The sequence below is a fragment of the Halichoerus grypus genome, chromosome 15 (assembly GCF_964656455.1).
Source record: "Halichoerus grypus chromosome 15, mHalGry1.hap1.1, whole genome shotgun sequence".
NCBI classification, from domain to species: Eukaryota; Metazoa; Chordata; class Mammalia; order Carnivora; family Phocidae; genus Halichoerus; species Halichoerus grypus.
The window spans coordinates 44646111-44866559 of record NC_135726.1 but is presented as its reverse complement, the minus strand read 5'-3'; the positions used below and the strand labels follow the sequence as shown (position 1 = coordinate 44866559).

Here is a 220449-nt window from a genome sequence, read left to right as displayed (position 1 = left end):
TGGAGTAAATTAGTTTCTTTCTTCCTTAAATCTATGTTTCATATAACTCAAGAACCAGTATAATCATAGCATCTAGGTCATAGAGATCCCATCCTAGCATATCTTTTGTGGATCAAGTGGAAAAAGAACTAGACTAGAAGTAAAAAAATTTAGGTTCCACTGCATCTTCTCTGTGGGTGGCCTTTTTCTTCAGCCCTAATATGGGGCTAACTCTTCTGAGATCCTCAATTTGCTCACGGGGGCTGTTTTCAAGACCAGTACTGAATGCCAATATTGTGTTAAACCCACTCTGACCCCCTCTGGCTGTGTCCCCCCCCCCCCCACCTTGGGCCAAGGATCCTAAGGGCATCTAGGAAGGGCCCACCTGGAACATGTATCCCCCAGTGCTAGGCTGTGCTCTGGTAACTTGGAACTCTGACTTCCTCACCCAAATGGCCCACTTACCGGACCTACCCAGCCCTCAACCCCAGGTCTATACTCAGGAGGACAAACTGTGTGACTGATGTACACACCCCAGGCCCTGGTTGTGTGTGAGGGGCAGGTAGACTGAGCTCAGACATGCAGACTAATGTGCCTTGAAATGTGCACCAACACCAGGTGTGGGAAGAAAAGGGGAAATCTTCATTTCTAGTTTGGCCTAGGCCCCATAAATAATACAGAAGCCTGCTTAATTCCAATGGTTCTTAAGGTCATAGTTTAAGGGGATTGCCATCCTTTTTAAAATTGTAAGCTGTGGAATCAACTCTTTACATCAGAAAATTATAGATACTCATACCATTGTGCATGTGAATGACAAGGGATTCATAGACTGAAGCCAGTCCTTGGACAGGTTAAATACTCCTTGTTTATCCTTGTGGCTGCTTTGCATGCCCCCCTGCAACAACATGCATACAGTTTTTCTTATGATTTCCAGGAGCTCAAAACCCCTTGAAATCCACTCATAGACCACTCCCTTGCATCCCCATCCAAGGTTTAAGAACACTGGGTGTACATGAAAGCACTCTGAAAGCTTTAATACTATGTAGAACTTGAACAGCTGAGTGAAATTAGATATCAACACCCTGCCCCATAAGAATAAAAAATCTTCTGTAAAGACAACCTGGGTGATTTCCTAAGGAGCAGGATATCTTACACACCTCTTCCTGTGCTCCAATACACCATCCATCTTATCTTCTCTATGCATCTGGTCCCATTCTTACTGCCTGGTATCTTCTGGGAATGATCAGGGTTTAGGAAAGAGTGGACCAAAAGGCCCTAACATGACCCAATCCTGGTTTTTTCTAGAGTCACATGGCAATAATATTTCATGGAGGGCAAACAACCTCTGAGATTCAGAAACTCCCTCCTCAAGAACCTCCAGAAGACCCTGGGCCTAACCTCCTGGCCAGGTTGTCTAACCTGGACCCGATACTGGAAAATCTGTACCTCAACCTGGAGTCCAACGACTGCCCCAAAGCCTTGTAGCCACATGTTCTCAGCACAGCCTGGATGCAATGGCCGTTGACAACTTCCCATTGGGCTTTCAACCTTGGCAACTCTCACTCTCAGCCCAGGCTGGATCCTAAGACCCCAGAAAACCTCTCAAGTACACACTTGTTTCATCTTTTGGCCAGTGACTCCCAATAACCTCTGGAGGGCCACAGGCCTCTCCTTCCAGTCACCAGATCCAGACTCAGTCCAGAGCCCTCAGACAACCTCTCACAGTTCAGAGGCCATACCTCATGGCCAAATGACGCCACACAGAGCTCCAAGGGCCTCCAACTGCCCCACAACACGCTTCCAAACCAAGTTAGCCTCAGGGACCATGGACCAACTCAGGGCATGTTGGCCTGGCCTCTGACCAGCCTGGGCCCAAAGGTGCCCAGGAGGCCCCACTGCCAGCCTCGCCAGAGCAAAGGGAGTCCGCAGGGACGAAAACCCTCAACCCTCACGGCGACCACTCAAGCCCTCATACCCCAGCTTGGCCTGGGCCAGTCTCAAGCCTGAAGAAGTGTAAGAAAAACCATGGCACTCACCGACTCGGACCCTGTTCCTCTTCCCACAGTCTCACATACACTGAGGGCAGCGCAAGCTCGAGTGGCCGTTAGAAAGTGGTGAGCGGCGCGAGCCCAGGAGCTCGAGGCCCCGGGCGCGTGCACAGCTTGCCTGTCGCGCCTGGATTTCCGAGGCGGACGCTGATTGGCTGCAGCGCTGGCCGCATCCTGCTGAGCATGCTCAGCATTCTGGGAGACACCTAGGACAGCTCCACTTGCTCTCTCCCACCTCGCGCCCACCCCTGATTGGCTGCGGAGCTCCCACCCACCCTGCTGGCTCTGTGGTGTGGCAGGGCCTTGGAGTCTGATTGGTCCGCGCACTTGGGTTTCAGGTCTCTAAGGCTGAGATGTTACCCTCCAGCTCGCCCCCCTCCCCTGCTGAGTGGCTGTGGAATTTGCCCTCCCTCCCACCCTCTCTGTGAAAAGACTGGGCCCGGAACCTCTTTCGCCTCAATAGCCTTGGAAGCTCCCTCCGCAAGGGCTCAGGATACCACCGCTTTCTTGCTTCTGTCTTGCCACCCTGAGTAGCTCTCGTTGCAAACCCTTTCACCTCTCTCTTAACCCTTGACAGTCTATGAAGTGTGTGTCTGTGATTGGTTGGGAGGCCCTCAAGAGCCAGCCAGGCTTTGGGTGCCTGTGGGCAGCTTCCCTTTCCCGCCTCTTGCCCTGCCCACCACTGATTGGTTGCAGAACACACCCTGCCTCACCCGGAAGTATGCGGGGACAGGGAAAGCACAAGAGGGGGCAGTGCCTTGACCCGTGATTGGTCTAGATGCTCACGCTTCGAATGCTCATCGCCTGTCAGATGAACAGGGTTAACTGCGTACTTCACATACTAGCCATCTCCCCCCCCCACACACACACACACCACACACCCCACACCGTAGAGAGAATGGCCCATTGCTCTGCCCCGCCATTAATTGGCCAGGGCTAAGAGCTCAGCCAGCTGGCTTTCTGTCCATGCAGGGTTTTGGTGCTGACAGGCGGCGAGCTCGCACCGCGCCTGTCTGTGAGCTGATACTGCCTCTCCAGTCCCACGAGCCGGGCTGCGGTTGCACTGTTGATTGGCTGGCCCCACTCTCTTCTAAGTGGCTTAGCTTTGGGTTCGCGCTCGGGCACATCCAATGAGAAGCTAGGGCGCTTTAAGGAGGCGGGCATTGCTCGACCGCTTCCACTTCTGATTGGTCTAGGGGCTTGCTTCTTCTCTTTTGATTGATCAGCGTTTCCAGGAGGCGGGAGCCCCGTCCAACGGTTTCAGGCGGCAGTTGGACTTCTGTCCCTGAGCTTGAATTCAAGTTCGGCTCCGGGGCTCGGTGGAGTGTTGTCTGGCGCCCACCTCCCCGCAGCTAGCTGAGGAGCTGGGGACGAAGGACGGGCGCAGGGGGACCCTCCTGAGGAGAGCCTGGGACAGTAGCTGCAGCCGAAAGTCGGGACGGAGACCGACTAAGGCGAGTGGCAGGCCGGTGGGAGAACCCCTCAAAAAGCTGGAGAAGACAGGTGCTGTAGCAATAGTAACAACAGCTCCCGTTCACCGAACCCTTTCGGGGTGCCGCGTTGTGTGCGTCATCTCAATGACTCCTGCTAAATAATCCTGCGAGGGAGCTGATTACTCCGCTGGTTAACCTCTGAGTCTCACTTGTCTCACGTCCCCCGGCGAGAATGGTCACTGCCGGGACTCTGACCTCGTTCTAGTGAGAGTCTAGCATTCGAGCTACACTATGATTAAGTAGGGTTGATCTTGTAGTTGTGGGGTGGGGGGGGGGGTCTGATGTGATCACGTGGCCCTGGTTTACCTCATCTACAAATGAGGGGGGTTTTTTTGTTTTTGTTTTGGACTTGAATCTGATCCTGAAGGCTTCACTCCGTTCATATTCTCAAGTCCTCAAACTTTTGGGCAAATGCATTTGCCTTCTAGGAAAGGATATTTTAAAAATCGTCCTCATAATATCTTTGCCACACTGAACCAAGCCAGTTTTAAGTGCTTTACATGTATCATCTAATGGAATTCTTATAACAAGCCCTATTGGACAGTTACTGCTATTATTCTCACTTCACAGATAAATGAATTGAGGTTGGGAGAAGAAATTGATTTTCCCAAGATCTCACCAGGAGTAATTGTCAGAGCTGGAATTTGAACTAGGTCTGTCGCAGTCTGACTCCAGAGCCTAAACTCCTAACTCTTGGTATATACTGCCTCCCATCCCAACAGCTGCAGGGTGCAGAGTGTAGGCACACATGGTCCTGGGAAATCCTCAGAGCCACCCCAGGAATAGGAATGGTGACAACACCCATTGGAGCAGACAACCAAAGCTCATAGTGCTGAAGACACTCATATCAGCTCATATAGCTGGTCTATGGCTAAGCAAGGAGTAGAATGAATATCACATAACCTTCTGAATCTGAAGTCACATTCTTAATCTTAACACTAGTCTCTTCCCATTTGACAGATGAAGAAACTGAGGTCCTGAGGAGAAATCAGGGCTGGAATTCAGACCCAGGTCTATCAGACCCAAGAGATTACCCCTCTGAACCACATTGCCTCTAAGAGGTAACTGTCTGGTAGATCCTGGCTTGGATCAGGTTAAGGAGTCCGCTTACACCAGCCAACCTTGTCTACAAACAATGAGTTCATCTGGTCCCAACTTTGGCTCTAAAGGTTGTGGGCAGTGTATTTCACAGCCCCAGAACTTTGGGGGGCTTCTCACTGAGAGGCTCTAATCATAAACGTTACAATTTATTGAGCCATTTTTATGAGCTGGGCAAGCTGGAAAGCATTCTGCATGCATCATCCCACTGAATCCCTATAGTAATTCTAGAACATAATGATTGTTACTGTCCCCATTTTACAGGTGAGGAAACTGAGACCAGGGAGGGAGGTAACATTCCTATGTTTACTGAGCTAGTGAAAGGTGGAGCCTAGATGGGAAGCCAGAGAACCTGATTTTAGAGCCCTCAAATCTAGCTACCTAGCATGTGCAGGCATAAGAAGGTGGAGTGAGGGACTCTGAGCTCTGGCAAGATGGACTAGGAAGGGTTATCGGCTTGGTTCTGGGGGTTGGACTGATGAGGAGAGTCAAATGAGGGGAGTAGAGAAATAACTGTTGCTTGTTGAGCACTGCCCCACGCCAGACCCTGTGTTAACTAAGCTGCAATGTATGTTGAGAAGCAGGGAGCTTTGTGCTTAAGAAACTTGACACTGGATCCAAATTGCCTGGATTCCTATCCTGGACCTGTTACTTTCTAGTTGTGAGACCTTTAGCAAGTTACTTAACCTCTCTTGGCCTCAATTTCTTCATCTGTAAAATGGGGATAATGACAGTAAACACCTTTCAGGACTGTTGAGAAGATTCAATGAACTAATAGAACAGTGACATCTCTTTTTATCTCCAGTGTCCTGAAACTGAGTTGCTTGCAATCACCATTACCCCTCCTTGACTTTGGCATAAACACTGAAAATTAAGGCCATTTGTGGAAAATTCTGGGGGAAGTGTGTTCCGAGAAGAGACAGCAAGTACAAAGGCCCTGAGACAGGCATGAACTTAGTATGTTTGAGATATACCAAGAAGTCTGGCTAGAGCTAGGCAGATTACTAAGACTCAGGAGCGCAGTTCAACTGCACAGGTGTTAGATGTAAAAACGACCCTGTACTCTATGCTTGTTAGAGCATAACTTTTCCCCAAGCTTTGATGTCTGGAGAAACGCAAGGCCATGATTACTTTTGAGGTTTCAGGATCCAAGGCTGCTCAGGAATTTAGAGATGAAACTTAGAACTCAAACCTTCTTGCTCTCCATCCAGGGCTTGTGTGCGGGGCTCAGGAGACTTGCATTCACTCAAATATTTACTAAACTCCCAACAACGTATACCATCTGGGCTGAGTCCCGGAGAAGACTCAGCCCCTTTGAAATCTTCAGATTCAAAGATGTAACCTTCTAGAAAGGAATAATTCGACCTCAAAACATATCCTTCCAGAACCAAGTGAAAAGTGTAGCAACTAAAGCCCAGAAGGGACACTTGAGCCAGGCATGGGAGAGGGAGAAGGATGAACAAAGACTTTCCAGAGAAGCTGGTGGCACCAGAGTATATATATATTTTTGGGAGCACCTGTTAATGTCCTTGGTACAAAGTATATCATGGCAAGCAAGAAGAGACCAAATGTATGTGTACTTGGGCTGCCATAACAAAATTCCACAGCTGGGGTAGTTTAAACGGCAGAAATTTATTTCTCACAGTTCTGGAGGCTGGAAGTCCAAGATCAAGTGGCCAGCAGAGTTGGTTTCTCCTGAGGCCTCTCTCCTTCTCACTGGGCCCTCACGTGGCCTTTGCCCTGTGCACGCACACTCCTGTATCTATTCCTCCTCTTATAAGGGGCCATAGGCTGAACGTTTGTGTCAATTCATATACTGAATCCTAATCCCCACTGTGCTGATATTTGGAGAAGGGGCCTTCAGGGGATGATTAGGTCATAAGGGTGGAGCCTTTATGAATAGCATTAGCGCCCTTATAAAAAGGCCCCAGAGAACTCCCTTGCCCTTCCCACCATGTGATGTTACAGTAAGAAAACAGCTATCTATGAACCAGAAAGTAGGTTCTCACCAGATACCAAATCTGCCAATGCCTTCATCTGGGACATCCCAGCCTCCAGAACTGTGAGCTTGAGAAAAGTAGATTTCCATTGTTTATAAGCTGCCCAGTCCATGGCGTTCTACTATGCAGCCTGAGCGGACTAAGACATAAGGACACTAGTCCTATTGGACTAGGGGCCTCCCTACTCTTATTACCTCATTTAACCTTAATTCCCTCCTTAAAGGCCCTACCTCCAAATACAGCCACATTGTGGGTTAAGGCTTCCACATATGAATTTTGGAGGGGACACAGTTTAGTCCATCACACAGAATATCTTCCATTGGCCAGCTCACAGTCTGGTAGGGAGATGCGTATTATTTACTTCAGAGGGAGGGAACAGAGCAGAATGGTTAAGATGTTAGCTCTGGAACCAGACTGACAGGTTTGAGACCTGCCTGTACCACTCCTCAGCTGTGTGAACTGGAGCAAGTTTCTTCTCCTTTCTGTGCCTCGAGAGAATCAAATGAACAGACACCCATGAATTTCTTAGAACAGCCCCGGGCGCAGAGCAAGGGCTGATTAAATGTTGGCTATGGTTATTAGTTACAAGTAAAACTTAAAACTATGCTACGTGCTCTGAAGAAAAATCACGAGATAGATACTTTAAGAAAGGAAAACAGAACTCTTAACCTGGCCAGGGTTTTCCGAAAGGCTTCCTGGAGGAAGTGATGCTTGCGCTAAGATTTTACGAATGATTACTAACCTGACTAGGAGAGGGGTGAGTCCTCCAGGCAGTAGGAAAATAGGTTCCAGAGCTCTGGGGTGGGAGGAAGCATGGCCCTGAAGTCCACTGTTGTTGGAATGGAGACAGCAAAGTGAGGGGGAGCAGGGGAGAGTGAGGCTGGATGTGGTGGGCAGGGCCTGGCCTAGTAGGCCGTGCTCAGGAGCACTGGCATTTCCTAAGATCCATGCAAAGTCACAGGAAGAGGTATTTTTTACAGAGAAGAGTTTAACAAACCCTTGCTGGGAACCCTATGAGCACGGCCATGTGAACAAGCTTGAACCGGCCTGCTATAGACACATGGCCCAGTGAGAGCCATTACCCCAGCCACCTACACCAACTGCCAGCCAGCCATACATGTGAGGGGAACCACCTGAGACCAAACAGCCCCCAGCCACCCCACTAGCTGACTGCAGCTGCAAGAGTCAACCCAGGGGAGACCCACGGAAGAACTGCCTGGCTGGGCTCAGCGCAAATGGTCCCAAAGAATCAGGAGCTAAAAAATAATCATTTTAAGTCACTGTGTTTGGGGTGGTTAAAAAAGCTAACTGACGTACCCCGGACCAGAGTAGTTTCTAGGCAACAAATATCACTTGTCTTGATTCTGGATCTTGAAAATTGAAAAATTCGAGGGCACCTGGGTGGCTCAGTCTGTTAAGCGTCTGCCTTCGGCTCCGGTCGTGTTCCCGGGGTCCTGGGATGGAGCCCGCATCAGGCTCCCTGCTCGGCGGGGAGCCTGCTTCTCCTCCCTCTGCCCTCCTCCTCCTCCTCCTCCTCCTCCTCGTGCTCGGGCTCTCTCTCTCAAATAAAATCTTAAAAAAAAAAAAAAAAAAGTTGAAAAATTCCTTCCGTTTACAGACTTGTTCAATTTTCTGAATGAGTTTTTATGAGATGAACTTTAATGCCAGGGATCTTTTGATCATTTTTTTTTTCCCCAGTAGGACTGGAAGTAGCTCTTCAAAAAAAAAAAAAAACCCACTTGCTCTGTTTTGCATCTTTCTATTTCCATTTGCAGAGCATCTGAAAAGGTAGTCAGTTAAGGAAGAAATTATTCTATTTCATATTTTCAACACATCTCTTACTTGGGTTAAATGGTGTGTTCCTAGCTGGGCTCAAGAAGGTGCTGGAGGTGGTCAGCTACAATGTGGAAAAGAGTAACAGCCACCTGCTGGTCACAGCCCAGGGGAAACGGGAACAAAGCCCTGGAATCTGGAGAGAAGCCACTAATTCGCAATGTCCGTCTAGCGCCCCCTACTGACAAGGCCTAACCTCATGCCCGCTGACAAACACTGGAATTAAGACGCAATAAATGGATAACTGGCCCAGTGAGTGATGGGGTCCCCAAATACTAATAAAGATGACAGCCAGGACAATGGCTAACATTGAATTCTCAGTGCTTTTTGTGTCATTTATCTCTGAATCATCAGGAGAAGGTTTATGGGGAGAGAAGATAGTGGTCCTTTCTGCTCCCAGTGTCTGTTCATCTTTCCCTAGGCTCAGAGCCCAAGTCCGCTCTGAGTAGCCAACTTTTCCCCCTGGCAGGCCAGGCCCGTTGGGTGGCGCTGAATCCATCTCTGTTCCAAGGCAGGCATGTGCCCCAGGGACTGTCAGTCTGAGCTCTCTCCAACCCCCACACATGGTGATGGAACAATGGACAATGGGAAATAATCCAGAGGAGGGGCCTTGCCACTTCTGGAAACTCAGACATCCAGACAGGATGTGGACGTGGTGTTGAAACGGCTTGCTTCTCTTCTCTGCTCGTTTTAAAATTTTATTTTTACATTTTATTTTTCTCCCTAGCACTTATTTCCTCCGACACGTGTATTTCCCTTCTTGGTTTTCTTGATCTCCTCTTTCAAAAGGTAAGCTTTTATAAAGGGGGAGATTGAGGTCTGATTCGTTCCCTGCTGGGTCCCCAGATCTAGACCAGTGCCCAGTGTGTGCCCATGTCAGGCAAGCAATAAATATTTGAATGTTGGAATGAGTCATGTTACTGGAAAGATTCACAATTTTACCACTCAGGACAGGGGCAGATGCAACTTGTCTCATCAACAGAGGTTCCTGGGCCCCTAGTCCCTGGGGCTTAAGGGATCAGTGACATTGTCTGCATAAGATTGGTTCTCACCAGAGTGGCTCAGTCAGTTAAGCGTCTGTCTTCAGCTCGGGTGGTGATCCCACGGTCCTGGGATGGAGCACCACTTCGGGCTCCCTGCTCAGTGGGGAGCCTGCTTCTCCATCTGCCCCCCCCCAACTCATGCTCTCCCTCTCTCTCTCAAATAAAAATCTTAAAAAAAAAGATTGGTTCTCGCTGGATCTGGAAAATTTGGTTCTTATAATTCTGCAGCGCCTTGAACACCCAGGACTTTACATCATCATTCTGGAAGAATTTATGTAACAATGTAAGCTTTTCCATTTAAGAGAGGTTAACCCACATTGGACTCTTGGCGCTCACCCCTAACTCAGGATAAGCAAGGCCACACTGGGGAGCCAGTGACTTCAGCGGCCAGATTTTTCTGAAGATTGTTATTGCCTCCAGGTCTCCACTCTTCTGGGAAGCCTATTCCCTGCTGTCTGCTCTGTCTCTGATACAGGACTCTGAGCTCAGTTCTGAGGGGACGACAACTAAGAATTCATTTCCCTACAATGTGTTAAGCCGTTTGGGTTAATACCGGTAAAAGATTTTTTGACAAATTCAGTGAGTTGGCCGTTTGATACCATGAACATTTCATGAGTTGGTTTCTAGTGAATTGCCCTGTGTCCTTATTTGCACTTCAGTCCTCAGCCATGTGTAATTTCTTTCTACAATCCAAATTGGAAGACATTTTGAAATTATGCCATCAGATAAAATATTTCAAATAATGACATTGGTCAGGTAGGTACTCTGAAAAAATCATGACGTGAGTGTGAGTATAACTTATTTTTAAACTATTCATCAGTTTTCAAAGTGGATAATCATTCCTGAATTAAGGAAAATCACTCCTAAAAATAAAGGACATTTCCCGTGCATACACAAACTTTGCCCTTTTTTCCTCCTTTTTTAGAGTTCTACAAATATAGAAACATACATTTAGTTTTTTTCAAATAAACTTAAAAAAATTTTTTTTATTTATTTGAGAGAGAGTGAGCACGAGTAGGGGAGGGTCAGAGGGAGAGGGAGAAGCCAGCTCCCCACTGAGCAAGGAACCCAATGCGGGGCTCAATCCCAGGACCCCAGGATCATGACCTGAGCCAAAGGCAGACGCTTAACTGACTGAGCCACCCAGGTGCCCCTAAACTTTTTATTTTGTAAGAATTTAAGATTTGTGGAAAAGTTACAAAGACAGTACAGAGAATTCTTGTATACCCGTCACCCAGGTTCCCCCAGTGTTAACGTATTACATGGCCATGGTACAATAATCAAGACCAAGAAATTAATATTGGTGCAAACCATTAACTAAACTCCAGACTTCATTTGGATCATGCTAGTTTTTCCACTAATATATTTTGTCTTCCAGGCTCCAATCTAGGATACCATGTTGCATTTAGCATATCTTCAGTTTTGAGCCTTGCATTTTTCTCAGTGAACAATGTATCTTGGAAATGGTTTCATTTCAGCAAATGTAAATGTGGCTCCCTTTAAACCTAGCTGCATAGTATTCCATGGTGTGCAAATGAATTATATAACTCCTTCTCTTCTGACATGATTTAGGCTGTTTCCCAGGTATGGATTTTTAGTTATTTGTGTACATAGGTCTTTGCACACACTTGTTAGTGCATTTGCAGAATAGGTTCCCAGAGGGACAATCAGGAGGTCGATGGGGTGAGAGTGTTACATTTTAGTGACTAAGGCAACCTGCCCTCATGTAAGGAGTATAAACAACAGTGGTTGTAGTCAGAGGTGTGTGTCCGCTTGATTGCTAGTACAGTTTATTCTTTCCATTCTATAATCTTAGATGGGTCAAAGAGAGACTGACCCAGTGGGGCAGGAGAGGGAGATAAGCCTGGGCAGGTGGCAAGGAGACAGGCCATAAGGGCCCCTCAGTGCTAGGCAGAGGTGCTGGATGTTGTCCTGAGGGCACTGCGGAGCCATGGAGGGTTAGAGGCTGGATCAAGCCATGGACAGATGTGGTCATGTAGAGATGTGGTAGGAAGAGCCATCAAATGGCTACCTCTCCCTTGAATGGTCCTGAGAGCTCACCTGGCCCTCATCTCTCTGTTTCCCTCTCACCTACAGGAGCAGGCATCTGAGCGGAGGGGTGGGGGCAGACATACCTGTTCTGCTAGGTGAGGTCTGCCTTGACCAGGCCACAGTGCTGCCAGTCCGGCTGAGTGAGCCACATTCTGCGTGTATGTGACCAGATGGAGCCAAGGAAGGCAGTGACAGATCTGGGCCAGAGGTGGCAGCCAGCCGCCCTGCCCTCCCAGAGGCCAGCTCAAGCCCCAGGCCCCAGCATTTGGCAAGGCCCGATCTGTTTTCACTACTCAGGGAAAATTTGAAAATGTTTAGCGGGATCATTCTTTCCTCAGTGCACATCTCACATCCCACAGTGACATTTTGATTAACATTTATTTATTGGCTTGGGAGGACAGCAATAATCATCATAGAAAATTCGGAAAATACCAAAATGCCCAAGGAATGAAATAAAAATCCCCTGCACATATCTCCTCTTCCTTCATAACCAGTGACAACCTTGGGGGACTTTGTTTTACAATTTTAATGCTAATGTGCACATATTTATATTTTTATCAGAAAAGTAATCATAGGGGCACTTGGGTGGCTCAGTCTGTTAAGCGTCTGCCTTTGGCTCGGGTCATGATCCCAGGTTCCTGGGTTCGAGCCCCACATCGGGCTCCCTGCTCAGTGGAGAGTCTGCTTCTCCCTCTCCCTCTCCCTCTGCCCCTCCCCCTGCTTGTGCTCTCTCACTCTCTCTGTCAAATAAATAAATAAAATCTGAAAAAAAAGAAAAGCAATCATACTTAGCACGCTCTTTTGTTATCTTTTTGCATTGAGTAATTTCCCAAGTATTTTCCCATGACAAATACTCTTTTGCACTGTGATTTTTAAGGGAAAACCTGATTTTATGAATACCAATCTCCATTAATTCCACAAACACTCTTTAAAGACCCTCAGATAAAAAGTATCATTAACTCTAATGTACGCTGAGCCCTTGGGTTGAACATCCCTCAGCAAAAGCACGAAGCATATTCAGGTGTGACTTTACTGTTTAAAGTACAAGTCTGGGAGTCACCTTGGGGAGTCAGCCTCTGTGCATTAGGTGTGGTGGAGCCCAGACATTTGCAATCGGAACTCACGCAGCCTCAGCGGATGGTATTTCTGCACTTGATTCTGATTACACAGAATTGAGAAAATTCCTGATTCACAATAAAAAGTTCTGTTAGTTTTTGAGCTCTTAGAATGAATGGGGTCCTATGCCCCGAGGTGGGGACTGTTAGAATCCCCATTTCACAGAGGGGCACACTAAGGCTCAGAGAGAGTAGTGGGGCTTGTGAGAAGCTGGTGAGGCCTCTTTGCCTCCTTCAGAGACTCTGAGTCACAGACGAGGTCACTGTGAGCTTGCTCATGAGGACACACCTGAATGTAAAAGATTAGGCCAGGGGCGCCTGGGTGGCTCAGTTGGTTAAGCTACTGCCTTTGGCTCAGGTCATGATCCTGGACTCCCGGGATCGAGTCCCACGTCGGGCTCCCTGCTCAGCAGGGAGTCTGCTTCTCCCTCTGACCCTCCCCCATCTCATGCTCTCTCTCTCTCATTCTCTCTCTCAAATAAATAAATAAAATCTTTAAAAAAAATAAAAAAAATAAAAGCAGATTAGGCCAGAATCCCCCCTTTCCTTGACACGTTTACAAGGCAGTCAAATACGTGCACAGGATCAGGGAGATTTTCATTCCAGAGCCTGCAGGAAAGCCAGTTAAGTCAGTTAACGGGGAGCAGCTCTTGTGTGTTAAAATATGGTGTGTAGGGGCGCCTGGCTGGTGCAGTCCGTTAAGGTGTCCGACTCCTGATTTCGGCTCAAGTCATGATCTCAGGGTGGTGGGATCAAGCCCCGAGTCGGGCTCTTTGCTCAGCACAAGTCTGCTTGTCCCTCTCCCTCTGCTCCTCCCCCTGCTCACTCGTGCTCTCTCCCTCTCTCCCTCTCAAATAAATAAATAAATAAATAAATAAAATCTTTTAAAGAATAAAAATAAATAAATAATGGTGTGTATCACATCTACATGATGTTTTAAAATTCTGGCTTGCAGAGTGAACTATATGTTGTTCAGTACTTTATTTTTTTTTATTTTTATTTTTTAAAGATTTTATTTATTTATTTGAGACAGAGAGCACATGAGAGGGGGGAGGGTCAGAGGGAGAAGCAGACTCCCTGTCGAGCAGGGAGCCCGATGCAGGACTCGATCCAGGGACTCCAGGATCATGACCTGAGCCGAAGGCAGTCGCTTAACCAACTGAGCCACCCAGGCGCCCCTGTTGTTCAGTACTTTAGAAACCACTTTTCTTGTTTTTGAAAAATAATAGATAATCTTTATACAAAGTTTTTCAAACATTAAAAAGATACGTATGGAGTCCTTCATGGGGAATATATATATATATATGATTTTTATAAAAATGAGATCAGTTATGTATCCCGTTCTGCTCCTTGCCTTGCTTACTTAACAACAGATCAAGATGATCTATGACGTGGAGTGCCTGGGTGGCTCAGTCGGTTAAGCGTCTGCCTTCACCTCGGGTCATGATCCCGGGGTCCTGGGGTCAAGTCCCGCATCGGGCTCCCTGCTCCACAGGAAGCCTGCTTCTCCCTCTCCCACTCCCCCTGCTTGTGTTCCCTCTCTCGCTGTGTCTCTCTCTGTCAAATAGATAAATCTTAAAAAAAAAAAAAAAAAAGATCTATGACGCATCTATACTCTAGAATGCATTACAACAGTAAAAAACAAAAACAAAAACAAAAAAACAGAGGTGAATTCATAAATACTGACATGAAAAGTGACCATAGCATATAGTTAAGTGAAGAAAGCAAGTTACAAAGCAGTATTTTAAAGCATGATTCTATTAAACATGTGTGCGTACTTATGTAAATATCTATAGATGTGTCAATATAAACTTTTGAAAAGCCAAAAAGGACATTCATCATGTGTTAATTATTCTGGGGGGGGGGGTTGGACCAGATTTGGTGAGGTGTGGTGTGGGGAGTGAAATATGGGATGCTTCCATTTCTAAATTTTTTTTTTAAAGATTTTATTTATTTATTTATTTGGGAGAAAGAGAGAGAGACAGAGAAACAGCATGAGAGGGGAAAGGGTCAGAAGGAGAAGCAGGCTCCCCGCTGAGCCGGGAGCCCGACATGGGACTCGATCCCAGGACTCCGGGATCATGACCTGAGCCGAAGGCAGTTGCTTAACCAACTGAGCCACCCAGGCGCCCTCCATTTCTAAATTTTTATAATCTTTAAGCAGAAGGGTTATGAATGATTTTGGGTTTTTTTTAAAAGTATTCTTTTTTTTTCCCATTTCCATTTTTTCCCCATTTTTAAAAACATTATTCTAAAAACATTGGCCCATTTCTTTAAAAAGAAAAGACCAGCCCTGAAAATGTATCTACAGGAATAAAAGGACTGCATGTGGTTTGCAAGTTTTTCTACTCTGCATCTCTTGGGAGATTTCTGCATGTTAGAACAGTACTTTTTACTACTGTGTGGTATTTTAGACCACAGACATAGCATAGCTAACTTAACTGGTCCCCTACAGAGGCTCATTTGGGTCCCTGTAATGAATATCTTTATATATACTTTTCAATTATTTATACCATTATGACATCTTTTTGTATTGGCTCACATAGTTCTATCTTCTTCTTCAACAGCCACAGGGAATCCAGGCCAAGGATAGAACATGAGCTGTACAACCCACTCCCTGCTGAGGGATGTTTCCAATTCTTCACACTAACAAAAAACCTCTTTGACCATTACAGACTTTTAAAAGTATATTTTAAGGGGCCCCTGGGTGACTCAGTTGGTTAAGTGTCTGCCTTTGGCTCAGGTCATGATCCCAGGGTCTTGGGATGGAGCCCTACGTCGGGCTCCCTGCTCAGCGGGGAGCCTGCTTCTCCCTCTCGTCCCCACTCGTGCTCTCTCTATCTCTGTCTGTCTGTCTCTCTCAAATAAATAAATAAAATCTTTAAAAAAATAAACAAAAGTATATTTTTAAAAAGCTGAAATCTGGCGCCTGGGTGGCTCAGTTGTTAAGCGTCTGCCTTCAGCTCGGGTCATGATCCCAGGTTCTGGGATCGAGCCCCACATCCGGCTCCCTGCTCCGCGGGAAGCCTGCTTCTTCCTCTCACACTCCCCTTGCTTGTGTTCCCTCTCTCGCTGTGTCTCTCTCTGTCAAATAAATAAATAAATCTTAAAAAAAAAAATTAAAAAAAAAAAGCTGAAATCTAAATTCAGCTTTTGCAGACCATCTGCAGACCAGTGGAGTAAATGGGGACCCTGAGAAACGTCATTTGGTGGGGAAGGAAGCCAGGCCCTCTTGGCAGGGCCTAATTGCTATAAAATGGACAGAGGTTGGCCTGCTTGAGTGAGGACAACAGTGAGGATGAGATTCCTAGAGTGTTTGCTGTCATGCATCCATTAGAGAACTTGCTGGAAGCTACAGCCCCTAGGAGGAGGTTATCTGCCACCTGTACCAGGCCAACAGCCCTGTACTCTAATTTTCCTTTGATGAATCACCCCCACTTCCCAACACCATCCTTAGCAGCGGTAATAATTCAGGTACCCTCCTTTCCCCAACCAAAGGATGGGCCTAGACTCTAAACTAAAGATAGTGAGATTGAATCCTCGACCTTGGCTCAAGCTGTTGGGAGAGAGGCCTCTCTTGCTGCTCCGTGGCTTAGCTATCAAGATGTAAGTCTGGTGTTGCCAGGGGAATCCTGCCTGAGAATGAAGCAGGTTTCCTGGAAACTTAGATTGAACTCCTGGATCTAGACGTGCCTGAAGCCAGCAATGTTGACTCAGTTACATGAGCCAAGAATTTCCGTGTTATGTTTCAGTCAGTGCCAGTTGGGTTTCTGCCACTTCCATTCTTGTTCATTTGCCTTTGCCCCAGAAGAAAACAAATTAATTCATTCAACCAGTATTTATTGAATATCGATGCTCCTCCCTCTGCTGGGTGATGCTGGGGACAATAAAGTGACCATGACAGAGTTTGTCCCTCCCCTCATGGCAATCTCCGTCAACCAGAGAATAAACAATCACAAACTACTTAGCAAAAATGGCAGCACCTGCCATGAAGGAGGTGCTCGGGGAGCTACAACAGAGGCATTGGTGATTCGGGTAGTGGGATCCGGGAAGGGTCCCCTGAGGAGAGGACTTTAAGTTGACACTGAAAGATGCGCCAGGAATCAGCAGAGTGAAATGAGGTCAAGGGCTAAGGGTCCCTGTACACATGTCCAAGGGTTTCAGGGCACCCCCAAGTCTCAGCAGGGCTCAGAAAGTTGGTAAAAGAGAGAAGGAAGAGGTAAAAGAGAGGAAGGAGGGAAGGTTGAGGGAGGTGGGAAGGGGAGAGGTGAGGCAGCCATCCAGACCTCAGCCGGAGGAAACAGGAACGGGAGAAGGAGGAGGAGGCCGAGGCGTGCACGTGGCCTTCCCTCCTTGTTCCTCACAACGTGGTGTAGAAATACATGGCTATCAGCATCACAGGGAGCTGGATGAGGAGGCAGTCAGGTGAGGGGCGCTCCAGCCCCACACCCACATCCCCCCCTCGCCCATAGGCTTCCCGCCTCTCACCGTCCACATCAGGATGGCAAACCCAAACCACGAGATACCCCACGTGTAGCTGTCGATGGCATGGCCGATGTGCTCGAAGCAGCCCTGGGGGGGGGGGAAGGGGGTTTGAGGAAACGCCCAGTAGGGCTAGCACTGAGGGAGAGTCACTGCGTGCCCTTTGGAAGGTCACTTCCTTCCCCTCAGCCATGCAATGGGGACTGTGGCGGTGTCTACCTCCCAGAATGGTTTTTGGGGAGCCAGGGGTGTGATGTTGAACCCAGGCCCCACGCAAGTAGGTACTACCCTGGCGGTGGCTATGACAGTCTGAGGGCAATTTTGTGCAGAGCTGGCTTTCCGTGCTGCCCACAAGTTCCAAGGGTTTGAAATCTGCCTTTAGGAGCGGTGCAGTTTTGATACGTCCCCATTTAGGAAGGAGGCCAAGTGGGGCCTGAGCCTCACAACAGAGTCACCTTCAGGTAGACCCCTGCCTCGACTTGGAAGCACCCACGAACTAAGGTTGAGGGTGCGCGTCCTGGAGTCAGGCAGGACTGAGCTGGGGGCCATCTCCGCCATGTGTTAGCTGTTAGGGCCTCTCTGAGCCTCAGTTTGCCCATCTGTGAGGTGACAACCTTGACAGCGCTGGCCTCTGAAAGTGGTCGTGGGAGCCCACGAAATGACGCATGCGCGCACTCTGCGCGGAGCTGGGCTTCAGAAATGGCCGGCGGGCTCTGAGAGCCGTCGTGGTCGGCGCAGGTCCCCTCTCCGTGACACCTGATCTAAGACGTGTGGCTGAAGGGCCCCTAGGCAGCCGAAAGCAGCCAGAGGGACTGTTGGAACTGGTTCTCCTCCTAGTCTAACCTCCTCTGGTTTCTCTCTCTGCCTCTGCGCTCACTGGTTAAAGCTCCTGAAATCCAGTCCCAGCTCCATCGCTCACTAGACAGTGAACTCAGTTTCATCATCCTTAAAATGGGCTCATTAATAATACTGCACCTCACAGGCCGTGGTGGGAATTAAATAAGACAAAGACTTAAAGCCCTTAGAAGAATGCCGGGCACAACGTAAGGGCTCAATGCACGTGGTTACTAAGGTTGTGGCGTTACTGCTGTGATTCCTGTTGCTCTTCTTCCCAGACGACCTGAGAAAAGTGGCAGGTGCCAGCTCAGACCCTGGGCCTCCCACTGACTTGCGGAGGGAGCAGGGACAAGTGGCAAGAGAGTTGAGAGAGCCGGAGAGATGGGAGAGAAAGAAAGAAGCCAGAGAGGGGAGGAGGAGAAGAAAGTGGGAGGCAGGACGAGATAGAAGGACCAGGGGGGCCGGACCGATGCACAGACAGGGGAGCGGCAGGGAGGGGACACACCTTGGTGAACAGGTAGTCTGTGTGGCCCAGGCGGCAGCCTTCTGCACTGAGGGGGATGAAGTTGCCCGTCCGCCGACAGCACAGTGGGGGCCAGGGGAACACCACCTCCGGGGTGGCTGCCCGGAAGGCTGATGTGAAGTTCACCCAGTCCATGGGCCCGGATGTGCCACAGCACTCTTGCTGGAGAGAAGGGGCGGGGGCGGGGATCAGGCAGGCTCTGGCTCAGAGAGGACAGCCACTCGCCTGAGGTCCCAGAGTGAGGAAGGGGCCGACTTCCCATGTCCTGGGCCTCGAAGTGGGGGGCGGGCAGTGTCTGTGTGTGTGAACAAGGAGCAGAAGATATTTGTCCCAGCACCAAGAGGCTGATGGGGGGTTTGAGTCAAACCCACACTTGTGACTCATTTTAAAATTCTTTTGAATTAGCTGTCAACAAAATCTGAGGTAAATGATGCCAAAAAAAGGATTTCTGGCTTTTTTCTGGCCCCTGTGGGTGTACAATTAGTGGCCCTGAATGATGAAAACATCGGCTCCTTCACATATGAGTTCCAATCCTGGCTAGTGGTATGACTTGAAACCAATTGGGACCTCACTTCCCCTTGGGTCCTCAATATTCTTCTCTTCTGCCATATCACGTTGGGTTTAATTAAGAATGTGGCTTCTGGGGCGCCGGGGTGGTGCAGTAAGTTGGGCGTCTGACTCTTGGTTTCTGCTCCGGTCATGATGGGTCGTGATCTCGGGGTCGTGGGGTCGGGCCCCATGTTGGGCTCCACACTTGGCATGGAGTCTGCTTGAGACTCTCTCTCCCTCTCCCTCTGCCCTTCCCCACCCCCTGCGCACGTGCATGTTCTCTCTCTCTTTCACTCAAATAAATAAGTGAATCTTAAAAAAAATAATAATAATAATGTGGCTTCTGGAAGCTGGTGGCCTGGGTTTGAATCCTTCTGGTTCTGTGACCTACCAGCTGTGTGACCTTATGTAAGCCACTCAAACTCTTACCTTGGTTTCTTGATGGCTAAAAAGCTGATCTCCCTTATGGGGTGGTTGTAAGGATTAAATAAGCTTTAAAAGTGCTTCCAACAATACTAAACAAATGTTAGTGCTCATTAAATGTTCATTATTATGATTAAGAAGGTATCTGTAATGGTTAAGAGCAGGGTCTCTGGATCCAGGCTGTCAGACTTTGATCCCAGCTTACCAACCATGTGACACTGGGCAAGTGATGTTCCCTTTTCCGTTTTCTGGGCCTGTCTACTCATCTGGAAAATGGCCATGACCAGCCCCACCCCCCAGAAGAACCACAGGAGTGGGTATCATCTACAGTGGGCATAATGGGAGGCCCCTATCTACTTCTGTGGTCAGAGCCCCAGGTCCTCCAGCCCTCCCTACCCCCTCACCACCTCATCTCCTCATCCCCCCGCCCCGTTGTCTACCTCAATCATGACACGGTCCCAGAGGCGAGTCAGTTCCTGGCCCTGGTCTGTGTCTGCACTGTAGAAGGTCAGCATCTGCTTGGCAATCAGGGATGGGTTGGACACCATCTGCGGAGGTCCAGGAAGAACAGGGTCCAGTGGGGCCGTGGGGGAGGGGAGGTCGACCTCCACTCCATCCCCAGACTCAGACCCAGACCCTTGCCACTCTTGCCCCAAGTCATGCCCCTCCCCTGGCCTCTGCCCAGCTCACATAGTCGCGATGAGTGTAGGACGTGATGCAGGAGGCGCACTCAAAGATGTAGACGATGAGCATGAGCACCAGGTACTGGGGAGAGATGGAGGGAGAGACAGGGGCCGCCCAGTCAGGGCGAAGCCCGCGGGGTCACACCCCCTCAAGGAAGTGTAGGACAACGTAAACGGGAGCATCTATGTGGTGGGTGTACACGTGTTCCCTGCTCAAGTCTTTCACCTTTTCTGTATGTTTGAAATTGTTTTATAACAAAATGTTAGGGAAAAAATGAAATCAACAAAATATGTAAAGTATTGCCTGAGATTACTACTGGTCTGGACGCAGTAAAATAAACAACTACTATAGGACAAAAAAAAAGACATTCTTGAGACAACCAGAGACATTCGAACACAGACTAGGTACTGCAACATAGACAGGAAGGAACTTGGGTGAGTTTTGTAGGGCTTAACGGTGGCATGGTTGTTATGCATAAAAACAACAAAAAAGCTCTTTCCTCGCCGCTCACCCTCTCCCTTAAAGCAACAGGGGGTGGAATGTGGATACGCCAACACCTCCGCCAAAAGATAAGATGATGGAGCGCAACACGCCCCACTGCTCCCAACAACGTCCTTATCACTCAGAGAAATGTGCACTCAAGTGTCTATAGGTAAATGATTGGGTGTCTGGAATGCACTTCAAACACCCCAGAAAGAACAATGTGGGTAGGCAGAGGGTGGAGCCGAGGGGACCAAGTTGGCCAGGCTGTGCTGTGGTCGATATTGTTGAAACCAGGTGACGGGTACGCAGGGTTCATGCCATTCACTCCACTCTATGTTTGAAATTTCCCGTAATAATTTTTTTTTAATTCTGTGTCTTAGTTAATGACAAACTAATAGGGGAGACAGACACAGACACAAACCTTTTTTTTTTTTTTTAACTAGTTGTCTGAGCTTTTAGGGCTTTGGTTAAACTGTTACGTCAGAGAATTACATGCAGGAAAGAAAGCAAAAGAGAAGGAAAAGACCCTTCCCAAGGCTCCATCTTACTCACAGTAAAGCCAAAGTCCTTACCAAGGCTGGCAAGACTTGACAGATAGGCCCACCTTCCCTTTCCTGCCCTCATCCTCCATGCCCACCGCCCATGGTATCCCCCTTCCCTCCACCCTCATTGCCTCTCCCTCATCCCCACCCCCTCTTGGCTCCAGCCACACTGGACTCCTGGCTCCCTCTTGCTGTTCCCTCCCCCAGGAATGCTCTTCCTGCAGACACAAGGCACACTCCCTCACCTCCCCCAGGCCTTCCCTTTCTCTGGCTGCAGGCCTCCCCTCCCACTTCCCCAGCTCCAGATCTCCCTTCCCTCCTCACTGTCCACTGTCGCCCCCATTGGGGGTATCCTCGCCTTAGGGCAAGGGCTTTTCTGTTTTCTCTCTAGATAGCCCCAGTGCCTAGCGCAGGATTTGGCCCATGGTTCTTGCTCCATCAACATTTGTTGATTGAATAAGCAGCTGCTCCCGGGTATCTAAGAGGCCCTCAACTGTGGAGGACGCACAATGTTGGCTCTACGTTGGGGGACCGGGATCAGAACTCCTGCCTTCCCTATCACCTGGGCTGTTGGCTTCTTTGAGACCCAGTTTTCCTGTCTGGTAAATGGGCAGAGAAGCACTAATTCCAGAGAGCTGCTGGGGACATTGAGAGAGTTCATTTTCTGAACTGCTTAGCCTAGTGCCAGGCACATGAGCGGTCCTTGGGAAGTGTGGGTTCTTGCTGTGGTGGTTATCACTGGCAGAAATGAAGAGCAAGGGGGTGCCTGGGTGGCTCAGCCGTTAGGCGTCTGCCTTCGGCTCGGGTCATGGTCCCGGGGTCCTGGGATCGAGCCCCCGTCGGGCTCCCTGCTCAGGGGGAGTCTGCTTCTCCCTCTCCCACTCCCCCTGCTTGTGTTCCTGCTCTTACTAACTCTCTCTCTGTCAAATAAATAAATAAAATCTTAAAAAAGAAAAAGAAATGAAGAGCAAGGCTCAAGCTGAACTGCTCAGGTTTAAATCCTGACTCCGTCACCCACTCGCTGTGCAACCCCAGGTAAGTGACTTCACTTCGCTGAGCCTGTTTCAACTCTGTCAAATGGGCTCACCATGATGACGGTATCTCCGGGTGGGCTGTGAGAGTAAATGCACCCATGCATGTAAAGCATTTAGAATGTGATGAGCACTCCTGAAATGGCAGCTGTGCTATTATTATTGTTGTTGTTGTTGTTGTTGTTTTGACAGAGCTCATGTGCACAGACTCTGGGGACCAACTAGCTGAGGTTCGCGTCTCAGTCCTGCCACTCAAGAGCCGTCCTCCGGGGCAGAGCGCCCTTCCCTTCCTCTCTGTGCCCCAGTTTTCTCTGTAGATTGAGGGTAACAGCTGAGCCTGCCTCACTGGTTTATGGGAAGATGAAATAGAGTGACTGCCACGAGGCCCGAGTGTGGCGCACGCTGGACGCACACTCGCAGCTGTGCCGGCCGTGCTTGCAGGGACTCTGCGGTGACATCTCTGTGCCCGCCCGGCCCCATGCCCTCCCCCTGGGGCCTCACCGTGAGGATCATGGACCGGCGGCGGCACAGTGCTGCGCCCACCCCAAAGCTGGCCACCACGAAGAGGGAGAAGCCGCAGAAGATGGCGATCCAGGCGCCGGCGAAGACATCATCCTTGCCGGAGACGCCCATCAGCGGGTACACGCGGTACTGGTCGGCTGTCACCCACACCGTCTCGGCAAACAGGGCCAGGCCCGACAGCTGGGCAGGGCAGCAGGTTAGAGAGGGCACAGCAGCCGGGGCCGCGGGACTCTCCCTGAGCAAGTTCCCCTCCGAGCCTCCGCCGCCCTCTGTAAGGTGGGCACGTCCGAGGGACAAGGACGTCACCTTCCATGAGCAGGGACGGGGCTGGGCAGAGGCCAGAAGGGAAGGGCTGCCCAGCTCGATCCCTGCCCCCACCCACGGCCCAGCTGCCCGACACTTCAAGGATACCAGGAGATGCCACATGAGAAGCCCAGAGCGCATGACTGGAACAGAGGAGACGCTCCCTCGGTCACCCTGCCTTCCCTCAAACAGTGTTGTTATTCCCGAGCAGAGGAGTCTGGCCAGGGCCAGAGCAACTACAAATGCTTTGATCCAGCGATGCTGCTTGCAGAAATCAATCCTACCCATGCAGGAAAATCACAAACCCACAAGGTCATTCTCCGCACCTCCGTGTCAAAGGCACCACCATGCTGCATGAGGCAGTGCTCTGCAGGGGTGGAAAAGGGCGGGGAGGCTCTCTGAGGACTCACATGGAGTGGCCTCCAGACTATGGGAGCGGGAGAAACAGGGAAGCACAGAACAGGATGCAGAATGAGCTACATTTGGGACAAAAAGGGAAGAAAATAGGTATATATGTTCCTATTTGTATGTGCTTAAAGAAATGTTGGAGAAACTAAAAATCTAGGTACCTATAGGGATGAGAGATGGGGAGCAGGGAGAGGGGAAGGCTTCTCAGTGGATACCTTTGACCCCAATCAAGCTAACCCTCATAGGGCACGTAATGTGTGCGCGCCCCACATTAGTCCTAGTAACAGCTTTCTGTGTGATGATCCTTGTTACCCGCTGCAGGGCACTATTCCTGTTAAGGCCAATACAGGCAGTAACCACACGTGCCAGACTCTGGTCTGAGCCCATGAATCCAATAACTCATCCTCTCGGCATTCCTATTTTTTCTCCACCTACAGATGAGAAAACCGAGGCCCAGAGAGGTTACGTTGCTGGCCCCAGGTCCCACAGTAGAAAGAGGCAGCGTTGGGGTTTGAACCCAGGCTGTCTGGCTCCAGAGCCATGTACAGGTATCATATTTTAAAAAATTAACTATTAATGAAATACTATGGTTAGTATTCATCACTATGGGAGTCCTGGGCCCTCGTCCCCACCCCCAGGCCTGGGCTGTCCCCTCCTCCCCACCCACCCACTGGGCTCCCAGCACCGGGGGAGGTCTCACCAGAATAATGATGTTGCCCACCACCAGCAGGCCCACCACAACCGGAGACCCCTTCTCCGCCTCTGTTGCTGCGGATGCCATGGTCCTGCCTGGGACACGTGAGCAGGAATGAGGCCTGGCAGAGGCCAGGATGGGAGGGCAGCCCCAGCCAGGCCGACCACCCTCCCTCCACACCCCAGCTGCCAGCGGATGCTCCCAGCTCTCTGCTGGGCCCAGACTGGTACTGAACAAATCCTCCCACAACCCTGATGGTGGGCCATCTTACAGAAGAGGGAACCAAGGCTCAGGCAGGGCAGTCACTGGCCAGAGCTCAGTGCTGGGCTCCCTGCACCTCAGAGCTTCCCAGTTTCCCCTGCTCATCCAGACCCCCTGAAGCCCCTCCTCACCTTCTCTTTCCGAAGACTCTGTGGCCAGCCCTTCCCACGGTGGCTCCCTATATATGCCCAGGTCCCTCCTTAGGCCAGTCTCCAGGAAGGGGGAAGGGTGTCTGGAGGAGGAGACAAGAGGTCAAGCAGGCCGACCAGCATGGAAGAAGAGTTTTATGAGCACCAACCCCCCCAACCCCAGTGATTTATAGACCTGAAATTCAAGATTGTGCTAATGTCTGGCTGCATGAGCAGGGTGATATGCCCAAGGCTTCCGGCTCCCAGGCTGCCGTGGTGGTGGAGGAGGAGGCTGGGGTTGGGAGGGTGAGTGTACCACTTGATCTCTCTCCTTTGGACGTGGGCCTTCCTGGGAGCAGGGGAGAGATCCAAGTTGGATCCACATGTGAATCCTGAATCCCAGAACTGCGTCCTGTGCTGGCGGCTCCACATCTCAGGCTGGGAGCCCAGGGGGAGGTCCAGACAGGGACCCCAGCAGGCTAGGTCAGAGCTGGACCAAGACAAGGAGGTGGGGAGGAGATGAAGGGGCAGGAGGGAGGGCAGCTCAGAAGGCTGATTATATGGGCCATAGGCTGAGGGGAGACAGTGGCTTGAGATGGGTGGGTGAGGGGAGTTCCAGATGAGTGTATAAGGGGGGGATGAAGAGTGTGCTAGAAAAAGAGAGAGGGCACACGGAATGGGCTTGGTGGGAGAAAAGTACCCCCCCACCCATGCACACAGACAAAGCAGGGCCACAGTGAGGAGCCATAGGTGGAAATGTCTTCAGGCTGCAGAATCAAAGAGACCGAGGTTGAAATCCCAGTTCTGCCTCCTCTGGGCTGCGTAACTTGGTATGTGCGTTTGCCCATCTGTAGAATGGGTATCATCGGACGACTCGCCCCAGTAGCAGTGGGAACTGAGCGCAGGGATATGTGCAAAGGATGTCCTCTGGCTTGGTGTACAGCAAGAGGCCAGGCGGCACCAGCAACGCTCCCGGGGGCCCACTTTTCCTCCGATGGTGCCCCCTAGTGTCACAAGGCTGGTTCCTCAGATGAAAATGGCTTGGGGCACCCGGTCCTTCCCCAGAACTTCTCAAGAACCAAGGCACTGACTGTGTTTTCTCTCTGAGCTGTAGCTCCCTTGGTGCATGTGAAATGGGCAAACAAATGGAACTTAAAATTTCAGTGTTAAGACAATGGCTTGATAATAAAACACATGAGATGTGTTCCGATTAAAATTAAAATGAGTAATTTGTTTTTTAGCCAATCCACTTTACATTTAAGATAGTTTTTCTCTGTTGATTTACATTTATATTAAGGAGTAATAAGAAAATTTAAATAATAACGTACATGACCTGTCAAGTACATTTTATGAGCTTTAGCTAAAATAACTTGGTAAAAATAGGGCCATGCTAACAATATGAAATACTTTTATTTTCAAATAGTTGGTAACTGTTAGTAGTTGGAAGTTATATAAAATGTCTCAGCCTTTTGGCAAGATCAAGTGTAAAATGCCTGGTAAAAGCAAAAAGTTATCATCAATGGGGCATTACTGTCACCAGTCATAAAAGGGGTCCATTTTGTTCTAGTGTGATGTCAAAGCCTTTTTAAAAAATTTTTTAAATAGATTTTACTTATTTGAGAGAGACAGAGAGAGAGAGGGAGAGCGCTGAGGGAGAGGGAGAAGCAGGCTTCCCGCTGAGCAGGGTGCCTGATGCGGGGCTCGATCCCAGCACCCTGAGATCATGACCTGAGCCGAAGGCAGACGATTAACCGACTGAGCCACCCAGGTACCCTGTTCTAGTGTGATATCAAACATTAATTTTCACGATTCTTTCTTCTCATTATATAAGCCAGTCTTCAAACAATACATGTTGAAGTGCTAATTACTTCCTTTAAAAAATCACAATGCTGGGGTGCCTGGGTGGCTCAGTCAGTTAGGTGTCCGACTTTTGATTTTGTCTCAGGTCATGATCTTGGGGTCGTGGGATCGAGCCCCCCACCCACCTGTGTGTGCTCTCTCTCTCTAAAAAAATTTTTTTTTAAAAGTCACAATGCCAAGATCTCCTAAAGAGGACTCTTGCCTATCCACGATTATCCTGTGATCCAGTCATTTGTCCCTGGGAATCCCCCCATTTCTGTCTACCAAATGCTCTGAATGTATTCATATTAGTCCCAAGCTGGAAACCACCCAAATGCTCCTTCCCAGTAGAATGGGTAAGTACATTATGGTACATGCATACAAGGGATACTATTCAGCAATAAAAGGCAATGAACTATTGGTACTTGCAACTACAGGGATGAATTAAAAAAACAAAACAAAAGCATTACATTAAATGAAAAAAGCCACATTCAAAAGACTGTAAATGTATGATTCTAGATATGAAGTTTGAAAACAGGCAAAACCAATCTAGGGGGATAAAAGTCAGGGCAGTGGTTACCCTTGGGGGCATTGTGACTAGAAGGGACAGGGAGGGGATTTCTCTTTCCTGGTTTGGACACTGGTTACATGGGCTGCTCAGATTGTGAAAATTTGTCTAGTTGTACAGTCACGGTAAGTGCATTTCTCTGTGAATATGTATATATTCTTAATTACAATGTGTTCTAAAGAGGGTAAAACCTTTTCAAAGAGACATATTTGATGTGTCAAAAGGGGTGTTTTCCAAAGGGTGCACAAGAGCTGATTTTAGGCTGTTTATGGACTTGAAATGGTATGAACCTACGTAACTGATATCTAATGGGAAAATGATCTAGTTCTAATCCTCTAATCTCGATGGTGCCATTGAGAAAGGCTCAGTGGTCTGATGCTGTGTCCTAAACACCTCTCTCACCTTGCTTAGAGCAGGTCTCGGCAGGCCTCAGTGTGTGAGTGGAATTGAATAATATATTTTCATTGTATTTATTTTCAAGACAAGACCAGAGACAACTTCATTACTACATTTGGGTCTCATCATCCTCCACAACCTTTGCACTTTCTTCTTCAGATCCCAGGTGTCACCGGTTGAGTTAATTCCATACCCTCAGATCATTATTCCCCACAAGATATCTCTTGTTTTAAATTTAACTTATTCCCTTATATCCCCATATCTCAATCACTTTTGGTGCCCTCTACTGGTAAACACTCTAATATGTCCACATGTATCTTTTTTTTTATTATGTTGTGTTAATCATCATACATTACATCATTAGTTTTTGTCGTTGTTGTTAAAGATTTTATTTATTTATTTGATAGAGAGACACAGCGAGAGAGGGAACACAAGCAGGGGGAGTGGGAGAGGGAGAAGCAGGCTTCCCGCGGAGCGGGGAACCTGATGCGGGGCTCGATCCCAGGACCCTGGGATAGTGACCAGAGCCAAAGGCAGACGATTAACGACTGAGCCACCCAGGCGCTCCTACATCATTAGTTTTTGATGTAGTGTTCCATGATTCATTGTTTGCGTATAACACCCAGTGCTCCATGCAGAACGTGCCCTCTTTAATACCCATCACCAGGCTAACCCATCCCCCCACCCCCCTCCCCTCTAGAACTATCAGATTGTTTTTCAGAGTCCATAGTCTCTCATGGTTCGTCTCCTCCTCCGATTTCCCCCCCTTCATTCTTCCCCTCCTGCTATCTTCTTCTTTTTCTTCTTTTTTTAACATATAATGTATTATTTGTTTCAGAGGTACAGGTCTGTGAGTCAACAGTCTTACACAATTCACAGAGCTCACCATAGCACATACCCTCCCCAATGCCTATCACCCAGCCACCCCATCCCTCCCACCCCTCACCACTCCAGCAATCCTCAGTTTGTTTCCTAAGATTAAGAATTCCTCATATCAGTGAGGTCATATGATACATGTCTTTCTCTGACTTATTTCACTCAGCATAATACCCTCCAGTTCCATCCACGTCGTTGCAAATGGCAAGATTTCATTCCTTTTCATGGCTGCATAATATTCCATTGTATATATATACCACGTCTTCTTTATCCATTCATCTGTCGATGGGCATCTTGGCTCTTTCCAGTTTGGCTATTGTGGACATTGCTGCTATAAACATCGGGGTGCATGTACCCCTTCGGATCCCTACATTTGTATCTTTGGGGTAAATACCCAGTAGTGCAATTGCTGGATCGTATGGTAGCTCTATTTTCAACTTTTTAAGGAACCTCCATACTGTTTTCCAGAGTGGCTGCACCAGCTTGCATTCCCACCAACAGTGTAGGAGGTTTCCCCTTTCTCTGCATCCCCACCAACATCTGTCGTTTCCTGACTTGTTAATTTTAGCCATTCTGACTGGTGTGAGGTGATATCTCATTGAGGTTTTGATTTGAATTTCCCTGATGCCAAGCGATGTTGAGCACTTTTTCATGTGTCTGTTGGCCATTTGGATGTCTTCTTTGGAAAAATGTCCGTTCACGTCTTCTGCCCATTTCTTGATTGAATCATTTGTTCTATGGGTGTTGAGTTTAAGAAGTTCTTTATAGATTTTGGATACTAGCCCTTTATCTGATATGTCATTTGCAAATATCTTCTCCCATTCTGTCGGTTGTCTTTTGGTTTTGTTGACTGTTTCTTTTGCTGTGCAAAAGCTTTTTATCTTGATGAAGTCCCAATAATTCATTTTTGCCCTTGCTTCCCTTGCCTTTGGCAATGTTTCTAGGAAGAGGTTGCTGCAGCTGAGGTCGAAGAGGTTGCTGCCTGTGTTCTCCTTTAGGATTTTGATGGACTCCTGTCCCTCATTTAGGTCTTTCAACCATTTTGAGTCTATTTTTGTGTGTGGTGTAAGGAAATGGTCCAGTTTCATTCTTCTGCAAGTGGCTGTCCAATTTTCCCAACACCATTTGTTGAAGAGACTGTCTTTTTTCCATTGGACATTCTTTCCTGCTTTGTCGAAGATTAGTTGACCATAGAGTTGAGGGTCCATTTCTGGGCTCTCTATTCTGTTCCATTGATCTATGTGTTTGTTTTTGTGCCAGTACCATACTGTCTTGATGATGACAGCTTTGTAATAGAGCTTGAAGTCCAGAATTGTGATGCCACCAGCTTTGCTTTTCTTTTTCAACATTCCTCTGGCTATTCGGGGTCTTTTCTGGGTCCATACAAATTTTAGGATTATTCATTCCATTTCTTTGAAAAAAGTGGATGGTATTTTGATAGGGATTGCACTGAATGTGTAGATTGCTCTAGGTAGCATTGATGTCTTCACAATATTTGTTCTTCCAATCCATGAACATGGAACGTTTTTCCATTTCTTTGTGTCTTCCTCAATTTCTTTCATGAGTATTTTATAGTTTTCTGAGTACAGATTCTTTGCCTCTTTGGTTAGATCTATTCCTAGGTATCTTATGGTTTTGGGTGCAATTGTAAATGGGATGGACTCCTTAATTTCTCTTTCTTCTGTCTTGTTGTTGGTGTATAGGAATGCTACTGATTTCTGTGCATTGATTTTATATTCTGCCACTTTACTGAATTCCTGTATAAGTTCTAGCAGTTTTGAGGTGGAGTCTTTTAGGTTTTCCACATAAAGTATCATATCATCTGAAAAGAATGAGAGTTTGACTCCTTCTTTGCCAATTTGGATGCCTTTTATTTCTTTTTGGTGTCTGATTGCTGTGGCTAGGACTTCTAATACTATGTTGAATAGCAGTGGTGATAGTGGACATCCCTGCTGTGTTCCTGACCTTAGAGGGAAAGCTCTCAGTTTTTCCCCATTGAAAATGATATTCGCTGTGGGTTTTTCATAGATGGCTTTTATGATACTGAGGTATGTACCCTCTATCCCTATACTCTGAAGAGTTTTGATCAAGAAAGGATGCTGTACTTTGTCAAATGCTTTTTCTCCATCTATTGAGAGGATCATATGGCTCTGGTTCTTTCTTTGATTAATGTATTGTATCACATTGATTGATTTGCGGATGTTGAACCAACCTTGCAGCCTAGGGATAAATCCCACTTGGTTGTGGTGAATAATCCTTTTAATGTACTGTTGGATCCTATTGGCTAGTATTTTGGTGAGAATTTTTGCATCCATGTTCATCAAGGATATTGGTCTGTAATTCTCCTTTTTGGTGGGGTCTTTGTCTGGCTTGGGGATCAAGGTAATGGTGGCCTCATAAAATGAGTTAGGAAGTTTTCCTTCCATTTCTGTTTTTTGGAACAGTTTCAGAAGAATAGGTATTAATTCTTTTTTAAATGTTGTAGAATTCCCCTGGGAAGCCATCTGGCCCTGGGCTTTTGTTTGTTGGGAGATTTTTGATGACTGCTTCAATTTCCTTCGTGGTTATAGGTCTGTTAAGGTTTTCTATTTCTTCCTGGTTCAGTTTTGGTAGTTGATACATCTCTAGGAATGCATCCATTTCTTCCAGATTATCTAATTTGCTGGCATAGAGTTGCTCATAATATGTTCTTATAATTGTTTGTATTTCTTTGGTGTTGGTTGTGATCTCTCCTCTTTCATTCATGATTTTATTTATTTGGGTCCTTTCTCTTTTCTTTTTGATAAGTCTGGCCAGGGGTTTATCAATCTTGTTAATTCTTTCAAAGAACCAGCTCCTAGTTTCGTTCTGTTCTACTGTTCTTTTGGTTTCTATTTCATTGATTTCTGCTCTGATCATTATTATTTCTCTTCTCCTGCTGGGTTTAGGCTTTATGTACTGTTCTTTCTCCAGCTCCTTTAGGTATAGGGTTAGGTTGTGTATTTGAGACCCTTCTTGTTTCTTGAGAAAGGCTTGTATTGCTATATACTTTCCTCTTAGGACTGCCTTTGCTGCATCCCAAAGATTTTGAACAGTTGTGTTTTCATTTTCATTGGTTTCCATGAATTTTTTAAATTCTTTAATTTCCTGGTTGACCCATTCATTCTTTAGTAGGATTGCTCTTTAGCCTCCATGTATTTGAGTTCTTTCCGACTTTCCTCTTGTGATTGAGTTCTAGTTTCAAAGCATTGTGGTCTGAAAATAGGCAGGGAATGATCCCAATCTTTTGGTACCGGTTGAGACCTGATTTGTGACCTAGGATGTGATCTATTCTGGAGAATGTTCCATGGGCACTAGAGAATAATGTGTATTCTGTTGCTTTGGGATGGAATGTTCTGAATATATCTGTGAAGTCCATTTGGTCCAGTGTGTCATTTGAAGTCTTTATTTCCTTGTTGATCTTTTGCTTAGATGATCTGTCCATTTCAGTGAGGGGGGTGTTAAAGTCCCCCACTATTATTGTATTGTTGTCGATGTGTTTCTTCGCTTTTGTTATTAATTGCCTTATATAATTGGCTGCTCCCATGTTAGGGGCATAGATATTTACAATTGTTAGATCTTTTTGTTGGATAGACCCTTTAAGTAGGATATAGTGTCCTTTCTCATCTCTTATTACAGTCTTTGGATTAAAATCTAATTTGTCTGATATAAGAATTGCCACCCCAGCTTTCTTTTGGTGTCCATTAGCATGGTAAATGGTTTTCCACCCCCTCACTTCCAATCTGGGGGTGTCTTTGGGTCTAAAATGAGTCTCTTGCAGACAGCATATCGATGGGTCTTGTTTTTTTATCCAGTCTGATAGCCTGTGTCTTTTGCATTTAGCCCATTTACATTCAGGGTAACTATTGAAAGGTATGAATTTAGTGCCATTGTATTGCCAGTAAGGTGACTGTTACTGTATATTGTCTGTGTTCCTTCCTGGTCTATGTTGCTTTTAGCCTCTCTCTTTGCTTAGAGGACCCCTTTCAATATTTCTTGTAGGGCTGGTTTTGTGTTTGCAAATTATTTAGTTTTTGTTTGTCCTGGAATCTTTTTATCTCTCCTATTTTCAATGACAGCCTAGCTGGATATAGTATTCTTGGCTGCATATTTTTCTCATTTAGTGCTCTGAATATATCATGCCAGTCCTTTCTGGCCTGCCAGGTCTCTGTGGATAGGTCTGTTGCCAATCTAATGTTTCTACCATTGTAGGTTACAGATCTCTTCTCCCGAGCTGCTTTCAGGATTTTCTCTTCGTCTCCGAGACTCGTAAGTTTTACTATTAGATGTCAGGGTGTTGACCTATTTTTATTGATTTTGAGGGGGGTTCTCTGTGCCTCCTGGATTTTGATGCCTGTTTCCTTCCCCAATTTAGGGAAGTTCTTTGCTATAATTTGCTCCAATATACCTTCTGCCCCCCTCTCTCTTTCTTCTTCTTCTGGGATCCCAATTATTCTAATGTTGTTTCGTCTTATGGTATCGCTTATCTCTCGAATTCTGCCCTCGTGATCCAGTAGTTGTTTATCTCTCTTTTTCTCAGCTTCTTTATTTTCCATCATTTGGTCTTCTATATCACTAATTCTCTCTTCTGCCTCATTTATCCTAGCAGTTAGAGCCTCCATTTTGGATTGCACCTCATTAATAGCCTTTTTTATTTTGACTTGGTTAGATTTTAGTTCTTTTATTTCTCCAGAAAGGGTTTCTCTAATAACTTCCATGCTTTTTTCAAGCCCAGCTAGTATCTTTAAAATCATCATTCTGAACTCTAGTTCCGACATCTTACTAATGTCCATATTGATTAGGTCCCTGGCAGTCGGTACTGCCTCTTGTTCTTTTTGTTGAGGTGATTTTTTCCGTCTTGTCATTTTGTCTTCCAGAAAGTGGTCGCTTTTCTGTTCAGAGAGTTGTTGCTATTCTTCGATCTCCTGTTTAGTTTGTAGGTGTTCAGAATGGTTTGATACCTATCCAGCTGAATTCCTGGGACCAGATGAAATCCAGGTCTCCTACCCACATGTATCTTTTTAGTTGGGTGTGCTCTTGTAAAATGGATACCATTGTTTTCTGTGCATGTATTTTCTTTTTTGTTGTTGTTAAGATTTATTTATTTATTCTTGGGTGGGGGGGAAGAAGGAGAGAATCTCAAGCAGACGTGGGGCTTGACCTCATGACCCTGAGATCAGAACCTGAGAGGAAACCAAGATTGGAACGGTAACCGGTTAACTGACTGCACCACCCAGGTGCCCCACATGAGTATTTTCTGATTTACACACCCATGACTGTGTTCATTCTTTTCTCGCTTGGCACAGATTTTAGGATCCACCCACTACTCTGGACACATTTGAGTCTGCAGCTTCTCATGGTTGCTTGGGGCACCCCTGATATGACCCCTCCACAATTTACTGTCTCCTCCCCAGTGAAGACCCTCAGGCTCCTTCCGACCCCCTCTGCGCCCCAACACCACTGTAAATAGTGCTGTTGTGAGAGCATCCACATGCATGGCCCTCAGATATTTCAAGATCTCTTTCCAGGGAGAATTGCTGGGTCATGAATATGTATGTGCCAGGTTGCTTTCCACAATGCTTGTCCCTTCCACACTCCAACTGAGTTCGTGAGGGTTCCTGTACCCTTCCATCACTACTTGCACTTGGCATTATCCAGCTTTCTAGCTTTTGTCAGAGTAATTCCGTGTAAAGTGATACCTACCATGATTTCAATTCTCAGTTCTTTTTATTTTTTAAAGATTTTATTTATTTATTTGACAGAGAGAGACACAGCGAGAGAGGGAACAGAAGCAGGGGCCGTGGGAGAGGGAGAAGCAGGCTTCTGGCGGAGCAGGGAGCCCAATGCGGGGCTCGATCCCAGGACCCTGGGATCATGACCTGAGCCGAAGGCAGACGCTTAACCGACTGAGCCACCCAGGCGCCCTCTCAGTTCTCTTATTACTAATGACTTTGAGCATCTTTTCAAATGTGTGCGAGTCTTGGGTTCCCACTCTCATGCATGCTTTCATATTTTTAATATAACATGCATATATTCATCAATATATAGAATAGTTCTAGATTTTCAGGTAAATTCTATATAAAGTGTATCTTACATATCCTCATGCAATTGACTTTTCTTGCCTCAACATTAAGCTTTTGAAATTTATTCATCACATACTGTAGCTCTAGCTCATCCATTTTTTGCAAGAATACTTCATAGGTTAAGTTTCTTTTCCAAATTCATTTTGGCAAAGACGTTGGGGAACAATGGCAGCACAGAGGTACGCAGGCCTAGCAACCATCTGAAGCCCTAAGTTTGGGGACTAAGGTAATGAGCAAATTTAAATCTCAGATGCTCCTTGGCTCAGCTGAATAGTGGAGGGCCTGAAAGGCATGGGTGGGCATGGGAGAGCTTCCAAAAAGGGGGGACTTTGGAGCTGGGTGGGGCCAGTGTGAAGTGTGGGATGAGGAGGAGAGAGGAGAGAGAGAAGGCATGGGGAGACTAGGACGTGGTGTGAGGTGGTGAAGCAAGGAGGAAGGCGCTAGAGTGGAGTAGTCAAAAGGGCTTTTTAGTTTTTTCTCAAATTCATTGAGCACCAAGTACGTGATTGGGCCGGAACTAAGCCTCAAGGACACAGTGCACATGATGTTTCTCAGGCCCAGCCCTGTGTGGGGCCGTGCTGAGAAAACAGCGATGATCAGGACAGCTCAGTTCCTGCCCTCACAGGTTCACAGGAGAAAAGGAAGACAGACATTCAGCAGAGAATGACAGCCCACCATGGTCAGGGAGATGCCGAAGGAACCCAGGCACTGAGAGAGGAAGCGCAGGCCAGAGTTCAGGGCCACAGCAGGGAAAACAAAGGGTGAGCTCCAAGGAGGCAGCTGACCCAGCCTGGGGTGTAGAGGAAGGCCTCCTGAAGGAAGGGGTGTTGGAGAAGGAGACTGAGGCCAGCTGGTAAAAGGCAGGAAAGAACATTCCTGACAGAAGACACATGGTATATACATACAATGGAATATGACTCAGCCTTCGAAAAGCAGATCCTGTGATATGAGACAACATGGAGGAATCTTGAAGACATGATGCTAAGTGAAATAAGCCAGTCTCAAAAGGACAAATAGTACACCATTCCACTTATATGAGGTATCTATAATAGTGAAACCCATTACAGCAGAGAACAGAATGGTGGCTGCCAGTGCTGGGGGATAGAGGAAATGGGGAATTGCTGATCCATAGGTGCAAAGTTTCAGTTATGCAAGATGCAGAAGTTCTAGAGATCTGCTGCACAATATTGTGTCTATAGTTAATGATACTGTATTATGGGCTAAAAATCTGTTAAAAGAGTAGATCTCCTGTTAGGTGTTCTTACAATAATAATAATAATAATAAAAGACATTTAGAAGGAATATTTCCTCATTATGTCCACAATCTCGAAAGGAGAACAATGTGCTGAAAGCAGCTAATATTTAGAGAGCATTTCCAACACACCGGGCACTGTTCTGAACACCCCACATATAGCATCAGGCACAAGTCTATGCACCTAACATGTAGCATCTCATTTAATCTGTAAAACGGCCCTATGAAGGTGTCATTAATTTCATTTTATAGATGAGGAAACTGAGACAGAGTGGTCAAGCAACTTGCTCAGAGTCTCACAGCTAGTAAGTGGTAGAGCCTGAATTTGAACCCAGGCAGTTTGGCTCCAGTGTCTGTCCCTTTAACCACGACACTGTACTGCTTCTCTGTGTGTATACTGCCTTTGCCAGATTATTTTCCTTTTTTTTGGTTTTTTAATCAGAAGAATATATTCAGGTATTAATTGTACAATTCGAAAAGCTTAAGAACATCAGATTGATAAGGCATGATCTTTAAGTACTATTACTAATGGAGAAAAGCAAGGTTCAGAACATCAGGAATAGCAGGCTATGATGGTGGACAGGCAGGTAGGAGGGAAGGTCTCCTTGCAAATGTATAAACTATCTTCAGAAGGAGACGCAAGAAACCAGTAATGGCAGTCCCTCCTCATGGCTAGAAAAGCTGAGGAAGAAACATATTTTTCCTGCAGTTTTTGCACCTTTGAAAAGGTAAAGAGTGATATATCCAATGGTGAAATAGTTTTTCTATCCTCTTTCCCCCAAAGAACACTGATTTTGAAAACCACCCATGGACAAGAGCAGCTCTGTGGGAATCCGGGAGTCCAGCAGAGAAGTTCCCTCACATGACTGGCACAAAACCCCCAAGACTGAATGCATTGAAGAGAAACTCTACACAGCTAGGAGTCAGGAAGCAGCTGGGAGAATGGCAGCTGGGGTCTTGGAAAGCACCAAAGGCACTTGGATCCTACTAATCACATTGCAGACATCAGGGAGACTGCCCGTGCCTTGCCTGTGGATCCCCTCAACAAATCCTTGGGCATCCCAGTGCTCTGCATGCCTCACCCATACACCCAGGCCCATTTGGTGGCTGGCTCCCTGTGGATGCCTCTGAGGACTGTGAGAGTAAGTTTTTGAAGGTGGCTAGTGAGCATGTGCAGAAAGCTGGTTGACTCAGTGGGACTGGGAGAAGGCACGCAAACTTGAGCAATCAGCACAACCCAAGGGAAAGCAAATGGGAGGCAGTCAGAGCTTGGTCTGGCTTTGCAGGATCAAGAGGAGGCATATCATCTTAAAAAGCACCACACCCCCCAAGGATACACCCACCAAGGGGTATCCATAGAAAAGGTCTGAGAAAGCCTCAGAATCCCTAACAAAGCTGATGGAAGGTATTTCTTGCCTGAAGCCCATCAGTAAGACTGGATAAGGTGACTGCTTCTACAAATGTGAACACAACACAAGACTTCAAGGAACATGAAAAATCAAGGAAACAGAATCCTACTGAAGGAATACAATAATTTTCCAGTAACTGACCCAAAGAAAGGATATCTGTGATTTGCTTGATAAGGAATTCAAAATAGTTGTTTAGGGGTGCCTGGGTGGCTTAGTTGGTTAAACACCTGCCTTTGGCTCAGGTCATGATCTCAGGGTCCTGGGATTGAGCCGGGCTCCCTGCTCAGTGGGGTGTCTGCTTCTACCTCTCCCTCTGCTCCTCCCTGCCTCACTCATTCTCTCTCTTTCTCTCTCAAATAAACAAAATAGTTGCTTAAAGGAAGCTCAGTGAGCTATAAGAAAACACAGAAGGACAATTCAATAAATCAGGGAAAAATATACACAAAACCAGAAATTTAACAGAGAGATAGAAGTCATTAAAAAGTACCAAAAATAAATTCTGGAGCTGAAGAATACAAGGAATGAAATGAAAAATGCAATACAGAGCATCAACAACAGACTGGATCAAGTGGAATAAAGAATGACAAAGAGTGAAAAAAGCCTGAGTGAACGATGGGATACCATAAAGATAAACCATGCATCAGTAGAGTCCCTGAAAGGGGAGAAAGGGAGAAAGGGGGATAAGCTATATTTACATCAGACAAAATAGCCTTTAAGTAAAAAACTGTAATGAGATGATGACGGTCATTATATAACAATAAAGGGGTCAATTCACCAATAGAATATAAAAATTGTAAACATACATGCACTCAATATTGCAGCACCTAAATATATTAAGCATGTACTAACAGATCTGAAGGGAGAAATGGACAATACAGTAATAGTAGGGGACTTCAATTCCTCACCTTCGACAATGGATAGATCGTCCCAGTAGAAAATCCATAAGGAAAACACTGGACTTGAACTATACTTTAGACCAAATGGAACTAGCAGACATATACAGAACCTACCATCCAATAGCAGCAGAATACACATTCTTCTCAGGGGCACACAGAACATTCTCCAGGATAGATTCTCTGTTAGGCCACAAAACAAGTCTTAGAAAATTTAAGAAGACTGAAATCATAACAAGTATCTTTTCTGACCACAATGTTATAAATGTAGAAATTGATTACCAAAAAAACCCTGGAAAATTCACAAATATGTGGATATTAAACAACATGCTCCTGAACAACCAATGGGTCAAACAAGAAATCACAAGAAAAATAAAAAAAAATAACTTGAGAAAAATGAAAATGGAAATACAACATACCAAAACTTATGGGAGGCAGCAGAAACATCTAAGAGGGAAGTTTATAGAGATAAATGCCTACATTCAGAAAAAAGAAAAATCTTGGGGCGTCTGGGTGGCTCTGTTGGTTAAGCATCTGCCTTCAGCTCAGGTCATGATCCCAAGGTCCCGGGTTTGAGCCCCACTCGGGCTCCTGCTCAGCGGGAAGCCTGCTTCTCCCTCTCCCTCTGCTGCTCCCCCTGCTTGTGCTCTCTCTCTGACAAATGAATAAATGAAATCTTGAAAAAAGAAAAATCTCAAACAACCAGGATTTACACATCAAGGAACTAAAAAAAAGAAAAAAACTAATCCCAAAGTTAGTAGAAGGAAGGAAATAACAAAGATCAGAGCAGAAATAAAAAAGATACCAGAAAAACAATAGAAAAATCAACAAAACTAAGAACTTTTTAAAAAAAAGATAAAATTGACAAAACTTTAGGTAGACTAAGAAAACAAGAAGACTGAAATAAAAAAATGGAAAAGGAGACTTTACAACTGATAATACAGAAATAAAAGGACTATAAGAGCCTACTATGAACAATTGTATACCACCATATTGAACAACCTAGAAGAAATGGGTAAGTTCCTAGAAACAGACAATCTACCCACACTGAATCATGAAGACATGGAAAATCTGAACAGACTGATTACAAGTAAGGAGACTGAATCAGTAATAAGAAACCTCCCACCAAAGAAAAGTCCAGGACCAGATGGTTTCACTGATGAATTCTAGCAGACAGTTAAAGAACTAATACCAATCCTTCTCAAACTCTTCCAAAAAATTAAAGAGAAGGGAATATTCTCAAATTCAGTTTACAAAGCCAGCACTTGATACCAAAGCCAGGTAAGTACACTAGAAGAAAAGCAAACTACAGACTAATATCCCTGATGAATGTAGATGCAAAAGTCTCAACAAAATATTAGCAAACTGAATTCAACAGCGCATTAAAAGGACCATACACTATGATCGAGTGGGATTTAGCCCTGGGATGCATGGATGACTCAATATATGTAAACCAATAAATGTGATACACCACATAAACAAAATAAAAAGAGAACAATGATGGGATCATCCCAATACATTTTTTCACAAAAATGGAGAAAACAATCCTAAAATTGGTATGGAACCACAAAAGAACAAGGATAGCCAAAGTCATACTGAAAAAGAACACAGCTGAAGGCATCACATTTCCTGATTTCAAACTCTACCACAAAGCTATAATAATCAAAACAGCATGGTACTGGCATAAAAACAGACATAAAGGTCAATGAAACAGAACAGATAGCCTAGAAATAAACCTGTGCATATACTGTCAATTAATTTTTGACAAAGGAGCCAACAATTTATCATGAGGAAAGGACAATCTCTTCAATGAATGGTGCTGGGGAAACTGGATAGCAACATGCAAAAGTGTTAAACTAGAACCCTATCTTACACCATACACATGATCTCAAGTGGATTAAAGACGTGAACATGAGATGTGAAACTGTAAAAACTCCTGGAAGAGAACACAGCGATAAGTTTCTTGACATTAATCTTGGCAATGATTTTTGGGACTGGACACCAAAAGCAAAGGCAACAATAGCAGAAATAAATAAGTGGGACTGCATTGAACCAAAAGGCTTCTTCACAGCAAAGGAAACCATCAACAAAATAAAAAGGAAACCTATGAGACGGGAGAAAATATTTGCAAATCACGTATCTGGTAAGGGGTTAAATTCCAAAACATGTAACGAACTCATATTACTCCATAGCAAAAACAAAGAACTGCCACAAAAACCGAATTTAAAAATGGTTAAAAGACCTGAATAGATATTTTTTCCAAAGAAGACACGCAAATGGCCAAAGGTACATGAAAAGGTGATCAACATCACTCATCAACAGGGACATACAAATCGAAGCCAGCGTGAGATAACACCTCACACCTGTTAGAATGGCTATTATTAAAAAGACAAGAAATAACCAATGCTGGTAAGGATGTAGAGAAAAGGGAACCCTGCGCACTGTTGGTGGAAATGGAAACTGGTACAGCCACCGTGGAAACAGTATTAGTTCCTTAAGAAATTAAAAATAGAACTACCATATGATCCCAGCAACCTCACTTCCGGGTATATATACCCAAAGGAAATTAAATCACCATCTTGAACAGGTATCTGTATTCCCATGTTCACTGTAGCATTATTCGGAATAGCCAAGGTATGGAAACAACCTAAGTGTCCATAGACAGGTAAATGGATAAAGAAAATGTGGTGTGTGTGCACGCACACAGAGAGGAGTATCAGCCAGCCTTTAAGAAGAAGTAAGCCTTCCATTTGTGACAACATGGGTGATTCTGGAGGGCACTGTGCTAATTCAAATAAGCCAGAAAGAAGAAAGACAAGTACTGCATGGCATCACTAAAAAAGCTCAGAGGAGCAGAGAGAATGGCAGTTGCCAAGGGCTGATGGGGGTGGTTGGCTGGGAATGGGGAGATGTTGGTCCAAGGGTCCAAACTTCCAGTTAGGTGAGTAAAGTTGTGGGATTCTAATGTACAGCGTAGTGACTATAGTTGACAACACTGCCTGAAAGTTGCTAAGAGTAAATTTTATATATTCTCGCCACACGAATACACACACACGCAAAGGTAATTATGTGAGGTGATGGATGTATTAACCATCCTTATTATGGTAATCATTTCACAATACATACGTGAATCAAATCATATTGTATACCTTAAACTTACACACTATATGTCAATTTTATCTCAATAAAGCTGGGAAAAAAGGTTACCTGAGCTTGATTTCAGAGTTCAGGGTGTTCAACTGGTTCTGGCAGTGAGACAGCCCCTCCAACTGGGGGGTGGGGGAGGGAGTGGCAGTGAAGCTTATGGTACTTTCCAGCACTGTCCTGGACACCCCTACCCCGGCTCCAGCTTCCTGCTGTGCAGAAGCTATGCTAATGGTGGGCTCTTGCTCCTGGAGCATATAATAGTATGTTCTTGACATAAAGAGTTCCAGCAGGTACCTCCCGCTTCCTCAACTTCTCAATTGTAGGGGAGGTAGCCGGGCCCTGTGGCACGCCTGTTCTTGAGTATTTTCTTGAGGGTCATTTCTGCAAACCCAGGCTACAGCCCGCTTCTCCAGATCTTCCAACTGTCAACCACTTTTGGAAGCCATCAATATTTCAGTATTCAGTATACTCAGGATCTCTAAAAAATAATAGCTTAAAACACAACCTCAGTATCATCATCACACCTAAAAAATTAACAATAATTCCTTAACATAATAAAATATTCAGTCAGTGTTTAAATTTCCAACTGTCTCATAAATGCTATTAAAACAGTTTGCTTCAAGGGCGCCTGGGTGGCTCAGCGGGTTAAGCATCTGCCTTCGGCTCAGATCATGATCTCAGGGTCCTGGGATCAAGCCCTGCATTGGGCTCCCTGCTCAGCCACCCTCTCCTATGCTCTCTCTCAAATAAATAAATAAAATCTTTAAAAAAAAAAAAAGTTTGCTTCACAATGTCCACAATAGCCGAACTATGGAAAGAGCCCAGATGTCCATCAAAAGATGAATGGATAAAGAAGATGCGGCGTATATACAGTGGACTACTACGCAGCCATCAAAAAATGAAATCTTGCCAACGACGTGGATGGAACTAGAGGGTATTATGCTAAGTGAAATAAATCAATCAGAGAAAGACAATTATCATATGATCTCACTCATATGTGGAATTTAAGAAACAAAAAGGATCATAGCAGAAGGGAGGGAAAAATAAAACAAGACGAAATCAGAGAGGGAGACAAATCATAAAAGAATCACAGGAAACAAACTGAGGGTTGCTGGAGTGGAGGGGGTTGGGGGGATGGGGTAACTGGGTGATGGGCATTAAGGAAGGCACTTGCTGTAATGAGCAATGAGTATTATATAAGACTGATGAATCACTAAACTCTACCTCTGAAACTAGTAACACATTTGTTAATTGAATTTAACTTAAATGTTAACTGAATTTAACTTAATTGAACTTAAAAATAATTTTTTAAAAATTAAAAAAAAGTTTGCTTCATTTAGGATCCAAATATTTACCTTTTTAAAAAGATTTTATTTATTTGGGAGAGAGCATGAGCAGGGGGAGAGAGAAGCAGGCTCCCCATGGAGCAGGGAGCCCAATGCAGGGCTCAGTCCTAGGACCCTGGAATCATGACCTGAGCTGAAGGCAGACATTTAACTGACTGAGCCACCCAGGCAACCCCCAAATATATACCTCTTAAATCTCTTTTAATCTATATGGTCTTCCCCTAATACCCTCCCTCCTTTTTTCCTGCATTTAGAGTGCATTTATTGAAGAAAATGGGTCATTTTTCTTGTAGAGTTTTCCAGAATCTAATTTTTTCCAATTGCTTCCTATGATGCAATTTAACATATTCCACTGTCCTCTATAATTCCTGTGAATCAGAAGTTGAATCTAGAAGCCTGATCAGATTCAGGTTTATTTTGGCAAAACTTTTCATGAGTGGTTAGGAGTACTCCCGTCTGGAGGCACATACTATTCAGCTGTCTCTCTTCAGTGATGTTTGCCGCCGCTGACATCACGTTTAGATTCATTAGGGGCTGCAAAATGCTGATGTTTTAATTCTTTATTATCTTCTTCATTAGCTGGAATACCAGGGTTTTGTTTAGAGAGACGTGTTTAATTGTAAAGTTTGGCACACTCCAGCACCAGGTATGGCCTTAAGTCGAAGCAGCAGGATTTGAATACTACGCAGCGACCCCCATGCAGCCTCACACGGCGAAGAGGATCAAAAAGGCAACCATCAAACAGAAGAGCCCCATGGCCTCAGACAGGGAAAAGCCCAGAATGGCAAAGGAGAGCTGCTGCTTGAGACGGGCTCCTGGCACAGCCAATAATCAAGCTGCCAGACACTGTTCCAATGCCAGCCCCCCTGAACCAGCCATACCAGCTGTGGCAGCCCCAGGAGCCACCACCAGTCTGGAACGTGCATCAGGCCACCTGGCATGGGGAACTGCTGCAGGATGGCTGTTTAGATGGGATCTCTGGCCTACTCAAGAAGGAGGCAGACATAGGCCTGATTAGACCCCCCAGTACAACAGCGGATCAGAGCCGGAAGGATGAGTACTGTCCCGGGGGTCTGCATTTCAGTCTGCACTCCCACTGCCCCGCTGCCCCTGCTCCCGCCACAGTGCTTGCCCTGCTCAAGGTGACTGGAATACCAGATTCTTTTTTTAAGATTTTATTTATTTATTTGAGAGAGAGAGAGAGAGAGCACATGAGCAGGGGGCGAGGGAGAGGGAGAGAATCTCAAGCAGACTCTGTGCTGAGACTGTGACCTGAGCCGAAACCCAGAATCAGACATTTAACCAACTGAACCACCCAGGCACCCCCAGATACTTTTTTCAAGGTAATGTAAAAACCTATTGCAAAGCTACATTGAAGCCTGTAAAATGTTGGCTCACGTTGAATATAACGAAATACAGGTGTGATACTAGGTCCAACTTCACTAGATCCAAATTCCTCCTATTAAGTCTCTTTCTACTTCCTATGCCTTGGGAGGTTTCCGTTTTCTGCACTGAACCCTCTGATACGGATGCACTAAAAGGACACCCACAGCCCCACGAAACAGCAGATGGCTGCAAGTGGCGGTGTCCTCACTCATAAAACAGGGGTCATAACAAAATCTATGGCTTGAGCTGTTAGAAGGCCGGAGAATAGGCAGGTAAGGTGCTCAGCACGGTAGCTTCAGAGTAGTTTTATAGCCTGCAGCTATACCCTAAGGGGGAGTGAGTAAGAAAGTCCTGTACTCAACTGAAACAGGAGAGGTAGATGAGAACTGGTCTTGTAGCAGTCTCCTGCAAGAGACAGAGGTGGATGAGAAACTGCCTCACAGCAGCTCTTTACGAGACCGCCCATCTCCCTTCATTGCAGAAGGAAACCCCAGGCCTTCTGCCAAAGTTCAGGCCAGACCACAGCTAAGTTTTCCCTACGTGGCTTATGGGGAGATGTGTAAGGCTGTCACGGTGCCATGGCAGAACCATTCATCCCAGAGCCCCCCCGACAGGTCACTTGCCAATGACGAAAAGGGAAAACAGATCTTTCTGGAGGAGATAGCTGGTGGCCATCACTGTTCCCAGGGATCAGACTTGGCCATCACTATTGGGGCAACCTGGCATTTTTACAAGGATTCTTGTAAAAAGTACTTAACCTGTACCTAATCAGGCCTTTAGAGCAAACTTCCAGTTTTTAAGAACTACAGATTGGGACACCTGGGTGGCTTAGTTGGTTAAGCGTCTGCCTTCGGCTCAGGTCACGATCCCGGAGTCCTGGGATCGAGTCCCGCATCGGGCTCCCTGCTCAGCGGGGAGCCTGCTTCTCCCTCTGCCTGCCGCTACCCCTGCTGTGCACTCATTCTTGCTCTCTCAAGTAAATAAATAAATAAAATCTTAAAAAAAAACCACACACACACACTATAGAAGATGGCAGAAGCAGCTAAATGACACTGTGAGAAAGCAATTAGGCAAATCCGGAGTGCGGGACACTATAGGACAGTTGGCCTGGCCTCTTAAAAAAACCCATCTTCTAAGAGCAGGTGGCGTGGAGCAGGGAGGCTACTGTAGAATTTAAAAAACACTAGAGACCTAAAAAACCAACGCAGAACTTGAACCTTGATTGGATCCTGGTACAGAACACAGCCAACAGTATAGAAGACTTTTGGGGCACAATTTGGGAAATCTGAGTATCAGACATTAGGGAATTAATGTTAGTCTTTCTTAGAAGTGATAATGGTATGAAGGAACACGTCATTTTTCAGAGATACAGACTTAAGTATTTAGGAGTGAAGTGTCAAGATGTTTGGAAACTACAGTTGACTCTTGAACAAGACATGTTTGAATTGCATGGGTCCACTTACCCACAGATGTTTCCCAATACACACACATGCAGTGCTGTAAATGTATTTTCTCTTATGATTTTTTTTTTTTTAAGATTTTATTTATTTATTTGAGAGAGAGAGAATGAGAGAGAGCACATGAGAGCGGGGAGAGTCAGAGGGAGAAGCAGACTCCCCGCCGAGCAGGGAGCCCGATGTGGGACTCGATCCCACGACTCCAGGATCATGACCTGAGCCGAAGGCAGTTGCTTAACCAACTGAGCCACCCAGGCGCCCCTCTTATGATTTTCTTTTTTTTTTTTTAAAGATTTTATTTATTTATTTGACAGAGAGAGAGACACAGCGAGGGAGGGAACACAAGCAGGGGGAGTGGGAGAGGGAGAAGCGGGCTTCCTGTGGAGCAGGGAGCCCGATGCGGGGCTTGATCCCAGGACCTGGAACCAGGACCTGAGCCGAAGGCAGACGCTTAATGACTGAGCCACCCAGGCGCCCCCTCTTATGATTTTCTTAATAACATTTTCTTTTCTCTAGCTTACCTTATTATAAGAATAGTATATAATACATATAACATAGAAAATAACCGACTGTTAATCAACTGTTATCAGTAAGGCTTCCACTCAGCAGTAGAAGCTACTAGTGGTTAAGTTTGTGGGGAGCCAAGTTATATGCGGATTTTTTAAAATTCATGCATGGTTGGTGCCCCTCTCACTTTGCTCGAGGGCCAACTGTACTTTTAAATGGTTTCGTAAAAAACACGTGTACACACCAAGTAAATATGACATAATATTAACAATTGTTAAACCTAGGTGGTGGGCTAACAGCAATTGTACTCACTGTCCACTTTTTCTGAACGCTTGAGATTTTCCGTAATAAAATGTTGTAAGAGGGAACGTGCATTTTTAAAAATCTCTGCCGTCACAGAAATTACCTTCTGGTGTGTGTCGGGGCAATGATCAAGAGCGAATTAAGTAAAATACAGGGCATATTAGTGGTCAAGTACTTAAGAAACAAAAGGAGTGAAGGGCCGCAAACGTGTGTACGGGAGCTGAGATGGTAGGTCGAGGGGTCAGGGAAGGCCTGAGTTATATTTGAGGAAGACCTAAAGAGAGAGCCAAGTGGGTCTCTGGTGGAAAGGCATTCCAGGCAGGGTGAAGAGCAAATGCAAAGGCCTCCAGGTTGCAGACAGCCTGATGTATGTCGACACTTCATTTGCTCACCCAGTTCCTGTCACCTTGAAAGGCCAGCATGGCAGGAACTGTGGGAGCAAACGAGAAGTGGTAGATCAGAGAGGAAACAGGAGAGCCCTATCAAATCTTTACCAAATCGAATACATATAATGTACATATTTGTAAATACTTGTAGATATATGGGCAGTCTCTGCGGGGGAATGCCCGGAAAACTGCTAATGGTGGCAGCCTCGGCAGAATTGGGCATCTGGGATCTGAGTAAGTCCCCTACATCTTTTCACTAGACTTCCTGTTTTATTTGAAATTTTCACCATGTTGAAGTTCTTTCTTATAGCCAACACATGACATAACTTCCACAGTTCCTCAAAGTCCCTGGGCATGCATGAGGGTCCTCTGCTTAGAGCCCTTCCTCCTCATAGGCAGATATTTCAGAAGATCCCTCCCCAGGGCCACTGTCCTTCAATACAAGAATCACCTCTCTGCTCATCTGAATGTGCTCTTGATAAGTCTGTCTCTCAACCATTTGAGTGGTCTTGAGGAAACACCAATCCAGCCACAACCTGATGCTCTAGCTAGTTATGCTGACTAGTCTGGTGGATGATATTCTGGACTATCATTGTGTGGCAATTTCTCTGGGAGCAGCAAGAAAATGTGGCCTACTTAAATGACTTTCCAATCATCACCATAACATTTAAGAGGCGGCCCAGAACAGAGGGAGAAATTACACATTGTGCAGAAAACTGCTTATTAGGGACTCCCGGGTGGCTCACTCGGTTAAGCATCTGCCTTCAGCTCAGGTCATGATCCCAGGGTCCTGGGATCGAGCTCCGCATCCAGTTCTCTGCTCAGTGGGGAACCTGCTTCTCCTTCTTCCTCTGCCTGCCCCTCGCCTACTTGTGCTGTCAAATTAATAAATCTTAAAAAAAAAACAAACCCTGCTTATTAGATATTAAAAATTTATCATTAATTTCTTAGATGTAATAATGGTACTGTAATTATGTGTAAAATAAACCTGTAACTCTAAGAGACACATATACTTACTTATTTCTGGATAACATGTGATCCCCAGGATTTGCTTTAAAATCACCTAGACAGGGAGGGGAATAATTAGAGGTGAAACTGATTGGCCATTTGTTGGTAACTGTTCAAGCTAGGTGATGGGTATATAGGAATTTTTATTATACTATTTTCATGTGGTTCAAAAATTACGTAAGAAAAGTTTTTTGAAATTGTATAGATAATAAAGGGAACATACAGATAAATTTTAGCACATCCAAGGGCTTGAGGCTATTCTGTATCACTCACTCTATTGTCTGGTATAGAGAAGGTGGTCAGTTTAATAACAAAACTTAAACAAAACAGAAAAAAACAGTCACCCTGAAGCCCCTCTTACTGGTCAAGGTATTAATTCCCACCACAGCTTCTTGCCCGATCACCTAGCTCTTTTACACATACGCAGTCTTACACTTTTCCAACGAGTATTTATTATCAGTTAAGCCATGATTCAGAATCCCAGGGTGGGGATCACCATGCACCCAGGTCCCCCTTCACCTCCCTGGGAGAAGGAGGGAGGACAGAGGAGAGGTGGGTAAAGCCAGTTCAGATCTTCCCAGGAAATGTGCCTTCTGCCCGCCGGTCGTCCCAGGCTGACACCTGTGGAAAGACAGCCAGTGTTACCCCGTTCCTCTGTGGGGAAACCAGATGGGTGAACTCTGTCTTCCTCACTTTGCCCACCTGTTCAGTCAGTCAGCAAGGAAGCCCAGTACTGCCACTGTTCCAGGAGTGGGGGAATCAGTAGTGACCCAGAAAGACAAAAATTACTGTCCAGAATGAACTGAGCCACTGAGAGGGTAGGGGGCTGGGGGGCGGGGGAGTAACAGACAGAAAAATCCCACTTCACTGCAGGGCTGTCCCTGGGGAGACGTAGGACAGAGATTCAAGAGTGTGTGGCTGTGCCCTGTTTCAGGAACCCCAGAGTCAACACTCAATGATGTATGGCAGAAGAGAGGAAAGAAGAAATACTAGGCAGCTGTGAGGGGGGAAAAAAAAAAAAAAAAAGAGGCTGATCTATGCTCTGGCATGAATAGATCTCCAAGATATACAGTCAAGTGCAAAAAGATGCAAAACTGAATAGAGTGTGATCCTACTGTTGATCACAGATGTATGCATACATATAAACAATGACGGAAAGGCCCATATCCAACCGTTAACACTCCCCAGAAGTAACACTCTGCAACTTGTGGACCTTCCTATAGGCAGCCAGAAGCATATCCATTTAGACACACCCACTCACATTTATATGCCATATATTAGAGGCAGTGGACAAAAGCATGGATAAGGAAGACTGACTCTGAACCCCCGCCCCATCACTTCCTAGCTGTGTGACCTTGGGCAAATTTCTCAACCTTTCAGGGCCTGAGTTTTTAATCATGTAAAACGAGGATAGTGATAACAGTATCCATCTCATCCTGTATTTTAGCATGTTTGCCCTCATAGGATATAAAGTGCTTACAAAGCAGCTGGCCCACGGTTAAATGCCCATTTACACACATATATACAGACATGCACACACACATACCATATCACGAGTTCTACTCTGAAAAACATACATGTAAATTGGGCCACACTATATAGATTGTCCTGCAACTTGCCTTTTCCCCAAGTCTTAGAGTGCTTTCTGTATTCTGTCACACAGGTGAAGATAAATGTACCATCATTTGGGGCGCCTGGGTGGCTCAGTCGTTAAGCGTCTGCCTTCGGCTCAGGTCATGATCCCAGGGTCCTGGGATTGAGCCCCACATCGGGCTCCCTGCTCCGTGGGAATCCTGCTTCTCCCTCTCCCACTCCCCCTACTTGTGTTCCCTCTCTCTGTCAAATAAATAAATGAAATCTTTTTTTAAAAAAATGTACCATCATTTATCTAACTTGGGTTGTTTCTGAATGCTCCTCATTACAAACAATTCTGCTATGGACACATCCTTGTATACAAGCATCTTTGTAGGATGACCACATGTAAAACTGCCACATCTGCAGAGCTTTTTTTCCATTTTGAAAGATCCTGCCAAAATGACCTCAATTTATAATACCACTAACATTTAGCACAGTCAACCTTTATAATTCTTGCATCAGACTGCAAGGTAGAAATGAGCATCTCTCTGCTGTTTAAGCTGTGTTGTCCTGATGACTTGAATGGGGATGGACATCTTTTCAAAAATGCCTGGGTTCCCCTGGATTCCCTCGCACTGGACTTGTACTGTCCATAGTCCACAGTTTTCTGTGTGTGAATTTCTCATTCGCTGGGTTTACCCCTCTCTCTCTTTTTAAAGAGTCAGGCTGGTCTGATCCAAATTTCCCTTTGCCCAATAATCCCACTTCACGGAATGGAAACTCTAGAAACCATTCAAATAGAGGGGAAAATATTTCTTTTTTTTTTAAGAAGATTTTATTTATTTGACAGAGAGAGACACAGCGAGAGAGGGAACACAAGCAGGGGGAGTGGGGGAGGGAGAAGCAGGCTTCCCGCCGAGCAGGGAGCCCGATGCGGGGCTCGATCCCAGGACCCCGGGACCATGACCTGAGCCGAAGGCAGACGCTTAACGACTGAGCCACCCAGGTGCCCCGGGGAAAATATTTCTTGCAATGGAATTGTACACTGAAGTGTCATTTAAAAAAGCGAAAAAAAGGGGCGCCTGCGTGGTTCAGTCAGTTAAGCGTCCGACTCTTGGTTTTAGCTCAGGTCATGATCCCAGGGTCCTGGGATCAAGCCTCACATCAGGCTCCCTGCTAGAAGCTAAGCAGGGAGTTGGTTTCTCCCTCTGCCCCTCCCCCTGCTCATGTTCTCGCTCTCTCAAATAAATAAATAAAATCTTAAAATTTTTATTCTTACTTCACCAAGTTTTTGAAATAAAGAAGCCAGGGCAGCCAGTATAAAGGGGGCTTTGCAGAATACATTTATAAGCCCTAACAAAGGGGACATTGCCGGCACCTGAGGGTAGGAACCACACAATCTGATGCTCCCAAGATGAGGGCAGACCCAGGTCACAGAGAATGGGGTGTAGGGCCAGCACTGGGACTGGAAGCATGCTTCCTGGCCCCCTGTCCAGCACAAACCTGATGCAGGCTCTGAGGGTGGAGGAGGGATGCTATGTACTTACAACATCAGCTTACTCAAGATCACCCAGGGGTAAGGGGAAATCCTTGAAGGGCACAGGGCACTCAAAGACACTTGAGACAGTGTGGCTGGAGAGGGGGGAGGAAAACCAGGCAAGCTGAGGGAGACTGCATTAACGCAATCTGTTCTCAAGAAATAAGCCCCAAAGGCATACATCAAGGATGTTTCAAATATACTGAAAAAACTAGAACATCATCTCCATCAAAAGGGAATCAGTTAAATAAAAGCATATGAAAGTTACTAAAACAAGTAAGGCAGACCTATATGCATTATTATAAGAAAGGCTTCAAGACACATTGATTAGGTCAAAGTAGTCAAAGACTATATAGTATGACCCACCCATACACAGAAAGCTCCACAGGTCTCTGTATGATTAATTTATACAGAGAAGAAGGTAATCAGCTAACAGTAGTTACCTCAGGGAAGGGGGGCTGGGGAGCACAAGAGGGCTCCTACTTTTATTTTACTGTACTGCTTACTTTTTTTTTTTTTTAAGACTTATTTATTTGAAAGAGAGCTAGACAGAGCAAGAGAGCCCACCTGAATGGGAGGAGGGGGAGAGGGAGAGAAAGAATCTCTAGCAGATACCCCGCTGAGCGCAATTCTGGGCTCCATCTCATGACCCTGAGATCATGACCTGACCCGAAATCAAGTGTTGGATGCTTAACTGACTGAGCCACCCAGGCACTCCTGTTTTTTGTTTTTTAAATGAGTACTATGACCTGTAATAGTATCATATTTTGGGCGCCTGGGTGGCTCAGTTGGTTAAGCGACTGCCTTCGGCTCAGGTCATGATCCTGGAGTCCTGAGATCGAGTCCCACATCGGGCTCCCTGCTCAGTGGCGAGCCTGCTTCTCCCTCTGACCTTCTCCCCTCTCATGCTGTTTCTCTCTCTCTCGCTCTCTAATACATAAATAAATAATATCTTAAAAAAAAAAAAATAGTATCATATTTTGATTCTAAGACACAAGGGCTTTTTATTTTAACATCTCTGAAATTAGCATGCTGGTTACATTCACTTCCGGCATTTTAAAAAAAGATTTGACCATCTGTCCATGTTTCTTACAGTCAATGGGATCTTTACTTTGAAGAAACAGTACAATATTAAACATAAATTCTTTATTTGAAAAAGTGTATGACAGAGTATTAAATGGTGACAAAAGGTCCGGTCAGATCAGGGCTAAACAGACTAACTGCCTTATTGGGTCTGAGTCTTCTAGAGATGCACACTGAAGTAGGTAGGGATGAAAAGACATGCTTGGGATTTGCTTCAGAACACTTCAGCAAAGAAGAAAAGGGGACAGATGAAGGGAATGTGGAACAATCTTGAAACTATTCAATTTGGGTAGTGGGTATAATTGGGGGTCACTGAATTATTCTATTTTTATGTATAATTTGAAAATGTGCATAATAAAAAGGCAGAGAATTGCACAAGATGGTGAGCCCCACAGGGACGGGGAGCTGGCACTGTGTATCTATTTGTGGAGTGCACGGGCAAGAGGGATGTGGCGAGGAGAGGGCCCTGGTCGCCCTGGCTCAGAGCCCTGACAGGTTGAGAGTACCGGTGAAAAGAGAGAAGGGAGGCAATTCCAGAAAGAAGACAAGGCCGAGTCCCATGGATGGCGCGATGCCCTGTCCTCCCTCTGCCTCTCCCAGATGAGCCCCCTCCAAGCTACCATACTTCTCTCTGCTAAGACCCCACCCCAGCGTCCCAAGGGCCCCAGGAGGTGGCACGTACCCAGGATAGGGGGCAGAGGGACTTGTACACACGACGGTACCATTCGCACACGGAGACATCACCCCCTTTAGCAGTCATTGCCTTCTCACAGCGGTGGAAGTCTGTGGAGAGAGTGGTTCAGGGTCAGCCCGGGCCAAGGGCTAGAACACATTTTTTATCAAAACTCACAGAAATTGTCTTTACTTCACAACCAGTTACATACACACATACACCCACAAAACAAGTGTCACAAGGAATGTCTATTCCTACAGATGTACTGAATAGGGCTAGACAGGCCTTGCTAAGTTGATTTTGCAACCCCTAGACAACTACTGTTTAACTTGAAAATTTTGGGGTCTAGAATGAGGGGGCAACATGAGGGGCATGTGTGGGGATTATGAAGTCCAAAACCAGGGCAAGGGAAGGGGAAGATGATCTTGGGGCTAAGATGCTGGCATCCTACAGAGGAGGACAGGAGGGGAATAATCTGGTTTTTTTAAGTAGGCAATTAATTAAAAAAAAGAAAATTACTCCAGGTATTCCACTCCTGGGCACATTCTCTACACAGAAAAGCATTCGCATGGACATCAAATTACATTTAAGAGAACGTTTACAGCATAGTCATTCATAAAAGCCCCAAACTGGAAAGCACACAAGTGTCTGGGAATACATGATGGAAAACTGTACACAATGAAAATGAACAAACTACACGCCACAGCAAGGATGAATCTTCAAAACTGCTGAATGAAGAAACCCAAACAAAAGAGAATATATACGATATTTGTCAAGGTCATCAAGAGGCAAACCTAAAAGCAGTGATAAAACCAAAATGTGATTGCCTTAGGCCGGCAGGGTAGCATCTCTGGTGCAGAGAGTAGGATGTTGTGTTTACGACAGGGCACGCAGTAGGCAAAGAAGCTTAGAATGCTGACAGGATCTAATTTTCTATCCAGGTTATAGTTACACAGGGGATTCACTTAAGTATTATTCATTTAGCTGTACGTTATATTTTATGTATTTCCTGTATGTATGTTAACATCTGTCTCATACACACACAAATAAATCTTAAAAATATATATATACATATATCATTGTAGGAACCAAAGTTTGTGACCCTGGCCCAGATCTTGGATCTTGAACACAGCTGTGATGAGGGGCATGAGCCCGGCAAGGTAGGATGTTCAGACGGAAAAAAGAGGCCTAGGATGTACAGATCCCCTAGGAGCAGGCAATAGGTAAACACCTTGAAGTGTAGGACCAGGAAAAGGTTCCGCATCCCTTCGCACCCCCGTGCCCTGCTTACCCAGGTAGTTCTGCCAGCAGTTCCTGGTCTGGTTCTGGTTGGGGAAGCGGCTGTCAAAAGGGGCAGTCTGGTAGTTCTTGATTTTGGTCTTGATGTCTTCTGCCATGGTGCTGATTCTTGGAGGCAAAGAGAGCGGATGTTGGCAAAAGTTCTAGGGGGCCTGGGCACGGGGATGTCAGCCCACCCAGACACAGGAGAATGGAGTAGGTAGGTGTCAACAAGCCACCACTTTCTCCCTCTCAACATATACACACAGAGGTGAAGGGTGGGGCAAACCCACACATCTAAGTGTGGCAGTTACAGCAGGGCTTGGTGGAGGGGGGTTACTACTTAGCAAAATCAGGTCTTATTCATTCCAAAATAACACCAGCTAACATTCACTGAGTGCTCAGTCGAGGCCAAGCACTGTTCTACACTTTACTCCTACAGCCACTCTAAAAGGTAGGAACTATTGCTATCACTGTTTCAGACAAGGGACCGGGCGTCTAAGTGACTTCCCAAGGTCATACAAGTGGAGGAACTGCACCCCATCATCGACAGAACCTACACTGCAGAGGTTCTTCATCTCTTTGGTGCCATGAACTCCTCAGGGGTCTAATGACCCTCTCTCAGAATATTTTTAAATGCATTAAAAAAAACTGCAGAGGATCACAAAGAACACCAGTTGTATGTAGCTGAGGGCTTACTGACTACCACAATTTTGAAGTAATCGAAAGTGGAAATGTATTCTGTGACATCTGCAACCATAATGTGATATAAGATGACCTGTGATTTTGATTGCTAATATTACTAAGGTTGTTGCCTCTAGTCCTAACTGAAGGAAATGCTACATTTCAATTACAGATTAAGAAAAATACAGATGTAATTTTTTCCCCATTCAAGTCCTAGCACACCTTGCATTCTATTGATTTTGCAGACCCAGAGTTAAAAACCTGTTATAAAGTCTTTTAGGAGGTGACACGCAGTTTTCACCAGGGAATGTGAAACTGCCTCTATCCTAGAGAATTCGAAGAGTAATGGGGTTACAAAGAAGTGATCAGGCCAGTGTTAAATTCAAGAGATCCAAGATAGTGGTGGGGATCTGGGGAACCACAGCGTTGTCTCTGGGGGAAAAGCACAGAGGGGCGTGGGGAGGGGGACGAAGAATACCAGCGCTGGGACCCAGATTTGTTCGGAGCAGTTGTTTTGCGGGGGGGGGGGGGGGTTCAGGGATGACTCTGAGGCCTCTCCAATGTCCAAGCGGGAGGGAGGACCAGAAACTAGGGAGCCAGGCTGCGACCCGGGCAAGCCACGGGAGGCCACGCCTGCGGTCTGGTGATTGAGGGCACTACAGTCCAAACTACAGAATCCAAACCCTGGACACTGGCTAAGCAGCTTAATATCGCTGAGCTTCAGTTGCGCCACTGTCAAAAAGGGATCATTACAGGCCCTACCTCATAGGGCTGGAGGGAAAACAAAATGAATTAATAAAGTCACTTAAAATGTTACCTGGCATTAAAGAAGAGCTACATAATCGTTAGCTAGAGGACTACTAACAGAACAGAACCCCAGGGACCAGGGAGGCCGGACGCCGCGGGCTAGAAACTCACTTCGTTCTCAGGGAAACTAGAGTCCGGTTCCTCAATTCCCCAGGATAAGGTCCCAGCTATCCAAGCCCTCGACACTCACCTAAACACACCACAGCAACACCTCGCAGCTCAATGTGACCCTCAGCAAAGACTGCAGAGTCGGACCGGAAGCGGAATTAAGACCGGCCGGAAGTGAGGAGAGGCCGAGTAAATGAGAGTCTTCCGCGTGGCTAGAGCGCCCTCGTGGAGGCCGTCCGCAAAGCCATTAGGGCCACGCCCATCCGGGCGAACTCCGAACTCCTATTGGGCTGAATGCCTGTTCATCATCACTCTCGGCCCAATCGTGAGCTTGCGTGGCACTTCGAAGGTCCAGTGGGGGCTTGAGACGCTGGTTACCGGTTCTCATCACCTTCCTGTTTTTACCTAGGGAAAAGAGTTTTGTTTCTTGGGGCTAGTTGTGGAGTGGGCCGGGGGAAAATATCCCAGCAGAAGTATCCTTATTCATGCAAGAATTACTTATTGAACGCTTACCCTGTGCCAGGTACTTCTGTAAGGCTTGGGGAAGCATCACTGAACAAAACACAAGAATCCTTACCCTCTTTATGCTTATTACGGTATCAGTTGTTAGGGGTTTGAAATCGAACCAGTTTTTCTCACAGGGTCATTTGCCACATTATGAGGAATACCCAGACTCCACGTCCCTGTTCATTATCTTCTTTCCCCAGGCCTCAGAAGGCACAAATTAACACAGATTTGGGTTCCTGAGGACTCAAATCAAAGTCCTGCATCATAGGAGGGGTTAAGAATAAAAGCTTGGGTCTGGCAGAAATTAATCCATCTCGGAAAGTGACACATCTATGCTTCTAGTCACAGAGGTAGCTCTGACTCTCATACCCCACAGCTGATCTGTCAAGAAATCCTGTTGGCTCTGCCTTAGTAATATATCCAGAATTTTCTCCGACATCCGGTTCAAGTCACAGGCACCTCTAGCCTGGGCTATTGCAGTAGTCCACTCCCTGGCCTCCTGGCTTCCCCACTGCCCTCCACAATCATCCACTCAGCCAGAGGGGACCCTGTTAACACCTCAGTCAGATCACTTCCCTTTGGCCTAGAACCCTCCCCTTGGGTCTTGTCTGACTCTCTCAGTCAAAAGCCAAAGTCCTTACAAATGACCTACACAGTTTTGTCTCTCTTATACCCTCATTTCCTATCCTTCCTATCCTTCCTCCCACTGCCCCAGCCACACTGGCCTCCTCCTACTTAAACATGCAGGCTGACTTCCCTCTAAGGGCCTTTGCACTTGCTGTCCCCTTGGCCTGCAATGCTCGTCCTGAAGCTGGCTCCCTCCCTCACCTCCTTCAGGTTAGTCCTTCCCAGACCAGATATTTAGAATGGGCATCTTGTCAGTCCATGGGAGGACCATTCTTTTTTAGGGGCTCAGTGGTTCCCAGAATGGGGTAGGGTCTCCTTGGGGTCTAGATCGTAGCTCTATCACCCTCAGCTTGGAGTGGGAAGACAGGAGGTGGTTTGGGGGATCAAACCCTAGGCCTAATTTTCCTTAGGAAAAGCACCGGAAGGACACACATAAACTGTTTTTTGGAGTCTTGAGTCCTCTCTTCAGGAGGGACACGGTCGGTAAACTGAAAGTTAGTGATTGGATCTGATTCCTTTACAAGTCCCAGCACAGACAGGCACATACTAGGCCCTGTAGGGACTGAGACGATTCCTTTGAAAGTCCCACCACACAGTGAGCACACAAATAGGTCCGCTAAGGGTCTGGGTGTGTCTTAGGGTCACACAGGCGGGGGGTGGGGGTGGCGGTGGGATGTGAGTGTGGTGGTGCACACTTAGAGTCCCTATTGGGTTTAGTCAGTATCCGTGGGAAGGATGCAGGCAGCACTCACGACTAGTTTGATGGGATATTTTTATTGGGTCGCTCCTCCCGGTCCACCCCCCGCGCAGTCCGGATAGGCCAGGCCGGGCACGCGGCCCCCGAAACGGTACGTGTACTTGCGCCCACCGCTCTTGCGCACGATGTCGCGGCGGTAGTAGTAGCGCAGGCCTCGGCTCAGTTTCTCGTAGTTCATGCCGGGTTTCCTCTTGCGCTCACCCCACAGCCGCGCCACCTAGGACAGAGGCCCGGCTTAGTCTGAGAGGGCAGGAGGGAGCGGGGCTTGGCCACTGGCGGGCGGGGCGGGGGGTGCGGTTTCGGGTACGATCTGGACCCGAGTTAGTCCAGGTAACTCCCCGCGGGGTTGAGAGGAGTACGAGCTGGGGGCGGGGCCAACTACTAGGCAAACAGAATGGCCCGGCTAAATTGAACGGGAGGAGACCGGGGCGGGATTTGGCGCGTCTGGGAGGCTCCCCCACCTCTCTGGGGTCACACAGCTGGAACTCGCGGCTGTTGCCAGTCCAGCGGATGCAGTTGCTACGCTCCCCGTCTCGGAGCAGCTCCAGGAGGAACTGCCACAGCTGAATGGGACCTGCAGAGTGCAGACAGGTGAACACTCAGGCTTCCTAGCCCCAGACCATGTCCCTTCGACGACCCAGCTGTCGGGGCTCCCTCGCTTCGAAGGTCCAAGGGTCCAGGTCCTCCCAACTCGGGGCCCAGAAGTCCAGATCCCCTCCTCCTCGGGGCCCAAAGAGTCCGGATCCCTCCATATAAGGAACCCAAGAATCGGCCTCAGGGACCCACGCAGCCGAGGCCCCCATCTCGGAAACTTAGAGGAGTTTGGCTGCCACACCTTGGTGACCCAGGCATCCAGACCCTCACCTCTTTCCTCTCACCTAATCCAGGAGCGTAGGTTCTGGTCTCCTGCTCCCTATTAGACTACCAGTGTCTCAGTCCTCTTCTCCCTCAGGACCCACCCTCACCGCCTTTCTCGGGCTCTTAGGTAACTAAGCCCCGCACCTTCCCTGCCAGTTTCCCGGGTCCCGCCCTAACGCGCCTAGACCCCGCCTCACTAGAGTCTGGTGCTGCGGCCTTCTCACCTCGGTGGTTATTTTTGGGGTAACAAGCCAAGGTTACGCCGCCCGACTGCTGGCTTGGTTCGGAGGACGTGGTGAGATCTGAAGTCTGGTACCCCTTTGAAGAGGTGGTGCAGTCCGTTTGCAGCCCCGAGACCCAGGAGGTGGTATAGTCTGAGCCCGCAGGCCCACCCAACGAAATGGTAGAGTCCGCGCTCGGCTCCCCGCAGAGGCCCTTGCCCCAGTAGGTGGGGCCGTCGAGGCCAATAGAACAGTCCCAGTTGGTGGAGTTGGCGGCGGCCTGGGCGCAGGACCACGAGTTGGTCCCTCCCCCGGAGGTGGTACAGTTCTGGCCCGCGGCCCCCGCAGCACCAGCTAAGGGGGCGGGACCCAGGCCGGGAGGGGCGGGGCCTAGGGCCTGGAAGACGCCGCTCCAAGGGTCCGAGCCCGTGCACTCCAAGTCTGTCCAGTCTCCCGACCACCGAAGAGCCTGAGGGGCGGGCTCTGTGAGGAGTAACAGACCCCAAGTGAGGGGAGCACAGGTGTCCCGGTCCCCGGCCCCCTCAGGGGTTCTTGGGAGTCTAAGCTCTCAGCCCTGGCGCCCTGGGCTCCCGGATCTAGGCCATGCCATCTCGAGGACACAGGGGTTCCCGTCCTAGCCCCGTTCCCCTCAAAGATCAAAGAGTTTAAACCTCTAGCTACGGTGGAGGACCCTAGTCCCCTCCTTACCCCGCCTCTGCGCACACACTCACCCGCCCCCCATGGAGCTTCTGGGTGCGGTAACGCGGAGCCCCAGTCCGGCTGTGGGAGCCCTGTGAGGGATAAGAACGAGCAGAGTTTAGGGAAGGGTGTGAGCAATGACTAGAGACGCCCCCTCGACCACTCACCCAGCAGTCTTTATTTGTCAGGGACTGAGTCATTGCCCCCAGCCCCTACTCACTCACACCTAGAACTCAGGACCCTGGCCTCGTCCTCTTTCAACCTCAGGACTTCAAGCCGGCAGCCCTCTCCCACTTTAGCCTCAGGAGTCCAGGCACGCCCCCTTCCTCCCTCAGACCCAGGAGCCCAGCCTCTCACCTTCCTCAGCTCCCAGGAGTCCCAGCCCACAGCCACCTTTCCAGCGTGTCTCCGCTATCAGCGTGTCCCCGGGGAGCGCCAGTTCGGGGAAATAGAAGCCGAGTTCAGCTCCTTCTGCAGGCAATGAGGCGGGTAGGGCCGGGTCGGGGTCAGCGGAGGCCCCCACCTGTGCACCCTCCCCTCACAAGGACTCAGCCCCAGCAGCCTACCCAGCCCTGACAGCCTGTTCCCTGGGGGCACTTCCTGTGGAGACGCTTCATCCCAGTTCCAGATGTCCATGGATGCTCCTTGTGAATGTTCTGGACAGGGGAAAAAAAGGGGGTAAGGGGTGAGCTGGTGACACTTAGGGACCCTGGAGTCTGGGCCCCAGCTCTTGCTTCCCTCAGACCCAGGAGTCCGGGCCTTTTGCTCCCTCCTTCCCCAGGACCCTGGAATCTTGGCCTCCAATGTCCCTTTTCTCAGACTAGGAGTAAGGGACCTCAGCCCTCTCCTCCCTCAGACCCAGGAGTCCAGGGCCCCAGACATCCAGTCCCCAGTTCATGGCTCACCTCTGGCGGGTTTCTCTGTCCCCGGCCAGGGGTCTCAGCCCCATTTCATACCATGTACCCCCTCCCCTGGGGGCCTGGGCAGGGGGGAATTTTCCGAGACGTCAGAGCCGGGGGTCGCAGCCGGGTCGAGTTGCAGGGCCCGGGGCGGGGCCAAGCGCCCCCCGCCCACCCCCCACCCCCCACCCCCCACCCCCCACACCTCAGGGATGGACGCCTGCCTCCTGATAGCTACAGCTGTCCTGCTGCAGGGGTGGCTTGGACTTGGGACAGGAGCTTGGGGAACGGCGGGCTGTGAGAGACCCGGGGTGCGGAGGCGTGTTTACGGGGTGATGGGGGTGGAGCGGGGGGGTTGGGTGGCCAGGTTTTCCGTCTTGGGGACTTGATCCTGCGACATGGGGGGTAGGGGGGAGGGTCTGGGGTCAGCTGGGCTGCGCCAGGCTTATCTGCAACAGGAAGGGGGATTTCCGGCCAGACCCCAGGTCCGCCAACGTCACAATCTGTGGGGGGACTGCGAGGCGGGGTGGAAGAATATGGTTGGGGGAGGCCGACCCAGGATCCCCTTCGAGGGCTTTGAGGACGTTCTGGGGCTGCTCTTGAGGAGTGTCAATCATGATAACACATCAACAATGTAAACAATAACCAGAGTAATTCTAATAGCTAACAGTTATTGAGGGCTCACTGCATGCCACCAACTGTACCAGGGGCCTTCATTTAATCCTTTTCTGAGGTTAAGTACTAGTCTTCACTTTATGAAAAGGGAAATTGAAGCGGACTTCCTTTCACTTCTCTTCATCTCCAGAATCCTATGCTATAATATTTGAGACAAATGCGGGAAATTTGAGTATGAACTGAATATGAGGTATAGAATTATTCATTTTCTGAGATATGATTATGGTCTGAAAGATGTCTCTATAAGGAAATGAACACATATTTAGGGGTGAAGTATTACTTGTTTCAAATGATTCAGCAAAAAAAAAACCCAACCCACCTGTATACGTGTAACATATACATACATGCAATAGTTGGGACATAATTATACTAAAAAATTATTTATCCGAAACTTCAAATATAACCTAGGTCTCCTGTATTTTTTTTTAAAGTTTTGTTTATTTATTGGAGAGAGAAAGAGAGAGAATGCGAGCAGGGGGAGGGGCAGAGGAAGAGGGGGAGAGAAAAGCAGAATCCCCGCTGAGCGCTGAGCACAGAGCCCAAGTGGGGGCTCGATCTCACAACCCTGAGACCATGACCTGAGCCAAAATCAAGAGTTGATGCTTAACTGACTGAGCCACCCAGGTGCCCCTGTCCTGTAATTTTATTTCCTAAATCTGGTAACCCTAAACCTAGGTAGCTTGGCTTAGAGCCTGTGGTTGTACCCATCCTGCTGTATGTATTAATAAGTACTTACCATTAAAAAGAACCTCTTTGATATGGGCATTTTCCAGTATTCACCCTGCCTGACCATTAACCACCTGCCATTCTGGGGGTGGGAGGATGGGGGTGTGGGCACTGCTCTTCTGTTCATGTTACATTAGGGAAACTGGGCCTTAGGAGGGAGAGGCACTTAATGGGTCACAGAGTGGGCAAGTGGGGAGTGCTGGGATTGGCCTCAGCATTGGGGGAGCAAAGAGCCCCCAGGCATCACTGCTCCACCATCCATCCAACCCAGGGGCCTGCAGGGTATGCTGATTCCCAGCAGGCCCCAGGCCTCCTCTCCCTGAAGCTGGCCTTTCTCCTGTGTGTGTCTGTCTGTCCATGGCTCTCTGCCCAAGTTAGTGTCCCTGGCTCTGGGTCTCTGTTGCACCAGGCCTGACTCCAGTGAGGCCTTGTGAGGCCATGTCACCCTCCCCATCTCTCTCCCTACTTCCTTATCTCTCTGTCCCCATTTCTCTCTTTGGGTTTTCTCCCCATGTCCCTTCCCATTGTACTGCCTTCACCTGCAGTTCTCACCTCTCCATCTTTGTCTCCCTCCCCATCTCTCCATCTCCCGCTTGCTACATCTCTTCATCTCTGTCCATCCGTCTTTCAACCCCACCGTTGAGCTTTCTCTCCCTTTCCTCAGGAGGACTTAAGTGCACACATTTAAAAGCTTCCTTTCGGAGATAAACCGTAAGAGACTCTTAATCATAGGAAACAAACTGAAGGGTTGCTGGAGTGGAGGGGGGTTGGGGGGATGGGGTAACTGAGTGATAGACATTAAGAAGGGCACATGATGTAATGAGCCCTGGGTGTTATATGACTGATGAATCACTGACCTCTACCTCTGAAACCAATAATATATTATATGTTAATTAATTGAATTTAAATTAAAACAAACAAACAAAAGCTTCCTTCCTGCAATCATTCCCTCTTCCCATCTCCTCCCTTGTCCTGTGACTGAAGTGAGCAGAGGGGGGTCAGAGCAGGAAGGGCTAGTGATGTGGGGGTAGGGATTGAGGGTCTTGGGGCTGGGTTGTCTAGCCTGGGTGGCAGGGGGCTGAAGGGCACTTCCTGTGAGGGAGGGAGGCCCTCACCCTTCTAACCAGACTGGAAAATATGACGTCAGAGAGGGAGCAGTAAGGGAGGAAGGCGGGAACAGAGGAAATTTGACACCCCTCCCGGGCGACTAGCTTCCCAGAGAGGTCTTGGCATTGTTTCCTTCTTCCTCCCATGCCCCCTCTCAACCCAGGGTTCTGCTGGCTCTGCCCCTGGGAGACCCTCATCCCCTCCCCACGCTTGAACCACGCAGTCTCTCTCCTCTGCTTGGTACCTGTCCCTGCCTCCTTCAGGCCTCTAGTCCACAGCATGGCCGTGTCAGGGCTCTTTCTAAAGTGCAAATCTGATGCCAGTCCCGTTTGAACTTGGTTCCAGCTTCTCAGGGCTTACTGCTGCCTTCAGGGTAAAGTCTAAGCTCTTAGTGTAGTGTTCAAGATCCTGCTTGGACACTTCTTCAGACAGGCAGTGTCAAGCTTAGGGCTGGGAAAAGAGAGGCGGGAGAGATCCATAGATGCAGACAGAGAAGAGAGACTCAGAGACAAGAAACAGAGGGGCACTCACAGAGACACTCACAAGGAAACAGACACAGAGAAGCACTCGAGGGGGTCCACACAGACATAAGGCAAGAGAATGCGGCTGGGGTTTGGCAGAGTGAAGAAACTGGGAAACAGTCTCAGAGATGCAGAGGGTGAGAACTGCAGAGACTGGGAGAGAATAACAGGAAGAGCATGAGACAGACTCAGAAGTGGCCAGTTCCTTCAGGAAGCCCTCCCCGACTCCCAGGTCAGCAGCCTGGGCTCCGCCATCCCAACTCTGACCACTCCGTGTGGCAACGGGCCTATCTGCCGCCACTGGACCATGAGCTCCGAGGGAACAGAATCCAGGACTGTTTCAGTCACCACGCCCCCAGCACTGGTGAGGCCTTCGCTGACTTTGCTGCACGGATGAAAGCCTGGAAAGCTGTGACCTCCAGAAGGGCAGGGCCCAGAAGACTCCCTACCTTGGTACTGAGAATACAGGCTGGAGTCAGAAGATAACTGGACTGAGTCTCGGCTTGGTTTTGGCCTGGCTATAGCCTCTGCTTTCTCCTCTGTGGAATGGGCTGCACTCAGCATGCACGTAAAAGAGGCTTCAGGAAGATGTGATGGGCGCACAGTAGGGATGGAAAAATGCCCATCTGCATGTTTGTCTAGGTAAACTTTTAAAGCTCCACACTATTCACTATTCCCAGATCGGGGGATGTCAAGCCCTGCTCCCCAAAGAGTGCTTCCAAGCCCAGCCAGGGACGGAAATAACGTAAATTTATTGAAACTGGTTTTGGGGAAGGTGGGTGGGTGGATAGTTGGGGATCTTCCAAAGATCTGGGAGAAGAGCCAGCGCCCGGCCAGGAGGGAGCGGGTGCCCGGCCACAGACCCTATCTCAGGCCCAGTTTCTTCTTCTCCTTCTGCTTCTTGCGTACCACATCCAGGTTCCGGTCCTTCCACATACTCTTGCGCAGCTTGATGGGGCGTGAGCCCACATACTTCCCTGTGGGAATGGAGGGTTCAAGGTCAGGCTAGGGGTCAGGCTTAGGCCAGATGCTGGTCACACCCACGGTCCCTGAGAGAGGCCTCACCCACCGTTCATCTCACGCATGGCGCGCACGTAGTCGCTGGGGTCCTTAAAGCTGACAAAGCCATAGCCCTTGGTCTTGCCTGTGCGCTTGTCTCGGATCACCTTAGCCTTAAGGAAGGATGGGAAGCGGCTGAAGGCGCGTGCCAAGATGTCATCATTTACTTCATTGCCCAAATCCCCACAGAAGATCCGGAAGTCATCTGGGGTTGGGAAAGAGGAGGTCAGAAGATACAGAAGTCTGGCCCTGTGTCTGCCTTATTTAAATAGCCCCCCTGCTCTGGAGGCATCCCCCAAACCCTCCTCCCTCTGTATCCCCAACAGTCTCAGGCTGGGGCCCTCTCCGTAATAACAGCCAACATCTGTATGGTATTTACCCTGCGCTAGGCTCTTGGCTAAGTACTCATGAGGTTTTAACACATCTGGAACTCCCAATGGCCCTTTTACCCCAAGGCACAGAGAAGTCATGTTACCTGCCCGAAGTTACTCAACCAGGTAGTGGCCGAGCTAGGACAAGAACTCAGGCACCTGGCTCCAGAGTCTTCACTTTCAACTACCTGCACTGCCTTTCCGCACCCCAGGGCCATCTCGCCCATTGCCGTGATGAAGGCTCCTCTGTCCTAGCCCTGGCCTCTCCTCTGAGCCCCTGGCATCCCTTGGTCTCCTGGACAGCTCCCCATGGATATCCCCAAAGCTCCTGACACCCGTTTGCTTTCTCTGCAAAGCCCACCCTAATTCCCCGAAACATGAACACGCTGTCTGATCCCTCTCCAAGGCTGACCTCAGCTGCCATTCCCGAGCATATCCCCCAGGCTGGGCCTGAGCCAGACCAAACACACTCAAGCCCAAAGCATCCCTTCCCTGACAAGGCACATGCTAGTATTATCCCCTTGCTGGAGTGAGGAAAGGAGGATAGAAAGGCTAAGTGACTTGCCCAAGGTCACAGAACTAGGGTCTACAGCCTGCACTGACCACATCTAGGCTGACACTGCCATGCCCTGGCCTGGGGCAGGTAGACGTCAGGTCCGCTTCCTCAGCCAGCACTGTGGCTGCCCCACAGCTTCTGTGGTGATTAATGACACTCTCCCGGAACAAGTTAGACCGCCCTCAGAGGAAATGGTCTGGTAAACTCAGAGGGAGGGGTCTTCTACAAAACAACTGGGCTGGACACTTCAAAAAACTGTTATACACAAGACAAAGTGGTAGGAGGGAGACCATTCTTATTAAAAGATAATCTAGAGGGCGCCTGGGTGGCTGAGTTGGTTAAGCGACTGCCTTCGGCTCAGGTCATGATCCTGGAGTCCCAGGATCGAGTCCCACGTCGGGCTCCCTGCTCAGCAGGGAGTCTGCTTCTCCCTCTGACCCTCCCCCATCTCATGCTCTCTCTCACATAAATAAATAAAATCTTTAAAAAAAAAGATAATCTAGAGACTGAAAACTTCATGCATCCTGATTCACAGGAAAAGATGGCTGTAACAGATGGTTTAGGGACAACTGGGAAAACTTAAACATAAAGGGAATATGAAATACCATAGAATGACCATTCATTTTCTTAGGAATGTTAATGATATTATGATATAAAAGAGACTGTTACTTTTCTTAGGAGATGAATGCGGAGGTATTTAGGAGGGAAGTGATAACTTCATTTATAACTTGCTCCAAATGACTGAGCAAAATCCAGAAAAACCATACATACACATAGAAGGATAAAGTGAATACAGCAAAATGTCAATTGCTGAATTTAGGTGCTGGATATACATGGCTGTTCTCTGTGCAATTCAGTGTTAAAAAAATTTTTTTTTAAGATTATATTTATTTATTTGACAGAGAAAAAGAGCACACCACACACAAGCAGGGGCAGTGGCAGGCAGAGGGAGAGGGAGAAGTCGACACCCCACTGAGCAGAGAGCCCGATGTAGGGCTGGATCCCAGGACCCTGGGATCATGACCTGAGCCAAAGGCAAATGCTTAACTGACTGAGCCACCCAGGCGCCCCCAGTGTTTAAAATTTTTCATAAGAAGCTGAGAGAAAAAAAAATGCTCTTTTACCTTTAGCAAGCCAGGCCTCTCATGAATAAAACAGAGTTCAGAAAGTCCTAGGTGCCAATTGCCTCTACCACATTCTGTTCAGTGGTTAGGTGAGGGCCTGCCCCTCAGAGCCATAGTCTAGCCCTCCACCATGTAGGCAAATAACAGGGCCTGCCCTATAGAGAGGTGGCAGTTGTGGAGTGTCCTGGTTTACCTTCCCTGTGTCTGCCCCAAGGAGGAGACCTTGGTGCGTCCTTGACTGAGCAATGCCTGGCCCTGCACTTGGGCCCCCTTACCTGCATCCCACTCCAGCAGGCTGGGGTCCTCCCAGCTGCTCCCAGCTGCTGTGCGAATGCACCGTTTCAATTTCTCTGGCTTTCCTTTCTTCTTGTCCTCACCCAAGGGCTCTGGGACCTGTAGAGGAAGGGGGATGGGGGGCAAAGGGCTTGGACCCATGTGTCCCTTTCAGGCTCCCCCACCTGCCTATGCCCCTCACTCTCCTGCTTCCATAATTAAAGAACTGGATGTACTTCTGAATGTGAGGTACCTGTGTCTGCCTCCTTCTCTCCCATGTCCTCCCAGCCCCTCCAATTTCCTGGGTCCCTCCTCCCTCCATCAGTAGAGGGCTACATGTGTTTCTGGATGTGGAAGGCCATGCGTTCTTGTCTGCCCTCCCCGCCCTTTCTACCTGCCTTCCCCCCGACTGCTATGCTCCCTGCTTACCTCAAGAGCCATGAGGCCAGGGGGTGGCTCAGGCCGTGGGGGCCGGGGTCGTGGACGCAGGGACAGGAGCTCAGGAATGCGCAGTGGGGGCAGTAGGCCTCGTACAACTTCCAGTGGGAGGGGCAGGGGTTCAGGCTCAGGCAAAGGCATGGCCAGGGCCAATGGCAGGCTGGGCCCAATGACCGCAGGGCCAGTGGGGGCACCTCCTGCCCCAACAGCCACCGCTGCGCTAGCCTCCTCCAGCCCGGCTGCTGCCGCCACCACTGCCTCTTCCTTCTCTTTCAGGCCCAACCCCAGGCCCAGCCCCAGCTCTCGAGGTGTTGCTGGCTCCTCCTGTGGGCAAGGGGAGACAAAGAAGAGCGCCCTTTCAGAGGCTCAGACCTTACTCTCATCCTGTACAACAAAGCAAGGGCCTGAGGCCAGAGAACAGACGAGACACCTAGACAGAGAAAGGAGTCTCTAGTCAGAGACAGACACAGGGACAAAGATACCAGGACAGAAAAATAGAGAGGGACAATCAAAAGAAAAATAGAGATACAGGGACAGAAACAACCCACGGCCTGTGTTTTTCTCTCTCTACTTTCCTCACAAAAAGAAACAAAAACAGATTAGGCACAAAAAGAAATAGTGAGAGACTGAGACAGAGTCCGAGAGTGAGAAGGCAGACTTAGACATGGCCCATCAAGCCAGGATTGAGCATCTCCCCACCCTTCATACCTCTGTCCATGAGCTCCCTGTCCACACTTACCAGGGGAGGTCTCAGGGCAGCCATGGAGCTCAGGGGGGGCCCTGGGGCCCGAGCCATCGGTGGCAGCATCATAGGTGGTCCGGGGGGGCCAGGCAGAGGGGGGCCCACGAGGGCCTGGTGAGGGGGCCGCAGGGCCATAGGGCGGGGACCACCTGCTGCAGAAGAAAGAGCAGAATCTGTCAGGGTGTTAGTGGGGGAGTTGGAGGGCTTAGGGGGGAAGTTATGTGGCAGAGATGATGACCCTGGCCCCCTCACCTGCTCTCTGTAGCACGTGGGGGACGAAGGCCGGACGCAGGATAGGGGCCCTCTGGGGGGCCACAGCTGTGGGAGAGAGAGATGGGGGTGTGTGTCATGGGGGACCGGGGCACTTGAGGTGAGGTGTGTGTGTGTGGGTACTCTCAGCATCCAAGAGATCCTGGAGAAGAGTCTGGGGAACCTTCTGGGAGATACAAGAGTCTTTCCATTTGTTCATTCAGCAAAAATTTAGCACTGAGCATCTCCTCTGGGCCTGTCCCTTTCCTGGACAATACTAGGGACACACTGAAAGACCCAAGGCTCTCAGGGAGCTCCTGGTCCCGGACTGGAGGGAACAGACCCATCATCAGAGAGTGACAGCCCAGAGTGATCAGGGCCAGGATAGGGTAAAGTCCAGGCAGGGTGATTGGAACTAGGAGGGGGAAGCCTGGGGAGTGGTGGGAGCCCAAAGGAGCCCTCTGACCTAGCCAGGGTGGCTAGAGGCTTCCTGGAGAAACAGACCTGTGAGCTGAAACCTAAAGGATAATAAAGACCCAACTGCCTTTGGTCAGGCAAAGGGTGACTAGAAAGACAACTAGCAAGGGGAACATTTACAAATAAAATTTTTTCCCAGTTCAGTTTAGTATAATTTTAATAGCAGAAGTTGAAATTTGGAGAGCATCGTAAGAGAATGGTCAAAAGGTCAGTAGGCGTCCAAGCACAGCATTGTTGGCTGGACCATGGATGTCCTCCTGAGGGCAGCAGGGAGCCACAGCAGGGCTGGAAGCTGGGCAGTGTGACCAGGTCAGATGTGCATTTTGATCAAGCATACTAAAGAATAAAAGATGTTGAGATTTCTCAGACATCAGATAAAAAAAGTATAACAGGAATTAAGTAACACAATCAGCAAGTTTGATCTAATAGAGATTGTACCAGAACTTTACAGAACATGTATTCTTTTCATACATATAAGGAAGCAGTGTCACAAAAATTGACCGTGTGTATAAAGGTCACCTTGACAACAAAAGTAAGAATGACCTGTGGAGAGGACAGATCTTAGTTAACTTGATTCTGATTTAGTTAATAGGCTTTGGAAGATTATAGTTGGGTGACAGTGAGCAGGGGAGAAGAGGTCAACAAGAACACTGTGGGCATATTCTAGCAATGCTTAGGGCTCCTGGGGAGTATATGGGGGATCTCTCTGTAAGGGGCCAGGTGATGTAGGGTCCTGACTGCCAGGTGAGGAGCTTGGTGCTTATTTGATGGTTTATTTATCCCATCAACAGATAGTACATAATGCTTACAATGTGGCAGGCACCAAGACTTTTGTCCCTCATGGAGCTTGTACTTTAGAGGAAACAAAAGGTGATAACCATAATGAGTAAATTGTATAGCTTGTTACAAGGCATTAAGTGCTATGGAGAAACACAGCAAAGAGTAGGGATTAGGAGTAATGATAAGGCATTTGGTTTGCAATGATAAGTGAAGCCTTACTAAGGCCAAAGTGACAAGTATATGATGAGGTTTGTGCTTTAGAAAGATGATAATGTGAGAGCGGGGATGAAATGAAGTGGCTGAGTTAGCGCAATGATGTCGGCAAGATGCTGCAGTAGTCAAAACAAGAGTGCTTGGTCAAATGTGTGGTTCCCGGCCCAGACCTACCTGCTCGACGCAGGAACATAGCTTCTCGAGCCTCTGGACTGTCCAGGTGACTCCGATCACCAGGGCCAAAGCCAACTGTTGGAATGGGAAGAGACAAGGATGGTGGGAGGAGCGTCCCAGGCATCCCTTTTTATCACCCTGCCTGATCCCCTAGCTCCCTCTCCTCCACCACTCCTTGCTTACCTGGACCCACAAAAGGAGGGCCACCCACCATGGGAGGAACCACTGTGGCTGCAGCAGCTGCCCGGGCCTCCAGAGTCTGTTGGACCTGTTGGGGAGGAAATTGGGGTGAGTGCCCCCAAGGTGCCCTGGCTGGCTTACCCTGGGAGGCCAAGGGTTTCATTCTTTGCATTCTGTGTGGGGCTGGCTATCTGTCAACCTTAAGTCTAAGTTAAAATGTCACTTTTCAGGGAGGCTTTTGGGATCATACTAGTGAAAGCTGTCCTTAGCCCCTCCCAGTAGCAACTTTTCTTGTTATCCTGTTTCATCTTCCTCAATGCATTTAACACTATCTGAAGTTATGTCCTGCCTGTCCTTCTCATCTCCCATGCCTCCACCCTGGTCCAAGCCATCATTAACTCTTGCCTAGATGATTATGGTAGCCTCTTCTTCAGTCTCCTTGACTCTGCCTTAGCCCCCTTCAGTCTGTTCTCCAAACACAACCATAGTTAGTTAATATCTAAGTTGGACCATATTACCGCTCCGCTCAAAATCCTTCAGCAACATCCCATCTCAGAGTAAAAACCAAGGTCCTTATGGGGGCCCACAAGGCACTATCAGGTCTGGTCTCTCACCTCTCTGTCCTCATCTCCTCCCACTCTCCCTCTTGCACGCTCTACTCTAGCCACACTGTTCTCTCTGCTGTTCCTTGAACATGTCAGGTATGCACCTGTGTCGTGGCTCTTGCACTGGCAGTTCTCTCTGATGGGAATGCTCTTCCCCTAGATATCTCCATGGTTCCCTATATCATGTCCTTTATATCTTTGCTTAACTGCCACCTCCTCAGAAAGGCTTTCCCTGACCACGCTGATAAACCTCTGCCTTTCTTACTTTAGTTTGACCTGTCTTTCCCCAGTAAAATGTAAACCCCAGAAAGGTAGCGATTGTTTTTCTCTATATTATATTTCTCTATATTGTTATGTGCTTAATGCCTAGAATAGTGCCTGATGCATAGAAGGCACCCAATGATTACTGACAGAATAAACAAGTTTCATTTACTTGTTTTCCTTTTAGTAGTCTCTCTCTCCACTAGTCATACATAGCTTACTATTAAGCAGGTCAATGTGACTAATGAGATTGAGGAACTATTTAACTTAAATGTAAATTTTAAATAGATACAGAATATCTTTATCATTACAGAAAGTTCTACCAGACAACATGCTCTAGAATATAAGCTCCCAAAGGGCAGAAATATTGTTTGCTTAGTCGTTACTGTGTTCTCAGTGCCTGACACATAAAACATTTGTCATGCTAATCGATAAGTCAACATGTCAATAGCTCTCTGTATACAAACACTGCGTTCAAGGCACTGTGCTCTCTGATTTATATGCCTTAGCCCAGCCGTACCTGCTGGTAAGTGTTGGTTGCGATAATTGGGCGGATCACAGGAGCTGCTGGAACCTGCATCGCTTCTACCGTGGGGACCGTGGGCACCGCAGGCACAGCAGTTGGGATGCCGGTTACCGGAGCCCCCAGAACTTCCTGCTCAAACCTAAGGGGGCAAAACCGACACCACAGCTCAGGACCTCGCATTAATTCTGAAACGCTGGGTATACTGCGATAGCGCCTTCACCCCTTCTTCCTCCCACCCCCACAATCCCAAAAGTCCCATTTCCCCATGAGAGAGCCGTGTCGGGCTAATTTCGGCCTGGAGACTCCAGGGCTCGGTGGCTCTGACTCTGGGACGGCTTTTTATTGCGGGCCTTACAGTGCCATCTCCGCCTCCATCTCCTTCAAGCGTTCCTCCCCGCTCTTGCCCGGCATGCCGGCGCCAGGGCCCGGAACCACAGGTCCTCCTGCACCCGGGAGTCCCGGGGCTGGCCCCGCCCCGGCCATCGCTGCTGCCGTCGCTGTCGCCACTTCCACCGCCTCAGCTCAGCGTCCTCCGCCAGTTCCGCGGTCTACTCTCTAATCTTGTCGGGGTTGGCGCCCGTGAATGACGTATCAGTGAAAGCGACGGGCGCTGGTCCATGACATCATACGGAGCGAGGCCAATGAGAATCTGGCCACACCTGGAGGGCCCACCCCGAGGAGGAATATAGACCAATCAGAGTGTCGGAAAAAGGAACCAATGAGGAGCCTGGTTCTAAGTAAGTGCAGCTAAGTGAGGCGGCCACGCCTTCATTGGAGGAGTAAGGGCTAATGAGAGCGCTGTAAAGTCGTTGGCCCCGTCCCTAAAGAGAAAACTGGACTTTTGAGAGCTCAGAAAAGTTCGGAGGCTCCGCCTGTGCCACTGAGGCTCCTTCCGGAAGTGTTAAAGCCCACTGAGGTCCACATCAGCCCGGGGCTGGGCGAGGCTAGAGAGTGGTGAATGCCGTGGCCTTGCAGTCGGTAGAGACACACTACCGGACAGCGACTTCCGGGAAGGCAAGGGTCAGGATGTGGGAAGCGCAGAGGGGGCACCTGACCCAGGCTTTCTGGGGAAGGTGACGTCTGAAGATTTGCTAGATGAAAATGGAGATGTTCTGGGTGGGAAGAATAGTTCGTGTAAAGGCCGAGAGAGTGGTAAAATGCGTCACCTCATAGTCACGTGTGTGTAGGTTTGGTCGCTGTGTCCTTTCTTGGGACACAGCTGATCCTTTTTGTAGTCTTCAATGTGTTTTATTACGAATATTTAAAATACACAACACTAGGGGCGCCTGGGTGGCTCAGTGGGTTAAGCCTTTGCCTTCGGCTCAGGTCGTGATCCCAGGGTCCTGGGATCGAGCTCCCCATCTGCTCCCTGCTCAGCAGAGAGCCTACTTCTCCCTCTCCCTCTGCCTGCTGCTCCCCCTGCTTGTGCTCGCCTGCACTCTCTCTGTCAAATAAAATCTTAAAAAAGAAAAATAAATAAAATACACAACATTAGAAAAGAATGTAACAAACCTCCAGGTACCTCTCAGCAATTACTAATATTCTACCCTTTTTGTTTCACCTATACCTCTCATTATTATTATTACTATTATTATTATTATTTTGCTGGAGTATATTAAAGCAAATTCCAGGCATTAATAAATTCACCCGTAAATGCTTCATGATAGATCTCTAACAGATAAGGACTATTTAAGAGAAAAAAAGAGCATTTTCATACCCAAGAAAATTAATTTCTGGTTCGTTCCCGGGTTCGGCACCACAAAAACAAAAACAAATAAAAAACGAAAAGAAAAAAAGAATATTAATTTCTTAGTATCGTCTAACATCCAGACTGTTAAAATTTCCCTGCCTCAAAATGTCTTTGTATAAAATCAGGCTGCAAATAAGGTATGCACGTTGCATTTGGTTGTTTGGTGGGTCTTTTTTTTTTTTCCCCTGTCAAAACTTACTGGCTGTCTTGGTTTTTTTGAAGTCCCAGGTCTAAATCAGCAGTAATGAATGCTTTGTTAAAATACTGGCTTTTGGGGTGCCTGGGTGGCTGAGTTGGTTAAGCATCTGCCTTGGGCTCTTTATTACATCATTTTTGTCAGTGTGGACTCACGGATATTTTATACTTCGGGTTATAATTCAATACTACTTTAGTTATTTTGTTGCTGAAATTGTTCCAGCATTTAAAATCTTCAGTCTTTTTTATTTTTTTATTTTTATTTATTTATTTTTTTAATTTTTTTTTTTTAAAGATTTTATTTATTTATTTGAGAAAAAGAATGAGATAGAGAGAGCATGAGAGGGGGGAGGGTCAGAGGGAGAAGCAGACTCCCCGCTGAGCGGGGAGCCCGATGCGGGACTCGATCCCAGGACTCCAGGATCATGACCTGAGCCGAAGGCAGTTGCTTAACCAACTGAGCCACCCAGGCACCCCTCTTCAGTCTTTTTTAATCTATAAATTTCCCTCCCCCGACTTTTTCTTCCTTCCTCCCTCCCTCCCTTTCCTTCTTTTCCGCTTCATCCCCACCTTTTTTTGCCTTCTATTTGTTGAAGAAACCGGACCAGTTGTCCTATAGGATATCTTACATTTTGGGTTTAACTGATTATATTGTTTCATTTGTTCCTCACTGCCCTCTCCCCCCTTTCTTATATAGTGTATTGACAGTTAGAAGCTTGATTAGATTTAGGTTTTATTTGGTGAGAGAATACGTCCTCCAAGTGCTATTGTAATGTATCTTATTGTATTCTGTCAGGAGCACATGATGTCTAGTTGTCTTCCTTTGGTGCCCTAAGACTGATCAGTGTCATCCTGCTCCATCTTAAGATGGCCAATCAACCTTTCCACTACTAGCTTTAGCAGCCCTTGATCATTATTACCTGCATCTACTACTTTGTTGATATATGTAAAATAGTGGTTTTCAAATTTTATTATTCTCTCTGTAATGATCAGTTATTCTTTCATAAATAACTTCCCCCTTATCAAGAATTTGGTCACTTGTTCAGAAAGAAAGACATGCTTGATTCTTTCCCTATTTTATGAAAAAAAAAAAAAAATCAAAACGACTTGGTTCCTAGCACCCTTCAAAGGTGACCAGTGAGGTATTGTATGAACACTAATATGAACTTACATTTTCGAACATATTTCATGTGCTTCAAATCATTGCAGTTGCTCTAGTTGCTGCTCAGAATGTCCCATCTTTGGCCAGTGGCAGCCACTTCAGACTGACTCCTGAGTCCTTCTGACTCAAACTCACTAGTCTTGGAGGACTTCCTTGCTTTCTGGCACATGATGCCTCATACTCATTTGCCAATTTCCTGTCCCAGACCTGGAATCAGCTGTTTCCCCAAAGATCCCTGGTTCCAACTAGTAAAAAATGGCATTTAGAGTCCACAATCTGGGGTTGGTTGCTCATTATTACTGGGTTATCATATTTAGACCTTTTCTGTGGTCTGGGCTAGGGAAATACATATTTTCTAGAAAGAGAAAAACCCACAAGTTCAGTCTGCTATTTCTAAGTCAAATGAAAGATTACAGGGTTAAAGTTAAAGTTTACTCCTTTGATTTGATACTTCATTTATGTTAAAAATTTTGGTCCTCAGCAGGGCACCTGGGTGGCTCAGTCGGTTAAACATCTGACTCTTGATCTCAGCTCAGGTCTTGACCTCAGTGTCGTGAGTTCAAGCCCCTCATTGGGCTCCACGCTGGGCATGGAGCCTACTTTAAAAAAAACTTGGTTCCCAGTAACATTAGCACAAATACTTATTTGCTTTAGTCAAGTATATAATTTCAAAATATATAATGTAGGTCTCAAAAACGTAAACTATGTATTTTTATCAAAATAAAAACCAGTGTTATTACAAACAAGACTAATAGATGCAGTTTAAGATTGTATTGCAGTTCTTTTTCCCTTAGGATGCATGTACCACTGGAGGCATCAAGTGAAAGTACTATTTTATTTACTTTATTTTTAAGGATTTTATTTATTTATTTGGCAGAGAGAGAGAGCAGCAGGGGGAGAGGGAAAAGCAGACTTCCCGCTGAGCAGGGAGCCCAATGTGGGACTCAATCCCAGGACCCCAGGATCATGACCTGAGCTGAAGGCAGATGCTTAACCGACTGAGCCACCCAGGCGCCTTGAAAGTACTATTTTAACCTAACCTGGAATACTTCTTATCTGAATCAATTGTGCCACCAACTTGATATAGTTAGGTTCGTTTGTTTGTTTTCAATTTTTAGGGATTTTTCTCACTTTTTTAAATTATGAAAAATTAGATGTTTCCATAGTGCAAAGTATGAAACAGTGTATATTCATAGATGTTTGGCTTCCATCCCTGTCCCTTTTACCTTATTCTCTTCTCAACTATCTCAAAGTGACAGACATTATCCTTAATACTTCAATATGCATCCTCTAAGAATAGTCTCCCACCTAAACACAATGCCATTATCCCAGCAAAGACATTTAACAAAGACACATGTTTCTAACATGTTTCCCATTCCCAATTTTCAAATTTCCTGTTGCCCCCAAAATGTACTTTCACTGAAAAAAATTCCATGGTTCAATCAAGACCCACCTTACATTTGTCATGTCTCTTTTAATCTAAAGCAGTCCCCACCTGAGCCCCATTGACCTTTTGAAGAAAAGTCTAGTTGTTTTGTATATGGACCCCAAACTTGTATTTCACCCAGCATATCTTTGGGGTAGAATCCAAAAGTGGGATTGTTTAGGCAAAGAGTAAATGCGTATGTAGCTTTGCTGGAGATTGTCCCATAGGTGTTCCACATTGCCTGTCCACTGATGCACCAAGTGTTGTTTTCCCACAGCCTTGTCAACAGTGAGCTTCCAAAATTTTGGGTTTCCTTTTTTGCAGTCTGATAGGTGGAAAATGTATCAAAGTAGGATTTTAATTTGCTTTTATTATATTGAATTGGAGGATATTTTCTGAGAATTGTCTGTTTACTTTGCCAACTCTTCTATGGACTTTGAATTTTTCTTTTCCACTTTGACATACACACGTGTGCGTCTGCACACACACATCCCTTTATGATATAAATTGCAAATTCCGCCCCCCAATTTATCATTTCTTTTTATTTTGCCTTTTTTTTTGCCATGCAAAAGTTCTTTAAAAATTTTTATTTATTTATTTATTTAGAGTGTGTGCAAGCAGGGGGAGGGGCAGAGGGAGAGGGAGAAAGAGAATCCCAAACAGACTGTGCTGAGCAGGAGCCCAAGGCGGGGCTCAGTCCTACAAACCCAAGATCATGACTCGAGTGGAAACGAAGAGTCAGCCACTCAACTGACTGAGCCACCCAGGCACCCTGCAAAAGCTTGTTTTTATGTTCTCATCAATAATTCCCCTACTCCATCTGGATTTTGAATCATATTTAGGAAAGTCTGCCCAACTTCTGGTTTATAGAGAACTTCACCTTCATGGAGCTCACATTCTGTTTGGAGGACAACAAAGGATAAATAAAATAGAACACAAAGTATGTTAAAAGATGTACTATGGAGAAAAATTAAGCAGGGAGGGGGGACAAGGACCCCCATGTTCAGTCTTGGCTAGGAGCCAAGATGAAGAGACGAGGGGAACACTAAGGTGGCACATGGGAAAGGAGATACGGTAAAGACATAAAGATGTCAAATCTCCCTCATTTGTAAAGTTATTGTAAACCCAGCAAAACTCCCATCCGTATTTGTATTTTTTCTGGAACCAGGCAGGTTGGGTATAAAGTTCATTTGGGAGAAAAAATTAGCAAGAAGAGACAGGGAAACCTCAAGAAACTAGAGCAAAACAGCAACCAGCCATTTTAGATACTAAAACACAAAACCTTTGTAATTAGAACACTGTGGGGATGGCATATGAGAGTCAGACAGACAATAGACTTGGAGAGAAGCCAGATACAGCCTGGTTAATCATGGACATTTAGCATATGAAGAGGTGGCATCTCAAATCACCTGAAGTTTTACTTTATATAGGTGGGTAAGGTTTTACTTTATAAGTTGAAGAATAATTCACAGTGAAGTGCACAGACCTAAGAGTATAGCTAGATGAGTTCTGACACCTATCCCTACTACTTTCAACATGTAATCCATTTCCAACTCTAGAAACTTCCCCTGTCTCCTCCCTTGGTTGATCCCTGCTACCCACCTCTAGAGGCAACCACTGCTCTGAGAATTTTAAGAAATGCTATTGGGATATATGTAAAATAAGACAAAATTGGATCCACTTGGATAAATTCCAAATGACTTCAGAGATTTTTTTTTTTTTAAGATTTTATTTATTTATTTGAGAGAGAGAAAGAGAGAGAGAGAGCACATGACAGGGGGGAGGGTCAGAGGGAGAAGCAGACTCAGGAGCCCGATGCGGGACTCGATCCTGGGACTCCAGGATCATGAGCTGAGCTGAAGGCAGTCGCTTAACCAACTGAGCCACCCAGGCGCCCCAACTTGAGATTTAAATACAAAAAAGGAAACTACATAAAAACTAGAAGACACCCCCCCACACCCGCTGAACACCCCCATCTCCTCGACCCTCACACCAGCATTTTGAGCTCAGGGCCATTGCCTGAGCTCTAGCCTCCTTCCCACTCCAGCCCCGCACAAGCCCTCCTCAGATGCCCACGTGCGTCCCTCTCATTACCTTTACAGGGTGTGTGTAGCCTTCTATCTAAAGTTGCACCTCCTACAGCCTGCTTTATTTTTCTCCAGAGCCGTTATCTTCCAACATACCACATATCTTGCTCACTTAACTTGTCAGGGGTCTGCTTCCCTGTCCTAGAACAACTTCCTGAAGGCTGGGACTTTTGTCCATTTTGTTCAGTGCTGGATCCTCAGTGTTTAGAGCAGGTGCTCAATGACTTTTTGCTGAGGGTGAGAGTGATGAGAGGAGTTTCAGGGGGACCTAGGGTGGGGTCCAGAGTACCCCATTCTCTTGGCTTTGATGGGATGAAAGGACAGGTCCAAGGCAGTTGAGAAGAACAGAAATGCCTGTGAGGAAGACAGCAAGTGTGGGTAGAGACAATGGGTTGACACATCCAGGTGATACTCTCTTCCAAAGGTCTCATGGAGGGGTGAATATGAAGCTTCTGACTCCTGTTGGAGGCCCCTTTTCATCTGCACAGCTGCTGCAGGGCGCCTTGGGCCTGGACCCAGCGCAGCCGCCACTGGGGCAGGGACAGGCCCTGGCAGAGCTCCTCGGACAGGGCGGCTTGGCCTGGCTGCTCCCACCTGGGGAAGGGAAGCGTCACAGGAAGGCTTGGACCTCTAGACACTCGGCCTCCCCCCCAACACCATGGCCTGCTTGTCACCAGCTGCCCTCCCTCCGCCGCCCGAGTTCTGCCCGGTCCACCCAGCTCAGCACCCTGCCCCACCATCATATGCCCCTCTCACCAGTCCTCCACAACCTCCTGTAGCTTGGGGATTCGCTCCAGTGCTTTTTTCAGCAGGTTCTCCAGCTGCTTCAGAGCCTGCCCCAGATTGTCTTTTTGCTCCTTCTCCCGGGATGCCCGGATCTGCAGCAGCTCTGCAGGTGAGAAACCCAGGAGGCAGTTTTGAGTCCTCAGGCTCCCTGGTGCCTCATGGCCAATAAGTCCCCAAGTCTCTAGTCACCTAGTCGTGACCTCAGCATCTCTCCCAAACCTCTCCCTCCTCCCAGGTCCTCATCTCGGGGGCAAGCCCACCATCCCCCAGGCCTCATCCTGGATACCTTCCTCCCTCGTCGACAGACTATCAATCTCCTTGGCCAATCCTTCCCCTTCTTCCCCCCTTCCCTACTTCTCCCCCAGCCTCCCTCCTAGGCTCCAGGCCTCAGCCTCCCATTCTGGTCCATTCTCTACATGGCAGCCAGAGTGATCTTTCTAAAGCATAAACCTGATCCTCTCCCTCTCCTACATGGAACCCTCCAAGGCTCCCCAGTGCCCCCAAGACAAAGTCTGAGCTCCTCAGCCTAGTACTTGAAAGTTTGCGCTATGTGGCCTCTGCTTACCACCAAAACCTCGCCTATCCCTCTGGGCTCACTCGAGACACCATCTTTCCTCCTGGAAGCCCTTCCCAGTGTTCCCCAACCCAAGGCTTCCTCCTTAGACTGCTACAGCCCTTCACTCCAGCAGTATTTCCCCCTGGAGACATGACTGGGTCTAGTCCCTCTCCACAGGCCCCAAACAGGTCCATCTCAGAGCAAGTACAGATCAGCAGTGCAGTCAGAGCCCCTGGGCCTGAATCCTGGCTCCATTCCATCCTTGCCTCCAACCTCAGGCGCGACACTTGCCCTTTCTTCAGCCACTCCTGTGGTCGGGTGTAACATGGGGCAGGGGGCAGACTGGGGCATGCTGGAGTGGGACCTACAAGGCTTGTTGACAGGTTGAAGGTCGGGGCGGGGGGGCAGCAGTTAGGGTGCTGGGAGGAAATAAGAATGACTCCTGGCTGGCCGGCCTTAGTAAGGAGAGTGGGGTCATTTATTGAGGGAAGGAAATGAGGCTGAAGAAAAACAAAACTGCTTTTCAGAACAGAGGGAACTATGTTCTGTTACATGTTAAAACCCAAGATGCCCATGGGGTGGGACGATGCTGTGTCATGTCTTGGGCTGTTTCCACACATAGCTCCCTGCTCACTGGAGAGGGGAAGGCAGGAGCCCAAAACTCAAAGGCTCAAAAATGGTCTCTTCCTGCTTTGCTGATGGCACCCCAAGTCATTTCTCATCAATACACCTCTTCTACCTATTTATCCTTTGATTCTGTGCTCTTTGCTTCTACCACTGGGATCCCCGGGGATGGGCAGCTCTGGCCTCTCTCCCCATTGAGCTCTCGGGGCCAGTAGCTGGTAGGTGCCTAGCAAGTCCTTCCTGAGGGAATCTAGCAATGAACAACTTTTCTGAGTTTCAGTTTCTTCATCTGTAAGTTGGGTCTTAATAATCCCTACCTTTGGGGGCACCTGGGTGGCTCAGTTGGTTAAGCATCTGGCTCTTGATTTTGGTTCAGGGCATGATCTTAGGGTTGTGAGACTGAGCCCCGTGTTGGCCTCTGTGCTGGGCATGGAGCCTGCTTAAGATTCTCTCTCTCCCCCTCTCCTCCACCCTGCTCCTCCCTCTCTCTCAAAAACAACAATAACAACAACAACAAAACATCCTACCCTCATTGTAAGGACTGAAAGAGACTGCACATGTGCAGACGAAATGATCGTAATCACACCAGAGACACGTAGCGCTTACTGAATGCTGTGCATTGTTCAGTGCCCTGTTTGGGTAACCGGACTGAGTCTTCCCAGCAACTCTGTAAGGTACTGTGATTATGCTTACTCCACTGAGGAGGAAACGGAGGCACTGGGAGATCGCAAAGCAGGGAAGAGGTAGGGCTGAGAGGAGTTTAACTCCACAGCCTAGCTTGCCTTTTTAAAAAAATTAATTAATTAGGGGCGCCTGGGTGGCTCAGTCGTTAAGCGTCTGCCTTCGGCTCAGGTCATGATCCCAGGGTCCTGGGATCGAGCCCCGCATCGGGCTCCCTGCTCCGCGGGAAGCCTGCTTCTCCCTCTCCCACTCCCCCTGCTTGTGTTCCCTCTCTTGCTGTCCCTCTCTGTCAAACAAGCAAATTTATTTATTTATTTATTTATTTTTTAAGATTTTATATTATTTATTTATTTGACAGAGAGAGAGACAGCAAGAGAGGGAACACAAGCAGGGGGAGTGGGAGAGGGAGAAGCAGGCTTCCCGCGGAGCAGGGAGCCCGATGCGGGGCTCGATCCCAGGACCCTGGGATCATGACCTGAGCCGAAGGCAGACGCTTAACGACTGACTGCCCAGGCACCCCACAGCCTAGCTTTTAACTACTCACATATCCTACTGGATGGTGATACATGAGTACTTGGCAATTTAATGGGCAGGATCACCTGGTTAGGAGTACAGACACACGTCAGATTGCCAGATTAAATGTCAGATTTAAATCCTAGCTCTCCTACCTGGGCAGCCAGCAAGGCCTCCCATCTTAGTTCCTGCCTCTGTAAAAGGGGCAAATGGCAGCACTAACCCCATGGGGCTGCTGTGCAGATGAAACCAGTGAGCATGCTTAAAGCACTCAGTGCACAGTAGGCACTGTGTCAGCAATGGGTGTTTGGGATTTTTTCTGGAGGCTGATGACCCTGGGAATGGGCAGGGATGCCAGCTGTGAAGGCAGGGCAGGCCTTACCTTGGGTGGATGGTCCTGGTGGCAGGCTGGTCTTCACGTGGCGCAGATCCCAGCACCGGAGACTCCGCTGGTCCTGGAGGAATAGAAGGTCCTGACGAAGAGAGGCGGCCTTTGGGAGGAGCAGTTCCGGAGCCTGGAGGGAGGGGGAAGGATGGTCACTTCGGGCGGGAGGAGCGGTGGGAAGACAGGTCCTAGGGGAGAGGCACTCACCTTCCCTGCAGGCAGCCCCAGTGTGTGGCTCAGCGCTATGAGGCTGGAGCCCCTCGGGGATGCAGGATGCAGCTGGTGGATGGATGGCAGGACTGTGGGCAGGGGCTGCAATCTGGAGGGACAGTCCAGGTTGGGTGGGGTACTTGGAGGGAGGCTTGGATTCCAGAGGTTCTGGGGGCTGAGAGGTGGCCTCAGGAGGCCCAGGAACTTGGAGGTGGGTCTGGGGACTAGGATTCCAGAGTGGGACTGAGACCTGAGGGTGAGGTCTGGCAGCTTGGGAACACTGAAGGCCTGGGATTATTTTTTTGGTGCGGAATTGGAGTGATAGTCACCCATGGGAGGGGACTTAGAGGTGGCTCCAGTCTTACCCTCTGGGGCTGTGCCGAAGCAGGGTGCCCAACAGAAGGTGGGGCAGATGCCGGGCTTCCTCCTCTAGACAGCGAAGCAGCTCTTGGCTCTGGGGTGCCACCGCCTCAGATGTGGGGACCAGTTTTCGCTGAACCAGAGCCAGCACCTGTGGGGAAGGAAAGGGATGGGAGGGGCAGCCTGGAGCCACCTGGCCCCATCTCTAGGAGCCCCGGCCCTACCCAAATCTTGCCCCAACTTCTCTCTCACCTCTGCAGGGCTCCGGCACAGGCGCGTCTTGCTGGCTGAGTTGCCCTTGATGAGAAGGCGGACCTGTTCCTGTGTCTCCTCCTGGGCAACCATGAGGCCACCGAGATGGGCGCCTTTTACTTCCCACCTCCCACCTCCCACCCTCTGGCCCTGCCCTCCCCTTTGTACAGGTCCTGCTTCCTCTTGGGAGGCTCACCCTGGGCCTCTCCTCACCACCAGAGGCCCAGTTCTAGATCCTAAGCCTCCCAGCCTCTCTCTGGCCCTCCATCAGGCGCTGCCACTTCCCCCAAGGCCGGCCTCTCACCACCAGCTGGCGCCAGCGCAGGATCCGCTGCTGTTTGGCCTGGAGCTCCTGCAGCATAAGCTGCCGCCGCCCAGTCGCCTCCTCCAGCTCCTGGCTCTGGGCACGCAGGGCCTTGAGCTCTGCCCACAGGCCACAGCCCCGGAGCCCCAGCATCAAGGCCTGCCTGGGGCACAGCAGAGGAGAACCAGGGAGAGGAAGATGGCTAAGCCTCCTAGCGGAGGAGGGAGATCAGATCTGTAAGGATGCACAGGGAGCCACAAACACAGGGAGACAAACCAGGAGAGCAGGGAGGCAGAGCTGGGAGCCACGGGGGCAGGAAAAGTCTAGTATTCTGAGACCTCTGGGAAAGGGATGGCCTAGAGTCCTCTGCTGAGGGAGCCCCCTCACCTCTCGCTGGATCCCAGGGCACATTTCTTCACCTCCTCCATCAGGCCTTGGAGGCGCCGGGTCAGGATTTGATGCTCCTTCAGAAGGGGGCCCCGCTGGGCAACCAGCACACCCACGGCCCTCCAGCCCTCCTGGGGCAGGAGTACAAAGTCAGGGTGGGCATCATCCCTGGGGGTGAGGGGATCAAGCAGGCCTCGGGATGGGAAGGGGATGAGGGGATGGAGTCCTGGGAAGGATGCCTGGGGGTCACCTGGATGAGATGCACCATGGATGGCAGGGCCTGGCTGGAGTCTGACTGGTCTGGTACCTGGGACCTGGGGGTGGGGTAAAACCACTGAGGGAGGAGCCCTCCCCCCTCGCCCGGGCTCTTGGGGGTGGCCAATGTCAGCCCACCTGCCAGACTGGTCACTGGGTTTCAGTTCCACTCCCATCAGCAGGTGACTGTGCCTGGTCCTGAGTCTGTTCTGGCTTACCCATCCACCCGCCCTGCCCCGCCCTTAGGAGCACTCCACTCCATACCTGGCTATCTCCGTATCTCGGAGTCCATCCAGACTGCACAGGGACCGAATCTCTGCCTCCCGCTCTGCAGCCAAGTGCTCCAAGGAGGCCAGGACGTGGCCCGGAGGGTGGTTTGTCAGCAGTGTCTGGTGGGGGGAAGGGTGAAGTAGGGCCAGATGGGGGGCAGTGCTCTGAGCTGGGATCCATGGTGATGAGGTAGGGATCAAGAGTTAGGTCCTGGCACCCTGAGGTTTGCTCATGGGGCAGAAGGTGTGGTCCCCCTCACCTCCACTGAGCTAAGCCACTGCCGGTAGGAAGCTCCAAAGTAGTCATCTTGAGGGGTTCTGTGGGGTTGGGGAAGGGGACAGAGAATATTACAAGACACATCAACTCTCCCTCTACTGATCACCACTACCCTATAAGGTGGGGGGCTATCACTGCCCCCATTTTAAGGATGAGGAAACCAAGTCTATCTATGCCTGTTAGACTTCAGTTCCCCGCTTACACCAACTAGCTGGCCTTACGGCCTTTCACACGTGCTCTTTGTCTAGAATACTGTCTTAACCTTTCACCCTGGCTAAGCCTCCTCACCGGAGAACCTGTCCTCCCTGACTCCTTAGGTGAGGACGGTGTCTCCTCTGGGTACCTGGAGTCTCTCAGACTTCCCCACCCCCAACAGCCCTAACCACCCGGGCTGCCACTGTCTGTGATAGATTTGTCTCTTCCTTGTCCTAGCCTGGGAGCCCTGTCAGGGCAAGGCCTGGGGCTGACATAGTCCAGAGGCTGAGTGTCTGAGGAATTAACAGAAAGTAACTCCCCCCTCAAAGCCCAGGTTCTTGGCAGGGTCTATGGAGCCTGGATGACACTCACGGGATGTTGCCTCCCTTGGCCTGAGGAATTAGGAGTTTCTGCAAGAACTGGGTCCGGAGGGTGTAGGCTGTTCGGACATCACCCTGGGAAGAAGAGGATGGGGCATGAGGGGAACCCACAGGTCCACCTGACCTGACTCCCCACTCCTTTCCCCACAGCCCAGGACTCTTACCAGGACCACAGGCTCCAGGCCCAGGGCTGCTGATGTCAAGGGTCCAAAGGTTATATCTACTTTGGCCTTCCTGGAGAGAGAAACAGAGTTGGGGTGGGAGTCCCTGGGAAAAGGGAGCTAGAACAGATGTCTGTGTCTCCTCCTGCTGTAAGGCTAGTCACTGAGCCTGGATCTCAGGGGCCACCTCTAAAATCAGGCCACTGACATTTCCTGGCTGTATTAGCTTCCTCACTGGCCTCTGCTCTTTGCCCCCTGCAGTCTGTTTTCCATCTAGTAGTCAATGATCCTGTTAAAACCTCAGACAGATCATGTCACCTTGCTGCCTAAAACCCTCGAAAACAATGTGAGGTTTCCCATCACAATTGGTATTAGGTATCTTCTAAGCACTCTCATCACAATTGGTATTAGGTATCTTCTAAGCACTCTGCATGATTTAACTCAATTATCATACCTACCCTATAAAGTAGGTTTAATATTATCCCCATTCCATAGAGCTTACGCACTGAGGTACAAAGAGGCCAAGTAGTTTGCCCAAGGTCACAGAGTTGTAAGTGGCCAGGCTAAGGCATGAACCCAGCCTTTGAGTAAAAATCTGATGCCTCCATGGCACTCTGTCCACCTCTCTGACGTCACCTCCTCGTGCCCTCCCTTTTGCCTGTGTAACTAAAGCTAAACTGGCCTCCTGGCTGTCCTTCCCATATGCCAAACTCGGCACCTCGGCTCTTGCTGTCCCTCTCCATGGAGATTCCTCCCCCAACTCAAATGTTACCTCCTCAGAGATGCCTTCTCTGACCACCCTCCCTGGAGTAGCATCTCCTTCGCCCTTACTATCATATCACCTTTTTATCATAGCACTTATCTCTCCGTGCAATTATACTAGTTTATCATCTGGCTCCTCTGCATCAGAGTGTAAGCTCCAGGAGGGCAGGGACTTGTCCCTTATTTACTGTTCTTTCCCTAGCACATTCCCTAGATATACAGTTGGCAACATTCTAAGCACTGGAAATATAAGTGGCTGAGATGAGAAAACTTTCTGACCTCACGGATTTTAAATCCTAAGAAGGAGTGGAGCTCAGAATTTTGGAACCCAAGAAGGGTCAGGGTGGAGCATTGAGGTCTCTAAGGAAAATGTCTGCCCGCCCTGCCTGGTGAAGGCTGGTCCCTGGGCACCTGAGGCCCACCTCTCTGTGTCCTGCAGACGCCTCAGCTGATTCTGCAGCTGCTTCATGGGATCTTGCAGCCCACGCTGCTGTCTTCGCATGGCCCCAGCTTGGGCCCGGAGGAGGAGAGCACGACGCTGGGTGTCTTGAATGCGCTGAAGGGCTTGCTCCAGGGCCATGTCTGGAGGAGAAACACGTGGCTATCAGCCGTTCCCCTACCCCCACTCTGTTGCTCATCTTCCCAGCCCCATAGGTCACCCTGAGCCTCGGTCTCTTGCTCCATCAGCTCCAGGCTCTGGTCTAACTCCTGGATCTCTGCCCGCAGGCGAGCAACAGTGGCTTCCAGCTCCAGCTTCCGACGGGCCTGGCGAGATCAGGTACAGAGTCAGATGCATGGCCTGGCTGGGTCTTGGCCTGGCCTGGCCTGACTGCTCTTTTTGGAGCACTGGTCTCCTTGCCTGCACAGGTAGGTGACAGAGGGTTTATCGTAAGCAGTTTCTGTGTCTGATTCTCTAGGCCTAGAAGAACACTAGGGTACCATCTGGCCTCCTCCTTCCTCCTGGGATTGCCTCCCCTATCCTCCTAAATTGTTTCCTGTCTCTGACTGATGACACTACACCTCTGCCCCAGTTCTCACCTCCCCACTGAGCCCCACATCTAGGGGTCCCAAGGTCTTCTGGAAGCCTCCCCCTAGATGTCACCGGGGCCCCTTGCATATAATAGGTCCTACAATGGCCTCAGTATATCTCCCAAACCAGTCCCTTCTCCCATCTCCCCTCATGAGGTTGGATGCCTCATATCCATGTCCCCTCAACACCCAGCTCATGCCTGTCTCCCCTGGACTGTAAGCCCTGTGAGTGTGGGGATCAGGGCTGTCTTGTGACCCAGTGTCCCCAGCATCCCATAGCACAAGGCTAGGCCTAGAGCAGAAATCTACAAGTCCTCTTTTTGGATGAAAGAAAATATTGTAAGACATGCTTCTCACCTCTCGACTGTCCTGGTGGCCATACCTGAGGAAACGACAGGGGATGACAGGGACTGTCAGAGTTAGGGGATGACAGGGACTTCCAGGGGGATGACAGGAGGTGTGAGGCTGTGGGTGAAAACACAGCTGGATGGGACTAGGGGAAATAGGAAGGAAGAGCTTTTAGAACCAGTTACCAGAGTAGGTTTCCCCGGATCTTCTTGACACTCCTACAGTGGAGAGGCAGAAGGAAGAGGTGTTACTGTGGGGCTTGCCTGTGTCCCCTCCCGTCACAGCCTCCCTCATGTGGCCAGGCTCACCTCTGGCTGTGCACATGCCGCAAAACATAGGCCCAGATGTCGGCCCCCTGGCCCAGACACAGTCTGTGGGGAGAGTGTGTAAAGGTATGCCTTGGGTATCACACAGGGTGGTGGATCAGCCTTATTCGCAGGGTGGTTGTGGTGGGTAAAGTCTTTACCAGGGAATTCTCACTTCTGGGGGGAAAGAGGGTCCATACTTTCTGGGGTGAGATATTCCCTCCTGGGGAGTTCTCGGTCACTGAATTGTGGGCTTCTCACTGGGTGTAGGGATATTCTCATTCCCTGGTGGGGCGATTCCTTTCTCCTGGGAGAGGGCTATCTCTAGTCACTTCCAGAGGAGGGGGTGGGGAGTATACTGCCAGAAGTGCTCTCATTACCAGATGTGGGTCATCACTCCTATAGATTCAACCTCCAATGGGGTGGTCTTTGGTGACTCGAGTCTCTGCACTGGTTAGGGTGGGTGGGGGTGGTAGGGTGTCGCAGAGACAGTCTCACTCCAAAGATCTTACTTCCACACAGGAAGGGGGCTTCGTTAACTCTCAGAGGATCCTCACTGGTGCCTCGGCCGGCCCTCACTCTGGGCGGTCTCACGGGGTAGGGGGTGGGAGTGTGGGGGTCACCGCCCAGGGGGGTCTTCACTCAACCCCGGATCCTCCTCCTGGACATACTACTGGGTGTGTGGGGGGGGCCGCCCTTAATGGTCATTCTCACTGAGGCAGAGGAAGGCGGGTCTTCACTGAGGGGTGGGGTTCTCACCCCCAGAGACTATCTCCAGGGTTGGGAGTGCTCACACTTAGAGCGTCCCTCACCTGCGCAGCGTCGACTCCGGGGCTCGGGCTACGACCGGCGCCCCCATCTCTTCCGTCGCCCAGCAACCCAGTTCCCGCGCTTCCTGCATTAACTCCATGATAACTCGGAGCGTCTTCCCGCACCCTCTTCAAGTGTGGCGCCCGCCTCTGACGTCACGAGCGCGCCGGCAGTGACGCCATCGGTTGCCAGGCGGACTGGGGCCTCGCGGCTCCTCAGCGCCGCTGAGCCGTCCGGTGTCTCTCGCTCTTCCGGGGTGGGTCGCTTTGAGTGAAGATGAAAGGCGTGTGGAGAAACGGTGAGGCCCGTTCGCTTTCCTCGTCCTCCCGCTCACCAGCAAGTGTCCCCTAAGAGGCAGAAGGTCCCAAATGCCTTCCTTGATTTTCTTGACAAAATGGGACTTTCATCCTAGGAGGCCAGGTACGGAGATGCCAGACTTACTGCTCTTTGATTTCAGAAACAGGGTGTTTCAGGTCTGACTGAGGGATAGGGGGCCGATAGCATGACCCTGATATCTCCCCGTCATGCATTCTTCCAGGTATTCGTTCGTCTTTACTATTCCATAACATTCGTGAGCCGACCCTGCCCCGGAGCCACAGCGGTGGACGAGACAGCCCCAGTCTCCATGCTACGGAGCTCAGGTTCAGTGGGGGACTTAGACACATCACCATCATCAGGTAGGGATGGTAGAAAATAAGCAGCAGGAGCGGGGCCGGGGCAGTTGGGGACACAGGTAATGTGAGGGGTCTGTGGGCTGCCCCAGAAAGCACTGGATACTGGGCCAGGAGTTCTGGAGAGCCTCAGACAGAGCCCTGAGCAATGGCAACATTCAGGGACATTTCACTGAACGTGCTTGCCCCCGTCACCACGCTGTCCTCAGTGTCTAGTCCAAAGCCTGACTCTCTAAGTAGTTATTCAAAAAACACATGAGGGGAGAGGTGGTGGGGTGAGAATAAAGCTGGGGACTGAGGGAGGGGGATGGAGCAGGATGAGGTATGGGGGTCGAGGGCAATGGTGGGCCATATAGGGCTGTGGAGCCGAGAGGAGACAACTGAGTGAGTGGGTCAGGAGATTGATTGGCTGTAGAGGGCGGGGCATCCAGCCTGAGGTCCAGGGCTCTGGGCTGGGGATTAGGTGGAGCAGACCTTGAAATGCGGATGTGAGAGAAGGGACAATTTTGGGGGAGATGCTGATAACAATGTGGGGCCCTGTGGGTGTGAGGAGTCAAAGGGACATCCAAGGGTTGGCTGAGTCTCTGGTCCAGGGACAAAGCGACATGGGATCACCATTAAGATACCAAATTTGGGGGAGAAGCTGAGTCCAGCTTCAAGTGTTTCATAAGGGCTGAGAAGCAGAAGAGGGTGCCAAGGGCTGATGTAATCCAGGTGGGTTTCCTGGAAGAAAGAGCAGCTGCTACTCCACAGTGCCTAATTCTCAAAAGGTGCCATTTTGCTCAAACATTGCTATCCTTCTGCCTTTTGTGGGGTGTTTTGCTATTAAAAAACAAAATCAATTAGACAGCATGTCTGCCATTGGTCTTTGAGCCTTTCAAGGGGCTTTAAAAAGTACTGGCTGTTAAGAGAATGAAAAGACAAATCACAGACTGGCAGAAATATTTGCAAAACACATACCTGATGATGGACTTGTATGTAAAATATACAAAGAACTCTTAAAACCCAACCATAAGAAAACAAAGAATCTACTTAAAAATGGACAAAACTTATGAACAGATATCTCACTGAAGAAGATGTACAGATGGCAAATAAGCATGAAAAGTTGCTAACCATCATGTCATTAGGGAATTGCAAATTCAGACAACAATGGTATGCCTCAACACACCTATTAGAATGTCCAAAATCCAAAAAATGACACCAAATGCTGTTGAGGCTGTGGAACAACAAGAACTCTCCTTCATTGCTGGTGGGAATGCAAAATGATACAGCCTCTTTGGAAGACGATCTGAAAAGGCAATAGACTCTATGATCACAAATATATAGCATTCTAGAAAAGGCCAAACTATAGAGACCAGTAAAAAGATCAGTGGTTGCCAGAGGATCATGAGGTGGGGGGTAGGGAAGGAAAGGTGAAACTATTTTGTATGATACTGTAATGGTGGCTACATCACATTATGCATTTATAAAAAGCCAGAGAACTGTACAACAGAGAGTGAGCCTTAATGTAAAGTATGGATTCTAGGTAGTAATGTTTCACTGTTGGTCATCAGTTGTAACAAAGGTACCATACTCCTGCAAGGTGGTAATAATAGGGGAAAATGTGTGTGGAGGGAAAGGAAGTATATGGGAATTTTCTTTACTTTTTGTTTAACTTGCTGTAAGCATTAAGCTGTTCATGAAAAATAAAGTCTATTAAAAAAATAATGGTTGAAAGTTGGAATATTATTTAATGAAACATCTATAACCATAACCTAATGACAACTAATCGGATGCACCTTGACTGAAGCTATAACATAAAAGGATTCTTGGGGCGCCTGCATGGCTCAGTCATTAAGCGTCTGCCTTCGACTCAGGTCATGGTCCCAGGGTCCCGGGATTGAGCTCCACATCGGGCTCCCTGTTCGGTGTGAAGCCTGCTTCTCCCTCTCCCACTCCCCCTGCTTGTGTTCCCTCTCTCGCTGTGTCTTTCTCTGTCAAATAAATAAATAAAATCTTAAAAAAAAAAAATAAAAGAATTCTGTATGTTTTGGAAGAAAGGCTAAAGCCAAATAAGAGATGGCTACTACCAGTTGCCCCTCCAACTCTAAAAATAAATAAATAAATAAAAGCCACGCAGAGGTTATTAGACACATGCATTCAAGGTGCCTCTGCTCTCCCCAGCAGCCACTGACGGATCTTCTCACCACTCTCCTCCAGTCTCTGTGCTGTGGCTTTGTAATGTATCAGCTTGAGCAGGCTGAATGAACTGTATCTTAGAATTACCTTCTCCATATGCTTTCAGTTAGGATGCACCAATAGAGATTCTTGGGCAGGATTTGGAGGCAGAGGCGAAACAGCTGCCATTTTGTAGATCACACAGGTTGTCGCCGGCTGGCTGCTGGCTCATCAGGTTTGCATAGGGCAGGGGCAGCAGTGGGCCAGCAATTGTTTCACCTTTTCCTGCGGCTTCTTCTCAACTGCTCCAACTCCTGGGCTGGGTGTGTCTTTGGCTCCATGATGAAGGATGCCAGCTTCTCCCGTGGATGCTCTTACCACCAAGGGCAGAGGCCAGCTTGTACCAGCTTGTCCTAGTTTCGCCCCACTTTACACCTGTCTTCCTTCCTAACTGCCTGCCCTGTGCACTTCGAGTGCCAGCATCAGACACTGAGACCACAATGTTGGGAACTGCTTCATAACTGCAACTGCATAAGGTTAAATCCCAGTTCATCTGTTTATCTATCTATCATCTATCTATCTATCTATCTATCTATCTATCTATCTATCTATCTATCTATCATCTATCATTATCTATCTATCTATCTATCTATCTATCTATCTATCTATCTATCTATCTATCTATCATCTATCTTATCTATCTATCTATCTATCTATCTATCTATCTATCTGTCATCTCCCCTAGTGGTTCAGCCTCTCAGATGGAACCCTGATCCACTCTGTAAGCAGGGACTCTTGGTGTCTGTGGAGTTATTGTTACCCTCAAGCTGCTGTTCATGGAGGAAGTTGGAGTGACTCTCCTCTTCCTCTCCTACATAAGAAGAGGATGTTTTCTTCTCCATTCCCCAAAAGGTTGATGCAAAAATGTGAGATTGGCATCTTACTCACAGAAAGAAGTGGAAGTCATATTTGTACCCCCCACCCTGTTCAGTCTGTTCAATATACAAATGACAAAATGATTATCATCCCCAAACTGAGATAGTTAACCCGTGTTCTGCTCCTGATCCCTATTTGACAAGCTTCAAGCTCCCACATTAATGCCTGTAATTTGCTGCTTATAAGGTGTTCAAGGACCAGAATCCTCCAGGGGCTTGTTAGAAATGCAGAATCCCTTGCCCCTCCACTCCTGGACTTACTGAATCAAAACATGCATTTTGACCAAATCTGTCAGGGATTTGCATGCATATTAAAGCTTAAGTGCCATCTACAGGACATTACTTTGGGGGGATAAAACCTTTATTAGCATTAATACCCAGAGATGGATTCTTATCATTGGCTTCTTGGATATACAGTTTTAAAATTTGTGATGAATATCTGGCACATTTTAGACATCCTGTCTCTAATTTCCTCATAACAGTTGGCTTTTTTATGACGGTGTCACTGAAACATCAACTGGGCCAGCTGAGAGACCCAGAAGTTGAGTCTTAGAAAGTGAAGAGCTGGAAAGATTCGGCAGAAGTCACTAAGGTTACTGAAACACCCAAAGCAAGAACTCTGTACCAAGTATGTCCACACATACTGAGTAAAAGTATGAAATACACACAGGATTGATATACAGCAACATGAGTTTGGTGGTTTCTTTCAGGGATGGAGGGAAGAGGGAACAGAGAAGGGGGGAAGGGTTTAATTTGCACCTACAACATTTTATTTCTTTTTCAGAGAGAGACACAGCAAGAGAGGGGACACAAGCAGGGGCAGAGGGAGAGGGAGAACCAGACTCCCCGCTGACAGGTGCAAGTATAGGAAAATGTTTACATTTGTGAAATGTGGGTGGCACGTGGGGTTCTGTTAGACTTGTTTCGCACAGTCTGTAGATTTGAAACCATTATCAAAATTAAGAAATTAAAAGTTAAAAAAAAGTGGGGGGAACATTCTAGATGTCCTGTGGGTGGTGAATCAGAGGAGGAGACAGGCCAGGGCAGGGAACTGGGGCAGGTGATGACAGAGTTGAGGCTTAGCAGGGGCTGGTGGGAGAGATGATCAGGCTGAGTGGAAGACACTTATCCATAGGCCAAGCCCTTTCCAGAGAGGAAAGCAGTGTTCTCATTTGGACATTACCTGTCAAGGCTCCCTCCCTCCCTCCTCTGGGATTGTCTTCCTGCTGTGCCCTCTACCTCCATCACCCTTCTTCATTATCTTCAATGGCTACCTCCTCCTCATTTTTTAGGTCTTATCTCAGATGTGCCCTCCTATGCAAGCCTTCTCTGACTGCCCCCCACCCACCCAGGTTGGTTGGATTAACTTCTCTGGATTCTCACAGCTGAGCCCAGTTGATGATGACAAATCCCAAAAACCCAAGGTAGTGTTTTTCCTCCCAAACAAGAAATAATCTTGGCTCATGTGATTTGGAAAGTGTCCTGGTTTCTCCTGATTCAGGTGAGGTCTGATCCAGCAGCTCAAACACTGGAAGGCAATTTTATTATGAGCAAAGGCTCTGCAGCCTGGCTCATTGGGTTTGAATCCTCATTCCATCATTCAGGCTAAACGATCTAGGGCAAGTCTCTCAATCTCTGCAGCCTCAGTTTCCTCATTTATGAATTGACAAAAATAATACCTGTTTTTAGTGTTGTTGTGGGGTCTAAATGAGACAATATGCATAAGCTCCTTGAGCAGTGCCTGCACACAGTTGAATGCTCAGTGACTATTGTGATGGGGATGATGGTGATGGTGGTGATGTCACTGGGGACCCAGTTTCTGGCTCCCCTTCCCAGCACTTGCTTCTTTTTTGGCTCCTCTTTCATCCTAGCAGTTCCAGGCTCTTCTGCCTGGTTGTAGAATGACTTACCCTGCACCATTTGAAGGGGAGAAAGATGTGGTTTTAGAGGGTGACATGGAAGAGGGGGGGCTGCTTCTTTTTACAAAGCTCCAGAAACCATTTATCCAAGTCTCATTTGCTCAGACAGGGTCACATGCCCACTCTGAACCAGCCTGTAGCCAGAACGTGGCTCCCAAACAGAATGACCACTACACTGTACCTCCCCAGACTTGTTTCTCTCCCACTTCCCCAGATCACACAAGGGCAGCTCTGTGATTCCAGCTCCTGAGGCCAAAATTCCCTCTTTTTCTTACACCTATATCATGCATCAGCAATTCCTGTTTACCTTTAAAATTCATCAAGGCTTTTCCCTTCTTCCCCACTCATCACCTCCCATCTGGAAAATCATAGGAGTCTCCCTGCTGTCACCTGTTCACCATAGTCTGCTCCCCTCCAGGGTCCTAGGGAGCCTATTAACACCTGAGTCAGCACATGTCACTTGTCTGTTCAATGTCTGTTCATGTCACTTGGAGTAAAGTACGCTCGCTTTGATCTTGCCTATGTTACCTCCCTGATTTCATCTCTAACCGTTCCCTACCTTACTTCACTTCAGCTATTCTGACCTCCTTACAATAGCTCAGAAATATTGGATGGGCTCCTCGCTTGAGGCCTTTGCACTAGCGGTTCCATCTGCCTGAGACTTTCACCCCAGATACGTGTCTGGTTTCCTCTCTTAAGTCCTACAAGCCTTTGCTAAAAAGTCAGATCCTAATTGGGGCATTACCTGCCTATCTATTTAAAACTATAGCCCCTCACCCATCTCCAATACTTCTGATCACCCTTGCCGTGCTTTACTTTTTTCCCCACAGTACTCTTAATATTTTTCTTACTTAAGCTTATCATCTTTCACACACCACCAGAATGGCAATGCAGGAGATGCACAATAAAACTTTGCTGAAGGAAAGAATAAGTGAAAGAACAACTCACAGTCCCATCTGGTGTGAGCCTGTCTTCTCCACTGGACTGCAGATGTCCTGAGGACAGTGATGGGATCTATGTTGGTCACTGTTGTGTCCCCAGCATCACCCAGTGCAGAGCCAGGCATAGAGGGGGTTGGAGGTCCTAAAGATAGACAGCCTGCAAAAGATGTCTACAAAAGATTCCTGTGAGCAGATCTTTGTCAGATGGAAGGTAAAGAACACGTGTTGCATTTCCTCTTCAGGAGAGCTGGAAAGCACCTGTAAGAGTTCTTACAGGGAGGAGGAGAGAACCCCACCTGCTTTGGAGAGTGGGAGATGTGTGACATTACTCACTGCCACATTGGCCTCCTTTTTGTTCTTTGAATCTCCAACCTCATTCCAGCTTTAAGTCTTTGCGATTCCCATTCTGGAACCCTGTTCTCACAGTTCTTGGAGCAGCTCTCATACTTGGGCTTCCATGTCTCAGCTCAAAGAACATCTTAGAAAGGCTTTCTTTTTCTTTTCTTTCTTTCTTTCTTTCTTTCTTTTCTTTTTTTCTTTCTTTCTTTCTTTTCTTTTTTTCTTTCTTTCTTTCTTTCTTTCTTTTTCTTTCTTTTTTTTTTTAAGATTTATTTATTTGAGAGAGAGAGGCAGGCAGAGGGAGAAGCAGACTCCCCACTGAGCAGGGAGCCCGATGTGGGGCTCGATCCCAGGGCCCTGGGATCATGACCCAAGCTGAAGGCAGAGACTCAACCGACTGAGCCACCCAGGCGCCCCTTAGAAAGGCTTTCTGTGGCAAAGCCAGCTAGGTGTCTATAGACTACCCAGTCTGAGACTACATTTTCCAGAGGCCCCTGCAACCAGTTGAGGCCATGAAACTAGTTCTGTCCAGTGGACTGAGAGTAAGAGATGTGTGTCACTTAGGGCCAAAGCTTTATTTAAAAAAAAATTCCCCCTGGCTTACTGAGGTATAATTGACAAAAAAATGTAAGCTATTTAAAATGTACGACATGGTTATTTGATAAACATATACATTGTGAAATTATTACCACAATCAAGTTAATTAATATATCCATTACCTCACATAGTTACCTTTTTTTCCTTTTTTGGTGAGAACATGTAAGATATACTCTCTTAGCTTATTTTAAGTATATGATACAGTATTATTCACCATAGTCACCATGTTATACATTAGATCCTAAGATCTTACTCATCTTATAACTGAGTGTTTGTATCCTTTTAACAGCCTGTCCCCGTTTCCCCCAGCCCCTGGCAACCATCATTCTACTTTCTGTTTCTGTGAGTTTGGCTTTTTTAGATTTCATATATAAGTGATACCACACAATATTTTTCTTTATCTGACTTATCTCGTTAGCATAATGGCCTCAAGGTCTATTTGTGTTGTTGCAAATGGCAGGATTTCATGGTTCTCATTGTTTAATAATATCTCTTTATATACATATATACACCAAATCCTCTCTATCCCTTCATCCATTGGTGCACACTTGGGTTGTTTCTGTATTTGGGTATTGTGAATAATGCTGCTGTAATTATGAGAATACTGATGTCTCCGAGACAGTAATTTTTTTCCCCTTTGGATATATTCCCAGAAGCAGGATTGCTGGACCATGGGTAGTTCTACTTTTAATTTTTTGAGGAACGCCCATATTATATTTCATAGTGGCTGTAGCAATTTACATTCCCATCCAAGGGTGTATAAGGATTCACTTTTGGGTTGAGGATTTTAGGAAGCAAGTGGGGGTTCTCCAGTCTCTTATCTTCTGGAGTCCTTCAAAGGACTCTGAGCATTTTAGGAGATGGAATCACCAAGTGGAAGGAGCCTGGATCCCTAACTTAATACGTGGGCAACCAGAAATGCCCACTTTGGGAGGTTCTGTGAATGTGAAATAAACAATTTTGTGTGCTACTGAAATGGTGGGGTTTATTTGTTACAGCCACTAGCATGACTCTAAACAATATACTTCTAGACCTCATTGTCCACTAGCTCAGTGTACCTCAAACTATTTGTGGTTATGGAGTAGGACTCATTTTTTGATATCTCCAATCTGTCATGTACTGATTCTTTTGGTCTATATCCTGTCCAACACAACAAGTCTATTGATTATATTCTTGGATGTCATGGCCATGTCAAATTTCTGTGAGTTTTGAAGTGCTTATTGGTAATTCTGCACTTCTCTTGTTGTAGACCATTAACAATAGTGGACCAGTAGTGGTACTACTTTAGCTTATTTATAAATAAAACATTACCCTGTTTTATTTCTCTCCTTATCATTTACCACTCCCTGTAATTATCTTGTTTATTTAGAGGTCTATTTGTTTATGGTATTCTTCCCGGTAGAATGTAAGCTCCTTCAGAAAGGAGTTGTGCTTATCTTGCTCTGTTGAGTTTCTAGCTCCTAGTACAGTGCCTGGTACATTGTATGTGCTCAGAAATTCTGTGTTGAATAATGAATAAATGACAAACTTTGGTGGTGAGGGGGAGAAGAGGCAACCATACCTGTTATAGAAGTTCTCTACAATTGTAACTTGACCTGAATTCCTATCAGTTCACTGACAGCTGCTTGACTCCCTGGCTTTCTGGTAGACTGTAAGTAACCAAGCTAAGGTCTGGCCTCTTACAACCCTCCTCTCTAAGTTTCCCCTACTAGAGATTAGACCACACTGGACTGTCACTGTCTGGTGATATGTCTGTATTCACCTAGTTTATAAGTCCTGAGGGGGGTGTGGTTGAATCTGAAGTGGTAACTGCTATATCCCCAGCATCATAGCACAGCCAAGGCCCTTGGGATGCATAGATTTATGGCATGAATGCATGATGTGAACAGGAGGGGAGACTGTCCTGAGGAAACAGTGCCCTACCCTGCCTCCACAGCCCTATCTCCTGGCAGGGTCCCAGGGTTGATCTTGAACTCTGGTCCAGTGGACTGCCCAACTGACCCCTTTTTTGCCCCATCAACTACCTCAAGATGCTGGCTCAGGCTGTCGACACTTAGCAGTCCAGACATGTAGAAAAGGTGTCCCATTTGGCCCAAATGGATACTTAAGAGTCAAAGTAAGTAACACGGTTGTATATATTTGGTAGTTTGCTGAAAAGGTTAACGAGCAAGTAAGTCCATCATGAGGAAAATCAAGACGGTGAGTGTGACGAGGCTTCCCAAAACAATCCCCAAGACTGCAATGTAGTAGACTTGGTGGGAGGTCTCGGCTGCCAAGGCTCGGTTATTCCATCTGTTGCTGTGCCTTGTCTGATTAGAGGGGAGAGGCAGGACAGGAATAGTTGGGCTTCAGTGGGTTATTGTAATGGGTGAGCTATAGAACTGTAAGGACACAACAGGGCGGGGACTTGAACCCATGGGAGGGACAAAAGAAAGAATTTGAGCCAAGGTCAAGGCCAGGATATAAAGGGAGTAGAGGAGGAGAGGATTGGCATGACGCAGATTCCCACCTGGACAGAGAAGATCAAGGCTACAATGCCTATGGGAAAACACAGGAGGAAGGCGCAAATCGACAGGCACATGTGGTCTTTGGGGGGCTTGTCCTGCAAAATTTCAAATGCCTGTGGGCAGGGAGTGGGTCATGGCTCAGTATGGCTTTTGGACTGTGCTGTCCCCTCTGACTCATTTTCATGATAACTTGGCCCCTATAAATTCTTTGTTGACCTCCTTTAAAACCCCTACTGACTCCCTCTAATTCCTACCATGTCCCCTCTAACCTCTCATTATTCCCTTTAATACCCCTTTTACCCTGGATCTCCCAGCCCCTTCCACCCCTATGCTCTATAATCCCTGCCTGTTCCTAGTAACCCTTTCCCTGTCTCCTATAACTTCCTCCTTGTCTTCTAGAACTGCCTTGCAGGTCCCTACAGCATGTCTCACTTGGCCCCTAACACCGCCCCTACAAAAGCCCTTGCTGACTCCGATGACTCTCACTGGCCTCCCTGGAACCGCAACTGAGCCACTACCACACTTTGTTCCTATAACACCCTCATGGTCCCCGAAAGCAGCCTTTTTGCCCCTATAAAACACCTACTAAGAAGACCCTACTCAACACTTGAACACTCTCGCTTTCCATCTATAAAACCTTGTTCCCTCGTAAAGCTCTCACCCTATGAAACTGTGCATGTCTACAATACCTCTCTCCTGATCTCATTTGTAATATCCCTCACTTTCTCCCCATGAACCTGTCATGGTCCTGTTATGAGCCTTACTGTTCCCCCATAAACTTCTCCCTTCCCTTTCTCCCCACCCATGGCCTCTCTGTTGGCTCCTCTAAGACCTTCTTGGACCAACTCTAAATTCTAAGTCCTCTCCATGTCCCCTTGTAGCCTCTTCTCTGTCCCCTTATAAAGGCCTGCTCTTTCTCCCTCTACCACCTTCTCCCTACCTCTGAAACCAGCGTCCTGACCCTCTGAACCCCTCTTTCCTCCACTCACAGCAGCCTCCCCGTTCTCCTAAACCCGTGTTCCCTCTAAATAGTTCTTCTTGTAACACCCTCTCTGCCTCCGCCTGAGACCCTTCTTGCCCCCTCATTCTGCCGCTACTCACGCTCTCTTCCGCCCACCCTATCCCCCCATAAATTCCCTCCCTGCCCCTTCAAACACTCCCATTAGGGCATCTGGGTCTGGGTACAAGGAGCCTCTCCCTCATTCCAACCGGCCAGAGGTTACCGTGGAGACCATGCAGGCCCCGCCTCCTATCCTGTCTTTCTATTACTATTGGCTGATTGAAGTTGCATGTAATAGGGTGGCGGAATCCAATACTCACATGGCTGCTGATTGGTCTGAAGGAGTTCAAGCTCTTCCTACTCTGTCAGGTGATTGGTCAATTCCAGCAGTTGTTTTTATTAGTTTTGAAGGTTGTTTATATGTTTTGGATACAAGTCTTTTCTCAGATATGTGATTCGCAAGTGTTTTCCCTGGGTCTGTAGCTTATCTTTTTAATTTTTTAACAGTGTCATATGCAGAGCAAAGTTTTAAATTTGCATTAAACCCAAATTAATTTTTTTTTCTTTTATGGACGTGCTTTTGTTGTCATGTCTAAGAATTTCTCTCTGCTTAATCCAGTGTCAGGAAGATTTTCTCCTATGTTTTCTTCCAAACGTGTGATAGATTTACATTTTACATTTAAATCTGTAATCCATATTGAGTTCATTATTGCATAAGAGGTGAGGTTTTCTTTTTTTTTCTTTTTAAGATTTTATTTACTTGAGAGAGAGAGAGCAAGCGAGAGGGAGGGGCAGAGAAAATCTGAAGCTGACTCTGCACTGAGCACAGAGCCTGACCTGGGGCTAGATCACATAACTGTCATGACCTGAGCCGAAACCAAGACTCTGATGCTTAACCGACTGAGCCACCCAGGTGACTGGAGGTGAGGTTTTAGATGGGATGATGATGATGATTTTCATTTGTTTTTTTCAATTAATTAACACCATTAAAAAACCCTAGGGGCGCCTGGGTGGCTCAGTGGGTTGGTGTGGGACTCTTGGTTTCAGCTCAGGTGGTGATGTCAGCGTGGTGAGATGGAGCCCCCCAGTGGGACTCTAGCTCAGAGTCAGCTTGAGTTTCTCTCTCCCTCTCCCCGTCCCTGCTCTGCACGCTCTCTCTCAAATAAATAAATAAATCTTAAACAAACAAACAACAAAAAACAACTCTGGGGCGCCTGGTTGGCTCAGGTCATGATCTCAGGGTCCTGGGATAAAGCCCTGCCTCAGGAGCTGGGGCTCAGCTCTCCCTCTCCCTCAGCGCCCCCCCCCCCGCCGCCCCCCGGCCCCACGTTGTTTTTTTCTCTTACTCTTTCTCTCTCAAATAAATACATTTAAAAAAAAAATCTTAACAAACAAAAAAAACAGCACCCTATTCTTTCTATGATAAATTGCATTGACCTTCTTTTGAAAATAAATTGGCCATATCTGTATAGGTCTCTTTCTGCACTGTTTATTCTGTTCTGTTGATCAATGTGTCTGTCCCTTAGCAAATACCACACTGTCTTTTAATGTAGATTTACAGTGATTCTGAAAGTCAGGTAATATGAGTACTCCAACTTTGTCGGTCTTTTTCGGAATTGACTATGTGTAGATCTACAAGTCTTTTAATAGGAATTGCATTAACGTTTCAGATCAATTCCGGGAGAGACGTGGAACCTCCTTTTCACCAGCATGGGAAGCCTCCCCATTTATTTAGACCTTTTATTTCCTTCATCAGCAGCTGTAATTTAAACACACAGCTGATACACATAATTGTTTAGATTTACACCCAACTACTTGCTTTGTGAGAGCTATTGCAAATGGTATTATGATTATTATTTTTGATAGCTGTTATTTTATTTATTTTTATTTATTTATTATTTTGTATAGAAGTATAATTAACATACAGTGTTATATTAGTTTCAGGTGCACAATGTAATGATTCAGCAATTCTATATATTACTCAGTGCTCATCAAGATCGGTGTACTCTTTTTTTTTTTTAAAGATTTTATTTATTTAAGGATCGGTGTACTCTTAATCCCCTTTATCTATTTATTTAAATAAATTTGATTTCTGATTGTTCATTGCTAGCATAAGGAAACACATTGGGTTTTTGTGTGTTGATATTACAAACTGTGATCTTGCTAAACTCATTTTATCAAAGAGGCTGAAAGTAAAAGGATGGAAAAAGATATATCATTCTGGAGTGATATTAATATCAGATGAAGTATATTTCAAAGAGTAATTCTGGGGGGGTGCCTGGCTGGCTCAGTCAGTGGAGCATGTGACTCTTGATCTCAGGGTGGTAAGTTCGAGCCCCATGTTGGATGTAGAGACTACTTAAAAATAAAAAATAAAAAAATCTTGTAAAAAAACCCCAAAGAGTAATACCAGGGAAAAAGAAATTTATTTCTTAATAATAAAGGGGTCAACTAATCAAGAGGACACAAAAGTTCTACGTGTTTATGCACCTAATAACAGAGCTTCAAAATATATAAAGGAAAAAACTTTAGAAAAATCTAAGCCTAAGTCAGCCTGCACTTATGGGAAATGGCTCACTGTCAAGGAAAACTAACATACACTAATCACAGCCTTCCAAATCCCTTCCCTTAGAAAATAGGACCTGCTAGCCTTTATGAAAATCCCAGACCTCCTAGCCAATCATACCCTGTTTCCACATTTCTTCTTCTCTATAAAGGTCACTGTTGCCTAAAATCACTTGAGAAGGGTTTTCTCCTTCTTGAGAAGCACTGTATTCCCCCAACCCATGGATTGTTTTCCCTTGAATAAAGGACATAAAAGTCATTACTAGATTGTATTATTTTTGTCACTTGACACTAAAGTAGAAAATCTGTAAGGATACAGAAGACTTGAACAACACCATCAACCAACTTGACTGAATTGACATTTATAGAACATTCTACCCCCAAACAGCAGGCTACACATTATTTCCAAGTGCACCCAGAACAATTATTGAAATGGATCGGCTTCTTGACCATGAAACAAGTCTCAATAAATTTAAAAGAGCTCAAGTTATACAGTGTTCTCTGTGATATAAATGGAATTAAATTAGAAATCCATAACAGAAATATAGCTGAAAAATCTCCAGATATTTGGAAACTATTTGTATTTTAAAATTTCCTACAGTTCAAAAAAGAAATCAAAAGAAAAATGAAAAAGCATTTTGAACCGAATATAAGTGAAGACACAAAATGTAAAAATATGTGGGAGGTTGTCAAAGCAGAAGTTAAGGGGAAATTTATAACAATAAATGGCTGTTTTAGAAAAGAACAGTGTCTTAGTCCACTCAGGTTGCTATAACAAAATGCCATAGACTGGGTAGCTTATAAACAACAGAAATGTATTTCTCACAGTTCTGGAGACGGGGAAGTCCAAGATCAAGGTACTGGCAGATTCAGTATCTGGTGAGAGTGCCACCTTCCTCATAGACAATAGTCTTCTTAGCGTAATCTTATGGTGGATGTGGCAAGGGATTTCTCTCAGGCCTCTTTTATATTGGCACTAATCCCATACATGAGGGTTCTGCCCTCATTAGCTAATCACCTCCCAAAGGCTCTACTTCTAAGTTAGGGATGAGGCTTAAGTGAATTTTGTTGAGATACAAACATCCAGTCTATAGCAAGCCATCTAAAATTAATGATGTCTGCTTCCTCTTTAAATATCTGGAAAAAAAGAAGAGAAAATTACCCTAAAAGTAAGCACAAGAGTCTTTTCAACAAATGGTGCTGGAAAAACTGGATATCCACATTGTAAAAGAATGATATTCAGCCCTTACCTTATACCATCTATCAAAATTAACTCAAAGTGGATCAAAGACCTAAAAATAAGACCTAAAACTATAAAATTCTTAGAAGAAAACGTAGAGAAAACTTCATGACATCAGATTTGTCAGTGGTTTCTTGGATATGACACCAAAACCAAAAATAAATAAATGGACTCTATCAAAATGAAAAAGTTCTATGCATCAAAGGACATGAAAGAATGAATAGGCAACCTATGGAATGGGAGAAGATATTTGCTAATCATATATCTGATAAGGGGTTAATATCTAGAATATATAAAGAACTCCTATTACTTAACAAAAACAAAAATAACCTGATTTAAAAATGGGCAAAGGACTTGAATAGACATTTCTTCAAATAAGGTATGCAAATGACCGGTAAGCATATGAAAAGATGCTCGACATCACTAATCATTAGGGAAATGACAATCAAAATCACAACGAGATATCACCTCATACCCATCAAGATAGCTACTATTAAAAAAAAAAAGCAGAAAATGACAAGTGTAAACAAGGTAGTGCAGAGAAATTGGAACATCTGTGCACTGTTGGTGGGAATACAAACTGGTATAGCTGCTATGGAAAAATAGGTGGTGGTTCCTTAAAAATAAAAAATAGAATTACCATACGAAGCAGCAATTCCACTTTTGGGTATATATCCAAAAGAATTGAAAACAGGGTCTGTAAGAGGTATTTGTACATCCATGTTCACAATAGCATTATTCACAATAGTCAAAAGGTGATACTAACCCAAGTGTCCATTGATGGATGAATGGATAAATAAAATGTGATAGAGTTTCTTATGGTTTGCTTCCCTCTTTCTTTTTTTCCCCTTCCCATATGTTCATCTGTTTTGTTTCTTAATTTCCGCATGTGAGTGAAATCATATGGTATTTGTCTTTCTCCAACTGACTTATTTCACTTAGCATAATACACTCTAGCTCCATCCATGTCGTTACAAATGGCAAGATTTTATTATTTTTGATGGCTGAGTGGTATTCCATTGTATATATATATACCGCATCTTCTTTATCCATTCATAAGTCGATGGACACTTGGGCTTTTTCCATAGTTTGGCTATTGTTGATAATGCTGTTATAAACATTGGGGTGCATGTACCCCTTTGAATCTGCATTTTTGTATCCTTTGGGTAAATACTTAGTAGTGCAACTGCTGGGTCTTAGGGTATTCTGTTTTTAACTTTTTGAGGAATCTCCATACTCTTTCCCAGAGTGGCTGCACCAGTTTGCATTCCTACCAACAGTGTAAGACAGATCACTAAATTCTACTCCTGAAACCAATATTACACTATATGTTAACTAACTAGAATTTAAGTAAAAATTCGAAAAAGAAAAAAAAATGTGATAGATATCCTTAAAAAGGAAGGAAATTCTGATATATACTATAACATGGATGGACCTTGTGTACATTATGCTAAGAAAAATAAGTGTCACAAAAAGACAGACACTATATGATCCCACCTAAATAAGGAATCCTAGAGTAGTCAAATTCATAGAGACAGAAAGTAGAATGGTGGTTGTCAAGGGCTGGGAGGAGGAAGGGGATGGGGAGTTGTGTTTATTTCATTTTATTTTTTTTAAAGATTTAATTTATTTATTTGACAGAGAGAGACACAGCAAGAGAGGGAACACAAACAGGGGGAGTGAGAGAGGGAGAAGTAGGCTCTCCGCTGAGCAGGGAGCCCAATGCGGGGCTCGATCCCAGGACCCTGGGATCAGGACCTGACCAAAGGCAGACGCTTAACTGACTGAGCCACCCAGGTACCTTGAGAGTTGTGTTTAATGGGTATAGAGTTTTAGTTTTACAAGATGAAAAGACTTCTGGAGATTGGTTGAAATATGAAATGTACTTTACAATACTGAACTTTAAAGATTTTAGAATGGTAAATTTTGTATTATGTGTATTTCACTACAGTTTTTAAAATGCCATTTACAATAGTGTCAAAAATATTAAATACTTTAGGATAAATCTGACCAAAGGCATGCAAGATTTGTACATTGGAAACTACAAAACATTGCAAAGAGATTTTAAAGAAGGCTTGAGTAAATGGGGAGAGGTACCACATTCACAGATTGGAAGACACAAAATATTGCTAAGATGTCAATCCTCAAATTGACTTATAGAGTCCATGCAGTCCCAATGCAGGCTTTTTCTTGTAAAAGAAATTTCCAGGCTTATCCATAAATTCAGATGGAAATAAAAAAGAACTGGAACAGTCAAAACAACTTTGAAAAGGAAGAGATGGGAGAACTCATACCCTTTCACTTCAAGGCCTGTTATAAGGCAGAAATTAAGACAGTGTGGGATTAGCTTCAAGAAAGACAAATAGATCAATGGAAAAGGGCAGCCTATTCTTAGTTCAGAGATAGATCTTAACATATGTTGGCATTTGGGGTTTTTAAAATGCGCAAAAGCAATAGAGTGGAGAAGGCCAGTGTTTTCAACAAATGTCCTGGGAATAGTTGGGTATCCATATACAGAAGAATACACTTAGATGCATACGTTGTGCCAACTAAAAATGAGCTCAACATGGATCCTAGATTAAATATAAAACCACAACCATAAAACTTCTAGAAGAGAACATAAGAGAAAACGAGTTAAGCAAAGATTTCTGAGATTCAACAACAAAAGCATGATGTGTTAAAAAAAAAAAAAAGGCAAAATTGGCCTCACAAAGTTAAAACTGCTCTTCAAGAGACATTGTTAAGGGGCGTCTGGGTGGTGCAGTCATTAAGTGTCCAACTCTTGGTTTTTGGCTCAGGTTGTGATCTCAGAGTCATGAGATTGAGCCCCGTGTTGGGCTCCGCACTCAGCACGGAATATGCTTGAGATTCTCTCTCTCTCTCCTTTTGCCCCTCCCGTTTGTGCCCTCTCTCTCAAATAAGTAAATAAATGAATATTTTTAAAAAGACACTGCTAAGAGAATTAAAAAAATATGGTAAAGGACTTGATTCCAAAATAGATCACAAACTCTCAAAACTCAATAATAAAACAAACCAATAGAAATGGGCAAAAGATTTGAACAAAAACTTTATCAAATAGGTAAAGGTGCTCACTATCATTAGCCATTAGGGAAATGCATATTAAAATCACAATGAGACACCACTACATACCTACATTCTAATTATGGCTAAAATTAAAAAGAGTAATCATACCAAGTGTTGGCAAAGATTTGGAACTCTCATACTTGGCTGATAGGAATGTAAAATGGTACAACCACTTTGGAAAAACACTTTGGCAGTTTCATAAAAGTTAAACATACATCTACCATATGATTCAGCCATCCCACTCCTAGGTATTTATCTAAAAGGAATGAAAGCATATATATCCATACAAAAACTTGTATATGAATGTTCACAGCAGCCTTGTGTGTGTGTGTGTGTGTGTGTGTGTGTGTGTGTAACTTCCTGGAAGTGTCCTAAAAGACAGGTCCACTTTCCCTTCCTCTATCTCACTGCCTTGGATGCACATGTGATGGCTTTAGCAGCCATTTTGGGCTTTGTGGATGAGTGCCCCAGATTAGGGAACAGGAACAGATGGATGGAAGGAGCCCTACCTTGACATTTTGAGAGGCCTTCAGGCCAGTCCTAATCACCAAACTCCAGACTTCTTGTGAGAGGGAAATGCCCTCTACCTTGTTGAAAGTGTATGTGTGGTTTCCCACCTTGCCCCTGCTCTATTACTTGCTGCTGAACCTCAACCTAATTAATAGTTCACCTCACTGTTCTTCTGGTGCATGAGTCTAGGTCATCAGTGTTGACCTCAAAAGAAAAAAGCCACCTATTTTACCAGAAAATGAGTTTATTCAGGAATAGCAGGGGAATTGTAATTCAGGACAAGCAAACTATGGCGAATCTTAGGCCAGTCCTGAGAACAGGGGACAAGGGCTTACTTTTATAAGAGAAAGGGGGAAGCTGGGAAGGGCTGTTTCCCTGAGTTCTCATTGGCTGGGCTGCTGGGGGTGCTAGGAGCGAGTCTCCCTCCTGCTGGGATATGTAAAGCAAGCTTCTTCCTGTTGGGGAATGAATATTTGCTTCTTATGGCAAGTGGTAGTGGGTGACAGCCTTCTCTTTAGGGCTTCCCGACTCCATTTAAAATAAGGTTTCTTTTATTTATTTTCACATCAGCATCATTTTTTTTTTTTAACATTTAATTTATTTGTCAGAGAGAGCGAGAGAGCACAGCAGGGGGAGCGGCAGGCAGAGGGAGAAGCAGGCTCCCGCTGAGCAAGGAGGCTGATACAGGCCTGGATGGATAGCAGGACCCTGGGATCCTGACCTGAGCCAAAGGCAGACGCTTAACCAACCGAGCCACGCAGCGTCCATTCACATCAGCCTCACAAAGTGTGGGGTTAACAGTCAAAACCAGCCAAAAGCCCTTGCAGCTCTGAAGTCTCGGGTATTTGCTCTGACTTGTAGGGAAAGCGCCGCACCCCCTGCCCTTGCTGCCCTGAGAGGCGCTCTGTGTCCAGCCCAGGCATATTTGGGCAGGGGCAAAGCTGGCTGTGCCGAGGAGGTTTCGGCCTTTGTAATGGAGAGGACAGAAATGGAAGCCAGAGGCTTTACCACCTTTGCCCTGGGGGAGGGGGCAGCTGTGTCTGTCACGTGAGTTGTGTCAATTGCGTTTTAAGGACAAGCACTTACTACAACACAGTATTGTTAACTATAGTCACCATGTTATATATTAGACCCTCAGATATTATTCATCTTATAACTGAAAGCTTGTACTCTTTTCCCAGACTGTCTTCATATCTTCTTTATTCATTCATCTATTGTTGGACACTTGGGTTGTTTCCAATCTTGGCTATTGTGAATAATGCTGCAGTGATCACAGGTTGCAGATATCTCATTGATTTGATTTCCTTTGGATATGTACCCAGAAATGGGATTGCTGGATCATATGGTAGTTCTAGTTTTAATTTTTTGAGGAATCTTCATACTGTTTTCTATAGTGGCTGTCAAAATTTACATTCCCACCAGGAGTGCAAAGGGTTCACTTTTGGGTAGAGAATTTTAAGAAGGTAGTGGAGGTTCTGCCTCAATTCAAAATACTCTGAGTCCTTAGAAGATGGTGGAATCACCAAGTGGGAGGAGCCTGGATCCTTGACTTAGTATGTGGGCCACCGGAGATGCCCACATTGGGAGGATCTGTGAGCATGAAATAGAGTTCTGTCGTGTGAGCTATGGAATTGGTGGGGTTTGTTATAGCTGCTAGCATGACCCTCAACAATATACCTTCTAGAATTCACTGTCTACTAGCCTAGTGCATCTCAAACTATTTGTGGTTGTGGAATAGGAGTGCCTATTTTTTGATATCTCCAATCTGTCATGGATAGATTTTTGGTCCATACCCTGTTGAACAAGACAAGTTTATTGATCATATACTTGGATGTCTTGGCAATGCCAAATTGCTGTAAGTTTCACAGTACCTACTAGCAATCTCTACACTAATTTTGCAGATCATTAAGAGTTGGTTATAATAGTAAGGTCAATCAGAAAGGGGTCTTATCTTGCTGTGTTGAGATCCTAGTTCCTGGCTCCTAATACAGTGCCTGTTACATCTTAGGTGATCAGAGTGTATTTGTTGACTTATGAATAAATCACAAGCATTACAGGTGGTGGTTTGAGGTGGGGAGGAGGCACCATACCTGGTATAAAAACTGTACACTCATAACCTGACCTGAGTTCTAACCAGTTCACCGACAGTGGCTCAACTCCCTGGTTTTCTGGTAAACCACAAGTACTCCAGGGCAGTTCTGCCCTCTTAAATTTCCACTACTTTGTTTTCCCCTATTAGAGATTGGACTACTCTGGACTGTCACTGTCTAGTGATATGTGTGTCTTCCACCCTGGTTTATAAATTCTGAGAGGGTGTGGAAGGATCTGAAGTTGTCACTGTTAGGTCCCCAGAATGAGGCAGCACAGCCAAGGCCTTTGACAGCATAAATAGATTTAGGGCATGAATGCATGAATGTGGGCAGAGGGAGGCTACCCTGGGGAACCAGTGCCCTACCCTGTATCCCATGGCCCCACATGCCTTGGCAGGATCCCAGTGTTGGTCTTGGGCTTGGGTCCAATAAGTTCTCTTGAGCGACCACTTCCTTCCCCCATCAACAACCTCAAGTTGCTGGCTCAGGCTGTCAATACTTGGCAGTCCAGACATTGAGGAGCAGTTGTCCCATTTGGCCCAAATGGATACTTAGAGCCAAGATGACTGACACTATTGTATATATTTGGTGGTTTGTTCATGAGCTGAAGAGGAGGTTACCGAGCAAATATGGTCATTATGATCACAATCCAGGTGTTGAGTATACCGAGGCATCCCAAAGAAATTGCTATGATTGAGAGTACGAAGGTTGTCTCAGAGGTCTCAGCTGCCAAGTCTGGTTCATTCCTATAGTTGTGGCGCCTTGTCTGGGTTTGAGGGGAGAAGGGAAATGGGAATTGATGGGCTTAAAGGGTTATTGAATGGGAGACGGGACTGTAAGGAACCAGGGTGGGAGCCTGAACCAACAGGAGGTTATATCATGGATGTAATTGGTTCAGGTTCAGGACCAGGGTGGAGAGGGAGGAGAGGGCAGGATTGATTTGACACAGATTCCCACCTGGGAAGAGTAGTACATGGCTGCACTGCCTAAGGGACAACACAGCAAGTAGGCCAGGATCGACAGCACGAGGTAGTCATTCGGGGGCTCATCAGACATAATTTCAAATGCCTGGGGGCAGGGGATAGGTTATGACTCAGAATGACTTCTGGACTCTACTATCCCCTCTGACCACCTCCTGTTTCATGCTAACACATCTCTCCTTGGCTTTTATAAATCTTCATTGACCCCCTTTAAAACTCATACTGACTCCTTCTAATTCCTACCATGTCCCCTCTAACCTCTCATTATTCCCTTTAATACCTGCTTCTACCCTGGATCTCCCAGCCCCCTCCACTCCTATGCTCTATAATCCCTGCCTGTTCCTAGTAACCCTTTCCCCGTCTCCTATAACTTCCTCCTTGTCTTCTAGAACTGCCTTGCAGGTCCCTACAGCATGTCTCACTTGGCCCCTAACACCGCCCCTACAAAAGCCCTTGCTGACTCCGATGACTCTCACTGGTCTCCCTGGAACCGCAACTGAGCCACTATCACACTTTGTTCCTATAACACCCTCATGGTCCCCGAAAGCAGCCTTTTTGCCCCTATAAAACACCTACTAGAAGACCCTACTCAACACTTGAACACTCTCGCTTTCCATCTATAAAACCTTGTTCCCTCATAAAGCTCTCACCCTGTGAAACTGTGCATGTCTACAATACCTCTCTCCTGATCTCATTTGTAATATCCCTCACTTTCTCCCCATGAACCTGTCATGGTCTGTTATGAGCCTTACTGTTCACCCATAAACTCCCTTCCCCTTCCCCCAACCCATGGCTCCTCTAAGACCTTCTTTGACCGACTCTAAATTCTAAGTCCTCTCCATGTCCCCTTGTAGCCTCTTCTCTGTCCCCTTATAAAGGCCTGCTCTTTCTCCCTCTACCACCTTCTCCCTACCTCTGAAACCAGCGTCCTGACCCTCTGAACCCCTCCTTCTTCCACTCACAGCAGCCTCCCCGTTCTCCTAAACCTGTGTTCCCTCTAAATAGTTCTTGTAACACTTCTCTGCCTCCGCCTCAGACCCTTCTTGCCCCCTCATTCTGCCGCTACTCACGCTCTCTTCCGCCCACCCTATCCCCCCATAAATTCCCTCCCTGCCCCTTCAGACATCTCATTAGGGCATCTGGATCAGTCACTACCAAGGCTACCCGGAGCCTCTCTCTCACTCCAATAGGCAGGAATTACCATAGAGACCACGCGGGTTCCGCCTCCTATTCTATCTATTACTATTGGCTGATTGAGGTTGCATGTAATAGGGTGGGGAATCCAATACTCACATGGCTGCTGATTGGTCTGAAGGAGTTCAAGCTCTTCCTACTCTCTCAGGTGATTGGTCAAGTCAAACCGGGGCATGCTTTGTGGTGCTGAGGGGAAGCACGATTTGGAGCAAGAATAATGTAGGCTTAGGAGTCTTGGGTTGCTTCTAGCACCTTGAGAGTGGTCATTTAACAGCTTGGAGTCAGGTTCTTTAGCAATAGGGGGAAATTGCGAGAATTAACATCTTTTCATGTGCATATTTGCAACTGGTATATCCTCTTTGGTGAAGTGTCAGTTCAAATCTATCTTTTCATTTAAAAAAATTGGTTTGTTGTCATTACAGTAAAATAGGGGGTCACTTACATATTTTGGATACAAGTCTTAGTCAGATGTGTGATATACAAATATTTTCTCTGGCTCTGTAGCTTATCTTTTCATTTTTGAACAGTGTCATTTGGAGAGCAAAGGTTTTTAATTTGAATTGAGTCTTAATTTTATTTTTTTACTTTTATGAATGTACTTTTGGTGTCATGTCTAAGAAGTCTGCTTAATCCAGGGTCAGGAAGATATTCTCTTAATGTTTGATAGATTTACATTTTACATTTAGATCTATGATCCATATTGAGTTAATATTTATATAATATGAGAGGTTTTAGCAGAGATTATGTTTTGCATATGGTGGTCTCATTAATCTAACACCATTGGAAAAAAACCCTATTCTTTCTTCTATAAACTGCATTTGGATTTCTTTTTATAATAAATTGACCATATTCATGTGGATCTCTTTCTACACTCCTTATTCTGTTTTGTTGATCTAGTGTCTATCCATTTGCAAATACCACACTGTTTTATTAATGTAGCTTTACAGTGATTCTGAAAATCGGGTAACATGAATACTCCAACTTTGTTAGTCTTCTTCGGAATTGTTTGACTATATTTGTGTAGATCTAAAAATCTTGTTGGTCCTTTAATACAAATTGCATTAGTGTTTCAGATCAATTCGGGAGAGACGTGGAACCTCCTTTTCACCAGCATGGAAAGCCTCCCCATTTATTTAGGCCTTTTATTTCCTTCATCAGCAGCTGTAGTTTAAACACACAGCTGATACACATAATTATTTAGATTTACACCCAATTACTTGCTTTGTGAGAGCTATTGCAAATGGTATTATGATTATCATTTTTTAATAGCTGTTATTTTATTTTTATTTATTTATTATTTTGTATAGAAGTATAATTAACATACAGTGTTATATTAGTTTCAGGTGCACGATGTAATGATTCAGCAATTCTATATATTACTCAGTGCTCATCAAGATCGGTGTACTCTTAATCCCCTTTATCTATTTATTTAAATAAATTTGATTTCTGATTGTTCATTGCTAGCATAAGAAAACACATTGGATTTTTATGTGCTGATATTGCAACCTGTGATCTTCCTGAACTCATTTTATCAATCCTAGGAGGGGTTTTGTTTTTGTTTTTGTTTTCTGTTTTTTTTTTAATAGATTCCTTGGGATTTTCTACAAAGACAATCATGTCATCTACAAATAAGGGTAGTTTTATTTCTTCCTTCAAATCCCTATGACCTTTCTTTCTTTTTCTGGCTTGTTGTATAGATTAGGACTTCCAGTCTGATATGGAATAGGAGTGATGTGGAATAGGACATGCTTGCTTTGTTGCTAATTTTAGAGAGAAAGCCTTCCCCTTCACAATTACATATGATGTTAGCTATAGGTTTTCTGTAGATGTCCTTTATCAGGATGAAGATGTTCCCTATTAGTCCTGGTGTGTTGAATTTTTATTGTGAATAGATATTGAATACTCCCAAGTGCCTTTTCTGCATCAATTGATGATGTGGTTTTCCTTCTTGAGATGGTTAATATAGTGGATTGTATTGATTGGTTTTCTAATATTGAGCCAGCTTTGCATTCCTGGAAGAAACCCCAGTTGGTGATGGTGTATATTCTATTTATATACTTTGTAATAGTCCCTTATTTTCCCTTTAGTGTCTCAGGGGCTGTAGAGGTAGTCTCTCCTTCTTTTCTGATATTGGTCATCGTGTCTTCTCTTATTTTGTCAGTCTTACGAGAGGTTTATCAATTTTATCTGTCATTTTCAAGAACCAGCTTTTGGTTTCATTGATTTTCTCCATGGTTTCATTGTTTTTCCCTTGTCAATTTCATTGATTTTTTTTTTCACTTTTCTCTCTTCTTTCTTCAGTTTGTTTTCATGGGGAGGGCATTATTTTGCTCTTATTTTTCTAGTGTCTTAAGTTGGAAGGTGAGATCGTTAATTTGAGACATTTCTTATTTTCTAATATGAGCATTTGAGGTTGTACATTTCCTTTTAAGCACTGCTTTAGCTGCACCCCACATATTTTGATATGTTATATGCTTCAATTTTGATCAGTTAAAAGCATTTTCTAATTGCCCTTGACGGATGAATTACTTGCTTGCATGTTTTTCCCCCAAGTGTTGGGAAGTTTTCCTATTATCTTTCTGCTGTTGGTCCCTACTTTACTTTTATTATTGTCAACATGTTAGTTTTCTATTTCTATGTAACAAATCACCATACACTCAGTGACTTTAAAAATAGCCATTCATTATCACACTCTTCTATAGGTGAGAAATCCAGAAACTGTATGGCCGAGTTCTATGCTCAGATTTTCACAAGACTGAAATGAATGTGTCTGCTGAAATGTGTTCTCATGTGGAGCTCTGGATGTTCTTCCAAGCTCATGTGGTTGTGGCAGAAATCAGTTCTTTGCGGTTTTGGGACTGAGGCCATTGTCTTTTCCTTGCTGGCTATCAGCTAAGGTCTATTCTCAGTTCCTAAAGTCACATGCATACCTTGCTGTGTGGTCCTGTTCATCTCAAAGCTATCAAGGGAGAATCTCCCTCCATCAAAGTCTCTCTCACACTTTGAGTCTCTGACTTCCTCTGTCTCTGACCTCTAGACCCAGATAAAGGCCTTATGTGTTTAGGTTAGGTCCACTCAGATAATGTCTCTTAGAGTCAGCTGTGCTATATAACCTAACTTCATCACAGGAGAGATATATCATCATATTGACAGTCAGGGATTATATAGGATTATACCCCGGGAGCAGGAATATTGGTGGGGGGCATATTAGAAATCTCATACCACAGTCAGATAATATAACTTTGTATGGTTTGCTTTGTGTGATTTCATATGCTTTTTATAATTTTAATTCTTGGAAATTTGTTAAAGTTTTTTAATGAGCAAGGATATGTTCTATCTTGATGAAGTTCCATGTGCACTTGAAAAGAATATGTATCTGCTGGGGCGCCTGGTGGCTCAGTCGGTTAAGCGTCCTACTCTTGATTTCAGCTCAGTTCATGATCTCATGATCTTGTGAGATCAGCACTGCATCGGGCCCCACACTGGGTGTGGAGCCTACTTAAGATTCTCTCTCTTCCTCTGCCCCTCCCCATCCCTACTTGCATGCGTGGGCGCTCTCTCTCTCTCTTAAAAAAAAAAAAGAATATGTATCTGCCTTCTTTAGATAGAGTATTCTATAAATAACAGTTAGATATAGTTGGTTGATGGTGTTCAGATTTTCTATATCCTCACTAATTTTCTGTTTATTTGTCCTATTAGTTATTGAGAGAGGAATGCAAAGTCTTCAACTATAATTGTGACTTTGTCTATTTCTCCTTTTGTCTTATCATGTTTAGAATGTATTTTGGCATTCTGTTGTCAGTGCTCATACTTTTAGGATTCTTATATCTTCCTAAAATTGTCTTTTTAATCATTATTTAATGTCTTTCTTTATCCTTGTTAATTATCCTTGCCCTGACATCTACTTCGTCTGATAGTAATATAACCATTCATCTTTGTTTTGGTGATGTTTTTATTTGGTAGTGTTTACATGTCTTTTTTCCACATTCTTTTTATTTAAAAGATTTTATTTATGTATTTGAGAGAGAGAAAGAAAGAGAGCGCACAAGTGGGGGGAGGGGCAGAAGGAGAGGGAGAAGCAGACTCCCCACTGGAGCAGGGAGTCAGATGCAGGTCTGGATCTCAGGACCCTGGGAACATGACCTGAGCCGAAGGCAGGTGCTTAACTGACTGAGCCACCCAGGTGCCTGATAGGTATGTACTGTTAAGAAAAAGAAAAACAAGTCATGGTATGTTGATACGTATGGCACTTGAAACGCTGTTGAATTTTAACTGCATCATGATAGTTTGTACTGTGCCAACACCAGTGCAGAGTGAAGAGAGCACCACGTATAACCCCTGTCGCAACTACTCAGCTCTGCTGTTGTAGCATGAAAACAGCCATAGATAATAAGTCAGTACATAAATGAATGAATGTGGCTGTGTTCCAGTCAGACTGCACATATTTGAGTGTACAATTTGATGAGTTTTGACCTATGTAGACACTTGTGAAACCATGACCACAGTCCAGATAATGAACACATCCATAACCCCAAAAAGTTTCCTCAAGCCTCTTTGAAATCGCCTTTTCCTGGGGAACCCTCCTACACTGTTGGTAGGAATGCAAGCTGGTGCAGCCACTCTGGAAAACAGTATGGAGGGTCCTCAAAAGTTGAAAATAGAGCTACCCTGTGACCCAGCAATTGCACTACTGGGTATTTACCCCAAAGATACAAATGAAGTGATCTGAAGGGACACGTGCACCCCAGTGTTTTTAGCAGCAATGTCCACAATAGCCAAACTATGGAAAGAACCTAGATGTCCATCAACAGATGAATGGATAAAGAAGATGTGGTGTATATATACAATGGAATATTATGCAGCCTTTAAAAAATGAAAATTTGCCATTTACAACGACATGGATGGAACTAGAGGGTATTATGCTAAGTGAAATAAGTCAATCAGAGAAAGACAATTATCATATGATCGTACTGATATGTGGAATTTGAGAAATAAGGCAGATGATCATAGGGGAAAGGAGGGAAAAATGAAACAAGATGAAACCGGAGAGGGAGACAAACCATAAGAGACTCAATCTCAGGAAACATACAGAGGGTTGCTGGAGTGGTGGGAGGTGGGAGGGATGGGGTGGCTGGGTGATGGACATTGGGGAGGGTATGTGCTATGATGAGTGCTGTGAATTGTGTAAGACTGATGAATCACAGACCTGTACCCCTGAAACAAATAATACATTATATGTTAATAAAAAGAAAAAAAAAAGAAATCCCCTTTTCCCTGTCACCAACACTCCCTGTCCCCCTAAACCCTACCATCACTAGGAAACCACTGATCTGCTTTCTGTAATTATAGATTAGTTTACATTTTCTAGAATTTTACATAAATGGAATCATATACTCTCTTTTCTTTGTTTTTTTTCACTCAACAATTACTGTGAGATTCATCCATGTTGTTGTGTGTATCAGTAATTCATTCCTGTTTATTGCTGCTTAATGTTTATTTGTATGAAAATACCAATGTTTATAAATTCACCTATTGATGAACATTGGATTATTTCTAGTTTTTGCCTGCTACAAAGAAACCTTCTATAAACATTCACATACAAGTTTTTGTATGGATGTAAGTTTCATTTCTCAGATAGAAATATCCAACAGACCACTTGTTGGGTTGCATATTTAGTTTTTTTTTTTTAAGATTCTTTATTGGGGGGGGGCAGAGAGAGTCCCAAACAGACTCCGTGCTGAGTGCAGAGCCAGTCACAGGGCTTGATCTCATGACCCTGAGATCACAACCTGAGCCAAAACCAAGAGTTGGACACCTAACTGACTGCACCACCCAGGCACCCTGCATATTTAGTTTTATAAGTAACTGCTAAATTTTTTTTCCAGACTAGACGTGCCATCTTACACTGCCACCAGCAATGTATGAGGGATCAGGTTTCTCTGTACCCTTGCTGGTATGTGATGTTACCACTACTTTTTGTAAATCTGAGCTACTCTGGCAGATTTGTAGTGATATCACATTGTGGTTTTAATTTGCTTTACCTTGATGGCTAATGATGCTTAACATCTTTTTATGTGTTTACTTGCCATCTGTATATCTTCTTTGGTAGAAGGATGGGCATGTTTTTGTCCATTTTCTAATTGGATTTTTAAAATATTTGGTTTTGGGTGCCTGGGTGGCTCAGTTGGTTAAGCGACTGCCTTCAGCTCAGGTCATGATCCTGGAGTCCCAGGATCGAGTCCCACATCGGGCTCCCCACTCAGTGGGGAGTCTGCTTCTCCCTCTGACCCTCTCCCCTCTCATGCTCTCTCTCAAATAAATAAATAAAATCTTAAAAAAAAATATTTGGTTTTGGTGCACTTTTTATATTTTTAATACAATATTGTCAGATATCTCCAAACACAGTTATATTGGGAGTTAGGGTTTCAATATATCAATTTTGTAGAACTACCTTATGATCCAGGACTTGCACCACTGGGTATTTACCCCCAAAGACAAAAACTCTAATTTAAAGGGCTCCATGCACATCTGTGTTTTTTGCAGCATTATTTACAATAACCAAATTATGGAAGCAACCCAAGTGCTTATCGATAGATGAATGGATAAAGAAATAAAGAAGATGTGGTATATATATAGCACACACACATATACTGGAATATTATTCAGCCATAAAAAAAATGATATCTTGCCATTTGCAACAACGTGGATGGAGCTAGAGAGTATTGTGCTAAGTGAAATAAGTCAGAGAAAGACAAATACCATATGATTTCACTCATATGTGGAATTTAAGAAACAAAACAAATGAGCAAAGAAAAAAAAAAAGAGAGAGAGACAAACCAAGAAACAGATTCTGAACTATAGAGAACAAACTGGTGGTTAGCAGAGGGGAGGTGGATGGGGGGATGAGTGAAATAGGTGATGGGGATTAAGAGTACCCTTACCATGATGATCACTGAGTCATGTATAGAATTGTTGAATCACTGTATTGTACACCTGTAACTAATATAACACTGTATGTTAACTATGCTGCAATTAAAAAAATTAATAAAGAAAGGTATCAGTTTTGGAGGGACACAATTCAGTCTGTAGCAATGCTCAAATTCACTACTCATCAGAGAAACACAAATTAAAGCAATAAGGAGCTATCACTTCTCACTCATCAAATTGACAGGAATTCATAGGATTGATGATATCGTGTGCTGCCAAGAAGGCAAAGAGTGATTCTTTCATACACTGGGGCTGGGAGTGTGATTTGATGAAGCCTTTGCAGAAGTCATCGTGGTGTTAGCCATTGAAGCGTCCAAAGCCCTTTATGCTTCAACCCTGCAATCCCACTTCTTGTACTCTATCCTAGAGAAGTACTTGCTCATGTGAACAGAGAAGCATGCTCATGGATTTCTTTGCAGAATTGTTTGTGGCAGCCAAAAGATAGGAATAATCTTTAGATCAACAGGAAGGTCCTGATAGTAAAATTGGCAATCCCTGATGTAGCCCACCAGGCAGTTATTTTAAAAAGGGAGAGAAGGGGATGCCTGGGTGGCTCAGTTGGTTAAGTGTCTGCCTTTGGCTCAGGTCATGATTCCAGGGTCCTGGGATCAAGCCCTGCATCAGGCTCCTTGCTCAGCGGGGAGCCTGTTTCTCCCTCTGTCTCTGCTCATGCTCTCTCTCTCACAAATAAATAAATAGAATCTTAAAAAAAAAAAAAGGAGAGAAGGTTAGGGTAGGGGTTATCTTTTGTGGGTAAGTGACGGAAGAGGGCACAGAGGTCTTCTAGTCTGTGTCTTATTTCAGGAGCAGGTTACATAGATGTGTGTTTTGTGAAAGTTTGTGGAAGTTCATTGGTATACACATAAGAGTTGTACACTTATGCCTTTCAATAAAAACATTTTTAAAATTAGAGACCCAGTGTACTCTTGATTTAAATGAGACTCAGATTCTCAAACTCTTCATTTAAATAAGAAATCCAGTTCTATCATGGGTTATTGGAGAGTGTTTTTGAGTGGGGAAGTATTGTTTTTCTCTTTTGAATCCACACATCCACAGGTTTCATGCTAGTAATCTCCTTCTGATTTAACAAAGAAAATTCAAAAGTATGTCTTTCTTCCAGAAAATAAGGGTATCAGTTTAAGTATTGTCACAAGGATGATACAATAAATGAGTCATCAGAATTGAAGACTGTAAGAATCACAATAATAGGACATGGTAATAATGTCACAGTCTTAGTGTCCTAAAGTTTGTTAAGTTTTCAAGGGTCAGAAATAAAATTTGCCAAGTTAGTTCATGGTGTAGAAAAATTTGCTCTCCTGCAGCTGCTTATTCTAGTGATACTCTCCTTGTCCTGCTCAGGATATCCTTATCCTCCCAGGACACAGAAGGGCCTGCAGGTTCATTCCAGGGGCTGGAATCCCATGAGCTATCATTGAAGGAGGAAAGGCAGGTATAAGAACATGGGAATGTACCCTTTGGACCAGAAGAGGACAGAGGGAGATTATGCAGAAGTGGAACACAAGGCATTCAGTGTTGAAGATCTTCAGTACTAACAGGGAAGGATAATCACTAGGTGCTTACCACCTAGTGGTAAGCAGAAAAACCGTGTGATGTCAATGTGTGTAGACGCAATGCACATAAAGGTAACTAGAAAGAGTTACGACAAAATATTGACAGCAAATACCTTCAAGAGGGGGAAAATGATATCTTGACCAGCCATGAGGTGAGCTCCTCCATACTCTTTGTATTACTTGATTCTTTATGAGGATGTATTTATGTGAATGTTGTGTAAATTAAAAATCCCAAATAAAGAAATAAACAGGTTTCAAGACCCAAGGGAAAAAGAGAATTGAAAAGTTACCTGACCTGGGGTGCCTGGGTGGGTCAGTTGGTTAAACGTCTGCCTTCGACTCAGGTCATGATCTCAGGGTCCTGGGATCGAGCCCTAAGTTGGGCTCCCTGCTGGCAGGGAACCTGCTTCTCTCTCTCCTCCCTGCTCATGCTCTCTCTCACTACCTCTCTCTCTCAAATAAATAAATAAAATCTTAAAAAAAAAAAGTTACCTTACCTACTTGGCCATGGGGAATTCTTCTGGAGAAATGGAAACAATTAGTGAAGAGCCACATAGATAACTGAGCAAATAAAACAAACAGTAGAGGAAGATGAGGATGAGCAGGAGGACGAGGGACAGGAGGGGCAGAATGTGGAGGAGAAGGCGATGGAGGAGAGGGAGAGGAAAAAGAAAAGGAAGAAAAATCTGAAGGATTGCAGGTAAATGGGTTCCTTGGCTGCTGAGTTAAAATATTAGTTCAGCGAGAGTATGTAATCAAAATCATGGCCCAATAATGGAGCAGACTTATACAGGCATAATGAAATGGAAAGCCTGTAATTTGAGTTAAAAATTGTGATCTTTAGTAGTGGGGAGAGAGAAGAGTGGGTAAAATTGTTAAATCTGCATGTTTCATTATAGTAATTCAACTGATGATGTTTCAAGATACAGGACTATAAATTTTGTTTGGTTTTATATTTACGTGGTGGTAAAAACCATATGAATGCCTGAGAGTGGAATACAGGTTCGGAGGAGTCAGAGAGCTAAAATGGAGAAGATTGCCTGGCTTTCAAAGTTTCCTAGCACAATGTGACTTTTTTGGACCTGGCTGTTCATGCTGACATCTGACTCCACATGGCTTTGCAGCTGAATGTGACAGGCCCAGCTTTCTGGGCTGGTCTGGGGAGGGACAGGGTTGACTGACCCTCTAGACCCACTAACACAGCAGACAACCCAGCATAATCCCCTCTCCAGATACACTCATAACATGGAGCATTGTCCCATAGGCACGTGTAATCCACACAGATACCCAGGATCATGGAGGAGACACAGCATCATGTCAGCTAAGATTAAGGTTAACTCTGGACTAAGACCTTTCTTTGTTGTTTCCTTCACTCATTATTTCCTATAAACTGCCCAACAAGATGGGTCTGTCTGTTGGGCATGAATTTCAAGTAACAACCCCAGATGTCTGAGAAATGTAACTCTGCTTTCCTGCATCTTCACTGGTTAGGGTGGATTGAGTTATGGAATAGATAGACCAGACACATGATGGCGCAACACATATTTTCTGCTCAACCATGGGAGGTAGTTGGGGAAAGAGTGACTGTTCCTAGAGTAGTTCAGAGACCAAGGCTGTTGGGAGTTCTTCCTCTCTATGACATGTGGCCTTCAAATCACCATGTGTGTCACGTGGCCAGCAGCTAGGGGAGGAAGAGTATTGAAGAGAGTGCCCATGGGGTATTTAAAGACCAGGGTGGTTTGTGGCACACATCACTTCTGATCACATTCCATAGAGCCAAAGACAGTCTCATGGCCACACAGGGGAACCTAGGACATGTGGCTGAGTAGTGCTCCCAGGAAGAAAAATTTAGCTTTGTTAGAGTTAGCAGTCTTTTCCACAGCTACTCAACTTCTTTTTATTGTTAATCCCCAATCTCCTGGCTATGAAAACTTAATTCTGCTAAATCTAGGGTTTCTGGGTCCGAATTTGGGTTTGTTCATGAAGTTAAGGTACCAGTAAGAATCCCTGGGTGTTTGTTGTCCATGGTGTCAGCCTAGATTTCTGTTTTCCTTCATTCTGGATGGCTCCCGTGTTATCCCTGGCTCCCTTCTGATAGTCACTCCCACCCTGGCACTTGGCATTCCTGTAGCCTCCACCTCCTTTTCACCAAGCTGAGATATGGGCTATCCTACTTGGCTGTCTAAGGCCGTTTCTTCCTAGACCTCCACACCATGCAGCATATTTTCTTTGTGATCTTGGAGCCTCTGTAGGACTTATTTGTTTGGAGGTAATGCAAGTAGTATCTGGGATCTTTGACACCTCACCCCTTCCTGAGACACAGGCCTCAGGGACCTCCTTAGGGATATACTTGCATCTAATCTCTCTTTCTCCACTTCCCCTATTCCATGAATAGGGACCATTTACCTTTGACTGGGAGAGAGGTGGTCTTCATCAGCTCTTCCACTAAATCTATTGTTTATTTCTTGAAGTCTTTCCATTTTCCCCCTAACAGTTTGATTTTGGGATCTCAAAAGCTGGAGATTTCTGTTTTCCTAGAAAAAGCAGGGATAGGAAACACAGCCCCAGCAAAACACAGATGCTAGCTCAGAAACACACACACACATGCATACACATGAGAAGCCGGAACATTCCCTTCATTTTTATTGGTTTAAATAAATATTTTTCTGAAAGAGCAGCCCAGTATCAAGGAGCTAAGCACATCCAGGGCATGAAAGTGAGGACCCCCAAGGTGGATGAAGATGGTTCTGGAGGCCAAGAGGATGAAGTAGTATGATGTCCTTAGGCTAGTGGGTTGCTTGGATGTTGAGTTCCTTGGCTGATAGGTTTCTTGGCTAGAAGATGTCTCAGCTGTTGGTTTCTTGCATGGTGGCTGATTTGGCTGGTTAGTGTCTTGGTGGGTGGGTCCTATTTGGGGTGGACCCATGGACTACTTGGCCTGACCTTCACATAAATAGGACATAGACATAAATGATGCCTAAACCGATGAGTATGGCGAATACATCCAGCCAACCAGTTCGACCTGAGTTGATGTAAGCCTCTTCCCATTGGCTGTTCTTGTTGGCCTGCGAGGTCTGTAGGGACGGGAGCTTTAGATGTGGGCTCCTGAGTCCAGCCTTGTGACACCCTTGGGGAAGGGCTGGAGACCAATGGTCACTGAGGGGAAACCCCTACCCGGGTCCCAGGACGGAAGCAGGTGCAAGGGGCTGGTAGAGGGCAGGATGGGCCATGGCCCAGGTATTGTTTTACCTTGTAACTGAAGAATACAGCTATTAATCCCAGGGGAGGGAAAAGAATTACAGCCAGGATGGTCAAACATTGGTAATTCGGGGCATAAAATGCCAGTTCTTCAGGTGTCTGTGTTTCCTCTGGCGGCTTCTCAGGGGCCCCTGCAGCGGGTGGGGCCCCTGCAGCGGGTGGGGCCCCTGCAGCGGGTGGGGGCCCTGCAGCGGGTGGGGCCCCTGCAGCGGGTGGGGCCCCTGCAGCGGGTGGAGCCCCTGCAGCCGGTGGAGCCCCTGCAGCCAGTGGGTCCCCTGCAGCGGGTGGGGCCTCTGCAGCCGGTGGGGCGCCTGCATCGGCTGGGGCGGGTTTTGGGGGCATGATCTTTCCACCCAAACAAAGACAGATCCCGAGTGTCTTGAAAACAGAGAGCCAAACCCACTATACCTCCCCTTGTTCTAACCCAAGACTCCAACGGTTAAAGGCACTTCTTCACAATGGAGAAACCAGCACCTCAAGTCCTGATTGGCTGTCTGCATAAGGGGGCGTGGTCCCACGATTCCCTCGTTCTCCAGGACTCTGAGCTTGGAGCCAGGTTCCATCCTCTATCAGGACATTGACTCCACCCGCCCTGATAGGGATTGGTGGGGAGCCATTGTAAGATCTGATCCTGGCTCCTCCTTGCTGCAGACCCCTATCTGCATGACTCACAGGAGGGCTGTACCAGAGTCGCCTCTCAGAGAGTGGTGGGAGAGAGGAAGTAGACAAGCTCAGTAAGAAAACTAGGAGATTTACAATCAGGAAGGAAGGAAAAGGAATAATGTCAATAATAGATTGTAAAATATTGAATTAGAAAAGAATTCTTTAGTCCATACTGACCGAAAGAGAGAGAAAGAAGGTGAAAAATAGGAAGGTCTTTTTTTTTTAAAGATTTTATTTATTTGACAGAGAGAGACACAGCGAGAGAGGGAACACAAGCAGGGGAGTGGGAGAGGGAGAAGCAGGCTCCCCGCTGAGCAGAGAGCCCGATGTGGGGCTTGGTCCCAGGACCCTGGGATCGTGACCTGAGCCGAAGGCAGACACTTAACGACTGAGCCACCCAGGCACCCTAGAAGGTCTTTCTTAAAGTAGAATGCCGTCTAATAAGTGTAGATGGAATGATGGAAATGGGAAATCACCATGGTGGTAGGCAGAATTCTAAGATGGCCCCAAGAGTCCTGCTCCCTGGTGTACACACACCTTTTCCCTGTTACTCATTCAAGTATTAATCTATGTGCTGCTGTGGAGGGATTTGGTACTTGTAGTTAAGTTCCCCAATCAGTTAAATTTAAGACAGGGAAAATATCCTCCATGGGACAACTGTAATCCAGTGAGTTCTTAAAAGGGACTGGGTCTTACTGGCAAAAATGATTCAAGGCATGTGATGGAGTGCAGTCAAGGGAGATTCTCCATTGCTATCTTGAAGATGGAGGAGGCCACATGTCAAGGAATGCAGGCAGCCCCTAGCTGAAGTGGCTCCCAACTGACAGCCAGCAAGGAAACAGGACCTATTTTATATCTTTAAGAGCAAGGATCTGAATTCTGTCATAACCGTATTTGTTTGGAAGAGGATCCTAGCTCCAAATGAGAACACAGACTGGCCAACACATACCTGGATTTTAGCCTTGTGAGATTCTGAGTGTTCTAGAGAACATAGACATTCTGATCTACAGAACTGTGAGTTAATAACTAAGTTTGAGGGCATTTGTTATGCATCATTAGAAAGCTATTTCAAGCACCATAGTAATTACTGACTCAGGGAAGAACTATCAATGGATGCTAATGCCACTGGGTTTTAGCTGATAGTTCCCTTTGCTGGTTGTTTTAGGGGAGTGGAGGATGTGAGGAGCCAATCTGTAGAGACTTGTAAGTGGGTAGGAGATGACACAGTGTAGTCCACAAATATAGATTCCAAGGTGATTTGTCAAGGACACAACTGTATTGAAGCACAGGCGTGGACCTAGAAGCACCAAGAACAGCAGAAAGGGACATACTCCAGGGGTCAGGAAAGTCTTCAGGCAATGTCTTCGTGTGCATAGTCTTTCAACCTCTGCTTGCCACAGAAGAATGGCCCTTGGGCCTGGAATACTTTCTGACCAAGAGCTAAAAAGCCCACACAGCCTTCAGGGTTCATCACCTCCTGTGGGAATATCTTTCTCTATTTCAGGCTCATTGTGTATTCCTTTGTTCCGCTTAAGTGCCTGTGCCCTGAGGCCCAACCCCAGCTTTTAGTATTTCAGACTCCATGAAGGAGGGATCAGGGTCTTTCTGCTGTGGTGCAAGAGGAGTTCATAAAGGCCAATTGCACCTGCTACCCAGACACCCACTGTTGGAGCTGATCCTGCTCTGTCTCTTCTTTATGTGAGTAAAAGTGTCTCATCCAGTGCTGGACTGTGTTGTATCTTCCTTGGCAACTCTGAGACCAAGATGCAGTGTGCAGAAGTGTTTGGACTTCTATTTCTAGTGGTTGGCATTGTGATGATCTTTGCTACCCTCCACGTATTTGGAGCCCCTCCTTGTATTGGTAGCTAGTGCGTGGTGTTCTGCTTGACAGAATGAATAATTAGCTCAGAGCATTTTAAGGGGCAAGGTGGATATTCCAGAGCAAAAAATATGAGGTGAGGGGAGACAGAACTCATGGTTGGGTGGGATGAAGAATGCAGATTGGTTTCTGGCAGGTCCCATGGATGGTGGGAACCTTGGATTGGGGGTAAGGTCCTCTTGACTAGTGAATCTTTTGTCTGAGGTGGCTTTGATATGGTACCTTGCCTGGGTTCTGTATTTCTGAGCTCAGGTATCCCTCATCAGGTGAATCCTTTGACTGCAGTGCTCTTTAGCTGGTGGGTCCCTTGGCTGGAGGGTCACCTAACAAACAAGAGACTGAATGAACATAGAAGGTGTATTTATGTGCATGTAATAGCAGATAAACTCAGGAAAAGCATTTGACCTGAATATGTCCCTGCTGTGTGTTTCTTGATCTATTGGGAGATGATGATGGAAAGAATGTGTGGCTTTATAGAATGAATTGAGAGTACTATTCAGGATCTCCATTAAGGTAACAAAGCCGGGACATCTTCCACCTTCAGTGCTCATTTCTGGGCAGAAATAAATATAGGAGTGGGGAATGGGTTGTATATTCTGGAGGTTAGGTCTTGGGCAGTGGTGACAGTGCCCAGTCTTCATAGTGTTGACAACAGCTGGGATTCCCAAGGGGAAGGTTATGATGACTAAAGACAGTGGACAGATTTGATGAATATTCCCTCTACTGTGTATCTCTTGTTTCCTGTTCTTTTTCTTCTTTCATTCTCTCTTTTACTTTTTTAAAATTTATTTGGTCCTTCTTTCCATGCATAGAAGCTTTCTTGGCTTGAGTAGTTGGGTTTCAATTTCCAGAAAGTAAAGTATTTGGCCGAGTCCTTAGGTAGGAAGGGACAAGCTACCTCCTTCTGAGTCCTAGTCAGCTACAAGTATGAAGACATCACTTGCTTTTCCATGATTGAGATAGTCAAGTTTTGCCCCTATCTTTAAACTCCAGACTGGTCCATCAAACAGACATGCTGACTACTCACCTAAGTATGCCTAGATAACCTGCTTTCTGGTTGGTTTTGTCTTCAGGGGGCAAGTCTGGAAGGGTGTGGGTCCCCAGGAAGCTTCCTCCAGCACCCTTGGTACCAGCTTCCCAGAGTGCCCCATGGCTCTGGGGAGTGGGAGAGGAAGGGAGATACCTGGGCCGGTGTTGGGAGAGAGCCAGGAAAAGTCTCTGCAAGGAGAGCATGGACAAACTTGTCAACACTTGAGATGTATCCTCTGGATTTAAGGGCAGGGAGGTGTTAATACCTTCGGTGAGGGCAATTTCAAAGGATCAGTGGGGCAGGTGCCATAATGTGGGACCCAAATGGTTTACAAGAAGAAGGGAGTGTAGGCAGAGTGTAGATAACACTTTCCAAGACTTTGGAGGTGAAAAAGAAAGGAGGGGCTGAGAAGAATGTGGGTTCTAATTTCTGGGGCACTAGGGGGTCAATGCCTGATTTCAGAGAGCCATGGATTGAGTATGAGGTGTGGAAGTAGAAATGATACAGACATTTGCTTCAAGAAGTTTGTTGATGAAGGGCCAAGAGAGGCAGGACTGGAATGGGAGCAGGGGAGTGAGAGTGAGATATATATATATATATATATATATATATATATATATATATATATATTTAAGATGGGCGAGACTTGGGCATATTCTACTGGATGGAGATGCTGAAAAGATAGTAGCATGGTCCCATGTTCTGGCTCTCCTTTTGTCTCTGAAATTATGGATGAACCCAAAAACAAAGTCAGATTCATAGTTTGAGGGGGTGGAGGGGTCACGGGAAGTGGGGTTTTTTTTTGGGTTTCGTTTTTGGTGGGAAAGATGAGATAGACAACGTTGCCAGTGAGAGAGAGGATGGAGATGTGGGAGAGATGGTTTAGTGGGGCTGAGGACATTCATTTGTTGGCCCTGTAGCCTCAATATCAAAACAGGACCTGAAACAAAGTAATTGCCCAATAAATGTGGACTGAATCAACATGCCTGGGCCTTGGAACCAGACTACGTAGGTTTGAATCTCTGCCATGCTACTAACTAGCTGTGTTGCCATGTGCAAGTCACTTAATCTCTCTGGGCATGTTTTCTCATCTTTAAAATAGGGATAATAATGGTTTCTCCCTCATTTAATTATGAGGATAAGTAAATCAATGTATGTAAAATGCCTGGCACATAGTGAGTATTATATAAGATGGTGATGGTGGTGGTGGTGGTGAAGGAGGAGAAGGGGAGGAGGTAGGCAGAGGAGGAGGGGGAGGAGAAGAAGAAGAATGGGTAGGATTCAGAGCATGTGGGAACCATCCCTCACCCTCTTCATGTCAGGAAGTAGGGATGGAATGTATGTGGATGCAGGCAAGATATTTATGAACCCTAGGCCTTAATCATAGACGGTTTCATTGCAAGGAAAAGACACCCCCAAAACTAGCTTAAGAAGGGAAACTTCTTGTAGGGTTACTGGGCCCTCTCAGAGGCATCTAAGGAGAGGATATTCAGTATAGCAGGCGTATCAGTCAGAGTTCAGTCAGGACGACAGACACCATAGGTATTTGCAACAGAGGGGATTTGAAACAGAGGGTTGGCCACACAGGGATAGGAATCCTGTTAAGAGCGAAAGGTAAAGACTAAGGTAACTCCACTCCTACTCCTAGAGCTGGGAGGACAAAACAAAGAGGTGGTATTACAGGACTTAGAGAAGGGGGAGCTGCGTGGCTGATGCTCAGATCTCTGAAGATAAGGTACATCCTAATGAGAAGGTATTAGGACCACAAGCGGGTGAAGCCCTACAGTTCCTCCAGTCTCCAGTGTGGGGCACTGCTGGCAGGTGAGGGCGCACAGGATAGCCCTTACTGACCGGCAGGGGAGCGTGACCCAACTAAGCGCTGACGATGACTCTAAAACATCAGTGCTCAAACTCTTTGGTTTCAGGACCCCTTTCACTCTTAAATTTTTTGAGAACTCCCCAAAAGCTTTCACTTATGTGAGTTGTATCTATTGGTATTTTCTATATCGGGATTAAAGTTAGAAAAATTAAATATTTATTAATTTTGAAATAACAGTAAACAACCTTCGCATACTAATACAAATAACAGTGTTGTCATGAAAATCACTATATTTTCCAAAACATTTGTGAGTGGAGTGGCATTGTTTTACATTTTTGCAAATTTCTTTAATGTCTGGCTGAATAGAAGATAACTGGATTCTCATACCTGCTTCTGCACTCAGTCTGTTGCTGTGTATCACACATCATGTCGCTCTTGGAAAACTGTATACTCATAAGAAAATGAGAGTGAAAAAAGCAAATTAACATCTGTGTAAGGAAAACCCCAGTAATTCCTTCTGTTTGCCTTCTTTACCACTCACACAGAATACTCCCCTTCTGACACTTCTGATCACCAAATGTGTAGGGATTTTTCTGACAGCAAGCAATTCTGTGGCACTAGCTGGATGTCCAATAATTTAATTCTGACACTGTCTACCTGAACATAATGTCAGATCTCACAGGTTAAGGGCTCAATCCCTGAAGACTGCTACTTCTTTTCACATGCCGACTGCAAGTAGTAGGTACCCAGGTTACCCACAACTTCTGCCTGACTTGGCTACAAATTGGAGGTTCTTATGACCTCTTCCCCCTTAGGATCTCTGCATATAAAACTATACAACATGAGTGAAATATATTAGAGAAGACCTAAATACAAGGAAGGATTAGATCATGTTCATGGATTGGAGACCATATGGTAAAGATGTCAACTCTCCCAATTGATCTATAGAACCATTTTTTTTTTTTTTTGGTGGACATTGTTAAGCTAATTCTAAAATGTATATGGAATTCCAAAGCCCTAAGAAGAGCCAAGGCAATCTTGAGGAAGAAAAACAAAGTTGGAAGACTTACAGTAACAAATAACCAGTCTTATTAGAATTTTATGTAACTAAAACAGTGTGGTATTGGTGTAAGGATAGACATGTTGGCTAATGCAACAGAGTCTAGAAACAGACCCACATATATGTGATCATTTGATTTATGGTAAAGGTGGCACTGTAGCTTAGTAGGTAGGGGATGTAATTTTCAATAAATGGTTCAGGGTGAATTGCATATCCATATGGAAATCATTTATTTTTTTAATTTTTAAAAAATATTTATTTGAGAAAGAGCACAAGCAGGGGGAGGGGCAGAGACAGAGGGAGAAGCAGGCTCCCTACTCGGGGCTCGATGTGGGGCTCGATCCCAGGACCCTGAGATGGGGCTCAATCCCAGGACCTAAGATCATGACCTGAGCTGAAGGCAGATGCTTAACTGACTGAGCCCCCAGACACCCCTGGAAATAATTTAATCTAGACCCAACCTCACACTATCTACAGAAATAAATTCCAGAATGATCACAGATCCGAATGTGGAATATAAAACAGTTGAACTTCTAGAAGATAGCATAGAAGACAATTTCATGGTTTCAGACAAAGCACAGATATCCTAAATAGGACACAAAACTAAACATGAGGAAAAGGTTGATAAATTGGACTACATTAAAATGAATAACTTCTATTCTTCTCAAAATGCCATTAAGAGAATAAAAAAGGTAAGTCACAGTATAGGAAAATAATACTGTGCTATTTATAAACGGCCAATGACTTATACCTTAAAAAACACGGAGAATATCTATACCTTAAAAACAGAAAGGTATTTGGGGTACCTGGCTGGCTCAGTCAGTGGAGCATGCGACTCTTAATCTCAGGGTCCTGAGTTCAAGCCCCACATTGGGCGTAGACCTTACTTAAAAAAGATATTCAACAATTAGACAAAAAACTCAAGTTTTTGAATGAGCAAAGGATTTCAATAGACATTTCTCCAAAGAAGATACACAAATGGCCAATAAGCACATGAAAAGATGTTCAACATTATCAGTCATTGGAGAAATGCAAATCAGAACCACAATGAGATATCACTTCACAGCCACTAGGATGGCTATAATAATGCCTTTTTTTTTTTTTTTTAAGAAAAATAACAAGTGTAGGTAAGGATGTGGAAAAATTAGGACCCTTATTCATTGCTGGTGGGAATGTGAAATGGTGTAGCTGCTTCTTTTAAAATGTAGGTTTTACGGGTGCCTGGGTGGCTCAGTCCGTTAAGCATCTGCCTTCAGCTCAAGTCATGATGCCGGGGTCCTGGGATAGAGCCCCACGTCGGGTTCCCTGCTGAGCAGGGAACCTGTTTCTCCTTCTCCCTCTGCCACTCCCCCTGCTTGTGCTCTCCATCAAATAAATAAATAAAATCTTTTAAAAATAAAAATGTAGGCTTTATTATTATTCAGGTATGGCAAAGCCAGCAGATCAGGGCATGACTGCCATTGAAAAGATAGATGGTTATTCATAGTTCCGAGGAGGAGGGGGCACACCACACCATGCAGGGCAACAGGAGAAGTGCCAAGGTCAGCCAGGAGACAGAGGAGGTGAGGGGAAAACATGGGCAAAAGCCTTTCTTGTCTTTTTGGCAGGGCAAGCAGGCTCAAGATTGACTTGTTTGAATAATTTCGGTGGGCTCTGGATGTAGAGGCTGTCTCTAGCCATCTGGTACCTGGCCCCGGGTGACTAGTGTGAGGGATAATGGTCTGGAGTGTAAAAGCCCTTGAGAGCCCACTAAAGGGGGTGGTTTGGGATAGGCTCTGGATTGGTTGGTTTACATATGAAAGGCATGCTCCCAGGGGAGTCATTTGCGGTCTCCAGGAATTAGCTAGCTCTGGGAGAAGTTTTCCAGGGTCAGCAAGGCCCCAAGACGTCAAAGCATCAAAATAAAAAGACATGCTTAATACACTGCTGCAGAGAAGCAGTTTGGCAGTTCCTTAAACAACTAAACATAGAGTTATCAGATGAACCAGCAATTGCATCCTAGGTATATACCCAGGAGAAATGAAAACAAAGCATTCGTATCAGTATTATTCATAAGAGCCAAAAAGTGAAAACAACCCAAATGTCTATGAACACATTAATGGGTAAACAAAATGTGGTATTATCCATATGATGGAATATTACTCAGCCATAAAAAGGAATGAAGTATTGTTCTGTGTTATAATATGAATGAACCTTGAAAACATGCTAAGTGAAAGGAGTCAGACACACAAGACCACGTAGTACATGACTGCATTGACATGAAATGTCCAGAACAGACAAATCCATAAAAACAGAAAGTGGATTAGCGTTTGCCAGGGGGTGGGGGCAGAAATGGGAATGACTACTAATAGTTATGAGGTTCCTTTCTGGGGTGATGAAAATGTTCTGGAATTAGACAGTGGTGATGGCTGCACAATCTTGTGAATATACTAAAATGCACTGAATTATCCACTTCAAAATGGTGAATTTTATGGTATGTGAATTGTATCAATACATACATACATAACCCAAAAAGGTAGACAACATAATTACAAAATGGGCAAAAGAGTAGAACAGCTGATATACAAAAGAAAATATAGGAGCGCTTGGCTGGCTCAGTTGGTAGAGCCAATTGATCTCGGGGTTGTAAGTTCGAGCCCCATGTTGGGTATAGAGATTGCTTAAAATTAAAAAAAAAAAATCTTTTAAAAAAGCAAGAATATAGAAGCTTCAGTTCCACTAAGAGGGCTAAGCCCCATTCCTCCCAGGTCTTCCCCCTCTGACGTCTAAAATCCCTGGACATTACCCAACAAATAAGGATAGGAAGACTCTGAAAGGGGTACTAGAGGAAGAGGACAGCCTAGTGATGTCAGAAATGGAAGAACCATACAGTGTTGAGTCTCCTGGGTTTATTCCTCCCCATATATCTTGCACAGGATGCCTCCGACCCAGAACTGCCAACAAGAACAGACATAAAGAGCACCAAAGAAAAGCTGTTTCCCGTAGCCAAAGGACAGAGTAAAGGGGGGCCTACCAACAGGAAATGTTTTGGGCAATACCTGCACTACTCCAGCCAAACACCAACAGAAGATACCCCTCCCCCCCAACACACACACTCAATTCCCCATGGTTTTATTGGAGCTGAGTGGGGAACCTTCCATCCCTCACCTGGCCCAAGCAGATGACAACACCCTGATTGTCCAGCAGGGGCAGTATCTGTGGGCCCAAGCAGGGAGATGCTATCACATTCCCCCACCTAGGAGGCAATGAGAAGTAGGCTTGCACCACTAAGATTTAACTTCCTCCTCACTCCTCTGTCAGCAGGGCTAGTGAAGAGCTGAGACTTCACGGGTACAAATTTCCAGTTAGAAGGTAAATAAGTTCTGGGGATCTAATGTACAACATAGTGATTATATATTATATATTATATTATATATTATATTATCTCTCTATCTCTCTATTATGTACTTGAAAGTTGCTGAAAGAGTGGATCTTAACTGTTCTCATCACAAAAAAACATAGTAATTATGTGACATAATGAAGGTGTCAGCCTTTGGCTCATGTTATGATCTCAGAGTCCTGTGATTGAGTCCCGCATCGGGCTCCCTGCTCAGGGGGATGTTATCCTTAAATACCTGACCTCAACACCGAGGTCATTAAAAACAAGTGAGAAACTCTCACAGACCAGAGGAGGCCTAGGAGTCATGACAGTTAAGTGCAAAGTAGAGTATGATAACAGAGCAAATATGTACAAGGTGTACAAATCAGTATCTCCCCAAAACATGATTCTGCTAAATATGTGTCTTTCTCAGCTCATACTCTTAATTTAATATGCAAAAATGCTGCTTCAGTGAATTAAAAACAATAACCTTTTTTTAGAATTGTACAAAAGGAGGGGGCACCTGGGTGGCTCAGCTGTTAGGCGTCTGTCTTCGGCTCGGGTCATGGTCCTGGGGTCGTGGGATCGAGCCCTGCTCCCTGCTCAGCGGAAAGCCTGATTCTCCCTCCCCCACTCCCCCTGCTTGTGTTCCCTCCCTCGCTGTGTCTCTCTCTGTCAAATAAATAAATAAAATCTTTAAAAAAAAAGGAATTGTACAAAAGAATATATACTTATGTCTATGCTAAAAACCACTGTAAAAACACGGATACCCAGTGACCGTCAAGATTGAAAGAATCAATCTTGATTGATTGAATGCACAAAAATTAAAAGCGTTTGTTAAAAGATATGAGATCAGATGACAAAATACATTATGCTGAAATCAGGAACATCTTGGTGCAAATAGATTACAACTATTTATGCTATCTATCAGTATGGGAAAATCTGTTGAACAGGTAGAAAGGTTTAGTAAAGTTCCATAATTTAAAAAACATGTCTGTATATAAAGGCTCTACACTTAATAGAAGGTCGAGTCCTTTGCTTATAATAAATGAAAGTTACTTTGAAAATATGTTGGATGAACAGCAAGAGATATGAACAGATGTGCCAAATTTGAATATAAACAAAAAAGAAAAGTAAAAAAATGGAAATGTATTAATCACTAGAGAGTATCAATTATTATAAGAAAAGTGTTCATCACTTTTATAATGTAATTATATAATCAATTAATACAAATTAACTAGATTATAGACATCCTAGTTTTACACTGAACTGGGGATACGAAAAATTAAACAAAGTGTCTTAATTTTTAAAAAAGATTTTATTTATTTGAGTGTGTGTGCAGGAGCGGGAGGAGGGGTAGAGGGACAAGCAGACTCCCCTCTGAGCACAGAGCCCAGCCCGGGGCTTGATCCCAGAATCCTGGGCTCATGACCTGAACCAAAGGCAGACGCATAACCAACTAAGCCACCCAGTTGCCCCAGTGTCTTAAGATTTTAAATTTTTACCCACAGAAAAGTTAATCTGCTGCTGAGTTGGATCTTCTGGTGCTTCAAGCACTGTGGAAATTTAATCTGAAATAGTTGTAAGCAGTATGGCATATCAGTAACTTGTCTTATCAGTGTCAGGTTTGGATCTTCTAAACCTGATGCACAAATTTTGCTTAGTACAATCTTATCCAAATTTGAAAGTGAACTTGATAGTTGTTTGTTTGTTTGTTTGTTTTTTACAATACAGTGATGTCTTATAAAAGCAGTTTCAGGGGGCGCCTGGATGGCTCAGTCAGTTAAGCGTCTGCCTTTGGCTCAGGTCATGATCTCGGGGTCCTGGGATCGAGCCCCGCATCAGGCTCCCTGCTCAGCTAGGAGTCTGCTTCTCCCTCTCCCTTTGCCCCTCCCCCTGCTTGTGGTCTCTCACTTGCTCTGTCTCTCAAGTAAATAAGTAAAATCTTTAAGAAAAATTTTAAAAAGGGGCACCTGGGTGGCTCAGTCGTTAAGCATCTGCCTTCGGCTCAGGTCATGATCCCAGAGTCCTTGGATCGCATCATCGGGCTTCCTGCTCAGCGGGGAGCCTGCTTCTCCCACTCCCACTCCCCCTGCTTGTGTTCTCTCTCACGCTGTGTCTCTCTCTGTCAAATAAATAAATAAAATCTTTAAAAAAAAAAAAAGAAAAATTAAAAAAAGATGTTTCAGTAAGCTGAAATTATTTTAAAATTATTTAGGTTATTTATTTATTCAAGAGAAATTGTCAATATGGCAATTCTCTCAGTTGAAAGCAAGATAAAGAAATTTTGAAAATATTATCGATGAGTTTGCTTTCATTAAAGCTAAGAAATTAAAACTGTAACAAATTAGTTATGAGTATAAGTAAAATATGTAAACTTAAAAATAATTGTATGAGTTTTAATATAACTACTTTTCTTTTTTAAAATATATTTTTAACTACTTTCATATTTTCAAAAAAACCTAACCGGTTAAAAACAGGTATATAATAGGGTGCACATTTTTCCTTTTGTCCCTGGCTCCAATGGCCAGGCAAGACTGCTTCTGGGGGCTTTAGTTTGGGGTGAAGCGAGTCAGAGGAGAAAGGGTAGAGCTGAGGTTTGTGAGATCTGCAGGGGCCTGGTGATACAGGGTTGTATAGGGTAGGGGAAGAAGTGTGTCCTAGTGACTCTTAAGACCCCAGGATAAGAGTTGAGAGGACTTTGCTTTTCCTGGGGTGGGCACTGGACCTACACCAAAGTTGGTTGAGCAGGGGCAGGAGAGGGACCCAGATTAGCCAGAAAGTGGACAGACCATAGTCAGCCATGCCTTATCTCAGAGAATGCTCCTATGGAGTTTGGAAGTGGGGGCACCTCCCTGACACCTGCCCTGCTCACGCCTAGACCCAGCTTCTGCTTTGTGAGGGTTTGAGGTTCCTGGCAAATGAGGAACCTACTGCCTCCCACTTTTCATTCTGTTCAGGGCAGCCAGAGCTTCTCCACAATCTAAATCACAACTCATCTCTCCCAGATTTACAGCCTCTAGGAGGTTCCCGTGGCTATTAGGATCAAATCCAAACCCTCACTCCGATGTCCAAACCCTGCATAGTCTGCTTTCTACCCTCCTCACATCCTCCCCTCTTGACTCCCCCACTCCAACCACAGAGCTCTTGTTCCTGCTCCCGGAACACACAAACCTCACTCCCACCTCAGGACCTTTGCGCTCACTGTCCCCTTGCCTGGAACTCTTTCATTTCCCCCAGATGTGCTCTTGGCTAGCTCATCCTGCACATCTGAGCTCAAATGGCGCCTCCCTCTTCTGTCAGGCCTCCCTCCTTCCTTCTAACTATTACCATCATAGTCACTGGCCCATTCTGAAGTCCTCTGGGCTATTTGGCTGTTTATCTTCCATCTCCCCCATAAATTAACTCCAAAAGAACCATGGCCTTGTTTGCTTTGGTCACCACTGTTCCCTGGTGACTGAGCACAGGGCCTGACACACAGTAGGCTCCTAATTAAAATATGTTTAATAAATTCATAAATCCTGTCCTCTGGATGCATGGAACCAATCAGAGGTTCAATCACGAATATACCTGCCAGTGAGTGAGACCCACATATTTTACACGTTGAATCAATCAGGAGTTCAAGCTGGAGGATAAATGCAAATAAAGCTCCACCCAATTCTTTCAGCAGAAGAGGTTTTCCTAGGTGCCAGCCTCATCTTCAAGGGAACGAAGAAGAAATCTGAACTAAACACTTGGGACTCCACCCTTTCTATTTTAACAGCCAATCACATCGAGGAAACAAAGGGCAAAGGGAATATTGTTGAGCACAGAGACCACGCCCCATAACGTCATTCCCCCCATGGCAACTTCCAGGCCCTAGTTCATTAGGTTAAGGGGAGCGCTGTTGAGAAAGAGTGGGAAAGTTAAGATCAGGGTAGGATCATGTGTGGACAGAGAGGGGGTGAGGAGGGAAGAGAGCTGGTTAGAGGATAAAGGAAGGGGACTGGTAGGGCACCAGGGTCAAATTAATGGAGGACAGAGAGGGGGTTAATGGGGGAATGGGAGAGGGTTATAGGAGGACTGGGAGAGTTTATAGGGGACACACTGCAGGTTAAATGGGGGAGCTTATGTAGAGGGGTAAAGAGTAGTGGGCATGGGGTGTTACAAGGATTCAGTGTCATCATAGTGGCAAAAGGCAAGGTCATAAGGAGACAAGAAAAAATTAAGGGAAGACAGGATTTAAACGAGGACAGAGAAAATTAATTGGGGACAGAAACTGTTATGGAGAACAGAGAGAGGGCCTTTAGGTGTCAGGAAGGGTTGTGGGGGACAGGAAAAATAAATCAAGAAGGGAGGGAAATCAAGCAACTCAAATTGCATTCTAGATAGAGGACAGTGAGGAGACATACTGGGACAGTGAGGTGGTGTGGGGGCCAGGCTGCCCCACCTTGGGGTGGTGTCACCTTTCAGGGCTCCTCTGACCTGCAGAGTTGGTTCAGCCTGGTCTCCATTCACTGAGGTCTCTGCTGTCCATTCTTCTGGCCACTGTGCTGAGACCCTTTCCCTGGCTGTGGTCATCTTCAATCTGCTGCTCTCTAGGCCCTCTAGGTCATGCCACAGAACCCTGGTGGTGAGATGTCCCTGGATCCCTGGGCTTGGTACCCTTGGTATACCCAAATTGACCATAGATGCATGGGTTTATTTCTATCTCAATTCTCCTGCAGTGATCTATATGTCTATCCTTATTTTTTTTTTTTAAGATTTTATTTATTTATTTGACAGAGAGATACATAGCGAGAGAGGGAACACAAGCACGGGGAGTGGGAGAGGGAGAAGCAGGCTTCCCACTGAGCAGGGAACCTGATGCAGGGCTCAATCCCAGGACCCTGGGATCATGACCTGAGCTGAAGGCAGACACTTAACGTCTGAGCCACTCAGGCGCCCCTATATGTCTATCCTTATGCCAGTGCCATACTCTTTGTGATTACTGTAGCTTTGATCAAAGCTTTGAAATCAGGAAATAAGAGTCCTCCAACTTTGTTGTTCATTTTCAAGATTGTTTTGGTTATTCGTGGTCCCCTGCAGTTCCATATGATTTTTAGAATCAGTTTGTCCATTTCTACAAATAAGGTAGTTGAGGGGCCCCTGGGTGGCTCAGTCTGTTAAGTGTCTGCCTTTGGCTCAGGTCATTATCCCAGGGTCCTTGGATCAAGTCCCACATCGGGCTCCTCACTCGGTGGGGATTCTGCTTCTCCGTCTGCCCTTCCCTCCACTTGTGCACTCTCTCTCTCAAATAAATAAAATCTTTAAAAAAGTTAAAAAAAAAAGAAGGCAGTTGAAATTTTGGTGGAGATTGCATTGAATCTGTAGAACAATTTGGAGAGTATTAGCATCTGAAAAATTAAGCCTTCCAATCAATGAACACAAGATATCTCAATTATTTTAAGTCTTCTTCAATTTCTTTAAAAGATGTTTTGTAGTTTTTAGGGTACAAGTCTTGTACCACCTTTGATTAAATTTATTTCTAAGTATTTTATTCTTTTTGATGCTTTTGTAAATGGGATTGTTTTCTTAATCTCATTTTCAGATTGTTCACTGTTAGGGTACTAAAATACAATTGATATTTATATGTTGATCTTAGTATCCTGCAACTTCGCTAAAATCATTTATTAGCTATTGCAGTTTTTGTGTGTGTGTGTGTATTCTTTAGAATTTTCTAGGCAGGGACGCCTGGGTGGCTCTGTCGGTTAAGTGTCTGCCTTCGGCTCAGGTCATGATCCCAGGGTCCTGGGATTGAGTCCCACATCGGGCTCCTTGTTCAGCAGGGAGCTTGCTTCTCCCCCTGCCTGTGCTCTCAATCTCTCTCTCTCTCTCTCTGGCAAATAAATAAATAAAATCTTAAAAAAAAAAAAAAGAATTTTCTACACATAGGATCATGTCATCTGTGAACAGAAATTGTTTAGATTCCTCCTTTCCTATTTGGATGATTTTGTTTCTTTTACTTGCCAAATTGCCGTAGCTAGAACTTTCAGTACAGTGTTGAACAGAAGTGGTGGGAGCAGATGTCCTTGTCTTGTTCCTGATCTTAGTGGGGAGGCATCAAGTCTTTTATCATTAAGGATGGTGTTAGCTGTGGGGTTTCCCTACATGCCCTTTATCATAGGTTGAGCTAGTTTCCTTCTATTTCTAACATCCTGAGTGTTTTGTTTTGTTTTTTTTAATCATGGAGGGGTGTTCAATTTTGTCAAACACTTTTTCTGTATCAGTTGAGATAATCCTGTTTTCTCTATTACCTTGATTGAGTTTTGTATGTTAAACCACCTTGCATTCCCAGGATGAATCCCACTTGCCCATGGGGTATAATCCCTTTAACATGCTGCTGGATTTGGTTGGCTAGTATTTTGTTGAGGATTTTTGCATTTATATTCATAGGGGATATTGGTCTCTTTTTCATTTCTCCTGATGTCTCTGTATGGTTTGATATCAGGGTAACATTGACCTCATAGACTAAGTTAGGAAGTATTCTGTCCTCTTCTCTTTTTTGGAAGAGTTTGGAAAGGATTCATTTTAATTCTTTAAACATTGATAGAATTCACCAGTGAAGCTCTCTGGGCCTGGGATTTTCTCTGTTGGAAGTTTTTGTTGTTGTCCTTTGGTTTGGTTTGGTTTGAAACTGATTTAATCTCTACTTGTTATTGGTTAATTCAGAATGTCCGTTTCTTCATGAGTCAGTTTTGGTAGTTTATGGCTTTCCAGGAATTTGTGCATTTCATTTAGGTTATCTAATTTGTTGGCATATAATTGTCCATAGTATTCTCTTATAATCCTTTTTATTTCTGTAAGGTTGGTGGTGATGTCCTCACTTTTGAAAGTATTTCTGATTTTAGTAATTTGAGTTTTCCCTCTTTTTTCCTTGGTCAGACTAGCTTAAAGTTTGCCAATTTTGTTGTTCTTTTCAAAGAACTACTTTTGTTCATTGATTTTCTGTTTATTCTGTATTATTTATTGCCACTCCAATTTTTAGTATTTCTTTCCCTCTGCTTGCTTTGGGTTAAGTTTTGTCTTCTTTTTATAATTTCTTAAGACGGAGGGTTAGGTTGTTGATTTGAGATCTTTCTTCATTTTTAATGTAGGAATTTACAGCTATAAATTTCCCTATGAGCACCGCTTTTACCATATGCCCTAAATTTTGGCATGTTGTGTTTTTGTTTTCATTCACATAAAAGCATTTTCTAATTTCCCTTTGATTTCTTCTTTGACTCATTGGTTGTTTAGGAGTGTGTTGTTTAATTTCCACATATTCAAATTTTTCAGATTTTCTTCTCTTACTGATTTCTAGTTTCATTCCATTGTGGTTGGAGAACATACTTTATATTATTTTACTGTTTTTATATATATTTGGACTTGTTTTGATCTAACATTTGATCTGTCCTAGAGGCTGTTCCATGTGCACTGTTTCCATTTTTGCAATTGAGGTGTTGAAATATCCCACTATTATTGTTGGGCTGTCTCTTTTCCCTTCACTTTTGTTTTTGCCTTATATATTTTGGGACTCTGTGGTTAGGGGAATATATGTTTATGACTGGTGTATCTTTGATGGATTGTCTCTTTTATCATTATATATAATGTTCTTTTTTATCTCTTAATAATTTTTGTTTTAGGGTCTATTTTTCTGATATTAGGATAGTGACTCCAGCTCTCTTTTGGTTACATTTGTATGGAATATATTTTCCCATCCTTTCACTTTCAACCTATTTATGTCTTTGGCTCTAAAGTGTAGACAGTATATAGTTGGAGCATGTTCTTTTTTTTAAAAAAAATTTTATTTATTTATTTATTTAGAGAGCATGAGCAGGGGGAGGGGCAGAGGGAGAGAGAATCTCAAGCAGACTCCCTCCCACCATCACTTTCTCTCCCCCACTTCTCTAAAAAAAAAAAAAAGGATTAATAAATTAGGGAAGTTTTTTGGCCATCATTTCTTCAAATATTCTTCACTCACTTTTCTTTCTCTCCTCTCCTTCTGAGACTCCTGTTGTGCATATATGGATACATTTGGGGTCCCACAGGTGTCTTAGGCTATGTTCATTTTTCTTCATAATTTTCTCTTTCTGCTCTTCAGCTAGGTAATCTCAAGGGATCTAGTTCAAGTTCAAGTTCACTGATTACTTCTTCTGTTTGTTCAATTCTGCTTCTGCATCTTTCTACTGAATTTTTCATTTCGGATAATGTATTCTTTAACTCCCAAACTTCTATTTGGTTCCTTTTTATGATTTCTCTGTATTGATATTGTATATTTCACATTCTCATGGTTTCCTATAGTTCTTTGAGTATATTTTAAATAGTTGATTTAAAAATCTGTAGCTGATAAATCTAATGTCTGAGCTCCTCAGGGACGTGTCTATTTCTTTCTTTCTTTCTTTCTTTCTTTCTTTCTTTCTTTCTTTCTTTCTTTCTTTCTTTTCTTTCCTTCCTTCCTTCCTTTCTTTCTTTCTTTCTTTCTTTCTTTCTTTCTTTCTTTCTTTCTTTCTTTTCTTTCTTTTCTTTCCATTCTTTCTTTCTTTCCTTTTCGTTCCAGAGAGTGAGAGCATGTGTGCATGCATGTACAATGTGGGGAAGAGGGCAGAGGGAGAGAGAGAATCTTAAGCAGGCTTCTCGCCAGTGTGGAGCCCAGCACAGGGCTTGATCTTACGACCCTGAGATCATGACCTGAGTGGAAATAAAGAGTCAGATGCTTAACCAGCTGAGTTACCCAGGCTCCCCATATTAATTAATTAATTTTTTAAAAAGATTTATTTATTTTAGAGAGCACACACATGTATGTGCTCAGGGAGGAGGAGGGGCAGAAGGAGAGGGAGAGAAAAACCCAAGGAGATTTGGGAAAAACCCAAGCAGAGAAAAACCCATGCAGGGCGTGATCTCAAGACACTGAGATCATGACCTGAGCCGGAACCAAGAGTCGGCTACTTAACCGACTGAGCCACCCAGGCGCTCCTATTAATTTATTTTTTGTTTGTACTTGAGCCTTACTTTCTTGTGTGTTTGATCATTTTTTCTTGAAAACCAGATGTTTTGGATATCATGATGTGACAAATCTTGAAATCAAATTCTCTCCTTTCCCATGGTTTGTTGTTGCGGCTTATTGTAATGTTGTTTAGTGACTTTTCTGCACTAATTTTTGAAAAGTGTATTCTTTGTTGTGTGTGGCCTCTGAAGTCTTTATTCTATTAGCATAGTAGTCAGCTAATTATTTGACAGAGATTTCTTAAATACCTGAAGGCAAAATCAGAAATCTCCCAGTCTTTGCAGATGAGCTCTAGGTGTGTGGGGTGCATGCCCTCAACACTCAGGCAGGTAGTTTACAACTCTGCCTTCACCATCACTACTGCTTATACAGCCCTAAAAGTCAGCCAGAGTTGAGAACTGAGGGTCTTCTCAGGTCTTTTCTGAGCATGCATCTAACCCTGGACAAACACATGGACTTCTAGATTCCCAGGAATCTATGGGAGCTTTTCTACACCCTTATTTCCCAAGCATCTCATTCCCCAACTTTTCCTCCAAAGCTCTTTGGTTTGTCCAAAGCTATTAGGGAAATGCTTATTGAAATTTTGATGACATACCACACATACCTATTAGAATGGTTCAAGTAAAAAAGGCGACACCTCTAGTAGCTGCCTCATCCCTAGGATTGTTCTCAGTTAGAAGAAATAAAGGCAAACCTTTTGAGCTGGTCTTTCAGGGGGCCACCAAGACAGGTTAAAGCAAAAACCATGATTCTTTGAGAATGAATGCTGTATCTAGTACCTAAGTATAGGTACTAAGAACTTGTACTGGGAATGTGGGCTGTTGTCTTCAAGGCTACAATTGATGTGGGGAGTGGGAGATGGTTCCAGGATAAGTTAAAACACCACAAAGCTCTCTTACTGACACTGGTGGGTTTTTTTTTCTCTTGATTAAGCATTTGCCTGGTTGCTGTAAATCCTTGATTCTGATAAAGTTGATTTTGACAGTTTTTGTTAGTTTATCCACTGCTTTCATGGAGGGATGGGATTTTGAAGTTCCTTACTCTGTCATTTTCATGGACATCACTCTTAGTATATAACCTTTTGAGAGTGGCTTCTCTCCCTCAGCCTAATGACTTTGAGATGTATCCAAGTTGTTGAGTGTATCACCAGTCTGTTACACTTAATTTCTGAGTAATATTCCAATGTATTGGTCTATGCAATTTGTTTATCCACCCCCTCATTGAGGGACATTTGAATTGTTTCCATTTTTGAAGATTGTGAATAGAGTATTTGTAAATATTCTCATAAAACTTTGTGTGAACATGTTTCCATTTATCTAGGGTAAATACCCAGAAGTGGGGTTGCTGGGTCAATAGGATAAATGTGTGGTTTAACTTTATAAGAAGCTTCCAATCTGTTTTTACAGAACCCTGTACCATTTTTTCATTCCCACCAGCAATGAATGAAGGTTCCAGGTCTTCACGTCTTCACGAGCACTTGATATAGTTAACCTTTTTTACTTGAACCATTCTAATAGGTATGTGTGGTATGTCATCAAAATTTTAATATGCATTTCCCTAATAGCTAATGATTTTGAATATTTTTTTCTGTGCTTATTTGATGTTCTTATAGTCTCTTTAGTGAAGGATCTGTTCAAATCTTTTGTTCATTTTTAAATTGCATTATTGGTTTTCTTCCTGTAATTCTGATACAAGTCCTTTTTCAGATATGTGATTTGTAAACATTTTTCTCCAGGCTGTTACTTGTCTTTTCAGTTTTTTTTTTTCTTTTGCAGAGCAAATATGTTCAATTTCAGCAACAGCCAGTTTCAAATTTGTCCTCTTATGACTGTGTTTTTGGTGTCACATCTAAGAACTCTGTATCCAACCTTGGTCATGAGGATTTCCTTCTGTGTTTTCAAAAGTCTTATTATCATGTTTGTGTGTGTGGATTTCTTTAGGTTTATCCTATTTGGGATTCACTGAGCTTTTTAAATCTATAAGTTTATGTCTTTCACCAAACTTGGGAAGTTTACAGCCATTATTGTTTCTTTCTTCCTTCTTCTTCTTCTTCTTTTTTTTTTTTTCCTATAGCATTCTTTCTCCCCTCCTGAAACTGTGATGACATGAATGTCAGACTTTTTGAAATTGTCCTACAGGTCTCTGGGGCTCTGTTAATTTTTCTTAATCTATTTTTCTCTATTGTCCAAACTGGATAATGTCTTTTTTTTTTTTTTTTAAAGATTTTATTTTATTTATTTGAGATGGAGAGAGAACATGAGCTGGGGGGAGAGGGGCAGAGGGAGAGGAAGAGGGAGAAGCAGGCTTCCCGCTGAGCAGGGAGCCCGATGTGGGACTCAATCCCAGGACCCTGGGATCATGATATGAGCTAAAGGCAGACAGACGCTTAACTGACTGAGCCACCTAGGTGCCCCCAAACTGGATAATTTCTGTTTAACTGCCTTCACGTTTACTGATTCTTTCCTCTGTCATCTCTATTGACTATTGAGTTCATCTAGTGATTTTTAAAAAAATTTCAGCTATTGTGGTGCCTGGGCGGCTCAGTCAGTTAAGTGTCTACCTTCGGCTCAGGTCATGATCCCACGGTCCTGGGTACCAAATCCTGCAATGGGCTCCATGCTCAGTGGGGAGTCTGCTTCTCCCTCTACCTTTCTCCCCTGCTCATGATCTATCTTTCTCACTCTCTCTCAAATAAGTAAATAAAATCTTTTTTAAAAATATCAGTTATTGTATTTTTCAGTTCTAAAATTTCTGTTTGGTTATTTTTATAGACTTTCTGCCTTTCCTTTTATTTCAAGATTGTTCACCCTTATTTTTTGGAGCATGGTTATATGGCTATTATAAAATCTGTCTGATAATTCTAACATCTGGGTCTCTTGGGATTAATGTGTGTTGAATATCTTTTTCCTTGATAATTTGTTAGACTTTCCTAGTTTTTTCTGTGTAGAGTAATCTTGGATTGTATTCTGGACATTTTGTTTATATTACATGGATTTTTTTGTTTGTTTTAACAGTAGATCCAATTAGATACATTCTTCCAAGTTCAGATCTGTTTTTTGTGGGTTGTGGTTCCAATGCAAGCTCAGCTTTTAGAGCTTTTACAGTGCTATGTAATCTTGCCTCATGTGTTCACCACCTAGGGGTGAGATTTAAATAGCACTGAGACCTGGCAATGGCTTACCCCATAGCTCCATTCTCAAGGCCTTTGGTACATTAATACCAGATATGTGGTGATGGATGCACAACTCTGTGACTATAACAGCAGCCACTGAATTGTATACAGCCACACCTCATTTTATTGCACTTTGTAGATATCATGTTTTTTACAAACTGAAGGTTTGCGGCACCTTGTATCAAGCAAGTCTATCCACTCCATTTTTCCAACAGCACATGCTCACGTCATGTCTCTGTGTTACATTTTGGTAATCCTCAAAATATTTCAAACTTTTTCATTACTATTATATTTGTCACAGTAATTTGTGATCAGTGATCTTTGATGCTTCTATTGTAATTGCTTTTGGGGGGCCACAAACTGTGCCCATGTAAGAGGGCAAACTTAATGGATACGTATTTGTGTGTGTTGACTGCTCTATCAACCAGCAGCTGTTCCCCCGCCTATCTCCCTCTCCTCCATCTTCCCTATGTCCTGGGACACCACAGTATTGAAATTGGTTCAGTTAATAACCCTACAATGGCTTCTAAGTGTTCAAGTGAAATGGCTTTTAAATCAAAAGCTAGAAATGATTAAGCTCAGTGAGAAAGGCATGTTGAAAGATGAGATAGGCCAAAAGCTAGACCTCTTGTGCCAAACAGTCAAGCTGTGAATGCAAAGGAAATATTCTGGAAGGGAATTAAAAATGCTACTCCAGTGAACACACAAATGATCAGAAAGTGAAACAGCCTTATTGCTGATATGGAAAAAATTTTAGTGATCTGGATAGGAGATAAAACCAGCCACAACATTCCCTTAAGCCAAAACCTAATCCAGAGCAAGGCACTTACTTTCTTCAACTCTATGAAGGCTGAGAGAGGTGGAGAAGCTACAAAAGAAAAGTCTGAAGCTAGAAGAGGTTGGCTCATGAGGTTTAAGGAGAGAAGCCATCTCCATGACATAAAAAAACCCAAAAAACAAAAAAAAACCCTGCAAGGTGAAGCAAGTGCTGATGTCGAAGCTGCAGCAAGTTCCCCAGAAGATCTAGCTAAGATAATTTGTGAAGGTGGCTATACTTAAGCAACAGATTTTCATTGTAGGTGAAACAGCCTTCTATTGGAAGAAGATGCCATCTAGGACTTTCTAGCTAGAAAGGAAAATTCAATGCCTGGCTTCAAAGCACAGGCTGACTCTCTTGCTAGGGGCTAATGCAGCTGGTGACTTTAAGTGGAAATCAATGGTGATTTACCATCCCCTCAAATCCTGGGGCCCTTAAGGATGATGCTAAATCTACTCTGCCTGGACTCTCAAATGAAACAAAAAGCTGAGATGACAGCATATCTATTTACAACATGGTCTATAGAATATTTTAGGCCCACTGTTGAAACCTACTGCTCAGAAAAACAAGATTCCTGTCAAAATATTACTTCCCACGGACAAGGCACCTGGTCAACCAAGAGCTCTGATGGAGATAGACAATGAGATTCATGTTGTTTTCACACCTGATGCTAACAACATCCATTCTGCAGCCCATGGATTAAGGAGTCATTGTGACTTTCAGGTTTCATTTAAGAACTATATTTTATAAGGCTATGGCTGCCATAGATAGTGGTTCCTCTGATGGATCTGGGCAAAATAAATTGAAAACCTTTTGGAAAGGATCCACTGTTCTATACATCATTCTGACTCATGACAAGAAGTAAAAATATCAACATAAATAGGATTTAGGAAGAATCTGATTCCAACACTCATGGATGACTTTGAGGGGTTCAGGAGTTCAGTGGAGGAAGTCACTGCAGATGTGGTGGAAACAGCAAGAGAACTCGAATTAGAAGTGGAGCCTGAGCATGGGACTGAATTGCTGCGATCTCATGATCAGACTGAAGGGATGAGGAGCTGCTTCTTATGAATGAGCAAAGAAAGTGGCTTCTTGAGATGGAATCTACTCCTGGTGAAGATGCTATGAAGACTGTTGAAATGACAACAAAGGATTTAGACTATGACATAGACTTAGTTGATAAAGTAGCAGCAGAATTTGAGAAGACTGACTCCAATTCTTTTTAAAAAAATTTTTTTGAAAGATTTTATTTATTTATTTGTCAGAGAGAGAAAGAGGAATCACACAAGCAGGGAGGGTGGCAAGCAGAGGGAGAAGCAGACTCTCCGCTAAGCAAGGAGCCCCATGTGATACTCGATCCCAGGACTCTGGGATCAAGGCCTGAGCTGAAGGCAGATGCTTAACCAACTGAGCCACCCAGGCACCCTGAGGACTGACTCCAATTCTCAAGGAAGTTCTTCTGTGGGTAAAATGCTATCAATCAGAATCATATACTACAGAGAAATCATTCATGAAAGGAAGAGTCAATTGATGTAATAAACTTCAGTTTGTCTTATTTTAAGAAATTGCCAGGGGCACCTGGGTGGCTCAGTTGTTAAGCATCTGCCTTGGGCTGAGGTCATGATCCCAGGGTCCTGGGATCGAGCCCCGCATCAGCCTGCTTCTCCCTCTCCCGCTCCCCCTGCTTGTGTTCCTTCTCTCGCTGTGTCTCTCTCTGTCAAATAAATAAATAAAGTCTTAAAAAAAAAAAAGAAATTGCCAGTTATGCCAACCTTCAGCAGCCACCACCCTGATTAGTCAGCAGCCATGGACATGGAGACAAGGTTCTCCACCAGCAAAAGGATTATGACTTGCTGAAAGCTCACATGATGGTAGCATTCTTTAGCCAAAAAGTATCTTTAAAATTTAAGCCATAAAGTATCTTAAAGTTAAGATGTGTGCCTCATTATCTCAGACATAATGCTTCTGCACACTAAATAGACTACATTATAGTGTAAACATAACTTTCATATGCTCTGGGAAACCAAAAAATTCATTTGACTTGCTTTATTGTGATATTGACTTTATTGTAGTGGTCTGGAACCCAACCTGCAATATCTCCAAGGGTTATGACTAATTTATGAGAATGTCCCTTAGTTTGCAAATAGAAATTTTTCTAAGTCTCCTATTTGTTTACTTCTGATTTTTTTTTGGTATGATTTAAGGAACTCTACATTTTGGAATTTCTATTTGTAGCCAGGTTCTTGATGAATTTTGTAAATATTTCTTTGATATAACTAGAGAAGGTGCAGTAACTACTTTAGGGTGTAATTTTCTATAATTGTACTTACTCGTTAAATTATTCAAATCCTATATATATATATATTTTGCATTCTTTTTCTACTTCATTTTCAGATTTTCTAAGAGGCATATTTAGATCTCACACTAAGGTTGTGGTTTTATACATTTCTCCTTGTATTTCTAGTGGCTTTATTAAAATTTCTTGTTTGTGGCTTTCATTTTCACAATGTAGCTGATATGTAGTTTACTACATAAATATTTTTGACAGTTATGTCTTCTTTTGTGCATAGCGCACATCCCCTCTTCCTTCTCATTTTAGTTATTCCTTGGAGCCCTTGGTTCTCCAAATCGTTTCATTTCTTTATTTGGATGTTTTCCCTCTTTCTCTCTCATGGGCTGTGGATTCCAGGAGAGCTGTGATCTTGTCTGCCTTAGTCACCACATGGTCCTCAGAGCCCAGTGTGGGCCTCGTGTACAGTAGGCTCCTTGTAGGACTATCAGTAAATTTGCCCATTGCACTTAGATCCAGTCTAGAAATGAGACCCACACGCTATATGTTGAACGAATCAGGAGTTCAAACTGGGGGCAACAACAAAAAGTGTAAGGGGCTAACCCAGTCCCCTTGTTCATTGAATTTATTAAGAGGGCAGGAAGAAAAGGGAGTGACTAAGTAGCCCCCCTTACACACACTGAACCAATCAGAAGCTGGGTCTGAGCACTTGAGACACTCTAACCTGAGCCCCTAATCTTAATGAAGTGGTGGCCCACGCCCCATGACACAAATCACTTGGACAGCCTCAGGAACTGAGAAGCCAAGGGAAGTCCTAGGGCCATTAACTAGGTTTGAGATGGGATAATCAGAAAAGAGCGGTGAGTTTAAGTGTATGTGGGTGGAGTGGGATGAGGAGAGTTTAGAAGAGGAAAGTGAAGCAGTTGGAGGGAGACATGGAAGGGTGTAATGGGGGTACAGAGAGGAATTATGAGAGGACAGAAAAAGGTTGAATTTTGTCATAGGGCCAGTAAGGCTATTATCAGGAACATGGAGGTATAGTGGCTTCTGGCTTGGGGCAGTGTCCGTTTTCAGTGCCTTTCTAGGCAGAGGGGTTGGTTCAGCTGATCTTCATTTCTTGGGAATTTAGATGTTCCCTGTCCGGGACCATTTCCTGTCTGCAGATTCTGCCCACCCAGCGTCTCCTCCTCACATTGACAGCGTCAATGGCTACTATGACTGAGTCCAGGAACCTAGAGTTCAAGGCCACACCAATGCAGCCAGTCATCCTGATGTCCTTGAATCCCCCAGAAAAGGATTATTTGTTTCTCTCCATCATTTCCTTCTTCTTCGTCATTCTGCTGGCAATCCCGGCCCTCTTCTTCTCCCTCAAGGTGGGTACGATCTGGCTACCACCAATTCCCATTGCTCCCAGATATGCCTCCTCCTTCACTCCCTATCCCCCTATTGCTCCCCAGGGACCTCTTCATGTTCCTCCTGGGAATTTGCTCCCTCCTTCAACATCTAGATGCCCTTGTTCCTTCCCAGGATCCCCTTCACTGCTCCCCTTCCTTTTTCCACTGGGGGACTGAACCCTGCCCTTACCTCCCTCATACCACCATTCCTGGTCTTGCACTCCCCACTCCCCCCTGGGATGTCCCTCTCCATTTCCCTCCTCCCTTGGAAACACTCCCACCAGCTTGCTTTCATCTCCGCAGACCCGGCAAGCCAACTTTCATGGGAATCAGAGGAAAGCACAGATCAATTCCAGACTGGCCCTGGGCTTCAGCATCTCAAGCATCCTGGTAGGCTCCCTTATGATCATTTGCTCCATTGTGGTTGGAGTCCTGAAACGTAAAGTATGAGATCATATTGAAAGCTCACTTCCCTCAAAGAGTCATGAACTGCACCTTCTGGAGCCTTTGAATTTGGACATCAATAATTTACCTGTACTGGAGGAAGTCTCCCCTCCATTAGCATTTGTTAAGAGCAATAAAGTTTATGAGGAGGCTTCTGCTTTCTGCTCATATGCACATGTGTTCACGTGCTTTTGTGCATCTACTTCGCTGAGTACCACGGGGCTTATCCATATATTCAGTGAACATTTATTGGGCAATCACTATTGTGTGCCAGGCACTGTTTCAGACCTTAGTGATTCAGTGCTGATTCAGATAAATGAGGTATTTGCCTCTATAAAACTTACAGTGTATTAAGAGGACACAGAAAAAAGTAAAATGTAAAGCAACAAGGTAGTTGTAGGTCAGCACTGTCTAATAGAACTTTCAGCAATGATAGAAATGTTCTGTAAGCCATTCTATCCAATATGGTATTTACTAGCCGCATGTGACTACTGAGTGAGCACTTGGAATGTGGCTAGTGCAACTGAAGAACTCAATTTTTTATTTAATTATAATTAATTTAAATTTGCCACAAGAGGTGAGTGGCTACTGTCCTGGACAGCACAATTCTAGTGGTGGTCAACATTATGGAAAAAAAAAACAGGATGAAATTGGGGGAGCAGGAAGAGGGACTTATGACAGAGTGGCTCAGGAAAGCCCTATGGGGGACCCAATATCTGAACTGTGACCTGAAGTGAAGAGAGCCACAGAAACATCTGGAAGAGAGTTGTAAGCAGAGCAGTAAGTGCAAAAACTCAGGCAGGAAGGAGCCTGGCTTGTCCCAGGAAGAGAAAGATTAGTGGGACTGGAGTGAGCAATGAGACTACTACAAAGTAAGGTCAGAGGATGGGCAGGAGGCAATTCACAGCATGGAAGGTCACAGGAAGAAGGTTGGATTTTTAAATATGAAGTGAAGTCCTTAGAGGTATTAAACAGGGAGAACACAAATTTGCTTTTAAAAGACTGAGTTTGATGTCTAAATTGAATGTAAAAGGTCTCTAAGTGGGTTCTGATACTAATTCCAATTATGTATGGAAGCAATTCTTGGACATCAGCTGGGTGTCCTACAATTCAACTCACTTCTGACACTATCTGCCCAGAGATAGAATCAGACTCCATAGGTTAAGGGCTCAGTCCTGCAAGGGTGCCCCCTCTCCCAGAGGTCAGATGCAAGCCTAGGTTTTTACTTGTACTTCTGACCCACTGGCTGAAAATCAGAGCCTCCTACAACGTCTTTGGGTTTGATTGCTTGGTGGCTCACAGAACTCAGAGAAACAATTTACCTACTAATAAAAAAGCCAGATTGCTGGTTTATTATAAAGGGATAAAACTCAGGGACACCCGGATGGAAGAGCTGTATAGGACAAGGTATGGTGAAAGACTGTGGATCTTCCATACCCTCTCTGAGCGTGCCACATTCCTGAATCTCTATGTGTTCATCAACCCGGAAGCTCTCTGACCTTGCCCTTTTGGGTTTTTATGGAGGCTTTATGACAGTCATGATTTGACTTTGGCTTTTGGTGATTGGTTCAACCTCCAGCCCCTCTCCCCTCCCTGGAGTTTGGGGGGAGGTACTGAAGTTCAAACTCTCTACACACAGATTGTTTCCCTCCAACCAGCCCCCATCCTTAGGTCACCTAAGGGCTTTCCAAAAGTCACCTTATGAACATAACAAAAGCCACCTTGATTGCTTTTATCATAGGAAACTCCAGGGGTTTTAGGAGCTCAGTGCCAGGAATGGATGGAAGACCAAGATTTTTCTTACTATAAATCACAATATAATATCACAGTCTCCTTCCATAATAGCTAGGGGGGAAAAGGAGAAACAAAAAATTCGTATCTTTTAAAGACAGCAAACAGCTGTGGATGCAAAGAAGTCTAAAGGAACTGCATTCCAGAACTAAGGAACTCTTCTTGCTTAAGTTGTGTGAAAATTAATAAAGGAAACTTCATTTATTTTATTTATTTATTTATTTATTTATTTATTTATTTATTTATTAAGATTTTTATTTATTTGACAGAGAGAAAGACAGCCAGAGAGGGAGCACAAGCAGGGGGAGTGGGCAGAGGGAAAAGCAGGCTTCCCGCGGAGCAGGGAGCCTGATGCAGGGCTCGATCCCAGGACACTGGGATCATGACCTGAGCCAAAGGCAGATGCTTATGACTGAGCCACCCAGGCGCCCCAGGAAACTTCATTTAAAATGGAGTCAGGGGCGCCTGGGTGGCTCATTCGGTGAAGCATCTGTGCCTTCGGCTCAGGTCATGATCCCAGGGTCCTGGGATCAAGTCCGGCATCGGGCTCCCTGCTCAGTGGAGAGCCTGCTTCTCCCTCTACCTGCCTCTCCCCATGCTTGTGCTCTCTCTGACAAATAAATAAAATCTTAAATAAAAAAATAAACACAACTGATTTTAAATAATTTAATAAATAAGTAAAATGGAGTTAGGAGGCCAGAAGGGGTAGCTCTCATGCCCTACTTCTTGTTATCAATTGTCCTTGTCAATTGCAGACCCCACAGGAAAAGCGGTACCTTGGAAATCAATACTACCTTAGCTACTACTTGACTATCAGGGCAGGAAGAAGAAAAGTTTCCTCCTCCCCTGGCAACAGCCCTGCCAATGAGAGACTCACAACTTAGCCAATGAAAAGGCACTGTACTTAGAACTCCGAAGGACCGTTTGTTTTTAACAGCCCCCCGCCCCAATTTTCCTCTTTTCTCTGTAAAAGAGCTTTCCTCTCCTCTGTTCTCCAGACTTTCATATGGTTTTGTCATAGCTTGCTTGTCCTGAATTACAATTCTCTGTTATTCCCAAATTAACCCATTTTTGCTGGTAAAATAACTGACGGGTTGGCAAGAATGACTGGTTAAAAGTCACATTCCTGGGAGAGGCTGAAACTGCAATCAGGTTAGGTATTAAGTCCTGATTTGCTGATGCGGGGCTTAGAACAAGTGACTCCATTTAGGGTTTATGGTTTCTTTCTTAACAAGACAAAGGTACCAATTCAATACAGTGGAGACAGGATAGTCTTGTCCATTAATGCTAAGGAAACTGTATTATCAATATAGGAAGAAATTAATCTTGAACCCTTCCTTATTTCATGTCTTATTATTTTTTTTCATAATCTCAACCTAGAACTGTATTGTCCAGGATGGTGGCCACAAGATTAATTCAGGATGGATCCTAGACCTAAATAAGAAAGCTAAAGCTATCAAGTTTCTATGAGAAAACATAAAAGAGTATATTCATAACCTTTGGATAGGTAGACAAAAATTTCTTAAACAGGACACAAAAAACCTAAGCATAATATTTAAAAATGATCATTGGATTTTACAAATTTTAAAACTTCTTCTTATGAAAAGACCACGAGGAAAGTGAAAAGGCAAGTCACAAATTGAAAAACAAAATGATATAAGATAAAAACAGGCCATCCATTTTTTTCTCCAATGGGAAAGATGTGAATGTGAATTTCAGAAAATATAATTTCCACACGGCCATAGCATCTGCAAGGTGCTTAACATCCTTAGTCATTAGGGAAATGCAAATTAAAACTGCAGTGGGATACAATTATATACCCAAAGAATGGCTAAAAGTAAAAAGACTGATGTTATCAAATGTGGGCAAGAATGTAGGAATCCCGGTCACCTGGGTGGCTCAGTTGGTTAAGTGTCTGCCTTCCGATAGGGTCATGATCCCAGGGTCCTGGGATCTGGTCCTGCATCGGGCTCCCTGCTCAGTGGGGAGCCTGCTTCTCCCTCTCCCTCTGCCACTCCCCCTGCTTATACTCTCTCTCCGTGTCAGATAAATAAATAAAGAAAAGAAAAGAAAACCAAGGGGTTTAGCCTAGGATCTTGCCCTGGGTGGAAGCCACTGGTTCAGCACCTTCATTTTGTTCTCTTTTTGTGATTGGCTGACAGTGAACAGGGGGTCCTGGTTACTTCCACCATCCAGATTATGCTGCCCCCCCCCCCCCCCCCCGCCACCACTGTTCTTCTTTACCTACTAGCTGACAGTGGATAAAGACCTTCTTACTTTCTTGATTGGGTTGGTCCAGCCTCACTTCTTGATTCTGCCTTTGTTATTGGCTGGCAGTTGGAAGAAACTCTGACCAAAGAAGTCCCATTCCGCCCCCCCAACCCCCCATCTATGAATTTTGGCTCCTGGATTGGACGACTGGATCAAGAGTCCTATACCCCCTTGTTAACCTTAAAAATAAAACATTATTTTACCAGTGCAAATGGGTTATTCAGGAATAACAGAGAATTATGATTTGGGACATGCAAACTATGACAAAACCGTAGGCAAGTCTGGCAAACAAAGGAGAGGACCCTTATTTTATGGAGAAGGAGGAGGAAGTTGGGAGGGGTTGTGTGTTTATTTTGAGAGAGAACCTGCGCCCCTGTGGTGGGGGTGAGGGGCAGAAGGAGAGGGAGAGAGAACATCTTAAGCAGGCTCCTCGCCCAAGGGGGAGCCCAATGCGGGGCTTGATCTCATAATCTTGAGATCATCATCTGAGCAGAAACCAAGAGTCCCACCCTTCAGGGACTGAGCCACCCAGCGCCCCTGGAGGGGTTGTTTTGAACCGGAGTCCATTGGAAAAAAAGCATGAGTCCAGGGTGATGGTGGTTTCTCATTGGCTGAGTTGTGTGTGTGTGTGTGTGTGTGTGTGTGTGTGTGTGTGTGTGAGATTTCTTGTGGGAGATGCAACGTACATTCTTTTCCCCTTGGCGCCGGGGTGTGTGTGTGTGTGTGTGTGTGTGTGTGTGTGTGTGTGTGTGTGATTTCTTGTGGGAGATGCAACGTACATTCTTTTCCCTTGGGCGCCGGTAGTTGATGATTCTTTTCTGTTGAGGCGTCTTTCGTTGGGGTCTGTAATTGACGCGTCTTCCTGTCATTAACCTGGAGCGGTTCAGCGGGAGAGCTCCCCCTTCTGGCCTACCTTTCACACCCTCGTCCTTGGCTTTTGAGCCCCGTTCTGAGCTTTTGCATGCGTCTCCATCCAAGGATACCTTTTCTAACTCCACTTTTCTCAAGCTTCTCTGCCAGAGGTGGGGAGTGGGGGAGTTGGCCTGCCCTAGCCATAATATGCGGCCCTGGAGGTCTCAGCGTTTGTATCTGTGAGAGTTTTGCCTTCAACTCGCCGATGGGTGCCCTCGTTCAGCAGCAAGTGAACCAGCTGCTGTGTGCTGGGCTCTGAGCTGGGCACTGGGGGCACTCAGGAATGCAAAACACTGCTGAACCCATCCTCCTTCTCGAAGCTCCCTTTTCCTTTACCTCCTGCCCCCCCCCCCACCCCTTCCCAGTTCTTCCTATACCTTTCAGACTGTGCTTTTATCTTCTTTAACAGCAGTGGCTCCCCTCCTTGCTCTTCTCCCCACCCTTGCCAGAGGCTGTCTCACCTCCCCTAGCTCACTCTACTCTTTCTGCACTGGCAAGGCCCTCATCACAGTTCCCAATTCCAACTTCTTCCAGAAGTTCCAAGTCCCAGTTGTCCCATAGCTTCCTGGTCCCCCAATTCCTACACAGGCTATAGCCCTTCCGCAAACCTACCTCTTCTCCTGGGTCCCAACCCCGGGGAGCCCTCTACCCCAGGCCAGACACCTCCTGCCCCAGCCCATGTCCCCATAGGAGATCTCCTGAGCCTCCCTCCCCCAGCCTCCTCCCTGGGCTTCTAATCTCAGCTTCCCCCTTGAGTGTCCTCCACATGACAGCGGGGGCATCTTCCAGACTCAGTCCTGACCATGCCTGTCTTCTGATCAAACCTCAAATGCCTTCAGCTGCTCCTAGGCTAAAATCCTAACTCCTCCCCCTTGTCCACAAGGTCCCACACGAACTGACCCCTGCCTTCACGTTGTAACCCTAACCCTCCCCTCACTAACCTTATCCAGATTCTCCACCACCGCTCCTTGCTGACCCTCACTATCACCCTGTTCCCAGCTCAGGGCCTTTGTTCTCCCCGTTCCTTCTCCCAGATTATTCCTGGCTGTCTCCTCATCCTTGAAGCCTCAGCTCAAGTGTTACTTCCTCAGAGCCCCTTCTCCGATACTGTAGTCTATCAGCTTCCTCCCCTCTGCCTCTCTCCTCAAGTACCCTGTTATTTTCCTTCATGTTCTTCTCATTTGCCAGTAAAGATTCATTTGTTATTGATTACTTCTGGACGCTGGAGTGTAAGCAGGACCATGACTGTTTTGTTCCCCGCAAATCTCAGGGCTTAACAGAAAGCTTGGCACATAGCAGATGCTCAATCAACATTCCGGAAATTATGGAACGGAGTATAGTCTTGATGGGAGGCCTCTTTGTGAAATGGTGTCTGGTGTGATTCTGTGTATTCACACAGGAGGAGTTTCTAGCCAGGCTGCTTGGGTTCAAATCCTGGCTCTGCCCCTTACTAGCTGTGTGACTTTAGGCAAGTTGTAGAACCTCTCTGGGCCTCAGTTTCTTCACAGTAAAATTGGGATAAATACAGTACCTTCCTCATAAGGTTGTTGTGAGCATGACATGAGCTCACACAAGTGACGCACTTAGGCCAGGGCTAAGGGCAGTGAGGTCTCAATGAGCATCACTGTTATCATGGGCTTCCTGTCATTGTGTCTTTTTGAGCCTGTCCCTCTACTTTAGGTTGGGCTAGTGTGTCTTTGGGGGACCAAGAGCATCATCCCAAGGCAGGACCATGTGTCCATGTCAGTATTTGTGGCTAGGATTGCTGCTGCATGCTGTGGAGTGTCTCAGGGACCCTGAGATTTATTTTATTTCTTTCAACAAAAGCTTATTGAGTGTCTATTATTTGCTGTTTGACAACTCACAAAAAAAAAAAAAAAAAAAAAAAACAGGCAAAAATCCCTGCCCTCATGGAGCTCACCTTCTGTCAGAGGGATTCAGAAAACACACAAGGAACCCAACAGATAAGAGCAATGACCCAGTACAGGAGAAAACAATGGGGAAAGAGGTGCAGGGGGACCCCAGGTCACAGTTTTAATTCGGCCAGTCAAGGAGCTCACACTGGGAAGGCAACATTTGTGTAAAGACCTTGGAGGGAGAGAGGGAGCCATGCAGGTGTTGGGAGGAGAGCATTCCAAGAGGAGGGAAAGGGCACAGGCACAGTAGGGGACGGGAGGCTGTTTGCTGAGTCTGAGGCACCGCAGGGAGCCAGTGTGGCTGCAGCAGGAGGAGGGGAGGTCTGGGAGGCCCCACACCCGGGTTGGGTTTGGGCACCAGCGTGCAGACTTTGCTTTCAAGAGTCAGGTGGAGCTAAGGGAAGGTTCAGCCAGGAGAGCCCAGACCCCAGGGGTTCATAGGCTCCCTCTGGCTCTGGGTGGGGGGCAGACTGCAGGGGGGCAGGGACAGGAGCAGGGAGACTGGGGAGGGACTGGGGAGGAGGCTGCTGTGATGTCCAGGCAGGAAGGGATGGAGGTGGGAGCCAAGAAGGGAGAGATGCTTGGGTTCTGGATGTGATTTTAAGATCCCAGATGAGGACAGTCAGGCAAATATCTTGAGGGTGGTTGACCTTTCCATATCTGGACAAACCTGGGAGAGGAGCAGAGCACAGGAGACCGGGCTGGGGCCAGACCTTGTCCCTGACTCCTTGACCCACTGCCTGCTCCTGTACCAGCTTGAAAAGGAGGGAGAAGGTTCCTGCCTGCCCTGCCCCTCTCTTCAATCTTCCCGGGGCCTGGAGATGGCGGGGACAGGTGACCTGCCCAGGAGGTGAAGGGCATTGCTGAATCCACTATCTTATCGGAGAATCCAAACACAAACCAAAAGTCACGGTCACAATGAGTTCTTGCACTCAGCAAACATTCCCTGGGCTGGGTGTTACAGGGCACACGGTGGCGACTGAGACATCCTGGATCCCGTCCTCAGGCGTCCAGGGGGGCGATGAGACGTCATCACATGGTGACCACCCAGAGTGGCCAGGCTTGTGATGGAGGAACTATGGGTCAGAGGGGTCAGGGCAGGGATAGGGAAACCTAGGGGCCTCTGGGAGCCCAGGGGAGGTACCTGACCCAGCTGGTACGTGGTCCAAGGAGGTTCCCTGGAGAAAGGGACATCTGTGCGAGAGCACGAAAGATGAGGACTAGCTGAGTGTGGGGAGGGCACAGGGTGAGTATTTATTTCAGGCAGAGGAAGCTTCACGGGCCAAGATCTTGAAATGATAGTTTTGATAAACAGAAGGGCTGCGTGGGCTTCATCCCAAAGCATGATGGGGGAAGGCACGGGGGAAGGAGGCACAGCCAGGGATCTGATCCTATCAGGCCTTGTAGGGCTGAGTCCCTAAAAGTGTGTGGTCATGATTCTAGGAGACTCTTGTTCAGATTCCCCTTAAAACCCGCTCAGTATTCGCCAGCCATTTAAAAGTCTGTCCTCTGCCCTCTCTTTCTCAGGAAAAAGAAAAATTCAATTCTGACCATTAGTTTTTTTTTCTTCTTTTTAAGGTTTTATTTATTCATTTGAGAGAGAGAAAGAGAGAGCACGAGCAGGGCAGGGCGGGGGGGAGGGGCAGAGGGAGAGGGAGAAGCAGGCTCCCCTCGGGTTTGATCCCAGACCTTGAGATCGTGACCTGAGCAGAAGGCAGACGCTTAACCGACTGAGCCAGCCAGGCGCCCCTGTGACAGTGTTTTGAATAGAAAATGAAGAGATCACGGAATAGCCCTCTGGTCATTCCTTAAGCCTCTGGGTATCCTCCAAACGTCCACCCGTTCCAGACCACCTGAAGACTCAAAAATGGGGCCTGTCCTGCCTGGGAAGCTCTGAGGAGGGCGCACGACCTGAATCTGATCATGAGCTGTCAGCCGAGCCAAACTGAGGGGAATTCTGCAACACAACTGACTGATACTTTTCCAAAATTTCAAGGTCATGAAAGAGGAAAGAGTAAAGAAATGTCACAGATTGGAGGAGACCAAGGAGACATGACGGCTAAGTGCAAAGTGTGATCCCAGACCAAGAAAAGGACATGAGACGGAAAGTGGGAAGTTCAAATACGTTCTCCAGATTAGTTCCTAATGTCCTATCAATGTGAATGTCCTGGATTTGACCACTGGACCGCGGTTATGTAAGAGAGTGTCCTTATTCACGGGAGACCCATGCCGACATATTCATGGAGAAACAAGCCTCCCATCTCCAACTCAAGTGGGTCAGTCTGAGCTTTAAAAAAAAAGAATCTATTCTCTCTCTCATCTCTCTAGAAACCACAAATTGGGAAAATCATTCAATTTAGCTGAAGGTCAGGCAGGTCTTTGTTTTACTACCCCTATAACTTGTGGGTCTGAAATATTTAAAATAAACCATTGAAAATTAACATAATAAAACTAAGAAATGAAAAAAAGAGGTGGGGAACCACAGATGGGGCAGAGAATAGAGAAGGACAGTCCCTGGTTTTGACAGAAGTCTGCACATATGGAAGGTCGGCCACCTGCTGCCAGTGACGGTGTCTCGGTCTCCCCCCTGTGGCTTAGTTTGTGGAGTTCCTGAATCTGTGCAGACACAACCCCATATTTGCCCCAGGCTCTGGATGCTTGCAGGGGTAGAGGGCTAGTGGGCAGGGTGGAAGAGCTAGAGAGAGCCAGAGGCACCCGAGGAGCTCCCAATGACAGACATCCCGAGGGCCTGCCCCATGTTCCAGGTTTGTTAGTGAATATTCCGCATCGGACAGTGTCTACTGACCATCTACGGTGTGTCTAGGGCACTGGTCCGGGTGCTGTGCATACAGCAGCAAACACAACCAAGTCTCAGTCTTCCTTCTAGTGTGGCAAGGTTGACACCAAACAAATGAAAATAAAATACAGTGTCAGGTTGGGACAAGGGTTGTAGGGGATGGGGCCTGATGGGGGTACGATAGTAGAAGTGAGGACTCTCTGAAGAGATAACATTTGAACTGAGACCTCACAGCGAGAAAGAGCCATGTGGATATCTAAAGAAGAGAGCACCAGGCAGAAGGAACTGCAAGTGCAAAGGCCCTGGGGCAGGAATGACCTTGACCTGTAGGAAGTACAGCAAGAAGGCCAGTGTCAGTGGAACTGTAGTAGAGACTGAGCCAAGAGAGGTGAGCCAGGGCTAGGTCTTGCAGGAATGATTTTGGAATTTATTCTGAGGGAGAAGGGATGCCCCTGGATGGTTATAAGCAGGGGAGTGACGGGACACACGGTGTTTCACATGTGCGGCTCAGAGAGATGAGCGGACTCATTGTAAGGGCAGACTCATTGTCGGTGTGACTTCACCCCACCTGCCTCCTCTCTGGGCTGGGATGACCAGCTGGGTGGCTGTAGGGAGGAGCTTGGGCTGCTCAGCAGCTTAGCCTTTCCCAGGTGACCTTCCCCAGGAGAGAAGGACGTCGCCCCGGCAATTATCTTATCAGACACGTCCACCCTGTGCGGCCCACGCAGGAGATATCAAGAACCCGCCATTCCAGCAGTCCAGCCCCTCACTGCTACCCACAGAGGTCCCTGCCTGGGGGACCTCACACCTGGCACCAATACCAAGATCGCGCCAGGAGCCTTGGACCCATCTTTTCCCCTACTTTGCACCTTCCTTTCCCCATCCGGGCAGGTTGGGGTGGAGATAGGAACCACAGAGCTGTGATGGCTACAGCTGGAGGCATGGGGCACCTCTGGGACCCTCCCTGAACTCCTCCAAGCCTCGGTTTCCCCCTGTGCACAACGGGAATGATAGTGCTGCCCACACGGGGTTTTGTTGTGGGGACCCCGGAGGTCACATGTGTGCAGCGCATACTTGCCGCGGCTGCTGAGAGGTCTGAGTTCTTTTGTCAGTGGCCCCATGGGAGAGCCAGGCTCTGGGATCAGACCTGGGCTGGAATCCTCCTCCCGACACTTAGTCATCACAACTTTATTTTTTTATAAAGATTTTATTTATTTATTTGCGAGAGAGAGAGGGAGCGAGCATGAGCGGGGGTGAGGAGGGGCAGAGGGAGAGGGAGAGAAGCAGACTCCCCGCTGAGCAGGGAGCCCGATGCGGGACTCGACCCCAGGATCCTGGGATCATGACCTGAGCCGAAGGCAGATGCTCAACAGACTGGGCCACCCAGGCATCCCAATCATCGCAGCTTTAGAGCAAGTCCTTGATCTCTCTGTGCCTCGGTCTCCTCATCTGTACAACGGGGGCTAATGAGAGAACATAACTTTCTAAAGGGCTGTTGTGAGGAGCTAAGGAAACATTCACACAAAGCTCCCTGGGCAGACCCGGGACACAGGAAGTCCTCCCTAAACAAAAGGGAGCCACTATTGTGAGCACCCTCCTGCTCCAGGAGTTGGACATGGGCAACGTGGCCTGGAAGAGGACACTGCAGCCCAGCTACCTGGTTCTGAGTCCCGACTCTTTTCCCATTGTAGCTTGGGGACAACAGGCGAGTGACTTACCCTCCCCGCGCCTCAGTTTCCCCATCACTATGGTAGGGGGAGGTAAGAATGGTCCTCGCCTCAAAGGGTTGTTGGGAGGTTCCATTAGTTAATACAGGAAAGCCCCCAGCCCAGTGCTTGGCACATAATGACCACCATGTTTGCTATTCTTGTTGTTGTTGTTGTTACTATGGACCTACTCAGTGGTCCCCTGATCTCAGTGGCAGGTGGAGATGGATCTGGGCAGGTTGGGGCAGCCCAGTAGGTAATGCCTGAGCTGCTTAGGCCTGGAGGTCACCCCAAGGAGCCCCGCAATCAGCTCTAATCGGGCCAATCTTGCTCCACCCCTCCCTCCCTGGGTATATCAGGGCTGGTCCAGACCCTAGACTCTGTCTCAGCAAAGGAGGGTGGCTGCACCGGGCACCATGGGGAAGGCAGTGAGTGGAGCCCCGAGTCAGGGGTCGGGGGGATGGAGGCTGGAGGGGTGTGGGATCTGATGCCTCCCCCCTCCTCCCATCCCCAGGAGAATTACGAGATGTACTCAGTAGAGCTGGGTCCTGGCCCTGGTGGGGACATGGCTGCCAAGATGAGCAAGAAGAAGGCGGACAAAGGAGGAGGCAAGAAGAAGGAGAAGCTGGAGAACATGAAGAAGGAGATGGAGATCGTGAGCATGGGGCTGGGGGGCTGGGTGGGGGCAGGAGCGTGGCCGGTGAGAGCTGGACAGTGAGTGTCCTGCCCCCCCGCCCCCAGAACGACCACCAGCTGTCAGTGGCGGAGCTGGAACAGAAGTACCAGACCAGTGCGACCAAGGTGAGCTGGGCGCAGAGGGAGGGGTGCGTGCAGAGAAGGGGGGGGAGAGTGACCGAGTAGGAGAAGCAGATAAAAAGAGGCAGAAAGAGACAGAGAGAGACAAAGCGATAAGAGAGAAACAGAGCAGAGACCACAGGGAGAGAGAGCCAGGCAGAAAGATGAGAGAGACACAGGGGAGGCTGGGGCGGGGGTGCGGGGGTGGGAAGGGGCCGGACAGAGGTGAGGACGGACACAGAAGTGAAGAGGAACAGGACAGACGGGGCAGGGTGGGGGGAGGAGACAGAAGAGCTACCCCCGTGAGCACCCACCCCGTCCCCCCGTCCCCCCGTCCCCAGGGCCTGTCTGCCGGCCTGGCCGCCGAGCTGCTGCTACGGGACGGACCCAACGCTCTGCGGCCGCCGCGCGGCACCCCCGAGTACGTCAAGTTCGCCCGGCAGCTGGCGGGCGGGCTGCAGTGCCTCATGTGGGTGGCTGCTGCCATCTGCCTCATTGCCTTTGGCATCCAGGCCAGCGAGGGTGACCTCACCACCGACGACAATGTGAGTGGCAGATGCTGCTGGCGGGTATGGGACACAGGGACCGGGGGTGGGGGGGCGGGTAGAGGACATGGAGCATGGACTCAGGACGTGGGGGACACAGGATGGGGATACGGAGACGTGGAAATGCAGTCAAGACATGGGGTCATGCGGGGATGAAGGCCACTGGGATGTGGGGCAGCCCCAGTGACACAGGTCACAGGGGACCCGGAGAATGGGTCTCAGATATGGAGGACACAGGTGGGGATACAAGGACATAGAAACGCGATCCTTAAGATGGGAGACCAGGAAACAGAGGACATGGGACAGACCAAGGGCACAGGGGACATGGGACTCAGACATGGGACGCAAGGGCATAGGGACGTAGGGGACACAAGACTCAGGACACAGTGCCGAGAGACAGAACACAGACAAGGAAGCAGAGACAGAGACAGAGAATATTGAAATGCAGGACAAGAGGCCAAAACAAGGGACATGGGGACTTAGGGACATGTGGCATTGGACAGGGGTTTGAAAGCCACAGGACATGTGACACAGGATGGGGACTTAGAGGTACACAGACATGGGGAGACACTGGACATAGGGACTTGGAAATTGGCATATGATCGTGGAGCCCACAGAGTATGAAGTGTAAGATCGACAGCACACAAACATGGAAATGGGGACACGGCCTAGGGTGCCCAGAGGACGGCAAACAGACGATGGCAACACAGAATATGAAAGCACAGGGGGTACAGGGCGTGAGAACATGAGGAGACAAAGGCCAGTGACATGCAGAGCACAAGACTTGGAGGACACAGGAAAAGGCGCATCGTGCCATGGGGCACAAGCCGCAGGCCATGGGGACATGGGGGAGGTAGGATCCGGGACCTAGAGAATATGGGACACAGAACACTGAGAATACAGGGAAGCTGAGTATGGGACATGAAGAACACAGGAACGGGGGCCCCAGGCCCCAGGGAATAGCGCATGCGGCTTTCTAGCAGAGCAGGGAAAACCCCAGCGGTGAGCCCAAGAACACCAGGGGACAGGGAGCAGGCGGGGGGAGGGGGGGGGCTTGTGCAGAGACCTTCCTGCCTCTTCTTATCCACCCCCTTCCCACCCCCACCCAGCTGTACCTGGCCCTGGCCCTCATCGCTGTGGTCGTGGTCACCGGCTGCTTTGGCTACTACCAGGAGTTTAAGAGCACCAACATCATCGCCAGCTTCAAGAACCTGGTGCCCCAGGTGGGTCCTGCAACCTGGTCACTTCAGTTCCGGGTCTGCACCCCCGGGGGGGGAGGGGCACACAGGGAGGCTCCTGGGTCTGTGTGGGCTCTCCCACCAGGCCCAAGCTGCTCTGCACCCGTGGCCTCCGGCTCGCCCCTTAGGTTCTCAACCCTCCCCCTTTGCCCCTCCCCACGTTCCCCTGCACTCAGAGACCTCCACCCCCCCTCCCCCCCCCACAGCAAGCAACTGTGATCCGGGATGGGGACAAGTTCCAGATCAATGCGGACCAGCTTGTGGTGGGCGACCTGGTGGAGATGAAAGGCGGGGACCGAGTGCCAGCCGACATCAGGATCCTCCAGGCGCAGGGCTGCAAGGTGGACAACTCGTCGCTGACTGGAGAGTCTGAGCCGCAGACCCGCTCGCCCGAGTGTACCCACGAGAGCCCCCTGGAGACCCGCAACATCGCCTTCTTCTCCACCATGTGCCTTGAGGGTCTGTGAGACCCCTGCCCGCCCACCCCCCCCAAGCCAACCCTGCTGCCTGCCCTGCCCCTTTGGCCCGTACTGAGCCCCACCGCCGCACCCCCTTGGGTTCCTGCGGCGGGCACACCCCCACTGCCGCCCGCCCGGCCGGCCGGCCCTGAGGTGCCCTGTTGGCCCCGCTGGCAGGCACAGCCCAAGGCCTGGTGGTGAACACAGGTGACCGCACCATCATCGGGCGCATCGCGTCCCTGGCATCGGGAGTAGAAAACGAGAAGACGCCCATCGCTATTGAAATCGAACATTTTGTGGACATCATCGCAGGCCTGGCCATCCTCTTCGGCGCTACATTTTTTGTGGTGGCCATGTGCATTGGCTACACCTTCCTTCGGGCCATGGTCTTCTTCATGGCCATCGTGGTAGCCTATGTGCCCGAGGGGCTGCTGGCCACTGTCACGGTGAGTGGGGGAGACGGAAGAGAGGTGCAGAGAGCTGGGAGGCTCGTCCATCTGTCTGTTTGTTCACCCAGGATTGCCTCCATCATCTCTGGCCGTCTCCACCCACTCACCTCCCCCCCCACGCACCTTCCCTCAGCCATCCTCCCTACCCCCCATCCCTCCACCTACCCATCCGTTCAGCAACCACTCACCGAGGCCACTCTGGGCCACACCGTATACTGAACGCTGAGGACTCACAGGTGAACAGGCCACATCCTTGACCGGAGGAGGCTGAGGTCCAGCGTGGGCAGCCCTCAGCAGTCAGCACCCAGGGCAAGGCCAGCCCCAGGGGAGGCTCAGAGGATGTTTGTTTTCTCGGTGTGGTTGTGTTGATGAGAACTTACAAAACCTCTGCTCGGGCAGCTTAGTTAGGGGCCTGGCTATGTTCCTCTGGGCCGATTGGGGAGGCATCCCAGGTGGCAAGCACAGGCTGGAGAAAACACTGAGGCAAGAAAAGCATGGATTTTGCGGAGGGATGCTGTGTACATAGTACGGTGGCTGGGGTCAAGGCTCCCTGCGCTTCTCACCCCTTCTGGCAGGTTTGCTTGTCCCTGACAGCCAAGCGGCTGGCCAGCAAGAACTGTGTCGTCAAGAACCTGGAAGCGGTGGAGACACTGGGCTCCACATCAGTGATCTGCTCTGACAAGACAGGGACCCTCACTCAGAACCGCATGACTGTGTCCCATCTCTGGTTCGACAACCACATCCACACGGCTGACACTACGGAGGACCAGTCAGGTGTGGGGGTGGGAGGAGACGGGGCTGGGGCAGGATCTGCTAGGTGGTAGACTTGGAAGGGAGCTCTGAGGTTGCTGCAGGCAGCCTGGGGAGGGCTCTGCATGAATGGAGAAGGGGCTCCTTCCCGATAGGGGAGAGGGTCTATGAAGCTGCAGGTCTGCGAAGCGGCTTGGTATCGGGGGTCCTAGGAAACTCAATACTGCGTCTGGAGAGAAGGCTCCGTCCAGGGGTATGAGGAGAGGTTTGGGTCCCACCCAGGTCTGGGAGGGGACCCTGTCCTGAATCTAGAGGGAGGGGCTCGGTTCTGGTATGGGAGAGAGCTGCTCCGGGCCTGGGGCCCGCGCGGAGCCCCCTCCCGGCCCCAGCCCGGACGCCTGGCCTCCAGGGCAGACGTTTGACCAGTCTTCGGAGACCTGGCGGGCGCTATGCCGCGTGCTCACCCTGTGCAACCGCGCTGCCTTCAAGTCCGGCCAGGACGCGGTGCCGGTGCCCAAGGTGAGACCCCGGGGGACTCCGGGGGATCCCGGGAGCCTGGTGCAGACAGGTTCGCCCCTGACACCGGCCCCCGCTTCCAGCGCATAGTGATCGGGGACGCGTCCGAGACGGCGCTGCTCAAGTTCTCGGAACTGACGCTGGGCAACGCCATGGGCTACCGCGAACGCTTCCCCAAAGTCTGCGAGATCCCCTTCAACTCCACCAACAAGTTCCAGGTGTGCGCCCGCCGCGCCCGGCCCCGCCCACGGCCTCCCCCCGCCCACTTCGGGCCACCCCCACACGCAGCGCTGGCCTATCGCGGGGCTTCTCTCTCAGTTTCCGCCCTCTCCATAGCCAAACCCCACCCACATCTCCCGCCCCGCCCACAGCCGCTGCCCACCTATGGGCAGGCCACACCCACAGTCCCTTAGCGGGGGGCTCACCGCCAGCTCTTAGGCCTTCCGTGGGGTAGCTCGCAATCCAAATTCCACCCCAGCCCATCTCCGACCCTAATTCTGTCCATTCCCAGCGCCCCGCCTCCTTACTGCGCCCCTAACCCTCATCCCCCACCAAGGACTTGCTCAGCCCGCAAGCCCCTCACCCCCAGCCACGCAGTACCGTCCCAAAGCTCTACCCGCGGCGCCTTCGAGCCGTCAGCCCCGCCCTTCTCCCAAGCCCCGCCCCCTTGTCCGCCTCCTAGACGCCGTCCGCTTCCTCGCCCGCAGCTGTCCATCCACACACTGGAGGACCCGCGGGACCCCCGGCACGTGCTGGTGATGAAGGGCGCCCCCGAGCGCGTGCTGGAGCGCTGTAGCTCCATCCTCATCAAGGGCCAGGAGCTGCCGCTGGACGAGCAATGGCGTGAGGCCTTCCAGACTGCCTACCTTAGCCTGGGAGGCCTGGGTGAACGCGTGCTTGGTGAGCCCCCCAGGGCTCGGTGAGCCCCCACAGTAGATGGTGAACCTGTGGGCGAGGAGGAGCTAGCACAGACCCCGCCCAACCTTCCTGGCCCAGCCTTCACCATGACCTTTCCCATCCCCGGCTGACAGCTAACCTGCCCAAGTGCACACACTCACCTTTGACTTTCCCTGTCTCAGTCCTGACCCCTGTCCATCCTCAATTTCTACCTTGACCCAGCCCCTCCCCACCTGTCCTCCCTGAGACCTTCCCTATCCTGACCTGACATCTGTTGGTTTTTCCCAGCTCTTGCCCCAACTTTGACCTGCCATCGCTTTTACTTCCACCTTTCAGTGTCCTCCTCTTGACCCTTTGACCTTCCCCAGTCCCTGCCTCAACTCAAGACTTCCCAATCCCTGTCCTGACCTCTGACCTCCCTGAACATTTTGTCCTGACTCGTAAACTTCCCTAACCCCTGCCTCAACCCTGGGAGGCACAAACCTGTGGTTCAATTCTGGATCTTTCGTCTGGCAAGAAATATCCCCTCTCTAGACCTCAGTTTCTCTGTCTGCAACATGAGCATGCTAATAGCCTCACAGGTTGGTTGTGAGGACAGACTCACATCACGTGAAGGATTCAGCACAGGGTCAGGCATGCACAGGTGCTTGGTGTGAGGGGCCTGGTTATTTCACCCGTCACCTGGCCTTGCTGGGCAAGGGTCTGCCCAGGACTCCTTTCTGACTTCCCTGTTTTCTGGTCAGGCTTCTGCCAACTGTACCTGAGTGAGAAGGACTACCCGCCTGGCTATGCCTTCGACGTGGAGGCCATGAACTTTCCAAGTAGTGGCCTGTGCTTTGCGGGACTTGTATCCATGATAGACCCACCCCGCGCCACCGTCCCTGATGCTGTGCTCAAGTGCCGCACGGCAGGCATCCGGGTATGCAACCAGGGAGAGGAGCAGGCAGGGGTGAGAACAGAGGACAGCAGTATTTGGGGGTGAGGAACCCTGTGACAGAGAACTTCCTGAAAGTGGTTTGAACCAAAAAAGGAATCTATCGATTCATGAAACGGAAAAGTTCTGGGGACTGAAGTGTCAGGTGTAGCTGGATCTAGGAGTTGAGTGTCATTAGGAATTTGCCTTTCTCCATGGCTCGGTTCTACTTTTCTCTCTGATGGCTTTATTCTCAAGGGACTCGACTAGTCCCTTTATTTTGGTCGAGAAGAATGACCACCCCCAGAAGCTCAACCTACATCCCACCTGTTTAGCCACCCCACAGAAAAAAGAGTGCCTCTTCTGCTGTTGTCCCAGATTGGGTCACATGTTCCTCTCTGAACCAGTCACGTGGCTGCGGGGGGTACTTGGTTGACCAGGTCTGGGCTTACTTGCCCATTCTTGGCCAGAGACCTCACTTCAACCCTGGTTCCTGAAGACAGATCAAGAGTTGGGGAGGCAAGGCTGGGCAAACAACACCCACGTCCTCCCCTTGGTCTCTAAGGCCTATGAGAGCTGGGCTCTAAGCTTATTCCTTAGCCCCCCATCTCTCGTTTACTGCTCCGCAGTCATGCTGGCCTCCCCACTGCTCCGCCAACAGTTCAGGCGCGTTCGCACCTCAGGGTCTTCACATTGGCTGTTCCCGCTGCCAGGAACACTCTTCCCTCCATTTTTTATGTGGCCAACTCTCTCGCCTCTTTCAGACCTCCGCTCAGATGTCACCTTCTCAACGAAGCTTTCCCCGGACACAGTTAAAATCGACACCTCTTTTTCCACCCAACATTTGCCATCCCCTTTACTCAGCTTAATTTTCCTCTCTCCTAACGGGCTGTATCATTTGTCCCCTTAGTTTGCGTCTCTTCTGTCTCCCGCGCTAGAGGGTTGGCTCCATGAGAACAGAGATTTTCGTCTGTTTTGTCCCTGACATTCAGTGGTTGAATAAGCGAACGGGTCTATCAGTAGAGGCCAGCAGGGAGGACGAGGAGAGTGGGCTGCACTGAAGGCAGCAAGGGTCTGATGGTCCCCTCCCCAACAGGTGATCATGGTGACGGGTGACCACCCCATCACGGCCAAGGCCATTGCGGCCAGTGTGGGTATCATTTCGGAAGGCAGCGAGACGGTGGAGGACATCGCCGCCCGCCTCCGTGTACCTGTGGACCAAGTCAATAGGAAGTAAGCCCCTGCCGCCCTCGCCGTGGTTCTTCCCACAGCCTGCGCAGACTGAGGCCCTGGTGACCCTCCCCCCCCAGGGATGCCCGTGCCTGCGTCATCAATGGCATGCAGCTGAAGGACATGGACCCATCAGAGCTGGTTGAGACCCTGCGTACTCACCCTGAGATGGTGTTTGCTCGTACCAGTCCCCAGCAGAAGCTGGTGATTGTGGAGAGCTGCCAGCGACTGGTAGGACTCTGATGAGGGAGGCGGGCCAGTGGGCTGGGCTGGCCCGGGGGTGGGCCTCTCCCTGACCACCCTGCCCCCCCCCCCCGGCAGGGGGCCATCGTGGCTGTGACCGGGGATGGTGTCAACGACTCCCCAGCCCTGAAGAAGGCCGACATCGGCGTGGCCATGGGCATTGCCGGCTCGGACGCTGCCAAAAATGCGGCGGACATGATCCTGCTGGATGACAACTTTGCCTCCATCGTGACAGGCGTGGAGCAGGGTCCGAGCCGGGGCGGAGACCGGGCAGGGGAGGGGGGCGGCGGCATGGGCACAGGAGGAAGCGGGCAGTGAGGAGGCTGAGGCTCTCCCCGCCCCACCCCCCTGCAGGCCGGCTGATCTTTGATAACCTGAAAAAGTCCATCGCCTACACCCTGACCAAGAACATCCCCGAGCTGACGCCGTACCTCATCTACATCACTGTCAGCGTGCCCCTGCCCCTCGGCTGCATCACCATCCTCTTCATAGAGCTCTGCACCGACATCGTGAGTCTCCAGCCCCGCTGACAGCCGTGATGGACGGGGCCCCGCAGACGCTCTTGCACAGGGTGCAAAGGCAGCCAGACGGGGACGCGCAGGCGGGCAGGCGGGTGGTCCCAGGCAGAAGTACAGACGTGGCCGCACAGGTGGACCCTCAGGTCGGCTTAGACCTGCGGACTCAGAGAAGGACCCTCAGACACACACACACACACACACACACACACACACACATCTGGCGACGCTTGCATAGTGTCTTCTCTGGGTCAGGCAGACACTACCTCCCTTAACTCTGTCCTCATGAACACTCTATGGGAGGGGCTTTATTCATTTATCGTCCCCATTTGACCGATGAGCGAACTGAGGCCCAGACAGGTTGAGCGGCTTGTCCCAGGTCACAGAGCCAGTAAGCGGCACGCTGGGATTGGAGCCCAGGCAGTCCGGGGCCCCGGGGCCTCTGCTCTTGACCGGTCCACTCTGCGGCCATTCCGCCGTGACGGACGGATGGGGTGAGGGATAGGGAGGACCTGGGGGCACAGAGACAGAAGAGCTGCAGAGAGAGTGACAGGGAGAGACGGGGGACACAGGGACACAAAAGCAGAGACAGCCACAGAGAAAGAGACCAGAGACAGGGACACAAAAACAGTAAGGGGGAGAGGCGGGTGGGGAGGGGAAGTACATGCAGATGTCCCAATGGAGATGGACGGCAGGTCAGATGTGGACACAGCCATGGACGGACATGGCGCCACGGCCTCGTTGGAGGGCCAGCTGGTCCATGCTGTCCGGGCAGGTGTGCCCACACAGTCACCTGCCTCCCAACCTCAGTCCTGTCTCTGTCCACCGGGGCGGTGGGGGGAGGGAGGGGAGCCTCCCGGCACGTAGGGGACGGGCAAACCCTTAACCCTGGCTCCTTCCGCTCCCGGCCAGTTCCCGTCCGTGTCCCTGGCATATGAGAAGGCAGAGAGTGACATCATGCATCTGCGTCCACGGAACCCGAAGCGCGACCGCTTGGTCAATGAGCCCCTGGCTGCCTACTCCTACTTCCAGATAGGTGAGTGCCCGTGGGGCCGGGGAGCCCCAGGTTCCCTGCAGGGCTGCTCGCCTGCCTTGGCATCTCTCACAGGGGCTCTGGCTCGTGCTGGATCCCCGGGTTGGCATTTGATCCTGGGTCTCTGCTGTTCTCTGAGTCCGAGTCTGCTGTGATCCCCGTGTCCCTTCTCTGTCTCTTGGCGTGTCTCTGTCTCTCTCTGTGCCTTGTCTCTTGCGTCCCTATTGATCTCTCTTGGGATCCTTGTCTCTGTCTCTCCATGTCCGTCACTCACTGTGTACTTGTGTCCTTGACCCTCTCTCTGCGGGTATCTCTCTGTGTCCCTATCTTTCCATGTCCTTGTCTCTTTCCATGTCCCTGTCTAGGTCTCCATTTTTGTCTCCCCGTGTCACCTTGCCTGTCCCCCAGGTGCCATCCAGTCATTTGCTGGCTTCACTGACTACTTTACGGCCATGGCCCAGGAGGGCTGGTTCCCACTGCTATGTGTGGGGCTGCGACCATACTGGGAGAACCACCACCTACAAGATCTGCAGGACAGCTACGGCCAGGAGTGGGTGAGCCCCGGCCTCCCGCCCCCGGCCCGTGGCTCCCTCATTCCCTGTGGGTGGCCCACACTCAGTCGTCCGCATGTGACGGAGCTCAACTGGAGCATCCCAGGTCCCCGGACTCTCTGCCGGTTCTGGGGCCTCTCCCACCACCATCTTGAGCTCCACACTCCTGCTGCTCACCCTGTTCCCCAAAGGCCCTTCTGGCCCACGTCACTTATTTTGGCCATCTGCCCGGGCACCAGAGTCGCTGGACTATACAAATTCTGCCCTAGCAGTCCGACTCCCTTCTCCCAGCTGCCTTCCTGTGGGTGTGCGGGAAAGCCTGCATCCCTCCTTCCTCGTGAAAGCAACTGGCCTGAGCTACCATTTGCCCAGGCGTTGACATCTAATCTCTGCAAGGCCAAGATCTCCAGCCGCCCCCCAGCCCCCCAGGGTCCTGCAAACCTGGCAGACGGTGTCTCTGTCTTCTCCCCCACTCCATCCTCTGCTGGGAGGGGTTCATGGCCGCAGGCCCTCTCCATCCGGGCTCAGGCCGCTTCCGCTCCCCTCCGGCCCGCAGACGTTCGGGCAGCGCCTCTACCAGCAGTACACCTGCTACACCGTGTTCTTCATCAGCATCGAGATGTGCCAGATCGCCGACGTCCTCATCCGCAAGACGCGCCGCCTCTCCGCCTTCCAGCAGGGCTTCTTCAGGTGTCCCCACGGCCCCGCCCCGCCCCGCCCCAGCCCCGCTGCAGCTCCCACCGGATCCCCACGAGGGCTCACTGCAGCCAGCAAACGCGCCGGCGCCAGGTGCTGCCGGGCCTCGTCCACAGCGGGCCGGTAGCTCCCACCACCTGCCTCCCCCGCCCCGGCCCCTCCGTTTTCATCCACCAAAGGGGAGATGTGACAGGACCCCCGTCCGCTGTCAAAGCGTCCCCCGCTGCTCACGGCCTGGCCTTGTTCTGCACCCGCCGGCCTGAGCCTGTCCCACCCCGCCCGCCCGCAGGAACAGGATCCTGGTGATCGCCATCGTGTTCCAGGTCTGCATCGGCTGCTTCCTGTGCTACTGCCCCGGAATGCCCAACATCTTCAACTTCATGCCCATCCGGTGAGGGGCCGGGAGCTGTGAGTAGAGGGACGGGCACAGGGACACAGACTTGAGGGTAGCCTTCACCTTGTCATCTCGCCTGGGCCTTCAGGTACCAGTGGTGGCTGGTCCCCATGCCCTTTGGCCTCCTCATCTTCGTCTATGATGAGCTTCGGAAACTGGGAGTTCGCTGTTGCCCAGGGAGTGAGTGTGGAGACCGAGGGCCTGGGGGTGGGGGCTGGACCATCCTCAGAACAGCTGCCCTGACCTTTGACCTCCGAGCCCTTGACCCTCCATATCAAGCCTCCGTTGATCCGTACCTCTGAGCCCCTGGTGCCCGTGACCCACATCCCGCAGCCCTGAGTCTCCTTTCTCTCCCTCCCAGGCTGGTGGGATCAGGAGCTCTACTATTAGAGGGCCTGCTGCCTTCAAGCCATCCTTGCAAACCCCACAGCAGAGGTGGGGGGCATGGGACCCTCTGGGCAGCCACCCGGACATCTAAGCAATCAAGCCCCAGCACCATCTGTGTCTGCTCCCGCAGCCCACGGCACCCCAACCTTGGGGAGACCTCCCCACTCCCCTTCCCCATCCACAGAGAGCACCCCCCCCCCCCCCCGGCAGAGCCGTCCCTGGGCCTGGTGCTCTGAGCGGGGCAGGAGGGCCTGGGCAGGGGGCGGGAGCTGGGCTCCTGTGAGCCAGGTCTGTCCTTCGCACTCCAGGCGGGCAGGAGGGCTGCCTGTGGGACCTTCAAACACGCTGTGCTGAGTGACAGAAATAAACCAGCTCACACCGACGATGCTTTTATTTGGTGCCAGGTCCTGTCCTAAGTGTCTTTCCTGATCCCCTTTGATCTCCCACAGTCCTACAGCTTGTTCAGGGCTGTATCTCAGTTCCTCGAACACAGCCTCGTGCATCGTAGGTACGCAACGAAACCTTCCTCGGGGGAGTGAGCCTGGGGTGACGGCATTCCCAGTCCCCCCCGGGAGCGGGGCCTTCACTGCCCCACTCGCCTAGACACCACCTCTGGGCTCCCTCCCCAGCACGTTCTTGATCTCCCCTTGGCAGGCTCCTTGACACACGGTGTCAGAATCTTTCCTACCTCAAGCTGCCCCCCACCCTGCCTCCCCCTTCGCAGGTGTCTCCACTCTGGTTCCACTAGTTTGCTCCTCTGTTGCAGTGGGACTGAGTCTAGAGGCTGAAGTCCCGGTCCCCTCCTCACACCCCTCTCCCCTGAAAAGTTAACTCCCCAACTGCTGGAAACAGCCTGACACTCCCCCCACCTCCCACCCCTCCCCAGCCCCTTCCTCACCTCTCTTCCTTAGTATGAGCCTCTCTGGCGGGACCCCCCCCACCACAGCCCCCCTCTGCTGCCCCCATGGCCTCAGTTCTGTCTCTGCAGTGGCTCTCCACCCTGTATGACCCAGGGACCCCCAGTAGCCTCTGCATCATCCTCCAAACCTGCTCCTTCCACTGTCCCATCAGTGTGGTTCCTTCTCCCTGGGAAACGTGGTGAGCCCTAAACTCCCTGTCTCTCCCTGGCCCAGAATCCTCCATGGTTTGTCCTGCCCCTGCTGACTGCCAGTTTCACAAACCACCTCGATCTTATTCCAGCCAATTCTTGTTTCACTGGAAAAGTCAGGCCTGCTCTCTCACCTCAAGGCCTTTACATAGGCTCTGCCCCCAGCTTTTCCTCCTGCCCCAACAGCTCACATCTCCTGTCTTCCAGGGAACCCATCCTGGCCCTCCAGGTTGGGTCCCCAGCCCGTCCCTGACCTGGTCTGTGCTCCCTCCACTTCAACCCTAACTGCTCTGGTCTCCCTGAGCCCCACATAAGCTGGGATTATTCCACATAGTTGGTCACCAGCAGGGGCTCCAGCTCAGAGTCCCTGCTCAGCAAATAGTTGTTGAAATCACTTCTGCAACCCTCACTTGTCCCCATACTGGTCCGAGGCTAGGCGGGCATGGGACGGAGGTGTGGGAGCGCGATCCTGTCACAGGCCACCCCGCTGGGCGGGGGGAGTGCCCATATACTCCATACTCCGTGCGCAACCAATCGCTTGCCTCTCCACCCCTCCCCCAAGACACCTGTGGACCCAGTCTCCTCAAGGGACAATGAAAAGGGGGCAGGGCTAGGTGGTGGCTGCCCCACCTGAGGGCAAACGCTCCCTCGGCACACACCAAGGCACACACCAAGACTCACAGCCGTTTGTGCTCCTGCTTTCCCAGCCCAGGGTTAAGCAACAGTATGGCAGGACCTGACGGCCTGGAGGGAAGGAGGGAGGGGGCACTTGCCCTATCCCTCGCCTTGGGGGATCCACTGGGGCTGGGGAGCACCTTCCTGGGTGGGCAGGGTTTGCATCAAGGTGGAGCATAAACATGACATTCAAAGCCCCGCTTCTGACACGTGCCCCTCAGACAGGGGGAGGGAATGGGGCAGGCGGCTGGCTCCACTAGGACAGGGAAGGGCTAGGGTGGTGTTGGAGATGGAAAGCCCATGAACTTGACAGGTTGATCTGTTGACCTTCAGTCCTTGGAATGTGCATACCCCACCCCCACCCCCCCCCCCGCCTGCTGGACATAGCCTTGAGAGAGTGATGTGGTTCTACTAGATGGTATATGTGACTAAACCCAGTTAAGGCCCTGATCTAAACTTTTAAGATTTGGCAGGTGGGTGCAGAGATCTAGGTGTCTTACAACCCAATGAAAAGCCTTGAAAAGTTCCCTTGCTTCTTAAACCTGCCACCTACCAACCTGGAGTGGCCCTTTCCCCTTTCTGCTCTCTGCATAAGGGGGCTGGTTTCTGATTGCACCTGAGAAGCTCCCAAGGAGTTTGTGAAACAAGAGGTAGGGAGGGCAGCATCCAGGACAATATCCAAGTTGGTGGGCTCAGCTACTGTGCCAGTCGGCTGCCGCAGCGTCTGGACCCCACCCTGAGAAGACTCTAGCCAGGATTTGATGTGAGGACTACAGAACCAAACCAAAGCACTGAAGAGCTCAGAATCATAAAAGTCTACCCTCAAGAGCAAAACCCAGAGTTCAGGTGGTTGGACCGTTCAATGTGCAATGGGGAGTCTGAGACGGTTGTAGACAAGGAGGGTGCACTAATAAAACTGGGATTTCAGACAGATCCCCCTGGCTGCCATATGAAGGGTGGATCAGAAGGGGAGATTGGGCTGAGAGCCTAGTAGGTAAGCAGCCAGAGAAGGGCCATGTTCAGGCTGTGAGGAAAAGCCTCCCAAGAACTATATTCCTGGATTCTAGCTTCCTTCTATCACCTGTTACCCGAGGGCCCTGGTCTGCTCAATGATGATCTATCTAGGTGGCTCAGTCGTTAAGCGTCTGCCTTTGGCTCAGGTCATGATCCCAGGGTCCTGGGATTGAGCCCCACATCGGGCTCCCTGCTTCTCCCTCTCCCACTCCCCCTGCTTATGTTCCCTCTCTTGCTGTGTCTCTGTCAAATAAATAAATAAAATCTTAAAAAAAAAAAAAAAAAAAAAAAAGGATGATCTATCTACTCGAAGCCCTTCTATCCTGGGAAAATGAGGAGCCCAGGAACTGCTGCAGAACACAGAACAAACCAGTTCTGTGTTGGCCAGTTTCCCAGCCTGTCTACCTGGCTTCAAAGCCAGAACAAGGGCCTCTAGAACCCGGTGAACGTGGTATTGGTAGACAGTTCCAGAGAGAGAGAGATGGAGGCAGAAACAATGTTCCAAATACTGTTTACTTCACTGAAACCTGGAGGCGGGGAAAGAGTATGTGAATGTCTGGGGCACCAAGCCTAGGAGTGCACGTTGACAACAGCGACATAGAGGGCCAGGGTGCTGAGGGCCAGCAGCCCTGTCACCACTGCCCGGGCCAGCAGTGCTGTCCAGCTGCCCAGGGAACAGAGGTGGACGAAGGTCCTGTGGGGAAACATCACCATGAGAGAAGGAGAACAGATAACCCACCCCCATCTGGACCCACCCTCAAACCCCGTGCAGCTCACTCCATGACAAAGGCCTTGTAGACGCTGAGGAACATCAGCAGGAGTACTGCTGGCCGAAAAGTGTGGTACAGGTCGTAGCGTGTTATCATCCAGACCTGGGCAGATGCGACGATGTAATGGACCTGCAGGGAGGCAGGAAGTCAGGGCCAGGCCTCGGGGGGAGAGCACGGCCGCTGGAAAAAGGTGTGTGGGAGAGCAGGACTGCGTACCAGACTGATGTTGGAGTCAATGCTCATCTGGATGTACTTCCAGTCAAACTCAATGCCCCGGGCTCCAACCCACAGGGGGATGCAGCTAAGGAAGGCAAAGGGAGGATTTCTCCAGCACCCAAACACCCTCAGCACTCAGAATCTGAGCCCCCGCCCTCCAGCACCTCCCTAGAACCCAGGTGTCCTTTCTCAGGAATCTGGGCTCCAGGCTGCTGCACACACCGGGACATAATGAGCTCGGCGGTGGCCCAGCCCAGGGCAGCAACCATGATCTTGTACTCCCCCTTGCCTGCATTCCGGGACATGACAAGGTTTAGGCCTATCAGGTCTGCCACATCCACGCTGGCCTTCATGAACTCCTGTGGGTCAGGTTGAGGCTTGAGTGAGCACAGGTGTCGGGGGGCCCCATTCCTGCACTCCCTCCCCCTTCCTTGCCCCACTCACCCCAATGAAGTCATAGATGCCGCCTTCCCAGGTGGGAAAAAAAGTGGCCAGGAACAGCATCTGAGAACAGAAAACAGAGATCACTGCAAGGGGAGGAGGAGAAACCAAGTGGATTATGTAGGAAGTCAGTGTGGATGTGGAGGGTAAGGCTCTGGGGTTCAGGGGAACCCTTGTGGAGAGGGACCACCAGAAGGGGGACGAGATTACAGGATCAGGGGAGAGAGACGGTTGGGGTCTGAAGTCTGGGTTCTGTGGTGATCCCAGGCGATCGGGTCAGGCATGGAGGTGCCGGGGCGAGCCACCCCAGCAGGGTTAGCAGCACCGTGTGGACCCTGGCTTACTTCGCGCCTCCTCAAAGTACAAAACGCTCCACCACACAAGTGAGTTTTCCCAATTTTACTAAAGTGCTATACAAAAGTTGCTTCGAGACCTCTCCCCAAGTTCCGCCCCTTCCGGAGCACGTCTTCCAGGGTATTCCCGGCGGGGCCCGGGCGCCCTCACCTTGCACAGCTGCACGAAGAGGTAGGTGACGCCGGCCTGCACGCACTTCCAGAAGGCGTTGTACTCAGACCTGCAGGAGCGGGCGGTGAGGCTTAGCCCGGGCCCGCGCCCTCCCGCCCGCGGGCGCCCCGCACTCACAGGCCGCTGCACTTGTAGGTGATGAAGTAGGGGAAGTAGGCCAGGGCGAAGCAGTTTCCGAAGTGGAACAGGGTCATGGCGCCGGCCGCCCGGGGCCCGCCGGAGCGCGGGTCTCACCCTCCGCCTGCCTGGCGCCGGAGCCCGGGGCCTGGCGCCCACCTGCCTCCGCCGCGACCCGCGCGGCCTTCTGGGAGCGGGAGGCCGGCCGGCGCCGGCGCACTGACGTCACGGCCCGCGGCCGGCCCTCGGAGCCTGCGCGGCCCCAGTGCGCCGGCGCGGAGCCAGACTCGGAGGCGAGGCGCGGTGGCCGGCGGGCGCAGGTGGAGCGCGTCTCCGTGCGGGGCGCGCCGTGACCCCGTAGTGACCGGCGCAGACACACGGGCGCGGCTGTGAGCATTCTGCGTCTTTATTTCCCAGCGGGGGCCCTCCTTCCCCGGGGGAGGCGACAGCGGGAACGGGAGGTACGGGTTCCGGCCGGGAGCCCGGGGAAGCGGAGGAGGGGCCGTCCTGCTTCACTTGTCGCGGCTGAACATGTAGCGGAGGAGGTCCACCACCCGGTGACTGTAGCCGTATTCGTTGTCGTACCTGGGGAGGGAGGCGGCGGGTCAGGGGCGTCCCTCCCGACCGCTCCTGGCCCGCCCCCCACGCCCCCGGGCCCCTCCCCCCTCACCAGGAAATGAGCTTCACGAAGTTGTCGTTGAGCGCGATGCCGGCTTTAGCATCGAAGATGGACGAGTGGGTATCGCCCACAAAGTCCGTGGACACGACCTGGGCATCGGAATTTCAAAGATAAGCGTGGGTCGCGGAGCAAGGGCCTCCAGGAGCCCAGGCCCCGACTCTTAGGCACATGGGCACATCCCTTCATCTACGATATCTGGTGGAGCCCTGCTTGTGTCCAGGTTCTGGGGACCGTGTGAGGAAGGCACGCGGGGGCTTCGCCTGCGGCCAAAGGACAGAGACCGCAGACACCCTGACGCTGCACCAGTACATGCTGGCGATGACGCCGGCCTTCATCATGATGGTGGGCCGCATAGAGGCCCTCTCGGAGGGCACACGGTGAGGCTGGGTCTGGATGTCTAGGAGGATCTGGTCACCTCGGGCCCTCCGCAGTGCCTGACGTGGAAGGAGCTACAGCATAGAGGCCCTGAGGGATTGGCCTTAGTGGTGTGTAAGGCCACAGGGGAGGGTTTTCAGCAGTGGGACAATGTGATCTGCTTTCCGTAAAACAAGAGGTCCTGGTGGCTGTGTGAGAGCGGAGCTGCAGGAGCTAAAGCAGAGACAGCACCAGAGGATGGCACGACTGGGAGCAAAGGCATGGTGGGGGAGCCATTGTCTTGTTCACTAAGCTTGTATTGAGCTCCTGCTGGGGTGCCAGGCCCCGGGACAATCAATGGCTGGAGCCACTGAGTCCCAAAGCCCCTGCTTTCTTGTGGTGTACATGCTAGCAGGGCCAACAGGGACTATGGAATGAAATTTCAGGTAAGGGAAAGGGCCAGAAAGAGAATATCTTACTGAGGACAGAAATTGAAGTAGAGACTTGGAGGAGGTGAGGGCAGATTATGTGGCCACCTGGAAGAAAAGCTACCCAGACCAGAGCAACAGCAAGTGCAAAGACCCTGAGGCAGGAAGAGCAGACCTTCCCAGCCCTGCAGTCCCTGTCTTGATACATGGTGAGCAGCTCTTTGGCAAGTGGAAAATCACGTTTCCTCCCCAGAGGGCTCCTCCCATGGTCCCCCTCCTCAGCCCCTACCTCATCCTCGGTGTAGGCAAGGATGCCAGCCATGGGCCCTTGGGCTGCTGCTTTTATGGCGTCTTTGATGGCCTCGTACGAGGTAGGCTGGGCCAGGCGGCAGGTCAGGTCCACAACAGATACGTCTGGGGTTGGCACCCGGAATGCCATTCCTGTCAGCTTCCTGGAAATCCCACATTAGGGGTGGGAGTCAGAACCCAGGACCTTTCCATCCATCCCATGTTGTCTCTACTTTCCCTTCAATAGACACTTCAGGGATTGGGGGCCAGTCCAGTCCTCCTGGGGTGTACCCCTGACCCTGGTGGCAGCTTTCTGCCCTCATACCCTTTGAGGTCTGGAATGACTTTGCCAACGGCCTTGGCAGCCCCTGTGGAGGCTGGGATGATGTTCTGGTGGGCACCCCGCCCGTCTCGCCAGGCCTTCTTCGATGGCCCGTCCACTGTCTTCTGGGTGGCAGTGTAGGAATGAACTGTGGTCTTGGGGAAGAAGAAGGCTGAGGTGAGCCCTTCCTCCTCCGAAGCTCCCCTGCCTCGTTTTCCCAGGCCTGAGGTGGTGACCCAGGTGTGGAGGCTGGTGGGACCACCACAGACCACAGGAGGGCCATGTGCAGGCCAGGGTCCAGCCCTGTCTGCAAGTTGCCCGGTGTTTTAAGAGACTTCACCACTTGGCTCTTCCTCCCGAAACCATCTTCTCCTTGTTCACCCCACACACTAAGCAAGTCTAGGAAGGAGAGGTAGAGTTTCCCTGCCACCCCTCCTGCCTCAGCCGCTCTCTCCAACTCACCATCAGCCCTTCCACGATCCCAAACTGCTCATGGATGACCTTGGCAAGGGGGGCCAGGCAGTTGGTGGTGCACGAGGCATTGCTGAAACGGCACGGGTGTGCAAGGGCGCTGTGAGGTGAGTCGCAGAGCCAGCCCTGCACCCTCCCCTCCCTCTCGGGTGATGCACACAGGCCTGGTTTTGTGGAAGTCAGGTTGGGGATGAGTGGGATCACTGGGGGTGCCCCAGAGGTATGGCTGGGGAAGCTCCCCAAGCGTGTTCTCCAGGAGTCCTGCTGTTCTGTTTCAGGGAAGCAACGTGAGGGCGTTAGGGCTTTGGGAAGGGAGGTGTGAAGCAGCACCAGGGGTCTACTGGGAGTGGGGGTGAAGAGAGGGAGGCTGGCATTTCCTCTGGGTGCCACCCACACACTTCAGAATGTTGCTGCCCGTTACCTGACAACTTTCATGGAGCCAGGATTATAGTTCTTCTCGTTTACTCCCATGACAAATATGGGCGCATCGGGTGAGGGTGCAGAGATGACCACACGCGTGGCACCAGCCTCGATGTGGTCCTAGAGGAGGAGCACAGGTGTCAGGGGCCCTTCGAGTGCCACCTCTACACCCCCTCTCCCCGCGCAGCCCCGGGCATCTGTCCCCCACTTACTGAAGCCTCCTGTAAGGACAGGTACACGCCTGTGGACTCCACCACAAAGGGGTTCCCGACAGACTTCCAGGGAATATCTCGGGGCTGCTTGCTGTGGAGGGGTGGCCGCGCCCGAGTCAGTCTCTTCCTGCACGGCCTGGCCTTCGCCGTCATGGCCTCCAGCGTTCCAAAGGCTGACCGGACGCCTTCCTGCCTGGCCTGCAACCGTCTCCCCCTCCCCGCCCCTGCCAGCCCAACATCCTAGCTGTTGGAGTCCACCCTGCTGGTCTCCCCTTTCATCACTGACTCCACCTTGCAGGCCGCTTTTCTCTTCTTGACTCGACCACCCCTGTTGTGCCTTCCTAACTCAGGCCTCTGCCCCCCCAGTGGGACCATCCCTGACTGCTCCCAGCCAGGTCGGGCCCATTCTACCCCAGGAAGGTGAGGCCTGTCCCGCTGCTTCTGGTCCCCGCCCTGGCAGCCTCCCCACTGTCCTCCTTGCCCCTCCTTACCACGCGGCTCCTGCACCAAGGGCCTGCTGCCGGAGCCTGGGCAGCTCCCCGAAGACACACTGCAGCCCCGGGAGCAGCTCCCGGGGGGAGGACTGAAGCCTGAGGCAGCCCCCGGCCAGCAGTGGATAGTGGTTTACATTGGAAAGGGAAAGGAGGGCCGCCTGGGTGGCCAACTCTTGGTTTCCACTCAGGTCATGATCTCGGGGTCATAGGATCGAGCCCCGTGTTGGGCTCCCTCTCAGCCCGGAGTCTGCTTGGATTTCTCTCTCCCTCCCCCCTGTTCTCTTTCTCTCTCTCAAATAAATAAATAAATCTTAAAAGAGAAAAAGAGGGAAAGGAGATTTTGTTTCCTGTTTGAGAAGTTCACATTTCTACTCGATAGCAAATGTTTGTATTTGAAACATCAAACATCTAGATGTTGTTTACTGCTTGGCTTTAGCCAACAAGCAATAAATGACTTTTTCCCCTCACAGGGTTTATCACAACAGTGGTATGTTCTCTAATGATTTGTTAGCATCTGTCGTGTCTTCTAGACCACTGTATGCCACCGAGCCTGCTCCCGCCATAGGGTTTCAATCAGTGTTGGTGGGTTTTGTTTGTTAACCTTTCTACCCAAGTTTACCGAACACCTGCCTCATGCCCATGTTCTAAGTGCTGTACCTGTATTGACCCCTTGAATCCTGGTGAGCTGAGGGTAAGTACTGTTACCGGCATTTCTCAGAGGAGCCAGCCCCAGGGCAGAGGGGAGGGGAAAAGCTGGCATCCTAGAAGACCCCAGCCCCTTCTCTCGGCTGTCCTGGGCGCTGCCCTTCTGCCCAGAGGGCTGTTTTGAGGATTCCGTTCATTCATTCTTCCAGGAAGTATTGAGTCTCCCCAGAGTCTGCGGTGCCAAAGCAGTGATAGCGACGCGAAGCGAGAGGGCCCTCCTGGCGAGGAGGCTGTGGCTTTGCGGGGAATGCCCTTCCCAGCGTCCCCACACATGTGGTACCTCCGGCTTGCTCTCTGCTGCCGCTGTGGGGCCTGTGAGCAGCATCCCCATCAGATGCCCTACGCAACTGAGGCCAGGACAAGTTCAATCTCTTGCCCAAGGTCACCAAACTAGGAAAGGGTGGAGTAGGGGTAAAGCATGCAAGCAACATGGCTTGTACCGAGTGCCCGGAGAACACCGTGTAGGGACGGCGGAGCGCTGCTGGAGTCACCAGAGAAGCAGCACCTGGGTGCGGGGTGGCCGCTGAGGGGGCAGCCGTGTGGGGACCAAGAAGGCAGGGAGAATGCCCCGGGTGGCAGGAGCGCTGGGCCGAGTACCGAAAGGACGGGATGGCTGAGCAGCTCTGCTGGGATTGTGTTTGGCGTTAAGATTCCAAACTTGGGTCCAGCAGCTTCTCATCCGCACGGAGTCTCCAGTCCCCGCCTCCACCCGCCCTCCCACTCCCACACGCAGTGCTGAGCACCTCATCACAAGCCCTCCTGCCCGCAAGTACAAGCCGCGGGGCTGGGAGAGGCTGCGCCCCAGGGCAAGTTCCCCGGGGGAGTGCGTGGGAAAGTCGCGTGTCGCCCAGCGTCCAGCGGTGGCTGCTAATTCACGTTAGGAAGGTAAAGTACGGTCCGGGGCTGGCTGGGGCTGGCCAGAGTGGGTGGGATGGCCGGAGTGGGTGGGATGACCGGAGTGGGTGGGATGGCCTGGGATGGCCGGAGTGGGTGGGATGGCCGGAGTGGGTGGAATGGCCGGAGTGGGTGGGATGGCCGGAGTGGGTGGAATGGCCGGAGTGGGTGGGATGGCCGGAGTGGGTGGGATGGCCGGGGATGGCCGGAGTGGGTGGGATGGCCGGAGTGGGTGGGAAGGCCGGGGATGGCCGGAGTGGGTGGGATGGCCGGAGTGGGTGGAATGGCCGGCGTGGGTGGGATGGCCGGGGATGGCCGGAGTGGGTGGGATGGCCGGAGTGGGTGGGATGGCCGGGGATGGCCGGAGTGGGTGGGATGGCCGGAGTGGGTGGAATGGCCGGAGTGGGTGGGATGGCCGGGGATGGCCGGAGTGGGTGGGATGGCCGGAGTGGGTGGGATGGCCGGAGTGGGTGGAATGGCCGGAGTGGGTGGGATGGCCGGGGATGGCCGGAGTGGGTGGGATGGCCGGGGATGGCCGGAGTGGGTGGGATGGCCGGAGTGGGTGGGATGGCCGGGGATGGCCGGAGTGGGTGGGATGGCCGGAGTGGGTGGGATGGTCGGGGATGGCCGGAGTGGGTGGGATGGCCGGGGATGGCCGGAGTGGGTGGGATGGCCGGAGTGGGTGGGATGGCCGGGGATGGCCGGAGTGGGTGGGATGGCTGGAGTGGGTGGAATGGCCGGAGTGGGTGGGATGGCCGGGGATGGCCGGAGTGGGTGGGATGGCTGGAGTGGGTGGAATGGCCGGAGTGGGTGGGATGGCCGGGGATGGCCGGAGTGGGTGGGATGGCTGGAGTGGGTGGAATGGCTGGAGTGGGTGGGATGGCCAGAGTGGGTGAGATGGCTGGAGTGGGTGGGATGACTGGAGTGGGTGGGATGGCCGGGGATGGCCGGAGTGGGTGGGATGACTGGAGTGGGTGGAATGGCCGGAGTGGGTGGGATGGCCAGGGATGGCTGGAGTGGGTGGGATGGCCAGAGTGGGTGGGATGACCGGAGTGGGTGGGATGGCCAGAGTGGGTGGGATGACATGGAAAGGCAGGGGGGCAGTGCATGGTGTTGGGGGCCGCAGCAGGAGCTGGGATTTTATTCATGGGGGGATGGGAAGCCATTGGAGGGTTTAAGTACAGGAGTCACCAAGGCCAGTTGATGTTTTTAAAAGGCCTCTGGCTGCTGTTTAGGAACAGGGTGGAAAGGGTTGGCTAGATGGCGGTGCCATTTCCTGGGGAGGGAGGTGACTAGGTTTGGGGGTTGAAGGAGGATCAGAAGATAAGTGTTAAACATATCGAGTTGACATGCCTGTGAGAAAACATGTAAATGTGTGTTAAAAGTATTTTGAGTAGAGTGGGACACCTTTTTAGATTAATGCTTTTTTAACCATTTTAGGGGTCAGGGACTTCTCTGCGACCCCTCTCTGCCCCAGTACCCAGAGGCAAGCGCGCACACAATTTGGGGGATTCTGGACTCAGGCCTCCGCCCCCCAGTGTGAGAGGTTGGAATCCCATTCTAGTCCTCCGCACAGCCCCAGTGTTAATCTGCTGCAGGCATGCTTACCACTGGAAGACGCTGATCTCCTGGTTGTCCACCACCAGTTTTCCGTTCCTGTACTCCACACTCCCCTTGTACCGGCCATGGGTGGAGTCATATTTAAACATGTACACCTGTGGGTGACAGGAGGGCTCCCAGTCTTGGGTGGCCAAGGGTGGAGGAGCCAGCATCCCTAGGGAGTCCCCATCTTGGTGAAGGTTTCACATGGCATCTGGGAGCCTTCCACGGAGCTCTCCTCCCCACTCTGGTCCCGCCTTTCCCAGTTCTCCCCTCTGCTGGCCGCTCACCATATATTCCGGGTCGATGAATGGATCGTTCACTGCCACCACCTTAACACCCTTCTCCATGCAGGCGCGGAGCACCAGGCGACCGATGCGTCCAAATCTGTCCAGGGACAAGGGTGGTGGGGGTTGTGCTCAGAATCCTCGCCGCCGGCAGGCAGAGGAGGGGATGGGAGAGAAAGGGATAAGGGAGGAGGTGCACCCTAGGTGGCTGGGGGGGACTCCTCAGTCTGGGGAAAGAAGGCAAAGTGCGGGCACTGTCCTCTCTTAACCAGATGTCCTCTTCAGCCTCTTAACTGCTTTTCCTGCTTCCTCTACCCATCCATCGCTCCCTCCTATTCCTGACCTTGTAGCTGGATCGATCCTCTTAGAACTTCAGGTCAGAGTATGTCACTTGGCCTGAACACCTCCATGGCTCTTAATCAGTAAAACCAGATCCAGACTGCTTACCGCCCCTGCCAGCTTCCCACCTCCCTCCCCCTTCCTCCCTTGCTTGCTCTGCTTACTGACTTCCTGCCTGCTCTTTGTGCGCTGAGCTCAGAGCTGGCTACCGCTGTGCTCCCCAGTCTCACTGGACTTCCACACTGTTCACAACACACATCACTGAACTGTCGTGTTCCTTCTTTGATTGCTGTCTTCCCACTGGAATGTGAGCTCTCTGAGAGTGGAGCCCTGTCTGCCTTTTCCCTGTGTTTCTTAAGGGTGGGCAGAATGAAGGCGCTGATGGTGAGAAATGGGGAGATGCCCCAGGCAGCCACCAGAGGAAAGGCCGGGCCCTAAGACTTCAGGAATGGCTCGCGCTAGGGCCAACTCACCCATTGATGCCCACTGTCAGCTTCTGAACCACAGCAGCCTTCTTAGGTTGAGGAAGTGGGGATTCCTCCTTGACTGGCTCAGGTTTGGGCTCTGGCTCAGCCTGGGGCTCCTGCTCTGTCTCAACCTTGGGCTCTGGTGGGAGTGGTCTTCTGGTCACTGTTGGGGGTTGGGTGGGGGCAATGAGTTGTGCCATCACGGTGGGAGAGAATGAACCATTTTGGCCACCCAGAACCTGTTGCTGGCTCCTGGCTCCTGGCCCCTGGCGGCTAACCATCTAGCTGTTTCCCCAACCTACCTGATCCACACAGTGAGCAGGGGTGGGCTTGCTTTAAAATACCAATGCCAGGGCCCCTTCCCCGGAGAGTCTAACTCAGTGCACATGTCTTTTTAACAATCACTTGGGGTCATATTGTCTGTGCCTCAGTTTCCTCCTCTGTAAAAGGAAGATGATAGTACTTCTCTCTGAGAGTCACTGTGATGATTAAGTGAGGTGATAGAGGTAATGCTTATGAGAGAGTCTAGGAAACAGTCCACTTACATGAGTATTTCAAAGATGGTTTCCCAAACTCGTCTGATAATTGTTCTAACCCAGCGGACCCCAAGCTGTTATGATAAGAACCCCAGGGTAGGCCTCTTCCCAGGGAAATCTGACTCAGTGGGTCTACACTGAGGCCCAGGAATCCTGGTTCTAAAAGCACTCCAGGTTATTCTTATCCTCAGAGTAGTTAGGAAATAGAGGAAACCCACGCCAGCTTCTACCTCTCCAAACCTACACACTCCCACTCCCGGACTGCATTCGAAACCCCCCCGCGCTTGGAGGTGTGCGAGCCAGGCTGCCCATAAGGGCCTGAAAGAGAGGGGGGGAGACGTGGAGTCCACAGTCGGATGCAGGGGGGGGGGGGGCTGGCCAGCAGAGGGTTTCCAGCTGGGAATCAGGCCTGACTCTCACCCCCGGCTCAGCCGCCTGCCAGCTGTGTAGTCCTGAGCAAGTTAATGACCTCTCTGGCCTGTTTGCTGGTGCCATGTCTGACCTTCTGCCTGGGGGCTACTGTGAGGACTCAGATCGCACCACCCAGTAGGTGCTGATGTCAACAGAGGGGGGAAGTTGCTACCAAGAGTATTTGTGAGGAAAGGAAGAGAGGAGAGGTTGGAGTTGGGCTGGAGGAGGAAGGTGGCCGTTGCTCTTGGCGCCAGGGTCAAAGGCACTGGGAGGTGGTGGGGCTAGAACCATGGGCCAGCTGGTCTGTGGGTCCCCCTGACCTCCAGGGGCTGCCGCAGACCACGTGGCCTGAGCCTGGGCTGTGGGTTTCCTGCGGCAATACCAGTTCCCAAAGGTATTATGAGTGTTTATTTGCAGCAATGACCCTGTGGTTTTGGTGACCCTAGGATGTTTGCGTTCCTGCTTCCACTATCACGAAAGGGGGAGATTTGTCCACGGGGGTTGAGTGGGAATCTGAGCCCACTCCTCGACCTTTCAAAAGAAAACTCAGGTGGTTCTCCTCTCCCACCTTCCCCCAGGCTTCCTCTCTCCTCCCCGCCAGTCAGGGGTGGGGTGCCTGGGCTGGAGGAAAGCTGCTGCACTGGAAAGGAAGAGCCTGAAGGGCTTCAGTGATGCAGCATCACCTGGTAGGTGAAACAAGAGCACAGGCGCGCTCTCCTAATTAGGATGCCGCTCCCATTTCCTGGGCGCCGCCATGGGCTAAGTGCTGGGCGGAGCTCTTGGGTGCACCAGCTCACTGAGTGCTGTAAGGCATGCGCTAGAAATCCACCATACAGAGGGGAAACCGAGGCCCGAGGTCACAGAGCAAGTGCTGAGCAGGGAGGAGGTTCGCAGCCGGGCGGGGCGCTGCTTCTTGGGGGTCCCTCCCACCGCCCCCGACCCTGGCGTCCCGCCCACCCCGGCCGGCGGCCAGTGCGGGAGCAGCGACGGAATGCGGGTTGCCCTCCAGGCCGACCTGGGTTCACCCGGCTGGTGTGTGCGCGCACCTCTGGCTGCATGGGGTAGGGCTGCCCAGTGGGGGCCAGCAGGGGACTCTGAGTCCCAACTCTGCTATTCCGGTGCTGAGAGCCCGAGGGAGGCGGCTTGCGCTCTCTTACCTCTGGTGGCCGCTCTGTGAGTGGGGACAGTAAACACACTGGCCCCCCCGGGGGGTGCGCGCACGCCTGGAAGGTGCTTGGTGCGGCCCTGGCAGGTTGCTAGCGCCCAAGAGGACAAAGCCCACCAACCCCCAAGCGGCCCTTTGGCGCTGGGCGACGGGAGCGTCCATCCCTAGAAATGCGCCCTCGTAGACGCGGCGCCGGCCCCTGCTTCCGTCGTTCCAACGCTTGCTAGCGGCGCCAAGGCAGGTGGAAACCCGCTCCCTGGCCCGCCACCATCGCCACAGAAACCACTAGGCGGGCAGGGCAGGGGTAGGGAGGGTGGGGCGCGAGGGGGGAGGGAAGGGGCGCCTCAGTCCGCCTCCTGCCCCCTCCCTCGTGCACACGGCGAGGCGGGCACGCGCGCCGCAGGGGCTCCCGACCGCCCTGTCTCCCTTCCCCGGGGTCGGCCCGTCGCCTCCCTCACCCGGGCACGGCTGTCGCAGCAGCTGGACAACGGTGACATTGGTGAGGACGATGTCGCGTTTCGACATGGCCTAAGGTCTCATGGCCTAGCCTCCCGGGGACCGCCGCGATGTTACTGCGGCGCGGGGCGCCCGGGCTAGTGTGGCCGGAGCTTCTCGCCGTGACGTCACAGTGCCCAGTGATGTCACAGAGGCGGCGGCCAAGAGCGTAACGTCCGCGTGCCAAGCCCCACCGTCCCCAGGCCACCCTTGGCGTCTAGCATAGAATCCAGCTTTTTACTCTGGTCCTCAAGGCCCTTTTCTCTCCCCCTCCCCTTCCTTCTCTCTGGCTCTGGGCTGCTCCTTGGCCCTCCTCTGGCTAGTTAGCTACCCTGGCTGTTTTCTCTTGCCTGAAAAGCCCTGCCCTGTCCTTGCTCGGGGGCCTCCTGGTTTCCCTCCAGTTCCACCCTTTCAAGAGGGGCCCTCCTAACTCCCCATGTAAAGTTCTCTCCTTCCTCCATCACCGTCGCCATGGCCTTCACCCCCTCAATCTGCTCATCTTCCAGAAGCCTCCTCTGACTTCCCTTCCTGGGTTAGATGCTCCTATGTGCAAAGCTACTCTATGGCTACCCTCTCTACAGTTTTTGTTTTCCTCACAGCATATGTCTCTCTCTCAAAATCATCCTGTTTATTCGTTTTCTTGCCAGTTGGCTCTGCCCACCAGACTGTAAGCTCTCGGAGGGCAGAGTGCTTGTCTACCTTCACTTTTGTATCCCGGTGACTAGAAGGTTTGGCGCCTGCAGGTGCTCACTCAGACGCCAGAATGCGTATAGAAATATCGCCGCCTCCCATGTCTTCTGACTCCCAATCTTAAATTTAACTGACCTCCAAGCCAGATCCTCTCACTGCATCCTGTTCTTCTCCTTGTGGCTTTTCATGTAGTTTGTCATGATCTACTTATTGATTTACATGCTCATTGTGTCCCATTGTTCAGCACGGGGCCTCTGCTGCCACCTGGAACTGTGCCTGGCACAAAGCAGCTTCTGGGGAAGAACAGGACAGATGGCTCTTTCCTCTAACGCACTGGGGGTGGGGGCTCATTTGCACAGCTGTGATACACAGATAGGCGCCTTCACCTGCAGGGCTGGCTGACACACAGCTGTGACCAAGATTTAGGGGGTGTGGGGGTTTGGGCCAGGAAGGAGTCATCATCCCGGACAGAGGTGTGGAAGCAAGAAGGGGCAGAATGACATAACCTCTTCCTTCCCTAAGTCTTCACGGGAACTCAGTTCACCAAGCACCCACAATGGGACAGGGTGAGGGTGAGGCTCTCCTGCTTGGATGGTCCAGAGAGGTGGAACTGAAAATAAATCGGTGTACAGATGGGGAATTTCAATGGCCCAAGACCAAAATGCAGGTATTAATTAAACAAAGGGGGAGAAACTTAACACATATGATGGGGGTTGGGGGGAGGCGGGGCGTGGAAGAGCACACAAATAAAACCAGGACTAAAAAGGGGTCAATTTTGTACAACTTTACAATAATAGATGTGAAAAGCTAGACGCAATTAAAAACTTTCTTAGAAAATATAAAGGAGCAACCCCGGTGCAAACAGAAATGGCAAATCTGAGTAGGCCAATAACAAGAGAAGAACTGGAGTTAAGATCTATCCTCCCCAAGGCTGATTCAGATCCAGATGACTTTATGGGCAGGATCTGCCAAAAAGCATCGGGAACTGGTGCGGATCCTATCCAGAGTGGGGAAGCCGGGTGGCAGTTCTCACGCGGAGGGGTTCTGGGCAGGGCACGTGCTCCGAGGCCCCGTGGGCTGGCCAGCACACTTCCTGGGAGTGCTCTGTGGGAGGGCCCTGACGCTGGGCCACGGAAACCTCCTCTACTCGCTCTGGAAAGGCAGCAGGCTCACATTACCCAAACCAGGGGAGGGCGGCAAAGAAAGGACAACTCCAGGCCAATCTCTTATGGGGACAGATGCCAAAGTCCTGAATCAATTAGTGGCAAATGGGAATTGGATCGAGAGGGACCCGGGCCCGGCTGACAGAAGACGGCGGGATGGGCCGAGAGAGGGGTGGAAAGAGAAGATGGGAGTACATTTCAAAAGGAGAAACCCCACCTCTCCATCTCAGGATGGATTAGGATTCTGCAGATCACCACCCACCCCTCCCCACCCTGCAATCCCCTAGCATGGGAAACTCCCTCATTTAGGCACTGGACAAGGGCAGGAGAGCCACACCTGAGGTTGCCCAGGGATTTGGCTTTGTCCCTGGAGCGTGAAACTGGGAAACAGATTTAATGAGCTCAAGCTTGGAGAGGTGGCGTGATTAGTCACCCTCTATAGGCAGTGCCTAGAAATGGCAGAAGCTCCTGGGTCTCTGGGCCTGGGTGTCCAGGACCTGGAGTGGAAGTGTGGGTCTTCTGACGGGAGTGGGCCTGGTCACCCTCGTTTGAGCAAAGCCTGAAAACACATGCAGATTCTCACCACACCCGAGCACCCACACACATACCTCTGTCACCCCCGCTGGCTCACACCCTACACATTCCTTCCCACCTGCAATCCCACCTCCACCCCCTCTCTGTCTCTCCCTTTGGCACCCAAACCCAAATATCTTTCACCCCTGCACCCAACTTACCCACCCACTGGCTCTTGTTCTTCTGGTCTTGGCCTGCTTCTAGCCCCAGATAGCTACGCTGCCACAGACCTCCCAGCCACCACCTGTCCTTCCTTCTGATGACCCTCTTCATGCCCAGGGTAGACTCCCAGCCGTTCCCCTCCAACCCATGCCACCATGTCAATGCTTGGGGCTTTAGGTTGGGACCGAGGAGGCCCCAGGGGGAGGAAGGAAGGAAGGATGAGCCCCTGGCCTCCAGCCCAGGTTCTGGCTGACAGTCTCCCGCTGCCCCAGGTCTTCAGCCCCTCCCCGTGGCTGCCCCAACCGGCTTTTCAGGAGACACTGCGTCCTGTCCCAGCTCATGGCAATCGGTCCTCTGCCCTTGCCCAAGGGCTGGGAAGCAGGAGGCCAAGGTCCCGGCTCCAAAATCTATAAGCCTCCCCGAGGGGCCCCAGGCTGCTCTGGGGACCCAGGCACCCTTCTCTGCAGCACTCTCTGAGACCCAGGCTTGGCCTGTCTTCCCTGGGCTTCCCTTAGCAAGCATACTATGTGTACTTACATCACATACCTTTTTGGAGTGCTTCTTTAAATCCATCCATTTGTTCAATCTATAAATATTTACTGAACCCCAGGCAATGTTCTAAAAATTGGGGATACAGCAGTGACCAACACAAAAGCCCTGTCCTCTGGAAGTTTACAATCCGATAGGTGAGGCAGACAGTATAAAAGATAATTTCGGATCGTGGTAAGTGCTTATAAAAACAAAAGGATGATAACACCCAGGATAACTGAGAGATGGCCAGTGATGGTGTTTTGTTTTGTTTTTTTTTTTGTGGTGACATTTGAACCAAGAACAGACTAAGAAAGAACCCACCATGTGAAGATGTGAGTTCTGCTTTCCAGGCAGAGAGGACAGCATGTGCAAAGGCCATGAGGCGGGAATGAGCCCGGTATATCTGAGGACCCGGGAGAAGACCTGTGGGGCTGGGATGTAGTAAGCGTAGGGGGGTGTCAACGAGAACAGTGAGTTCTATTGATGTCAACTTGAACAGTGAGTCTCTGATGACTCCCTCAACTCCCCAAGAGTGCTCTCCTCCCCCCTGACTGAGCCTCCCATCTTCCTAGACTCTTGCTGCTGGGGAAACTGGATCCTTCGATCCCCTGAGAGGAGTGAAGAACTAGGCCTGGGTCCTGGGGATGGGGGTGATTGAAGGTGAGGTTGGGAGAGAGGAGGCCTGGATAGTGGGTGAGGAATGAAAAGAGGAGGTGGTTGGAAGGGCAGACATCTGGGCTTTGGGGTGGAGGGCCTGAGCTGGGCAAGGAGCAAAGATGCCACGTGAGTGTTCTCCATTCATGACTCACCTCTTCCTCCTCCTCTTCATTGCTCAATTCAAGTTCCCTGGGAAATACGTCCCTGACTGGGGACCAAGTCAGTGCCTCACAGGGGTAACTGAGTCATGAGGGGTGGAGAAGAGAGAGGGAGGTAGAGTATAAATAGCAGCTTTGCTTCCCTGGCTCCTCTCTGCATCCTCCCCACCCTTCCAACAACATGCACCTTGCCAGTTTGGTTAGCTCCTGCTCCCTCCTATTGCTATTGGGGGCCCTTCCTGGATGGGCGGCCAATGATGACCCCATTGAGAAGGTCATTGAAGGAATCAACCGAGGGCTGAGCAATGCAGAGAGAGAGGTGGGCAAGGCCCTGGAAGGCATCAATAATGGAATCACTCACGCTGGAAGGGAAGTGGAAAAAGTTTTTAATGGACTTAGCCACATGGGGAGCCAGGCCGGCAAGGAACTGGACAAAGACGTCCAGGGGCTCAACAACGGCTTGGACAAGGTAGCCCATGGGATCAACAGTGGCATCGGACAAGCAGGAAAGGAGACAGAGAAATTTTCTCATGGGGTCAACAGCGCTGCTGGACAGGTTGGGAAGGAGGCAGACAAAGTGATTCAGGGGGTTCATCATGGGGTCAACCAGGTGGGAAGTGAGGCAGGGAGGTTTGGCCATGGGGTCCACCATGCTGCCGGGCAGGCTGGGAACGAGGCGGGGAGGTTTGGCCAGGGGGTCCACGATGCTGCGGGACAGGTTGGGAACGAAGCAGAGAAGTTTGGTCAGGGGGTCCATCATGGGGCTAACCAGGCTGGGAAGGAGGCGGAGAAGTTTGGTCAGGGGATCCATCATGGGGTTAACCAGGCTGGGAACGAGGCGGGGAGGTTTGGCCAGGGGGTCCACGATGCTGCGGGGCAGGTTGGGAACGAAGCAGAGAAGTTTGGTCAGGGAGTCCATCATGGGGTTAACCAGGCTGGGAAGGAGGTGGAGAAGTTTGGTCAGGGGATCCACCATGCTACTGGGCAGGCTGGGAATGAGGCAGAGAAGTTCGGCCATGGGGGCCATCATGGGGTTAACCAGGCTGGGAACGAGGCAGAGAAATTTGGTCAGGGGATCCATCATGGGGTTAACCAGGCTGGGAAGGAGGCGGAGAAGTTTGGCCAGGGGATCCATCACGGGGTTAACCAGGCTGGGAAGGAGGTAGAGAAGTTTGGCCAGGGGATCCATCATGGGGTTAACCAGGCTGGGAAGGAGGTGGAGAAGTTTGGCCAGGGGATCCACCATGCTGGTGGGCAGGTTGGGAAAGAGGGAGAAAAAATAATCCAAGGGGTCCATCATGGGGTTAACCAGGCTGGGAAGGAGGTGGAGAAGTTTGGCCATGATGTTCATTATGCTGCAGGGGAGGCTGGGGAAGAGGGAGACAAAATAGTCCAAGGGATCCATCCTGGGGTCAACCAGGCTGGGAAGGAGGTGGAGCACTTTGGCCAGGGAGTTCACCATGCCGTTGAACAGGCTGGAAAGGAGGCAGACAAAGTGGTCCAAGGGGTCCATGATGGGGTCAACCAGGCCGGGAAGGAGGCAGAAAAATTTGGCCAAGGGGTCAACCACGCTGCTGGCCAGGCTGGAAGGGAAGCGGAGAAACTTGGTCAAGGTGTCCACCATGCTGCTGGCCAGGCCGGGAAGGAGGTGGACAGGTTGCAGCAGAATGTTCATAATGGGGTCAACCAAGCCGGCAAGGAGGCCAACCAGCTGCTGAATGTAGGTGAACAGGGGTGGGTAAATGGGGAGAAGGGGCTGGGGGAGGGAGAGGTTAAGCCCTTGGGACATTTGGGTAGTCCATGTGGCCTTCATTCAGTGAAAGAAGCTTGGGGAGCTCTATGATCACGTTCCCTTTCTTCCTCTCCATCTCCTTACAAAGGAGCTGGTGCTCAGCTGGTCAGATGGATCAAACCATCTTGTCCGCAAAGCCCTAGATCAGACAGTGAGAACCTTTGCACTTCAGGGAGCTGCCCTCCTAGTTGAGGAGGTGTAAAGAGAGGAACATGAAGCCTCTCCTGGGGAACAGGAAATGATTACTGAGTCAAGATCTTGTGCAGTGCAAACAGAGTGAGTGTTGAGAAAACCCAGAGCATCAGAGTAAGCATGAGGAATGGCTTTGGGAGATAAGCCCTATTCTGTTTAATTTTCATAACAAGCCTCTGAGGTAGTCAGGGTGAGGATGCTGACTCCCTGATTCTCAGATAAGGAGATAGAAGTGAGGTTTTAAGGGGATTTGCCAAGGTCAGGTGGCTAGTGAGCAAGTCTGGCCAATCACAGGTCAGGGTTCTTTCTCTTCCCCCCACACTGCCCCATCGGAGGAGGTCTCCAGGAGGATTTCTGTAGAGGGAACATTTCTGTAGAGGCAACAAATACTGGAGGCCAGGGGGAGGCAAGGGGTGCCATTCACAGTGGGCCAGGCACCAACGAGGGGCTTGGGCAATAGGAGAAGGCTGACCCCTGCCTGCCTCAGTTCCCCACTCTCCAATCTCCATGAGGAGTCTTTGGGACACCATCTGGAGGACTGGCCCAGACCTGGAAGCTGATAGCCACAAGGGCCGCAGGCAGGGGACCCAGGGATGGGTGGGTGAGGAGGAAGGGACTCCACAGAAAGTGTGCACGGTAGAGGAATGAGCTCTGACTCAGACGGCAGGCTTCACTGGGAAGGAGTCAGGAAGGGGAGGTTTGTTATGGGATTCAAAGCTGGCCCCAGCAGCAGCAAAGGCACGGCTGAGTATCTGAGGGGAAAATGAGGACAGGGATCAACCGAAGTTAGGGACCAGGCCAGAGGGGGTATAGAAGGGGTAGAGCTGAGGTCGGGGCTGAGGTTAAACTATGGTTCTAGGATTTGCGTGGGTCCTCTGGGTTCCCTTTCCAGTTTCCATTCAGGCCCTTCTCATCGACTGAGGGCATTTCATTCATTGAAATAAAAGGGAATTGGGGGAAGACTAGTCAGTAGGGGCAGACATCCTTCCAGGCTTTTCTTCCCATCTCACAGAATTCCCACAGCGACATGGGCTTTGGGTTTTCTTTCTGGGTAATGAGGGGGTAGGGGGTTAGCTTCTGCCTCCCACCCTGGCCCCAATCACCCTAGAGGGCGGCAGGTCACCGGGGAAGAGGAACCTGGGAGATCCTCAAGGGCTGAGGGGTTGTAATGACAGTCTGGCCTTTGTCCGCAGGGCACTCACCCAGGCGTTTCCACCGGCCAGCACGGAGGGGGCACAACCACAACAGTAACATCTGGAGTAAGTTTCCCAGGGCACAGCAAGGACTCAGTGGGGGGAGGGAAGGCCCTCCTACGATGGCGGTGGGACGGATGCTGGTGACCAACCCTCTTGTCCTTGAATTCCAGGCCTCGGTCAACAAGCCCTTCATCAACATTCCAGCTCTGTGGAAGGTGAGTGCCCAGGAGGTTTCAACTTTCTGCTCTCTGTCTCTGGAGACAGTCACACTCCCTTCCCACTGCCTGTCCACGGACAACTTCACTGTGGACAGACTCTCAGCCTTGCAGACACCATCCAACCTGTTTCCCAGCTCTGGCCTTTCCTTTCTTCACCTGCTCTTTGCCCCTCATACCCTGCTTTCCTCTTCTGGCTGCTTTCCATTCCCGCTCAGGCAAACGCAAGCTGGCAAAACAGACCCCCAGAGGCCAGCGAGGGAGGCGCGCTGCTGAAACCATCCCCTCCGTGTGCTCACCGCTTCTCATCGGCTTCCTTCCGATTCCCTCCCTACCTCAACCCACTGTGAGGCCCTCTGCTGCCTTACAGCAGTATTCTGGGGGGTGGGAACCCGCGGCTCTGGGCTTTCCCTGGCTGACGGGACCCCCCAGTAGAAAGCCTCCTGGGGGACCCCGGTCCCTACCCTGGGCCCAGAGCAAAGTCCTAGCTTTTCAGTTTTCTCTTTGCATGTAGCGCATCACTGCATGAGCCTGGGGCAAAAGGAGGAGGGTGTGGAACAGCCCTTGTGGACCGTGCCCGGAACCCAAAGGCACAGCCTTGTCCTGGGCTATGGGGGTGCCAGGGGACCCTCTGAGGCAAAACAGACAAGGCTTCTTGGCTCCTCCACAGGGCCCTGGCACCTCTCCCTGGGAGGGCTGGCTCCCTGTTCTTCCTGAATCTAGGAGCCACTTTGCTGAAGACATTCCGCAGAACATAAGCAACCCCTAGGCCTGAGAAGCTAATGCCCATGTCCCCCTCATTTCCCTAGGGGACGTGAGGGCAGAGGTCTTGGTCCCCTCAGGGCTGTGTTCCCTGCATTCATTTCCTCTCTCCTCTCTTCCAGAGCGTCGCCAACATCATTCCCTAAACTGATGCACTGGCCTCCCTCAGCAGACTGACATTCCTGTTGTCATACTAGCTGAAATGACCCAGAGGAGCTGGGGGCGGGGGGGCAGATTTCCTGAGTCCTGGGAGGAGGCTGTACTGGGGTTTGTGAATAAATATGACACATTATACTCTCATCATGGTCCACTGTGCTCCCCGAGGAGGGGTGGGTGGGGGGAGGCTTCTCTTTCCTTGCCATTTTGTGGAAGGAGCTGGGGGCTGCTGCACAGGAGGGCTGGGCTGGAGATTTCGGGCAGGTCAGATGTAAGAGGGCTCTCACAGGGACAAGCCAGGCTTCGCTAGTGGGCAAAATCCGTGCGTACTTGGCACTAAGGGGAGCATCTGTGCAGAGAAGGCCACTTCAGGCCAGCAGTGGGGGCAGAAGCAGCAGCGAAGAGAATGGCGGGAACCTAGGTGGAGCCCAAGGGGGTAGCATCCTCATTTGGGGGGTGTGGCACCAAAGGAATAACAATGGTAACTTGTAATTGTTGTGCAATGCTGGGCTCCCTGCTGGGTGCTTTCCACGCATGGCATCACTGAATCCTACCCCTCTCCCCCCCCCCCCCCTTGGGTAAGAGGTTCTGTTATAGAGAAGCTCATGGAGGCTCCTGCAGGTTAAGAAACATGACCAAGGTCACATAGTCAGGAAGTGGAGGGGAAAGGACTTTGAGTTACAAAGCATATTCTGAAAGTACAGTCTTCCTTTTGGCATCAAGCAGTGGGGAATGGTGCAGAGGGGAAAGGAAGAGATACATGTGGGAGGTGCTTGCACGGGGAGGAGCACCAAAGGCCCAGGGGGAAAGCACGCTGGTGACAGGAGGGTGGGCCTCTTTATGACAGACAGGAATGGGGACACAGAGGGCCTGGTTTTCAGATGCATGATAGCAGCGACTGTTCACTAAGCACTAGCTAGCTTCCAGTACTGTGTGAAGAGCTGAAACCATTTAAGCCTCTCATAACCCAAAGGCAGAAGCCCTCTTGTGATCCCCATTGTATGGATGAGGAAAACGGAGGCTCAGAGGGGCCAGGGCCCTGGCCGTCCACTGCCAGAACCTGACCTTTCACAGTTGCCTAGAAGTCTCTAGAAGGCTTGCCAAGCACTGGCCTGTGCGCCAGGAGATGTGCATTCCTAGTAGGACCATGTACCTGTGGGCAGCTTCCTTCCCTTCTGGGGGCCACAATTTCCTTCTATATACGTGTGTGTTTGTGTGTGTGTGTGTGTGGGGGCCGTTGTCTGCAGGGGAGGACTACAAACATGGCTTCCAACACCAAAATTCCATCAATTGTGGGACCAAAAATAAGAGGCCAAAAATTGCCCTTGGGGAATTTACAGGCTTCCCAGGGTATACAAGGTGCATAAACAGAATATGAAAACAAATATGAAGCAATGCATCGATAAGAACTAGATGCCACTAGGAGGGGTGGGGGTGGGGGCTGCATGTGTACAATAAAGGTGACGCTCCCGAGACTTCCTGTTCACTGCATTTTTCCTGATTTGTAGAATACCATTATTTTTATGACCTATGGTCCTTCCCTTCCCCTACGATATTTTAATTTGAAAATATTTCAAATGCACCATAAAGATGAGTTTTATAGTGAATACCTGCGTAGCCACCCCTTACAGTCCACCATTAACATTTTACTCTCCTTGCTTTATCACACGTCCATCTGTCACCTATCTACCCATCTAGCCACGCATCAATACGTTAAATGGCAATTGTCCATTTCCCGCATTTTAATAAACAAGAAGCATTCATTCACATCACACATTTATTGAGGGTCTACTCTGTGCTGGAGCTCATTTCATACAAACTGGAGTCGTCCCTTCTGGAAAGGGCATATTCTAGGGAATCTCTCTTTCCTGAAGTAAAAGCTTTCACCAATTTTATTTGTACGCACATTTTCTTGCTGGGTTTACTTGGATGGGGGTCCTGAAAGTGTCAAAGTGATATGGGATAATCCTATGTGTGTGTGTGTGGGGGGGTGTCAATCTTGGGAGGCTCCTGGAAAAGAACTTAGCCGGTTTTCAAGGGTAAACGAGGCATGGCTCACTTCTGCCTCGGGGTCTGGTGTGCACCTCCCTCTGCTAGGAATATTCTCCGTGTCCCTCCTTCCCCCTGTGCTGGTGCCTCCTTACCCTGCAGGTGTCGGCTGTCTTGACCACACCACCCAAACAAAGGGCCGCCTTTCCTATTCTCTGGCCTGGCACACTGATCTTTTTCTTCACAGTGCTTATGACAATGTGTAATTATATATTTACTCATTTAATGTCCATTTTCCCCCTAGACTAACATGTTCCAGAGGAGAGGCCGAGGCCAGGCACACATGGCTGGCAGCTAACAGAGGGGAGGCTCTCTTTTATTGGGTGCTGACTACGTCTGTGCTGAGCACTTACGGACATGATTCATTCCATCCTCTCGAGCTCCCCGTAAGGCAGGCACCATGATGGTCGCCCTCCCAGACTGAGGCCGCCCAGCTAGTGAGTGGTGATGGCCCGGCTCCTCCTAGTCAGGAGCACTTCCCTGCTGCTGGTCTCTGCTGGTGGCTGAGATGGCCGGCCTCCCTGGGACCCTCGGGGAGGGGGAGGGAGCTACTTCAAAATAAGTCCTCTTTAAAATTAAGTTTCTGCCTTCAGGAGGTGCATGTGTGCCTGTGTGTGTCTCACAATTAAACTGCCAAGAAAATACTCCAACATCAACGTGCCCACCACTAGCAAGAACACATAGTGGGTGCACAGGAGCATGCCAGGCATTGTTCTGAGCACCCCGCCAGGATTCCCTCACTTCACCCTCGCATTCCTGCCTCTGACAGACAAGGAAACCACTGCACAGGTGGGTTAAGATCACAGCTAGTAAGGGGAGGAGTCAGGATTTGAAGCTCGGCGGCAGGATAGGTACTGCACACAGGTGGATCAGCAGATGCCAGCTGGAGGCTCAGGATACCACCGAGGGGAGCAGAGACGCCACCCAGATCCAAAGCCCCATCTCCTCTCTCCACTTGAGTCCAGCCTCTGTCCCCCGCACTCCGAAGCCTCCTCCCTGGTCTCTGTACCCACCTCCTGCCCCTTGCCCCCCAGCCTATTCCTCAGAGGGACCCTGTTAACACTGAGTCAGACCATAGCCCTCCTCAGTCAAAACCTTCCCCTGGTTCTACTTCATTCAGAATAAGAATCAGAATCCTCACAATGGCCCCAAGTCCCCCTGTCTGGGCCAGTTTCTCTTTGACTTCAACTCTTCCCATTTCCTCCCCTGCTCCAGTCACAATGGTCCTCAAATAGAGTAAGTAGGTTCCTACCCCAGGGCCTTTGCACTGCTGTCCCTCCACTTGGGATACTCTATCCCCAGACATCCTCATGGCTCACTCTCTCACTTCCTTTGGGTGTCAGTTCATAGGTCACATCTCGAAGAGGCTTTCCTGGTTACCTGATTTAAAATACTCTGTCTTCTCTAGTCCCTCACCTCCCTGTATTTTTCTTCATTAGTGCTCACCACCTGATACATTTATTGTCCAACCTCCTCACAATGAATATGAGCTCCCTAAGGAGAGAGATTTAGATGATCTTCTTCCACACTGTATCCCCCGTGCCTAGAACAGGTGTGACACACAATAGGTACTCAATAAATACTTATGGAATGAATGAAATAGTGACTTAGAAAAGCTGAAATCAGAGGACATGAGGTCAGGCAGGTCAGATTTGTGGACGCCATTAGGTACAAGAACAAAGGAGGCATGGATGTAGGAGAAAAAGCTGTTTGGAGTCAGACAGACCTGGGTCATATTTGGGCAGCACCATTTTACCACCATCTCTTTTAAATACGCTATTATGTATGTGTTTACCAGCCCTGGGCCTCAGTTACCTCACCTGTAAAATGGGAATGTCTACACTCCCCTGCCCCCACCCCGAGGTTGTCATAACGATTAAATGAGATCATGCATGTGGAAGCACTTAGCCTTCTATTTGGTTCACAACAGGTATTTCATAAATATGCCTGCAGACCACGTGAGGTGACCTTTCAGGTCCAGAGATGCCTGAAGGTAGTTTTCTCCAAAAGGCAGAGCATGGGAGTGCATGGGAGAATCCAGCTGGTTCAGGAACATGGCTTTGAATAAGTCTGAATCACACAGTGAGAGCCGGGTCCTTTTCTCAATTTTCTCTGAAACTTTCTGATTATGTTAGAGAGGAAGACTCAACTTCTGTGCTCCTGTGCCTTGACTACCTCCCTCATACTTGCCAATCTCCTTTTTTAACACAGGACCCACAGCCAGCTATCATGTAATAGCATTGTGGGCTTCTATGTTTTCTGGTACTTTCTCTTTATGGGCAAGTGATCCTGGCTCTCCACTTACAGTAGCAACATAAAATATGCTTAAGAAAGTAAGCTGGCTTAAAGAAAAATACTAGTAACAGAGCTGGGTCAGGGGGCAGATACATACCACGGTGAAGGTGGTATCCCATGAGGGAAGTGTGGGAAGGAGTCTCTGAGGCAGGGAGCGCTCTACCTCCAGCCCCATGGTCCTGCCCTTGGACATGGAAGCAGCCGGCTCAGGGGCCGAGGTGTCCATCAGCAATCCAGAGGCCTCAGATTTACTCCTGTCTCCTGCCCCTGCCCTCCATAAGGCCCCAGGGCAAAACCACCACCAATTCCATCCAAAGAGTGAAGGTTTTGACAAGCAGGGGGAGATCTGAGACAGATGATGAAAGAACGTGCTGGGAGCAGGGTTTAGGAGTGGAGCAGGCCTGGGCTTGGCTTTGGCTCTACCACACACCACCATTCCCCTCTGAGCCCCAGATTCTCTGTCTCTAAGCGGGGTAATACTAAGACTATCTGCCAGGGCTGTGTGAGCCTTAAAGCGCTTAGTCCGGCGCTGCGCACACAGAGCTGTGGATAGACTGGAGCTGCATGGACGATTATGATGATGGCTACCACTACCACCATTATCACTGTCATTAAAGAGAGGTGGAATAACAGGGAGGTAGGAGGTGCCCAGGACAGACAGGGATTGTGTTTACGCGGTGAGAGGTGTTGGATGTTACAAGTTGGGGTGCGGGTGCTGGGGTGGAGAGAGACTGACTGAGAGACATTGGGAAAGGCAGATGGAAACTGGCCCCTCCTAACTTGGTGATGAGTTCCAGTGATACAAGGCCGGCGACAAGTGGGAGGCCCAGGGGCCCTGGGAGCAGAGAAGCAGCCAGGTGCTGGACAGGGGTAAGATGGGGAAGATGCCTGAGCCCTGTGTCCTGAGCTGGGACGAGGAGAGGGCCATGCTGCTGACCTAGGGCCCTGGAAGGGGGTGGGGTAGGGGGCTCGCGCTGACCCCTCCTCCCTTGCTGGTGCCTCCAGGCCCTGGGGAGACTGGGGGGTGGGTGGGGCAAGCAGCAGTACCAGTCCTCTCAGGAGGCTCTGAGCTCACACACGTGCCCCTCTGGGCCAGGTAAACAGGATGGGTGCCTGGGTCAGCTGCTCCCTCCCACTCATCCCCCGGGGGGTGGCTGGCCTGCCCAGTTCCCTGCTCCGCACCCAGCTTTCTCGGCCAAGAGCAGCCCCAGTGCTGAGACGCCCTGATGACCCCTCTCAGGCTGGCCACTTCCTTCCTTGGTACCTGGGGTCCCACGGAAGGCAGTCTCACAGCTCCCAGACTCTCTGTGGGCTGCAAGGTATGGAAGAGTGTGAGGACAGTCACCTTTAGGTGGCAGTATGGGAAGGAAGAGAGATGGGAGAGAAAAAGGCCACCAAAGCTGAGAGAGCAAGGCCAAGAAAGGGCAGCTGCCTCTCATCCCGGTGCCCCTGAGTCAGGCTGGCTTACACCTCGGGTGGGTCCCGCCCCACTGGGCTCCCTACGTTTGCCTCCTGGTTGGGTCCCGCCTGTGGTTCCTTTCTCCTGAGACCCTCCACCCCATCACCTCTACGAGACACCAACCATCTCCTCAGATGTCCCCATCCCCACCCTGCGCCCCAAATTCCTGGGGTTGGGAAATTGGAACACTTTTGCACCTGCCTTATCCCATTTCGTCCTCCCTCCCTGATCCTTGGGCTCCCTCTCTGTTTCAACACAGACTCTCAGACTCACAATTACAGCTCATTACCCTATCGGTGGCTGGCCCTGAGTCACGAGGGAGGGACTCTGGGCTACCCAGCCCTGTCACCTTCTCCCAGGCCACGGTATAAGGAGTAGCAGCAGGGAGGAGACTCTAGGAAGGCAGGGGAGCCTGGGAAAGGAGAGAGAAGGCTGCGGACTTAGAGGGACGGGAGAGTAAGTCAGGAGAAAGAGCACAGAGGAGGGCACACACAGACACACGGAGGGGGAGGAAGGGCAAAGAGAAGAAAACTCGGGTGGGAAGAAGACGGGAGGAAGAGGAGCAAGGAAGAGATGAAGTCACAGGGCTCCCTGGCCTGCCTCCTGCTGGCCCTGTGCCTGGGCAGTGGGGAGGCTGGCCCACTGCTGAGAGGAGGGGAGAGCGCTGGAGCAGGTGCTGGGGAGGCCGTGGGACATGGGGTGCGAGATGCCATTGGACAGGGGGTGGGAGACGCCATTAGCCATGGAGTCGAAGAGGCTGTTGGCCAAGGGGCTGGACAGGCAGCTGGCTCCGCAACCAGGGAGGTCATGGGCCACGGCATGGGGGAAGCAGCCCGTGCCCTTGGAAACACTGCGGGTGAGGCTGGCAGACCAGTTGAGAACATCATTCGACATGGAAGAGATGCTGTCCACAGCTCCTGGCAGGGGATGCCAGGCAGCAGCAGTGCTTGGGTGAGTAGCTGGCAGCTGGGTGTGGAAATGGGACACTGTGGGCAGTTGGGTTGAGAATCTTGGGAATCAGTTGGAAGGATGACTGGGTCTCTTATTTGTGGCTATCTGGGGTGGTTTCCCTCCATGTGATGATGCATCCTTCTACCACGCTGGGGTCTCTTTCTACCTGCCTCTGCCTATGTCCTGCTGTGCCGCGCCCCCCCCCCCATCAGAGAGGGGGTAAGGCACACACACTCAGTGCAGGTGTGTTGCCCTTGCAGGGAACCAATGGCCAGCCTCCATCTGGAGGCCATGGCATCTTTAGCTCCCAGGGTGGCTCTGGAGGCCACAGCCAGGGCAATCCTGGAGGGCCAGGGACTCCCTGGGGCCAGGGAGACCCCCGAGATTCAGATGGAAGCTTTGGAGCCCACTCTCAGGGAGGCCCCTGGGGCCAAGAAAGCAATAGAGGGTCTTTCAGCTCGGCCACCAACGCTCGGGTACAGTAACCACCCTAGCCCTGAGGTTTGCAACCTCCTGCCCTTCAAGCCCACGCTCTCCACGCCTCCCTCATCTTTTTGTCTGTACCCACACTCAGCCTCCTCCTCTCTGCAGGGGACTGTGGTCCAACCTGGTTACGGCTCCGTGAGAGGCAGCAACTCACACACTGAGGTAAGGGGAAGAGTCGGGAAGAAGAGGGTGTCCGGGTGCATGTGACAGAAAGTAGGAGAGATGAAGAGGAAAGAAAGAAGGATGGGGGGTTGAGGAACAAGGCAGACTGGACAGGGAAGAGATGGGCCAGATGATGAGGCCAGGAAGAGGGGAGGGAAGGGGGACGGGCACGTGGGGAAAGAAGGCCAAGCCACAGGAAGCAGGAGAGCCTGGCCTGTGGTGATGGCTTTGACCCAAGCCTGGAAACTCACCCGTCCCTGGAAACTTTCCTCCACAGTGCACCAACGCCCCGCCATCCGGCTCAGGCGGAAGCTCCAGCAGCTCGGGGGTAAGGGGACAGGCAATCAGAGGCATGTTGCGCAGGGAGTAGGCAGAATGTCGGCTCCCTCCAACTGCGCACGGGAAATATGCCGGAGCCAGAGAGGGAGGCGAGGGAGGGGAGCCAACACTCCTGATGTTCTCACTCTGGTCTCTTCCTGCCCCTTAGGGAGGCAGCAGCGGAGGTGGTGGCAGCGGCGGTGAGGCCAGCAGAGGTGGCAGTGGTGGTGGTGGCAGCAGCGGCGGCAGCAGTTACGGGTCCAGCTGGGTGAGTTCTGCCCCTCTGCTCGCCATCCTGGGGCTCCTCAGCTCCTGCCCCCCACCTGCCCGGCCCCGCCAGGCAGGGTTCCTGACACAGCCGGGCGACGCCTCAGCACAGGTGCCTGGCCTGCGTCGGCCCGCTCGCCTCCCTTCTGCTCAGCTGCACGCGGGTGGGGACGCTCTGCCTCCTGTCTAACTGATTCCCGCGGCCCCGGGACAGATCTGACTAGAGAGGGGGGTGGCAGAGGGGAGAAGACAGCTGGACACAGGAAACCGGGCACCGGCTTGGGAAGCTCCCAAGAGAACGGGGGCAGGTGTGTCGCACACGCAGAGACAAGGACACGTACAGAGCTGTGGTGTAGGTGACGCCGATAAATACAGGGCACATGAGGCCCCTCTAGAAGGGCTGAGGGGGCCGGGAGGGGACCACGGCCTGGCAGCCACAGAGGGTGGCTCTCCCACAGAGGGGGACCCACAAAGCGGGAGCACAGTTGGCTTCCTTGGGTATCTGGGAAAGGTCTGAGGCAAGAAGAGGGAAGTAACGAGAACAAGCCAGGTCACGTAAGCTGCTTTAATTTACTGCTCCTCATACTACCTGCTTTCCCTCCCAATCTAGGACCGTCCCTTAGAAAATTCTAGGAATTCTGATCAAAGCGGCTACTCAAGCTCCCAGGTAAGGACTCTCGGGGTCCCTTCTTCCTCTTTCTAGGTTCCAGGAGAGGGAGGGGTGAGGAGAGGCAGGGGCTGACCGAATGAGCCCCTAGGTGCCAGGGTCAAGGCTCTAAGATGTTAGGCTCCAGAGGCTTTTTCACTTCAGGCATGTGATGGGGGGAGAGGACAGCAGCTCAGAATCCCCAAACTGTCCCACATTTCCAAATACACTGGGCCACACCTGTCCCTTGTGCTCCGAATAACTTCCTCAGTGGCCAGCTGGCTCAAGATGGGAAGAGATGGAGGTTGGATAGAAGGGAGTAAACAAATCATAACACCCTGGCAACTATCTGGTTCCCGCTGAGTCCCTTTAAGAGGCTGTGTGGAGGGGCGCCTGGGTGCTCAGTCTGTTAAGCGGCTGCCTTCGGCTCAGGTCATGATCCTGGGGTCCTGGGATCGAGTCCCGCATCGGGCTCCCTGCTCAGCAGAGAGCCTGCTTCTCCCTCTCCCTCTGCCTGCCTCTCTGCCTACTTGTGCTCTCTATCTCTCTGTCAAATAAATAAATAAAATCCTTAATAATAAAAAAAAGTTGCTGTGTGGACTCTTGCTTCCCCTCGTAGGGACACAATACCGGCTCTTCCTGGGGTAGCAATGGTGGCTCTTCCTCGGGTAGCAGTGGCGGCGGAAGTGGCGGTGGAAATGGCGGCGGAAGTGGTGGCGGAAATGGCGGTGAAAGTGGCGGCGGAAATAAACCCGGGGTGAGTGTCTGCTGAGCGTACACTTTCACAGATCGGCCTCCCTTCCCTGAAGGGGAGGGGAAATAAGGGGTGCTAAGGCCCCTCGGATGATGGGGGAGCTGGGAGAGCACTGGCCAGAGCTGAGAATGGGCTGAGGTGGGGCGGCTGCGGGCTAGCAGTGTGGGGGCTGGGATTGGTGTCTCGGTGGCAACAGAGGGAAAGCTGTCTCTGTCTCTCTCACAGTGTGACAGCCCAGGGAATGAAGTCCGCATATCCGGAGGATCTGGGGGTCAGGTGAGAGCCAAACTAGGGACTGTGCCCACTCCTGCTTGGCACCACTCCTAAGGCTAACCTCCATCCCAGCCCCTTCCGTGGGGAAGAAACCAAATGCATACTCCTACAAATATTAACAATCTCCAAAGTAATAATTGCAAATCCTTATGTGATGTGCCTCACTTTATACCGTGGATGGGGCTGTGAAAAATTACATAGAAACCAGTCCTTTTTAGGAACAATCACTTCAAACGACCTACACCCACCCGGCCAGTGAACAGAATACCGTGACCTCTTTGATAGCATTTGGAAACTGGGTTTGGAATGGGTACACTTCCCTCCTAGTCATTCTGGAAATCTGGGCTTCCTGTCAGCACCTGCAGCACTGACAAGAGGAAGTGTTATGCTGAGGTCCCCACGAATCACCTAGAGGTCTTGTGAAAATGCAGGTTCTGAGTCAGCAGGCCTGGGGTGGGGCTGAGATTTTGGTTTCTACCAGGTTCTGGGCAAGGCCAATGTCTGCTGGTGTGAACGCAGCCGATGGGGAGAAGGCTCTCTGAATATTAGGCTCCTTGGATATTAAGGATACTAACCTCTATGGGTAGACAGGTGTTAGGAAAGCTCCCAGCTTGTAACTCTTTTTTAGTGTTTTGTGTATCAAAGTCTTAAATATGTAGTCAAATATACCAGTCTCTTCTTCTACGGTTTCTGCTCTTGAAAAGAAAAAGGCCTCGATTTTCTTCTGGAACTACTAATACATCTATACTTTCATTTTTTCTATTTAACTCTTTAATATATCTGGGCTTTACTTTGCTGTATACAATCTAGTCCCATTCCTCAGTTCAGCTAGACTTGCCCCACACTTTGGATCAGAGCTATGTGCTCTCTAATGAAGGGAAAACCAGATAAAAACAGGAGGGGGGGACCAGCAAAGTATAACTAAGTGCCCCCTGCACCCCCCTAGATATTTAACTGGTGTTCCCAGCCACACGCATTGAATTATTTACACCACTGATGTACAACGTCACTTGTAAATACCTTCATATTTTGGGAAAGCTTCTGGGAGTTCTATTTGGTTAAACTGACTCATCTGTTCTGTGATGCTGCTTTCTTTATGGTACATTAATATTTGCCAGTACAAGTCCTCCTTTGTTGCCTGTCTTTTCCAGTGTTTTCTCACCTATTCTTTTTTTTTTTTTTAATTCATGTGACAGAGAGAGAGAGAGAGAGAGAGAGGGAATATGAGCAGGGGAGAGAGGCGGAGGGAGAGGGAGAAGCAGACTCCCCGCTGAGCCAGGAGCCTGATATGGGGCTCGATCCCAGGACCCTGAGATCATGCCCTGAGCTGAAGGCAGACGCTTAACCATCTGAGCCACCCAGGCGCCCCTTTCTCACCTATTCTTAAACATTTATTCTTCCAGATGAATTCCAAGATTATTTTGACCAGTTCCAAAAGAGAATTCCATGAGGATTTTTAGAGGAACTGTATTAAATCAGTACATAAAGGTGCAGGGACGGACCTAAGATCTAAAACAATGATCTCTGTTGCACTGTCTCATCCCTCAGGGCTTTGGAGGAGGACAGGGAGGCTCCGGTGGCTATGGTGACATCAGGGTAAGGAGATGACTGGCCTTGAGAGTAGAGACTGGTGGCGGGAGATGGGATGGAGGTCAACTTTGCAGTAGCAATGCTAACAGTGCAGATAGTCCCGCACCGCAGGCTGGTCTTGATCTTACCTCGGGGAATTCATCTCAGTCCCGGGAAAGTGGGACTCAAGAGGCGCCTCCCTCTAACTTAGGAGGAGAGGAACCAGATGACTTCTGTGCCACCTTGGCTCCTGCTGACTCTCCAGCCAGCGTCCCCTTTCTGACCAATGCAACACATCTGCCCAGACTGTGTCCCGCAGTCTGAATCAGTTTAGTCCAACAGTCTGGCTGGCTTCTGCCTCAAAACCAGGGGACAATTCAGATACTTTTGTGGCAAAGCCCTTCCTGTTGGATTTTGGGCAGTTTGCAGAAGTGAATATAAAGAGATGGTTATGTTGCCAATAAGTATTGTAAGTGAGCAATAACCCAATCCACAGGAAGTTGAAACAAGATTTGCCAGGGAGAAGAGCCTCTCTTGGGGCTCTGGGAAATCTGCTGTGTTTGTGCCTCAGTCCCCTGATTCAGGAGTCCCTGGCCCACATCCTACTATCCTACCCTCTCATCCTGCATGTTCCCTGCTTCCTCAGTGACTCTTCTCCATTTTCTCTCTCCGCAGGAAATAAGCAAAGAGGGCAGTCGCCTGGTTGGGGGCCCCCAAGACAATTATCAGGTGAGCAGGGATGGCTTTCGGAGAAGGGGTGGTAGAGTGTGGGGACAGAACGCTAAGGGATGGGGAAAAGAAACAGAAACATCAGTATCTTCTTGCAAGCTGCTCTCTGTGGTGAGTGACCACCAGGAGACCAGACAGGGGTCTGGAATCCCTGTCTCCTTGGTTCATCCATTCTCTCCCTTCTTCAAACTGTGATCATCACTGTGTATTATCACTGTGAGGGGAAACATAGCCAAAAGCAACAGGAGAATGGTCAAGGGGCTATTTTTGGAAACCATACTTAAGAAGTGTTGAGAAGTAGAAAGCAGTGACCTCTGAGTTAGAAGATGGGGGTTCAGAGGACAGCTGTCTCACCTGTCATCTGTGCATCTTCAGGCAGGGCAGTTGACCTCTCTGAGTCTGGGCCTCCTCTTGGGTAAAATGGGAATGGCAAAACCTTGCTCAACCCCACAGTTACTGCAGAGCTTTCTGCATCATAACCAGAGCAAGGTGGTTCAGGATCCGGACACTGGAGTCTGACAAGGAGACAGATCATGAGGCACGCTGCTGGACAGCTCTGAGTTTGCTTCCCTCATCTGTCAAGTGGAGATGTCTCCACACAGGAAATGTGGCCAGATAAGGCACTGTGCTAGGCGATTGGTGGGGCTGATTACACATTAGCTCCCAGCAGTGTTTTGGGGACAGGCTCTGGGGGAGGCAGAATAGGAATATGATTCAAGGGACTGGGCAGGGTTATTCTAGGAATAAGTGGCAAATCATTCCAAGAAGGTGGGGTTTCCTAGCTGCTATGTGAAAAAGGAGAGGAGGTGGCTTTACACAGAGTACACAGGGCTTGAGCAAAGGCAGAGATGGTGGGCCAGGAGCAGGCTGATAGGTGGTATGCATGACAGGAGGCACAGGGCTTGAACAGTAGTCCCTCCTTCCTACCCAGAGGCAAGGGTCCAGTAAGAGGTGACGCTGTCAGTGGGATCAATACCTTGGTGAGTGGAGCATTGCCCCACCTTTGGCCGGGACCATGGTGCCAAGCAATCCCTGCCTCCCCTCCTGACCCCCAGAGCTTCTGCCCTTGCCTTTTGCTCACAGGGTGGGTTCCTACTCTCATCCCCTTTCTTTTCGGTTCCTTAGAACTCTCAGACGTCTCCTGGGCTCTTCAACTTTGACACTTTCTGGAAGGTGAGTTCATGCAAGATCTCTCTGCTCACTCTTTGGAAAAGCAAAGCTCTGTCCCTCTGCCCTTTAGGCTGAAGTCCTCTTTCCAGAAGGACCGAACATCAGATGGCCCTTGACCTCTTGCCTGGAGGCCCTGAGCCAACATTACATTACGTCACAACTCAATTTGCCATTTTCCATCTTTTTTTTTTTTTTAAATCTCTGCAGAATTTTAAATCCAAGCTGGGTTTCATTAACTGGGATGCCATAAACAAGGTAAGGGCTGGAAGGCCGTACCATTCGATCTCTGTGGGAGAGGGAAACAGAAGAAAGCTAACTGCTAACCCCCTGAGTGGGGAGCTGGGGAAAACGATGATGGCATTGGAAGGGTGTTTTGTCCAGTGCTTAAAAAAAGGACAAAAACAAAGAGGAAGGAGGCAGAGCTGAGAAGAGGGGGTGGTTTGGAAACAGCTGGGAGTCCAGGATGAGGAAGGAATGGGCCTCTTTCACGTCTCAGTGTGCAGACTGAGCAGGCGTGAACCTCAGTTTCTCCAACGAGACCTGGAAGATTAAGGGGAGAGTGAGGAGGCCTAGTCCTCAGGAAAGCAGAGAGGTAGCAGAGGCAGGGGGGGCGGACTGTACGGTCAGGCGGGGCTAAAGGCCCCCAGGAGGACGGACGCTGAGAGAGAAGGGCAAGGAAGCGATTATGTGCCCAGTGCCTGCCGCGTGCCAGGCGTTCTGGACCCTGGGTGTGCATAAGTTTAGGAGGCACTTGGGGCCCAGAACCCCTCTCTCCTTCCCGCCCCGCCCACCCCTCCCATGTTCAGGGGAACCTGGCCAGGCTGATTGGACACCTGAATAGCAGACGTGCCTCCAGAGCAAAGGCAGACCAACAGCACGAACAAACACCAAAGGCAGAAGTTGTAATTGACGGCCCACTGATGTGCTTTGTTTGATCCATTGTTTTTTTTTTTTTAATTTTAAAGACACTATGAATTAGTTGCCAAAGTTTAAAAACTGAGAGGTTTATAAAACACTCGGAATTCCGGCTTCTCTTGAAAAATGAGGCAATGGGGGGCCCTCTTTCCTCGAGCTCGAGCTCCTCTGACAGACAAGAGCTGACTAGAGGCTGCTTCTCTCCAGGTGCCACAGGCCGCTGCCCTGCACGGTCACCCCAGCAGCTGGGCTTCGGACCCTTACCGTAAAAGAAGGAAGACAAGGCTCCCTGCCCTCTAAAACTTGTGGGGGAGACAAGGTGGTGGTAGACAGGGAGGTGAAGAGAAAGCCCTACCCTCAGGCAAGGCCAAGTCTGCAACTCGGGGAAGAAGGTGGGAGAGTGAAAGATGCGGGAGGCAGGTTCCCAGGCGCAATGCGGTGCAGGTTTGGATGAACTAAAAGAGCCAAATGGACTGTTTCTGCTTTATTAATTTTTTTTTGAAGATTATATTTATTTATTTGTCAGAGAGAGAGAGCACACAAGCAGGGGGAGCGTCAGGCAGAGGGAGAGCAGGCTTCCCGCTGAGCAGGGAGCCCATGCGGGGCTTGATCCTGGGACCCTGAGATCATGACCCGAGTGGAAGGCAGATATTTAACCGACTGAGCCACACAGGTGCCCCGACTGTTTCTGTTTTAGAGAGAATGGTCTCTGGTAGGCCGGAGGCTCTTTACCATGGACCTGGGGTAGACGAGGCCCCAGAGCACGAGGAACTTAGGGTCAGAGGCACAGACTGATACTTCCTGGGGGCCAGGAAGGCAGTGAACATTCTTGCACATCTGGGTGGGGGGGGGCAGTAAAGGGAGCGCTCACAGTTAGGCAGGATCCATTTGGGGCAGCTCCCCCAGGAGCAGATCTAGGAAGAGGGGCAGGCCAGAGATGGGCAGAGAGGAGAACAGAAGGCCCATCGCCTTCACAGGGAGGGAGCTGAGCACTGGGGCCAGAGTGAGCAGGGACAACAGGGAGACTATACGTAACAGTTCTTGGCAAGTATGAGGTGTTTCATCCCAAACTGGAATATCTGGATTTGGCTGGATGACAGCCATGGGCAAAAAGATCCCTGCGGATTTCAGGAGCAGAGGCCTAATCCACCCCTGACTTGGCCAATTAGGCCCTGAATTCTTATTCCTTGAGCTCCCTCTTAGAACTTATTTCTTTGCCCAGGACCAGAGGAGCTTTCGCACCCCGTGACCTCCAGACAAGGTGCTACCAGATGGATGGGAACCCCCCACCCCTTCTTAAAACCCCACTACCCCACCACTAATCTCAACCCTTACCCTTGAAATAAACCATAGCTGCCCCACACTCCTGGTCTCTGCTCCTTTCTTACGTCTCCATTGTTGTTCCAGGGGGTTTGGAAGGGTCAACCGCAGCCCCATAGTTTCGGCAAATGGGCTGGGGCTGGAAGGGCAGGTAAGAAGGCAGGAAGCTCTGGGGGCAGGTCCCGGTCCTCGAGGTTTGGCTGCAGTGAGGTTCTGCCAGAGGCTGGAGAAGCAGGGAGAGTGAAGAGTGTGGTGTGTGTGGGGGTGAGGGGAGCTGGTTAGCGGCTCCAGAGATCTAATCTCTCTCCCTCTGCTTCCAAAAGCAGTTTTCTGGTGTCCCTAAAAGACACCCAGCTTCCCCTCAAACCTTAGGCACGATTACATTCTGAAGGCTGAGCGATGGTGGTATCAGGAATAGGGGTGTAGGTGAGCAAGGGGCCGTGCTTCCTGCTCACCTGCACCCAACCTCTCCTCTACAGGGCCAAGTCCCACGCCCCAGCACACGCGCCCTGCTCTACTTCAGCCGACTCTGGGAGGTAGGAGAACTCTCACTTTTCAGAGGACTGGGGATCTGGTCATCTGTCCCTCTCCCCACCTCCTCAAGCTCCAGCCCACCTGTCACAAAATTCGCCCTCTTTTCATTTTTGAGATGGGTAATCTCACCCGAATACCATCAGAAGTGCTAACACCCTCAACCTCCGGTATGCTTATCTTCATCTAACCCCAAACCACACCCAGGCACCAAAACCCGTTCTTGCACAGGAGCTTGAAACTTTCCAACAAGCTGCCACACTCCCCGCTCTGAGGCCCACTCCTGTCTTCTCCTCCCTCTAGGATTTCAAACACAACACCCCTTTCCTGAACTGGAAAGCCATTATTGAGGTAAGGGTGGCAGAACCTCTCGTTTTGGGATCAGGAAGCCCAAATCTGGGGACATGGGATCTGGGCTCTTGGCAATGGCTTGCATTCAGTCCCTGTTGCTTACCTTCCCTGCTGAGGGAGGCCACCTCCCTCCCTTCCCACTCTCCTCCCTTTCTGCAACACTAAGTGGGGGTGGGGTAGGAGAGAGAAGCTGGTGAGTCACTAGAGAAGGAGTAGGGTGGGCAGTCCTCCCTGGGATAAAAGCTGAAGCCAAGGGCTGGGGCCTCCACAGGCACAGGGACATGAAGCCAGCCACTGTCTCTGCTCTGCTGCTGGTCCTGCTGGGCGTGGCCTGGCTCAGGGGGAGCCTCAGCTGGGTGGGTACTGCAGGGTGAACAGGCAGGGGACACGAGGTGGGGAAGAGAGGAGCCTGGAGCTGGGGTCAACTCTCAGAACTGGGAAAGGGGTGTTAGGGAGGAAAGCTGAAAGGAAACAGGAGGTACGAGGGGAGCAGGTCAGGCCATGGTTAAGCATGAGCAGGTGCAGAAGGTCTGAATATCTGGGTTCTGGGAAGGAGGGGTCCTGCAGAAGGCCACATCTTAATTCTTCATGGCCAGTGGCCTTTGGGCACTGACGCAAAGGTTGCCCACTCACTCATCTGTGTGGACCAGGCACATGAGGCTGGACAGGTGGGGCCACGCAAAGGGGGAGGTCAGGGCCCTCCAGGTGCGTGTTGTCATGCACTCATGAATGACCAGTGTGGCTATGTCGTCTGATGGAAATCTGATTTTTAACTGTTCACAACTAATTTAATTTAAAAATGCAGGCCAAGCAAAAAATGCCTGGAGGCCTGTGGTCAAGCAGTTTGTGACCTCAGTGTTAGGGCTAAGAGTGGGGCTAAAATTCAATGGGAGTTAAGTCAGAGTTAGGAGGAACATCCTAACCCTGTGTGTATGTGTGTGTGGGGGTGGGAGTGGGGGTTCCAAGTGGAGAAGTGGTGGTTGCAGAAGCTGTACTCTCCTGCTGCTGAGAATTTTCCACTTGCCCTGACTGGGGGGGGGGCGGGGGATGGCCCATGCACTGGCACTGTGTCTCACGTGGCTTGATGGGCTTTCTTGCATTTCTCCCCTCTCTCTCTCTCCTTCAGCCCAGTGCCAATCTAATCACCTCACTTTGCCTCTGTTTGCTGACGATAACAGCCCATCCTTCCAGGAACCCTATGGGAACAGTGTTTGTGAACAGGAATTATAGGGCTAAGGAGGGAGCAGGGTTTGGTGTCGGCAGAAGGTGGGTTGGGGCTGAGGTGCCGTGTCCGCCCCAAGAGAGCCGTGTGGGCACCGCTCACTTGCCACTCCTGCTCAGTCCCAGGCCGGCCTGCCGAAGCTCCAGATGCACGGGTGGGGATGGGGGTGCCTCGCTCCGCTACACTGAGTGTAGAAATCTGTCCCGTATCTATCGGGGTCATCAGTGTCCTCCAGGCTCACTGCCTTCTCTGGAGGCAGTGCTGATCCTGGACCATGGAGAGGGGTGCAGTGGGGTGCGTGGGTGCTGGTGCTCCCACGGGAGGGCAGTGCCTAGGCAGCAGGCTGCTGGAGCCCCGTGAGTCTGGCAGGGCCCAAAGGACTTTGGAAAGGACACCCTCATGGCGGCTCTCTCCCTTCCAGGGTGCTGATGCGTCCTTGCTCCAGAAGAGGTCGGGCAGTGCTGGTCAGGTGAGTCGCTCTGCCCTCAGACTGCCTTTGATGGCCCCAGGTCCCTCTCGGTCTGGTTCTCAGGGCTGGCCAATCTGAAATTCGCTTTCCTCCACACCCCATTCTGTTGTTTTCTCAGTCTGGCTCAGGATGGCAAGAGGTGGCCGCGGTGACTTCTAAGGTAAGACATCTGCCACCTGACCACCTGATTCAGACCTCACTCATGGGGCGCCTGGGTGGCTCAGTTGGTTAAGCATCTGCCTTTGGCTCAGGTCATGATCCCGGGGTCCTGGGATCGAGCCCCGCATCCGGCTCCCTGCTCAGCGCGAAGCCTGCTTCTCCCTCTCCCTCTGCCTGCCACTCTGCCTACTTGTGCTCTATCTCTCTCTCTGTCAAATAAATAAATAAAATCTTAAAAAAACACAAAAAACCTCACTCATTTCCTTGGTCTCCTGCCTTCATCTCCCGAGTAACACTTGAGGAGCTGGGAGAGGTACCAGGGAAGGAGGAGGAAGGGCCATTTGGACTAGGATTATAAGTGAGGTGAGACTGTGGGCTCTGGCTGGCTGAAGGAAGATTCTATAGAAAAAAATGCATGACACAAGGAGGGAAAGCGGGGGCTTAGAGACAGGTCTGGCCCAGGCCAGGAGCCAGGGTATTTATTCCACAGCAAAATGCCCTCATCCTTTCTCTTCTACCAACACTCCCCTTCCCCCGCCCCCTCCCCACCCTGGCTTTTTTCCACAGAACACCTATAACCAGCAGGCATACCCTACTCCCTCTGGTGGGCAGTACTCAGCCAAGATCCCCTCTAAGGTAAGACTCCAACTGCCCTGTTTCCCCACTGGGGTCTCTGCATGGGGGGTGAGGGAGGGAGGCTTTCACGGCCAGGCTTAGCTGAGGCCGAATCCTGTTCATTTTGAAAGTCATGTCTCGCCCCTGTGTAGGGAGACTCGGGCTCCCTGAGAGCCATCTGGAAGTGGAGGGTGGGAGGTTCAATGTTCTCCACACCCACCCACTCAGAAAAGGTTACAAGGGGGCAGCAGCTATGTCACATGCCCTGGAGAAAACTGGGAACCAACATCCTCTCAAAGAGTGATATACAGCTCTAAAAAAAACTCACATGACACACAGCCAAACTAACAGCCTTCCCATGTAGTAGTGTCTGCTCTCTCCACCTCTTTAACTGCTGACTTTCGTGGGGGGTGGGGGGGGAGGGCGAGAGGGGGGCACACTAACACTTAGGGGAGGCTTGCCCAGAAACTTGTGGTTGGTGGGAAAATTAATGCTTCGTTCCACAAAGGAAATAACAGAAAAAACAAAACAAAACAAAACAACCCTGAGACTTGTTTCGTTCAGTTGCAAAGAAAGCAATCTTATAAATTCAGTAAATGAACATGCTAAATACTAATTATGCTGGTGAAGAAAAAACAGGTGCTATTTCCCTCCATCTCTCAGAACAAGGAAGCCCCTGGCCTCAGGGACAGGACTTCTGCTGAGAGATCAGGAGTCACCTCCTGACTGGAAGCAGGTAAAGAAGCAGTTAACACTGCCCGTGGGTATCCACTTGCCAGTGATTTGTGGCCAATTTCTATCCATCCACCTAGCAGGCAGAAGGACACCTATCTACCTATCTACCTTCTGTTCACTCTGCTTGGCCAGTGTGTGCTCATCTTGGGTAAATGTACTTAGGATGATAAATCTGCTTTGAAAGAAAGTCCATGGGCTGAATGTCCATAGTCAGACCCAAGGACTTCCGAGATAATCTGGGTCTGAGCCTGCCCCTGGGCCCCGAAGACATGGCAGAGGTCACTGTAGCCCCACATCACCTCCTCTGATCTCTTTCCAGGGGGGAGCCACGCCTTCTTCCTCGGTGAGTAGTGGGGCAGAGAAAATCTGGCTCCTGAGAGAAGGGGTCTGGGGCCAGAGGGTGTGCAGGGCCAGGGCCATGGCCATGGCCACTCAGACGTTCTCCCTGAGGCCAGGGCCATGGCCATGGCCACTCAGACGTTCTCCCTGTCCTGCAGGCTTCCCAGGTGCGCCCTGGCCTGCTGCAGTGGGTGAAGTTCTGGTAGGTGAGTGTCAGAGTGAGCAGTGCAAGCCTGCATCCAGGAGCTGAGGCACAGCCACCCCAGGGGCAGGGCTGGGATCTTGGCATTCGCTTTGCTTTGGGTGGATGTTCTAAAGGCATCGAGAAGGAGACCCCAGCGTGGGGTGTGGAGAAAGACTCATCAGGAAATGACCGAGGACACTCGGAAAGCACCCTCTGAGCGCTGAGTGGAGGCCTGCCAGAGGCAGGGCCATGCAGGGACAGCCATAAGGGGAGGTGGAGGAGAGGGACAGGACAGAAGGGTCTGGGGGAACTGCAGAGAAAGGCTCAGAGGCAGGAGGAAGTGAGTTGCCAGTGGGGAAGGGGCAAAAGATAAACTTGGCAGAACCACAAAATCTGTTTCAGGGAGAAGCAAGAGTAAGGGAACGCGCAGGTGAAACAGGTAGGACACCAAAAAAAAAACTGAGAGCATAGAGGCTGGATGAAAGGATACCCGGTTTCAACACATTCAGGAGCAGCCACATTCTACTGTTTGCTCTTTCTTTTCTTCTAGAAAATTATTTCCAATCATAACTGAGGTCCTGAACAACATCAGCCATCAAGGAGCGCAACTGTGCCCCGCCCCCAACTCTCTCCCTGTGTCAGGCTTGGTCTGGGTGCTGACACCTGCTTTTTCCAGGTTGAACCTGGTCTGTCTGTCCCTCGTTTCTTCCAACTGAACTGTGGGGTCTCCTTGTCCAGAAACCTCATCGGATAAACCTGCCACTTTCTTCACCTACTCTGTTTTGTGACCTGAAGTCACTGTGACAGTTCTTCAGGAGAAGCTTCCTACTTTGGGGTTTCTTTGTGGAAATAAAACATGAATCTTATTTCCTTAAGATTTCTCACGCCGTGTTCTTTCATGTTATCCTGATGGCCCGGATCAGGGAGAATGGAAGTGATCTAGGGGCAGATAATGTGCCTTCCTGCTGAGAGTGGTATACCAAATGGGGGACTGAGAGAGGTAAGACCTGGGTGGTCCTGACAAGCAGTAGCTAGCTGATCTCACTGTGCCTCAGTTTCTCCATCTGTAAAACATCATCTTGGCCCAGCCTGCATCTGAATGCCATGCTCCCGAAGCTGAGGCACTCAAAGGTGTTTTGCTAGCCTGAAAAGGCAACAGGGAAGTCATTCACCTTAGGAGGTGGCAGTAAAGAGGCTTTTCAAGAGAGGAGGCCAGTCCCAGAGGGTTAGGCAGGGGGCAAGAACAGGGGCCAGGGGCTAGCAGAGCACATGCCTCAGCCTCGTAAACACACGGAGGTATGGATGAGGCCATGTGCTTAGGAAGTTGTGGGCAAGCGGCTCATACCCAACCCAGTGCCTTATCGTATGCAGTGGCTCTGTGTCTCCGGGATGCAGAGGGGGTGGCAGAAACTTCTACTCCATTAATGTGCCAAGGAAACAGGCAGGGGTTCTTGGCTCAGGCTGAGGTCAGGCTTATCCCAAGCCTAGGAACTCTGCAGACAGGCCTGGAGAGTCTGCACTTAGAGTCTCTGAGTCAAAGTCCCATCAAGGCCATATAATGTGCCCATATTAGGGACCCCTCACCATTCATCCCCGACATTCCTGCAGGGACCCAGGAAGTAAAAGGAGGACAGGAAGCACCCTGCTAGCATAGGTGACTCCGTCGGAGACTCTAAGTTCCCTGAGGGCACAGCTCCTGTTTGCCTTGGTCATCGCTCCATCCCCAGCACTGACCACAGGGCCTGACAAAGGGTGGGCCTCATATAGTTGATGAATAAATGAAAAAAAAAAAAAAAAAAAAAAACCACCTGGTCCAAAATGAACTTGGGGAAACTGTCTTGATCAAACCCATCTGGGTCAGAGAAAGATGAAGACTATTCCTTTGCTCTGCATCCTACTCTCACTTTTGTCCTTAAATTGGGGCTACTGCTTTGGAGACATACCTCATTTTATCGTGCTTTGCTCTATTGCATTTTGCGGATATGAACGTCTTTTACAAACTGAAGCTTTGTGGGAACCCTGCTTCAAGCAAGTCTATTGGGACCAGTTTTCCGATAGTATTTGCTCACTTCACATCTCTTGTGTTACATTTTGGTAATTCTCTCAATATTTCCAACTTTTTCATTGTTATTATATTTGTTACGGTGATCTGTGATCCCTGATCTTTGATGTTACTATTGTAATTATTGTGGGGCACCACAAACTGCACCCATATAAGACAGCAAACTTAATCCATAAATGTGTGTGTTGACTGCTCCACTGGCCGTTCTCCCATCTCTCTAGTCTCCTTGGGCCTCTCTATTCCCTGAGACAACAATATTGAAATTAGGCCAACTGGCGTGCCTGGGTGGTGCAGTCAGTTAAGTGTCCGACTCTTGATTTTGGCTTGGGTCCTGATCTCAGGGTCATGGGATCGAGCCCCATGTTGGCCTCCGCGCTCAGCAAGGAGTCTGTTTAGGATTCTCTCCCTCTACTCCTCCCCTACTCTGGAATAAAGAAATCAATCTTAAAAAAAAAAAAAAAAAGAAAAAGAAAAGAACTTAGGCCAATTTATAATCCTACACTGGCCTCTTAAGTGTTCAAGTGAGAGGAAGAGTCGCATGTCTGTCACTTTAAATCAGAAGCTAGAAATAACTAAGCTTGGTGAGGAAAGCATGTGGAAAGCTGAGACAGGCCAGCAGCTAGGCCTCCTGCTCCAGCTGGCTGTTTGTGAGTGCAAAAGAAAAGTACATTGAGGAAATGAAAAGTGCTACTTTAGTAAGCACATGATTGATCAGAAAGCAAACAGCCTTGGTGCTGATACGGAGAAAATTTCAGTGGTCTGGATAGAAGTTCAAACCAGCCACAACATTCTCTTAAGCCAAAGCCTGATCCAGAGCCAGGCCCTGACTCTCTTCAATTCTGTGAAGGCTGAGAGAGGTGGGGAAGGTGCAGAAGAAAAGCTGGAAGCTAGCAGAGGTGGGTTCATGAGGTTTAAGGAAAGAAGCTGTCTTCATGACATTAAAAAAAAATCACAAGGTGAAGCAGCAAGTGCTGATGTAGAAGCTGCAGCCAGTGACCCAGAAGATCTAGCTAAGGTCATTCCTGAAGGACTTGAGCAACAGATTTTCAATATAGATGAAACAGCCTTCTACTGGAAGGAGATGCCGTCTAGGACTTGGAAAACTGGCGAGAAGTCATGCCTGGCTTCACAGCTTCAAAGCACAGGCTGACTCTCTTATTAGGGGCGAATGCAGTTGGTAACGAAGTTGAAGCCACTGCTCATTGACCATTCTGAAAATCCTAGGGCTTGAAAGAATTATGCTAAATCTACTCTGCCTGGGCTTTATACATGGAATAACAAAACTTGGATTACAGCACATCTGTTTACAACATGGTCTACTGAATATTTTAAGCCCACTGCTAAGACCTACTGCTCAGAAAAAAGGGATTCCTTTCAAAATATTACTGCTCACGGACAATGCACCTGGTCACCCAGGAGCTCTGATGGAGATGGACAATGAGATTCATGTTTTCATGCCTGCTGACACAACATCCATTCTGCAGCCCATGGATCAAGGAGTCATTGTGACTTTCAAGTCTTATTACTTAAGAAATATTTTGTGAGGTGGGCCGGAAGTGGGCCGGGGAGGCGGGAGGCCCGGCGGGCGAGATGAAGCGGGCAGTGGACGAGATGTTCCCTGAGGGCGCCGGGCCCTACGTGGACCTGGACAAGGCAGGAGGCAGCACAGGGCTCCTGATGGACTTGGCAGCCAATGAGAAGGCAGTTCATGCAGACTTTTTTAATGATTTTGAAGATCTGTTTGATGATGATATCCAGTGAGACGCCGTCCAGCGGTGCGTGTGGTCATGTGTGTTACGAGGTGGTGTGGCGGAGTTCCTCAGAGGACAATTTCAGATAGTCCTAAAGAACTCATGGATGTTACTTGAAATTAAGAGATGGTTAACCAAGAAAGAGAAGGATGGTTTTAACTATCTGCATGAGGCCCGCTTATCTCTGAATGTGACCAACTTTTGTCCTTCAATTAAAAAGTGATGTCATAAAAAAAAAAACAAAACATTTTGTAAGGCAATAGCTGCCATAGTGGTTCCTCTGATGGATCTGGGCAAAATAAATTGAAAACCTTTTGGGAGAGATTCACTGTTCTAGATACCATTAAGAATATCTGTGATTCATGGGAAGAGGTCAAAATATGAACATGTACAGGGGTTTGGAAGAAGCTGATTCCAACCCTTGTAGATGACTTTGAGGGGTTTACGACATCAGTGGAGGAAGTCACTGCAGATGTGGTGTAAACAGCAAGAGAACTCGAATTAGAGGTAAAGCCTGAGCATGGGACTGAATTGTGTGATCTCATGATCAAACTGAAGGGATGAGGAGCTGCTGCTTATGAATGAGCAAAGAAAGCGGTTTCTTGAGTTGGAATCAACTCCTGGTGAAGATGCTGTGAAGATCGTTGTAATGACAACAAAAGATTTAGACTATGACACAGACTTAGTTGATAAAGCAGCAGCAGAATTTGAGAGAGGCCTGACTCCAGTTCTGAAGGAAGTTCTACTGTGGGTAAAATGCTATCCAAAGGCATCACATATTACAGAGAAATTGTTCATGAAAGGAAGAGTCAATTGATGCAGCAAACTTCAGTTTGTCTTAAGAAACTGCCACAGTCACCCCAGCCTTCAGCAACCATGACCCTGATCAGTCAGCAGCCATGGACATTGAGGCGAGACCCTCCACAGCAAAAAGATTACACTTTGCTGAAAGCTCACTTGATAGTTAGCATCCTTTAGCAATAAAGTGTTTTTTAAAATTAAGATAGGTATGTTGTTTTTTTAAGGCATAATGCTATTGCATACTTACTAGACTACAGTATAAACATATTTTTTATGTGCATTGGGAAACCAAAAAATTCATTTGACTCAATGGGGTGCCTGGGTGGCTGAGTCAGTTGAGCATCCAACTCTTGGTTTTGGCTCAGGTCATGATCTCAGGGTCCTGGGATCAAGCCCTGTGACGGGCTCCTTGTTGAGCGGGGAGTCTGCTTGAGGATTCTCTCTCCATCTCCCTCTGATCCTCCCT

The 220449-nt window shown here is 48.7% G+C and overlaps 11 protein-coding genes, 1 long non-coding RNA gene and 2 pseudogenes across 33 annotated transcripts; 5 read left to right on the top strand and 9 right to left on the bottom strand.

The window, feature by feature from the left end:
- Positions 1-16484: 16484 nt before the first annotated feature.
- Positions 16485-47455, bottom strand: UPK1A (uroplakin 1A). Of its 6 annotated transcripts, XM_078063467.1 has the most exons (9): positions 47415-47455; positions 24535-24635; positions 24149-24237; positions 22717-22917; positions 20166-20240; positions 19916-20023; positions 18486-18665; positions 17150-17233; positions 16485-17066 (listed from the first exon to the last, which is right to left on the bottom strand). In XM_078063467.1, the coding sequence occupies exons 1-9, from the start codon at positions 47429-47431 to the stop codon at positions 17022-17024; spliced, it is 900 nt and encodes a 299-aa protein (XP_077919593.1). In that variant the 5' UTR covers positions 47432-47455; the 3' UTR covers positions 16485-17021. The 6 variants fall into 6 exon arrangements, with proteins under 6 accessions (XP_077919593.1, XP_077919592.1, XP_077919591.1 ...); XM_036067909.2 differs by lacking the exon at positions 16485-17066 and having other exon boundaries at positions 17129-18665; XM_078063466.1 differs by lacking the exons at positions 24149-24237; positions 24535-24635; positions 47415-47455 and having other exon boundaries at positions 22717-24057.
- LOC118520153 (ATP synthase F(0) complex subunit C1, mitochondrial pseudogene) lies at positions 42349-47475 on the bottom strand (annotated as a pseudogene). Its single transcript, XR_013444372.1, has 2 exons — positions 47415-47475; positions 42349-44149 (listed from the first exon to the last, which is right to left on the bottom strand). The product of XR_013444372.1 is annotated as an ATP synthase F(0) complex subunit C1, mitochondrial pseudogene (transcript).
- Positions 47476-47834: 359 nt separating this feature from the next.
- Positions 47835-55384, bottom strand: COX6B1 (cytochrome c oxidase subunit 6B1). 2 transcript variants are annotated; one of them, XM_036067912.2, is made up of 4 exons: positions 55233-55384; positions 53565-53680; positions 52283-52383; positions 47835-48026 (listed from the first exon to the last, which is right to left on the bottom strand). In XM_036067912.2, the coding sequence occupies exons 2-4, from the start codon at positions 53668-53670 to the stop codon at positions 47973-47975; spliced, it is 261 nt and encodes an 86-aa protein (XP_035923805.1). In that variant the 5' UTR covers positions 53671-53680; positions 55233-55384; the 3' UTR covers positions 47835-47972. The 2 variants fall into 2 exon arrangements, with proteins under 2 accessions (XP_035923805.1, XP_035923806.1); XM_036067913.2 differs by having other exon boundaries at positions 55154-55333.
- Positions 55385-57039: 1655 nt separating this feature from the next.
- Positions 57040-59470, bottom strand: ETV2 (ETS variant transcription factor 2). Its single transcript, XM_036067910.1, has 6 exons — positions 59386-59470; positions 59177-59290; positions 58852-58911; positions 58124-58603; positions 57503-57615; positions 57040-57258 (listed from the first exon to the last, which is right to left on the bottom strand). Exons 1-6 carry the CDS (start codon positions 59453-59455, stop codon positions 57058-57060), a joined length of 1038 nt encoding a protein of 345 aa, XP_035923803.1. The 5' UTR covers positions 59456-59470; the 3' UTR covers positions 57040-57057.
- Positions 59471-63480: 4010 nt separating this feature from the next.
- RBM42 (RNA binding motif protein 42) lies at positions 63481-71373 on the bottom strand. 3 transcript variants are annotated; one of them, XM_036067899.2, is made up of 10 exons: positions 71131-71373; positions 70770-70914; positions 69387-69471; positions 69204-69278; positions 67563-67628; positions 67308-67483; positions 66560-66892; positions 66133-66250; positions 63817-64011; positions 63481-63724 (listed from the first exon to the last, which is right to left on the bottom strand). In XM_036067899.2, the coding sequence occupies exons 1-10, from the start codon at positions 71256-71258 to the stop codon at positions 63612-63614; spliced, it is 1434 nt and encodes a 477-aa protein (XP_035923792.1). In that variant the 5' UTR covers positions 71259-71373; the 3' UTR covers positions 63481-63611. The 3 variants fall into 3 exon arrangements, with proteins under 3 accessions (XP_035923792.1, XP_035923794.1, XP_035923795.1); XM_036067901.2 differs by having other exon boundaries at positions 67308-67462; XM_036067902.2 differs by lacking the exon at positions 67563-67628 and having other exon boundaries at positions 67308-67462; positions 71131-71372.
- Positions 71374-77056: 5683 nt separating this feature from the next.
- On the bottom strand, positions 77057-87411 carry HAUS5 (HAUS augmin like complex subunit 5). Its single transcript, XM_036067891.2, has 19 exons — positions 87247-87411; positions 86438-86500; positions 86315-86347; positions 86139-86163; positions 85412-85517; positions 85175-85334; positions 83994-84063; positions 83822-83904; positions 83238-83295; positions 82973-83097; positions 82704-82767; positions 82454-82584; positions 82067-82229; positions 81763-81843; positions 81516-81661; positions 81148-81259; positions 80938-81070; positions 78152-78284; positions 77057-77989 (listed from the first exon to the last, which is right to left on the bottom strand). Exons 1-19 carry the CDS (start codon positions 87342-87344, stop codon positions 77872-77874), a joined length of 1902 nt encoding a protein of 633 aa, XP_035923784.2. The 5' UTR covers positions 87345-87411; the 3' UTR covers positions 77057-77871.
- On the top strand, positions 87394-172115 carry ATP4A (ATPase H+/K+ transporting subunit alpha). 3 transcript variants are annotated; one of them, XM_078063204.1, is made up of 23 exons: positions 87394-87542; positions 87783-87921; positions 160627-160767; positions 160854-160913; positions 161249-161452; positions 162562-162675; positions 162897-163149; positions 163326-163594; positions 164173-164371; positions 164757-164866; positions 164947-165081; positions 165571-165763; positions 166504-166679; positions 167770-167906; positions 167984-168134; positions 168225-168393; positions 168501-168655; positions 169574-169697; positions 170103-170248; positions 170802-170935; positions 171231-171332; positions 171424-171515; positions 171697-172115. In XM_078063204.1, the coding sequence occupies exons 3-23, from the start codon at positions 160639-160641 to the stop codon at positions 171723-171725; spliced, it is 3081 nt and encodes a 1026-aa protein (XP_077919330.1). In that variant the 5' UTR covers positions 87394-87542; positions 87783-87921; positions 160627-160638; the 3' UTR covers positions 171726-172115. The 3 variants fall into 3 exon arrangements, with proteins under 3 accessions (XP_077919330.1, XP_077919329.1, XP_077919328.1); XM_078063203.1 differs by having other exon boundaries at positions 87395-87664; XM_078063202.1 differs by lacking the exons at positions 87394-87542; positions 87783-87921 and adding an exon at positions 157839-157885.
- PMIS2 (PMIS2 transmembrane protein) lies at positions 121288-123826 on the bottom strand. The gene is made up of 3 exons (XM_078063544.1): positions 123784-123826; positions 121781-121974; positions 121288-121605 (listed from the first exon to the last, which is right to left on the bottom strand). Exons 1-3 carry the CDS (start codon positions 123824-123826, stop codon positions 121477-121479), a joined length of 366 nt encoding a protein of 121 aa, XP_077919670.1. The 3' UTR covers positions 121288-121476.
- A 2898-nt stretch (positions 172116-175013) lies between the features above and the next one.
- TMEM147 (transmembrane protein 147) lies at positions 175014-176799 on the bottom strand. Its single transcript, XM_036067880.2, has 7 exons — positions 176589-176799; positions 176451-176520; positions 175950-176009; positions 175728-175864; positions 175506-175590; positions 175297-175418; positions 175014-175213 (listed from the first exon to the last, which is right to left on the bottom strand). The coding sequence occupies exons 1-7, from the start codon at positions 176663-176665 to the stop codon at positions 175090-175092; spliced, it is 675 nt and encodes a 224-aa protein (XP_035923773.1). The 5' UTR covers positions 176666-176799; the 3' UTR covers positions 175014-175089.
- A 19-nt stretch (positions 176800-176818) lies between these two features.
- LOC118520145 (uncharacterized) lies at positions 176819-180738 on the top strand. The gene is made up of 2 exons (XR_013444212.1): positions 176819-176977; positions 177262-180738. It is a non-coding gene; the product is annotated as an uncharacterized LOC118520145 (long non-coding RNA).
- GAPDHS (glyceraldehyde-3-phosphate dehydrogenase, spermatogenic) lies at positions 176995-187253 on the bottom strand. The gene is made up of 11 exons (XM_078062934.1): positions 187118-187253; positions 184554-184710; positions 183745-183841; positions 183464-183570; positions 179763-179853; positions 179552-179670; positions 179122-179203; positions 178663-178814; positions 178339-178501; positions 177259-177356; positions 176995-177173 (listed from the first exon to the last, which is right to left on the bottom strand). Exons 1-11 carry the CDS (start codon positions 187182-187184, stop codon positions 177101-177103), a joined length of 1206 nt encoding a protein of 401 aa, XP_077919060.1. The 5' UTR covers positions 187185-187253; the 3' UTR covers positions 176995-177100.
- Positions 187254-191227: 3974 nt separating this feature from the next.
- On the top strand, positions 191228-195545 carry SBSN (suprabasin). Of its 5 annotated transcripts, none has more exons than XM_078062399.1 (5): positions 191230-191557; positions 192563-192808; positions 194266-194331; positions 194439-194483; positions 194702-195352. In XM_078062399.1, exons 1-5 carry the CDS (start codon positions 191270-191272, stop codon positions 194831-194833), a joined length of 777 nt encoding a protein of 258 aa, XP_077918525.1. In that variant the 5' UTR covers positions 191230-191269; the 3' UTR covers positions 194834-195352. The 5 variants fall into 5 exon arrangements, with proteins under 5 accessions (XP_077918526.1, XP_077918525.1, XP_077918523.1 ...); XM_078062397.1 differs by having other exon boundaries at positions 191230-191644; XM_078062396.1 differs by having other exon boundaries at positions 191230-191698; positions 194702-195351.
- A 5501-nt stretch (positions 195546-201046) lies between these two features.
- On the top strand, positions 201047-216244 carry DMKN (dermokine). 7 transcript variants are annotated; one of them, XR_013444211.1, is made up of 21 exons: positions 201527-202155; positions 202747-202803; positions 203081-203131; positions 203291-203389; positions 203999-204055; positions 204654-204791; positions 205014-205064; positions 206610-206657; positions 207306-207359; positions 208485-208532; positions 208737-208784; positions 211244-211300; positions 211599-211646; positions 213290-213337; positions 213456-213497; positions 214064-214132; positions 214775-214847; positions 215166-215189; positions 215344-215391; positions 215772-215808; positions 215920-216244. XR_013444211.1 is itself a non-coding variant. In XM_078062932.1 (20 exons), exons 1-18 carry the CDS (start codon positions 201778-201780, stop codon positions 215378-215380), a joined length of 1455 nt encoding a protein of 484 aa, XP_077919058.1. In that variant the 5' UTR covers positions 201519-201777; the 3' UTR covers positions 215381-215391; positions 215772-215808; positions 215920-216244. The 7 variants fall into 7 exon arrangements, 5 of the variants coding, with proteins under 5 accessions (XP_077919059.1, XP_077919058.1, XP_077919057.1 ...); XM_078062932.1 differs by lacking the exon at positions 214775-214847 and having other exon boundaries at positions 201519-202155; positions 215166-215248; positions 215302-215391; XR_004922322.2 differs by lacking the exon at positions 215772-215808.
- A 1909-nt stretch (positions 216245-218153) lies between these two features.
- LOC118545969 (COP9 signalosome complex subunit 9 pseudogene) lies at positions 218154-219427 on the top strand (annotated as a pseudogene).
- Positions 219428-220449: the final 1022 nt, after the last annotated feature.

Bases quoted from the DNA above. Each gene is read 5' to 3' on its own strand.
- UPK1A (XM_036067904.2), bottom strand. From the start codon at position 23,328: ATGGGTAGGATTGATTTCTGCAAGCAGCATCGCTGGATCAAAGCATTT. The intron at 20,241-22,716 runs GTGAGGCCCCAG...ATCTCTCCCCAG, and splicing joins GCCGGTCCATGATCCTCACG to TACCTGGTGCTCATGCTCAT. The intron at 20,024-20,165 runs GTGAGCTGGGCA...GGACCTCCGCAG, and splicing joins CCTACACTCATCGCGACTAT to ATGGTGTCCAACCCATCCCT.
- COX6B1 (XM_036067912.2), bottom strand. From the start codon at position 53,670: ATGGCAGAAGACATCAAGACCAAAATCAAGAACTACCAGACTGCCCCT. The intron at 52,384-53,564 runs GTAAGCAGGGCA...CTCTCTCCACAG, and splicing joins CTGCTGGCAGAACTACCTGG to ACTTCCACCGCTGTGAGAAG. The intron at 48,027-52,282 runs GTACGTGCCACC...GTCTTTCCACAG, and splicing joins CCCTCTGCCCCCTATCCTGG to GTGTCAGCCTGGGACGACCG.
- ETV2 (XM_036067910.1), bottom strand. From the start codon at position 59,455: ATGGACATCTGGAACTGGGATGAAGCGTCTCCACAGGAAGTGCCCCCA. The intron at 58,912-59,176 runs GTGAGAGGCTGG...TATCCCTCACAG, and splicing joins ACTCCTGGGAGCTGAGGAAG to GGCTCCCACAGCCGGACTGG. The intron at 58,604-58,851 runs GTGAGTGTGTGC...TACTCCTCACAG, and splicing joins AGAAGCTCCATGGGGGGCGG to AGCCCGCCCCTCAGGCTCTT.
- RBM42 (XM_036067899.2), bottom strand. From the start codon at position 71,258: ATGGCCGGGGCGGGGCCAGCCCCGGGACTCCCGGGTGCAGGAGGACCT. The intron at 67,629-69,203 runs GTAGGTCTGGGC...TCTCTCCCACAG, and splicing joins TATGTTCCTGCGTCGAGCAG to CTGTGGCCCCCCAGAGGGCC. The intron at 64,012-66,132 runs GTAAGGGGGCCC...TCCCAACCCCAG, and splicing joins CCTGCTGGAGTGGGATGCAG to ATGACTTCCGGATCTTCTGT.
- HAUS5 (XM_036067891.2), bottom strand. From the start codon at position 87,344: ATGGAGTTAATGCAGGAAGCGCGGGAACTGGGTTGCTGGGCGACGGAA. The intron at 84,064-85,174 runs GTGGGCCTCAGG...TTCTCTCTCCAG, and splicing joins CGTCTGCAGGACACAGAGAG to GAAGGCCAAAGTAGATATAA. The intron at 82,768-82,972 runs GTATGGAGTGGA...CCCCACCCCCAG, and splicing joins CGAGATACGGAGATAGCCAG to GTCCCAGGTACCAGACCAGT.
- PMIS2 (XM_078063544.1), bottom strand. From the start codon at position 123,826: ATGCACACGAAGACATTGCCTGAAGACTTTCCTGACCCCTGGA. The intron at 121,975-123,783 runs GTATGTCCCTTT...CACCCGCTGCAG, and splicing joins AGACTTTCCTGACCCCTGGA to GGCCCCCACCCGCTGCAGGG. The intron at 121,606-121,780 runs GTAAAACAATAC...CCGTCCCTACAG, and splicing joins CTGTATTCTTCAGTTACAAG to ACCTCGCAGGCCAACAAGAA.
- ATP4A (XM_078063202.1), top strand. From the start codon at position 157,850: ATGGAGAAACAAGCCTCCCATCTCCAACTCAAGTGG. The intron at 168,135-168,224 runs GTAGGACTCTGA...CCCCCCCGGCAG, and splicing joins TGGAGAGCTGCCAGCGACTG to GGGGCCATCGTGGCTGTGAC. The intron at 168,656-169,573 runs GTGAGTCTCCAG...GCTCCCGGCCAG, and splicing joins TAGAGCTCTGCACCGACATC to TTCCCGTCCGTGTCCCTGGC.
- TMEM147 (XM_036067880.2), bottom strand. From the start codon at position 176,665: ATGACCCTGTTCCACTTCGGAAACTGCTTCGCCCTGGCCTACTTCCCC. The intron at 176,010-176,450 runs GTGAGGGCGCCC...TTCTGTTCTCAG, and splicing joins TCTTCGTGCAGCTGTGCAAG to ATGCTGTTCCTGGCCACTTT. The intron at 175,419-175,505 runs GTACGCAGTCCT...GCCTCCCTGCAG, and splicing joins TTGACTCCAACATCAGTCTG to GTCCATTACATCGTCGCATC.
- GAPDHS (XM_078062934.1), bottom strand. From the start codon at position 187,184: ATGTCGAAACGCGACATCGTCCTCACCAATGTCACCGTTGTCCAGCTG. The intron at 179,854-183,463 runs GTAAGCATGCCT...ACCCCTCCACAG, and splicing joins GAGATCAGCGTCTTCCAGTG to CAAGCAGCCCCGAGATATTC. The intron at 177,174-177,258 runs GTGAGGGGGGAG...CTCCCTCCCCAG, and splicing joins TTCGTGAAGCTCATTTCCTG to GTACGACAACGAATACGGCT.
- SBSN (XM_078062396.1), top strand. From the start codon at position 191,270: ATGCACCTTGCCAGTTTGGTTAGCTCCTGCTCCCTCCTATTGCTATTG. The intron at 191,699-192,562 runs GTGGGAAGTGAG...GCCGTTGAACAG, and splicing joins TTCATCATGGGGTCAACCAG to GCTGGAAAGGAGGCAGACAA. The intron at 192,809-194,265 runs GTAGGTGAACAG...CTTTGTCCGCAG, and splicing joins AGGCCAACCAGCTGCTGAAT to GGCACTCACCCAGGCGTTTC.
- DMKN (XM_078062931.1), top strand. From the start codon at position 201,778: ATGAAGTCACAGGGCTCCCTGGCCTGCCTCCTGCTGGCCCTGTGCCTG. The intron at 203,390-203,998 runs GTGAGTTCTGCC...CTCCCAATCTAG, and splicing joins GCAGTTACGGGTCCAGCTGG to GACCGTCCCTTAGAAAATTC. The intron at 213,338-213,455 runs GTGAGTCGCTCT...TTGTTTTCTCAG, and splicing joins GGTCGGGCAGTGCTGGTCAG to TCTGGCTCAGGATGGCAAGA.